The 274,711-nt window shown below is 42.6% G+C and overlaps 4 protein-coding genes across 5 annotated transcripts; 2 read left to right on the forward strand and 2 right to left on the reverse strand.

The window, feature by feature from the left end:
* Positions 1 to 43,885: 43,885 nt before the first annotated feature.
* LOC124148424 (protein unc-93 homolog A-like) lies at positions 43,886 to 77,331 on the reverse strand. Its single transcript, XM_046519509.2, has 7 exons — positions 77,206 to 77,331; positions 66,004 to 66,559; positions 56,020 to 56,186; positions 53,222 to 53,461; positions 49,888 to 50,023; positions 46,682 to 46,813; positions 43,886 to 45,581 (listed from the first exon to the last, which is right to left on the reverse strand). Exons 2-7 carry the CDS (start codon positions 66,557 to 66,559, stop codon positions 45,352 to 45,354), a joined length of 1,461 nt encoding a protein of 486 aa, XP_046375465.1. The 5' UTR covers positions 77,206 to 77,331; the 3' UTR covers positions 43,886 to 45,351.
* A 37,899-nt stretch (positions 77,332 to 115,230) lies between these two features.
* LOC124148422 (vacuolar protein sorting-associated protein 35-like) lies at positions 115,231 to 215,430 on the forward strand. The gene is made up of 17 exons (XM_046519506.2): positions 115,231 to 115,318; positions 120,278 to 120,379; positions 123,216 to 123,312; positions 132,574 to 132,697; positions 137,054 to 137,236; positions 145,574 to 145,793; positions 146,331 to 146,414; positions 147,984 to 148,093; positions 155,670 to 155,766; positions 156,787 to 156,935; positions 158,235 to 158,442; positions 168,815 to 168,970; positions 192,542 to 192,664; positions 193,396 to 193,575; positions 200,205 to 200,441; positions 212,460 to 212,603; positions 214,366 to 215,430. The coding sequence occupies exons 1-17, from the start codon at positions 115,316 to 115,318 to the stop codon at positions 214,540 to 214,542; spliced, it is 2,394 nt and encodes a 797-aa protein (XP_046375462.1). The 5' UTR covers positions 115,231 to 115,315; the 3' UTR covers positions 214,543 to 215,430.
* Positions 215,431 to 216,929: 1,499 nt separating this feature from the next.
* Positions 216,930 to 241,131, reverse strand: LOC124148423. Of its 2 annotated transcripts, none has more exons than XM_046519508.1 (5): positions 241,005 to 241,131; positions 233,200 to 233,335; positions 224,734 to 224,904; positions 220,292 to 220,423; positions 216,930 to 217,261 (listed from the first exon to the last, which is right to left on the reverse strand). In XM_046519508.1, exons 2-5 carry the CDS (start codon positions 233,333 to 233,335, stop codon positions 217,128 to 217,130), a joined length of 573 nt encoding a protein of 190 aa, XP_046375464.1. In that variant the 5' UTR covers positions 241,005 to 241,131; the 3' UTR covers positions 216,930 to 217,127. The 2 variants fall into 2 exon arrangements, with proteins under 2 accessions (XP_046375464.1, XP_046375463.1); XM_046519507.1 differs by lacking the exon at positions 241,005 to 241,131 and adding an exon at positions 240,816 to 240,836.
* Positions 241,132 to 246,592: 5,461 nt separating this feature from the next.
* LOC124148421 (protein SYS1 homolog) lies at positions 246,593 to 253,692 on the forward strand. Its single transcript, XM_046519505.2, has 3 exons — positions 246,593 to 246,972; positions 248,595 to 248,662; positions 253,141 to 253,692. Exons 1-3 carry the CDS (start codon positions 246,778 to 246,780, stop codon positions 253,379 to 253,381), a joined length of 504 nt encoding a protein of 167 aa, XP_046375461.1. The 5' UTR covers positions 246,593 to 246,777; the 3' UTR covers positions 253,382 to 253,692.
* The last annotated feature ends 21,019 nt before the right edge of the window (positions 253,693 to 274,711 follow it).

The following is a 274,711-nucleotide window of genomic DNA, read 5'->3' on the forward strand; positions in this document are numbered from 1 at the left end:
GTGATGAGTGGGGTTACCGTCTGGTGTATATCAAGGTGATGTGTTGGGTTACCGTCTGGTGTACATCAAGGTGATGTGTGGGACTACCGTCTGGTGTACATCAAGGTGATGTGTGGGGTTAACGTCTGGTGTACATCAAGGTGATGTGTGGGGTGACTGCCTGGTGTACATCAAGGTGATGTGTGACGTGACCGTCTGATGTACATCAAGGTGATGTGTAAGGTTACCGTCAGGTGTACATCAAGGTGATGTGTGGGGTTATCGTCTGGTGTACATTAAGGTGATGTGTGAGGTTACCGTCTGGGGTACATCAAGGAGATGTGTGGGGTTACCGTCTGGTGTACATCAAGGTGATGTGTGGGGTTACCGTCTGGTGTACATCAAGGTGATGTGTGGGGTTACCGTCTGGTGTACATCAAGGTGATGTGTGGGGTTACCGTCTCGGGTACATAAAGGTGGTGTGTGGGGTTACTGTCTGGTGTACATTAAGGATATGTGTGCGGTTACCGTCTGGTGTACATCAAGGTAATGTGTGGGGTTACCGTCTGGTGTACATCAAGGTGATGTGTGCGGTTACCGTCTAGTGTACATCAAGGTGATGTTTTGGGTAACCGTCTGGTGTACATCAAGGTGATGTGTGGGACTACCGTCTGGTGTACATCAAGGTGATGTGTGGGGTTACAGTCTGGTGTACATCAACGTGATATTTGGGGTAACCGTCTGGTGCACATCAAGGTGATGTGTGGGGTTACCGTCTGGAGTACATCTAGGTGATGAGTGGGGTTACCGTGTGGTGTACATCAAGGTGATGTGTTGGGTTACCGTCTGGCGTACATCAAGGTGATGTGTGGGACTACCGTCTGCTGTACATCAAGGTAATGTGTGGGGTTACCGTCTGGTGTACATCAAGGTGATGTGTGGGGTGACCGTCTGGGGTACATCAAGGAGATGTTTTGGGTAACCGTCTGGTGTACATCAAGGTGATGTGTGGGACTACAGTCTGGTGTACATCAAGGTGATATGTGGGGTTACCGTCTGGTGTACATCAAGGTGATATTTGGGGTAACCGTCTGGTGAACATCAAGGTGATGTGTGGGGTTACCGTCTGGGGTACATCTAGATGATGTGTGGGACTACCGTCTGGCGTACATCTAGGTGATGAGTGGGGTTACCGTCTGGTGTACATCAAGGTGATGTGTGGGGTTACCGTCTGGTGTACATCAAGGTGATGTGTCGGACTACCGTCTGGTGTACATCAAGGTGATGTGTGGGGTTACCGTCTGGTGTACATCAAGGTGATGTGTGGGGTTACCGTCTGGTGTACATCAAGGTGATGTGTGAAGTGACCGTCTGGGTACATCAAGGTGATGTGTGAGGTAACCGTCACGTGTACATCAAGACGATGTGTCGGACTACCGTCTGGTGTACATCAAGGTGATGTGTGAGGTTACCGTCTGGGGTACATCAAGGAGATGTGTGGGGTTACCGTCTGGTGTACATCAAGATGATGTGTGCGGTTACCGTCTGGTGTACATCAAGGTGATGTTTTGGGTAACCGTCTGGTGTACATCAAGGTGATGTGGGGGACTACCGTCTGGTGTAAATCAAGGTGATGTGTGGGGTTACCGTCTGGTGTACATCAACGTGATATTTGGGGTAACCGTCTGGAGTACATCTACGTGATGAGTGGGGTTACCGTCTTGTGTACATCAAGGTGATGTGTTGGGTTACCGTCTGGTGTACATCAAGGTGATGTGTGGGACTACCGTCTGGTGTACATCAAGGTGATGTGTGGGGTGACCGTCTGGTGTACATCAAGGTGATGTGTCAGGTGACCGTCTGGTGTACATCAAGGTGATGTGTGAGGTTACCGTCAGGTGTACATCAAGGTGATGTGTGGGGTTATCGTCTGGTGTACATCAAGGTGATGTGTGGGGTTATCGTCTGGTGTACATCAAGGTGATGTGTGAGGTTACCGTCTGGGGTACATCAAGGAGATGTGTGGGGTTACCGTCTGGTGTACATCAAGGTGATGTGTGGGGTTACCGTCAGGTGTACATCAAGGTGATGTGTGGGGTTACCGTCCGGTGTACATCAAGGTGATGTGTGGGGTTACCGTCTGGGGTACATCAAGGTGATGTGTGGGGTTACCGTCTGGTGTACATTAAGGTGATGTGTGCGGTTACCGTCTGGTGTACATCGAGGTGATGTGTGGGGTTAACGTCTGGTGTACATCAAGGTGATGTGTGGGTTTACCGTCTGGGGTACATCTAGGTGATGTGTGGAACTACGTCTGGTGTACATCAAGGTGATGTGTGAGGTGACCGTCTGGTGTACATCAAGGTGATGTGTGAGGTTACCGTCAGGTGTACATCAAGGTGATGTGTGGGGTTATCGTCTGGTGTACATCAAGGTGATGTGTGAGGTTACCGTCTGGGCTACATCAACGAGATGTGTGGGGTTACCGTCTGTTGTACATCAAGATGATGTGTGCGGTTACCGTCTGGTGTACATGAAGGTGATGTTTTCGGTAACCCTCTGGTGTACATCAAGGTGATGTGTGGGACTACCGTCTGGTGTACATCAAGGTGATGTGTGGGGTTACCGTCTGGTGTACATCAACGTGATATTTCGGGTAACCGTCTGGTGTACATCAAGGTGATGTGTGGGGTTACCGTCTGGAGTACATCTAGGTGATGAGTGGGGTTACCGTCTGGTGTACATCAAGGTGATGTGTTGGGTTACCGTCTGGTGTACATCAAGGTGATGTGTGGGACTACCGTCTGGTGTACATCAAGGTGATGTGTGGGGTTAACGTCTGGTGTACATCAAGGTGATGTGTGGGTGACTGCCTGGTGTACATCAAGGTGATGTGTGAGGTGACCGTCTGGTGTACATCAAGGTGATGTGTGAGGTTACCGTCAGGTGTACATCAAGGTGATGTGTGGGGTTATCGTCTGGTGTACATCAAGGTGATGTGTGAGGTTACCGTCTGGGGTACATCAAGGAGATGTGTGGGGTTACCGTCTGGTGTACATCAAGGTGATGTGTGGGGTTACCGTCTGGTGTACATCAAGGTGATGTGTGGGGTTATCGTCTGGTGAACATCAAGGTGATGTGTGGGGTTACCGTCTTGGGTACATCAAGGTGATGTGTGGGGTTATCGTCTGGTGTACATTAAGGTGATGTGTGCGATTACCGTCTGGTGTACATCAAGGTAATGTGTGGGGTTACCGTCTGTTGTACATCAAGGTGATGTGTGCGGTTACCGTCTGGTGTACATCAAGGTGATGTTTTGGCTAACCGTCTGGTGTACATCAAGGTGATGTGTGGGACTACCGTCTGGTGTACATGAAGGTCATGTGGGGGGTTACCGTCTAGTGTACATCAAGGTGATGTGTGGGGTTACCGTCTGGGGTACATCAAGGTGATGTGTGGGGTCACCGTCTGGGGTACTTCAAGGTAATGTGTGGGGTCACCGTCTGGTGTTCATCAAGGTGATCTGTGGGGTTTCCGTGTGGTGTTCATCAAGGTGATGTGTGGGGTTACCGTCTGGTGTACATCAAGGTGATGTGTGGGACTACCGTCTGGTGTACATCAAGGTGATGTGTGGGGTTACCGTCTGGTGTACATCAAGGTGATATTTGGGGTAACCGTCTGGTGTAAATCAAGGTGATGTGTGGGGTTACCGTCTGGGGTACATCTAGGTGATGAGTGGGGTTACCGTCTGGGGTACATCAAGGTGATGTGTGGGGTCACCGTCAGGGGTACTTCAAGGTGATGTGTGAGGTTACCGTCTGGGGTACATCAAGGAGATGTGTGGGGTTACCGTCTGGTGTACATCAAGGTGATGTGTGGGGTTACCGTCTGGTGTACATCAAGGTGATGTGTGGGGTTACCGTCTGGGGTACATCAAGGTGATGTGTGGGGTCACCGTCTGGGGTACTTCAAGGTGATGTGTGAGGTTACCGTCTGGGGTACATCAAGGAGATGTGTGGGGTTACCGTCTGGTGTACATCAAGGTGATGTGTGGGGTTACCGTCTGGTGTACATCAAGGTGATGTGTGAGGTTACCGTCAGGTGTACATCAAGGTGATGTGTGAGGTTACCGTCTGGTGTACATCAAGGTGATGTGTGGGGTTATCGTCTGGTGTACATCAAGGTGATGTGTGAGGTTACCGTCTGGTGTACATCAAGGTGATGTGTGGGGTTACCGTCTGGTGTACATCAAGGTGATGTGTGAGGTGACCGTCTGGTGTACATAAAGGTGATGTGTGAGGTTACCGTCAGGTGTATATCAAGGTGATGTGTGGGGTTATCGTCTGGTGTACATCAAGGTGATGTGTGAGGTTACCGTCTGGGGTACATCAAGGAGATGTGTGGGGTTACCGTCTGGTGTACATCAAGGTGATGTGTGGGGTTACCGTCTGGTGTACATCAAGGTGATGTGTGGGGTTACCGTCTGGTGTACATCGAGGTGATGTGTGGGGTTACCGTCTGGTGTACATCAAGGTGATGTGTTGGTTTACTGTCTGGGGTACATCTAGGTGATGAGTGGGGTTACCGTCTGGTGTACATCAAGGTGATGTGTGGGGTTACCGTCCGATGTACATCAAGGTGATGTGTGGGACTACCACCTGGTGTACATCAAGGTGATGTGTGGGACTACCATCTGGTGTACATCAAGGTGATGTGTGGGGTTACCGTCTGGTGTACATCAAGGTGATGTGTGGGGTAACCGTCTGGTGTACATCAAGGTGATGTGTGAGGTTACCGTCTGGGGTACATCAAGGAGATGTGTGGGGTTACCGTCTGGTGTACATCAAGGTGATGTGTGGGACTATCGTCTGGTGTACATCAAGGTGATGTGTGGGGTAACCGTCTGGTGTACATCGAGGTGATGTGTGGGGTTAACGTCTGGTGTACATCAAGGTGATGTGTGGGTTTACCGTCTGGGGTACATCTAGGTGATGTGTGGAACTACGTCTGGTGTACATCAAGGTGATGTGTGAGGTGACCGTCTGGTGTACATCAAGGTGATGTGTGAGGTTACCGTCAGGTGTACATCAAGGTGATGTGTGGGGTTATCGTCTGGTGTACATCAAGGTGATGTGTGAGGTTACCGTCTGGGCTACATCAACGAGATGTGTGGGGTTACCGTCTGTTGTACATCAAGGTGATGTGTGCGGTTACCGTCTGGTGTACATCAAGGTGATGTTTTGGCTAACCGTCTGGTGTACATCAAGGTGATGTGTGGGACTACCGTCTGGTGTACATCAAGGTGATGTGTGGGGTTACCGTCTGGTGTACATCAAGGTGATATTTGGGGTAACCGTCTGGTGTAGATCAAGGTGATGTGTGGGGTAACCATCTGGTGTACATCAAGGTGATATGTGAGGTTGCCGTCTGGTGTACATCAAGGTGATGTGTGGGGTTATCGTCTGGTGTACATCAAGGTGATGTGTTGTGTTACCGTCTGGTGTACATCAAGGTGATGTGTGGGGCTACAGTCTGGTGTACATGAAGGTCATATGGGGGGTTACCGTCTGGTGTACATGAAGGTCATGTGGGGGGTTACAGTCTGGTGTACATCAAGGTGATGTGTGGGCTTACCGTCTGGGGTACATCAAGGTGATGTGTGGGGTCACCGTCTGGGGTACTTCAAGGTAATGTGTGGGGTCACCGTCTGGTGTTCATCAAGGTGATGTGTGGGGTTTCCGTCTGGTGTTCATCAAGGTGATGTGTGGGGTTACCGTCTGGTGTACATCAAGGTGATGTGTGGGACTACCGTCTGGTGTACATCAAGGTGATGTGTGGGGTTACCGTCTGGTGTACATCAAGGTGATATTTGGGGTAACCGTCTGGTGTAAATCAAGGTGATGTGTGGGGTTACCGTCCGGGGTACATCTAGGTGATGAGTGGGGTTACCGTCTGGTGTACATGAAGGTGATGTGTGGGGTTACTGTCCGATGTACATCAAGGTGATGTGTGGGACTACCGTCTGGTGTACATCAAGGTGATGTGTGGGGTTACCGTCTGGTGTACATCAAGATGATGTGTGGGGTAACCGTCTGGTGTACATCAAGGTGATGTGTGGGGTTACCGTCTGGTGTACATCAAGGTGATGTGTGGGACTACCGTCTGGTGTACATCAAGGTGATGTGTGGGACTACCGTCTGGTGTACATCAAGGTGATGTGTGGGGTTACCGTCTCGTGTAAATGAAGGTGATGTGTGGGGTTACCGTCTGGTGTACATCAAGGTGATGTGTGGGGTTACCGTCTCGTGTAAATGAAGGTGATGAGTGGGGTTACCGTCTGGTGTACATCAAGGTGATGTGTGGGGTTACCGTCCGATGTACATCAAGGTGATGTGTGGGACTACCACCTGGTGTACATCAAGGTGATGTGTGGGACTACCATCTGGTGTACATCAAGGTGATGTGTGGGGTTACCGTCTGGTGTACATCAAGGTGATGTGTGGGGTAACCGTCTGGTGTACATCAAGGTGATGTGTGAGGTTACCGTCTGGGGTACATCAAGGAGATGTGTGGGGTTACCGTCTGGTGTACATCAAGGTGATGTGTGGGACTATCGTCTGGTGTACATCAAGGTGATGTGTGGGGTAACCGTCTGGTGTACATCGAGGTGATGTGTGGGGTTAACGTCTGGTGTACATCAAGGTGATGTGTGGGTTTACCGTCTGGGGTACATCTAGGTGATGTGTGGAACTACGTCTGGTGTACATCAAGGTGATGTGTGAGGTGACCGTCTGGTGTACATCAAGGTGATGTGTGAGGTTACCGTCAGGTGTACATCAAGGTGATGTGTGGGGTTATCGTCTGGTGTACATCAAGGTGATGTGTGAGGTTACCGTCTGGGCTACATCAACGAGATGTGTGGGGTTACCGTCTGTTGTACATCAAGGTGATGTGTGCGGTTACCGTCTGGTGTACATCAAGGTGATGTTTTGGCTAACCGTCTGGTGTACATCAAGGTGATGTGTGGGACTACCGTCTGGTGTACATCAAGGTGATGTGTGGGGTTACCGTCTGGTGTACATCAAGGTGATATTTGGGGTAACCGTCTGGTGTAGATCAAGGTGATGTGTGGGGTAACCGTCTGGTGTACATCAAGGTGATATGTGAGGTTGCCGTCTGGTGTACATCAAGGTGATGTGTGGGGTTATCGTCTGGTGTACATCAAGGTGATGTGTTGTGTTACCGTCTGGTGTACATCAAGGTGATGTGTGGGGCTACAGTCTGGTGTACATGAAGGTCATATGGGGGGTTACCGTCTGGTGTACATGAAGGTCATGTGGGGGGTTACAGTCTGGTGTACATCAAGGTGATGTGTGGGCTTACCGTCTGGGGTACATCAAGGTGATGTGTGGGGTCACCGTCTGGGGTACTTCAAGGTAATGTGTGGGGTCACCGTCTGGTGTTCATCAAGGTGATGTGTGGGGTTTCCGTCTGGTGTTCATCAAGGTGATGTGTGGGGTTACCGTCTGGTGTACATCAAGGTGATGTGTGGGACTACCGTCTGGTGTACATCAAGGTGATGTGTGGGGTTACCGTCTGGTGTACATCAAGGTGATATTTGGGGTAACCGTCTGGTGTAAATCAAGGTGATGTGTGGGGTTACCGTCCGGGGTACATCTAGGTGATGAGTGGGGTTACCGTCTGGTGTACATGAAGGTGATGTGTGGGGTTACTGTCCGATGTACATCAAGGTGATGTGTGGGACTACCGTCTGGTGTACATCAAGGTGATGTGTGGGGTTACCGTCTGGTGTACATCAAGGTGATGTGTGGGGTTACCGTCTCGTGTAAATGAAGGTGATGTGTGGGGTTACCGTCTGGTGTACATCAAGGTGATGTGTGGGGTTACCGTCTGGTGTACATCAAGGTGATGTGTGAGGTGACCGTCTGGAGTACATCAAGGTGATGTGTGAGGTTACCGTCAGGTGTGCATCAAGGTGATGTGTGGGGTTATCGTCTGGTGTACATCAAGGTGATGTGTGAGGTTACCGTCTGGTGTACATCAAGGTGATGTGTGGGGTTACCGTCTGGTGTACTTGAAGGTCATTTTTGGGGTTATAGTCTGGTGCACATGAAGGGCATGTGGGGGGTTACCGTCTGGTGTACATCAAGGTGATGTGTGGGGTCACCGTCTGGGGTACTTCAAGGTAATGTGTGGGGTGACCGTCTGGTGTTCATCAAGGTGATGTGTGGGGTTTCCGTCTGGTGTTCATCAAGGTGATGTGTGGGGTTACCGTCTGGTGTACATCAAGGTGATGTGTGGGACTACCGTCTGGTGTACATCAAGGTGATGTGTGGGGTTACCGTCTGGTGTACATCAAGGTGATATTTGGGGTAACCGTCTGGTGTACATCAAGGTGATGTGTGGGGTTACCGTCTTGGGTACATCAAGGTGATGAGTGGGGTTACCGTCTGGTGTACATCAAGGTGATGTGTGGGGTTTCCGTCTGGTGTACATCAAGGTGATGTGTGGGGTTACCCTCGGGTGTACATCAAGGTGATGTGTGAGGTGACCGTCTGGTGTACATCAAGGTGATGTGTGAGGTTACCGTCAGGTGTACATCAAGGTGATGTGTGGGGTTATCGTCTGGTGTACATCAAGGTGATGTGTGAGGTTACCGTCTGGGGTACATCAAGGTGATGTGTGAGGTTACCGTCTGGGGTACATCAAGGAGATGTGTGGGGTTACCGTCTGGTGTACATCAAGGTGATGTGTGGGGTTACCGTCTGGTGTACATCAAGGTGATGTGTGGGGTTACCGTCTGGTGTACATCAAGGTGATGTGTGGGGTTACCGTCTGGTGTACATCAAGGTGATGTGTGGGGTTACCGTCTGGTGTACATCAAGGTGATGTGTGGGACTACCGTCTGGTGTACATCAAGGTGATGTGTGGGGTTACCGTCTGGTGTACATCAAGGTGATGTGTGGGGTTACCGTCTCGTGTAAATCAAGGTGATGTGTGGGGTTACCGTCTGGTGTACATCAAGGTGATGTGTGGGGTTACCGTCTGTTGTACATCTAGGTGATGTGTGGGGTTACCGTCTGTTGTACATCTAGGTGATGTGTGGGGTTACCGTCTGGTGTACATCAAGGTGATGTGTGGGGACTACCGTCTGGTGTACATCAAGGTGATCTGTGGGGTTACCATCTGGGGTACATCAAGGTGATGTGAGGGGTTATCGCCTGGGGTACATCAAGTTGATGTGTGGGGTTACCGTCTGGTGTACATGAAGGTGATGTGTGGGGTTACTGTCTGGGGTACTTCAAGGTAATGTGTTGGGTTACCGTCTGGTGTACATTAAGGTGATGTGTGGGGTTACCGTCTGCTGTACATCAAGGTGATGTGTGGGACTACCGTCTGGTGTACATCAAGGTGATGTGTGGGGTTACCGTCTGAGGTACATCAAGGAGATGTGTGGGGTTACCGTCTGGTGTACATCAAGGTGATGTGTGGGGTTACCATCTGGGGTACATCAAGGTGATGTGTGGGACTACCGTCTGGTGTACATCAAGGTGATGTGTGGGGTTACCGTCTGGTGTACATCAAGGTGATGTGTGGGGTTACCATCTGGGGTACATCAAGGTGATGTGTGGGGTCACCGTCTGGGGTACATCAAGGTGATGTGTGGGGTTACCGTCTGCTGTACATCAAGGTGACGTGTGGGGCTACCGTCTGTGGTACATCATGGTGATGTCTGAGGTGACCGTCTGGGATACATCAAGGTGATGTGTGCGGTTACCGTCTGGTGTACATCAAGGTGATGTGTGAGGTTACCGTCTGGGGTACATCAAGGTGATGTGTGCGGTTACCGTCTGGTGTACATCAAGGTGATGTGTGGGGTTACCGTCTGGTGTACATCAAGGTGATGTGTGGGGTTACCGTCTGGTGTACATCAAGGTGATGTGTGGGGTTAACGTCTGGTGTACATCAAGGTGATGTGTGGGGTTACCGTCTGGTGTACATCAAGGTGATGTGTTGGGTTACCGTCTGGGGTACATCAATGTGGGTCCAGCTAAGATGAAAATGTTATAGTGAGTGAGTGAGTATGGTTTTACGCCGCTTTTTGCAATATTCCAGCAACATCACGGCGGGGGACACCAGAAAGGGGCTTCACACATTGTACCCATGTCGGGAATCGAACCCGGGTCTTCAGCGTGACGAGCGAACGCTTTAACCACTAGGCTACCCGACCGCCCCTCGAAAATGTTATAAAAATTACAACCCTAAAACATTTTACGAAACGTTCCTGAAATGTTTAAAAAAAAAATTTCTTCACGTGATTATGTATTGTTCCAGAAACGTTTTAAAAACATTTTCTGGAAACTTTTTGTTATAACGTTTCAAAAATGTTTTTTTTAAATATTGTAGTAATGCTTTTGAAAACGTTTTATTCATGTGATTTTGTATGGTTCCAGAAACGCTTTAGAAACATTTTCTGTGAACATTTGATTATAACGTTTCTAAAATGTGTATGTAAAATATTCCAGAAATGCTTTTGGAAACGTTTTATTCACGTGAATTTGTATGGTTCCGGAAACGTTTAACGTTTCCAAAATGTTTTGAAAACGAACCCAGGGTGTTGGAGAAGCTCAGTGGTTTGCTGCCAATGTTCAAAACGTACAACACCCACTCACTGTAAACCGGCTGAATGGGATACGGAAAAAAAAATTCTGACGCACATATTCTCCTAAGATCTGAAAAGTAAACGTTGTGCGAGAATTGCGCTCACGTGTCACTGGATCTACCTCCGGCTACAGAATTACGCAAAATGTAGAATATTAAATCTCCTATCTGAAGGTGTCAATTTAACTGTAAATATTGAATCGGTGTGAAAAAAAGACCCTGCTAAATATATTCTGCTTTGAAAAACAGCAAATTTCGCCGCTTTTTATCGTACACCGATTCAAGTACCGTGCGACGATTTTTTTAATTTGGCAGTTGTACAGAAACTGTGAGCGAATAAAATACTGCCTTAAATCTTTGTTTGTTTTTGGTATGTTTGTTTTTTGTTTAACGCCGCACTCAGCAACCATCTATATGAAGGCTGTCTGTAAATAATCGAATCTGAACCAATCAACCCAATGATTGACATCATGAGCATCGATCCACACAATTGAGATACGATGACATGTATCAACAAAGTCAGCGAGCCTGACCACCCGATCCCGTTAGTCGCCTTTTACGACAAGCATGGGTTGCTGAAGATCTACCCAGGTAACATGCCATAATCGGCCCTGCGTCGGCCCAACGTCGGCAAACTTCATCGGCCCTGCTTCGGCCCTGCATCGGCCCTGCACCGGCCCATGCAGCATCGGCAAACATCGTCGGGGCGATGAAGTTTTGCTCATCGGATCGACATCGGCCAGACGTCGTAAATATTTATCGGGCCAGCCATTGTCCCGACATCAGCAATTAAACTGGGCGGCAAAAGAAAGCGTAGGGCGAGTTGCATGGTCGATAAAAAAAATAACAAGAAGAGGTTTTTTTGTGAATTATAATATAATCTAGGGAGGGGTAACAAATGATTGATCCACACAGTTTGAATGAAATTGTGCAATCACAGGTAATGTGAGCTCAAGGTAAATAATGGTGGGGTAAGAAATTTCATTTTCAAAAGTTGTCTGAAATGTCACCAAAAGATTGTCAGACACACTACAAGTTCATTGTCGACACAGTTGCCTTCAATAGCGTGTATGACCTCCTGCTGCCTCAATGCTGTGATACGCCGCCTCATCGATGACGTCAGTCTTCTGATGACGTGGACTGCCCTCTCAGGGCCTGCTGCAATTCTTGTCTGTTGACGGGAGGCTGATGGCGTGCTCTAATCTGGTCAAGATGGTCCCACAGATGTTCAATAGGATTCATATCGGACGAGTGGGCAGGCCAGGGCAAAAGGTCAATGTTCTGCTGGTTTAGAAAGTTCCGAGTCAGTCTTGCAGTATGGGGCCTGTCATTGTCGTGTTGAAACAATGTCCCCAGCTGTTGGTTTTGTAAGAACGGAAGAACTTTCTTTTGCCGCTTAGTTTATTATCGGCTCAGCATCGAATTGACATCGGCCCAACGTCGACAATAATTATTGGCGCAGCATTTGGTTGACATTGGCCTGACAGTAATTATAGGTTTAGAATCAGCCTTGTCCAACCCCTCAAGTCCTATCACCATCCAAGCATTGGTCATTCAGACTTCATGGCCTTTTCATTTCTTTGCTCATTTACAATGACAGCTGGGATGTTCAGTATTTATACCTTTCATAATATTTGATGGCAGTTCTTGATTTTCTTCCAGATAATGCATAAAGTATGAAAACAAATGGCTAACAACTTGCAATAATCGTTTTGAATTGTCGAAATCTTCAAAAATAGTAAAAAACATCCAAACTTTATTTTTTTCCTAACTTAGCTTTTTCATTTTTCATTGTCTTAAATAGGCTGTTGTTATGAAAAGTAGTTCCCTGCAGTAGTCATTACTGACACTTCTCATCCTAATATTTCATGTAAATGATGCTACAATAGAACCTTTCCAAGTGTAGTGTTAGGTTACATAAAACTAAACATTTCCAAAGCTACAGCTAGCTCTGATGTTAAAGTTACAAAGAGAAAAGGAAAAATTAAAAAATACTGAATTTTTAAAAAGATATTTTTTTATCATGGTTAATACTCTGAATAATATGAATACTTCTAGCTGTCCAAAACAATAGAAATGCTTACACTAGTTACAGTACTATTTTGTATGTACCCTAATACATGTGTATAGTTAATATACTCACACGCAAAAGTTTTAGCATGTAGGGAAGCCTGATGGTGTTATCAATATTTTTGGTTGCATTTTGGAAGCCCCGAGTAAAAAAAGTAACATAAAAAACGAATTGCCAAAACGCACCATTTCAATGAGTATGTGGGTATCATGCACCCATTTCTCGCGAAGTGGAAAATGCACGAACTGTTACGAAATGTAGTGGGTATAAAACTGTGGCCGATTCTTGGACCTACCACTCCTTGGTCAACAATGCCACGCTTACTCAAATTCAGAGAAACCAGGCTATCGGACGTTTGGAAGCTGGAGAGTCTGTCCAAGATGTTGCCCGTCATTTCAACGTTAACATAACCACAATTTAACGTCTCCTGCATCGATACAATGCTACACAGACCACAGATGACCTTCCTCGGAGCGGTCGTCCTAGGGTCACCACACCTCAACAAGATCGGCAGATTATCCGTCAACACCAGCGACATCCGTTCCTAACTGCAAGTGAAAGTGATCGACAGACCATAGGAACACATAATCGACACATCAGCCCGGACTCTGTGATCCGACGTCTCCGTTCCAACAACCTCAGATGTCGCCGACCAGCACGTCGTCCTGTTCTCTAACCACGGCATCGACAAGCACGACTTCAGTGGGCACGTTGTCATCGCAATTGGCGTCATCGTGAGTGGAGGCGTGTCATCTTCTCTGATGAAAGTCGCTTTTGTGTCTCCCATGCAGACGGAAGAGTCATAATTTGGCGGCGTCGAGGTGATCGTTTCGCTGACAGACACATTGTGGAAAGGGATCCATGGGGTGGACCTAGAGTCGTGATATTGGCAGGGATTGGACTTAATGCGAGACTTTGGAACCACGTACTTTCTGAAGGTCGAGGCACGGCGTCACTGCTCAGCGGTATATCGACCAAGTGATCAGACCCCACGTTGTTCCATTTTTTGCACAACATCAACAACACATTTTCAAGCAGGACGACGCTCGTCCTCATGTTGCCAGAACTACCATGGTCTTTCTGCAACAACACAACATCCGTGTTCTACCGTGGCCAGCCCTCAGCCCTGATCTCAACCCCATCGAACACTTGTGGGATGAGGTTCAAAGGCGTCTGCACAATGTGCGCCCAGTCCCTACAACTCCCGATGAACTATGCACAGCTGCTCTGGATGTGTGCAGGAGGATCCCTAGGGCCTTCACAAATCGTCTGATCCACTCAATGTACAGGAGGTTTGTGGCAGTGATCAATGCTAATGGTGGTCACATCAGGTATTGACTGACATTTTGGGTATTGACCCGAAACTGTGTAAGCCCTTAACATTTGAAAAAAAACCAATCATGTCATCTGCCTTTTAATCCATTAAACTGTCTTCAGTCTCATTTTTGTCAATCTTGCCCTATTAGTATTTCTTGTCTTTACTGTTGAAAATAAATAACATGTATACTGCATACTCGACTTGCGTTTCTTTTGCGTGTGAGTATACTTATAATTGAACACAAAGAGCAGAATATAATGACAAACTTTATTATTATTATTATTATTATTATTATTATTATTTACAAGAAAACAAGGCGGGTGTGAAACATACATTCTCAAACCAGTTTTTAAGCCCCAAAATTTCATTTATGTGGCTTCAGGTGTTTGCCTGATAAACTTTTTTCCCCATTCCATCAAGTTAAAAAAGCATGAAGCAAAGGCCATAACTCCATACAAAATACATTCTTAAAACCATCTTTTGGAGTTTGTACCTTAGATAAGCACAGAAAGTTTCATTTATATAACTTCAGTAGTGTCAAAGAGAACCTGGCAGTATATATGTACCGAGTTAAAAAACATGAAGCAAGGGTCACAACCCTGTGACAAATAAGTTGTCAACACCAACGTTTTGGATTTCCTTGTTCCTTTGCAATTCAGCTATTTTGTTTGCAGATTCCCTATCTGCAGCTCTGTTTTTCATAACGCTTTTCCTTGCGCAATTTCTAAGCCTTGCTCCTACATACTCACCGGTTTAGACAAATAACTGATACTTTTTTTCATATGAGATGACTAAGAGTCATGTGTGATTGCTTAAACTACCTGACCGTCTGAGTGACTTGCCCTAACTGTTTCACATTTTGTCGCAAAAGGAGATTTCAAAAGTGTGGCCACGACATCTAACGTGAGTCGGCGCCATATTGTAAACAAATTGCGTCAGGTCGGTTCCAAATGTGATAGCTCGGCCCCCGTTTCTGTCGATGATACACGCGATACAAATTTAATACAACTACTGAAAACATCAACATAACTTCTACAATGGTGGCAGCAATACGTCTTGGTATTTGTTTTTCCTTTCATTGGAACTGTGATAATGGCGCTGTGATTAGTTTGCTGAAATAGTGTTTTCCGTGAGTCTAATGTACATGGTACATGCTGTGATTGTACAAGATAATTGATAACCAATTGTGTATGCATATATTTATCATCAAATACACATTACCAATCTCTTCAGAAAATGGAATATATTATCATAACACGACAGCTCGTATTTCCAACATTCTGCCATGGATATTGAGATCTAATATTAATTTATGTACGCTGTACTCTCGATTAACGTATGATTATGTATAGCAAGTCTTTAACTCTTATTTGATATGTTATCTGAAATGACAGCAATGAGTAAACTTTATTTTATTTCGTTACAATCTGCAATTTTATTCGAATAGCCCAATAGACGGTCGATGATTTCTCGCCGCTGTCAATTTGTGGTCTGGACGGGTGCGCTTGATTTGACCTCGCTTGTTGCGACGTGGATGACGTCACATGAAACAGCTGATCTAATGTTGTGGCAGTATATTGGATACACGTGGTTTCATTTTCCAAATAACAATATTTTCTTTGACTGATCTAGAAAGCATGCATATCTAGTACATCACGATTGGATAATGTCCAATTATTTGACTAACAGTGTTAGAATATTTGGCGCAGTTTTCTAATTTTGGTATGTTGACATGTGCTTTTCATATCTGTTTGAACTCTTGATATTCCAAGAAAATAATGTCCATATATAGTTGAGTAAGGGAATGGAATGTTTTACAGTGAGCAAGCTGTCAAAATGGATCCAATATTAAACAACCTAGATTTTTAATATTTTAGCTTCATCTTATAGAATCTCGAATGGTTCAATGTATAACATCAACAGTAAAAGTAATTAGATCCACTGAGGGTGAACATGGCAGACAAATAGAGCACCACTCACAGTGTACCTTACATACGTTGTTTGGTTTGTTTCTGTTATCGGCTGTGCTCCGTGTCTTACGCCTTGCATATAATCACAGAGTCTATGCAGCCTGTAACCATATTAACATCGACGTGTAATTCCATCGCTTCAGTTTAGAAATACTACATAAAAAACATCAACATGTATTCATATACAACTAAATTTTGTAAAGTACGAATGAACTGTTAAACATTCTTTCAAGAGTTGCCAATGAGAAAAAAACATCATTCGCAACAAATCCGGGCCACTTGGGCATGACCTTCACCTCTCCTTTCTCATCCAGGATCAGCGCTCCGTCAGTCCAAGCGTTGGCGTTTTATACATATTGTTAGGCTATGCACAATAATGTTCTTCTTATTGTAGCCTAACTGTTTTTAATGAACCTGAGAAGTTAGAGACACAATGTCTTTCTATCACAGCATTACAAATTCTTTTCAGTTATGATTTGGGGTATTTTTTTAAGTGGATCACCCATAGATAAGGGAGAAAATGTGGGATGTACAGCTGAAAGCTATTTCAGGCTTATTTTAAGAGACAGTTACACACAGTAATATTAATCTCAATATCTAAAACAATGCCTAGCATACAGTAAATAAATACCAATTAAAATTGAAATCATTATCTCCAGTGATTTTCCCGCAAATTTCACATTTGCATTAACCAAGTTTGCAAATGGCAAAACAAGCACACAAACTCCTCCTCAGAATCTGCCACTATGATCCAAACAGGAGATGTGAAATAAATCAGTGCTCATGTAACATGATGTAAAGAGTAGTAACTCTGCACTCTATTTGATCAGGTTTAGCCTAGTATTGCAATATTTCACCATGTTCACTGCTGAGGTTGTGTGTTCGAGACACAGAATATTAAGTGATGTTTTTTTAATGGAAAAAAACCCGAAATGTTCTGCAGACTTTATTATGATGCGGTGGTGACTGAGAACCAAGACTATTTTTTTAGTCAACCATAGCAGTTTGAGTTGTCATTTCAATTTAAGAGACACAACAGCAGTCTAATCTGAAAGTATTTTTTGTTTACAGGTACTTTGGGAAAATAAATTAATGTAATGCAAAGTGGTTCGTAGAGAGGGATGAAAATCATTTACAGGTTAAAAATATAGAAATAATTGTGCAAAATGGTTTACGTTAGAATGCAAATAGACAAAGAAAAAAGGTTACTTTACCTCGAGATGGTCCAATCAAAACAGTTGAAAGAGTACTTGGTCCACCAAGCTCTGGTCGTGTCGTAGGATGTCCGTTAACAGAGACAATGCCACTCTGAAACAAATTTAGAAAATTAATAAGGTACGGCACAGGAAGATAGGTTTGTGGAAATCTAAACACAATTATCTTGCTCTGGCAATTGGATCGTCTCATTTGTGACAGCTTTAGAAGTGACTAGTTGTGTTAAATATCTGCTGTGAATGTTCCGTTGCATATTCCCAACAGGTGCAGCTACATGTAGATCTACATTAGTTGAGTAGATTCTAACCTGGCGTTATGTACCAGAGAGCAAGAACTATGCCAGTCCCTAGCCTTGATAATTATCATTCACACAGTGGACTGTAGATAATGTGGTCTCGACTAGCTGCAGTAACCGGATACTAGCAGCACAGATACGTTTACTGCGGCTAGGTCTGGACAAGACAATACAGTGACTGACAATACTAGACCCATGCCTTGGGGTATTGATGATATCTTATAAACCAAATAACTAACCATGACCACTATGGCTGTCACATTTCACCGATGTATTTCAAATTGCTACAGGACAATATGACCCATATGATACACCAACCTATATTTTCATTTAATGTCAGTAATAATATGATACTGTAGGAATAAATTAACCAATCATACAAACACAAACCATTTGACATTAACGACATTTTGTTGTCTGTTGGGTGGTATGGAATATGAAATAATATTACTTATGAGTCTGAACATAGTTAAATGCATAAACCTTTGCGAGGAAATGCGAATAGGTTATCAGCAAACCATTTAACTGTACTTTATCACTGCATATAGTTAATACTGGTACAATTCTTACCGCCATTACAGCAGATAAACGTTGTAGATGTAACGTGTCCTGACCTGAAACGAGAGAGAAAACGCAGAAAACAGTTGCTGAAAAGAATAATAGTATGCAATATAAGTTACATTACAAAAAGGAACAGCATGCAACAACATTCAACAAAACGAATCCAACTCTTTAGACGCAAAGTATCTTGATTTGATTTGCAGCTGAGCCAGAGAGACGCATGTGCTTGCAGCGATAAGACTGGGCTCCTGTCTACCTAAACGGTTAAAAGCATTCAAAATGTCTTGCTACGCGAACGATAACTGCAACCAGTTATCCCGCTGTGTTCGATGAAGGTGAAGGCTATAACTGTTATTAATAAATGCATTACTTTAGAATCCAAGAAAGGTGTGGATATTTGTTTACAATAACAAGGTGGTAACTTGGAATAAACACCCAAAGTATAGAACAAAAACTTAATCCAACATGTTCTTCATATGTGAGATTACCTCTGATGATAGGTCACTCACATTAACCAATGAAAACCACAGACATATATTTAGCTTATTACATATGCACGTGAACTCCGATGGACGGTCACACATATATGAACCAATGAAAACCATGCTCACTAACACTGTCATGTTCATATTAATATATAGATAATCGATTGCTGAAGGCAAAATGTTTTCAGTGTAAATGTGATTTCGTTTTGATGTTTTATATAGTTTTATATATGTTTTTTTTTCACTCTGCATTAACTAAATTACCAGATACTTCGATCAGTGACATAGTAGTAATTACTTTGTTTTGCATCCTAAGTGTGAAATAGATGTTTTAAAATTAAATATTTGTCTAAGAGCAAAATCAAAGCATTCTTGTGGTTCTTTTTCACCATTTTAATTTGTATATGTTCCCTCCAAGCTGTAGTTTAGCTAGGCAAAAATTAAGAAAAAAGGAAAGACATAATAACTGAAAACCATTTACATTAAAGATTTTGCTGGTTAAATTTTCGGAGTTCAATACCAAGAATATATTTTTCCTTTTATGACAAATAATTCCATTACTTTCATTGACCTACGATCATTAATTATTTCAAACTGTTCCTTTAGTAGAATGGGATGGAATGGTAAACTACTGGAAATATCACGTATGTCCTAAATGTACATGTACATACCTAGGTGTAAATACACTTCTAAAGTCGTATTTAAAAAACAATATAAAAGAAAAAGTTTTATTTCATGGACTGACCATACAAGGTCTTAGTAAGGTAGCCAAGTGCGGAATACTAGCTGAGACGAGGATGTATGTTTTCTAGTGGTCATAGTAAAACAAATTTGTTCATAGTTCTGAGCACATGAACTGTATATACATTGAACACTACTTTAATCGAATTAATTCATATTTTCGTAATTTTCTCTTTTCACTTCGCTGTTAAATATAGCCTACTATTCTCTTCTTGAGCTTTCAAATTCAAGTATTGAAATTGTCCAATCTCGTTTCCAGCTTTATATAAGTTAGATTTAAACCATTCACAACACATCATGACTCTCCCGAAGCATCAATAAGCTGTCTATCTGATTGCACAACGAAACAATGACATATGGCGCTCGAGTTGCGAGTGATCGAAAATAGGTTTGTTCAATACAAACAATTTCGATTGAATCTACATGTACTTACTTTTGGGTGGTATTACGTTGGTATAATCTTCGATATTTAGCCATGTCAATTTTAGTATTGTTAGGACTGTTTAGCGATCTTTCACATTTTGTCCTTTGAAAATGTACGATGTCAATTACCCCGAAAATTCTCAGTGAATGTGAACTTCAACATAAATGTACTTCACATGTGTCTATCACTGTTAGGACATGTACTCGCCAATGATATGAATTATTGGACATTTAGATTTTTAGTATTACTGGGCGCTATTAGAAGGGCGCTTACTTGACTTTGCTTGCCATTTCCGGAGCCATTTATCGATGGCTTGGCGGTGCATAGATCTTTTGGATTTGGTGACTTTAGATACTGATGGAAAGACAATCAACTCGAGTTGCATGTTATACAACTTAGTTACACTGTGTAAAGAAATAAAGACGTTGTAACACTTTTGATACAATGTATACGTTTTTTAAACCGCGACGTCACAACAAGGCTGCACAAAGCGGTATGCAAGCTGACTGACGTCCAGGCACCATGAGGGTTGAAGCCACAAAACCATCAAAATATACTTGATCTAGTAGCTCATGGTATTTAACAACAGTTTCTGCACTTCCGTTTGCATCATTCAAATGCAAATGGTGTATTTGCTATGTTCCTCAATATACCTAACATGTCCGTGTGTATCTCCTGGAATGCTGTTGTCTCCTTTTGCCCCTGGCTGCAGCGAAAACAACAATGTTCCACATTATAACTTGAACTAATATTCAATAAGCATTATATTGCTAATCCAAAGATGAAATATATTATATACGTTCATAACATTATTTTAATTCTGGAAACCCATTTGTCCAGAAACGCTCCATGCTGTGGCCAATCTCGGTCAAAGATGTTTCCTGTTTTCAACATTGTTGTTCATGGGTACATACTGAGGAAGAAGAAAAACATGTATCGAAAGCTCAAAATTGAAACTAAGTCGCCCATGGGCCTGCCCGTACTCACACAGGCTGACATATAGGGCTATGAACACTTAAGTGCCCCCTTGCAAACGTCCTGTGTGAATGTTAGAATGTCTTCATTGACGAAATGAATTTAATTACGAGTTACGGGTCGTCGTATGATCACATTCTCTTCTTTAGTCCCGTCACATCAATCTTTAAAACGGTGTCTTCGCGTTATGCCCACCTTTAGACATTTGGGGTCAAAATTAAGGTCGGCAAAACGTGAATAGTTGCTGTTGGGTTCTTGTCTTGGGATTAAGAGAACAATGGGATTAGCGCTTGTGATTTTAACTTTTAATCCGGATTATCTTTATGGTAGGACAGAATTCGGGTTCAATGTGTAATGTGTGAAAACTGACAGGATTACTTATATCATTTTTATCTATAGGTTGAAGACTACTTCCTTGAGCTAATGGAGCGCATTCCAGACGATCAAAGATGTCAAAGACTTGCAGACAACATGACCAGCCAGTGGATCGAGGGCGATCTCCACATCCACCAGTGGAACCACTTCAACAATGATGGGCCACGTACAAACACCACCTAGAGGGATGGTGGGAAAGGCACATCCCAACATTTTCGAGATGAATACCGCCATTTCCAAAGAACAGAAGTCATCAGAGATTCAGTAGTGCAGTACGAAGCAGGACAGAAAAAAACCTCCCAAGAAGAAGAAATACTCAGAAGTCGACTGCAAGATCACCAATTTGAAGATGAGGTTGGAGAGGCAGGAAATCGACATCATCCACTATGCCGATGTTGCATCACCTATTCTTATCAAGTTAATGTTAATAAAATAATGTTATAATTCATGTAAATCATGCTTTGTTCGTTGTAACAAATTGAAATGCATCAACTGTTGCCTGATCAACTGTTTTTGATACAATATAATGTGTGGAATAAACGACACAAAAATGTATCATAAATCTGTTATATGTTTCTACTGTTAGAATGTGTCCTGAACACCATCCAAAAACATCATTCATTGCGTGCTTGTAACAACCTCGTGTGTTAACATAACACGCACATACCATCAAAGAAAAACCGCTGGTCGGCGTAACGCGAATAATGTTTTTTCTGAAAGTCGGCGTAACGCGAATGAACCTCTTTGACTGTTGTGCGTGTGGGTGCAGTTGGTAAGACATAAAAAATGTTCAGTGCAGTATTCAAATATCAAGTGGTGTGCAAGTCCATGCGCAGCTATATGTATACACAAAGAAAAAAGTTAAGCACACCCTAATATTATTAATTTTTGGTGTGTTTAGTTGCCGTATAGGTGTCATATTAGGTTAGCAGAAACATATTGGACGAGGCGTCTTTAGTTGCCGTATATACGGTGTCTTATTAGGTAAGCAGAAACATATTGGGCTCGGCTAATACGATAACGAATTTATTACCCCGAAAAGTTTACACAATCTGGTATCTTTGTCGCACATAAAACACAAAACTTAACACTTACAACCTAGGACATTATGTACAAGGGTCAAAGGGAGACTACTCTTCAAACCTCAGAGAACAAGCCTTGTTGATAATTTTAACTCTATATAATCTTATTAAAGACACGAACGTGATCCAAAAAACACGAACGTCCTTGCACATCAAAAGTAATGACATTAAAACACAAAACAGTGTCAAATAACGAATTTCTGTAACAGAATTTTCATATGAAATATGTGAGGTGGGTGTTGAAAAATCCAAGATGGCTGTTACTGACGGTATACGGTCTCATAGTAGGTCAGTATCAACCATCTTGGATAATTACTGACGGTGACCAACTCGTGTTATTGCGGGACAAGCCGAAGGTTACGGAAAGGGCAGAGTGGTGACGAATGTCACGTGGGGTCATTAGCTCTGCTCTCTGATTGGTCAATCTCACTTTGAGGCATAATAAAATTCAATATTGTTTGGTCCCAATATTTGTAACAGTCATGAAAGATATAATTACGGGTAGAATTATGTTTTCTCGAGATGTAATCAGTCATGCGTGACGAAAGCTCATGTGCCCCGCACAGTGTGCCCGTGCAGCATGCTACCCTCTAGTGTTTCTAAAAGCAGTATATCCAAACGTTAAAATTGCTTTAAGCTCGGTTTTAAACGGTTATTCAGGAACCAGCTGAAAGCAGCAGGACTGAGGGCTATAGACGAGTCATAAAGTGTCCCTTGTTGAGAGATCACCACAAAGATGCTCGTTTAGCATGGTGTATTGCGCGCCAGAACTGGAATCTGAGAACATGGAGACGGATCCATTGGTCAGACGAAAGTCGCTTTCTGCTCCACGTCACTATATGATGGAAGAACGAGAGTTTGGAGGCACAGGAACACGGCCTACACCCCCAGGAACATTAAACCGACTGTTGCACATGGCTGGGGCTCGGTAATGGTTTGGGGGTGTATCTCTCATGATTGCAGGCTGGATTTGGTCACCATCAGGGGAAACTTAACAGGGGCTCAGTACACCCGGGACGTTTTGAGGCCAATCGTCGTTCCTCATTTTGACAACCACTCTCTTGATACTCGACCTCAGTACATGGATGACAATGCCAGGCCTCATCGTTCGCATGCAGTCGCAGATTACATGAGGGCCAATGCAAAAACGACTCTACCCTGGCCAGCAATGAGCCCAGATTTGACCCCCCTTGAACATGTTTGGGATTTACGCCACTTGGAAGCAGCACTGAAGTGCAGCAGGAGTGGTTGTTGTTGACACATCAACAGACCCAACGTCTGACTAGAGGCATGAGACGTAGGGTGGAATACGTCATCCGGGGACGTGGCGGTTATACCCGCTACTGAGCTGATTCACGTGTCATGTCAAGTAGAGGCTTTAAGGAACATTTTCACATAAAACATCAAACGTAACTCGTTTACTTAATCCTGCAGCTCCATACTTTTTTAGGTATTGTCTAAGGTCAAAAACAGTACCTGTGTTACCATAATGTTTTTGTCAGTACATTTCAATCACAACTCACCAATATCTTCTTTATTTGTTGTCAAATGCTTGTTCTATCCGATGACATTGGTATCGCCCAGCTCCTGTGGTCAGTCATCCCATACCATAATTTTTGCCATTTGTCATGGTTCAGAAATAGGGTGTGTGCTTAATTTTTTTCTTTGTGCATATTTATATTGTGCAACAACTGAAATGTTAATGTGATATGCGAAGAGAAATTTATTAACCCTAATGAATTCAAACTTTTTACAAAAATTGCTTGCCGCAACGCTTTTTAAAATGTTTAAGAGACGACAGTCGTCGCCGTGATTATTAAATTACATCTCTATCTATCCTTTCTTTTTTTCGTGGTTGAATCGAGGAGTTTGTTAATGTTTCCTGTGAGTCTTCTGATTTCGTAGCTAAATTTCCCACCTCTCACAATATATATTAATAAGTGTCTCATAAGCTAATGTCTGACTGGACGCACTCCATACACCTTTTGTATTATGTGCATCAATTTTATATTGTACATGCTGTGCGTGTGACACTTTAATAAACTACTACTACTGTATTTTCATAGTTGTTTACACCAGGGCCTTTATGCATTGTGAACTTCATTTCAATGCCACGTTTAATAATGCGACTGTTACTAACAATGGATTTCAACGACAAATCATGTTTGAAAAAGTACATAAGGGAATATATTTTCCACATATGCACCATTAAAGTTTTCACTTCGATTATTACGTATTGTGTTGGTTGGTCTCTAGTGCAGTTGTTAGGCTTTCAGGAATGTTATTGTCTACCCCCCTCAGCCACCGAGGCTTCCACAAAAATGAAAATCCGACAACTGGTAGTCTAGGGGCGCGTTGCAAGCCACAAATCGCTTAGAGAAAGCAAATTAATCGCTGTAACAGTTCGAAGCGCATGCGCACTCTTCCAAAATGGCGGTGCAACTACCGCTTCGTTGCCTTGACGTAGAAGAACGTAAACAAAGATGTTGTGAACATGTTCTAGCATTATTAAAACGGAGTGTGCTAGCTGGTGAACTTGTGTTCAACTATAGGCTGTTGGGGCCGTGATCAGTACTCACTTTAATACATGGCGATAACATTTCATGACAATATGTTCCAGCATAACATTTCTGCAATGTGTTGAAAACATTGCAGTAATATGTCATGAACAGTATCGCCTGCGTTACAGCATGTTGTTCTTGAATAACATTTTAAAAACATTTTAATAACATTTCATGAAATAGTTTCTAGCATAACATTTCTGCAAAGTGTTGAAAACATTGTAAGAACATGTTATGAAATATTTTCACCTATGTTATGGCATGATGTTCTTGAAAAGCATTTTAAAAATATTACAATAACATTTTGAATAATTATAAAACATTTACACCTTATTCGGGTGATTTTACATATGTGTACACAATGTATTTAAAACATGATGATAACATTTCATTAAATATCTTTTGGCAAAACATTTCTGCAACGTGTTGAAAACGGTCTGGGGTACATCCATCTGATGTGTGGGGTTACCGTCTGGGGTACATCAAGGTTGTTTGGGGTTACGGCCTAAGGGTACATCAAGGTGATGTGTGGGGTTACCGTCTTGGGTACGTCAAGGTTCTTTGTGGGGTTACCGTCTGGAGTACATCAATGTGATGTCTGAGGTTACGGTCTGGTGTACTTCAAGGTTATGTATGGGGTTACCGTCTGGTGTACATCAAGGTGATGTTTGGGGTTACCGTCTGGTGTATTTCAGGTAATGTCTGGGACTACCGTCTGGTGTACATCAAGGTGTTGTGTGGGGTTACCGTCTGGTGTACATCAAGGTGATGTGTGGGGTTACCGTCTGCTGTACATCAAGATGATGTGTGGTGTTACCGTCTGGTGTACATCAAGGTCATGTGTTGGGTTACCGTCTTGAGTACATCAATGTGATGTCTGATGTTAAGTTCTTGTGTAAATCAAGCTGATGTGTGGGGTTACCGTCTGGTGTACATCAAGGTCACTTGTGGGGTTTCCGTCTGGTGTACATCAAGGTGATGTGTGGGGTTAACGTGTGGTGTACATCAAGGTGATGTGTGGGGTTACCGTCTGGTGTACATCAAGGTTATGTGTGGGGTTACGGTCTGGTGTACATGAGGTGATGGGTTGGGTAACCGTCTGGGGTACATCACGGTGATATGTGGGGTTATCGCCTGGGGTACATCCAGGAGATGTGTTGGATTACAGTCTAGGGTACATCTAGGTGATGTATGATGTTACGGTCTCGTGTACATCAAGGTGATGTGTGGGGTTGCGGTCTGGGGTTCATACAGGTGATGTGTCGAGTAACCGTCTTGGGTACATACAGGTGATGTGTCGGGTAACCGTCTTGGGTACATCAAGGTGATGTGTGGGGTTACAGTCTGGGGTACATCAAGGTATTGTGTGGGGTTACGGTCTGGGGTGCATCAAGGTGATGTGTGGGGTAACCGTCTTGGGTACATCAAGATGATGCGTCGGGTTAACGTCTGGTGTACATCAAGGTGATGTGTGGGTTTACCGTCTGGTGTACATCAAGGTGATGTGTGGGGTTACCGTCTGGTGTACATCAAGGTGATGTGTGGGGCTACCGTCTGGTTTACATCAAGGTGACTTCTGGGGTTTCCGTCTGGTGTACATCAAGGTGATGTGTGGGTTTACCGTCTGGGGTACATCAAGGTGACTTGTGGGGTTTCCGTCTGGAGTACATCAAGGTGATGTGTGGGGTTACCATCTGGTGTACATCAAGGTGATGTATGGGGTTACTATCTGGGGTCCATCAAGGTGATGTGTCGGGTAACCGTCTCGGGTACATCAAGGTGACTTGTGGGGTTACCGTCTGGTGTACATCAAGGTGACTTGTGGGGTTTCCGTCTGGAGTACATCAAGGTGATGTGTTGGGCTACCGTCTGATGTACATCAAGGTGTTGTGTGGGGTTACCGTCTGGTGTACATCAAGTTGACTTGTGGGGTTACCGTCTGGGTGTACATCAAGGTGATGTGTGGGGTTACCGTCTGGTGTACATCAAGGTGATCTGTGGGGTTACAGTCTGGGGTACATCAAGGTATTGTGTGGGGTTACGGTCTGGGGTGCATCAAGGTGATGTGTGGGGTAACCGTCTTGGGTACATCAAGGTGACTTGTGGGGTTACCGTCTGGTGTACATCAAGGTGACTTGTGGGGTTTCCGTCTGGAGTACATCAAGGTGTTGTGTGGGGTTACCGTCTGGTGTACATCAAGTTGACTTGTGGGGTTACCGTCTGGGTGTTCATCAAGGTGATGTGTGGGGTTACCGTCTGGTGTACATCAAGGTGATGTGTGGGATTACCTTCTGGGGTACATCAAGGTGATGTGTGGTGTTACCGTCTCGGGTACATCAAGGTGATGTATGGGGTTACTATCTCGGGTCATCTTGGTGATGTGTGAGTTTACGGTCTCGTGTACATCAAGGTGATGTGTGGGGTTACCGTCTGGGTGTACATCAAGGTGATGTGTGGGGTTACCGTCTGGTGTACATCAAGGTGATGTGTGGGATTACCGTCTTTGGTACATCAAGGTGATGTGTGGGGTAACCGTCTGGTGTACATCAAGGTGATGTGTGGGGTTACGGTCTGGTGTGCATGAGGTGACGTGTTGGGTAACCGTCTGGTGTACATCAAGGTGTTGTGTGGGTTACCGTCTGGTGTACATCAAGGTGACTTGTGGGATTTCCGTCTGGAGTACATCAAGGTGATGTGTGGGGTTACCGTCTTAGGTACATCAAGGTGATGTGTCGGGTTACCGTCTGGTGTACATCTAGCTGATGTGTGGGGTTGCGGTCTGGGGTACATACAGGTGATGTGTCGGGTAACCATCTCTGGTACATCAAGGTGATGTGTGGTGTTACCGTCTGGGGTACATCAAGGTGATGTGTTGGGTTCCCGTCTGGGGTACATCAAGATGATGTGTAGGGTTAACGTCTGGGGTACATCAAGGTGATGTGTGGGACTGCTGTCTTCTGTACATCAAGGTTATGTGTGGGGTAACCGTCTGGTGTACATCAAGGTGATGTGTGGGGTTACGGTCTGGTGTGCATGAGGAGATACGTTGGGTAACCGTCTGGGGTACATCAAGGTGATGTGTTGGGTTACCGTCTGGTGTGTATCAAGTTGATGTTTGTGATAACCGTCTGGGGTACATCAAGGTGATGTGTGGGGTTACCGTCTGGGGTACATCTAGGTGCTGTGTGAGGTTACGATCTGGGGTACATCAAGGTTATGTACGGGGTTACTTTCTCGGGTACATCAAGGTGATGTATGGGGTTACCGTCTCAGGTACAACCAGGTGATGTGTGAGGTTACGGTGTGGGGTACATCTAGGTCATATGTGAGGTTACGGTCTGGTGTATCTGAGGTGATGTGTTGGGTAACCGTCTGGTGTACATCAAGGTGATGTGTGGGGTTACCGTCTCGGGTACATCAAGGTGATGTGTGGGGCTACCGTCTGGGGTACATCAAGGTGATGTGTGGGGTTACTATCTGGGGTCATCTTGTTGATGTGTGAGTTTACGGTCTCCTGTACATCACGGTGATGTGTGGGGTTACGGTCTGGGGTACATCAAGGTTATGTACGGGGTTACCGTCTTAGGTACATCAAGGTGATGTGTGGGGTTACCGTCTCAGATACATCAAGGTGATGTGTGGGGCTCCCGTCTGGGGTACATCAAGATGTTGTGGGGGGTTACCGTCTGGTGTACATCAAGGTGATGTGTGGGGTTACAGTCTGGTGTACATCAAGGTAACTTGTGGGATTTCCGTCTGGAGAACATCAAGGTGATGTGTGGGGTAACCGTCTGGGGTACATCAAGGTGATGTGTGGGGTTACCGTCTAGTGTACATCAAGATGATGTGTGGGGTTACCGTCTGGGTGTACATCAAGGTGATGTGTGGTGTTACCGTCTTGTGTACATCAAGCTGATGTGTGGGGTTACCGTCTGGTGTACATCAAGGTGATGTGTGAGGCTACCGTCTGGTGTACATCAAGATGTTGTGTGGGGTTACGGTCTAAGGGTACATCCAGGTGATGTGTGAGGTTACGGTCTGGAGTACATCAAGGTCATGTGTTGGGTTACCGTCTTGAGTACATCAATGTGATGTCTGAGGTTACGGTCTGGTGTACTTCAAGGTTACCTATTGGGTTACCGTCTGCTGTACATCAAGGTGATGTGTGGGGTAACCGTCTGGGATATATCAAGGTGATGTGTGGGGTTACCGTCTGGTGTACATCAAGGTGTTGTGTGGGGTTATCGTGTGGTGTACATGAAGGTGATGTGTGGGGTTACCGTCTTCGGTACATGAAGGTGACGTGTTGGGTTACCGTCTCGTGTACATGAAGGTGATGTGTGGGGTTACCTTCTGGTGTACATGAGGTGATGTGTGAGGTTACGGTCTGGTGTACTTCAAGGTGATGTGTAGGGTTACCGTCTGGTGTACATGAAAGTGATGTGTGAAGTTATCGCCTGGGGTACATCCAGGAGATATGTGGGACTACCGTCTAGGGTACATCTAGGTGATGTGTGATGTTACGGTCTCTTGTACATCAAGGTGATGTGTGGGGTTACGGTCTGGGGTACATCAAGGTGATGTGTCGGGTGACCGTCTCGGGTACATACAGGTGATTTGTGGGGTTACCGTCTGGGGTACATCAAGGTTATGTTTGGGGTTACAGTCTGGGGTACATCAAGGTGACTTGTTGGGTTTCCCTCTGGTGTACATCAAGGTGACTTGTGGGGTTTCCGTCTGGAGTACATCAAGGTGATGTGTGGGGTTACGGTCTTGGGTTCATAAAGGTGATGTGTGGTGTAACCGTCTTGGGTACATCTAGCTGTTGTTTGGGTTTGCGGTCTGGGGTACATACAGGTAATGTGTCGGGTAACCATCTCTGGTACATCAAGGTGATGTGTGGGAGTGCCGCCTGGGGTACATCAGGGTGATGCGTCGGGTTACCGTCTGGTGTACATCAAGGTGATGTGTGGGGTTACCGTCTTAGGTACAACAAGGTGATGTGTGGGGTTACCGTCTGGTGTACATCTAGCTGTTGTTTGGGTTTGCGGTCTGGGGTACATACAGGTAATGTGTCGGGTAACCATCTCTGGTACATCAAGGTGATGTGTGGGAGTGCCGCCTGGGGTACATCAGGGTGATGTGTTGGGTTACCGTATGGGGTACATCAAGGTGATGTGTGGGGTTACCGTCTGGTGTTCATCAAGGTAATGTACGGGGTTACCGTCTTGGGTACATCAAGGTGATGTACGGGGTTACCGTCTGGGGTACATCAAGGTGATGTGTGGTGTTACCGTCTCGGGTACATCAAGGTGATGTATGGGGTTACTATCTCGGGTCATCTTGGTGATGTGTGAGTTTACGGTCTCGTGTACATCAAGGTGATGTGTGGGGTTACCGTCTGGGGTACATCAAGATGATGTGTGGGGTTACCATCTGGGGTACATCAAGGTCATGTTTGGTGTTGCGGTCTAAGGGTACATCAAGGTGATGTGTGGGGTTACCGTCTGGTGTACATCAAGGTGATGTGTGGGTTTACCAACCAAGGTACATCAAGGTGATGTGTGGGGTTACCGTCTGGAGAACATGAAGGTGATGTGTGGGGCTACCGTCTGGTGTACATCAAGGTGATGTGTTAGGTTACGGTCTGGGGTACATCAAGGTAATGAACGGGGTTACCGTCTGGTGTACATCAAGGTGATGTGTACGGTTACCGTCTGGTGTACATCAAGGTGATGTGTTAGGTTACGGTCTGGGCTACATAAAGGTCATTTACAGGGTTACCGTCTGGGGTACATCAAGGTGATGTGTAGGGTTACCGTCTGGTGTACATCAAGGTGATGTGTAGGACTACCGTCTAGCGTACATCAAGGTAATGTGTGGGGTTACCGTCTGCTGTACATCAAGGTGATGTGTGGGGTTACGGTCTGGGGTACATCAAGGTGATGTGTTAGGTTACCGTCTGGGGTTCATCAAGGTGAGGTGTGGGGTTACCGCCTGGTGTACATCAAGGTGATATGTGAGGTTACCGTCTGGGGTACAGCAATGTGATGTGTGAGGTTACGGTCTGGGGTACATCAAGGTGATGTGTGGGGTTACCGTCTGGTGTACATTAAGGTGATGTGTTGGGTTACCGTCTGGGGTACATCAAGGTGATGTGTGGTGTTACCGTCTCGGGTACATCAAGGTGATGTATGGGGTTACTATCTCGGGTCATCTTGGTGATGTGTGAGTTTACGGTCTCGTGTACATCAAGGTGATGTGTGGGGTTACCGTCTGGGGTACATCAAGATGATGTGTGGGGTTACCATCTGGGGTACATCAAGGTCATGTTTGGTGTTGCGGTCTAAGGGTACATCAAGGTGATGTGTGGGGTTACCGTCTGGTGTACATCAAGGTGATGTGTGGGTTTACCAACCAAGGTACATCAAGGTGATGTGTGGGGTTACCGTCTGGAGAACATGAAGGTGATGTGTGGGGCTACCGTCTGGTGTACATCAAGGTGATGTGTTAGGTTACGGTCTGGGGTACATCAAGGTAATGAACGGGGTTACCGTCTGGTGTACATCAAGGTGATGTGTACGGTTACCGTCTGGTGTACATCAAGGAGATGTGTTAGGTTACGGTCTGGGCTACATAAAGGTCATTTACAGGGTTACCGTCTGGGGTACATCAAGGTGATGTGTAGGGTTACCGTCTGGTGTACATCAAGGTGATGTGTAGGACTACCGTCTAGCGTACATCAAGGTAATGTGTGGGGTTACCGTCTGCTGTACATCAAGGTGATGTGTGGGGTTACGGTCTGGGGTACATCAAGGTGATGTGTTAGGTTACCGTCTGGGGTTCATCAAGGTGAGGTGTGGGGTTACCGCCTGGTGTACATCAAGGTGATATGTGAGGTTACCGTCTGGGGTACAGCAATGTGATGTGTGAGGTTACGGTCTGGGGTACATCAAGGTGATGTGTGGGGTTACCGTCTGGTGTACATTAAGGTGATGTGTTGGGTTACCGTCTGTGGTACATCAAGGTCATGTTTGGTGTTAGGGTCTAAGGGTACATCAAGGTCATGTGTGGGGTTACCGTCTTGGGTACGTCAAGGTGTTGTGTGCGGTTACCGTCTGGTGTACATCAAGGTGACTTGTGTGTTCACCGTCTGGGGAACATCAAGATGACTTATGGGGTTACCGTCTGGAGTACACGAAGGTGATGTGTGGGGCTACCGTCTGGGGAACATTAAGGTGATGTGTGGGGTTACGGTCTGGGGTACATCGAGGTGATCTGTGGGGTTACCGTCTGGTGTACATCAAGGTGGTGTGTGAAGTTACCATCTGGGGTACATCAAGGTCATGTTTGGTGTTAGGGTCTAAGGGTACATCAAGGTGATGTATGGGGTTACCGTCTTGGGTACGTCAAGGTGATGTGTGGGTTTACCGTCTGGGGTACATCAAGGTGACTTGTGGGGTTACCGTCTGGAGTACATGAAGGTGATGTGTGGGGCTACCGTCTGGGGTAAATTAAGGTGATGTGTGGGGTTACCGTCTGGTGTACATCAAGGTGATCTGTGGGGTTACCGTCTAGTGTACATCAAGGTGATGTGTGAGGTTACGGTCTGGTGTACATCAAGGTGATGTACGGGGTTACCGTCTGGGGTACATGAAGGTGATGTGTGGGGTTACCGTGTGGGGTACGTCAAGGTGATAAATGGGGTTACCGTCTCTGGTACATCAAGGTGATGTGTGAGGTTACGATCTGGGGTACATCAAGGTGATGTACGGGGTTACCGTCTGGGGTACATCTAGGTGCTGTCCGAGGTTACGGTCTGGGGTACATCAAGGTGATGTACGGGGTTACCGTTTCGGGTACATCAAGGTGATGTGTGAGGTTACGGTCTGGGGTACATCAAGGTGATGTGTGAGGTTACGGTCTGGGGTACATCAAGGTGATGTGTGGTGCTACGGTTTAAGGGTACATCAAGGTGATGTGTGGGGTTACCGTCTCGGGTACATCTAGATGCTGTGTGAGGTTACAGTCTTGGGTACATGAAGGTGATGTACGGGGTTGCCGTCTCGTGTACATCCAGGTGATGTGTGAGGTTACGGTCTGGGGTACATCAAAGTGATCTGTGAGGTTACGGTCTGGGGAACATCAAGGTGATGTATGGGTTTACTGTCTAACGTAGATCCAGGTGATGTGTGGGGCTACCATCTGGGGTACATTAAGGTGATGTGTGGGGTTACCGTCTGGAGTACATTAAGGTGATGTGTGGGGTTACCGTCTGGAGTACATCAAGGTGGTGTGTGGGGTTACCGTCTGGAGTACATTAGGGTGATCTGTGGGGTTAACGTCTGGGGAACATCAAGGTGATGTGTGGGTTTACCGTCTTTGGTACATCAAGGTGACTTGTGGGGTTACCGTCTGGAGTACATTAAGGTGATCTGTGGGGTTACCGTCTGGAGTACATGAAGGTGCTGTGTGGGTTTACTGTCTTTGGTACATCAAGGTGATGTATGGGGTTACCGTCTGGAGTACATCAAGGTGATCTGTGGGGTTACCGTCTGGAGTACATCAAGGTGATGTGTGGGGTTACCGTCTGGTGTACATCAAGGTGATGTGTGGGACTACCGCCTGGTGTACATCAAGGTGATGTGTGGGGTAACCGTCTGGAGTACATCAAATGATGTATGGGGTTATGGTCTAAGGGTACAACCAGGTGATGTGTGAGGCTACCGTCTGGGGTACATCAAGGTGATATGTGGGTTTACAGTCTGGAGTACATCAAGATGATGTGTCGGGTTGCCGTCTGGTGTACATCAAGGTGATGTGTGGGGTTACCATCTGGAGTACATCAAGGTGATGTGTGAGGTTACGGTCTGGTGTACTTCAAGGTGATGTGTGGGGTTACCATCTTGAGTACATCAAGGTGATGTGTGAGGTTACGGTCTGGTGTACTTCAAGGTGATGTATGGGGTGACCGTCTGGAGTACATCATGGTCATGTGTGGGGTTAGGGTCTAAGGGTACATCCAGGTGATGTGTGGGATGACCGTCTGGATCAAATCAAGGTGATGTATGGGGTTACCGTCTGGAGTACATAAAGGTGATGTGTGGGGTTACCGTCTGGAGTACATCAAGGTCATGTGTGAGGTTAACGTCTCGGGTACATCTAGGTGATGTGTGGGGTTACCGTCTGGTGTACATCAAGGTGATGTGTGGGGTTACCGTCTGGAGTACATCAAGGTGATGTGTGGGGTTACCGTCTGGAGTACATCAAGGTCATGTGTGAGGTTAACGTCTCGGGTACATCACGGTGATGTGTGGGGTTACCGTCTGGTGTACATCAAGGTGATGTGTGGGGTTACCGTCTGGTGTACATCAAGGTGATGTGTGGGGTTACCGTCTTGTGTACATCAAGGTGATTTGTGGGGTTACCGTCTGGTGTACATCAAGGTGATGTGTGGGGTTACCGTCTGGTGTACATGAGGTGATGTGTGGGGTTACCATCTGGGGTATATGAAGGTGATTTGTGGGGAAACGGTCTGGGGTACATCCAGGTGATGTGTGAGGTTACATTTTCGTGTACATCAAGGAGATGTGTTGGGTTACGTTCTAAGGGTACATCAAGGTGATGTGTGAGGTTGCCGTCTGGGGTACAGCAAGGTGATGTGTGGGGTTACCGTCTTGTGTACATCAAGGTGATTTGTGGGGTTACCGTCTGGTATACATCAAGGTGATGTGTGGGGTTACCGTCTGGTGTACATGAGGTGATGTTCGGGGTTACCATCTGGGGTATACTAAGGTGATTTGTGGGGAAACGGTCTGGGGTACATCCAGGTGATGTGTGAGGTTACATTTTCGTGTACATCAAGGAGATGTGTTGGGTTACGGTCTAAGGGTACATCAAGGTGATGTGTGAGGTTACCGTCTGGGGTACAGCAAGGTGATGAGTGGGGTTAACGTCTTGTGTACATCAAGGTGATGTGTTGGGTTACCGTCTGGTGTACATCAAGGTGATGTGTGGGGTTACTGTCTGGTGTACTTCAAGGTGATGTGTGGGGTCACCGTCTGGTGTACATCAAGGTGATCTGTGGGGTTACCGTCTGGGGTACATTAAGGTGATGTGTAGGGTCACCGTTTGGTGTACATCAAGGTGATGTGTGGGGTTACCGTCTTGGGTACATCTAGGTGATGTGTGGGGTTACGGTCTGGTGTACATCAAGGTGATGTGTGAGGTTACCGTCTGGTGTACATCAAGGCGATGTATGGGGTTACCGTCTTGGGTACATCTAGGTGATGTGTGAGGTTACGGTCACGTGTACATCAAGGTGATTTGTGAGGTTACCGTCTGAAGTACATTAAGGTGATGTGTGGGGTTAAACACTGCCTCAATGTATGCTTGACAGAAACCTCACACATGACCTTAATGTGTGCTTGCCATAACTAACACATTACCTTAATGTATGCTTGACAGAAACCTCACACATTACCTTAATTTGTGCTTGCCATAACTAACACATTACCTTAATGTTTGCTTGACAGTAACCTCACACACTACCTTAATGTATGACAGACAGTTACCTCACACACTAGCCTAATATCAAAGACAGTAACCGCATGCATTACCTTAATGTATGACAGACAGTTACTTCACACACTACCTTAATGTATGAGAGATAGTAACCTCAAACTTTACCTTTATGTATGACAGACAGTAACCTCACACATTACCTTAATCTATGACAGACAGTAACCTCACACTTTACCTTTATGTATGACAGACAGTAACCTCACACATTACTTTAATGTATGACAGGCAGTAACGTCACACATTACCTTAATGTATGACAGACAGTAACCTCACACTTTACCTTGATGTATGACAGACAGTAACCTCACACATTACTTTAATGTATGGCAGACAGTAACCTCACACACTATGTATGTATATGCATGTATATCTATAGAGTAATGTAACGTTTGTTAGAGGAGAAACGTAAAGATGCACGTATATCTATGGAGTAGTGTGTGGTTTGTTAGAGATTATACTTTAAAATACATATATATCTAAAATGTACTGTAATATGTTAGAGGTTATACTTAAAGATGCACGTATATCTATGGCGTAGTGTGTGGTATGTTAGAGGTTACACTTAAAGATGCACATATATCTAAAGAGTAGAGTCTGTAGAGTTTGGTTTCTTAGAAGTTATACTTAAAGATGCAGATATATCTATAGTCTAGTGTATGGTTTGTTAGAGGTTATACTTAAAGATGCACATATATTTATAGAGTAGTTTATGGTTTGTTAGAGGTCACACTTCAAGATACACGTATATCCATATAGTAGTGTGTGGTTTGTTAGAAGTTTTACTTAAAGATGCGCATATATCCATAGAGTAATGTCCTGTTTGTAAGCGGTTACATTTAAAGATGCAAGTGTATCTCTAGTGTAGTGTTATGTTTGTAAGAGGTTACACTTAAATATGCACGTATATCAATATATTAGTGTGTGATGTGTTAGAGGTCATACTTAAAGACGCACATATATCTATAGTGAAGTGTAATGTTTGTTAGAGGTTACACTTAAAGATGCACATATGCCTTTTGAGTAGTGTGCGGTTTGTTAGAGGTTAAAATTTAAAATGCACGTATATCTATAGAGTATTGTGTGGTTTTTTAGTGGTTACACTTAAAGATGCGCATATATCTATAGAGTAGTGTGTGGTTTGTAAGAGGTCATGCTTAAAGACGCACATATATCTATAGTGTAGTGTAATGTTCGTTAGCGGTTACGCTTAAAGAAGCACGTATATCTATATAGTATTGTGTGGTTTCTTAGAGGTTATACTTTAAGATGCACATATATCTATAGAGTAGTGTGTGGTTTGCTAGAGGTTACACTTAAAGATGCACGTATATCCATAGAGTAGTGTGTGGTTTGTTAGATGTCATACTTAAAGATGCACATATATCTATAGAGTAGTGTGTGATGTGTTAGAGGTCATACTTAAAGACGCACATATATCTATAGTGAAGTGTAATGTTTGTTAGAGGTTACACTTAAAGATGCGCATATGCCTATTGAGTAGTGTGTGGTTTGTTAGAGGTTACAATTTAAAATGCACGTATATCTATAGAGTAGTGTATGGTTTGTTAGAGGTTTCACTTAAAGAAGCACGTATATCTATAGAGTATTATGTGGTTTGTTTGAGGTCTCGTTTAAAGATGCGCATATATCTATAGTGTAGTGTAATGTTCGTTAGAGGTTACGCTTAAAGAAGCACGTATATCTATATAGTATTGTGTGGTTTCTTAGAGGTTAAACTTTAAGATGTACATATATCTATAGAGTAGGGAGTTGTTTGTTAGAGGTCTCACTTAAAGAAGCACGTATATCTATAGAGTAGTGGGTTTTTTTAGTGGTTACACTTGAAGATACGCATATATCTATAGAGTAGTTTGTGGTTTGTAAGAGGCCATACTTAAGACGCACATATATCTATAGCGTAGTGTAATGTTCGTTAGAGGTTACGCTTAAAGAAGCACGTATATCTTTAGAGTAATGTGTGTTTTTTTGGTGGTTACATTTAAAGATGCACGTTTATCTATAGAGTTGTGTGTGGTTTGTTAGATGTTTTACTTGAAGATGAACATATATCTATAGAGTAGAGTGTGGTTTGTTAGAGGTTATACTTAAAGATGCACATATATTTATAGAGTAGTTTATGGTTTGTTAGAGGTCACACTTCAAGATACACGTATATCCATATAGTAGTGTGTGGTTTGTTAGAAGTTTTACTTAAAGATGCGCATATATCCATAGAGTAATGTCCTGTTTGTAAGCGGTTACACTTAAAGATGCAAGTGTATCTCTAGTGTAGTGTTATGTTTGTAAGAGGTTACACTTAAATATGCACGTATATCAATATATTAGTGTGTGATGTGTTAGAGGTCATACTTAAAGGCGCACATATATCTATAGTGAAGTGTAATGTTTGTTAGAGGTTACACTTAAAGATGCACATATGCCTTTTGAGTAGTGTGCGGTTTGTTAGAGGTTAAAATTTAAAATGCACGTATATCTATAGAGTATTGTGTGGTTTTTTAGTGGTTACACTTAAAGATGCGCATATATCTATAGAGTAGTGTGTGGTTTGTAAGAGGTCATACTTAAAAACGCACATATATCTATAGTGTAGTGTAATGTTCGTTAGCGGTTACGCTTAAAGAAGCACGTATATCTATATAGTATTGTGTGGTTTCTTAGAGGTTATACTTTAAGATGCACATATATCTATAGAGTAGTGTGTGGTTTGCTAGAGGTTACACTTAAAGATGCACGTATATCCATAGAGTAGTGTGTGGTTTGTTAGATGTCATACTTAAAGATGCACATATATCTATAGAGTAGTGTGTGATGTGTTAGAGGTCATACTTAAAGACGCACATATATCTATAGTGAAGTGTAATGTTTGTTAGAGGTTACACTTAAAGATGCGCATATGCCTATTGAGTAGTGTGTGGTTTGTTAGAGGTTACAATTTAAAATGCACGTATATCTATAGAGTAGTGTATGGTTTGTTAGAGGTTTCACTTAAAGAAGCACGTATATCTATAGAGTATTATGTGGTTTGTTTGAGGTCTCGTTTAAAGATGCGCATATATCTATAGTGTAGTGTAATGTTCGTTAGAGGTTACGCTTAAAGAAGCACGTATATCTATATAGTATTGTGTGGTTTCTTAGAGGTTAAACTTTAAGATGTACATATATCTATAGAGTAGGGAGTTGTTTGTTAGAGGTCTCACTTAAAGAAGCACGTATATCTATAGAGTAGTGGGTTTTTTTAGTGGTTACACTTGAAGATACGCATATATCTAAAGAGTAGTTTGTGGTTTGTAAGAGGCCATACTTAAGACGCACATATATCTATAGCATAGTGTAATGTTCGTTAGAGGTTACGCTCAAAGAAGCACGTATATCTTTAGAGTAATGTGTGTTTTTTTGGTGGTTACATTTAAAGATGCACGTTTATCTATAGAGTTGTGTGTGGTTTGTTAGATGTTTTACTTGAAGATGAACATATATCTATAGAGTAGAGTGTGGTTTGTTAGAGGTTATACTTAAAGATGCACATATATTTATAGAGTAGTTTATGGTTTGTTAGAGGTCACACTTCAAGATAAACGTATATCCATATAGTAGTGTGTGGTTTGTTAGAAGTTTTACTTAAAGATGCGCATATATCCATAGAGTAATGTCCTGTTTGTAAGCGGTTACACTTAAAGATGCAAGTGTATCTCTAGTGTAGTGTTATGTTTGTAAGAGGTTACACTTAAATATGCACGTATATCAATATATTAGTGTGTGATGTGTTAGAGGTCATACTTAAAGACGCACATATATCTATAGTGAAGTGTAATGTTTGTTAGAGGTTACACTTAAAGATGCACATATGCCTTTTGAGTAGTGTGCGGTTTGTTAGAGGTTAAAATTTAAAATGCACGTATATCTATAAAGTATTGTGTGGTTTTCTAGTGGTTACACTTAAAGATGCGCATATATCTATAGAGAAGTGTGTGGTTTGTAAGAGGTCATACTTAAAAACGCACATATATCTATAGTGTAGTGTAATGTTCGTTAGCGGTTACGCTTAAAGAAGCACGTATATCTATATAGTATTGTGTGGTTTCTTAGAGGTTATACTTTAAGATGCACATATATCTATAGAGTAGTGTGTGGTTTGCTAGAGGTTACACTTAAAGATGCACGTATATCCATAGAGTAGTGTGTGGTTTGTTAGATGTCATACTTAAAGATGCACATATATCTATAGAGTAGTGTGTGATGTGTTAGAGGTCATACTTAAAGACGCACATATATCTATAGTGAAGTGTAATGTTTGTTAGAGGTTACACTTAAAGATGCGCATATGCCTATTGAGTAGTGTGTGGTTTGTTAGAGGTTACAATTTAAAATGCACGTATATCTATAGAGTAGTGTATGGTTTGTTAGAGGTTTCACTTAAAGAAGCACGTATATCTATAGAGTATTATGTGGTTTGTTTGAGGTCTCGTTTAAAGATGCGCATATATCTATAGTGTAGTGTAATGTTCGTTAGAGGTTACGCTTAAAGAAGCACGTATATCTATATAGTATTGTGTGGTTTCTTAGAGGTTAAACTTTAAGATGTACATATATCTATAGAGTAGGGAGTTGTTTGTTAGAGGTCTCACTTAAAGAAGCACGTATATCTATAGAGTAGTGGGTTTTTTTAGTGGTTACACTTGAAGATACGCATATATCTATAGAGTAGTTTGTGGTTTGTAAGAGGCCATACTTAAGACGCACATATATCTATAGCGTAGTGTAATGTTCGTTAGAGGTTACGCTTAAAGAAGAACGTATATCTTTAGAGTAATGTGTGTTTTTTTGGTGGTTACATTTAAAGATGCACGTTTATCTATAGAGTTGTGTGTGGTTTGTTAGATGTTTTACTTGAAGATGAACATATATCTATAGAGTAGAGTGTGGTTTGTTAGAGGTTATACTTAAAGATGCACATATATTTATAGAGTAGTTTATGGTTTGTTAGAGGTCACACTTCAAGATACACGTATATCCATATAGTAGTGTGTGCTTTGTTAGAAGTTTTACTTAAAGATGCGCATATATCCATAGAGTAATGTCCTGTTTGTAAGCGGTTACACTTAAAGATGCAAGTGTATCTCTAGTGTAGTGTTATGTTTGTAAGAGGTTACACTTAAATATGCACGTATATCAATATATTAGTGTGTGATGTGTTAGAGGTCATACTTAAAGACGCACATATATCTATAGTGAAGTGTAATGTTTGTTAGAGGTTACACTTAAAGATGCACATATGCCTTTTGAGTAGTGTGCGGTTTGTTAGAGGTTACAATTTAAAATGCACGTATATCTATAGAGTATTGTGTGTTTTTTTGGTGGTTACACTTAAAGATGCGCCTATATCTATAGAGTAGTGTGTGGTTTGTAAGAGGTCATACTTAAAAACGCACATATATCTATAGTGTAGTGTAATGTTCGTTAGCGGTTACGCTTAAAGAAGCACGTATATCTATATAGTATTGTGTGGTTTCTTAGAGGTTATACTTTAAGATGCACATATATCTATAGAGTAGTGTGTGGTTTGCTAGAGGTTACACTTAAAGATGCACGTATATCCATAGAGTAGTGTGTGGTTTGTTAGATGTCATACTTAAAGATGCACATATATCTATAGAGTAGTGTGTGATGTGTTAGAGGTCATACTTAAAGACGCACATATATCTATAGTGAAGTGTAATGTTTGTTAGAGGTTACACTTAAAGATGCGCATATGCCTATTGAGTAGTGTGTGGTTTGTTAGAGGTTACAATTTAAAATGCACGTATATCTATAGAGTAGTGTATGGTTTGTTAGAGATTTCACTTAAAGAAGCACGTATATCTATAGAGTATTATGTGGTTTGTTTGAGGTCTCGTTTAAAGATGCGCATATATCTATAGTGTAGTGTAATGTTCGTTAGAGGTTACGCTTAAAGAAGCACGTATATCTATATAGTATTGTGTGGTTTCTTAGAGGTTAAACTTTAAGATGTACATATATCTATAGAGTAGGGAGTTGTTTGTTAGAGGTCTCACTTAAAGAAGCACGTATATCTATAGAGTAGTGGGTTTTTTTAGTGGTTACACTTGAAGATACGCATATATCTATAGAGTAGTTTGTGGTTTGTAAGAGGCCATACTTAAGACGCACATATATCTATAGCGTAGTGTAATGTTCGTTAGAGGTTACGCTTAAAGAAGAACGTATATCTTTAGAGTAATGTGTGTTTTTTTGGTGGTTACATTTAAAGATGCACGTTTATCTATAGAGTTGTGTGTGGTTTGTTAGATGTTTTACTTGAAGATGAACATATATCTATAGAGTAGAGTGTGGTTTGTTAGAGGTTATACTTAAAGATGCACATATATTTATAGAGTAGTTTATGGTTTGTTAGAGGTCACACTTCAAGATACACGTATATCCATATAGTAGTGTGTGGTTTGTTAGAAGTTTTACTTAAAGATGCACATATATCCATAGAGTAATGTCCTGTTTGTAAGCGGTTACACTTAAAGATGCAAGTGTATCTCTAGTGTAGTGTTATGTTTGTAAGAGGTTACACTTAAATATGCACGTATATCAATATATTAGTGTGTGATGTGTTAGAGGTCATACTTAAAGACGCACATATATCTATAGTGAAGTGTAATGTTTGTTAGAGGTTACACTTAAAGATGCACATATGCCTTTTGAGTAGTGGGCGGTTTGTTAGAGGTTAAAATTTAAAATGCACGTATATCTATAAAGTATTGTGTGGTTTTTTAGTGGTTACACTTAAAGATGCGCATATATCTATAGAGTAGTGTGTGGTTTGTAAGAGGTCATACTTAAAAACGCACATATATCTATAGTGTAGTGTAATGTTCGTTAGCGGTTACGCTTAAAGAAGCACGTATATCTATATAGTATTGTGTGGTTTCTTAGAGGTTATACTTTAAGATGCACATATATCTATAGAGTAGTGTGTGGTTTGCTAGAGGTTACACTTAAAGATGCACGTATATCCATAGAGTAGTGTGTGGTTTGTTAGATGTCATACTTAAAGATGCACATATATCTATAGAGTAGTGTGTGATGTGTTAGAGGTCATACTTAAAGACGCACATATATCTATAGTGAAGTGTAATGTTTGTTAGAGGTTACACTTAAAGATGCGCATATGCCTATTGAGTAGTGTGTGGTTTGTTAGAGGTTACAATTTAAAATGCACGTATATCTATAGAGTAGTGTATGGTTTGTTAGAGGTTTCACTTAAAGAAGCACGTATATCTATAGAGTATTATGTGGTTTGTTTGAGGTCTCGTTTAAAGATGCGCATATATCTATAGTGTAGTGTAATGTTCGTTAGAGGTTACGCTTAAAGAAGCACGTATATCTATATAGTATTGTGTGGTTTCTTAGAGGTTAAACTTTAAGATGTACATATATCTATAGAGTAGGGAGTTGTTTGTTAGAGGTCTCACTTAAAGAAGCACATATATCTATAGAGTAGTGTATGGTTTGTTAGAGGTTTCACTTAAAGAAGCACGTATATCTATAGAGTAGTGGGTTTTTTTAGTGGTTACACTTGAAGATACGCATATATCTATAGAGTAGTTTGTGGTTTGTAAGAGGCCATACTTAAGACGCACATATATCTATAGTGTAGTGTAATGTTCGTTAGAGGTTACGCTTAAAGAAGCACGTATATCTTTAGAGTAATGTGTGTTTTTTTGGAGGTTACATTTAAAGATGCACGTTTATCTATAGAGTTGTGTGTGGTTTGTTAGATGTTTTACTTGAAGATGAACATATATCTATAGAGTAGAGTGTGGTTTGTTAGAGATTATACTTAAAGATGCACATATATCTATCGTAGAAACGATATTAGAGCTGTCTAAAATATCAACCATAATTTGGTCTTACAGGTCAAGTCTTTCATACCATATTTCCCCCTTCTTTGTCTGTATTTTGTTCATGATATAACGTCTTCATTCTTCGTTTTATCCTAAACTCACGTATGGACTAATTCACTATACCGCACGAGAGAAATAACAGATTTGACTTTCCCATCGGCTACAAATTCGTAAATGGGACTCTCAGCGTTTTGCGCCACATTCGTGCATTTGTTTCTCCACTCCCTTACCCGCGCCTCATCGTGAACATGCAAAGCTTCGTTTCCTTTGCCCAGTCCGATATGATGAAACACATGCCGACATGAAACATTCCCTAACATGGGACTGCCTCATAAAAAGTGTGTAGTAGACACTGTGTGCAACCATGTTTAAATAAATGCTGTTGATGCTCTTTTGTTCTCTACAACAAAACACGTGTGCAAACGCTACCGCGTAAGAGTGAACACAAGAACCATTACAACAATCCAATAAGTAGAATGTATTGGAGAAGACTATGGGTGTCGTCATTGGTAGGAAGATGCTTGTACGGGTGAGCTGGAAATGACCAGCACCGCACAAATGGAAACGCATTAATGTATACCACTGTTAGAGATTATCATGATTGAAAAGACAAACAACAAGAGTAGTGCATATAGGTTAAAAGAAGGTTCATTAAGTATGCAAATACACAAAACATACGTACGATAAAGAACAACACTTTGACGTATGACTATACATTAATTCAAACACACATCAGCATGAACCACACATTGTATTTTCTACATCCTTTTCATAAGAGGCCATAAAACTGCATTTTGCGGGGTGTCAAAATTGGGGCTTATGGCTTACATATATATTGCATACTTGATAAAAATCAGTTAAAGGTTTAAGGTTAGCGTTCAGGCTTTGGTAAAATATTCCAGTATCATAATTGTTAGTTCCTAAGGCATGAAACTTTATATTTGCATGTACATTGTATCTTATCCTGCCACATGAAATGTTGGTGACATGTTTATCAAAGGTAGATTCAAGGTCTTCTTGCATTATAGATCTACATTTGTACCCACTAGTTATTGTTTATGGATACTTGACCAACGGTCCCTGTGGATGCATGTGTTCACTGATCAAACAGTACTTTGTTTACCTGTCATAATTTCATAAAGGATCGCCAGTCAAATCTGGATAACTACAAGCGTTTAACAGACAGGCTATTCCGCGGCCATCACCATAAGGTTACATTTACACATCTAAAAAAAAAGATTCGTAATAGTATTTATTTGATATTTCCATTTGTCACATTCGTAAATCTGTGAAAAAAGTTCATTTCATCCGGAACAGTGACGTTCCCCAGTTTAAAAGAATCGTCCAGATAGTTCTGTCGGCACCATCCTCCCATATCGTATTGTATCAGTATTGGACGTCAAACATTAAATCGCAAACATATTTCACTCCTTGGTTACATATTTTTTATCGTATGAAAGTTTATATAAAACGACAACGCCTGAGAATAACCAGTCTAGGTTATCAGCCGAAACAAACTCCATTTGGCGTAATAGGCACAAAAAGCATGAAGATTTTAGGAAACGATCACTGAAAATCCGTGATGGAAAGGAATGAATACTAGCCCTACGATATGAACAAAGTAAATATACTAGTCATTATCTAGATTATTAAGGTCCATAGGAATAATAATAACATATAAGCAACATTGTTATAACATATCAGACTAACCCATAACCTTGATTGCTGTTGATGATGCAGGGTGTTGGCGTAGTGGAAGAGGATGATGATGATGATGACGATGATGATGATGATGATGATGATGATGATGATGATGATGATCTAACTGCGACACACATGCGCACATTGAAGACAATGTCAATAACAAAAACCAAAACCTGGGAAGGGTTGTGAGACAAACACTCTCAATTAACAATGCCTACAGTTTCCTCCATATACAGGGTCTCATGTTTGTACGAGCTGTATACAAAATTCTATCAAAGAAATATGTAACTTATACATAGCACATATTTAACATAGTCGTGCAGATAAGACAGTCCAGTACATATTGAATGGGAAACCCCGTTTTCCTGATTTAACAGGGATGCACAAAGTAAGCTCAATTGTTTTGGAGATCCCTCGATTCGGAACGTTTACGTCTGACGAGCATCTCCGTGGTGGCATAGCCGGCCATACCCACACACATCACCCCAATACACACGTACAGCTTGATGTAGGTGAACAAGAAGTCGTTGTAGGCGTATGTTATGATGAAGCCAACCGATTCCCACAAGCGATAATTTGCGAATGCCGCCTCGGTGTTTTCCGTGAAGAGGTACCCGTAAAATGCTGTGGAAGAAAGCATTATTGAATAATATAAAATCAGGGCTTTTCTGTCGATTTCAAATCTGCCTACGTTGCAGACAGACAGCCGCAACATACACACCAACACAGTGCACTGTTACTTGTTTAAATATAATTCATAAACGTTTTACCAACAATCAAGTGTTTGGAGCTGGCACGGGTGGCCCACTCGCCTCATAGGGCGCCACATTTCGCTATGCTGAGTTGCGTCCCTTGGTCACGCTAGAAACCCGTGATTCTGGGTTCGAATACCCGGTTCGCCACGAATATGTTTCCAGGTTTGTAAGCACATACCCATGCGCGTGGGTTTCACCAAAGTGGTAAACGTCTAAAACCTGCATCACTTAGGGCTTTCCTCCAACATCAAGCTGGCATGCCTTTATCTAACTGGAATACTGTTCAAAGCGGCGTTAAACTCACTCACTTACACACTCACTAGCTCAAGAGGTTTGACCGGATTTCTTTTCGCAACTTTTCATTCAAATTGTTACCTTGGACAGTTATCTAAACATGTTTTCTCTTGATGGTCATAAGTGGACACGTCTATTCCAAAAGACTAGATAGAATTAGGATCATATTTGGCCTGCTTGAAAGGTCAAATTATGAATTACGGAAAACAATGCAATATTAGTATGAAACGTATCGGACATGTTCAAATGGTTGACAACTAAACTTTTTCATTCCTACATAGTTTAGGACTTCTGGCATGGCTCAATGAGTGAACAGTGGCATTTCTGCAAATTCAAGAGACAATCTAACCATGAGCAAATCGACGACTCCAGATGACCTTTTCACAATGTGTTCGTACTGTTGGTATCTATGTCTCCTAAGCAAATTACCTTGTGTCAAAGACTCGCTTATGTTCAACGATTGAAAAATGCTTTTAAAACCCCTCTAAATTCAACCTTTTCGACGCATGTTATGCCTTATCCAAAACATTCTATAGCTTAAATGAAGAAAGTTTAGCTCTCATTCATTTGAACACATTTGATAACCTTCTAAAAGTTTTCAAATTTCCTAACTTATGCTGGTCCCGTGGGCCAAATGGAGCCTTTATCCTACCCTGTCCTTTGTAATGTACTGACCGTTAATTTGTGTCTGGATTACTGCATCCCCCATCCCCCAGCATGCAGCGATGATGTAGTACACCACCACAGTGTCGGGGTTCGGCATCCACAGAAGAAGAGCTATCTGACAACCTCCATGGACCAGGAACGCTGTCATATAAAAGGAGAAAGGCCAAAGATATGAATAGAGCTGTTATGTCAAACGTATTGTGTAGGCATACTCGGGAATTGGGTCTTTGGGTGAATACTTGGACAGGAACGGAGCTAGAGCTGGGAACAGAGACACGGAGACAGTTGGAGGTAGACACAGAGGCACTGAAACAGAGGGAGGCAGACACAGAAACACTGATACAGATGTCTGCCTCCCTCTGTGCTTTCCTCAGTGTCCCTGTGTCTCCCTCCCTCTGTGTCTGTGTCTCTGTGCCTGCCTTCCTCTGTGTCTGTGTCAGTATTTTTGTGTCTGTCTCCCTCTGTGCCTGTGACTCTGTGTCTGTGTCTCTTGTTCTGTCTCCCTCTGTGTCTGCCTCCCTCTGTGTCAGTGTCAATGTCTCTGTGCCTGCCTCCCGCTGTGTCAGTGTCAGTGTCTCTGTGCCTGCCTCCCTCTGTGTCAGTGTCAGTGCCTCTGTGTCTGCCTCCCCCTGTGTGAGTTTATCTGTGTCTTACTCCCTCTGTGTCTGTATCAGTGTCACTGTGTCCCTGGTTCTGCCTCACTCTGTGTCTGCCTCCCGCTGTGTCAGTGTCAGTGTCTCTGTGCCTGCCTCCCTCTGTGTCAGTGTCAGTGTCTCTGTGTCTACCTACCTCTGTGTCTGTGTTTGTGTCTCTGTGTCAGTGTCTCTGTGTCAGTGTCTCTGTGTCAGTGTCTCTGTGTCAGTGTCACTGTCTTTGTGTCTCCCTCCATCTGTGTCCCTGTCTCTGTGTCTGCCTCCCTCTGTGTCAGTTTCTCTGTGTCTGCATCCCTGTGTCTGCCTACTCTGTGTCCCTGTCTCTGTGTCTGCCTCACTGCCTCAGAGGGAGGCAGAACCAGGGACACAGTGACACTGACACAGAGGGAGGCAGGCACAGAGACACAAACACAGACACAGCGGGAAGCAGACACAGAGTGAGGCAGAACCAGGGACACAGTGACACTGACACTGACACCGAGGGAGTAAGACACAGAGAAACTCACACAGGAGGAGGCAGACACAGAGAAACTCACACAGCGAGAGGCAGACACAGAGACACAAACACTGACATAGAGGGAGGCAGGCACAGAGACACTGACACTGCCATAGCGGGAGGCTAGCACAGAGACACAAACACAGACACAGAGGGAGGCAGGCACAGAGACACTGACACAGAGACACTGACACTGACATAGAGGGGGGCAGGCACAGAGACACTGACACTGACATAGCGGGAGGCAGGCACATAGAGAGACAGAACCAGAGACACTGATACTGACACAGCGGGAGGCAGACACAGAGACACAAACACATACACAGAGGGAGGCAGGCACAGAGACACTGACACTGACACAGCGGGAGGCAGGCACAGAGACACTGACACAGACACAGAGGGAGGCAGGCACAGAGACACTGACACTGACACAGCGGGAGGCAGACACAGAGACACTGACACAGACACAGAGGGAGGCAGGCACAGAGACACTGACACTGACACAGCGGGAGGTAGACACAGAGACACAAACACTGACACAGAGGGAGGTAGACACAGAGACACTGACACTGACACAGAGGGAGGCAGACACAGAGACACTGACACTGACACTGACACAGAGGGAGGTAGACACAGAGACACTGACACAGACACAGAGGGAGGCAGGCACAGAGACACAAACACAGCTGGAGGCAGGCACAGAGACACACTGACACAGAGAAAGGCAGGCACAGAGACACAGACACAGAGGGAGGCAGACACAGACACAGGCACAGACACAGAGGGAGGCAGGCACAGAGACACTGACACTGACACAGCGGGAGGTAGACACAGAGACACTGACACAGACACAGAGGGAGGCAGGCACAGAGACACTGACACTGACACAGCGGGGGGTAAACACAGAGACACAAACACTGACACAGAGGGAGGTAGACACAGAGACACTGACACAGACATAGAGGGAGGCAGGCACAGAGACACTGACACTGACACAGCGGGAGGCAGGCACAGAGACACTGACACTGACACAGCGGGAGGTAGACACAGAAACACTGACACTGACATAGCGGGAGACAGGCACAGAGACACTGACACAGACACAGAGGGAGGTAGACACAGAGACACTGACATAGAGGGAGGCAGGCACAGAGACACTGACACAGACACAGAGGGAGGCAGGCACAGAGACACTGACACTGACACAGCGGGAGGCAGGCACAGAGACACTGACACTGACACAGCGGGAGGTAGACACAGAGACACAAACACTGACACAGAGGGAGGTAGACACAGAGACACTGACACTGACACAGAGGGAGGCAGACACAGAGACACTGACACTGACACTGACACAGAGGGAGGTAGACACAGAGACACTGACACAGACACAGAGGGAGGCAGGCACAGAGATACTGACACTGACACAGCGGGAGGTAGACACAGAGACACAAACACAGCGGGAGGCAGGCACAGAGACACTGACACAGAGGAAGGCAGGCACAGAGACACAGACACAGAGACAGAGATACTGACACAGATGAAGGAAGGCACAGAGACACAGACACAGAGGGAGGCTGACACAGACACAGAGATACTGACACAGATGAAGGAAGGCACAGAGACACAGACACAGAGGGAGGCAGACACAGACACAGACACAGAGATACTGACACAGAGGAAGGCAGGCACAGAGACACAGACACAGAGGGAGGCAGACACAGACACAGACACAGAGATACTGACACAGAGGGAGGCAGACACAGACACAGACACAGAGATACAGACACATAGGGAGGCAGACACAGATACACTGACACAGACACAGAGATACAGACACAGAGGGAGGCAGACACAGACACAGACACAGAGATACTGACACAGAGGGAGGCAGACACAGACACAGACACAGAGATACTGACACAGAGGGAGGCAGACACAGACACAGACACAGAGATACTGACACAGAGGGAGGCAGACACAGACACAGACACAGAGATACTGACACAGAGGGAGGCAGACACAGACACAGATACACAGAGACAGACGGAGGAATATGTACCTACCTAGAATGAAGAACGGTATGTGTCCGACGTACTGAACTAGGCGGCCAAAGGTGAAAGAACACAAAGCATCTACCACTCCATAGCAGATCATGATGTAGCCCACGTTGGAAATGCCCATGGAGCATGTGATGTAGGACTGAAACAAAAGTTAACTCTACAAACACATGGTTTACAACGCATATACAATAGTTGCGTGTGTTGCTATACATGCGTTTTGTACGTTTTATATAGTGCGCTGCGTTCTATTCTGCAGGTTCATGTTGTGTAGTGGTACATGTGTTGTGTAGAATCATGTTGTCTAATGGTACATGTGTTATGTAGATTCATGTTGTGTAGTGGTACATGTGTTGTGTAGATTCATGTTGTGTAATGGTACACGTGTTTTGTAGATTCATGTTGTGTAGTGGTACATGTGTTATGTAGATTCATGTTGTGTAGTGGTACATGTATTGTGTAGATTCATGTTGTGTAGTGGTACATGTGTTATGTAGATTCATGTTGTGTAGTGGTACATGTGTTATGTAGATTCATGTTGTATAGTGGTACATGTATTGTGTAGATTCATGTTGTGTAGTGGTACACGTGTTATGTAGATTCATGTTGTGTAGTGGTACATGTGTTGTGTAGAATCATGTTGTCTAATGGTACACGTGTTATGTAGATTCATGTTGTGTAGTGGTACAGGTGTTGTGAGGATTCATGTTGTGTAGTGGTACATGTGTTATGTAGATTCATGTTGTGTAGTGGTACGCGTGTTATGTAGATTCATGCTGTGTAGTGGTACATGTGTTATGTAGATTCATGTTGTGTAGTGGTACATGTGTTACGTAGATTCATGTTGTGTAGTGGTACATGTGTTATGTAGATTCATGTTGTGTAGTGGTACATGTGTTATGTAGATTCATGTTGTGTAGTGGTACATGTGTTATGTAGATTCATGATGTGTAGTGGTACATGTGTTATGTAGTTTCATATTGTGTAGTGGTACACGTGCTATGTAAATTGATGTTGTGTAGTGGTACCTGTGTTATGTAGATTCATGTTGTGTAGTGGTACATGTGTTGTGTAGATTCATGTTGTGTAGTGGTACAGTTGTTATGTAGATTCATGTTGTGTTGTGGTACATGTGTTGTGTAGATTCATGTTGTGTAGTGGTACAGGTGTTATGTAGATTCATGTTGTGTAGTGGTACAGGTGTTATGTAGATTCATGTTGTGTTGTGGTACAGGTGTTATGTAGATTCATGTTGTGTAGTGGTACATGTGTTATGTAGATTCATGTTGTGTAGTGGTACATGTGTTATGTAGATTCATGTTGTGTAGTGGTACATGTGTTGTGTAGATTTATGTTGTGTAGTGGTACACGTGTTATGTAGATTTATGTTGTGTAGCGGTACACGTGTTATGTAGATTCATGTTGTGTAGTGGTACATGTGTTATGTAGATTCTTGTTGTGTAGTGGTACATGTGTTATGTAGATTCATGTTGTGTAGTGGTACATGTGTTATGTAGATTCATGTTGTGTAGTGGTACATGTGTTGTGTAGATTCATGTTGTGAAGTGGTACAGGTGTTATGTAGATTCATGTTGTGTTGTGGTACATGTGTTGTGTAGATTCATGTTGTGTAGATTCATGTTGTGTAGTGGTACAGTTGTTATGTAGATTCATGTTGTGTAGTGGTACAGGTGTTGTGTAGATTCATGTTGTGTAGTGGTACATGTGTTATGTAGATTCATGTTGTGTAGTGGTACATGTGTTACGTAGATTCATGTTGTGTAGTGGTACATGTGTTATGTAGATTCATGTTGTGTAGTGGTACATGTGTTGTGTAGATTCATGTTGTGTAGTGGTACAGGTGTTATGTAGATTCATGTTGTGTAGTGGTACATGTGTTATGTAGATTCATGTTGTGTAGTGGTACGCGTGTTATGTAGATTCATGCTGTGTAGTGGTACATGTGTTATGTAGATTCATGTTGTGTAGTGGTACATGTGTTACGTAGATTCATGTTGTGTAGTGGTACATGTGTTATGTAGATTCATGTTGTGTAGTGGTACATGTGTTATGTAGATTCATGTTGTGTAGTGGTACATGTGTTATGTAGATTCATGATGTGTAGTGGTACATGTGTTATGTAGTTTCATATTGTGTAGTGGTACACGTGCTATGTAAATTGATGTTGTGTAGTGGTACCTGTGTTATGTAGATTCATGTTGTGTAGTGGTACATGTGTTGTGTAGATTCATGTTGTGTAGTGGTACAGTTGTTATGTAGATTCATGTTGTGTTGTGGTACATGTGTTGTGTAGATTCATGTTGTGTAGTGGTACAGGTGTTATGTAGATTCATGTTGTGTAGTGGTACAGGTGTTATGTAGATTCATGTTGTGTTGTGGTACAGGTGTTATGTAGATTCATGTTGTGTAGTGGTACATGTGTTATGTAGATTCATGTTGTGTAGTGGTACATGTGTTATGTAGATTCATGTTGTGTAGTGGTACATGTGTTGTGTAGATTTATGTTGTGTAGTGGTACACGTGTTATGTAGATTTATGTTGTGTAGCGGTACACGTGTTATGTAGATTCATGTTGTGTAGTGGTACATGTGTTATGTAGATTCTTGTTGTGTAGTGGTACATGTGTTATGTAGATTCATGTTGTGTAGTGGTACATGTGTTATGTAGATTCATGTTGTGTAGTGGTACATGTGTTGTGTAGATTCATGTTGTGAAGTGGTACAGGTGTTATGTAGATTCATGTTGTGTTGTGGTACATGTGTTGTGTAGATTCATGTTGTGTAGATTCATGTTGTGTAGTGGTACAGTTGTTATGTAGATTCATGTTGTGTAGTGGTACAGGTGTTGTGTAGATTCATGTTGTGTAGTGGTACATGTGTTATGTAGATTCATGTTGTGTAGTGGTACATGTGTTACGTAGATTCATGTTGTGTAGTGGTACATGTGTTATGTAGATTCATGTTGTGTAGTGGTACATGTGTTGTGTAGATTCATGTTGTGTAGTGGTACAGGTGTTATGTAGATTCATGTTGTGTAGTGGTACATGTGTTATGTAGATTCATGTTGTGTAGTGGTACATGTGTTATGTAGATTCATGTTGTGTAGTGGTACATGTGTTGTGTAGATTCATGTTGTGTAGTGGTACATGTGTTATGTAGATTTATGTTGTGTAGTGGTACAGGTGTTATGTAGATTCATGTTGTGTTGTGGTACATGTGGTAGGAAGTTGTAAGTGTGTAATGTAGATTCTTAACCGTGCCCTCAAGTGTGGCGAAATGTAAACTAAATGAACACAATTGTACTACGAGATGCTACACACCCGCGTGAAGTCTCCTGTGATGAAGGCCTGTTCCACCCCGCTGTAGATTGTCAGTGGGATAAGCAGCTGCTGGTAGGGAGATTTGATCAGGTGTTTAAATGTCGATATAAGCAGGCGGGGCGACACTTTCTTGCTCGTCTTATTGTCATCCTTGTCTAGTTTGATTCGGTCGAGGAAGAAGATGATAGTCACAGCTGCAAGAACCGCAAACCCTGTATAGATGCCACATACTATGTACACCTGCAACATAACACCAATACATACAACATCTGCAACATGGCGCCAACCTATACAGAATTCATACGACACCTGCAACATGGCACCAACTCATACAGCACCTGCAACATAACACCAAATCATGCAACACCTGCAACATAACACCAACTCCTACAACACCTGCAACATAACACCAACTCCTACAACACCTGCAACATAACACTAATTTATTCAGTACCTGCAACATCAAACCAATTTATTCAGTACCTGCAACATCAAACCAATTCATGCATCACCCCTGCAACATAATACCAACTCCTACAACGCCTGCAACATAACACCAACTCCTACAACACCTGCAACAAAACACCAACTCATGCAACACCTGCAACATAACACCAACTCCTACAACACCTGCAACATAACACCAACTCCTACAACACCTGCAACATAACACTAATTTATTCAGTACCTGCAACATCAAACCAATTTATTCAGTACCTGCAACATCAAACCAATTCATGCATCACCCCTGCAACATAATACCAACTCCTACAACGCCTGCAACATAACACCAACTCCTACAACACCTGCAACATAACACCAACTCATGCAACACCTGCAACATAACACCAATTGATTCAGTACCTGCAACATAACACCAACTCATGCAGAACCCCTGCAACATAACACCAACTCGTACAACACCTGCAACATAACACCAACTCGTACAACATCTGCAACATAACACCAACTCGTACAACACCTGCAACGTAACACCAACTCATGCAACACCCGCAACATAACACCAATTTATTCAGTACCTGCAACATAACACCAACTCATGCAGAACCCCTGCAACATAACACCAACTCGTACAACACCTGCAACAAAACACCAACTCGTACAACACCTGCAACATAACACCAACTCCTACAACACCTGCAACATAACACCAACTCATGCAACACCTGCAACAGAACACCAACTCGTACAACACCTGCAACATAACACCAACTCGTACAACACCTGCAACATAACACCAACTCGTACAACACCTGCAACATAACACCAACTCCTACAACACCTGCAACAAAACACCAACTCATGCAACACCTGCAACATAACACCAACTCTTACAACACCTGAAACATAACACCAACTCCTACAACACCTGAAACATACCACCAACTCCTACAACACCTGCAACATAACATCAACTTCCGTCACATCGGCTGTTTCAATCAGAGGGGGTTTATTGTGATTTGATATCCCTGACTGACCAATCAAAATTAGGTATTTTCGAAATTCATGATAGACTGTCTGTTCAAGAGTGTCAAATGATACAATTTGATCAATGAGATTAGTTTGCGTTTGTTAATTAAATCCGTCTACACAGACGAGCGTAAAACACTTTCCACACTAAACTGTCGGGGGGAAAAAGTCTACACTCTAAACTTTGATTTGACCAAAATAATACAATATTATATTGCCACGTTGTCAAAACGTTGCTAGGCTGAAAACTGTCGCCGAAACACTGCAAACTGAAGGCCCAAGACACAACTAGGATACTCGTATCAAATACATCACCTTCGAATAACCATTACTTGTTTGTTTCACTTTAGCCATCATCAAAGGTGGGTGTATACTTCTCTTTTGCCCTGTAGATTACATAACAGGCTTAATAAAAAAAATCATGACGTGAGCAAATAGACAGGACTGATACAAAGTTATTATGCACTGGTAGCGAAATAGAGGCCCCACGAGGACTATCAGGACCTGAGAATATTCTTACAGTTTGGAGACTCTGTAAACACATGGTTGAGATTGAAGTCACTCTGCATGGATGGAACTGAAATTTTCCCAATCAATATCACATGCATGCCGTCATTGGTCTTGCAGAGTCCGTTAGATCTCGAAATACGTCACTCGGTCTCCGGCTCCAATCTCCCGTGAGTGCCTGTACTAAGTCAGGTCTGTTTGCAGGTGGATACGTCGTGGTCTGAGCTGACGATCAAGGTGGCCCCTTTCTGTCTGATCTGTCCATGGAGGATCCAGAGGGAGGTCGAGGGGACTCCGGGGTGGCGAGTTAACTGTTGTAAGTCTCTGTGAAGCGCTCATATAATATCTCTCTGTCCAGCTAATGAAGGTGGTTGAGCATCACTTCATTATATCAAATTGTTTTCATCAATGTCTTCTTCCCTTTTTCACATTTGCCTCTAAGAAAACCACAAAGCAAGTATGACATATGCGTGGACATTCTGCTAACCCTTTTGGGTCAGTTTGTAAGGATTCTGTATATAAAGACAAACTACATTATCGGAAGGCTAGTGGTAAACGGATGGGGTAATGATTATTTATCGTACTTGGATAGATTTTTAATAATTGCATGCGTAGAAGCAAACCATGCTCGGTATAAAGGTCAAGGTCAGGGTGTATTTTACCATAATCCATTTTTTTACAAAACACACATCCCATCAACAGTTGTGATAAACCAAACCATGCAGATATCCTGCCACATTGTCAACAGAGACAGCACGGGCACATGGTTCAGACGGCTCAAAGCAATAACTGCTCCCTACCTTTTGCGTCACTGGTCTCTCCAGGTTGGTATTGTCGGTTACGTTGGTGTCTGCTGGGAAGAAGTTTGCCCCGCACTTTGACAGCTCATCGAATGTTTTGTTTGTGGCGTTGTGATTGTCATCTTCCTTGAAGATCGTGGATGATATAAGGTTGCCCCACACCTGACCTGCAAACATAGTGCACTGTTATACTATGTTGACCCTATTCTACTCACGTGGCAGATTCATTGATACAGCATATATTGCAAGCTAATCACCCTCCATCCCATTCCTGTTCTATGGTGTCACTGAACTAATAATACATGTCATAAACGTTGTTTAACTGTTTGTAAAATGAACGCACCATGATTCTCGAGAGGGGTATAAACTTACTTGTTTTCTGTGTCGTGTATGTTTTAGTACTTTATATTATATGTGCTGGTGCGGTCCTATACTACATCCTTGTCTCGACAATATACATAATATCTTATCAGTACTACTTATCCCCTGCTTCCCATTGTCCAGTGCCTTTTACCAACCAGTGATAAGTTAGGTCCTGGCTTCTAATTGTCCTTCCCTATCAGCTAATTACTGTGAAGTGATGGCTTCCCTGGTTTAGTTTCCACCTTTGTCATCTTATTACTTTTGTTGTTCTTACAGGTACATATATAGGCGCTCTGCCTCATAGTATTCATTCACTGGATGAAGGAGTAAGCACATACTCCAAAATGTTGTGTTCCTCATAATAAAGAAGTTGACATTCATAAATTCTCTTCCTTTAGGAATATTACTCTTAACAGCTGACGTTTAACGTCACTGTATTACCCCTGATTATATATCTTTGCCTAATTCACAACAGAACATCCCTTCCTATCATATATACTGCTTAATTCAAATTTTCATCTCCGGGTTTTTGTTTTGTGACATTATTCTTGCACTAGTGTATAAAGGTTCAAAACTCCTTTGAAACTTCAACTTTGTTGGACATCTAGGTTACAAATGTTGGCGGAAATGTAAAGGATTTGGAGGTCGTGAAATAGTTTTAGCCATGACATCAATAGTTAAACTCTGACACTAACACTCCAATTACAAAGGCATTCCCGTCAAACATGACAATGTTCAGTTGGAACTATGTGTTCCCGGGAGCACCCCGCTTAAGGGGCAAATATTTGTGGTTCTCTTAAATAGCTTGACAAACAGACTCCAAAGGAGGTTGACACGAAGACAGAACTGTATGAGCACTATTTGATTGTATGAGATATAGACACAGAACTGTGCGTGAGTATTGTATGACTGTTTCATATATTGACATGTCCATGACAAAACTAAGCCTTCGTACTACTCACTCGTGTTCTGCAACCGAAACAATTTAAAACGAGGTTAGAGGATTGCACGTCTTTATCAAAGTAAACACACCTGGTTTCCTGACTCAAATATGATGAGTTAGCCCAATTAAAAAAAACACTTTATATCATATGAGATGAATGATTGACACGGCACTGATGTGGAGGCACTGATGTGGAGAACCTATAATATCAAAAATAGTTCAGCATTCACTAGGAAGTAAAGCTTTAAGTTGGTTAATGTGTTTTTGTACAATTAAATCTAAAATTGTTAGATCTGTAAATAGTAAATTTCAGGAAATTATTTCTCTGATTAACCTTCTTCTAGCACCAAATGCATATATTACCCATGTTGAATAACAATTAAAAACTTCTTTCGGTACTCTTATCACAAACAGTATGCAGTTACCGATGGTCAACCTCTTTTATCTGTAACTGCAGATAGTTACCGATAATTAACAACTTCTATTTATCACTAACTACAGACAGTCCCCAACGATAATCTGCAAACATTCTCCGAGGCTCAATCACTTTTATCACAAACTGCAGACAAACTCCGATGGTCAACCACAGTTACCAACGATAACCTCTTTTAGTCTCCCATGATCAGTTACTTTATCACTAACTGCAGAGAGTGTCCCATGATCAGTTACTTTATCACCAGCTGCAGACAGTCTCCCATGATCAGTTATTTTATCACTAGCTGCAGACAGTCTCCCACGATCAGTTACTTTATCACTAGCTGCAGACAGTCTCCCATGATCAGTTACTCTATCACTAGCTGCAGACAGTCTCCCATAATTGATCAGTTACTTTATCACTAGCTGCAGACAGTCTCCCATGATCAGTTCCATTATCACTAGCTGCAGACAGTCTCCCATAATCAGTTACTTTATCACTAACTGCAGATAGTCTCCCATGATCAGTTACTTTATCACTAGCTGCAGACAGTCTCCAGTGATCAGTTACTTTATCACTAGCTGCAGACAGTCTCCCATGATCAGTTACTTTATCACTAGCTGCAGACAGTGTCCCATGATCAGTTACTTTATCACTAGCTGCAGTCAGTATCCTGTGATCAGCTCCTTTATCACCAACTGCAGACAGTCTCCCATGATCAGCTACTTTATCACCACCTGCAGACAGTCTCCCATGATCAGTTACTTTATCACTAGCTGCAGACAGTCTCCCATGATCAGTTACTTCATCACTAGTTGCAGTCAGTCTCCCATGATCAGTTACTTTATCGCTAGCTGCAGACAGTCTCCCATGATCAGTTACTTTATCACTAGCTGCAGTCAGTATCCTGTGATCAGCTCCTTTATCACCAACTGCAGACAGTCTCCCATGATCAGTTACTTTATCACTAGCTGCAGACAGTCTCCCATGATCAGTTCCATTATCACTAGCTGCAGACAGTCTCCCATGATCAGTTACATTATCACCAGCTGCAGACAATCTTCCGTGATCAGTTACTTTATCACTAGCTGCAGACAGTCTCCCATAATCAGTTACTTTATCACTAGCTGCAGACAGTCTCCCATGATCAGTTACTTTATCACTAGCTGCAGATAGTCTCCCATGATCAGTTACTTTATCACAACCTGCAGACAGTCTCCCAGGATCAGTTCCATTATCACTAGCTGCAGACAGTCTCCCATAATCAGTTACTTTATCACTAGCTGCAGACAGTCTCCCATGATCAGTTACTTCATCACTAGCTGCAGACAGTCTCCCATGATCAGTTACTTTATCACCACCTGCAGACAGTCTCCCAGGATCAGTTAATTTATCACTAGCTGCAGACAGTCTCCCATGATCAGTTACTTTATCACTAGCTGCAGACAGTGTCCCATGATCAGTTACTTTATCACTAGTTGCAGTCAGTATCCTGTGGTCAGCTCCTTTATCACCAACTGTAGATAGTCTCCCATGATCAGTTACTTTATCACTAGCTGCAGACAGTCTCCCATGATCAGTTACTTTATCACTAGCTGCAGACAGTCTCCCATGATCAGTTACTTTATCACCACCTGCAGACAGTCTCCCATGATCAGTTCCTTTATCACCACCTGCAGATAGTCTCCCATGATCAGTTACTTTATCACCACCTGCAGACAGTCTCCCATAATCAGTTCCATTATCACTAGCTGCAGACAGTCTCCCATAATCAGTTACTTTATCACTAGCTGCAGACAGTCTCCCATAATCAGTTACTTTATCACTAGCTGCAGATAGTCTCCCATGATCAGTTACTTTATCACCACCTGCAGACAGTCTCCCAGGATCAGTTCCATTATCACTAGCTGCAGACAGTCTCCCATAATCAGTTTCTTTATCACTAGCTGCAGACAGTATCCCATGATCAGTTACTTCATCACTAGCTGCAGATAGTCTCCCATGATCAGTTACTTTATCACTAGCTGCAGACAGTCTCCCATGATCAGTTAATTTATCACTAGCTGCAGACAGTCTCCCATGATCAGTTACTTTATCACTAGCTGCAGACAGTGTCCCATGATCAGTTACTTTATCACTAGTTGCAGTCAGTATCCTGTGGTCAGCTCCTTTATCACCAACTGCAGACAGTCTCCCATGATCAGTTACTTTATCACTAGCTGCAGACAGTCTCCCATGATCAGTTACTTTATCACTAGCTGTAGACAGTCTCCCATGATCAGTTACTTTATCACCACCTGCAGACAGTCTCCCATGATCAGTTACTTTATCACTAGCTGCAGATAGTCTCCCATGATAAGTTATCGACCAACTGTTTCCGACCTGCTTTCCTCACCCTTCAGGAAACGACCAGCCAACACAGATGTTCAACCTCTTACCCTTTCGTAAACGACCGGTCAACAGGGGTGTGCACCTTTTACCCTTTCCTTAATGACCGGTCAACAGGGGTGTGCACCTCTACCTTTGACATATCCATTGTTCAAGATTACAGTGATTAATCAATCAACGTATTCTCTGTTGATCCTTTTGATGGCTAGACATTATCCGTTGAAGAAAAAACGTACAAAAGGTTACAAAAACGTAAATCAACTGATCATTCATCTCTTGCTGTCTGCCACGTGCATATTACATAACACACATTTCACCTCACTTCAAACCTGGATTTAGATTAGATTGAATAATTAACCCAGACACAGGAAATGCCAAATGGGAACCTTTATCAGGTAGTGGTGCTACCACTAATTATACCTGTAATAAATTCATTAACTGAGCATCAAGTGAATTACGACAAATACACAAGTGTAGGGTTCTACCAGAACATGCAATCCGAAATCCGAAAATGTTTTCACTGCAGGGATACTTTGTTTTATTATAAAACTATAACCATCAGGGGAATTTCCAACTAACGACATCCGTTGAGCTGCCACCGTTCTTTTTCCTGTTTGTTTACGCTGAAGAAATTAATGTGTGCCCCACGACAAGTCGACAGGGGTGTGCACCTCTTACCCTTTCCTTTCCTTAACGACCGGTCTACCGGGAAAGTGCATCTCTTACCCTTTCCTTCCTTAATGACCAGTCAACAGGGGTGTGCACCTCCTACCCTTTCCTTCCTTGACAACAGGTCAACAGGGGTGCGCACCGCCTACCCTTTCCTTCCTTGACGAGAGTTCAATAGGGTCGTGCATCTCCTACTGTTTCCTTACTTGACGACAGGTCAACAAGGGTTTGCAGCTCTTACCCTTTCCTTGACGACCGGTCAACAGGGGTGTGCACCTCATACCCTTTCCGTAACTACCGGTCAACAGAGGTGTGCACCTCTGAACCTTTACTTAACGACTAGTCAACAGGGGTGTGCAGCTCCTATTCTTTCCTTAACGACTGGTCAACAGGGGTGTGCAGCTCCTACCCTTTCCTTCCTTAACGACTGGTCAACGGGGGTTTGCGCCTCTGACCCTTTCCTTGACGACCGGTCAACAGGGGTGTGCACCTCATACCCTTTCCGTAACTACCGGTCAACAGAGGTGTGCACCTCTGAACCTTTACTTAACGACTAGTCAACAGGGGTGTGCAGCTCCTATTCTTTCCTTAACGACTGGTCAACAGGGGTGTGCAGCTCCTACCCTTTCCTTAACAACCGGTCAACAAGGGTGTGCAGATCCTTCCCTTTACTAAACAACCAGTCAACAGGGGTGTGCACCTCATACCCTTTCCGTAACGACTGGTCAACAGGGGTGTGCAGCTCCTACCCTTTACGTAACGACCGGTCTACAGGGATGTGCATCTCCTACCCGTTCCATCCTTAACGACTTTTCAACAGGGGTGTGCACCTCCTACCCTTTCCTTCCTTAACGACCAGTCAACAGGGGTTTGCACCTCCTACCCTTTCCTTCCTTAACGACCAGTCAACAGGGGTTTGCACCTCCTACCCTTTCCTTCCTTAACGACCAGTCAACAGGGGTGTTCATCTCCGAATCTTTACTTAACGACTGGTCAACAGGGGTGTGCACCTCCTACCCTTTCCTTAACGACTGGTCAACAGAGATGTGCAGCTCCTATCCTTTACGTAACGACTGGTCAACAGGGGTTTGCACCTCCTACCCTTTCCTTCCTTAACGACTGGTCAACAGGGGTGTGCACCTCCTACCCTTCCCTTCCTTAACGACCGGTCAACAGGGGTTTGCACCTCCTACCCTTTCCTTCCTTAACGACCAGTCAACAAGGGTGTGCACCTCCGAACCTTTACTTAACGACTGGTCAACAGGGATGTGCAGCTCCTATCCTTTCCTTAACGACTGGTCAACAGGGGTGTTCATCTCCGAATCTTTACTTAACGACTGGTCAACAGGGGTGTGCACCTCCTACCCTTTCCTTAACGACTGGTCAACAGGGATGTGCAGCTCCTATCCTTTCCTTAACGACTGGTCAACAGGGGTTTGCACCTCCTACCCTTTCCTTCCTTAACGACTGGTCAACAGGGGTGTGCACCTCCTACCCTTCCCTTCCTTAACGACCGGTCAACAGGGGTTTGCACCTCCTACCCTTTCCTTCCTTAACGACCAGTCAACAAGGGTGTGCACCTCCGAACCTTTACTTAACGACTGGTCAACAGGGGTGTGCAGCTCCTATTCTTTCCTAAACGACTAGTCAACAGGGGTGTGTGGCTCCTATCCTTTCCTTAACGACTGGTCAACAGGGGACAGCGGCTCCTATCCTTTCCTTAACGACTGGTCAACAGGGGTGTGCGGCTCCTATCCTTTCCTTAACGACCGGTCAACAAGGGTGTGCAGCTCCTTCCCTTTCCTTAGTGACTGGTCAACAGGGATGTGCAGCTCCTATCCTTTCCTTAACGACTGGTCAACAAGGGTGTGCAGCTCCTACCCTTTACTTAACAACCGGCCAACAGGGTCGTGCACCTCCTACCCTTTCCTTAACGACTGCTCAACAGGGGTGTGCAGATTCTATCCTTTCCTTAACGACTGGTCAACAGGGGTGTGCGGCTCCTATTCTTTCCTTAACGACCGGTCAACAAGGGTGTGAAGCTCCTATTCTTTCCTCAACGACTAGTCAACAGGGGTGTTCACCTCCGATTCTTTCCTTAACGACCGGTCAACAGGGATGTGCAGCTCCTATCCTTTCCTTAACGACGGGTCAACAGGGGTGTGCAGCTCCTACCATTTCCTTAACGACTGGTCAACAAGGGTGTGCACCTCCTACCCTTTCCTTAACGACTGGTCAACAGGGGTGTGCAGCTCCTACCCTTTCCTTAACGCCTGCTCAACAGCGTCGTGCACCTCCTACCCTTTCCTTAACGACTGCTCAACAGGGGTGTGCAGATTCTATCCTTTCCTTAACGACTGGTCAACAGGGGTGTGCGGCTCCTATTCTTTCCTTAACGACCGGTCAACAAGGGTGTGAAGCTCCTATTCTTTCCTCAACGACTAGTCAACAGGGGTGTTCACCTCCGAATCTTTCCTTAACGACCGGTCAACAGGGATGTGCAGCTCCTATCCTTTCCTTAACGACTGGTCAACAGGGGTGTGCAGCTCCTACCCTTGCCTTAACGACTGGTCAACAGGGGTGTGCACCTCCTACCCTTTCCTTAACGACTGCTCAACAGGGGTGTGCAGATCCTATCCTTTCCTTAACGACTGGTCAACAGGGGTGTGCGGCTCCTACCCTTTCCTTAACGACTGCTCAACAGGGGACTGCGGCTCCTATCCTTTCCTTAACGACTGGTCAACAGGGGTGTGCGGCTCCTATCCTTTCCTTAACGACTGGTCAACAAGGGTGTGCAGCTCCTATTCTTTCCTCAACGACTAGTCAACAGGGGTGTTCACCTCCGAATCTTTCCTTAACGACCGTCCAACAGGGATGTGCAGCTCCTATCCTTTCCTTAACGACGGGTCAACAGGGGTGTGCAGCTCCTACCCTTTCCTTAACGACTGGTCAACAAGGGTGTGCACCTCCTACCCTTTCCTTAACGACTGGTCAACAGGGGTGTGCACCTCCTACCCTTTCCTTAACGACTGCTCAACAGGGGTGTGCAGATCCTATCCTTTCCTTAACGACTGGTCAACAGGGGTGTGCGGCTCCTATCCTTTCCTTAACGACCGGTCAACAAGGGTGTGCAGCTCCTTCCCTTTCCTTAGCGACTGGTCAACAGGGATGTGCAGCTCCTATCCTTTCCTTAACGACTGGTCAACAAGGGTGTGCAGCTCCTACCCTTTACTTAACAACCGGCCAACAGGGGTGTGCACCTCCTACCCATTCCTCCCTTGACGACCGGTCAACAGGGGTGTGCGAAACACTTATCTGGGCAGCTCTAACGCTAAAATAACCAATAAAACAACAAAGGGCGGACAGCTCTGGGACTAAAGTAAACGATCGATAAGCGGTTTCTTACAGGTCCCTCCCTTCACACAACGACAGGCCAACAGAAAACCTACCTTTGTGAAAACGATCGTCCACAAGGGCGTGCAACTTAATGTTTTAGTACGGCCATGTTACGCTTACCCTTTCGTAAATGACCGATCTAAAGGGACATGCAGCTCTCACCGGTCAACAGGTGTGTGGAAAAACTCTTTCCCTTAATTAAAAGGGCCCGAAAACCATTAGAAAACGACAAGCATCTCAACTGACCGGTTATCAAAGGTGTGTAGTTTAACCCCTTAGTTGAAGACAGGCTAAATGGGTTGTGCTATTCTTACCTTATACTAAACGACCGACTAACAGTTGCATGCAGCACCTCCCCTTTTGCAAATGACCGGCTGTCATGTGAGTTGCTCAAACACTTTTGACAATGACCGAACGTCACGGGTGTGTAGCTGTAACACTTTGCAAATGACCGACCATCGTGGGTGTGTATGTATTAAATGTTAGTGAACAAGTGAAGTATAGCAAACGCGCTGTGTAAAAAAACATAATCATTTCTACATGATGTCTGTAGTGTTTGACACGGTGTATGACGATATGTGAAGGTAATTCAGTGGTTGCAATACATGAGATTAACGATGTTTCAGCGTGTGCGTATGTAAATACTACATCTCTGTAAGAAGCTGGCAAGTGTGACGAGTGAGGCTTTCCAGATATTGTCTTTACTCTAAATCCCCTTTGTGTTGACTTCAAGTGCACATTTCTGTGTACATTACGTGCTAACCGCGGAAGAATGTCCTTGTCAAAGATTTGTCCAGTCAGGGACGGGAAGGGATCCATACGACCCGGGAAACAAGCGCGACCCAGCATCACAATAGTGGCCTGACTTGTAGGGAATGTAGATCTGCACTTGTACTCCGTCACCAGAGACGAAACAATTCCACACATTGATCAGATAGCCCTACTCCCACCCTACACCAGGTCATCAGGGAATCAATCGATCGTGTGTATCCCTCTCTGATCTATGATGTTCAAATAGTTTCTTAAGATATATTTTTTTTAAACTAAGATTTTACTTCCATTAGAATTCTCCATTACAGTGGGAGTCCTGACACGTCTATGTGTCACAAAGACACGTACCAGCTTTCTTGTCTGATGTATCTAAACATGGGCCATCTTTTAGTTGAATAAAAGTTTAATGAAGCGATTTTGAACAGGCCACTTCACAGAGAAACAATGTCCGCACCCAAGTTAATAACATTACATTGAGCAGTGGTAGAGCTGGGGACCCACGTGGATCGTGTTGCACTACTTAAGGAGGGTTATATAAATTACTTATACGAGAATCCTACATTAACGTAGGAGTAAATATGAACACGTTATCTAAACTGTTTTAAAACACCTTAATGTCATTTATTGCGTGCGTGCGTGCGTGTGATATGTTGGGTGATCAGATATAACTTTCCTTACTGTGAAATACTAATGAACACTCCTTGGTGTGGACTATTCACACATCCACTTGCTTTACAAAATAAACTGTATCTACCTCATTTGATTTATTTTTTTAATTTAGAAATACTCACTGATCTTATGCATCAACAATTTTGTATTTTCCTTTAAAGATGCAATAATCCACCGTTCTCGCCTTATCAAGGAACCATGACGTGTGACGTCACAGAAATTCCGCACTTTATATTTAAAGACTTTACTCTCAGTGTCAGAAGTTTCAGAATTTAGTTTACTGTTCGATTAGGTATGAGCGTGATATATGAAAAGACATAACAGTGCAGACCCTTAGAATTGAACACGGGTCGAGATTAGATTTACTCACTTGTTTGAAAAATCATGAAGAAAACACCAAAGAAAGCATTGATGACAGCATCTTCTGTTTGTCCCGTCATTTTAGCATACCAAACACCTGTTTGTGTTAGATACGTGCATTTAGCCGACCACAGTGGAGCAGCCCCCAGACCCAGGATGACAGCAGCAGGCGCCATCAAGCCCCACACGGGGTAGAAGTTGGCGCCCATGTACAGGATGTAACCCAACATCGAAAGTGGTATGGTCCACTTGCATCCAAGATGTGCGATCATGAAGGGCGGAACAAATAAACACGATAGTACTAAGGCACCGTATAAGATGGACAAACTGCCTGATCCCACCCCGCTCTTCATGTTGAGGCTGGTCTGGAGGTTGGACATGGACTGGAAGGCGGTGAACAGGAACAGGAAGCCCACGCTCACAACCAGCAGGTTCTTGATTACTTTCATTTTGGTAAATTTTGCTGTGAGCTGTGCGGCCGGGTCTTTGTTTTCAACATTTTTCTCCGGGAGTTCCATAGCTTCTGTATAGCTTGGGGGAGTATCCTTTTTCTTTTCAGTTGACATCTACAACACACACACACATACGCATTTATTAGTCAGTTGAACTTTCAAAGATATTTTATAATAAATACAGCATCCTGTGGTATTTGTAAACCCATATTTTTCTGACTATCAATCGTATTACAGAAACAACATGGTGATTAAGAGGTGATAGCTAGCAATTCACTATCCGGGGGAGGCTGAATTTCAACACTGGTCAACGCAACTTACACAACCTGAATATGTAACAAATAAGCTAGATACAGCAGTACATACATACAATCTGGTGCATTTATCAAACCTGGTGCCTCCGGTCGAAATGGAATGTGACCTCATGGGTAGGATAGAACAAAATAAGTAGCTGTGCAGTATGTGTGTAAGGATCGTTCACAACAGCTGTGAGGCCAATACTCTGCCAGACGTCATCCAGCACAGCTGCGTGAAGCTATTACTCTGCCAGACGTCATCCAGCACAGCTGCGTGAAGCCATTACACTGACAGACGTCAATCAGCACAGCTTCGTGAAGCCATTACACTGACAGACGTCAATCAGCACAGCTTCGTGAAGCCATTACACTGACAGACGTCATCCAGCACAGCTGTGTGAAGCCATTACACTGACAGACGTCATCCAGCACAGCTGTGTGAAGCCATTACTCTGACAGATGTCATCCAGCACAGCTGCGTGAGGCCATTACAAAACCAGCAGGTTTCCTCCCTCACAGCTGCGTGAAGCCATTACTCTGACAGATGTCATCCAGCACAACTGCGTGAAGCCATTACACTTCCAGATGTCATTCAGCACAGCTGCGTGAAGCCATTACTCTGTCAGATGTCATCCAGCACAGCTGCGTGAAGCCATTACTCTGACAGATGTCATCCAGCACAACTGCGTGAAGCCATTACACTTCCAGATGTCATTCAGCACAGCTGCCTGAAGCCATTACTCTGTCAGATGTCATCCAGCACAGCTGCGTGAAGCCATTATTCTGTCAGATGTCAACCAGCACAGCTGCGTGAAGCCATTACTCTGTCAGATGTCATCCAGCACAGCTACGTGCAGCCATTACACTGACAAACGTCATCAAGCACAGCTGCGTGAAGCCGTAACACTGACAGACGTCATCCAGCACAGCTGCGTGAAGCCATTATTCTGACAGATGTCATCCAGCACAGCTGCGTGAAGCCATTATTCTGACAGCTGTCATCCAGCACAGCTGCGTGTAGCCATTATTCTGTCAGATGTCAACCAACACAGCTGCGTGAAGCCATTACACTGACAGATTTCAACCAACACAGCTGATTGAAGCCATTACTCTGTCAAATGCCATCCAGCACAGCTGCGTGAAGCGATTACTCTGTCAGATGTCATCAAGCACAGCTCCGTGAAGCCATTATTCTGTCAGATGTCATCCAGCACAGCTGCGTGAAGCCATTATTCTGTCAGATGTCATCCACCACAACTGCGTGAAGCCATTATTCTGTCAGATGTCATCCAGCACAGCTGCGTGAAGCCATTATTCTGTCAGATGTCAACCAGCACAGCTGCGTGAAGCTATTACTCTGTCAGATGTCATCCAGCACAGCTGCGTGAAGCTATTACTCTGTCAGATGTCATCCAGCACAGCTGCGTGAAGCCATTACACTGACAGACGTCAATCAGCACAGCTGTGTGAAGCCATTACACTGACAGACGTCATCCAGCACAGCTGTGTGAAGCCATTACACTGACAGACGTCATCCAGCACAGCTGTGTGAAGCCATTACTCTGACAGATGTCATCCAGCACAGCTGCGTGAGGCCATTACAAAACCAGCAGGTTTCCTCCCTCACAGCTGCATGAAGCCATTACTCTGACAGATGTCATCCAGCACAACTGCGTGAAGCCATTACACTTCCAGATGTCATTCAGCACAGCTGCGTGAAGCCATTACTCTGTCAGATGTCATCCAGCACAGCTGCGTGAAGCCATTACTCTGACAGATGTCATCCAGCACAACTGCGTGAAGCCATTACACTTCCAGATGTCATTCAGCACAGCTGCGTGAAGCCATTACTCTGTCAGATGTCATCCAGCACAGCTGTGTGAAGCCATTATTCTGTCAGATGTCAACCAGCACAGCTGTGTGAAGCCATTACTCTGACAGATGTCATCCAGCACAGCTGCGTGAGGCCATTACAAAACCAGCAGGTTTCCTCCCTCACAGCTGCGTGAAGCCATTACTCTGACAGATGTCATCCAGCACAACTGCGTGAAGCCATTACACTTCCAGATGTCATTCAGCACAGCTGCGTGAAGCCATTACTCTGTCAGATGTCATCCAGCACAGCTGCGTGAAGCCATTACTCTGACAGATGTCATCCAGCACAACTGCGTGAAGCCATTACACTTCCAGATGTCATTCAGCACAGCTGCGTGAAGCCATTACTCTGTCAGATGTCATCCAGCACAGCTGCGTGAAGCCATTATTCTGTCAGATGTCAACCAGCACAGCTGCGTGAAGCCATTATTCTGTCAGATGTCATCCAGCACAGCTGCGTGAAGCCATTACTCTGTCAGATGTCATCCAGCACAGCTACGTGCAGCCATTACACTGACAAACGTCATCAAGCACAGCTGCGTGAAGCCGTAACACTGACAGACGTCATCCAGCACAGCTGCGTGAAGCCATTATTCTGACAGATGTCATCCAGCACAGCTGCGTGAAGCCATTATTCTGACAGCTGTCATCCAGCACAGCTGCGTGAAGCCATTATTCTGTCAGATGTCAACCAACACAGCTGCGTGAAGCCATTACACTGACAGATTTCAACCAACACAGCTGATTGAAGCCATTACTCTGTCAAATGCCATCCAGCACAGCTGCGTGAAGCCATTACTCTGTCAGATGTCATCCAGCACAGCTGCGTGAAGCCATTATTCTGTCAGATGTCATCCAGCACAGCTGCGTGAAGCCATTATTCTGTCAGATGTCATCCAGCACAGCTGCGTGAAGCCATTATTCTGTCAGATGTCAACCAGCACAGCTGCGTGAAGCCATTACTCTGTCAGATGTCATCCAGCACAGCTGCGTGAAGCCATTACTCTGTCAGATGTCATCCAGCACAGCTCTTTGTGATACCCACGGCTCTCTGTTATGTCACAGAGTGAGAATAAGAATCAACTTCAACTGTTGTCTTCCTCCAACATCGAAACAGAAGCACCAAGTCATGTTCTTATGACTGGAATGATTTTGATATTAACTACTTGCACCATTCCTAACTTATATACTCATCGGAAAAATAAAAGGAACACAGTAGGATCATGTATTTGCAGTGTCACACAATCTCTTCCTGTCTGGGTACACGCTAAAAATCCCATATTTTTTGTCCCATTAGTGCATATTCAGCCCAAGCGTTTTTCTTGCAAAACAAACCAGGACATGTTCTCGCTTATACCTGCGTGTGGACATTAAACATTACGCTTGGTTGTACATGCTTCAGTATTTAATGTGTATATGCAATATAACAAGAATGTTTACTTTCACTGATAAGCTGAGTTACCGCGCAGTATTTATTGCCTTTTTGTGAGCTGTGGTCGATAAGATTCGGCATACATGAGACTTGTGTTTTATAAATTGGATACGCGTGACAACGTGGAGAGATCGGCAGAGTAAACATACCTTCTATATGTCACGTTACTAACATCAATATCTGCTCATAATATTCAACTTGTTACATTCAACTGTCTGTTATTGTCTCGTTTACTGTGATTTATGTTGTGTTCTCAGCAACATTTAAGTACTCAGAATTTAAGCGTTTTTTATTTTCCTCTTTTTATTATCCTCTGAACCTCACAGAACATGCCGCTGTAAACTGAAGGTCACACTGTACGTCCTCTCAACAACAGATTGTGTTACAAAGACGGATGGCCATATTAGCAAGACTGTCACGAGGAGCATGTTGAAAATAGTATCGGTATAACTAACTTTACATTACACATGTCACTAGGTGAGCAAAATGAATAAACATTATGGCGCAAGTATGAAGTCCTTGTTGTAATCTAGACAAATATCCATGTATTAAAATGAAGGTCTTTTGATTCAAACATGTGTAGAGTAACCGAAAAAAACTCACACTGTTTTTACTTATCAGGCAGTTTGTGGGTTTTTTCAGGACATGCTTGGTGCAATGCTTTCCCTTTATGTCGTGCAATATTCCAGAAGTTTCAACCTTTGGTGTCTACATTTCACAGCAACCGAACATGCTCTTTCCAAGAAGATTTCAAAGAGCGTCATACGACTCTGGTTCAAAGTTGTTTGATCAGGGTTAAACATTTAAGGCTTTAGTAAAAAACGTAGCTTACAAAAAGTTTTATGGTAGACATATGGAGGGCTTTTCTAAATTTCACGCATCAGCGACGAAAACGATGTTCGTTGCAATTCCCTATTTCGATTTGTACCATACCGTTCCCGTGGTCTTCTTTTCAGGTAACCAATTGACTTGCCCTTGCATGTGTTTGTGACGGGTGCTAACGTTTGGACAGGATATGCTCACCTTTTCGCGAACACTTGGTATACCTATGGTATAAATTCACTATTAAGTAGTGATTCATATTTGATAGTGATTCATTTGCTTTTAGCAAAGATTCCTTTATGATTATGGAAATAGTTTTGTGGCTTCTATTTACGGTCACAGTATTCCGCTATATTTGCATGACATTTTTACTTATAATCCTGTAATTGCGATCGACGCCTGTCCAGATATGACCTTGCACACATATGGTTTCACGAGTTTGATTGTACAGGTGTCTCAAATACATGTTCGACAACACAATCATACTACTGAACAAACTGTCCACCTGTCTCATACTACTGAACAAACTGTCCACCTGTTTCATACCACTGAACAACCTGTCCACCTATCTGATATTACTGAACAAACCGTCCACCTGTCTCATACTACTGAACAAACTGTCCACCTGTCTCATACTACTGAACAAACTGTCCACCTGTTTCATACCACTGAACAACCTGTCCACCTATCTGATATTACTGAACAAACCGTCCACCTGTCTCGTACTACTGAACAAACTGTCCACCTGTCTCATACTACTGAACAAACTGTCCACCTGTTTCATACCACTGAACAACCTGTCCACCTATCTGATATTACTGAACAAACCGTCCACCTGTCTCATACTACTGAACAAACTGTCCACCTGTCTCATACTACTGAACAAACTGTCCACCTGTTTCATACCACTGAACAACCTGTCCACCTATCTGATATTACTGAACAAACTGTCCACCTGTCTCATACTACTGAACAAACTGTCCACCTGTCTCATACTACTGAACAAACTGTCCACCTGTCTCATACTACTGAACAAACTGTCCACCTGTTTCATACCACTGAACAACCTGTCCACCTATCTGATATTACTGAACAAACCGTCCACCTGTCTCATACTACTGAACAAACTGTCCACCTGTCTCATACTACTGAACAAACTGTCCACCTGTCTCATAATACTGAAAAAACTGTCCACCTGTCTCATACTACTGAACAAACTGTCCACCTGTCTCATACTACTGAACAAACTGTCCACCTGTCTCATACTACTGAACAAACTGTCCACCTGTCTCATACTACTGAACAAACTGCCCGCTTGTCTGATACTTCTGCTGATGGTCACGTGGTCATAGTCACAGCGCACAGGTCACAGATCACGATCAGTTCAGCAACGGCTGTCGTGGAGAGTTCTTGGATGGGTGACAGCGTTCGGCAGCTTGGCTCCTAAGAGTTTCTTGGGCTCGATCCTGCCGCGCACTGTGCAAGTGACGTAGCAGTGAATGGGTACCCGGTATGATGGGATGGCAACGTGTTAACCTTCCAGTACATAACAGGCAGTTCCCTAGGGAGGTGAGAATAATTGTGCTGACACTACTAAACAAATTTCCGAATGTCTTGGTACTTCTGAACAAGCTGCTTGTCTGATACTAACTGCCCGCTTGTCTGTTGCTCCTAACTGTCTTGATACCACTTAACACACAGCCCGACTGTCTTGATACAAGTGCCTGTGTGATACAACTGAACAACCTGACTGCTTCTCTGTGTGATACAACTGAACAACCTGACTGCTTCTCTGTGTGATAAAACTGAACAGGCTGCCTGTCTGTGTGATACTACTGAACAAACTCTCCATCTGTCTAAGTAATACTACTGAACAGAATGCTTCTCTGTGTGATACTACTGAACAACCTGACTGCTTGTCTGTGGGATACTACTGAACAGACTGCCTGTCTGTCTGATACTACTGAACTGACTGCTTCTCCGTGTGATACGTCTGAACAGACTGCCTGCCTGTGTGATACTACTAAACAGATTGCCTGTCTGTTTGATACAACTGAACAGACTGCCTGTCTGTGTGATATTACTGAACAAACTGCCTGTCTGTGTGATACTACTGAACAAACTATCCACCTGTCTGTGTGATACTACTGAAAAAACTGCCTGTCTGTGATATACTACTGAACAACCTGACTGCTTCTCTGTGTGATACAACTGAACAGGCTGCCTGTCTGTGTGATACCACTGAACAAACGGTCTGCCTTTGTGAAACTACTGAACAACCTGACTGCTTACCTGTGTGATACCACTGAACCGATTGCCTGTCGGTGTGATACTACTGAACAAACTGCCTGTCTGTGTGATACTATTGAACAAACTGTCTTTCTTTCTCATGGTATTAAACAAACTGTCCTCCTTTCTGTGTGATACTACTGAACAGACTGCCTGTTTGTGTGATACTACTGCACAAACTGCCTGTCTGTGTGATATCGCTGAACAAACTGCCTGTCTATGTGATACGTCTTAACAAACTGCCTGTCTGTCTCATGGTATTAAACAAACTGTCCCCCTTTCTCTGTGATACTAATTTACAAACTGTCCACCTGTCTGATGATGAAGAGATTGCCCGGCTTTCAGGATGAGGATGGGGATGGGATACCTTGTCACAACATAAGTAAGTTGACCTTCACGTTGTCAACTCGTCCGTTAACCTGAGGGACCGTACCATGTCGCGATATGAAACTTTTGTGATTGTCATGCGAAGACGAACATGGAAGTTGTATTTCAACACATCTACTCCATAAACATTTCTGTGTCGGTGTGTGGATACCTCCATTTGTCTGCTACATTTACTCGAAACCGGTTATACTGGATTGAACTTTTTCAGCTTCACGAAGAGGATGTATTCACAGTAGAGATGTGTCATTGTAAATAACGAATGTCATTGTAAATAACGAATGAATTATATATGCGTATAACAAAGACATTTCAATCTTGTGAACTTGGATTGACTAGCCTCCTTACTGCAGCTGGGGTACCGGTGTTGATACAGGGTTGCCTTACTTGTCCTGCGGGATTACCTATGTACATTGTGCGAGATCCCTTACAGTAAGCACAAGGAGTAGATTCTTATCCTTCATGAATAAATTAGCCTCGACCTATTTCCCTTTGATGTTTCCCTCTGATGTTAAATGTATCCATCTCATCGCTGCCCCACCCTGTAAAACGTTTTGTTTTACTTATTGCGAAAATACAATTGAAAATACATTATTTGTCTCGAATAGAAGACTTTCCTTAATTATAAGCCCCATACCATTCGACAAAACGACCATTCACTACCGTTTGACATTTGACACATCATTTCACGAACTAAACTAAACTAGTTTAGAAGTACATGTCTCTAAGTTGTTTCGAGTGCATTTTCTCCGTGGCCGCTGATGCAAAAGACATCAGTATTGACTCAACCACGACTGTGTGCGGCTGACACAGCTGTATGTCAATGTGTAACAACGACTGTGAGTGGCTGACAGAGCTGTATGTCAATGTGTAACCACGAATGTGTGTGGCTGACAGAGCTGTATGTCAATGTGTAACCACGACTGTGTGCGGCTGACAGAGCTGTATGTCAATGTGTAACCACGACTGTGTGCGGCTGACAGAGCTGTATGTCAATGTGTAACCACGACTGTGTGCGGCTGACACTCCTGTATGTCAATGTGTAACCACGACTGTATGCGGCTGACAGAGCTGTATGTCAATGTGTAACCACGAATGTGTGCGGCTGACACAGCTGTATGTCAATGTGTTACCACGACTACGTGTGGCTGACAGAGCTGTATGTCAATGTGTAACCACCACTGCGTGTGTCTGACAGAGTTGTATGTCAATGTGTAACCACGAATGTGTGTGGCTGACAGAGGTGTATGTCAATGTTTAACCACGAAATTGTGTGGCTGACAGAGCTGTATGTCAATGTGTAACCACGAATGTGTTTGGCTGACAGAGCTGTATGTCAATGTTTAACCACGACTGTGAGTGGCTGACACAGCTGTATGTCAATGTGTAACCACGACTGCGTGTGTCTGACAGAGCTGTATGTCAATGTGTAACCACGAATGTGTGTGGCTGACAGAGCTGTATGTCAATGTGTAACCACGACTGTGTGCGGCTGACAGAGCTGTATGTCAATGTGTAACAACGACTGTGTGCGGCTGACAGAGCTGTATGTCAATGTGTAACCACGACTGTGTGCGGCTGACAGAGCTGTATGTCAATGTGTAACAACGACTGTGAGTGGCTGACAGAGCTGTATGTCAATGTTTAACCACGACTGTGAGTGGCTGACAGAGCTGTATGTCAATGTGTAACAACGACTGAGTCAGAACATGTAAAGGATGGACATTAACAACTCATCTAATTTGTTTCGTTAAGAATGCTGTTGGTGCACGTATGGGCTTCTGGACTGAGGCGAGGTCGGAGTGGTCTTGATGGCTTATGTAACACAACCCAAACAGCTCATTGTTTCTTGTTCCACAATGATCCGTCTTTTGAAGAGTATTGACTTGGTGTATTAGGTCACACACAGAGAACATTTTAATACTTTCACTGATACAGATAACATAATACATGAAACCTACAGGACTCTTTCTCCTGTGATAGACTCAAATTTTAAAGGTGTGTAAATAAATATAAATACAGTTTTTGAATTTAATATGTACAAATATCAACAGCTAACCTACCTCATCAGGTTAGAGAGAAGTTATAAGTACACAGGATATGTTGACAGAAAGCGTTACACTATTTGGACTAATTACAATTTTGATTTCCAGACGCTTATCTTATGGTTAGACTATCATTTCGGGCAGATCAAGTCACCAAAAATGAAAAACGTTGATCTGTAAGTAATGTCATGACTGCCAACAGTTTCCAATGCACTTCTCAATAAACGTCCCTGAAGATATCGGGGCTGATTAGACCCCAAACAGGTTAGTGCAAAGATGACACTACTGAGGATCGGATAGCTATCTTGTGTTATGGTTGACAGTGTGTCATCGTACATCGATGGAGTTGATTCTTGCTCTTGCACACCAGTATTTACAAGTCCTTGTGATATAGCTGAGAAATAGCTCACCATGGCGAAAAACAACATTCACTTATCCTAATCAAAGCTTATTCGCCCGATGATGTGGCACACATTCCAGAGGTGACTCGGGGATGTCGGGGACGACTCAGGGCGATGTGATCTTGCAACATCCTTGATCCAACGTAATCTATCTCACTTTCGCACCTGGCGCGCAATATCATAAAAATTGTAATGACACAACATAGTAAAGTCAGATATCACCTTTTTAATCACTCATCATGTTTATATTGTGTTTTGTTTGATTTCGTATTCTGCTCCTCGGCGATCAACTCATTCCTGAAAACACTGCCAATCCCCATTACTCATAGCTGAGATTGTAAATGTGATGTCATATTTGTTAATGTCTACATGGGGTAACTTCCTGGTTGACGATAACACGACCTATGTGTGACGTGGGTTTCAGATAAGCTAGTAAGGGTACTACTGCATCGTTACTGGGCCAGATAGTGGGATTGTTGGGTGCGACCACAGAAATTTAGTAGCCTGAATGCATCCATTACACAAGTGTACCAAAACCGTGTACCCAGGACCATATAACGAAGGTTAGGTTTAGATGAACTCGGGTTGTATGTTGGCGCTCTGCAGATGTCTGTGGCGAGACAGACGGTGACGGAGATATGCGCTTCTCCTCCTGCTCACCGGGCGCCCTTAAAGTAAACATGACCTGCTCGTATATGGAGGTAGAGGTAACAAACACTATGCCAAATGTTTTAATAACCTGCCCCTCCAACACACACGCGCACGCGCACACGCACACAAATACACTCGTTTGCCCATATATTCTTGAAAACGTGCCAGTCGTCATCGAGATGCCGTAAGTACGCATAAAGTACCTGACTCTATTGGTTTTCAAGGTCACGTGCATTTGAAGCCTCATGTGTTTCCAAATACATCTCACGCTCTCAAATATATGTCTGACTTGATTGATGAAGAAGCCTAATAACAAGTAATAAGGCCGACGTTTGCTCCACCACTCCTTTGTCAACTCTTAGACACGTTTTAACAATAAACATGTCAAAGCGTACCCCAAGGACTGTGTCTCGCGTCGTAGACACTTACAATAGAAAGCATGATAATGTCACGCTCCCGAGATACCACAATTGTAAGTCAATAAGTCCGCGTGTTAGTATTTCTGTATTTATATCAACATACAAAAATAAAAGTGCTACTACATAAAGCTGTATATATGTCCTACCTTGGCCAGTTAGTGAATGCCTTCACCACTTAACTATCTTCTCAACCAGCCCCGTCAGTCGCCGGGTCAGCAATGTATCGTTCGCTTGTCGGTGTGTTTACGTCCGTCGTAGACCCACGTGACACATGTTTGTATACTCTCATTGTGACGTCACCTAGACTGCAAACATGTTGTGTTGAGATCAGTTTGTTGCATGACATGTTGGTCCTCCTGAACAGGTGGTGATGCGGACACGTCAACAGTTGCTTGGGTGAACTTTACCAGTTACTAAAGATTGAACTTATGGCCTGGATTCATTTGTGGAAAAAAAACTACAGGTCTAGCTAACTCGGCCCACACATCCATTTATCCTTCTATAAAAATGAGTTAAAGTAGTCGGTAAAATCATGTTGGTAATGACACGAACAGTCATGTACATCTAATTAGGTACAGCTGAGATGTGGGAAACGAACTGATGGAATTACCATCTCCATGATGTTTGGGTCAAATCCAGAAAAAGGTATCCCAAACTGTAAATGATATACTAGGAACAATATTTAAGGGAAGATCAAATTTATACAGAACTGATATGTTAAGAAATTACGTTGTGAAGTTCAATATTCATAGTGTCCAAGAGCGTAGATTTTGCCCTCGGGGGGAAGCTTAGGGTAGAGACGGAAGACAAAACTCGAAGACTAAGACGACAGCAGTCACGTTTATTACAGAAGGTTGAAATAGGTCGAAAAGGTACATGATAGTAATCACGTGACGGAACGCACACCGGACCGAGTGGTCAACGTTCCCGGTGCGGACACCCGCTCTCTCAGGAAGTCGGACGGAGATTTTTCTTCGTCGGCGTAGTCGTTTGTGGGCGACGGCTTTGACCAATGCCACGACTAGTTGTACAATTCGTCCGGTTCTGTCGATGATATGCATCCGTCCCTTGATTGACCGTGTCAGTCAGGTTTGGTAGATGGGAAACTACGTAACGTGGTGCAAGGTGAGTGACCTACGTATGTGTACATGCGTACCATCCGGCAACGGTTTAGATAGCGCTGGGTATTAAGGATCCTGCCATTCTTCTTGTATACGTAGGTTCTGCCTAAGCTGTTGCAAATTCTGGGAACGCTGAGGTTGGTTGTGAACCCTTCCGCCCTGAATGTCCCAAAGGTGTTCAATCGGTGACATGTCTTGAAATATGGCTGGCCAGGGCAAGGTTGTAACACCTTGCTGCCTCAGACAGTCGACTGCAACACGAGTGCTGTGTGGACGTGGGATGACCATTGGGCGTAACATTTGGTCCACATAAAGTTGACCGGTTATATACCGTTGCACGATCATCAGATCCGTCCTGTTGTCGCATGTGATGCCAGCCCAGGCCATTATGCTGCCGCCCTCATACCTGTCATGCTCTAGGCCTGCTGCCGCAATCGTACCTGTCATGCTCTAGGCCTGCTGCCGCCACCACCGTACCTGTCATGCTCTAGGCCTACTGCCGCCACCACCGTACCTGTCGTGCTCCAGGCCTACTTCCGCCACCACCGTACCTGTCGTGCTCTAGTCCTGCTGCTGCCACCGTACCTGTCGTGCTCTAGTCCTGCTGCTGCCACCGTACCTGTCATGCTCCAGGCCTACTGTCGCCACCACCGTACCTGTCGTGCTCTAGTCCTGCTGCTGCCACCGTACCTGTCGTGCTCTAGTCCTGCTGCTGCCACCGTACCTTTCGTGCTCTAGGCCTACTGCCGCCACCACCGTACCTGTCGTGCTCTAGTCCTGCTGCTGCCACCGTACCTGTCGTGCTCTAGTCCTGCTGCTGCCACCGTACCTGTCGTGCTCTAGTCCTGCTGCTGCCACCGTACCTTTCGTGCACAGTCCTGCTGCTGCCACTGTACCTGTCGTGCTCTAAGCCTGCTTCCGCCACCACCGTACCTGTCGTGCTCTAGGACTGTCGCCACCGTACCTGTCGTGCTCTAGGACCGTCGCCACCGTACCTGTCGTGCTCTAGGCCTACTGCTGCCACCGTACCTTTCGTGCTCTAGGGCTGTCGCCACCGTACCTGTCGTGCTCTAGGCCTGCTTCCGCCATCACCGTACCTGTCGTGCTCTAGGCCTGCTGCCGCCACTATACCTGTCGTGCTCTAGGACTGTCGCCACCGTACCTGTCGTGCTCTAGGCCTGCTGCTGCCACCGTACCTGTCGTACTCTAGGCCCGCTGCCGCCACCGTACCCGCATGCTCTAGGCCTGCTGCCGCGAACCGTACCTGTCGTGCTCTAGACCTGCTGCTGCCACCGTACCTGTCGTGCTCTAGGCCTGCTGCCGCCACCATACCTGTCGTGCTCTAGGCCTGCTGCCGCCACCGTACCTGTCGTGCTCTAGGCCTGCTGCTGCCACCGTACCTGTCGTGCTCTAGGCCTGCTGCCGCCACCCTACCTGTCGTGCTCTAGGCCTGCTGCTGCCACCGTACCTGTCGTGCTCTAGGCCTGCTGCCGCCACGGTACCTGTCGTGCTCTAGGCCTGCTGCCGCGAACGGTACCTGTCGTGCTCTAGGCCTGCTGCTGCCACCGTACCTGTCGTGCTCTAGGCCTGCTGCTGCCACCGTACCTGTCGTGCTCTAGGCCTGCTGCCGCCACGGTACCTGTCGTGCTCTAGGCCTGCTGCTCCCACCGTACCTTTCGTGCTCTAGGCCTGCTGCTGCCACCGTACCTGTCGTGCTTTAGGCCTGCTGCCGCCACCGTACCTGCCGTGCTCTAGGCCTGCTGCTGCCAACGTACCTGTCGTGCTCTAGGCCTGCTGCCGCCACCGTACCTGTCGCGCTCTAGGACTGTCGCCACCGTACCTGTCGTGCTCTAGGCCTGCTGCTGCCACCGTACCTGTCGTACTCTAGGCCTGCTGCCGCCACCATACCTGTCGTGCTCTAGGCCTGCTGCCGCGAACCGTACCTGTCGTGCTCTAGGCCTGCTGCCGCCACCGTACCTGTCGTGCTCTAGGCCTGCTGCTGCCACCGTACCTGTCGTGCTCTAGGCCTGCTGCTGCCACCGTACCTGTCGTACTCTAGGCCTGCTGCCGCCACCGTACCTGTCGTGCTCTAGGCCTGCTGCTGCCACTGTACCTGTCGTGCTCTAGGCCTGCTGCCGCCACCGTACCTGTCGTGCTCTAGGCCTGCTGCCGCCACCGTACCTGTCGTGCTCTAGGCCTGCTGCTGCCACCGTACCTGTCGTGCTCTAGGCCTGCTGCTGCCACCGTACCTGTCGTACTCTAGGCCTGCTGCCGCCACCGTACCTGTCGTGCTCTAGGCCTGCTGCTGCCACCGTACCTGTCGTGCTCTAGGCCTGCTGCTGCCACCGTACCTGTCGTACTCTAGGCCCGCTGCCGCCACCGTACCTGTCATGCTCTAGGCCTGCTGCCGCGAACCGTACCTGTCGTGCTCTAGGCCTGCTGCCGCGAACCGTACCTGTCGTGCTCTAGGCCTGCTGCTGCCACCGTACCTGTCGTACTCTAGGCCTGCTTCCGCCACCCTACCTGTCGTGCTCTAGGCCTGCTGCCGCCACCATACCTGTCGTGCTCTAGGCCTGCTGCTGCCACCGTACTTGTCGTGCTTTTGGCCTGCTGCCGCCACCATACCTGTCGTGCTTTAGGCCTGCTGCTGCCTCCGTACCTGTCGTGCTCTTGGCCTGCTGCTGCCACCGTACCTGTCGTGCTCTAGGCCTGCTGCTGCCACCGTACCTGTCGTGCTCTAGGCCTGCTGCCGCCACCGTACGTGTCGTGCTCTAGGCCTGCTGCTGCCAACGTACCTGTCGTGCTCTAGGCCTGCTGCCGCCACCATACCTGTCGTGCTCTAGGCCTGCTGCTGCCACCGTACCTGTCGTGCTCTAGGCCTGCTTCCGCCACCATACCTGTCGTACTCTAGGCCCGCTGCCGCCACCGTACCTGTCGTGCTCTAGGACCGCTGTCGGACAGCGCCTCTCTCTCCACCCGTGTTTGTAACACGTTGTCTACATATGAAAAGCCTAAAATGAACCTCGATTAATCATAAACATAACCACAATCAGACACATTCCTCTGAAAGGACGTTTGGATTTCAGACCCGAAGTTTTAACCTATTTCATATCGTTGATTCCTATGGCAGCCCTGATGTTGTCCCTCAGTTCTGTTGCAGAATCCGTTCCTCATACATAGCGACCTGCTTGGCAGTAATTTGTCTAGACCCCCCTCTACCCACCCTAATTGTAATCGTACCTGTTTGCCAATATCGTTCCATCAGTCGACAACTGCATTCTGTGATTGCCAGCTTCAATCATGCCCGTGGCGCGATGATTTTCAATATCTGTTATGTTCACTTTTGGAGGCATTTTCATTCGTTGTAACCGATCACTGGACCCACGTGGTCGTGACTTCTATTGGCACAGGCACGTAACCGGGATGTATCACCGTGAACGGCATGTTTTACATGTGCAGTTTGCAAAGTTTGAGCGAGGTGGCTACAATTTAGTGACTGTGTCTCGTCCAACAAATCTGGTCATTTCATTCTTATAGCTGAAATTACAGGGCTTTCCTCAAATATGGTTCATCGTACATTTGCTTATTGTGTGGACGACACCATGGCCTTTTTCCGTAATCATTGCCCGCTACCAAAGGGGATCGTAAAAGATACTGTTTCCTCGATATCTCAGGTTCTACATGTACCAAACATTATAACTTATCGCATTAACTAAATAGTTTTTTTACTGACTTTGATATAATTACAGTAACATTATTCTTTTGTCATATTTGTTTTCTGTGTATCAACGTTTTTACAATAAATGTATCATGTAATGTGTGAAAATTGTAATTCCCTCCCGATCGCTAACTTGGGATGTTAATTTTAAGAATATTCAAGCGATGTCTTGCAATCTAAACTGACGTCAAAAAGAAACTTTACCAGAGTTTGAAATCACTCTTGCTAAAAAATAACAAAACATACATGCATGAAGCAAAGTGTATTGCGAAGATCAATATATCAACATAATCAACACTGAACATGACAATCATACCGCGACCGAGAATGACGTCAGAGCCCCCCAAAGTTGGGTGTGGTACAAAATTCGAGCTTTCAGAATCATGGACAATATGCAGAGTACATAAACAATCGCTCACGTTCAATAACAAGTCATAAGTAGCGTGTGTGACCACCAAATGTTTCAATACGCAAATCTCTTCGACGCACAGAAAAAGTCAGTCGTCTGGTGAGGTCACGTGGGATTTGACGCCATTCTTCTTGGAGGGCCAAGATCAGTTCTTGTCGGTTGGCTGGAGAGTGTGGTCGTTGTCGAACACGACGATCCATCAAGTCCCAGAGGTGTTCTATGGAGGACATGTCGGGTGAGAGTGCAGGCCACGGCAGGACATTGACGTTGTTGGCTTCGAGGAAGTTAGTGACAATTCTGGCTGTATGGGCTCTAGCGTTGTCATGCTGATAAATGACACCACGTGGCTGCTGTTGGAGAAAGTATAGGACAACTGGACGAAGAATGTTATCAATGTAACGCTGAGCTGTCAAGCTTCCGTCAACGATGACCAGCGGTGTCCTCTCCTGCCCACAGATCCCCCCCCCCCCCCCCCCCCCCCACACACACACACCGTGACACTCCCTCCACCATATGGTACGACCTCCTGCACGCAACACGCCGCCGTTCGTTCACCCCTTCGGCGGTAAACACGTTGTCTTCCATCAGCCCTAAACATACAGAATCGACTTTCGTCAGTGAAGACAACCCTCTGCTAGTCACGTCGTTGCCAACGTCGTACAGTCCGGGCCCATCTCAATCGCAGACGACGAAATTACGCTGTCAATAGCTGTCCTCTGTATGGTCTAAAAGCCCTGATTCCATGAGCCCTGAGTCTCCTGGCCACTGTCTGTCGACTAACCCTGTGATCTAAGGCATTTGTCGCCGATGACGTCACTGTCAGGAAGCTATTTCGGAGGTGCAAGGTACACAAGCACCGGTCATCATGGGGCGTGGTCACCCTGGGTCTGCCTGTTCTTGGCCTGTCAGCGGTCCGCCCTGTCTGTCTGTAACGTTGCATCAAGTTGGTAACGGCAACACGGGAGCAACCGAAGGTTTGTGTAATATGGACGTGGGTGGCTCCCATCTGTACCATACCCAAGGCTCGTTCACGTTGTTCGACTGTGAGTTGTGGCATTTCTTTTGTGTTTTTTTATCACTGTGGATGTCTGACTTTTATCGTTTTATACCCTTACCCGCACGTGCATTTGCAGTTGCCCGTGGTGCACGTGTTTTTCACTTTTTCGCGTGTTATCTCGCAAACATGTAACAGACGATTAACATTTTCTGCATACACTATTGTTGTTTTTAGGCTATGTGTTTTAGATAGACTTCATCGAAAAAAAATTATACTTTGTCTGAAATTTATATTTTCAGTTGGTAAAGTTTCTTTTGGACGTCAGTTTATTTTAATCTTATAAAAATAAACGTTCAGTACAATATTGTTAGCACCTGGTAGAATCTGGCGAAAATATGAATCATTTAATTCAGAAGATATTGTTTTGTATTCTTGTACTTCACTTTTAAAGCACAACCAACACTAATAATGCATTACCGCTCCATTGCATCGCACGATCTCATCCCTTCATTGCCCCATCCCATCAAACCATATATGTTTGTTTGGCTGCATGTACTAATCCGGAATCCCACCGAGATACCACGCCGAAGCTTAACATGGATACCCCACTCAGACATAGTATACTGACTCCGTCTTTGTTCTATCCCCTTAATAAGTAGAGTCAGGCAGGGAAACAACAAGTACCACCTTTTTACGTATTTTGGTATGGCGCGACCGGGATCGGACAACCGAATTCCACTCTCCGGGCAGACACACTTTGCACCAGACCACGTGACTAGTGTCCAAAAAATACAGTTTGATGAGTTTATTTTAAAATATATTGAGCACCTGTTGTTGTTGTTGTGGTGGTGGTGGTGGTGGTGGTGGTTGTCGTTGACGTTGTTGAAAAAAAATAATTGAGCTTCTAATCATTAAGAAAATCCTTTTAACAAAATGCCAGCCAGACACCCCCACTACATGAGTACTAAATTGTCGATTTGTTTTATTCCAATTTATTTAATTCCTATCAAGGCGCAAGGTTATGTAAAACCAGATATGCTGCACGAAATATCTGTCGACAGATAACAAGTTTATCTTATTTGTCGTGTTGACTTGACATGCCAAAGTTACTATCGACGGTCATCCAAAGGTTAGTGAATGTAAAACGCGGCCAGTTATCTCTGCAGTAACACACACGCATGTCCAAAGGTTGCATTAACCAGATAGGTCTGAGCCTTGGAACAACAGACCGATGCGATAAAACATTGGAGCGACGCGATGAGTACAACCAAACTAACAGTCAGGAACATAAAACAATGTCTTACAACGGGATGGGAGCGGATACAACGGTCATTACAGTGTAATACAATGTCGCACAATGGGATGGGGATACAACGGTCATTACAGTGTAACACAATGTCGTACAATGGGGTGGGGATTCAACGGTCATTACAGTGTAATACAATGTCGTACAAAGGTATGGGATGGGGATACAACGGTCATTACAGTGTAATAAAATGTCGTACAGTGGGATGGGGAGGGATACAACGGTCATTACAGTGTAATACAATGTCGTACAATGGGATGTGAGGGAATACAACTACCATACAGTGTAACACAATGTCGTACAATGGGATGGGGAGGGATACAACGGTCATTACAGTGTAATAAAATGTCGTACAATGGGATGGGGAGGGATACAACGGTCATTACAGTGTAATAAAATGTCGTACAATGGGATGGGGAGGGATACAACGGTCATTACAGTGTAATACAATGTCGTACAATGGGATGTGAGGGGATACAACGGTCATACAGTGTAACACAATGTCGTACAATTGGATGGGGGATACAACGGTCATTACAGTGTAATACAATGTCGTACAATGGGCTGGGGATACAACGGTCATTACAGTGCAATACAATGTCGTACAATGGGATGGGGAGGGGATACAACGGTCATACAGTGTAACACAATGTCGTACAATGGGATGGGGAGGGATACAACGGTCATCACAGTGTAATACAATGTCGTACAATGGGCTGGGGATACAACGGTCATACAGTGTAATACAATGTCGTACAATGGGCTGGGGATACAACGGTCATTACAGTGTAATACAATGTCGTACAATGGGATGGGGAGGGGATACAACGGTCATTACAGTGTAATACAATGTCGTACAATGGGATGGGGAGGGGATACAACGGTCATTACAGTGTAATACAATGTTGGACAATGGGATGGGGAGGGGATACAACGGTCATCACAGTGTAATACAATGTCGTAATATGGGATGGGGAGGGATACAACGGTCATAACAGTGTAATACAATGTCGTAATATGGGATGGGGAGGGATACAACGGTCATAACAGTGTTATACAATGTCGTACAATGGGATCGGGATACAACGGTCATTACAGTGTAATACAATGTCGTACAATGGGATGGGGAGGGGATACAACGGTCATTACAGTGTAATACAATGTTGGACAATGGGATGGGGAGGGGATACAACGGTCATCACAGTGTAATACAATGTCGTAATATGGGATGGGGAGGGATACAACGGTCATAACAGTGTTATACAATGTCGTACAATGGGATCGGGATACAACGGTCATTACAGTGTAAGACAATGTCGTACAATGGGATTGGGAATACAAAAGGATGAGGATTCCAGTACTCTTTACAAGATGTGTATATCGTCGCATTACATTGTACTGAAGTTTTGTTGTTATATACTGTAGAGTGTATCATCCAAACCTTGCCTTTGTATTCAGAGATAACAGTTATCGAACCATATTTGTAGAACTTCACTGCTCCCACACCATTTGAACCAAAGAAACACAAAATACCCCAGACTGCAGAAAACTGTAACTATTTAGAAATATGTATTTCATATTAGGAAAATAATTACCCTGAAGTATCTGCTTCAGACATGATGTATTAACTATAAATATACTTTATCATTTTTGTCACACAAATGCAGCTACTGAAAGCAGCAAAAAATAGCAGCACTGGCTTGTTGCCTTGCATTATCTTCATGTCATCTAATTAGTTATGGTCAACATACATAAAATCTTCACTGTCCTTTTCAAAGGGATACCTTGGTGACAACAAGTTGAAAGGTTAGTGCAGATTTTCCAGATTTAACTTTACATTTTTCGAAATTGTAATAGGTATGATACCTCACATAGTTCTGATTGTTTTATCTCGCTCTATATGTCTCTCGGCATTGTTTACCAAATTAGCTATCCACCTTGCTATGACATTTGTTTTGCTTCTGCTTTAAAAAAGGTATACTGAGATGTATTCCGTTGGGGTTGTCAAATCAGAAAATAAATTAAAATTAATTAAATTTAGTTCTGGGCTGTGAGGATGAAGGCAAAGCTTACAAGAAAACTCTCGTCAGGTTGGGTAGAGAATGTGAAACAGTGTAGTACTGAACGTTGTCTGAAGGGTGTGATGCTTGCCTCACACAGAGGGACACATTTGTCAGTTCATTTGATCAAAGGCATCATCATTAAAATGCCATTGTAATACTAGTATTCTAACTGAATGCATTTCGTCCATACATTTTAGTAGCTGTAGGCATATATCATGAGCATAGATTCATATTCATTCATATAAGGGTTAGTTTGTTTTTGACTGACGGAGAGCGCCATTTTTGTTTCTCTAAAACATTTGGAGTTTTTAAAATGAAATGAGAGTGACTTAATCTGGACATGTTTTAACCAATCCAATCGTCTGTCCCATTCTGTGATTTAGTCACGTTTCGTAATGTAGATAATCCATGCAATTTGTTCATTGTGTTTTTAAAAGGGCAAAAAAATTAGGGGAAATATATCTCCTTTCGCTTAAGTTAATCGGTCTATATTTTGTAAGAATAAACTTCCGCATTGAGCGATTAACTCCTTTAGCTATAGGCGTAGTATGGAGCTTTATCACGGTTCCAGGGAGGAATTCACAGGTCAAGCATGTAACGCGCACTCAATCTTTCTCCCTTCACACTGCTATTGCAACTTATTGTTCAACACGATCAAATAACAGACTTCTATAAAGTATGACTTTTTCAAATAAACAACACATGTAAAACAACGTGTTTGATATGAAAAAAATAAATTCATAATCACATGTGCTTGCTGTGCATAGTTGAACACAGTATTGTTTTAAGTAGTTCACTGTATGTAATGTAATACCGTTTCACGCGGTGGTTTACGGTTCTGCGTGGTTTATTGTTTTGACACGTTTTTTAACTTCCGGCAGTGATTATACACCCGTATATGTTTGCTTCTGGATACATCGTCAATCAACAGCTTGGTCTGTAGTTTGCAATTATTTCCTAAAAAATAATACGGTTGCATGATATATTCACGATGTTTGGGTTGAACATACTAAACCGGAAGTAATAACACAAACCCAGTTAACCAAACGGAACCGTACACAAGAGTAATGAGTGAGTGAGTGAGTTGGGTTTAAGGCCTCTTTGGATAATATTCCCATTATATCAGGGCGTGTCAGCTTGATGTGGGAGGAAAGCCCGAAGTGATGCAGGTCTTAGACGTTCACCACTTTGGTGAAACCCACGAGCACGAGAATAGTGCTGACAATATAATCGGGGCGAACCGGGATTTGAACACACTGTCATAGGTTTCTGGCGTGCCCAAGGGACACAACTCTGCATAGCGAATTGCAGCCTTAGGCGTTTGGGCCAACCGTGCCCCCGTACACAACTGTAACAAACTATAAAACAACAAAGATGTTTTAGATGAAAATTGTATTGCGTAACATTCCATGAAGAAACAGTGGCAATATTTCACAATCACTAACTACAAAATATATGCGCAATAGGTGCAAAACACACAAGTACATTCAAAAAAAAAAGGAGGCACATTATAAATATTTTATTCTAAAACAAGTGTTTTATAACGATATAGAAACGATAGGGAAACGATATGAGAATTGAGCAAAAGTATGGCAATGTTGAACATGCAAGGAATTTGTTTATAATTGTATACATGATGACAGATTTTGTTTCTGGATAACTGTTGTTAATAATTATTAAGAATTGTTCCTTTGAGAATGTACCAAATTCTTTATTATGATTGAGGAGTATATGTGATTCTCTTTCTTGGTTGTATGTATACAAGACAGTGCATAATGTTGCTCATCTTCTAAGACATCACAAGTTTCACAGGGACGTTGTTCCATTGGGGTTGGTGTATCTCTACCAGTTTCAAATTTTTGTTTGTGATCACTTTAACAAAGTTTTGAGAAATATGACCTATTAGCTTTGTTTTTACAATATGTAAGATAATTCTCAATATTTATAGATGACTTGTCCAACCTGCATGTTCTTAACTTGCTGTTGGATAAATGGGAACCCCTTAATAAATGCGTGAACATATTTTTACATTTGGACTGAAGTATATTTACAGTGGATCCATTAAATCTATTTGTGTTTACTATTTCAAAAGTTTGTTTTATTCGACCCAGCCAATATTTTTTACCAGAAAGATTGATATTGGCTGCCAAAGCATGTTTGAAAATGACATTTATTGTGTTATCTATATAGGACTTGTAATCATTGTTATATATCATTGGTACTAATAGTGGGTGTACACCAAGTTCTGCCTGACAGGCCCAGTTCTGTGTCTTCTTGCCTTGGTTTCCCCTTTCCTGACCATTTCCAGACACTGTTTCTTTTATTGTGCTTTCCAAAGATAACTTCATTGACAACAACCAATTTGTACTTTACGCGAATCCTCTCCTCCCATTTCTTACACTTCCTCTGCATATGACGTGATATGGCGGGGAACAATTTATGCTCTGCAGCAATCTCTACTTGTAATGTTTATCATACACTGACATATATAATTTGTATGTCACGCAAAATTAGTCAAGAGCAACTTCGTTTTGCGCCATTCCGTTTTGCAGCATATCAACGGTGTGTCGAGCTGGATTTTCAGCAAGCTGTGGCGTTGCGCAAGCGTTATGTACTGTTAATTGTGTTTTTATGAGATTATAAGAACGTGATAGCTAAACAATAACTGTGTGCTTTTCACATTAAAAAAAACACGTGGATGAGTATCACGCTTCAACCGCCAACATCCCAGTTGTGTACCGTGTATGAACATGCACGTGCAAATTGTGAATCACGACCAAAGTCGAAGAGGTTATTTCATGAATATGTATTGAAAGATGCATTGGTTAATCTCAGAATACATTGATATTTATTGAACTTTATATGAAACACAATTATTTTTTTCGTATATACATAACAATACATTCCATCCTGTGGAAGCAGCAATAAATAACCGACCCTATTACATAAGTCAGTGCATACACGAATTGTCACGGTTGAATATCTGGAGTGAGGCACGTGCTCGTTTCTCGAATCCAAGAAACAAAGATGGAAGCAGGCAATAAATCGTTGTTTCCCGATAGGTGTTCCGACCAGGGATATGACGCAGGTCGTAGAAGGCCTCGAATCGCCGACGTCTCGCCTTGTAGAAACGGTATCCTCCCATTAGTTAAACCTCCTATTTGTCACACTTCTTAAAACAACACAGGTCATGGCTGAAAGCACTGGCTGGTCTAGCCTATGTAACCTAAGAATTAAAATAGAATGATCCAAGAAAGGTAGAAACAGCTACCGCACGGAGTAATCAAGTCCCGCAAGTGGATCTTACACTGTAAACATGGCACGGTTGTAGATTATTGCATTCCAAATATTTCAAGATGTAGTGCCACATAAAAAATCAAATATGGCCGCCAGTGAGGAATGAAATTCTAGTAGTATGAACATGACCAACAACCTATATATATATTATGAAAAATTAACATTTTGGAATGTATTTACGTAACAATTCATCTGTAAAATATATAATGAAATAATAAAAGACTATTTATTCTTATTTAGGTAATTTAAAGTTAGAAGAAATATGCATTTCTCTCTTTTTTTTGCATATCGTTAGGACTTTCTTCATTAAAGCCAATTAACAATACCGATATTTTATACGCATATGGTCAATAAAATGACACTAGCAGAATATGTAAAGAACCAATTTATTATTTATTGAAATATGCGTTTATGGCTGTTGTTTGGATTGGCTACTAACAATTAGATTCTCATTTGCAAAGAGGTGTACAAATCAACTGTGTCACAACACAGTCACACCTTGCTCTGCACCACCTCTCAGACTTACAACTACATCTCAGAAGCTCTCGACAGGACTTGGTAGTGTAGTCCACAAAGCCTCATATCCATGTACTACTGATTTTACCCATCCCAACACATTTGGTGTGGGAAAGTCTGTTTTGGCTCAAGACCTTATCCACAACAGTGGCCAGCATGAAATGTATCTCTTTTGACATGTTGGTGCAGAGCAGCTGATGTAGAAGGGATGGAATCAATAACTCTACTTTCTTACTGAATAATTCTTTGCGTCACTCATCCTACCTGTACCGCTACTGACCCGTTCATAAATTAAGGCCACAAAGCGCTCAATGACTGGCATCATGTTCTTCACCAATGCGATTGAAACCCATGTTGTTCATAACACACTGAACTGTGTCATTACATATTGTTCTACCCTTTGAACTGTGTCTTCTGTCGTGTTTTTGAAATGATGTACCAAACACCAATAGTCCATTGCTTTCCCCCAGAAAAGGGTTACCCATATCCTCAAATACACCACAAAGGGATCAAGCCTATCTTTTGATATTTTGTTGAACATTTCTCCTCTTACTTACACCTGGTCCTGATTTCCTTGCTAAGTAATTCTTGTGGAGCCCCGAATTCGCCAACAACACGTGTTATTTCTAGCCCTGACACCACCCATCTCAGAAGCTGGGAGGAATTCTTATCAATACAAAGTGGTCTTCACCATACCTAGCGGGCAGGTAGGTTCCATTGTACTTGTGTTGCTATTGCAAAGAAAGGTTCATCAAATGCAACACTAGGGCTCGTTTCTTGGTTGGCAATATGTACAGCTTGCTTGATTACATATGAGATACGCCTCATTGTGGCCACCGATTTTGAATCTTCCGGGAAAAGGGAGAGCAAAGTACAAATATCAACCAAAGAATTACCTCTGGAAATTATCTCCTTTGCTTCTGTGGGAATCATTTTAAAACATTTCTGGTATATTAAACATAATACATATTACCTGAACTATTTTCTGCATTAATGCATTTAATGTATTTATTGATGAAATAGATTGCTAATTTTGTAACCTTTGGTTAATTGACCTTCAAAGTTACTCAAAGGTATTGAGTATTGTTAGTATGTTTTGCAATAATCCAAAATCTCAAATTTGACCTCTTATGACCTTGGCCTTATATGGAAGTCACCCAAAAATTGAAACGCCTGATACGCTGCCTTGAAGATCCTATGCACTGAGTTTCGACAAATTCCAATCACAAATAGTCAAACTATCTATAATCTTGTACACAAGCTATTTCAACACCTGACTCACACTAAGTGACACTAACCTTCAATGTCATTCGAGTCTTGCGAGACAAATTTCTCAGGGAATTAATACTAAATAGCAAAGAGGAAAGTCATCATCCTGAACCACCTCAACACAGATCCCCAGCACCCCTTACTCGCCTCGTTTACGGATCACCTTGAACGTATTGCCAAAGGAGAATCCACTGGGTTTCACCGAAGTGGTAAACGTCTGAGACCTGCATCACTTCGGCCTTCCTCCCACATTAAGCTGACACGCCATGATATAACTGGGATACTGTTAAAAGCGGCGTTAAACACAACTCACTCACTAGAAGGACTGGTGTAATTGTATACTGCTGTGTAGCATCTATATGTTTACTTGGAATGTGACAAAAGCAAGAATTCATGCCAACTACCTCATCAAGTATTTGGTGACAACATTTTATCTGATTCAATAATATGCCGTCGGACCATATTATGTTAGCAACTAGGTATCACAATTGTGTAATGAACATTAAATATAAAATCCCATCGATGAAGCATCATGTTAAAGGTAGAGAAGTCTATCGCTAATAAACTAGACATTTGGCAAATATTGTCAATGCTAATAATTAACCTACTTATCTACTTTACCTTTACATAAAAAGCGGCGTAAAGCCATAGACCTGTCACCCTTCAGACCTCTACATGAGCACGTCACCCTTCATGCTTCTAGATGAGCACGTCACCCTTCAGACTTCTAGATGAGTACGTCACCCTTCAGACTTCTAGATGAGCACGTCACCCTTCAGGCTTCTAGATGAGCACGTCACCCTTTAGTCTTCTAGATGAGCAGGTCACCCTTCAGGCTTCTAGATGAGCACGTCACCCTTCAGGCTTCTAGATGAGCACGTCACCCTTCAGACTTCTAGATGAGCACGTCACCCTTCAGACTTCTAGATGAGCACGTCACCTTTCAGGCTTCTAGATGAGCACGTCACCCTTCAGGCTTCTAGATGAGCACGTCACCCTTTAGTCTTCTAGATGAGCACGTCACCCTTCAGGCTTCTAGATGAGTACGTCACCCTTCATTCTTCTAGATGAGCACGTCACCCTTCAGACTTCTAGATGAGCACGTCACCCTTCAGGCTTCTAGATGAGCACGTCACCCTTCAGGCTTCTAGATGAGCACGTCACCCTTCAGGCTTCTAGATGAGCACGTCACCCTTCAGACTTCTAGATGAGCACGTCACCCTTCAGGCTTCTAGATGAGCACGTCACCCTTCAGGCTTCTAGATGAGCACGTCACCCTTCAGGCTTCTAGATGAGTACGTCACCCTTCAGGCTTCTAGATGAGCACGTCACCCTTCATGCTTCTAGATGAGCACGTCACCCTTCAGACTTCTAGATGAGCACGTCACCCTTCAGGCTTCTAGATGAGTACGTCACCCTTCAGACTTCTAGATGAGCACGTCACCCTTCAGGCTTCTTGGTGAGCACGTCACCCTTCAGGCTTCTAGATGAGCACGTCACCCTTCATGCTTCTAGATGAGCACGTCACCCTTCAGACTTCTAGATGAGTACGTCACCCTTCAGACTTCTAGATGAGCACGTCACCCTTCAGGCTTCTAGATGAGCACGTCACCCTTTAGTCTTCTAGATGAGCACGTCACCCTTCAGGCTTCTAGATGAGTACGTCACCCTTCATTCTTCTAGATGAGCACGTCACCCTTCAGACTTCTAGATGAGCACGTCACCCTTCAGGCTTCTAGATGAGCACGTCACCCTTCAGGCTTCTAGATGAGCACGTCACCCTTCAGGCTTCTAGATGAGCACGTCACCCTTCAGACTTCTAGATGAGCACGTCACCCTTCAGGCTTCTAGATGAGCACGTCACCCTTCAGGCTTCTAGATGAGCACGTCACCCTTCAGGCTTCTAGATGAGTACGTCACCCTTCAGGCTTCTAGATGAGCACGTCACCCTTCATGCTTCTAGATGAGCACGTCACCCTTCAGACTTCTAGATGAGCACGTCACCCTTCAGGCTTCTAGATGAGTCTTCTAGATGAGCACGTCACCCTTCAGGCTTCTAGATGAGCACGTCACCCTTCAGGCTTCTAGATGAGCACGTCACCCTTCAGGCTTCTAGATGAGCACGTCACCCTTCAGACTTCTAGATGAGCACGTCACCCTTCAGACTTCTAGATGAGTACGTCACCCTTCAGACTTCTAGATGAGCACGTCACCCTTCAGACTTCTAGATGAGCATTTCATTCTGCACACTTCTGTTGGAGCATTTCACTCTGCACACACTTCTGTAGGAGTATTTCATTCTACACACTTCTGTAGGAGCATTTCATTCTGCACACTTCTGTTGGAGCATTTCACTCTGCACACACTTCTGTAGGAGCATTTCACTCTGCACACTTCTGTAGGAGCATTTCACTCTGCACACTTCTGTTGGAGCATTTCATTCTGCACACTTCTGTTGGAGCATTTCACTCTGCACACTTCTGTTGGAGCATTTCACTCTGCACACACTTCTGTAGGAGCATTTCATTCTGCACACTTCTGTTGGAGCATTTTACCCTGCACACTTCTGTAGGAGCATTTCATTCTGCACACTTCTGTAGGAGCATTTCACTCTGCACACTTCTGTTGGAGCATTTCATTCTGCACACTTCTGTAGGAGTATTTCATTCTGCACACTTCTGTTGGAGCATTTCACTCTGCACACTTCTGTAGGAGCATTTCACTCTGCACACACTTCTGTTGGAGCATTTCACTCTGCAAACTTCTGTAGGAGCATTTCACTCTGCACACTTCTGAAGGAGCATTTCACTCTGCACACTTCTGTTTGAGCATTTTACCCTGCACACTTCTGTAGGAGCATTTCACTCTGCACACTTCTGTAGGAGCATTTTACCCTGCACACTTCTGTAGGAGCATTTCACTCTGCACACTTCTGTAGGAGCATTTCACTCTTCACACTCCTGTAGGAGCATTTCACTCTGCACACACTTCTGTAGGAGTATTTCATTCTACACACTTCTGTAGGAGCATTTCACTCTGCACACTTCTGTTGGAGCATTTCATTCTACACACTTCTGTAGGAGCATTTCACTCTGCACACTTCTGTAGGAGCATTTCACTCTGCACACTTCTGTAGGAGCATTTCACTCTGCACACTTCTGTAGGAGCATTTCACTCTACACACACTTCTGTAGGAGCATTTCATTCTGCACACTTCTGTAGGAGCATTTCACTCTGCACACTTCTGTTGGAGCATTTCACTCTGCACACACTTCTGTAGGAGCATTTCACTCTGCACACTTCTGTTGGAGCATTTCACTCTGCACACTTCTGTAGGAGCATTTCACTCTGCACACACTTCTGTTGGAGCATTTCACTCTGCAAACTTCTGTAGGAGCATTTCACTCTGCACACTTCTGAAGGAGCATTTCACTCTGCACACTTCTGTTTGAGCATTTTACCCTGCACACTTCTGTAGGAGCATTTCACTCTGCACACTTCTGTAGGAGCATTTTACCCTGCACACTTCTGTAGGAGCATTTCACTCTGCACACTTCTGTAGGAGCATTTCACTCTTCACACTCCTGTAGGAGCATTTCACTCTGCACACACTTCTGTAGGAGTATTTCATTCTACACACTTCTGTAGGAGCATTTCACTCTGCACACTTCTGTTGGAGCATTTCATTCTACACACTTCTGTAGGAGCATTTCACTCTGCACACTTCTGTAGGAGCATTTCACTCTGCACACTTCTGTAGGAGCATTTCATTCTGCACACTTCTGTTGGAGCATTTCACTCTGCACACTTCTGTAGGAGCATTTCACTCTGCACACACTTCTGTTGGAGCATTTCACTCTGCAAACTTCTGTAGGAGCATTTCACTCTGCACACTTCTGAAGGAGCATTTCACTCTGCACACTTCTGTTTGAGCATTTTACCCTGCACACTTCTGTAGGAGCATTTCACTCTGCACACTTCTGTAGGAGCATTTTACCCTGCACACTTCTGTAGGAGCATTTCACTCTGCACACTTCTGTAGGAGCATTTCACTCTTCACACTCCTGTAGGAGCATTTCACTCTGCACACACTTCTGTAGGAGTATTTCATTCTACACACTTCTGTAGGAGCATTTCACTCTGCACACTTCTGTTGGAGCATTTCATTCTACACACTTCTGTAGGAGCATTTCACTCTGCACACTTCTGTAGGAGCATTTCACTCTGCACACTTCTGTAGGAGCATTTCACTCTGCACACTTCTGTAGGAGCATTTCACTCTTCACACTCCTGTAGGGGCATTTCACTCTGCACACACTTCTGTAGGAGTATTTCATTCTACACACTTCTGTAGGAGCATTTCACTCTGTACACTTCTGTAGGAGCATTTCATTCTACACACTTCTGTAGGAGCATTTCACTCTGTACACTTCTGTAGGAGCATTTCACTTTGCACACTTCTGTTGGAGCATTTCACTCTGCACACTTCTGTAGGAGCATTTCACTCTACACACTTCTGTAGGAGCATTTCACTCTGCACACTTCTGTTGGAGCATTTCATTCTACACACTTCTGTAGGAGCATTTCACTCTGCACACTTCTGTAGGAGTATTTCATTCTACACACTTCTGTAGGAGCATTTCACTCTGTACACTTCTGTAGGAGCATTTCACTTTGCACACTTCTGTAGGAGCATTTCACTCTGCACACTTCTGTAGGAGCATTTCACTCTGCACACTTCTGTAGGAGCATTTCACTCTGCACACTTCTGTAGGAGCATTTCACTCTTCACACTCCTGTAGGGGCATTTCACTCTGCACACACTTCTGTAGGAGTATTTCATTCTACACACTTCTGTAGGAGCATTTCACTCTGTACACTTCTGTAGGAGCATTTCACTTTGCACACTTCTGTAGGAGCATTTCACTCTGCACACTTCTGTAGGAGCATTTCACTCTGCACACTTCTGTTGGAGCATTTCACTCTGCACACACTTCTGTAGGAGTATTTCATTCTACACACTTCTGTAGGAGCATTTCACTCTGCACACTTCTGTTGGAGCATTTCACTCTGCACACTTCTGTAGGAGCATTTCACTCTGTACACTTCTGTAGGAGCATTTCACTCTGCACACTTCTGTAGGAGCATTTCACTCTGCACACTTCTGTTGGAGCATTTCACTCTGCACACTCCTGTAGGAGCATTTCACTCTGCACACTTCTGTAGGAGCATTTCACTCTGCACACTTCTGTTGGAGCATTTCACTCTGCACACACTTCTGTAGGAGTATTTCATTCTACACACTTCTGTAGGAGCATTTCACTCTGCACACTTCTGTAGGAGCATTTCACTCTGCACACTTCTGTAGGAGCATTTTACCCTGCACACTTCTGTAGGAGCATTTCACTCTGCACACTTCTGTTGGAGCATTTCACTCTGCACACTTCTGTTGGAGCATTTCACTCTGCACACTTCTGTTGGAGCATTTCACTCTGCACACTTCTGTAGGAGCATTTCACTCTGCACACTTCTGTAGGAGCATTTTACCCTGCACACTTCTGTAGGAGCATTTCACTCTGCACACTTCTGTTGGAGCATTTCACTCTGCACACTTCTGTAGGAGCATTTCACTCTGCACACTTCTGTTGGAGCATTTCACTCTGCACACTTCTGTTGGAGCATTTCACTCTGCACACTTGTTACTTAAATGTATATTATACCTCAGTTTCCCTCCTTTTCAAAGTGTTTTATTTCTATTATGATGATTCAATGCAAGTTTATATAGAGCATGAACAGTGTTATATGCATTGAATGTTATGCTTTGGAATCAGCCGTTCTCTTCAGTGAACTTATAAAAGACCCTTTAACACTAGAAGATCTGTGTTTTCCAACAGATTTACAAAACAGCATCATAAACGTATATCTGAATTTTCGTCCAAAGAAGCAGTACAAAAGAAAGTTGATAGCTGAACAGACGATAATAAACATGTCTCCCAATGAAGATGTCTTAGAGCAGGTTGCCGAACATTCCCCCAGTCTTTGGGCATTCTCTACCTGCTCCATCACCAGGGCCACAGCTGGAACAAGATGGCACAAAAAGAAGACGCTTGTCACGGCTAAAACAATTGCAAAAAGTCTGCTTCCTGTTCCAACTGCATCGCTATTCTTGGACTGGTTTGTCCGCACAAAGATGTGCGCTTCTGTTTTCATTCGCTTCGGGAAAAATTGTGGTGTTTTCCTAATGGTATTGAGCATGGTGATGTTAAAAGATACTATGAGTGTAAATGGGATGACGAAGTTGAAGATGAAATTAAAATAGACTAAATACACTGTACTGTAGAATGTAGTATGGTAGTATACAGACTTTGAGACGATAATTGTTTGAGAATCTGTTAATAGGCTATGTTCCATGCAGCGCGGTATGTTGAAGAACACGCTGAATACAAAGACTGCCACAAGAATTTGGTGGGTCCGATTCTGAGTGAAGACAACAGCTGCCTTGAGAGGTTTGGTGACTGCCACACATCGCTCTATGGTGACCATCACTGTCGTGTACACTGAGCCGGTACGGGACATGTGCAGTAACGGGTAGAAGACAGAGAACATGACTGCACCAACTGAACCAAGTTGTATCCCCATGTGATGAAGAACGTGAGGTAGGTTCCCTGCCACACCATGCGAGAAGAGAAAGATGGTATCATAGACAGCCAGACCCACAAGGAGACGACACACAGACACAGAGCCACGTCTCATCTTCTTGCTGCACAAGACACACACAGACAAAATGTTACCCACAATACCAAGAACAACGAACAGTGATCCGACAACTCCAGAACTGTAGAAGTGGAAGTATTCCGCCCCTCGATTTCTGAGAATACTGTAAGAACTGTTTGTTGTGGGTACCCAGCTGGTGGTATCCAGGCTCAAGGTAAGCAGCACGCTTTCGTGCGGATTAGGCGAGGTGTTCATACCGTCAGACTCAACTGCCTGTCTGCATCACTTTCTTTCTGTGGATAAAAACAATTTAATGTTTGAAGAAGTACAGAGCTAAATTATCAACTCATGTTTAACTGTCTGTTATAGAATATTGGTGGGGAGGGAGTCCAGCCGCGATAACGAGTTTGTCTAGTCTTGCATAAGACCAAGGCAGGGCGTTTCACATAAAAGTTAACTTGTTAACGAAAGTAGAACTATGTAACTATGTACGTAAAAGTTATAAAACGATATGTATCTGGTTAGTCTCAGTAGGGTGATGCCAGAAGTATAATTCCATCCCATATGGAAGCACTTGCACTAACTGAACCCAACAATTACAGTGCTGAAGGTGTGGTTACCTGAATTTCCTAAGGTCGCTGCAAGCTGTGGTATTCCGCGTTGGGTAGTGATCCTGTCAAAAGACCGAATTCCATCAACAAATTGGTTGCTAACATCGCGGTGAAAAGCCCGTGTTGATGGCAAGAGACAATATGGACCTAGAATCAAACACACAGTTGCTGCTTGAAGCCAACATACCATTATGTGTCCGCCCAAGCGTGTAGGCAACTCGGGTGCACTGCTCATAATCATATACATACTGCCAGAAGCATTACCTGCCCTCACAAGATAGACACAAGCCACATAGTGTTACTACTACTTATATTATACAAAAAACAAACATAATGCATGATACCTAAATTTAAGGATGAATGTAGCTTTATGTTATAACGCAGCTTCTAGTGTGTAGTGACACTGCTGTCTTCATCAATTATTACTACCGAAATAGACGTTTTACGATTTCTAAAGATGACTTTCGTTATGGATGGCTACGTGTGTAATGAACAAACTTCTTCCTTTAGTTGTTTTCTATGGAGTTCTTAAAGGGCAAGCAAAGTCAATATAGCAGTTTTGCAGCTTTTAATACTTTAAAGGGAAACAACATTCCAACTCTCAGTCGTCTTACATGCGCCGTTTTAATTGGCCTGCGTAATCACTAGATGCCAATTAGCGTCAGCGACCCAACAATCTGGACTTCGGACGGTTAGGTCTACTATCGCCCACAGTGCACTTTGCCTACAGTATTATCAAAACAATGTTGTGCATCAGTGGCTGTCACTAATGAGCTCGCATTACCTTCCGTATGAATGTACTCTCCCACTATGAGAGACTGAGAAAACAAGAAAAACATTACAAATCATGACATCAAGACATCACATGATATGACCATGTCTCACTCATTGAAATAGCACATCACTGCGTCAGAAAATATTAAATATTGATTAAACGTCCACTCTTTTCCCTACTTCATATCTCACTCATTACAATAGCACATTAATAACTTGTCACTCTCCATTGATCATGTCTTTCACTCAGTCAAGCTTAATGATGTGACCAGCAACATCGAGGAATTCAATGGGGCTTTTCTGTCCATTTGATAGCTGATCTTTCAGTCTCTGCAGTCTCTGGTCAAATTCAACATTCCCCGTGAAGATTCCGGGGTAGAATAGGTCTTCAGCAACCCATGCTTGCCGTAAGAGGTGACTATGCTTGTCGTAAAAGGCGACTAACGGATCGGGTGGTCAGGCTCGCTGACTTGGTTGATGCATGTCATCGATCCCAGTTGCGTGGATCGGTGCTCATGACATTAATCACTGGATTGTCTGGTCCAGACTCGATTATTTACAGACCTCCGTCATATAGCTGGAATATTGCTGAGTGCGGCGTTAAACACCAAACCAACCAACCAACCAAATTCAACATAGATTCGTTTGCGAGGAGGAGGACGCGCACCATGCTGGAACTGTGCCAGTTTGTTTCTCTCGGTCTTCTCCAGTTGCTGCAACACTCGGATCAAGGCGAAGATGTTTGGATGGGCACGCTGGACCGTCTTGTTGAGGTGACTGTGCCATCCTTATAGATGATTGTTTGTCTTTGGACCTGTGTTGTCATTGTGGTTCCAAATTGATGGCTTGAACCGGGCGTCATCCACCCATATGGTCACCATGTAATTGTTGAAGATTCTGTCATCTTGTCCATCATCAACGCAGAGGAAGCGCTGAGCATCTGTTGTTGTCTTCCATGTGTCGGGCAGGTCAACCTGAGTCAAGGACCTTGGTAGGGCAGGTGTTGTCTTTCTTCAACGTGTTGTAGGACTGAATGGTAGCAGCTTCTTCTCTGTTCAGGGTTTGCAGCTCCTCATTGTTGACTCGACCTCGGAGATTGCTGGAATCATCTTCGGCAGGATGGTTGTGGGGCGTACTGTTTCGGACAAAATCACCAACAGTTGTACATTTGCCAAGGCACCCGGTATCGAGACTTCTCCAGTGTACACAGGTCTGACGGCGATTGTTCAGCCTGTATCTGTACCCATGAAGGAGCACCTGCTTGCCACCTCTCTGGGACAAGACATACTCAACACGCTGTGGATTTGCCATGGCATCTGATGAAACCTAGATTTGTCCTGCTTATTTCATAGCTAAACTCCAGTTTGAGTCCTTAATTCCTATTACTCACTGTAGCTAAACTCCAGTTTGAGTCCTTAATCCCTATTACTCACTGTAGCTAAACTCCAGTTTGAGTCCTTAATCCCCATTTCTCATTTTAGCTAAACGCCAGTTTTAGTCCTTAATCCCTATTACTCACTGTAGCTAAACTCCAGTTTGAGTCCTTAATCCCTATTACTCCCTGTAGCTAAACTCCAGTTTGAGTCCTTAATCCCTATTACTCACTGTAGCTAATCTCCAGTTTGAGTCCTTAATCCCTATTACTCACTGTAGCTAAACTCCAGTTTGAGTCCTTAATCCATATTACTCACTGTAGCTAAACTCCAGTTTGAGTCCTTAATCCATATTACTCACTGTAGCTAAACTCCAGTTTGAGTCCTTAATCCCTATTACTCACTGTAGCTTAACTCCAGTTTGAGTCCTTAATCCATATTACTCACTGTAGCTTAACTCCAGTTTGAGTCCTTAATCCCCATTTCTCATTTTAGCTAAACTCCAGTTTGAGTCCTTAATCCCTATTACTCACTGTAGCTAAACTCCAGTTTGAGTCCTTAATCCATATTACTCACTGTAGCTTAACTCCAGTTTGAGTCCTTAATCCATATTACTCACTGTAGCTAAACTCCAGTTTGAGTCCTTAATCCCTATTACTCACTGTAGCTAATCTCCAGTTTGAGTCCTTAATCCCTATTACTCACTGTAGCTAAACTCCAGTTTGAGTCCTTAATCCATATTACTCACTGTAGCTAAACTCCAGTTTGAGTCCTTAATCCCCATTTCTCATTTTAGCTAAACTCCAGTTTGAGTCCTTAATCCCTATTACTCACTGTAGCTAAACTCCAGTTTGAGTCCTTAATCCCTATTACTCACTGTAGCTTAACTCCAGTTTGAGTCCTTAATCCCCATTTCTCATTTTAGCTAAACGCCAGTTTGAGTCCTTAATCCCTATTACTCACTGTAGCTAAACTCCAGTTTGAGTCCTTAATCCATATTACTCACTGTAGCTAAACTCCAGTTTGAGTCCTTAATCCCTATTACTCACTGTAGCTAATCTCCAGTTTGAGTCCTTAATCCCTATTACTCACTGTAGCTAAACTCCAGTTTGAGTCCTTAATCCATATTACTCACTGTAGCTAAACTCCAGTTTGAGTCCTTCATCCCTATTACTCATCGTAGCTTAACTCCAGTTTGAGTCCTTAATCCCTATTACTCACTGTAGCTAAACTCCAGTTTGAGTCCTTAATCCATATTACTCACTGTAGCTTAACTCCAGTTTGAGTCCTTAATCCCTATTACTCACTGTAGCTAAACTCCAGTTTGAGTCCTTAATCCCTATTACTCACTGTAGCTAAACTCCAGTTTGAGTCCTTAATCCCCATTTCTCATTTTAGCTAAACGCCAGTTTGAGTCCTTAATCCCTATTACTCACTGTAGCTAAACTCCAGTTTGAGTCCTTAATCCATATTACTCACTGTAGCCTAACTCCAGTTTGAGTCCTTAATCCCTATTACTCACTGTAGCTTAACTCCAGTTTGAGTCCTTAATCCCTATTACTCACCATAGCTTAACTCCAGTTTGAGTCCTTAATCCCTATTACTCACTACAGCTTCACTCCAGTTTGAGTCCTTCATCCCTATTACTCACTGTAGCTAAACTCCAGTTTGAGTCCTTAATCCATATTACTCACTGTAGCTTAACTCCAGTTTGAGTCCTCAATCCCTATTACTCACCATAGCTTAACTCCAGTTTGAGTCCTTAATCCCTATAACTCCCTGTAGCTAAACTCCAGTTTGAGTCCTTAATCCCTATTACTCACTGTAGCTAATCTCCAGTTTGAGTCCTTAATCCCTATTACTCACTGTAGCTAAACTCCAGTTTGAGTCCTTAATCCATATTACTCACTGTAGCTAAACTCCAGTTTGAGTCCTTAATCCATATTACTCACTGTAGCTAAACTCCAGTTTGAGTCCTTAATCCCTATTACTCACTGTAGCTTAACTCCAGTTTGAGTCCTTAATCCATATTACTCACTGTAGCTTAACTCCAGTTTGAGTCCTTAATCCCCATTTCTCATTTTAGCTAAACTCCAGTTTGAGTCCTTAATCCCTATTACTCACTGTAGCTAAACTCCAGTTTGAGTCCTTAATCCATATTACTCACTGTAGCTTAACTCCAGTTTGAGTCCTTAATCCATATTACTCACTGTAGCTAAACTCCAGTTTGAGTCCTTAATCCCTATTACTCACTGTAGCTAATCTCCAGTTTGAGTCCTTAATCCCTATTACTCACTGTAGCTAAACTCCAGTTTGAGTCCTTAATCCATATTACTCACTGTAGCTAAACTCCAGTTTGAGTCCTTAATCCCCATTTCTCATTTTAGCTAAACTCCAGTTTGAGTCCTTAATCCCTATTACTCACTGTAGCTAAACTCCAGTTTGAGTCCTTAATCCCTATTACTCACTGTAGCTTAACTCCAGTTTGAGTCCTTAATCCCCATTTCTCATTTTAGCTAAACGCCAGTTTGAGTCCTTAATCCCTATTACTCACTGTAGCTAAACTCCAGTTTGAGTCCTTAATCCATATTACTCACTGTAGCTAAACTCCAGTTTGAGTCCTTAATCCCTATTACTCACTGTAGCTAATCTCCAGTTTGAGTCCTTAATCCCTATTACTCACTGTAGCTAAACTCCAGTTTGAGTCCTTAATCCATATTACTCACTGTAGCTAAACTCCAGTTTGAGTCCTTAATCCCTATTACTCATCGTAGCTTAACTCCAGTTTGAGTCCTTAATCCCTATTACTCACTATAGCTAAACTCCAGTTTGAGTCCTTAATCCATATTACTCACTGTAGCTTAACTCCAGTTTGAGTCCTTAATCCCTATTACTCACTGTAGCTAAACTCCAGTTTGAGTCCTTAATCCCTATTACTCACTGTAGCTAAACTCCAGTTTGAGTCCTTAATCCCCATTTCTCATTTTAGCTAAACGCCAGTTTGAGTCCTTAATCCCTATTACTCACTGTAGCTAAACTCCAGTTTGAGTCCTTAATCCCTATTACTCACCATAGCTTAACTCCAGTTTGAGTCCTTAATCCCTATTACTCACTACAGCTTCACTCCAGTTTGAGTCCTTCATCCCTATTACTCACTGTAGCTAAACTCCAGTTTGAGTCCTTAATCCATATTACTCACTGTAGCTTAACTCCAGTTTGAGTCCTTAATCCCTATTACTCACTGTAGCTAAACTCCAGTTTGAGTCCTTCATCCCTATTACTCACTGTAGCTAAACTCCAGTTTGAGTCCTAAATCCCTATTACTCACTGTAGCTTAACTCCAGTTTGAGTCCTTAATCCCTATTACTCACTGTAGCTAAACTCCAGTTTGAGTCCTTAATCCCTATTACTCACCATAGCTTAACTCCAGTTTGAGTCCTTAATCCCTATTACTCACTATAGCTTAACTCCAGTTTGAGTCCTTCATCCCTATTACTCACTGTAGCTAAACTCCAGTTTGAGTCCTTAATCCCTATTACTCACTGTAGCTAAACTCCAGTTTGAGTCCTTAATCCCCATTACTCACTGTAGCTAAACTCCAGTTTGAGTCCTTTATCCCCATTACTCACTGTAGCTAAACTCCTGCTGCAGTCCTTAATCCCTATTACTCACTGTAGCTAAACTCCAGTTTGAGTCCTTAATCCCTATTACTCACCATAGCTTAACTCCAGTTTGAGTCCTTAATCCCTATTACTCACTACAGCTTCACTCCAGTTTGAGTCCTTCATCCCTATTACTCACTGTAGCTAAACTCCAGTTTGAGTCCTTAATCCATATTACTCACTGTAGCTTAACTCCAGTTTGAGTCCTTAATCCCTATTACTCACTGTAGCTAAACTCCAGTTTGAGTCCTTCATCCCTATTACTCACTGTAGCTAAACTCCAGTTTGAGTCCTAAATCCCTATTACTCACTGTAGCTTAACTCCAGTTTGAGTCCTTAATCCCTATTACTCACTGTAGCTAAACTCCAGTTTGAGTCCTTAATCCCTATTACTCACCATAGCTTAACTCCAGTTTGAGTCCTTAATCCCTATTACTCACTATAGCTTAACTCCAGTTTGAGTCCTTCATCCCTATTACTCACTGTAGCTAAACTCCAGTTTGAGTCCTTAATCCCCATTACTCACTGTAGCTAAACTCCAGTTTGAGTCCTTAATCCCCATTACTCACTGTAGCTAAACTCCAGTTTGAGTCCTTTATCCCCATTACTCACTGTAGCTAAACTCCTGCTGCAGTCCTTAATCCCTATTACTCACTGTAGCTAAACTCCAGTTTGAGTCCTTCATCCCCATTACTCACTGTAGCTAAACTCCTGCTGCAGTCCTTAATCCCTATTACTCACTGTAGCTAAACTCCAGTTTATGTCCTTAATCCCCATTACTCACTGTAGCTAAACTCCATATTGAGTCCTTCATCCCCATTACTCACTGTAGCTAAACTCCAGTTTGAGTCCTTAATCCCCATTACTCACTGTAGCTAAACTCCAGTTTGAGTCCTTAATCCCTATTACTCACTGTAGCTAAACTCCAGTTTGAGTCCTTCATCCCCATTACTCACCGTAGCTAAACTCCTGCTGCAGTCCTTAATCCCTATTACTCACTGTAGCTAAACTCCAGTTTGAGTCCTTAATCCCCATTACTCACTGTAGCTAAACTCCAGTTTGAGTCCTTCATCCCTATTACTCACTGTAGCTAAACTCCTGCTGCAGTCCTTAATCCCTATTACTCACTGTAGCTAAACTCCAGTTTGAGTCCTTAATCCCCATTACTCACTGTAGCTAAACTCCTGCTGCAGTCCTTAATCCCTATTACTCACTGTAGCTAAACTCCAGTTTCAGTCCTTAATCCCCATTACTCACTGTAGCTAAACTCCAGTTTGAGTCCTTAATCCATATTACTCACTGTAGCTTAACTCCAGTTTGAGTCCTTAATCCCTATTACTCACTGTAGCTAAACTCCAGTTTGAGTCCTTCATCCCTATTACTCACTGTAGCTAAACTCCAGTTTGAGTCCTAAATCCCTATTACTCACTGTAGCTTAACTCCAGTTTGAGTCCTTAATCCCTATTACTCACTGTAGCTTAACTCCAGTTTGAGTCCTTAATCCCTATTACTCACCATAGCTTAACTCCAGTTTTAGTCCTTAATCCCTATTACTCACTGTAGCTAAACTCCAGTTTGAGTCCTTCATCCCTATTACTCACTGTAGCTAAACTCCAGTTTGAGTCCTTAATCCCTATTACTCACTGTAGCTTAACTCCAGTTTGAGTCCTTCATCCCCATTACTCACTGTAGCTAAACTCCAGTTCGAGTCCTTAATCCCCATTACTCACTGTAGCTAAACTCCTGCTGCAGTCCTTCATCCCTATTACTCACTGTAGCTAAACTCAAAATGAGTCCTTAGTCCCTATTACTCACTGTAGCTAAACTCCAGTTTGAGTCCTTAATCCCTATTACTCACTGTAGCTTAACTCCAGTTTGAGTCCTTTATCCCCATTACTCACTGTAGCTAAACTCCAGTTTGAGTCCTTAATCCATATTACCCACTGTAGCTAAACTCCAGTTTGAGTCCTTAATCCCCATTACTCACTGTAGCTAAACTCCAGTTTGAGTCCTTAATCCATATTACTCACTGTAGCTAAACTCCAGTTTGAGTCCTTAATCCATATTACTCACTGTAGCTTAACTCCAGTTTGAGTCCTTTATCCCCATTACTCACTGTAGTTAAACGCCAGTTTGAGTCCTTCATCCCCATTACTCACTATAGCTAAACTCCTGCTGCAGTCCTTAATCCCTATTACTCACTGTAGCTAAACTCCAGTTTGAGTCCTTAATCCCCATTACTCACTGTAGCTAAACTCCTGCTGCAGTCCTTAATCCCTATTACTCACTGTAGCTAAACTCCAGTTTGAGTCCTTAATCCCCATTACTCACTGTAGCTAAACTCCAGTTTGAGTCCTTCATCCCCATTACTCACTGTAGCTAAACTCCAGTTTGAGTCCTTAATCCCTATTACTCACTGTAGCTAAACTCCAGTTTGAGTCCTTCATCCCTATTACTCACTGCAGCTGCATGTTTGGACTAACCAGTATCATCTTGTATGGCTGAGCCTTTATACTTTATTAAATGTTGTTACTGATATTATACTTTGTTGTTAATTATATGCTGGCTTCTCTCTTCTCATGAGAGATACTCGGGTAAATACATTGTAACAACATAACAAGATCAGAGTAACAAGTTTTATCTTGATATGTTGTTTACAGTATCTTTGTTTGAAATTTTTAACCTGTAACGAGATAGTGAGTGGACTAATCCATTTGTCAGTTAGGGATGTATTATTATTAGTGTAGGCAAACTACCACACCATGCTACAATTTCTGTAGGCAAAGTGCACTGTAGGCGATAGCCGACTCCACCCTTCGGACCACCTCGCTGACAGCGAAAGGAAATCCCCTTGAATCTTCGAATTTGATTGGATGGTGCTTACTATAACATTGCAAAATCCGTCAGCATGTGTAAATAAGTATGTACAATTATGTAGTGTAGTATACAGCAAATACGAGTACGTATGCAACAATGAAGCAAATTTCATATATAGTCAAAACAGCAACGACCCTTCTTTTCCGGCAAATTGCATATAATACAATAATTAATACTCGCTTCTCGCATCCATGTTTCGTGGTATAACCCTACACCTGTGTATTTGTCATTCAACTTGATGCTCAGTTAATGACTTTATGACAGTTATAATTAGTGGTAGAACTACTATGACTGCAAAATACACCGTATCTCAATAAAGTTCACCGCTGCCTATGAGGGTGTCAAGGTAATAAAGCACTCAGTGGTTCGCATTGTGTCTTGGGTAATTATTTGAGTGAGTGAGTATGGTTTTACGCCGCTTTTAGCAATATTCCAGCAATATCACGGCGGGGGACACCAGAAATGGGCTTCACACATTTTACCCATGTCGGGAATCGAACCCGGGTCTTCGGCGTGACGAGCGAACGCTTTAACCACTAGGCTACCCGACCGACCGGGTAATTATTTGACCGATTTGGTCGATGCATAACATCATATTCCAATTGCGTAGTTCGATGCTCTTGGTGTCAATCACTGGATGATCTGGTCCAGACTGGATTATTTACAGACCTCCGTCATATGGCTGGAATAATGCTGAGTGCGGCGTTAAACAAGAAACTATTTTTAAATAGACCTACCCTATGCAAATGTATCAACTGTATTGCCCAATACTCAAAATAAATAATATTTTTTTCCACAACAGCGTTGTGTTATTTGTGGTTAATATAATTATGCTCCATCATGCCTTTCAGTAACATCATAATTATGCGTTTGTGAGGCATCACATATGGCGGGGAACTTTGATGCTCTGCATCAATGTTTTCTTGTTATCTAACTCAAAGGGGTTTTTTTAAGAACCGTGGACATCATGAACATAGTTGTCACCTGTGCTAACTCAGCTGACCAATGAGACTTGATGTCTATGTGAAACCCCTGAAACATACTTACGTAATCAGTTGGGAGACGAAGACAGGTTATAATATGCCCAAACGCTGTATGTTTTTTAAAATGCTACATTGTCAGAAAGACACGCGATATCGAACACGTTTCTTTGTACAGCTTCAGCTGTGAAATTGGTCCCTTGTGTGGATATCTGCGGATACATTCCTCGAACAAGGTTACTGGCTAATATTTTCATATAACTTTTATCGGCTGTACTTACGACATTTGCATTTTGTTTTCAAGAACGCGAGATACCTCAAAGCTGACATATCCGGCAATTGATACACTTATTGTTATTGAGCTTTGTAACCCAACAAGCTCATATTTTTCTTCATTGCCAAAGTTTCTGTAATAATGGAATGTACTCTTACCTACTAGTTGCCTAATAGACGGTCATCACCAAATCGTGGATTCTCTTGAAACGACCTTCCAGGACGATGGTCGTCTCCAACACCATCTCTGCCATGCTTAGTCCGCTGTGCGCCTCTTTACGGTGACATAGGAAGGAACATCTTCCCCAGTGCTGTACTAGTGTTTAGCCCCTTTTCTACAAGTACTTGTTCATCACTGCCGTTCCTTAAGTTTGTCCATTTTCCAAAGGTCCCGTGAAGATCCAGGTTAGAATAGGTCTTCAGCAAACCATGCTTGTCGTAAGAGGCGACTATGCTTGTCGTAAGAGGCGACTAACGGGATCGGGTGGTCAGGCTCGCTGACTTGGTTAATGCATGTCATCGTATCCCAACTGCGTGGATCGATGCTCATGACATTAATCACTGGATTGTCTGGTCCAGGCTCGATTATTTACATACCGCCGTCAAATAGCTGGAATACGACTGAGTGCGGCGTTAAACAACAAAGGTTACCGCCCCTGCGTATTAAACTGACTTGTCACAGCGACACCATTAATTACCTCTATGACGTCATGTTATGTCCACAAGACATTTTACGTTTACGCAATTCTTTCTATGTCAAGCTTCTGACTTCTGACTTCCTGCAGTTCCTTTTCACATTATACCATTATTATGGTTCCATCGGCATACACCGGAACAAATAGTTTTAGTACATAGTTCTCGTTCTGTAATATCAGGTATAGTTTCAGTACTAAGTCTTTTAATGATGTGCCCTGTAAGAAAACCTCCTGGTCGCAAAGATATATAGCAAAAAAAGTGTTCGTGTGGAACATCAGTGGTACACGGGAAGAAATCCGAAGTTGTATTATCATCCCTGCAGGATACTGATGCAAACGCTTGGTGAATTATGGAGGTGAATCGGCCTGCCGACTCTGCTTACGATTGTTACTTTGTCAATTATTTTCGGTGTCTGGGTCACCTTTGTTTTTAAACATTGGTGGGGCAGAATACGATCATCTTTTCGCGAATACCTGGTATCATCATTATTTGTTAGTGATCCATATTTGGTATTGATCCATATTTGATGGTGATTAATAAACACATGCTAATGGTACAGTGGGAATCGTACAATGCAGTCTAGCTACGTTTTGCAGGTATTTCGTATGAGTATGGAAAGGTGTTGTCGTTATTATTTAATGTAACCAAATCGCGTATGACAATTCAGTGTGACGAATAGACACTTTTAATTTGTTGTTGTAAATATTATCTAATCCACGTGTTTTGCTGTTTTAAGGTGTTTGACAGCCTTCACGATTCCGCTTTCACTGACTACAATCAAGAAACTGAATGTGTTATTACACCATCTAGGATGTTTCCACTGCTCTGTTGATATCTTTGAAATAGTTAATATCATGATAATCTCAATCGCGTTTGTCTTACTGTAAGGATATTCCTGAATCATTTAGGGTTTATGTATTTACAATTTCGCAGGTTTTTAAAACACTGGCCTTGAAACTCTCTTCTGGCTTACTGTAATCATTTACTGCATTCTGTGCGACTTTGTGTGACTTTGCGATTTTTCTTTCTGAGAAAGTTTTTACACGAAGCTTTGAATTCTGCCTTAAAGCAGGACAGGTTTTGATACGTTTGGACACACTGTAGTCGCATTTTAACATGAAGAAAGATACCTAATTAGTAGGGCTGCAACGATACACCTAGGTCACGATACGATACGTATCTCGATACTTACATCACGATTCGATACGTATCTCGATACGCTACGATACACGTAGTGACAAGAGAAGACAAGAGATAAATGAATATAACTTAGTTTCTTAACATGAAAAATTAAATGAAAGTTAATGAATGTTCATGAGTCATAAAATATATACTGTTATGAGTATTTTAACTTAATGAATCATCTGCCATTTCCATGTAATGGCTAGCAAACACAAAACTAACAGTTCTACATATTTGTGAGTTGTGACTAGATGGTAGATTCTAGGAGTAAATACTAAATACTAAATGTCCCAGTGTCCAGTAACTAATGATTTGCCATTTTCATGTATAAAGGAAAAAAAACAATTAAAAATAATTATAGCAACAGCCTTGTTATACACCGTTTGAAAGGTCTAATCCTAGTGTTTATAAGTTATGTTTATCACATTATTTAAATAATGCATTGACAACTGAATTAAGTTCGTTGTAAATAAAAAATGTAAGCTGGCACATTCATAACGTCCAGATTAAGGACCAAGGAAGCGAAAATTTGACGATTTGGGGCAAATGTAAGATTTCAAAAGATCTACTTATTTATTTTTTATTTTCATTGATTACGTAGATCTAATTGGAAAATTATTTTAAAAAGAATTATGAATAGCATCTCTTTTCACTCATTTCAAGATAACAGCGGCTGTCCGCTCAGTAACATGAAGAAATACCTCCGTTTTCGAATGCTTCGTATGAATAACACGTTTGTCGGTGTCTGACATATGACACATCGCTAGAAAGCTTGTTTTTTCATCTACACGCTCGTAACATTGCCTTGAGTCTTTTCGTAGCTTAACATAAGATTTCATTTGATTGGTTTCTAATGACGCTTTCTTGCCGAAATCTGCTATAAGGTTCATGATTGGTCAAATTTGAGCACGTGACCTGAGGCAGGCAATCAAATTACAAATCCTCGTGTACGATGAATTTCAGATTTTTACGAAATATTTTGGTTAAATCGTGTTATTCTGAACGTTTTAAGCAGGAAATCGCGATCTATATTAAAAATATGGAGCTTCGTGGATGTATCATGCTAGGTTGCAAGCTATGACAAAGACTTTTCCTGCATATATTTTGGCATTGAACATCGTGTCCGAGCCGAGAATTCGAGGCGCCGAAAGCCGAGATGTCATTTGACTAACATTACACGCGAACGCACGAAAAGTTGGAAATAATAACTTAGCTGTAAGTTTGACCACTTTTAGATATATTTATGTTGATTTTATTTATCACTTTGTATGATATATTTAAAGGTTTGATTGAAACGTCTTTGTTTTGCTCTTTGACACTTTCGATGTGCACGTTGTCGAAGTGTATGTCCGAGAATTATATTTTCAATAACATTGCGGGATAAAGTGAATAACTTTTTAATCTATGAATAAAAAATGATAAATTGAAATAGAATACGTATTTCAGTCATTGTGAGATGTGATAGATTTAATAAATGAATGGTATGACAGGTAGGCCCATAAAAATATATACTATTTTGACGTGACTAAGGCTTGGCTGGTTAACCGGCCTACGGTGCCTGGGGACTCGATGCTTCTTTAAACACATTTAAAACGTATCTGTGATAAAAGTTTATTTACAAAAAAAGACGTACGTATAGATCTATACGTCTTTGAAAAAACGTATCGTGAAAAATCGAGATACAGCACCTCACAAATCGCACACCGTATCGTATGGAGTGTATCGCGATGCATCGGTGTCCCGGGCTATCGTTTCAGCCCTACTAATAATTAGCATAAGGTTGTCAACATATACATGTGATTAACCAATTCACCCATATCCATATTATTCCTGTTTTTATGAGATTTCATTATCGGTTACGCAAGAGACTTACTCTAATATTACTTGAATATGGTAGTACAAACTGGAAAGCCAAGATAAGTACACTCTTATATCCTATTATCGAAGGATATATTTCCTGGATTACAAAATCTGAGAGTTAAAATTATATATGACATACATTATTCAGTTAAGAATAATTCAATAATCTTGATATTCACCTTTTAATGTATCATCCATTCAATGCCGTGTGGTTTCAGATCTATACAATAATTAAGTTTGTGTTGCTGGGTGTATTACCCCTATTGCGAGATACCGTGACTCTCTTACAAGACACCGCGCCTGCCTAAAATGACCATCATTCCTGATATTGGATTTTATTGAATAGGAATAGAAACTGATAGGGATACTCTATGAAGTTTTTCTCGCTCGATAAACACTGTAACCGTAAAGAATGTTCTTGTTCCTAAATGGTTATTCTTTTTGCCTTGGGAGTGAGTGCCCCTGAAGACACAACAGTTCGGGCTGCTGCTCCCATATAAAAACATCTTCTTCTGCCTGGCTTTGGCAAATCAACGGATCACCGATACATGAAATATGCATGAGTGTGTAGAAACAAAGAAACGTCTAAGAGCCGTGCACTGGTTGGACTCACGATGTCAAAGACGACTGATTGGGCGGGAGACTAATGGAAGGGAGACAAAGGAAAGTAGAAAGTATGGCAGTTGATTTCAAGACAATGATTATTCCCACTCTGTTTTAGATCTCTGATAATTCATGTGTACATGTTCACCTTCAAAGTCAAGAACCTTTAAGAATTCATGACCAGGTGATTATATTTGGACTGAGAGAAGATTAAAAAGTCAATATGGCCACAAACCAAAAGTAATGGGGCCGTTCTGACAATGGTCTGTGGCCTTTTTTTAGTTTTGTGTGGTCTTTTTGAATAAGGTCTCAGTGGCCATTTTGACTTCTTCCTGTCACACGGACTTCCAAAAGCTCTCACCATTTCATTATTGGGGTCAACTTTCTGAGACATGTCATGCATTTCAGGGTTTAAATAGAAATAAAAATTAACAACTAACTACATATCGGGAATTTTAAGAAACTAGAAGACCAAATATGACATGTCATAAACAACTGTTTAAAAAATAGAAATGTAGACCTAAGTACTTTCTGTTCAAGCAATTACACACAAGTCCGACAGGGTTATAATCAAACCGGCCACACTTCAATATGGCCACATGTAAAGTCAAAACAGCTACCCTAAAAGTCAAAATGACCACGAAAATTAGTGGGGCCGTACTGACCAAGGTTTTGATTGTGGCCATTTTGACGTGTTACCGTTTTGACCTCTTCCCGTCCCATATACTTCTCCAAAACCTCTAGACTCTCCCTCTCGTTATTGTGATAAACTTTCAAACAAATGTCATGCATTTCAGGGTTAAAAAATAAAACTGAGAAATTAACAATATATCAGGAACTTTAAGAGTAGTAGATAACCAATAAGTCCACTGTTCCATTACCCATGTCCCATCGTCCGTTGTGATTGACAGGGTCCTGTCTACCTCAACGAGAAAACAAGCGCTGGTCGATTTCTCGTAGGTTGCGACGACAATAACACTGCATTCATTGGCTGTCGTTCTCAGTGTCGAATGCAAGTCACACAGAGGACTATTTTTGAAGTTTGTATTTGAAGTAAAATCGCTTTATAAATATCAAACATTAGCGGAGCGGTTTGCTGTAACTTTTATCGAGGAGCAGACGTGTATCGTGATTATTTACGCGTGTCCTATAGAGGACGCCACGTACAACGTCATGTGGCAGTGTAGCACTCGCGTCTGGAGTTTCCTAGTAAATAAAGAATAACATGAAAACGACATGAACGATATATACCTGCTGCCAGCCTGACCACAGTCGACGCTTCTATCCGAAGTTCAAAATTCGCTGATGAGGGAGCCATATGGGTAAAACACAGGTGGATGGATGTCTGATGCTTGTTGTGTCGGAATAAGAAGCTGCCATGGTTGAAATAAGAGGATTGTTTATATGGAGACTATGTGACCTTGTGACAGACCACTTGACACACAATTATGCAGAGTAGTTTGACAATAAATTAACTGAACTTGTTAACAATAAATAAACTAAATCACTTCGGATTTGCGTTAGTTTTGTTTCTCCCTAATTTGTGGCCATTATGACAAAATTAAGGTTAGGGTCATCTTCTCCAAATTGGCTAGGGACATTCTTCAATTAAGCCATTTTCTCCTGCATTCCGTTAGTTGGCGCGTCTACTAAACATATTCTTTCGCTAAATATGGAATCAGATGCCACGGAATCACTTGGTATTTATTTAACTCTAAATAATCTCAAATAAACACAAAATGAAAGTCAATATTCTTAATTATAGTTATTTTATTTATCAAACAAATTAAACCCACAGTGGAAGGAAATTGACACGCCAATACATGACCGTTTTGACTAAAAAGCTGTGTACAGTTTCGGCATTGGGCACATTTGTGTTTTCGACCTAGAACGTTGTACTCGGACAGAGTCAGTTCGTATAAATACACTCATTATATTGGTCACATGATTACAAGATGGTGGGTACTTGCTTGTTTTTATTTCTGTCGTGTAGATTCTAGACGGCGAATCGAATATGATATAGATCAAAGCATAACCAAAAAAGATCATAGGGTCTAAAAATGTTAGCGAACTATCACCACCAGCGACAGCCAGTTGGAGGCGTCCAAATGACATTATTAGTTACATCAAGCACCCGCCCTCTCTAATGTCAGGGTTTTTTTTCTTTAGAGGTGTGTTGGATTGTAAATAATTACACACTGAGGGTTATTGTACTACAGGGATGGACTGCAACCATCGTCCAGGACTGTTGGTCATATTACAGTCATTCCTGATGAATTTGTACCACCTTGATCCATTGTATGATTCTACTTGGTGTGATGTGCACTGTGCCAAATAGTTAACTGTTGCTCTAGCCTATGGCTTGCAAAATCTAGGTCGGGCTAAAGATACTGAACTGTCCCTAGCCCACCTGCCAACTGAAATTTTAACGTCTGTTTCTTATGCACAGTTCCACGTTTTCAGTCGATCAATATGACTATCAAAAATCAAAAATCAAATTTTTAGTCGTAATGAAACAATGTTGCAAGGTAATGAGCTCAGAGTTAGTCCCTTCATAATATATGTCTCATGATTTATGATTTGCAATGAAATAAGGAATAACCTTAGAACCCCATAATCAAGGAATGGGTAAGTCATATAATTTTTTGGTGTTCCCTTCAGCAATCATCTGGAATGGTTTCAGGCTAAAATGGTTTTGTAGTTGAAACTAGCATTTTCAATAAGTTCAGACTTATGAAATATTCAATTAATGTTTTATATGAACACTTGAAATAAAGTTTAGAAAACATAATATGATTTACTTTCATCAGTGACAGACATTTTCACTTGTTTTTTTCTAGACTGTGAGCAAGGATTTGTATTAATTATTGACTTGTTCTTTTATTTTTATAAAACAAATCTGACAATAAATCTCCAATACCATAAATGTTTATTTGGGAGACAGTTATGTAAACATATGTAACTTGTAAGGTTATAAAATTACATCAGTGATATTGAAACATGTCCACAATATTTCAAAAAGTTTTGAAACCAGTAGTAATAAACACAACATGTCAACATCATAGAAAGCTATAAAATGTTTTGGTTTTTATTGAATTATTAACATGGTATATTTAAGAGATATTATGCATATATCATCAAAATAAGTTGCTGTGCGCGTGTGTAACGAGTGACCTTCATGGTTCTATTCTTCAGATGGGCCCTCTACATACTGACTGTCCTCGGCATTGAGGAGTAGTGCTATTCATAGGCATTGTCCCCGCTCGTGAATGAGAATGGCTGTAAAACTTAACACAAACATGAAATTCGAAATTACTTAAAACTCAACTTTCTCCACCAAAATTACATGAATTAGTTACATATTGCAATGATCAGCTAACCAGAAGTGAAAATAAGAACAAGACACAATCGCAGATATTTATGATTATCTACAGTAACTATGAACAAATATGACTTTAATCCTGCTAAAATACATTTCTTAAAAATATTACTGTTGTTAGATTTTATCTGTTTAATAACTATACAGCAAACTTACCTGAGTTACTTCAACTTTACAGCATTTGTTTACAAAAACAGCCCAGTCAGGGTCTGGATGAGAGTGCTGTCACCTTTAGCCCGTTTCCATATAAGGATCGTACACCATCCGCTTCCGAACAGTTTCATAAACCAGCATGTATATTTTCTCGCAGAACACGACAGCAATTCAACAAGAGTCAATATGCGCAACACAAAAAATGGAATAAGCGCAATATATACAACGAACCCTTTCAACTATCGTCAGGAACCTTACAGCACATTATCCATGCATTGTTGTCTTCTCAGTCATCATTTCAGCGATTTCGGAAAACCAAATAATTTTAGTGTAATAGTGTGCTCAACATTGTATTTTGAACAAGACCAAACAAAACAGCAGGCTGTGCATCTAAGAACCTAGAAGTACACACCTGTACTTACACCAGGTGAAACGGGTCTAATAAAGTCTTATGACGTCATTCCTCTATCAATTGGCACCAGTGACATCATATTGCAAGAAGCATTAGTCATGGTGTGTTTATTATGGAAATAGAACTCTCAGTAAATGTGAAAAATATGAATCGATTCAGTGAATTAAATAAATTAGTTACTTGTGATATTTGTATTGTTTGGCTATGAAACTACTTGGTAAATACTTTTCATGTTGAAAAAGTACAAGAAAAATAGGTTGATTTTCGTGTGTACTTGCCCTTTGAATAAAGATTACCATGTGTATTTTCTCGCAAAATAAGCCGGAAATAGCAATCAGCTGTATGCACATTTTCTACCTATCTACCGGTGATTTAGTTAGTAGGAAGTAAATATTACTTCAAAGAATTTTGATGTAATGATTGGACAAATAGTATCTGAAACTATTCTTATATCAGGTATAAAATATTCCAACATCAAGTTGTTTTGAGTTGCTGCTTTTACTATGTATGTTTAAAATAATAATAACCATAAGTGTAGCACTGTGGAACAACTGATTGATATTGCTGGATATGTTTCACATAGAGAACAATTTGATCCGTCACGTTGATGGCACCCGGGTTATGCTACAGCAAATGAAGGGAAATCATATGCAAATATCATAATTACAACTGACAAAGGTTATATGTATAATATCAGGCAGTGAGGAATGTAACTGCAGATATCCACCTAAAGGAACACTATCCCATACATCAGAAGCTGTACAAAGAAACTTGTCCGATGTCACATGATTTTGTAACAAGCTAATATTTTAAAATATATACATGTATAGTGTTTCTGGGTATTGTGACCCATGTTCGTCTCTCAACTGATCACGTAAGTATGTTTCACATAGACATCAAGTCTCATTGGTCAGCTGAGATAGCACAGGTGACAACTATGTTCATGATGTCAAGGATTCTTTTAAAAATCCATTGAGTGAGACAACAATGAGCAAGCAATCAATGTATTATTGGCTAATCCTTTGAACAAAGCATGTAGTTTTTACATTGGCACTTCACGCTCAGATATGGGTGTATTCAATCTGCTTTAGTATATAAACTCTTACTTTTGACAAATCCAATGTGCAAGATAACTGATTAATCAATCAACATATTATCGTTTAATCCTTTGATCCATGTTTTTTGCATCTCTACTGATCATTCCTCTCTTGCTGTGCTGCCACGTGCATATCACATAACATGTAGTACATTCACCACATCAGATCTGAATATATAACCTAATCGTAGATCAAATAATTACCCAAAACACAATGCGAACCACTGAGTGCTTTATTACCTTGACCTTTAATTGTTGCATTATATGCAAACTCCAAGCAGTAAACTTCAGTGTATGAATGACCTGATCGTTTTACACATGTAAATAAATACATTTTGCCAGGGCTACGGTCAAATTTTTCCAAATCAGACAGGTTGTACCTATCTCAAAATATCAACAACGGGTACCCGGGTAGGGTCGGGTAATAAGGTGGAGGGTAGCCGGGTAGTAAATTTGGTCTCGTCCCAGCCCTAGTAAGTATCATGATTTACCAGTAGGCCAGAAGCCCAGTTTTTTCGGTCGTTGGCGCTAATTGGCTTCTGGTGAGTACGCAGGCTAATTAAAATGGCGCCGGCTAGGCGACTGAAAGTTGGAATGTTGTTTCCCTTAACTACAGAAGGCAGCTTTTATTGTAAGTAAAATTTAGAATTGTACTGCATTGAGCTTATGCTTCCCCAACCAGAACCACTATGTCCCAAGACTGTAAGTGATGTATTCTGAGTGGAAATGCTTTTGCTAGTCAGAGGCAAGGGATTTGTATCTGGTATGAGGTTGAAGTAGGTAGCGTTCATACCACTTTAATGATTAGTTATCTGTTGACACGTGTGAAATAACATAGCCATGATGAAATGAGTCAAACGTCTCGCTCACTTATACTGAACCAAGTTTGAAGATGGATTTTCCATTGAATGCAGATGTTTCTAACTTTGCGATGTTTGTGTATATAAATGCAATTATGAACATGATTTTAGAATTGTCTTCTTATTGTTTTTTAGTATATAGATCTTTGAGAAAGCTGCACACGCATTGCCAGGTTGCACCCTAAGGAAACGGCTGATTGTTGAATTATTAACTTCCAATGTTGTATTCTTAGCCACCCTTATACAAACAACGTTGAATGTCAATATTAATATGCCAAGTTTAAGCGAGTAATAAATAAATTCCTACCCGTGTATTTCCCTCACCAGATACGTTCTGAAATACACTCGTTATATAAACAATATCCAACGACGACTAGTTTAGTAATCTACATTTGATGGGTGGGTTTAAAGTTCTGAACCTAACCATGATGGACTGTATTGGAGGAGTTGGCTGCTAATTCTTTTGCAACAAAATCCCCACTGATGTCCACACACGTCTGCCAGCATCAAACTCATGCATTACAGTGATGGTGACACGATGTGCTCACAATGTCCTTGTGTATATGTAGTGCTCACAACGTCCTTGTGTATATGTAGTGCTCACAATGTCCTTGTGTATTTGTAGTGCTCACAATGTCCTTGTGTATTTGTAGTGCTCACAATGTCCTTGTGTATTTGTAGTGCTCACAATGTCCTTGTGTATTTGTAGTGCTCACAATGTCCTTGTGTATTTGTAGTGCTCACAGTGTCTTTGTGAATTTGTAGTGCTCACAGTGTCCTTGTGTATTTTTTAGTGCTCACAATGTCCTTGTGTATTTGTAGTGCTCACAATGTCATTGTGCATTTGTAGTGCTCAAATGTCCTTGTGTATTTGTAGTGCTCACAATGTCCTTGTGCATTTGTAGTGCTCACAATGTCCTTGTGTATTTGTAGTGCTCACAATGTCCTTGTGTATTTGTAGTGCTCACAATGTCCTTGTGTATTTGTAGTGCTCACAATGTCCTTGTGTATTTGTAGCCGTCAACACCACAATTGTCTCCGCAGGAGGAGCAGGAGAAGCTCCTGGAGGAAGCCACAAATGTTGTCAAGAATCAGGCCTTCCAGATGATCCGCTGTCTTGTGAGTACATATATATATATATGGCAATAGGTATTTGAATATTTTTCAGTTATGATTTGTACTGGATGAGGCATGTTAAAGCGCTGGTTAAACTGTGTGAACCTCCGAGCTTGCAAGGAGGTTCACAAGAAAGTTTAACCAGCACTTTTAAATCGTTCACACTTCATTGAACCCATCCAAACTGACGTTGAATTCCTATAATTTCAAGCGCGGATTTATGTATGACGTCACATAAGTTTGTAAAGAGGTGCATTTCGAGTTGAACGGGAGCATGAGGATGAAATTTATACTTACTGCTGTTGAAAATGACGTTTATGGAGCAGTTATGGAAAACACCCCGACGCGTGAACCCTCTGATGGCACTAGAAAATTGGGAATATCACCGATTTATGAATGTGTTGCTTGTGTTTGGATAATCACAAACCAATTCGGACGATGCGGAATGGACTGGTGGGGATTGAACCGAGTGCTCTGAAACTTTTGTGTTTTGTGTTAATTTACAACGTCGGGGTGTGTTATATTTGGAATTTGGGATTTGTCGCGTGTGCTGTAATACTTTGCTTAGCTGGTGTTTCTTGTCACCTGAAATGGACCTACTGTATGACCTAATGCCAGCTACATTACTGTGCCCCGTCACTCCTCATGTGCCGCGTATTTAAAGTTTTGACCCTACTATGGCCTCACACTTTATATACACCTTCTTGCAAGATATTTTTAGTTCCCCTGAATGAAAATCAAGTGAGCTTTTGATGTGGCCTGTTTTTTCAGGTTGTCTGTCCATTCATCATTAACTTTTACATTTTGAACGTCCATTTGGCAGGCATATTCAAGATGTCATTATTAGCTCACCTGACTGAAGGTCAAGTGAGTTTATGTCTGGAGCATTGTCCGTCATCCGTCCGTCCATCGTTAACTTTTGCATTTTTGATATCTCCTCTGAAACTACAAAGCCTATGTAGAAGCTTTGTATGAGCGATCCCACCTATGGTGTATATATAAAAAGCTCACAGAATTCTGATTTGATGTTTAACATACACAGTGTCCATATTTAGAATACCTTTGGAGGCCATCTTTTTTCAAAATGTATTGAAATTTGGCATAGGTGTAATTATTATTGGTGCTTAACAAATGTGTTCTATGGTTTTCTTTCAATATGTTATTTGACCTTGATTCAAACTTTACAGCATAATAGCTGTTGTCATGGGCTAACAAAATCAAAGTGCAGCCATACCATACATAATTCTTGCAAATACTCTACCTCCATTGCATATATGCCTAATTCTCTTAATTTGGCTTGTGATCAAAAGTTCTTTTCACCCTCAACTATCCATAATTAGTGATATTATCTTGCCTTCCATGCAAAATGGGATAATTTTTAAAAAATATTAATGTTAACATAGCACATTAAGTTTCTGGTTGCCAGGCTAATTATTTTCAGTGGTTTTAAAGACTAGAAAGTTGTGTGGATCAACATGTCGCTGATGCCCCCCAAGTCTCTTCAAGAAATGCAGATTCTTTGTGATAAGTGTACATCTCCACAGGCTAGGCTAGAAATAGAGGTCAAAGAGGTGCACTATAGAGAAACAACTTTGATCATCAGCTTTGTGTAGGTGCCTTGAGCATTATCTCTGTACATTATGGATGATAAACAAGGTATCGAATCAACCAAACCATACACTTCATTGATGGATGTCTCTGATTGGGAACCTGACATCCTTACAAAACATGAAGTTTAGGGCAAGATTGTGGCTTCGCGCCATACAAGCTTGGTTGAACCCTCTCAGTTTCTCTAAAGACTTTCAAAATGACACCATCCCTACAAGTCTGATGTAGGATCTCAAGTGGTGGCTGTTCATACAGAATTATATCTCCAGCACCTCATTGGTCAGTCAAAGTCATATCAGTGATCTTACGAGTTACATTGAATTTGAGAATGACCATGAACATTTATTTCCAATTCAGACCACCTGTGGTGTCTCGGTTCTATTGTTTATCTTGATATAGCCCCAGACATCAGGAATTGATGTGTTTTAAGGTCCATCAGGTTTCCCAATAGTTGAAACAACCCAACTGAGAAAATGCCATCAAGAAGATTAAATATAATCAGAGGGTGTGAAAGGTTTTTATTTTCTAATAACTGCTAGATGTCAACCTACCTGTCCCTCTGGTATATTCAGGCATTGATGTAATAGAGGTAAAGTATTCACAGGAATTATAAAAAAATAGTTATGATTGTAAATAATTCAAAGAATTCTGCATCTATCAGAAGTAATTCCAGCCACCTCCCCAATAATCTGAATCAAGAACTTTGATTGTTTTAACGAAATAAGGTTTTCCTGCCTTGTACATGTGCAGAAAGCAAGGGAGCTAGATACCATGCTGAAAAATCTGCTTATGGCCATTTCTCAGACATTTTGATTATTTTGAAAATATGGTGTATATTTAGTGAGTTGTGGGAACGTTTTTTTGCATTATTATGAATTTTACCTTCTCCATACCATACTCTTAACCATTCTCTCAAAATGTATTTTTGGCTCTGTATACGGTACCTCTCATCCTCCTTGGATTTTAGTGAGTGATTTCAAGTCCTCTGTATGTATATAAAAAATATTGGAATATCAATGGTGAGAGCATCTATTTTTAAGTGGCTGTCTTTTTGACATTTTTAATTGTTGATTTCATATCCAGGTGAGGTACAGTGTCTTGCACAATTTTGTTTGCATATTCCTGATTTAATTTTTATTATAATCTTTTATGACCTACCGTAGCATATAAAATTTAGAGGTGGCTCTTTTTTCGTTTGCACAATATAACCAGCTTTGTGATTTTTCTACAGGACAAGGGCAAACTGATGGATGGCCTAAAGCATGCTTCATCAATGCTAGGAGAACTCAGGACATCCATGTTGTCACCAAAGAGCTATTACGAATGTTGTATCCTTCGAATCAGAACTTTGGACAAAGTCCCATCTACATACATAGTTTTATGACTATTTCACTATTTTGGCTCCACTTAACTGCATTCCACATGTGAGGGAGATGATGGTATGGGGCTATTCAATTTATATTTTTTACCCAAACTCAAATGTCAGGTTCCTGACTCATTCCCACATACCCAGGATTTCTGGTATTAATGAACAAGAGGCACATTTGGCTATTGTAAAACGTCATGATTAAGCAGATACACTACACTTTCTTCAAAATCTCTAGGTAGGGTTCTAGATTGGGTGAGTACTCCTTCACATCTAGAGTTTGGGCAGTGGTCCACAAATCCCTGAGGTGTTGCATGATATGGTGCTAGGCACAGAAATGATTATTTTGAGGTTGTGTGTGTATATGGTTAGGTGATAAGTTCCAATAAACCTACATAAGTGATTACCATATCATGAGTGAGTGAGTTGGGTTGAACGCCGCTTTTAACACTATTCCAGTTATATCGCGGCGTGTCGGCTTAATGTGGGAGGAAAGCCCAAAGTGATGCAGGTCTCAGACGTTTGTCACTTCAGTGAAACCAACGAGCACGGGTATGGCACTGACAAACCTAGAAACATAATCAGGGTGAACCGGGATTCGAACCCACAATCATAGGTTTCTGGCGTGCCCAAGGGATGCAACTCTGCACAGCCAATTGCGGCGCCTTAAACGACTGGGCCACCCATGCCCACTCCATATCATGATTATGATAGTGCACTCTGAAGGGCATTAGAATGGATAACCAGCAACTGTTTGCTTCTGTGGTCCAATTGGTGTATTCAGTTTTACATCTTTTGCAGTTTGTTTGGGTAGGATACAATTTCATTTCCCAGTGTTTAGAAGCCTGCAATCTGATTGGTCCATTAGCCATCTTCACATGATCTTTGGACCGTATTTTTAAACTTATCCTTTCTCACACTATGCTCTTTTTCATATTCTTCGATCCTGGTGTGGAAACATCCTTTAACAAAGTTTCCAGCTTCAAAAAACAAACCGGCCCAACACATCCCTCACATAACTAAGTGATCATGGGTCACGCCTCTCTGCAATTCCGTGCGACACGACTCCTGAGATCTGATCACCCGACATATCGAGCACCCTCACTCTCAATTCTATTTATCGCCTGATGTTATAGACGTTACCTGAACAGAGAATATATTTTGGTTTTTGGTTTTTGACAGAGCTCACTAACTTTACAATACGATATCATCATCACGCCCCCTCTGCACAGACTGCAGTCGCCTGCTTTCTCCACTTGACCCCCATCCTATATGTTGTGATTGTCGTGGAGTGTGTGATATTGATACACGATGTCAGCAGTGTGTTACCCTGTCAGAATCTGCTTTCAAAACTTACCTTCGCAAAATGTCAAAAATGGCGGCTGATTGTCGCTCAAAGGTGTCATGTTAAGATTCTGAGCATGGTCCACCCACCACAAAGAAAACCAAATAAATTGTGTTATCCCATGTGACTCTGCCTTCGTCTTCATGCAAAGAAAAACAAGAAAAGACTACTTGGGCGACGATTACATCACTTTCCATTGATGAGGACTTGCTCTCCAACTAGTTTTAGACTGCCAACTTCCCCGCCTCTGGGCAGACCACACACCATGCACATGACAGATCACTGTCTCCTACAGTTGTCCCGCTTTCTACTGACCACCGGACTGTACTTTTGTCAGCAGTTCCCCTCTTATTGCAAGTAAGACGAGGAGTGTTTCCCTGTCACTCAACCTTGCACAAGTCTCAGCCATCAGCAGAGGGTTACCTCACCACCTTACCTGCTCGTGAATTTGTACATCACCACTCCCTGCAGCTCTCTGAGGATGTAAGTATACCTCTCCTGCTATCTAATGGCGACAGCCCTATTGATCAGAAGGACGATTGTCATCGAGCAAGGGGTCGACGACTGGCGATGGATCTTCGCTCACAGGATTGTCATTCGATAGATCGTAAATGACCAAATGATTGTCAGATCGCCTGCTCGCCAGAATGACATGCTTCACCAGATCTACGTTACTCAATGGATTTTCCGTTATCGACAAGTCAATTTACACCTGCGCCCATTTCAGTGCTTCCTCCGTCCCTTTCTCCAAGAGGACATTTGCGATATCTAGATTCGGCTCCCGTTGAACCAACATGGTCACCTTCGGTGGTGGCTTCAAGAGTTGAATGTTTGCGCCAGAGTCTCCTTGCTGGCATTTGCACCGGAGCACCACCTCTTCGTTGACGCCTCCACAGTCGGTAGGGGCGCTAACCTTCACAATGAACAGACTGGTGGGCATTGGTCAAGTGCCAACAGGAAATTTCACAGCAACAATCTAGAGGTCATCACTCATTGGGTGGATCTTCTTCAGTCGTCTCCAGCCAGGATCCAGTCAGACAATGTGGCCATCGTCTGGTACATCAACAAGACGGGGTCGACCAAGTGTGCGTCACTCATCTGAACGACATTTCAGTTCTTCACCCTTGTCGACTCACTTCACTTCATGTGCCAGGCACATTCCAGGGATCCAGAATGAATAGCAGATGCCTTTTTCCGCCATGATCAACCATCCCAGATCGAATGGCAACTCCATTCTCAAGTCTTTCGCTGGATCTACCGCCTTTACTGAACCCCAGATCTTGACCTCTCCGCAACAGACTTCAACGAACAGTTGCAGAAATATATATCCTCCATACTGGATCAGCTGGCATTGGATCGCGATGCCTTAGCAGAATCATGGGAAGATCTCCTGGCTTATGCATATCCTCCGCCTGGCCTCCTTCCTTGGATCCTGCAGAAGGTTATGACCACCAAGAGTCTTCTACTCCTTTTGGTGGTGCCCATTTGCCTGGTGAGAAGTTCACCGTCCTCTTCAATGTCGCCGATCAACATCACCATCCTCTTACTCTGCGGTCAGACCTTCTCATGCAGCCACAATCAGCTACATTTGTCTACAGAGACCCTCCATCTTTGCGTTTGGGTCATCTCCAGAGATCTCTCATAGCCTGGGGTTATTCTAAGAAGTTGGCAAGGACTATTACGTCAGTGCATTGCACCTCTACAAAAACTTTGTATGACCACAAGTTGAAGGCGTTTGAAAGTTATTGTTCAGCTAGGGATATTTCATCTCCCACCACTGCAGTCAAACAATACCTCCGTCTCTGCTCTACTAGGAAGTTGAAGGGATCAACTTTGCCTACCTATTTGGCTTCTATTAATTGTATCTACTGGCTCCAAGATATCCACTGTTGCTGAGCTTCAGGCGTTGATTCACTCATACCACATTGTGAACTAATTGTCTCGATTGGCACCTTCAGCATGGGATCTCAACGATCCATCACCTATCTTCAGCCAAGTATGAACCACTTGTCTTCATCCTCGCCCTGGCCACAGCAGCCCAAATCAGTGAGATTCATGCTTTAGACGTCCATAGAGTCCGGTCATCAACATCAACAGTTTTCCTGGGTTTGTGCTGGGACTTTATTGCTAAGAACCAGCTCCCAGGACAACCATATCGCCTATTTACCCTTCCGCCGCCATCTCAGGCCTCTTGTTGTTTACGCAAACGTCTTTTTATCCCATTATCAATGGCTGCAACCTCAGAGGTATCTCGAACCACCACTTCCTTTTGGCTGTGTTCTATCATCCTCGGAGCCTCACGAGATGAGGGCTGTGGCTTTCACCTTAGCATTGCACAGTAATTGCACACTCAAAGCCATCATGGAAGGATGTTTCTGGCGATCTGACACGGTCTTTGCTTCCCACTACCTTCGTGATGTCTCTGTTTCCGATGTCCCTGGTCTTCATCACTTTGGTCCTCTCATCTTTCAAGGGGCGGTCGGGTAGCCTAGTGGTTAAAGCGTTCACTCGTCACCCCGAAGACCCGGGTTCGATTACCGACATGGGTACAATGTGTGAAGCCCATTTCTGGTGTCCCCCGCTGTGATATTGTTGGAATATTGCTAAAAGCGGCGTAAAACCACACTCACTCACTCACTCTCACCTTTCAAAGACCTCTCATCTTGGCCCGACAGCTCACAGCAGCCAGTCAGCGCAGATGAGGATACTAAGTGTTCTACAGTCTCACATCTAGTATCCTGTATATAGTGCAATAAATTCTTGATTCTCTTTCAGATTAAATCCTCCTTTGGGCACTTATTGCATTTTCCTTGCTCAAGAAAATCTACATGACATAGTTGTAACCATTTTCCTTAATAAAAATTGTTACCACACAAAAAACTTCGTTTTTGTATGATATACGACCACCCTTACGGGGCCTCACCCTCCACGGCGCGTCACGCCAGGGGAAGCAACTCTCACCCAAATCCTTAATAAAAATTGTTACCACACAAAAAACTTTGTTTTTGTATGATATACGACCACCCTTACGGGGCCTCACCCTCCACGGCGCGTCACGCCAGGGGAAGCAACTCTCACCCAAATCACTTTCCTTTATGTCATACACCTGACAGGACGTGTGAATATTTCAAGAAAAGTTTCAAACTACGTGATCGTAACACTGAGACAACATGACTGACCAAACTGTATGTATGGTACATTTATTTCCTTGCAAAGGCGTAATACCTCGCATTGTAAAGTTACAAGGTTGTAATTCTCATAGAAGAAACGCCACATGTACGGTGCATTAGAATTCAAATGACCGTAATGGCGTCCATTGTGTGGTTCCACTGTCTGACACATGTAACGCCAAGGCCAGCAAAATGGCTTGGGGTTTCGATATATCATACAGATTTGAACTGCACGTTTTCCTTTACAAAACCCAAGGTGTTGTACTAGATTATAACTACACTTACCTTTTTAGGTTTTTTTTACACCTTAGCGCGTAACCCGCCCACATGGTGTTTTTTTTAAAATATCTTACGGACATTGGCTATTAGTATCGCGTTACAAATCGCATTATACATTATGCCTTTGCTTCTGTTTTCACAATTTAAAAAGCACGTGTCTTTCCGATCTTTAATATCGCACTGATACACTTTTCCCGCCCAACCCAACTCAGTATTTACGGTCTTTTTTACAGACCTTCAAACTTTGTACGGGATGTGGGCTAAACATTCCGCCCCAGGATCAGCATGATTGCTGCCTAAAGTGTGCAGGGCCTTTGCCCCTAAAACAATGAAGCAGCGGCATGCCGACCACTTGCATTATAAGAGCCTACTCGAGGCAGGGATGGATATACACTCCAAAAAGGCCATCCCCCCCCCCCTTCTAAAAAGTAAAAGTAAGGCCAAGTCAAAAACGCCTTCTGCAACTGTCTCCTCCGCCCCCTCTCCGAGGGCCGGGGGAGAAGGCTCTAGGGTCCCCGAGGTGCCCACACCTGCACCCTCTTTAGCAGACATCTCTGCTCTGTTTAAGTCGATGATGGTGGAGGTCAAGTCCCAACTCCGAGAGGAGATGCGGGCTGGGCCTTCCCCATTGTCGGCGCTGGGCGCGGTTTTGAGGTCTTGTGGAATGCCTGGCGTCGGCCAAGGCAGGCCACTTGACCTCGGGGACGATCTGAGACCGGGCTCCGGCTCCGGCTCGAGGTCGCTCCCCAGCGAAGGGGGGCGGGCGCTGGCCCGTTCACTTCCTCCGCACCTTTACCCTAGCGGAGTCAGATGCCTTCTCCGAGGCCGAGGCTCCCGCTAGTGGATCCATGGCCCAGAGCCAGGTGGGTTCCCTTGAACCCCCGGCACCTCGGGACCGGGACTCGGCTTCGGGCAGGGGGCAGCCCGGGGATGTGAAGGCCCAGGCCTTCTGGCGTCCTTTTCCTACCTCGTCCACTTACTCTCTCAAGGATGAGTCGATTACGGTCGGCTCGGAATCGAGAGATGAGGAGTGGATGGAGGAGGGAGGGGATGACTCGGAGGCTTCGGGAACGTTCTCCTTCGCATCCTCGTTGAGGCACGTATGGGATAAGATTGTTCAGGTACTGCCTCAGGTGGCTGTGCCTATGCCTGAGTCGGATCCGACTGAGTTCCGCCTTCCGGGGCACACCTTCGCTCCTAGCAAGGTCATCGACCCTCTGCTTTCGGGTGCCCGCAGGAAGTTTGACCTGCCGGAATTTATTAAGCGGTACCCTTGGCAGAGGACGGTGATTTCGAGGTGCCAGTGGTCGACGAGTGCGTCTGAATTTTTGTCACCCTGGGGGGGTCTTCGACCCCCACCTTAGCTAAGGCCAAGCAGAGCCGGCAGTTGCCCCCCTTTCCCATGTGCGGTGTGGAGTTGAAGGCTGCTTACGTTTGCTTCGAGGAGCAATACCGTAATGCATGCCAACAGCTACCCGTACACTCCACATATCTGTCTGCTGTACAGAGGGAGCTAGTGGGAGAGGCGCCGGCTGACTCTTCGGAGTTGGCTGCTCAACTTACAGAGGTTCATAGTCATCTCACGCGGGACGCTACCCATAGCTGTGCCTCGCAGATGATGTGCACTGTTATGGGCATGCGCAGGTTGTGGATGACAGTATCTAAGTACTCGACTTCCACACGCCAAGACCTCCTAGCTTTGCCATATAAGATGGGTGCTACCCTCCCTGGGGCTCAGCAGGTGGTCAGAGAGGCCGCTCAAATGTATGCCTCCATCAAGGACTCTAAGGCCTTGTTGGAGATACCTAGCGTTAAACCGCGTAAGCGGGCCTCTCCGTTTGACTCCTCCCATGCTGACGCTCAGGCTCAGAAGTCCACACCTGCCTCGAAGCAGCCGCTTCGGGTTCACATTAGCGCCCGAAGAGCCCCGGGTGGACCCACAGTCGCAAGTTATCGAACTGCCGACAGCAGGGGTCCACTGCCTCAAGCCGGATGTCCCCGTAGGCGGCCGACTGTCTCTATTCCTGAAGGAATGGGAGACAGTTACATCCAATCCCTGGACCCTGTACACTCTAAGGGATGGCCACTTGCCTCGGTGGAAACATCATCCGTCCCCCTTCTCCGGGATAAAGCACACTCCTGTGCCTGCTACCCGAGAGAAGGCGGAATTCCTCCGTGCCGAGGTCGACGCACTTCTTATGAAGGCGGCGATCGAAACTGGTTCCCATGGGACAGGAAAGCGAGGGCTTCTACTTGACATATTTCCTAGTCACCAAAAAAGACAGAGGGTTCAGACCTATTCTCAATCTGAGAAGGCTGAGCAAACTTATAGAGGTACCGTCCTTCAGGATGGAGACACTGCGCTCAGTGATCTCAGCTGTCGAGACAGGAGAATGGCTAACGTCAATAGACCTAAAAGACGCCTATCTCCACGTACCCATACACCCCGAGTTCAAGAAATACCTCAGGTTTTCTTTCGACAGGAGGTGTTATCATTTCAGGGTTCTACCATTCGGGATCGCCACGGCCCCGAGGGTGTTCACCAAGCTGATGTTGATTCCTGCCCAAGTGGCCAGGTCGAAAGGTTGGTTCTGCCACCCGTTTCTCGACGACTGGTTACTCAGAGCTCTATCGCAATCCCTCAGTCAGATAGCTACACAAGAAGTGATAGACATTCTGATCACTCTAGGGTGGATAGTCAATCTCAATAGTCAAGGTCAGAAGTGTTACTTCCCAGTTTCTTCTGTCCACGAGACACACTGCTCGTACATGGCCCCAGTTACTGGGCAACATGGCGGCGACAGTGGATGTGGTTTGGCGGGCGCGCTTGAGAATGAGACCCATTCAACAAGCGCTCCATCGACTTTGGGTGCACTCCGAAGATCTCGAGACTGTTCTCGAGACTCCGCAGTGGCTCATTACACACCTTCAGTGGTGGACCGAGGTCCGAAATCTGTCCCGGGGGCTCCCCCTCGACACTCCCGTTCCGTCTCTCACAGTTAAAACAGACGCGTCACTCTCCGGCTGGGGAGGCGTTCTGAACAATCACACTGCCTCGGGACTATGGTCCCAGCAGGAGATCAAACTGCATATCAATATGCTAGAACTGAGAGCGGTCAGGTTGGTGTTCTAACGCTTCCTGGATCTGCCTGGACAACCAAACGACGATGACTTACATCCGGAAACAAGGGGAAACGGTGTCACCGTCGCTTCTCCATGAGGCGTGGCAGTTCCTCCTATGGTGCGACTCACACGATATCAGGGTGAAACCTGTTTATCTCCCGGGGGTGGACAACGTCCGTGCGGACGCTCTGTCTCGCCGGATCCTCACTCCTCACGAGTGGAGGCTCGACCCAGGGATATTCGGGATTATCTCCCAGTTATATGGGTCGTTCCAGGTGGATCTGTTTGCGTCTGGAGTAAATCACCAGACACCAACGTTCTGCTCCCGAGTCCCCGACCCGAGGTCGGTGGCACCGAACGCCTTCCAGCTAGATTTGACGGACAGAATCCTGTGGGCATTCCCCCCAGTACCTCTGATCTCCAAGGTCCTATCTCAGCTAGCCACTCAGCCTGCGCGACTACTTGTGCTCCTGGCACCTCTTTGGTCGGCGCAGAGCTGGTTTCCAGTAGTACTCCGGTTTCTGGCTCAGCCTCCTGTTCTATTACCTTTATGACCGGACCTCCTATCCCAGAACGGGGCCCTCCACCCGAATCCCAGGATTCAGTGGGTGGCTTGGCCACTGTCAGGAATCGCCTCCAGAAGAGCGGTATTCCTGCATGAGTTGCAGACACAATACTGGCTTCGCGGAGGGATTCGACAAACGTTCAGTACGAGGATTGAGGATTGATTGGCCTGCTATGCGCACTGGTGTGTCGATAGAGGGATTGCAGATCCCTTTTCTGCAGATCTCGTAGCCGTGCTTGAGTTCCTCCAGTTGCGACTAGATGACGGCCTAGCCGCATCAACAGTCCGGGGGTACTCTACAGCTATCGCAGCTTTTCACGTCCCTGTGGACGGGGCACTTCTGGGTGCGCACCCATTAGTGCAGCGCTTTTTAGCAGGTGTGGGGCGGATCAGCCCCCCTTGGGACTTGTCAATCGTTCTTGATTGGCTGTCTGGTCCTTCCTTTCGGGATCTGTCGTCTCTCTCTCTTCAGCTGTTGAGCTGGAGGACGGCGTTCCTTGTGGCAGGAACGTCCGGCAGACGGGTAGGTTCAAATGAAACTAGATTTGTTTCTAGAATATAACTATAAGTCCATTCAATGTCTTGACCAAATATTTGCAGAGGTACCAGTCTAGCTACAAACTTTTGTATCATAAGAGTTTAGGAACTTTTGACGTTACACTCAAAAGAACATACACTAGCGGCAGATATGAGTTTTCATGATTGTGTCAGTTGTGTCTTTATGACTTTAACACTTGCCAGACATGGCCATTTCTGATGAACTCCGTCATCTGGAGGGGTATCTGGTGGAGGAGTTTCAGCGAGGACGCAAGGTTGCCGACTTGTATGAGCTGGTTCAGTATGCAGGGAACATTGTTCCCCGATTGTGAGTAACACAGCCTTTCACATTGCTTTGAGTGCTTATAGTTAGCAGACATTGCCACATAATTTCCTCAAACATGTTAGGGGCTTCCTACTTCGTGTGCTTCCTATATATAATTAGGCATAGGACAGACTCACAGATTATCACAACAGCTTCCAAAAGGCTTATCACAATTTCACTTGTTCGGACTCAAATTTGCCCCAAGCTCAATATGTCCCAAGCTCAATATGCCCCAAGCTCACTATGCCTGATCTCAAAAGTTGGTTCTAATTTTGATAACAAAGTAACCAGAAACATCACACAAATATCAGGAAAATTGGTTTTGATTTATGAGAAATTAAAGCAGTTTTTCATCAGCAATGCTAAACTATAAATAACTCCCCACTTTATGATTTGTTAACATGTAATAGTATTTTGCAGAATGTTTTGGACATGATATGATTCAACAGGAATTACTTATAACTTATTTAGAGACCTGGGACTGTGGTTGAAGTCCTCTTCATTGGATGTCATTTGTTATCCCCCGCCCCAATGATATAGAAATGGGTTCCGTGCGTGCGTGCGTGCGTGCGTGCTTGCGGAACTGGTGCCTTTGCTATTTAGGAATTTTATATATTTTTATTTTTTACGTTTCCTTTGCAACAAGTTGGACTTAGGTTCTATAAGGGTGCTGTTTGTTTCCGGAGCGTAACTCAAAAACCGTTAAATGATTTCTTACAAAACTTTGCATGTTTACCAGACACATACTGAACTGGTGCCTTTTGCTATATAGCACTTTTAGAATTTTTTATTGTTTATGTTTCCATGACATTAAGTTGGATTTAAGTTTTAATATAGGATTGGTTTACTTAAGTAGTATATAAAATAAACTGTTAAATATTTCCTTGCCAAACATTGCATGTCTATATATAAAGTGCATACTGAACAAGTGCCATTTGATATTAAGGAGTTTTAGAAATGTTTATTTTAGAATTTCTATTGCAGCTATTTTGACATGGGCTAAGAGAAATGTTGGGTCAGTTACCTGGTTTGGGACCATAACGTGTTAAAATGGGCGGGGGGATATAGATGACTTTGTCAACTATACGCTTGTTGAAATACCCCTAATCATTATGGTTGGATAGAAATGTAACCCCTCAGGGACATGGTGATTGGATTGTTTTTTGTGGATAATAAGATGACTGAGATGTATCTGGATTCCTTTCTGTATTTCATAGCTTGATATTTCCATTTATCTGTCATGTCAATAAACCTGTTTGACAGCTTCAAGGATGTAAACAGGAAACAATATTTTTCCACTGGTTATTGGATTCTTTTTCCAGATGTAAAGTTTTCTCCTCTTGACTGTACAGCAAATGGGTCTTATCTTTGCCGCATTATGTTCAGTTTCATATGCTCAAAACAGAAATGAGGCAACTAAAATGAATAATTCCTGCCAAATACCCTACCTCTATTACCTCATTGCCATAAATCCTGTATTTTGGCTCACTGGCTGTCACACTATAATATCTTTAGATTTTCAACAGACAGAAGTCCCTCTTCACTGTCCATAATCAGTTGTGCAAGAAATTATATATTGCTGCCCAAGGCTCTTACACAAGAGTTTTATGTAGTACATTATTAGTAGTTAACACACTGTAGTTAATCTTCAGTTGGCTTACTCCTGCTATGCATGAGGATCATGTCAAGGAAACATGAAGCGATGTCCCCAAAGCGATATTTCAAATAAGAATTTAACACTAACCTGTATAGCTTTACCCTTCAAAACTAGACGTAAAACTTACAAGACCTACATGGACAAACAAGGAATAATTAACATAAAAGTAATGCAGTATACAACTAAAGGTTTAAGAGTTTAGCGTTTAAAGGGGATTTATTTGAATGAAGTGGTGAATGGGATGTGAAAATGCGATGTGAAGACCCCTACAAGGTTGTTCGGATCGGCCCTGTAAGATACGTAATGTAATAATAAACATGATCCGTATGGAAATTATGATGGCACCAGATAATAACAATACTAATAAAACATTTACATTACAGTTCTTTCCTTTTGGCAGACATACTTCAACAAGTCCCTCTAGATATACACATTATCATGCCTCATCTCAGGGACGCAGGTTCAAACCTCTCTATACATAAGTACAAAGAATAGCCCTGCACAATAAAATATGCCATAAATAAATACACTATAACTACAATATACTATATTAAATACATGATACATATACAACTTGTATTCATTTATAACAATATTACAGAATATATACATGACATATCTAAGCCAAGTATATAAGTAAGTTGAATTAAGAATACATTACCATATCATAATTCCATGCCAGCTAAGGTACTATATACAACAAATACATAGTAAAATGCATAGTACTCTAACCTAAGTTTCTAGATCAATAAAGTACTAATGACACAGTGAAGAAAAGATGCTCTCAGAACATGTGCAGAGCCATATGCTGACTGGCCAGCTTAAGTTGTGACCAGGATATTTTCATGGTTGAAGAGATCCTGCAGAGAACAATAACAACCTACCGGTACCCACAGGCAAAGCCTCTGGTCGACAATAGCCGTGACACCAACAAGGAGTGGCTGAACTACCCAAACTATTTACAGAAGCTAGCTTACGTGTGTATTAGAAGATTGTGCAAGTGCTGAAGTTAACACAAGCTTTTAAGGAAATAAATATAAATATTTCAGTGAAGATTATTCATTTATTCATCTTAGTTCAATATACTGATACTTTAAAATCTAACAACATACTATTTACATGCATACAGTAACACACGATGTATGCTTAAGCTGCTATGAGAGGGTCTGCTATGAAGGATCTAAACCAAAGTTCTATGTTCAATTTAGGCCAGACTACTTGTTTATGATTGATTTTTGTAAATGTAAGAATTGTATTTTGTTCTTTGAAAGGTAATCTGAATATAATGTCATGTTTGTTAAGCCAGTCCATCTTCTTTGTTGCAGATAATCATTTTGTACACAAATTGTTTCACAATGAGCTCCACTTTGTTTTATTGAATGGTGGAGGATCTGTAACCCAGTTGTTAAGAATGTGCTCCACGTCCATCTGTCCATCATGTGTTTCATCATGTGTGTCAGAACTCGGAAACCATTCAATATTTTATTACAAAATGTTGCAAACCTATTTAGGGATTTCAGGAAATTTTATTTTGCCCCTTTGCATAACAACATGTTGGACGTGAAATTACTGGTAGGTTAAAATTTGGCTTAGGTTTATTATTAACTCGAAAAGCATTTAATATTTATTTATCCCTGTTTGCTCAGATATCAGTCTAGCAATGAACTAGTGCCTTTTTCTTTTTAAGAATTTTGGAGAAAAGAAAATCCTGTTTCCATGACAATAGATTAGTTTTCAGTTCAGATCAGTGAAAGGTTCATTTCCTGTTCATAACTAGTGATTTGTATTTCCACCCATCAGTCAAGTGGTCAACTGTAAACTTTTACAACTCTATGTAAATATATCATCTTTAGTGATCTTATCACAGTTAACACACCCTACAAAGAGCTTACTTCCAATACCAATAAGTTATTGCAACTCACCCAACAACAGCTTAACCTTCTCCTCACAGAGGCTGTGCACCACCACCAGTCCAGGTTTCTACCTCTTCTCATTCTTGGCTCCAGTCACACACACACCCCACTGTACGCTGCTTCACATTTAAGATGACCAAAGATTGAGAAGAGGTAGAACCAAGTGACAGCATCATAGCATTATTGAGAAGGCTTTGTCAATGGGCATGGCTGTTGTTACATGAGTTGAGAATTTGTCAGTTTGATCAGTTTTGGATCCTATGTTAAGCAGTAACTCTTTAGTTTAGAACAAGTCCCAGGTGGCGGTTGTGATCAGGGGCTTGAAGTTTCATTCAACGCATATCATATTTGATGCTTGTTTTTCTTAAAGTGTCATCTTGTAAACATGTACAGGTCATAACAGACCTGTGAACGTGAGATGTAGATATCTCATATATATGTATAGTCTGATACTCTTTGAAATTTCTCAATTTATAAGTGATCAAAGGCCTGAGATTGTGCTGGAAGGTATAACTTTAACAAAAATTCAGGGATTTGGGCGTAACCCAATTTGTGTCTAAGTTTAGCATCAACACTGAAGAAGTTCTATCATCAACCAATTAGTCAGTATGAAGGTGGTTTAGAGGTCACATGATTTAAGTAATTAGGCTTCAGACGATATGATCATTGATCAATTGCTGACTATGGCAATATCATAATATGGCTATCTCATAATACAGAAAACACATTATTTCATTTTTATGCTACAGATGTTAGAATACAGTTGAACAATTTTCTTTCAATTTTCAGGTATCTGCTGATAACTGTTGGAGTGGTGTATATTAAAGCAAATGAATTATCCAGACGAGACATTTTAAAGGATCTAGTAGAAATGTGTCGTGGTGTGCAGCATCCCTTGAGAGGACTTTTTCTGCGCAACTATCTACTGCAGTGTACCAAAAATGTCTTGCCTGACACCGAGGAGGATGCAAGGTATTTTTGACTAGACATTAGTACTGTGCAGGGCCCCATTCCACAATGCGATCGTAGTGCAATGACAATCGTAAGTCTGTGTTTAGTCCTGGGAGTTACAATCACCTTAACAGTACAATTGCTTTGTGGAACGGGGTCCAGGGCACTGACTCCTGTAGTGTCAGTCTGTGACTAGTCAGAAATCCAGTGTGTTAAATGTTTGTTTGGCCTTGTAGGCTTAGCTGTGACAGATAGTCCATATATGAACACAAACAGCGCACTGACTGCAGTGTTGTAACATGGTACTGGTAGTTATAAACAGACCCAGGAAAAAGGGCTGCTGCAATTGGTTTTCTCGACAACACAGTGGCCTCTGTGAAAGGACGGATGGAGTGGAAGGACGATGGCTCGATCCCTTGACCTAGCCTAGCACTTGGGATTAAGGGGGAAAAAAAAACACCTGGCAAAAGTGACGACTAGTACAAACAGCCGCTCACCCATGTGCATACCTGTTTCTATATAAGTACAATAATCTTAAACACTACCTTAAACCCCATTTCACCTCACCTTACATCATCCCTGATAAGTTGCGGTAGGGCAACCTTGTGGTTATAGTGTCTATATGTAGTGTTATGAAGTCCCATTTCTGGTGTGCCTCTCTCTCTCTTATACCACGATCCAGACAACAAATTTATCTCACATGAACATGTTTTAATGTGACATTGTCAAAGAATTAACACAAATTCAAAACTGATAGAAAACAGCCGTTTGATTGAGCTGAGGATAACTTGTGCTATATCATGTCACTTCAATTGACTTGGACAAAGAGTGCAGCTTTTTGCTTTGAAGTGGCGTATAAGGGATTTATTCTGCCTCCCAGAAATCCATGTGCAGCCTGTATTGCTCCTGGCAGGGTATAAGAGATTTATTTGCTAGCTGAGAAATTTATTACCCTCCAAGGCAGGTTACACAGTATTTTATAAAGATAAATCAGATCTCTTCCTGACATAGAGGCATGATAATGTCGATAATCAGGCAATATGTATATTGACCTATTCATTCAGGCAATGTATATATTGCCTGAAACATGAGACTGGATTTTGGACATTGACTGAAATGAATTTGACTTCTTTAACCTAATTTCTGCATTTTAATTTGGATCTATTTTTATCTTACAAAGATCAAAGGAACTTCTTTAAGTAATTAAAAATGATTCCACATTGAATTGATTGGTTCTTCAAACATGAAAGAGTCCTTTTGAGGAGACGAAGCTCTCAGTGCTGGATGAAGAGATGCATAAGATCAAGGAGATAGCTCTGGCAAAGAAGAATTCCCCGGTCATGAGGGGGATGCCATCTGTCAATTCTTCATTCACAGCTGTAGGGCAATCTTCATTCACAGCCATAGGACCTTCTTCAGATGACTAACAAGCTGCGCCGTATGGCCGGCCAGCCAGCCAACCACCCAGCCGACCAGTCGCCCATAAGCCAGCAGACTTTGATTTACCGTGAGACAATACCGTACAAAAGCCTCACGGAATCCCAGGACCAGCTGTCCATGGCAACCCAGCTGTCCACGGCAACCAAGCCATCCATGGCAAATTAGGACACTGTACGATGGTAACACAGACTTCATGGGCCTGCCTTTCATGGTAACACAGCCGACCGACAAGCCGCCAAGCCAGCCAGCCATTAAGACACCGTATGGTCGTCACACTGACTCCATGGGCCAGCCGCCCACAGCTACCTAGCTGACCGACCAATTATCCAGCCAGCCGACCGTTAGGACTCCATGCCGACTGTCCAGCCACTCGGCTTACCGTAGGATCTTCATCAACTGGCAGCTCTCAAGCCAGCTGCATGGACTACACAGTATCCAGTCAACCGTTCTACCGACCGGTCAGCCGACCGAGAGGACAGCCACCATATGGCTACCGCTACTCACAGACCATCGCAAGCCGCACAGGGGCTAATAATACCAAACTCATGGACACCGGAGGACGACGAACCCCACGGGGTAGACGAGGAGTACAACAATTACCCTACCCCAATGGGAGCTACCGAAGGTCACTCGGAGGCAGGAGCCGGGGCGAAGATCAGGCTGATGATTCACCCCAGTGAGACTACACCAAAGGTTACACCTTTTAGAGTTGATAGAAGAACTCTACCATCTTATGCCTGTACTCAAACCTCCAGTGACACAGACTTCGCCAACCCAGATGCCGGAATATCGGGGATGTCATGCTCCTACATCGTCTCAACACATCCATCAGACATTACCTTGGCCCAGTTACACTGGCAAGGTAATTGACCAGATGTCTGACAGTCTACTCAAGCTCAAGCACGATGAACGACTACCTTTACCTCCAATAAAGCAGAAGTTATACAGGAAGCATGAGGCTCCACTTCCGGAATTCCCAAGTATGGAAGAAGATTTCCACAAGTTGGTATGCAACCCCAACACTAGCATCTACTACAACTACTATGCAGATTAAGGATCTGACATCGGTTTCCAGATACTATATGGATGTTGGCGCTTACATTAATTGGTTTGTTGCCAGAATCAGACACATCATTCCACCATTATAGCCATCCTATGAAGGAATAACTGGAGACACGCCAATGACTATTAGTACTGATCAAGTCGGACTCATCCATAGCCTTCTAGATACTATTGTCAGGATGCAAGAAGACTCCTCCCAAGTCTGGATGTCTCCACAACTCCTATGGCTACAGATCCGATCCAGAGCTGTTTCTAACCAGACCAAGAGGTTGATAATGACACAACCTATATCAGCTACCACAACATTCAATGGAAAATTGGGACACATGACAGATGAAGTGAGACAAGACACTGCAGATCAATTCCAAACTTCAACTATCAACTTAGCTGCTAAAGTCCACGGATCATCCCATCCATAGAAGCGTCCCTGGGACTACAAATCTTCATCATCCAAACAGCTTCCTAAGAAGAAGTTTGTCCCCTCCGGGAAGGATTCATTCCGTACCGAGTCGGGGATACGACAAGGGACAATCTTCTTAGGAATCTTTTTCTTCAGCCAGACTACAAGAAACAAGGATATAATCGCCGTTGAAGATCTGGAGGCAGAGGCGAACACAGGTTCTGACTTCAAATACCAACCCCTCCAAATTATAGACCCTTTCGACTTGGTTATGTCTATGGACTGCGATTTACGCCTACCGTCTTTCAACATAGTGCTGACTCTGGGACCAGCGGGAGGGTGCCTTCTGTCATACACTGAAAATTGGAAGCAAGTTACACCCGATCACTGTATTCTAGACGTCGTGGCTCACGGGTACAAGCTACACATCAGGAAACATCCTATCCTGAAGACACACGCCGTCAGATGCAGATTTCATCTAGTCATAGCCAAGCTTGCAGCAGCAGATTTGGCCGTCAGGAAGCTACTCAAGAAGCAAGCCATTCGGAGACTAATGGAGACCAACAACACCAAGGGATATTTTCTCCGGTCTTCTTAGTCCTGAAGAAGAATACAACTGAAATGAGGATGATCATCGACCTAAAGACTCTAAACAAAAGACACTGGTACCTCTGCTAAAGTTCCACGTGAATTCCCTACGGAAGTTACGGTCACCGCTGAAGACAGGAGACTGGCCTATCAGCCTAGATTTACAAGATGCTTATCTTCTCATCCGGTTGGGGCGGTCGGATAGCCTAGTGGTTAAAGCGTTCGCTCGTCACGCCCAAGACCCGGGTTCGATTCCCGACATGGGTACAATGTGTGAAGCCCATTTCTGGTGTCCCCTGCCGTGATATTGTTGGAATATTGCTAAAAGCGGCATAAAACCATACTCACTCACTTACTCACTCACTTTCGTCCGGTTACACCCATCCTCACAGAAATATCTATGCTTAGCGATCAATTGCCAACGCTATGAAGTTCAAGTCCTTTGTTATTCAATAGGATTACAGCGCCAGTCATCAAGTTTGTTCACATCCAGCCAGTTTGAATCCATGGTTACCTGGAGGATTTCCAAGCTGTAGACCAAGAGAAAGCTCAACTGCATCAGAACATGATATTCTTGGTCCAACTTATGACCTACCTAGGCTTCCTAGTCGATCCTTCCAAGTCCGAGACTACTCCGGTTCATAAGACATCATATACATCCAGATTCCAGCTAGACAGGGGGATACCTATGCCCACCAGAGGATCGATTCAACAAGACTATCAAGATGATTCAATCACTCTCAAGTCAACCCAGCAAGTCGATGAGGTGGTGGATGTCTCTTCTAGGAAACTTCAGGATATGACCTTAAGAGGAAGGCTGATGCTACGTCCTCTACAGACATGGATCAACTCTATACAATCTCACAGCCAAGCGTTCCAGACTCAGTTACCACCCAGATTACTACGAGACCTCCATTGGTGGAATCACAGAGAGCATGTGATGAGCGGCATCCCACTGACTTGTCCGAAGCCCAAACACCATCTATTCACAGACGCGTCAGATTCGGGATGGGGAGCCAATATGGACAACCTCACAGTACAGGGATCGTTGAACTTGGAAGAGAAGAACCTTTATATCCACTGCAGGGAAATGAAGGCCATCTATTACACCATCCTGGAATGGAAGATACATCTTTAGCAATCATCCGTTCTCATAGCCACAGACAACACCACAGTAGTGGCCTATATTCAGAAGCAGGGAGGAACCAGATCCAGCTCTCTGATGACGGAGACTACACCATTGTTTGCCTTGGCAGACTCCTTCAATTGCCAGATGGAAGCAAGACATATACCCAGGAAACTGAACATACTGGTCGACAGCCTTTATCGCCTGGCAACGGAATGGACTTTACTTCCACGGATAACCAAGTTATGGGACACACCACACCTGGATCTATTTTGCCACTTGCTACAACAACCAACTTCCTGTTTATGTCAGTCCAGTTCCCGACCCAAGAGCTCACCAGATCGACACACTATTGATGGATTGAACGAATCTGTTTGCTAACGCATTCCCACCATGGTCTCTCCTAGACAAAGTCATCCACAAGGTGGAGGAGACGGATTACATAATAATACTGATAGGTCCAATATGTCCCAACAGGGCATGCTTCCCCAGACTACTAAGCCTACTAATGGAGGAACCTGTCCAGTTACCTCATCGTCGAGATCTGCTATGACAACCCAAGTCCAACATTTTCCACGACAATCTACCCAGCCTACATCTAACTAACCTCTTGGAAGTTATCATGCAGAAGATGCTCTGGGCTTGCCTCAGAAGCTGTAGCAAGATCGTGGAGACCTTCATCCTCCCTTATACAGTCAAGTCTCGTTAATCCGACACTCGTTAATCCGACACTCGGCTTTATCCGACACAAATGATGGGAACCGATTGATTCAGCGCTATTTAGTCCCGTTAATCCGACATTCTCGCACTCCGACTCCGACACACCTAATTTGCAACGAATTACTGAAATCACTCATTAATCAGTCTCGTTAATCCGACACAGTGGTCAGCGTACTCCGTGGTCATCTGCCCGCGAGTACACAACCCCGTGTTTTGACACGCACCGGCTGCAGAGATTAACTTGAACAATTAACACTAGATGCTGGGATCATAAAGAATTTCAAGCTTTATTATAAGAAACAAATGAAATTACACCTCGACAATGTTGATGCTGAAGAACCACCAGCCCTAGACGTCAAGCGAACAGGGGACTTTGAGAAATGTGCCTTCAAAATGTGAGAAACAGAAAACACTGACAGACTATTTTAAGTAGATGAAGCAAGTTGTTAAGACAGTAGCACTTGCATTTACACGAGGAAACACACGGTTATTATCTATCGTGAAGATGTCCGATTTTCGATCACAAATCACTTAATTTTAGTTAATCCGACATACTCGTTAATCCAACACAATCATGTGCAACCAACGATGTCGGATTAACGAGACTTGACAACAGATGGGATAAGTTTGTCCAGTGGTGAAGTCGACAAGGGATCATAACTAATGCTACATCCATCCCTATGGTAGCGGATTTTCTGCTACATCTATGTCAAGACAACACATTCTGACATGGGACGATAGAAGGTTATAGATCAGCCCTTCCCTCTGTTCTTCAACATGACAGATTATCAACCGGAAACCACTACTAGAAGATGTTTGCACACCTTGTATGTTCCCCAAGTGCAAACTATCTGTGGTACTATCAGCATTGTTAACAGAACCTTAACGAGCCCATGGCTAAAGCTACCCTACCCGAAAAAGCCGGAAAAGCGTCTACTAGCCATGGCAACAGCAGCAAGAGTTTCAGATTTACATGCCTTTGACTATTCTAGTCTCACCCATGATCAACATTGGGCCTCAATAATTCTAAGATCGTTCCCAGACTTCGTAGCCAAGAATCATTCTACCACTATGGGACCATTGGGCCATAGACACTATACAATTCCTATATTCACTATACAACAAGGACATCACCAAGGCTACAATAGCAGGATAGATAAAAGCTACAGATGTATCAAGTTATACACAGGCTCAGAAATCTACGCCACGTCTTGGATCCTGCTCAGCTCACGAAATCAGAGACCTAGCCAAGACTCTTGCTTCATGGACATGAGTCTCAGTAGAACAAGAGGTTTCTAGCTGTTAGTGGGCCTCATGAAACACCTTCACCAGCTTTTACTTGCGTGACATGCAGTAGTTTTACCCCTTCTGTCAAGGGGGTGGGGTGGGGTGAGGATCCGACACCAGCAGCATCAGAGGGTGAGTACACCCTTGATTATTCTGTCTATTAGGTGTAGGATGGATTAGAAGCACCCTGAATATCAACTTTTTATTTGATTTTATTGTTTGTTTGTTGTTTAACGCCACACTCAGTAATATTCCAGCTATATGACGGCGGTCTGTAAATAATCAAATCTGGACCAGACAATGGACTGTCTCCATTAGACTGGAAGTAACATCATCACCGGAAGGGAGAACATAACCGGAAGTGACGTCAGCAACAAAAATAGCAGAACAGGGTCCATCTTATCAGGAAATGATGTCTTTGGGTAGTAATAGACCTAGAGAGACATCATTTTCTAGAAAAGGGGAAGTGACATCATACCCGGAAGTGACATCACAACCAGAAGTGATGTCATCACTGGAAGTGTGTTATCACCGGTATGAGAGTCACAAATCCAAATTTAACAAGAAATGACGTCATTAAGCAAAAACAAATGAGAAATGACATCATTATTACAATCAAGATCAGCAAATATAAGGGTAATTCTAGTGAAAATATCACATATTTGACTGATTCTTGACACATTTCTGATTTCAAGTTCTCAGGGGGAATTTCAGAGGAAATTATCTCAAGTAGGATTAGAATCAGTAAATGATGGTTTACTGTCAATTACACAGGGAGTTACTAGAGACAGATCCCACCGGGTCCCTCTGGTATATTCTGGCAGAGATGTAATAGACGTAGAAGTTTCGTAAGAATTATCAGACAATGATTATCATTGTTAAAAATTCTAAGAATACTACCTCTATTACATCCGAAGTACTCCCTCCCACCTCCCCAATTCATCTACCTCTAGTCGTAGATGAGGGAAAAAAGTGATGTTGGCACTGTTATGATGTCATGGCTTGGGTAGTTACGAGACTACTTGGCGACAACTAGTTGTGTGTGTAATTGACAGCGAAGAGGACGTCAGTTGAAAATCTGAAAATTTTAGTTAGTGTGATTGAAGCCAAAATACAGGATTTATGGCAGAAATGTAATAGAGGTAGTATTGTTCGATGTTGTTGAAAATAATATTTGGTCTTTCATTTGATCAATGTTTTGTCATAACAAATTCATTGGCAAAAGCCAACAGAAGACAGAGCTACATGCCCCAATAGTGGGGTGATGTAACAACTCAATTAACAATGTCAATATTGGGTGTGACCACCATTTGCATTGACACAGGCAAGGCTGTGCTGGTGCATTTGAAAACAGCCTGTGAAATGTTCCAATTGTCAACTGAAGATTGACCCAAGCATCACATATACGTTGTTTTGACCCTTGCAATACCTTCAGCGCTGTCCTGATGAAGCCAAACTCATCTGTGAACAGTGTACTGTCCCAGCCTTGTCTTCTGAAACTCAGATACTGTCTACACCAAGTTTGGCATTCCCAATGGATGTTGAAGCAAAATTGGGCTTATTGCTGAACGTGGTGGCAAGATGTTGTGCTCGCACAACCGGTTGCATGGGGCTCTGCCACTAATTGGTTTTAACCCAGGAATTGTCCGAGCTGTAAAAGAAAAGATTAGATAAGTTACAGAGCTTTGTGACACAATGTTTAGAGAACTACTTGATTCTATTTCATATTTTGCAGTTCTGGAGAACATGAAAGTGGAACTGTTGATGATTCTATTGACTTCATCTTGCTCAACTTTGCTGAGATGAACAAACTATGGGTACGAATGCAACACCAGGGCCATTCTCGCGACCGTGAGCGTAGGGAGCAGGAAAGGAGGGAGTTGCGGATCCTGGTGGGAACAAATCTGGTTCGTCTCAGTCAGCTGGAGTGTATTCATGTTGATAAATATAAAAAGGTTGGTACAGATACATATGCAATGTAAGGATACCAACACAAATAATTCATTCTCCTATCACATGTTATATAATATATTTCATTGTTCTCAAGATCAGTGGTCAACTGGTATTTTGACACATCTCCAGACAATAATTTCAACAAATGAAGCTTATCAATGCCATCTTCAAAAGATATTCCACATGTGTTATCCTCAAATCTTGATCTAGATCTATAAATTTGATGTTCATGGCATGAAATAGAAGGGACTGCAATATTTAATGCAGATATATATTAAATATATAATATTCGATATATTCGATATATTAATAAGGTTGGTGTTATATAATCCAGTCAATTAGTATTTAAATCTCTGTATCTGCAAACTGACACTTTGCATGAAAGATCCCAGCTTTGATGTCTCTAAATATTGCTCACAGAATTTGAATCTGACTTTAAACAAGCCTGCCATTATTTCTGCATAACTCAGGTGAGCTACAGAACCTTATGTATGTTTAGTCTGGACACTTTATGTATTAGTGCATTGTTGTCATTTTAGCATGTGTTGCCTGGAGTTCTTGAGCAAATAGTCAACTGCCGTGATCCTATTGCTCAGGAGTACCTAATGGAGTGCATCATTCAGGTAAATCAACAGGATCATATCAAACCTGTTTTTCTTTGGCTGAATAGTAAATTACTTTGTTCTAAGGGACAACTGAAGCATAAATCAGCAATGTGAATGGTGGCTGCTTGGTGTGTTTGCCCCAATCTGACAACCGTCATGTAACAATAAAAAATAACAAAATACTGACAACCTGTACAGTCATTGAATATCATTTGAATAAGTCATATTTAGAATTACATCCTTTTGATTTTCACAGAAATCAGATCACATGTCAACAGGAAAAGTTAACTTTGTAAAGAAAAAGCAAACAGCATTTTCAATCGAGCTTCTGTGACTCCATACTATAATCATCATATTACAGTCTTGGTGATATTGTTTGCTGATTTGTTTTTTTTAGTGTTCCAAGGTAGGGCTACACACAATATTTTCATGACACATTTTAGGCTAGCGGTCATCCACTCTAAGGGGGATATGGATCTGATAAGAGTAACCTCTGTATAAGGTAAAAAGGTTAAAGGTTACCATAGGCCATGTTTTGAAACAACGTTGAAGCTGAAAAACATTTCATTTCAGTCAAACTGTGTTATCAGTGGTTTGGAGAAAAAAGCTACTTCTACTGGCCTAATTGAAGACATGGCAAGATGGCTCCCACATTAAAAACTACAAAAACTTGTTATGGAAAATATGTCATCCCAAAGACGTACATACACCTATATACGTCTTTGGTCATCCTAACTCTGGTTGTGATTTCCCATTTTCAAGACTGCAATGGTGCAGGTTAGAATTGTCTTGTGCAGCCTAAGTTATAAGCAGTATGAAGTGAGTGCAGTTGGTAAAATACTCCCAAAACAGGCTAATAAATATCACCTGCTTCAAATTGATACCATGTTTACAAGATCTAAAATGGACATCCTGTTTATGTCCACTACAGATCACCAATCTTCGGTATATGCACCTTAGTCAATCAAATCTCGCTTTGACATTAATTTGCATCATCATTAAATCCCGTCAGAAAAAACAAAAATGATGACCAATCAAATCACTCAGTTCACTCTTGAGGCTCATAAAAGGAAGCCAAATATATGGTGGATGGGTTTCCAAGGGCCACAGAACAAAATGGCGGTCTGCATGTGATGACAGTTTACACCCTCGTGGTGATTTTGTAATAGTTTTGACAGAGGATGATACAATTGTAGATCTTTATCAGAATGTCGACTGTCTTCCCTTTTCTATTAAAAAAACGAAAAATCAGATATAGTGGGAGGAGCTGTTGGTATTAAACACTGCGTTAAACACAGATATTTACTGTTATGAATAACTATTCTGAGATATTTTGAGTTCTTTTTATTAGCTGTCATTTCTGTCCTCTGGACGTCCTATGATAAAACCACACAGATACTCAATCATGGAGCAACAACCTTATATGTGAAAGTAAGGATGTGACAGATGATGCAGGACTAGGGAAGTGGGCTGCTTGATGAGCTAATCCATGATGCAGGTTAACCAATTGCCTTGATACCAACAACAACACGAGGATGATTTGTCAACTATCGATTTGTCCAACATGCATGTCCGTACTACTTGCAGGTGTTCCCTGATGAGTTCCACCTACAAACTCTGAATCACTTCTTGAGAGCATGTGCTGACCTACATAACAGTGTTAACGTCAAGAATATCATCATAGCTCTGATCGACAGGTAAAAACACATTTTTGTTAATAAAACAGTTTCAATCAGATTGGTTAATAGATATTGAATAAAAGCCTGGAATTCATCTTATGCTCTGTTTATACGGCGAAAAATTGCATATATGCAAATTTGCACACATGTGCAAATTTACGCACGTGAGCAAAAGTGCATTCATACGAAGTATAAGTCCCATAAGTTAATGTGAAGTAAATTGTCAAAACCACCCATTTCTGTCATAACCATGGAAAAGATCAGACTGGAATATTTCTGCAAGCGCAGAAAATTTCCCTATTTCCTGAGTGTAGCTCTAGCTCTGGGTTGTTCAAATGTTAGAGAAATAAGAAGAAAACCCGGGTCGAAGGAGTGGTATGACAAGGTTGTTCTGCAGCACTGTGAAGAGACAGACTGGCTAGAAAACTTCAGAATGAGGAAGGAAACATTGGATTTCATTTGCAGAAGACTTGAAGATGAACTCTCTCCTTCCCAAGACACCGTTGAAGAACCATTGGGTGTCCAAAAGAAGGTAGCAGTTGCAATTTACTGGCTTGCATCATTGTCAGAGTACAGGACAGTCGACAATCTCTTTGGTGTTAGGAAGGCTACTGTGTGTGTTTGTGTCCATCAGGTGTGTTAGGCAATTTTGAAAGTCCTATTGGATGAGTATGTCAAATTCCCTGAGGGGGAAGCCCTGAAGGATGTGATAAATGGGATTTTCCTAACTGTGCAGGGTCCATTGATGGTAGTCACATTCCCATCATCACCCCCAAACAGTCACATGGCGATTACTTGAACAGGATATGTTTTTACTCACTGATCCAACAGGGAGTTTGTGACCATCGATACATGTTTAGAGACATTAACATTGGGTGGCCAGGTCGGGTCCACCATGCCCGCATGTTAGCCAATTCAGATATTTACATTCAAGGTGATAATGGCATTCTTGTCCCCACATGGAGCAAGAAGGTTGGTGATTCCAATATGCCAGTGGTACTACTTGGTGATGCGGCCTACCCATTAAAGACATGGCTTTTAAGGCCTTTCTCCAACAGAGCCAATCTAACTCCTGCTTAAGCCACATTCAACTATCTCCTAGCAGGGCAAGGATGACGATAGAGAATGCCTTCTGTCGTTTGAAGGGACGCTGGAGATGCTTACAAAAGCGATTGGACATCGATGTGGAGTTTGCTTGCTCGGTGATTGGCTGTTGCATTGTCTTGCATAACATATGTGAGAGTGTCAATGAAACCTTCAGGGATGAGTGGAATGAAGACACAGATGATGACGCAGATGAACAAGTGGGCATACAGGATGGAGGTGACGAACCTGTCCGTTGTGCAAAGACCCTGAGGGATGATATTGCACAGGCTTTCTGGTTAACATTGTTTTTTACGACACCATATATGCAAGTGCATATTCGAGAATGACAGAGAGTTACAAGTTTTCAACTTTTTTTGCTTTCATGTGATTTTTACATGATCATCTCACACAGCCTTGTGCAAGTAAAGAAACCGTAATAAACTTAAAGTTTCAAAAGTGTTTGCTTTAGTGAATTATTACTCTTGACTTCAAACATGAAGTGTAAATCACCAAATATGAAACGTTTTCACAAATTAAAATAAAGTTCGTTTCCGCAAAACTTGCAGGTTTTTTTACTGTTCTGTATGTAAATACAAGTTGTGTCCTTAATTCTTCACAAGAATACAGTGCTTCACAGATTGAAAAATGTTCTTGCTTATCCGTGTCTGAAGATGACCATGAAGGGTTAGTGCCAGACGACTGACCATGACTTGAATACGAGAGTGAGGAAGGACCTTGACCTCTGTAAACTTGACCTTCACCAGAATGCATAGGACTCATGCTCACAGGGAATGATGGCATTGAATGTGGTTGCCCTGCCTGTTGTTGGCCGATTGCTCCCATAATCATCTTCATCATGTTGAGTTGATGTTCACGTTCCTCCCTCTTCTGTCTTTCCTCTGATTCTATTTTCACCTTTTCCAAGTCGAGATTTTGTTTCTCCAAGTCCCTGCTTTCTCATTGGCTGCACCAAATCCATCCATGACTGACTTCAGTGCCACTTCCAACCTTGTCTTTCACATCCTTTTCTTTTTGCTCTTCGCTTTGTCAGCAGATTTTTCTTTCTTCCTTTTTTCTACCAATCCTTCATCCTTTTTGCCTTTTGTGTCTGACGACTCCTTCTCCTTTCTGTGATCATCTTCTCTCTCAAGAGGTGTAATGCCACTGAGATCATCGTTGACAGACTGCGGAATGTCCCCATAATCATTATCATCATAATCACTTTCATCAGCTTCTTCGAGTCCAGCTTTCTTCCTTAAAGTATTGATCACTTTCAGCGGCAATGATGCTGGTCTGTTTCCGAGAATGACGTCCAGTTCTTCGAAGAATTTGCAGGTTTTCCTTCCTTTAGGACTCTTTTTCATGCTTGTTTTACATTCTCTGTTCGAACTTTTTAGAGTATGAATGCGTACTTTACATTGATCTCGTGTTTTCTCGAAACCCTTCTCAGCCATTTCGCTTGCAACCGTTTTATAAATAGACCCATTATTTGTTTTGGGGTTTTCAAGTTGTTCTTCAATACAATTCTCTTCCCATATTCCTAAAAGACATCTCGTTTCATCGTCGCTCCATGCAGCCCCACTTTTTTGGCCCTCATTTGTTCTTTTTCTGCTAGCCATTTTTGCTGGTCTGGTCTGTTTGAAGTCTAGACATCAACTGGTATAATTTGACCAATGAGGATTAAGTGTTGCCAATAACACGCACTTAAAATAGATATTATGCAATAAGTTGGGAAATATACTTTCTGTATGTAAATTTGCTATGCGTCCATACGACCAAATTTGCTCATGGTAGCAAAAAATACACATCTAAACTGCATATACTCACAGGTTGTAGCAAATTTGCACCTAGTCCCAACTAGGTGTAAATTTACTCATATGAGTAAATGCGTCCATACGGTCAAATTTGCTCACATAAGCAAATTTGCACATATGCAAAAAATACACATGTGTGCAGTTGTCGCCATATAAACAGGGCTTTAGTAGAACACTCAAGTTGTAGTAGTACACTTAGGTAGTAGTAGTAGTAGTAGTAGTACCACCCGTGAAGATTCGGGTTCGAATAGGTCTTCAGCAACCCGGCATGCTTGAGGCTTGCTGACTCAGTTGATGCAGACTCATTCATTTATAGACTGCCATCATAGTGCGGCATGAAACAACAAGCAAACAAACAAACATGTATACTGTTAACCTCTGAACACACATCCCTACAGAAACATGTATACTGTAACCTCAACACATCCCCCCCGACACGTATACTGTAACCTCTCAACATATCCCCCAGAAACATGTACCCTGTAACCTTTCTACACATCCTCCCAGAAACATGTATACTGTAAGCTCTCAGCACATCCCCCAGAAACATGTATACTGTAACCTCTCAACACAGCCCCCAGAAACATGTATCCTGTAACCTTTCTACACATCCCCCAGAAACATGTATACTGTAACCCCTCAACAAATCCCCCAGAAACATGTATACTGTAACCCCTCAACACATCCCCCAGAAACATGTATACTGTAACCCCTCAACACATCCCCCAGAAACATGTATCCTGTAACCTTTCTACACATCCCCCAGAAACATGTATACTGTAACCCCTCCACACATCCCTACAGAAACATGTATACTGTAACCTCTCCACACATCCCCCAGAAACATGTATACTGTAACCCCTCAACACATCCCCCAGAAACAGGTATACTGTAACCCCTCAACACATCCCCCAGAAACATGTATACTGTAACCCCTCAACACATCCCCCAGAAACATGTATACTGTAACCCCTCCACACATCCTTACAGAAACATGTATACTGTAAGCTCTCAGCACATCCCCCAGAAACATGTATACTGTTAACCTCTGAACACATCCCCCCAGAAATGTACACTGTAACCTTTCAACACAACGGGTGGTTGGGTAGCGTAGTGGTTAAAGCACCTGCTCGTCATGTAGAAGACTCGGGTTTGGATGTGTGAAGCCCATTTCTGGTGTCCCTCGCCATTATATTGCTGGAATATTGCTAAAAGCGGTGTAAAACCATACTCACTCACTCACTCACTCTCAACACATCCTCCCAGAAACATGTATCCTGTAACCTCTCTACACATCCCTACAGAAACATGTATACTGTAACCTCAACACCCCCACCCCCCGAAACATGTATACTGTAACCTCAACACATCCCCCCCCCAAGAAACATGTATACTGTAACCTCTCTATACACACACCCCAGAAACATGTATACTGTAACCTGAACAGACCCCAACCCCCCAGAAACATGTATACTGTAACCTCTCTATACACACACCCAAGAAACATGTATACTGTAAGCTCTCAGCTCATCCCCCAGAAACATGTATACTGTAACCCCTCCACACATCCCTACAGAAACATGTATACAGTAAGCTCTCAGCACATCCCCAAAGAAACATGTATACTGTAACCCCTCAACACATCCCTACAGAAACATGTATACTGTAACCTCTCCACACATCCCCCAGAAACATGAATTCTGTAACCTCTCAACACTACCTCCAGAAACATTTATACTGTAACTCCAACACATCCTCCAGAAACATGTATACTGTAACCACAACACCCCCACCCCCGAAACATGTATACTGTAACCTCAACACATCCCCCCCCAGAAACATGTATACTGTAACCTCAACACCCCCACCCCCCGAAACATGTATACTGTAACCTCAACACATCCCCCCCCCCCCCCCCCAGAAACTTGTATACTGTAACCTCTCTATAAACACACCCCAGAAACATGTATACTGTAACCTGAACAGACCCCGTCCCCCGAAACATGTATACTGTAACCTCAACACATCCCCCCCCCCAGAAACATGTATACTGTAACCTCAACACCCCCACCCCCCGAAACATGTATACTGTAACCTCAACGCATTCCCCCCCCCCCCCCCCCCCCCAGAAACATGTATACTGTAACCTCTATATACACACACCCAAGAAACATGTATACTGTAACCTGAACAGACCCCACCCACCCCCAGAAACATGTATACTGTAACCTCTCTATACACACACCCCAGAAACATGTATACTGTAACCTCAACACACACTCACACACACACACCCGAAACATGTATACTGTAACCTCTCAACATATCCCCCAGAAACATGTATCCTGTAACCTCTCTACACATCCCTACAGAAACATGTATACTGTAACCTCAACACATCCCCCCCGACACGTATACTGTAACCTCTCAACATATCCCCCAGAAACATGTACCCTGTAACCTTTCTACACATCCTCCCAGAAACATGTATACTGTAAGCTCTCAGCACATCCCCCAGAAACATGTATACTGTAACCTCTCAACACAGCCCCCAGAAACATGTATCCTGTAAGCCCTCAACACATCCCCCAGAAACATGTATACTGTAACCCCTCCACACATACCTACAGAAACATGTATACTGTAACCTCTCCACACATCCCCCAGAAACATGTATACTGTAACCCCTCAACACATCCCCCAGAAACATGGATACTGTAAGCTCTCAGCACATCCCCAAGAAACATGTATACTGTAACCCCTCAACACATCCCTACAGAAACATGTATACTGTAACCTCTCCACACATCCCCCAGAAACATGAATTCTGTAACCTCTCAACACATCCTCCAGAAACATGAATACTGTAACTCCAACACATCCTCCAGAAACATGTATACTGTAACCTCTCCACACATCCCCCAGAAACATGAATTCTGTAACCTCTCAACACATCCTCCAGAAACATGTATACTGTAACTCCAACACATCCTCCAGAAACATGTATACTGTAACTCAAACCCATCCCTTCAGAAACATGTATACTGTAACCTCTCCACACATCCCCCAGAAACATGTATACTGTAACCCCTCAACACATCCCCCAGAAACACGTATACTGTAACCACTCAACACATCCCCCAGAAACATGTATACTGTAAGCCCTCAACACATCCCCCAGAAACATGTATACTGTAACCCCTCCACACATACCTACAGAAACATGTATACTGTAACCTCTCCACACATCCCCCAGAAACATGTATACTGTAACCCCTCAACACATCCCCCAGAAACATGTATACTGTAAGCTCTCAGCACATCCCCAAGAAACATGTATACTGTAACCCCTCAACACATCCCTATAGAAACATGTATACTGTAACCTCTCCACACATCCCCCAGAAACATGAATTCTGTAACCTCTCAACACATCCTCCAGAAAAATGAATACTGTAACTCCAACACATCCTCCAGAAACATGTATACTGTAACCTCTCCACACATCCCCCAGAAACATGAATTCTGTAACCTCTCAACACATCCTCCAGAAACATGTATACTGTAACTCCAACACATCCTCCAGAAACATGTATACTGTAACTCAAACCCATCCCTTCAGAAACATGTATACTGTAACCTCTCCACACATCCCCCAGAAACATGTATACTGTAACCCCTCAACACATCCCCCAGAAACATGTATACTGTAACCCCTCCACACATCCCCCAGAAACATGTATCCTGTAAACTCTCTACACATCCCCCAGAAACATGTATACTGTAACCCCTCCACACATCTCCCCCCCCCCCCCCCCCCTGAAACATGTATAGCGAAGCCCTCAACACATCCCTACAGAAACATGTATACTGTAACCTCTCCACACATCCCCCAGAAACATGTATACTGTAACCCCTCCACACATCCCCCCCCCCCCCCCCCTGAAACATGTATAGCGAAGCCCTCAACACATCCCTACAGAAACATGTATACTGTAACCTCTCCACACATCCCCCAGAAACATGTATACTGTAACCCCCCCACACATCCCCCCCCCCCCCCCCTGAAACATGTATAGCGAAGCCCTCAACACATCCCTACAGAAACATGTATACTGTAACCTCTCCACACATCCCCCAGAAACATGTATACTGTAACCCCTACACACATCCCCCCCCTGAAACATGTATCCTGTAACCTCTCTACACATCCTCCCAGAAACATGTATACTGTAACCTCAACACAATCCCCTACAGAAACATGTATACTGTAACCCCTCCACACATCCCCCCCCCCCCCCCCCCCCCTAAAACATGTATCCTGTAACCTCTCTACACATCCTCCCAGAAACATGTATACTGTAACCTCAACACGTACCTCCAGAATAGTTCTTCAGCAAACCCATGCCTGTCGTCGTAAGAGGCGACTTACAGGATCGGGGGGTCAGCCTCACTGGCTTGGTTGATGCATTGCATCGTATCCCAGTTATATAGATCAATGTTCAAGATATCAGTCACTGGGTTGTCTGGTCTAGACTCGATCTTTACAGACCACTGTCATATAGCTGGAATATTGCTGAGTGCGGCATTAAACAACAAACAAACATAAAAGTACCAGTACACTCAAGTAGGTTTAGTAACTGCCACATGAAATCAGTCAGAAAAAGCCAATGTTCTTGAATTGTTTGCTTCAGACTGGCTGCATTTGCACAGAATGAGGAAGGAAGTGGAATACCAGCCGACATCCAGTTGTTTGATATCTTTTCCCAACAGATTGCACAGGTGATTCAGGTATGTACCGACTCCAGTCAACCCCGGGAAGTGTCATGAGAGAGGCTGGGATACCGTTTCGTTTCCGGAGCAGGCTTAGATACCATTTCATTCCAGAGCATAACTCAAAAACTGTTTAATATTAATTATGAAACTTTGCACCTATATATCAAACACATGCTGAACTGGTGCCTTTTGATGTTTTGTTTTTTCTAAAACAATGTTTTTTGTGGCAACAAACTGGACGTAGACTCAAATATGTGTAACATTCGTTTCCTGAGCATACCTCGGAAATGGTGTGATATATTATTATGAAACTTTGCATATGTATCAAACACATGCTGAACTGGTGCCTCTTGCTGCTTCCATTGTGACAATTTGGAGTTAACCCAAATATGGGTTGCTTTCATTACCAGAGCGTAACTAGATGGGTTGTAGTGTTCATTTCTGAATCATGTATCAATTATGTTTTAAATATATTTTCCATGAAATTTTGTACAGTACTGAAATTGTCATGCTGTTTTAGATTTTCTGCAAAATAGGTCTAAGATAATTACCTGATTGAGATATATAGCACTTGATAAACTTGTATGAGGTTTATAGGGAATTATTGTAAAAAAAAACACAAACCACAATTTACAACTGGCACCTGAACCAACCTACTTCCTCACAGTTGGTTTAGGGGGCGGTCGGGTAGCCTAGTGGTCAAAGCGTTCGCTCGTCACGCTGAAGACCCGGGTTCGATTCCCGACATGGGTACAATGTGTGAAGCCCATTTCTGGTGTCCCCCGCCGTGATATTGCTGGAATATTGCTAAAAGCGGCGTAAAACCACACTCACTCACTCACAGTTGGTTTAATCATCTTTTTAGTCCTTGCAAATAGGCCATTTACCAAAAGTTCCAATGAACATAGTTCACAGGGGCAATAACCTTGCACACAACCGGACATGTCATCTTGGCTGGGGATGGGAGTCTTTCATGCTTGTTTCACATGTAGATTGCATTTTAGGTCTGTTTGCACTGGACTAACTTTCTTCCAGAATCGCCCTGAAATGCCGCCTGAGGACATAGTAGCTTTGCAAGTTGCACTGATCAACTTGGCACTGAAATGCTACCCAGACAAGGTAGACTATGTAGACAAGGTACTCGAGACAACAGAAGAGATCTTCCACAGGCTCAACTTGGACCAGTGAGTCATATTCATTCCATATGTTCAGATGGATCTAGTCTTTTATAGGCATTCAGAAGTTGGAAGAACTTTTAAGAGTTACCGTGTACAAGTTTCTGAGGGATGCGTGGAGAGGTTACAATATACATGTTTCTGGGGGGATGTGTTGAGAGGTCACAGGATACATTTTTCTGGAGGGATGTGTTGGAGTTACAGTATGCATGTTTCTGGGTGTGTATGTGTTGAGAGGTTACAGTATGCATGTTTCTGGGGGATGTGTTGAGAGGTTACAGTATACATGTTTCTGGAGGGATGTGTTGAGAGGTTACAGTATACATGTTTCTGGGGGACGTGTGGAGAGGTTACAGTATACATGTTTCTGGGGGATGTGTGGAGAGGTTACAGTATACATCTTTCTGGGTATGTGTGGAGGGGTTACAGTATACATGTTTCTGGGGGGATGTGTTGAGAGGTTACAGTATACATGTTTCTGGAGGGATGTGTTGAGGTTACAGTATACATGTTTCTGGGGGGATGTGTTGAGGGGTTACAGTATACATGTTTCTGGGGGATGTGTTGGAGTTACAGTATACATGTTTCTGGGGGATGTGTGGAGAGGTTACAGTATACATGTTTCTGGGGGATGTGTTGAGGGGTTACAGTATACATGTTTCTGGGGGATGTGTTGGAGTTACAGTATACATGTTTCTGGGGGATGTGTTGAGAGGTTACAGTATACATGTTTCTGGGGGACGTGTGGAAAGGTTACAGTATCCATGTTTCTGGGGGATGTGTTGGAGTTACAGTATACATGTTTCTGGGGGACGTGTGGAGAGGTTACAGTATTCATGTTTCTGGGGGATGTGTGGAGAGGTTACAGTATCCATGTTTCTGGGGGATGTGTTGAGAGGTTACAGTATACATGTTTCTGGGGGATGTGTTGGAGTTACAGTATACATGTTTCTGGGGGACGTGTGGAGAGGTTACAGTATTCATGTTTCTAGGGGATGTGTGGAGAGGTTACAGTATCCATGTTTCTGGGGGATGTGTGGAGAGGTTACAGTATACATGTTTCTGGGGGACGTGTGGAGAGGTTACAGTATTCATGTTTCTGGGGGATGTGTGGAGAGGTTACAGTATCCATGTTTCTGGGGGATGTGTTGGAGTTACAGTATTCATGTTTCTGGGGGATGTGTTGAGAGGTTACAGTATACATATTTCTGGAGGGATGTGTTGAGAGGTTTTGACTATTTAGGAACAGGTGATGAGGTTTTCAGTTTGCGACATGTGCAGATGACCTCAAGATTGTGCATGTTGTAGTCTGGAGCATGGAACCCCAGTGTCAAAAGAGCTGATGAGACTAATGAAGATTCCAGTGGACCAATACAACAACCTGCTCACAGTGCTAGAGCTTCAACACTATGGACCCATGTTTGAGTACTTTGACTACAAAGGTCGAAAGATAATGAGCTGCTACATTATCAACAATGCCCTGGAAAATGATATTAAAATACCACTGCAGGAAAATGTGAGTGCAAAATGTTTTCTCTCTAAATATCAAGAAAAATGCATAAATTGTGCATCAGAAAGAACTTGTTCTACTTGTGTGGGGTGCTTTTCATATCAACATTTTAACAAGTTGGAGAGAACTGATGGTTTTTGAGTATTTTTGTGACAGACAAGTTGCCTTTACTGCTCACTTGATTAAGTGTGATTATGTCATGACCTGCTGTCTGTGTCACCTATGTCAGTAAACATCTTCTCCACGGTAACTAGAGAACCAACCAACTTGTAAACATGTAAATATCAGAAAAATATCTAGTTGAATTAGTTGAATAAATAATTCCTTTGAATACATAACCTCCATTACATCAGAGCCATAAATCCAGCAGTTTGGTTGTCCTCACTATAAAATCTTAGATTTTCAACAGATTCCCCTCTTCACTGGCAGCTATGTAATAGTCCTAAGGGAGATAGTATTCATAGACCAACAGCATCTGCTAATGGGCGAAGGCAGGAAGACTTCACTTCTTTCCTGTGTGTGCTAAATTAAACAAGGAAAACAATTCCCAGTGTATTTACCTCACAAATGGTTTGATCTGTCAAGTTGTAAGTTTTTCAACAGTTAATTCATTTTAATTACTAGTTATCAATCTGCTTACGAGAGAATTTTCACATTGATTATCCCCCGCCGCGCGAAAGCGCGAAGCGGGGGATATAGTATTCACGACCGTCCGTACGTCCGTCCGTCCGTCCGTCCGTACGTCCCACCTGTTTGTTGCCGCGATATCTCAAGAACTAAACACTGGATTGTCTTCATATTTGGAACTATGGTGTATATACAGACTCCGCAGACACCAGTCGGTTTTGGTGACCTTGATCCCATTTTCAAGGTCACAGCAGACAAATCTGCTTTTAGAGTTGGAAAACGGTGTTGCCGCGATATCTCAAGAACTAAACACTGGATTGTCTTCATATTTGGAACTATGGTGTATATACAGACTCCGCAGACACCAGTCGGTTTTGGTGACCTTGATCCCATTTTCAAGGTCACAGCAGACAAATCTGCTTTTAGAGTTGGAAAACGGTGTTGCCGCGATATCTCAAGAACTAAACACTGGATTGTCTTCATATTTGGAACTATGGTGTATATACAGACTCCGCAGACACCAGTCGGTTTTGGTGACCTTGACCCCATTGTCAAGGTCACAGCAGGCAAATCTGCTTTTGGAGTTAGAAAACGGTGTTGCCGCGATATCTCAAGAACTAATCGCTGGATTGTCTTCATATTTGGAACTATAGTGTATATACAGACACCGCATACACCTGTCAGATTTGGTGACCTTGACCCCATTTTCAAGGTCACAGCAGGCAAATCTGTTTTTGGAGTTGGAAAACGGTGTTGCCACAATATCTCAAGAACTAATCGCTGGATTGTCTTCATATTTGGTACTATGGTGTACAGGCGGGGGATATTTCGTCACTCTGTGACAAATACTTGTTGATACATTGTTTGATGAAGGTGATGAGAAGTGGATTCTCCATTACTCTCTCCGGATTGCAGCACCAGAGTGGCTGAACAGCAAGCGCCAGGCTTCCTGTCCCCTTCAATATGGAGCAGTTCATTCATACAAAGATGAAGTCGACTCAATCTGCAATCACCAATAATAACCATGAATAACATTTTATACCTTAAGTTTATAATGATCATGAGTGAAAGAAAAGGGACAGATCTCAAATTCTCCCAACTGCTGTTTTTGTCATCAGAATTTACATCTTTCAGAATATCAGCTAAAATACATACTTCTTCATCTGGCAGGAGCCAAGCTAGCTGCCTCACACTTGACCAAACAGAACCCTTCAGACAAGGAAACCATCAGCACTTTAAAAGAGTCAGACACCACAAGGGATTCTACTCACCAGTCTTCCTGTTTCCAAAGAAAACTACATCAGACATGTACTCAACAAGGATTATCTAGTACAGCCTCCCAAGTTCCATATGCTGATCAAGAAGCTTAGGAGCTCCCTCACCTGAGGAGATTGGATGATAAATCTAGACTTAAATGACGCTTATCTTCAAGTCACCATTCATTCAAGTTGTCAACCTTATCAGAGGTTTCAGTACAACTTTCTACCATTCAGCATATCGATTGCTCCGTAGCTATTGACCCAGATCACGGCTACATTGACAGATCAGGACAAGTCGCAAAGCAAAGCAAAGCAAGCAAATTGAGTCTTCCTCATTCCTCACTCAACTACACCCATATATGGGATTCCTGGTTCATCCCGACAAGTCAGTGCCTTCTCAAGACATAAGATTTCAACTTGTCAAGGTAAACCCAAGCACACATGACTAGCCCATCAGGTTGTGCCGTTGACGGATGTCATGTCTAGGTACACTTACATCTCTCCAAGATGTTACCTACAGTGGGAAGCTGCAGTTATCTTACAAGCCTGGATGAACACAACCAGAGAGCTGGACCTAGACCTTACTCAACCTCCACCACCTCCACCACCTCAACGCCCAACAACATCACTTATACACAGACGCTTCAGGTGAGGGATGGGGAGCTCACTTGGATGACGTTGTAGTTCAAGGGAAATGGCCAGGAAGATGCATAACTGTCTGGAGGTGAGAGTTATATTCCAAGCTGTCAAAGCATGGCAGGTTCAGCTAAACCACTTGTCGGTATTGATCGCGACAGCTCAATACAGTGGTAGCAGAAATACAGCATCAGTGGGGCACGATGTCCTCCTCTTCAACCTTCACTTTAACCTTCACTTTGAAGTCGAATAAAATTCAAAATACATTGGGCAGACAGATACACTTCACAGTTTTGAATAATGTGGGAAATTCCCAGTTCTGTGATATCAACCACTTGCAATTTAGGCAAAGCAAAAATACTGAAAATGATCTTAAAAAAATAGGTAAATCGTAAATGTCGCCATTTTTTACACATTACTAAATCACAACTCACAACGTTATTTACAGCATGTTTTGATATCTTTAATTTCTTATATTTACTCAGAGAAATATTTTCAAAAAATAGCATATTAGTGATCTGTCTTTTGTCAAATCGCCAATGATCATTCCAAAACATCGCCAAAAACCCTAGAATGTCGCCAAATGATGTATAATGGATTCAGGAAATGTAAGACCAGGGTTTTAATTCACACAGAGCACATGGCATACATGCAGGCAGACATATTGGAACTCAATTTAATTTTTCTTACTCCCTAACTGAAGAGTACATTTTATAACATAAGATGTCCAGAGTTATCTGCCGTAGACCACTACATTGAGTGTACATAATGCCATAACATATTTTCCCCTTTGGAATGAAAGGCTTACTTACACATTGAACTAAAACAGCACAAACTTTTAAACAGTCTACAATCTTATGGAGACATGCAAGTATAACTATCAATGAAAATATTCTGAACTACATAACTGTACTAGCAGTGCATTTCTAGGAAGTTGCTTAAACTGGTGTTTAGAGTCCATGATAGATTCTACTCTAGTAATACTGTAATACTGTAATGTAGTGATACTCTAAAATATCTGAATGACACCTTCAGCTGAACTGTAACACATGTTGAAAGATATCTCAAAACTGCAACTTACTTGAAACTGATCACTCAAAGTTCAATTCAGCATAAACAAGTTAACACACAATAACGTTCATGGGAACAGTTCCTATCAGTTCATGACAAAGTCTATGGTCCATCCCGGAGAATTTCTTTCTCTTGTCGAACATCTTGGTTCCTGATTTGGTGTTTTATCACTGTTAATGTCTGGAGCTTCACCCTGATGATTCTCTGTACCAGATGGTATCTCTGGTGCCTGAGCTCATGACTTTACACTTGACAGACGTGATGCATTCCACACCTGACTTCCATGTTCACTCTGAGTAATGAATGTTGCAGGTCCTTTCTGCCCAGTAATTACTGTAGGACCTGAATATCTGCTTTCCCCTTTTGGAACATGACCAGGTTTCTTTATCCTTACTTCATCACCAACTGAGAAATCTGGATTTTTTGCGCCTCTCAAGTTATCTGCTCGCTTCTTGTACTTCAGCTGCTTTTCTGTGACTCACGTTCTGAAGTAACTTTTGTTAGGAGCATTAGGGACACCTGCAATGTCAAGACCTGTTCTCATCTTCCAACCATGTGGCAGGAATGATGGGGATTCTTCAGTAGTTGCATGAGGAGTTGTGCGGTAAATGCAGAGAAATTCTTTCACTACAAGGTTGAGTGGTTTACTCTGGATTTTATCAAGTTGTATGCAGCTTTTCAGATTCCTGTTGAAACGCTCAACAAGCCCATTTGCTTGTGGATAGTACAGAGCAGATTTAATGTGCTTTGTATTTCTGTCCTTCAGAAATTGTTCAAACGGAATGGAGACAAATTGTGAGCTATTGTCTGACACAATTTCAAGAGGGTATCCTTCCCGACTGAAGACTGTTAGTTAGAATTTGATGACAGTTTCTATTGTAACACTTGCCGAGAATCCTACTTCTGGCCACTTACTGAAATAGTCAACGAACGTAATAGCAAAACGACAGTCAGCAGGGGTTTTCAATTGGTCCCACTATGTCGATAGCCAGCTTTTCCTACGGGCCTTCAGGCCATGCTGTTGGAGTCATTGGAGCATATCTAGTTGAAGCAGATTTGTCACTGGTATTACATATCTCACAGTTTGCTAGCTTCTCTTCCACTTGACGATCTCTTCCTTGCCACCAGTAGAGCTTGCATAGTCTTGCTTTGGTGCGTACAATGCCTTGGTGTGCTTCATGACCCAAGGAACTGACTGTGCTAGTGAGTGTGTCTGGAATTACTACTTGTTCTCCTCTGAAGACTAAGCCGTTGCACCATGAAAGTTCATCTCGGACTTGAAAGAATGGTTTCATTTGTTCATCAAGTTCGTCTTTTCTGGGCCACTCAGACTGCAGACATTAGGATATCAGAATCAGGATTGGATCTTGAATTGTTGCTTGCTTTAATTCACTTGCTGTGATTGAAGGAACTCCATCGGACATAATCATATTGATTATATCCTCCTCAACCGGATCTTCAGTAATTTCTTCATGCACTGGAAGACGTGACAGGGCGTCTACAACATAGTTTTCTTTGCCTGGCCGAAAGACAATTGTGTAGTCATAGTTCAGAAGTCATGCATTCCATCTTGCAATTCACATATGCTGATGTCTAGTCCCTGTAGTCAGGAGTGTAGTTAGTGCTTGATGATCTGTGATCAACTGGAACTTTCGTCTACGCAGGTAAGTGTGCCACTTTTCACATGCCCATAAACAGGCTTAAGCTTCTTTCTCTCCCACTGAGTATTTCCTCTCAGCTTCTGATAGGGTACGAGATGCAAATGCAACTGTTCTTTCACCAGTACTATCTTTCTGAGAAAGAACTGCCCCCAGACCATATCCTAAAGCATCTGTTGCAACAAATGTATCCAGGTCTGGATCAAAGAGAGCTAAGCAGTACTGGACTGGATAAATGCCTTCACTTTCTCAAAACTAGCTTGAGCTTCTGGAGACCACACAAACGTAGCATCCTCTCTGATCAATCTCCTCATCGGTTCAACTTGAGTGGAAAAGGGTGGAACGAACTTGGAGTAATACGATGCCAAGGAATGATCTTAGGGTTGCAGCATCGGTAGGTGGTGGAACATCTGTGATAGCCTTCACATGCGACTGGTCTGGTTCTACACCTGATCAGGCGGTCGGGTAGCCTAGTGGTTAAAGCGTTCGCTCGTCACGCCGAAGACCCGACATGGGTACAATGTGTGAAGCCCATTTCTGGTGTCCCCCGCTGTGATATTGCTGGAATATTGCTAAAAGCGGCGTAAAACCATACTCACTCACTCTACACCTGATCCCAACTTGGATTCTGGACTTTGGAATTCACACTTGTCCTGGAGACATTCAAGAACTTTGACAAGATGTTCATCATGCTCTTTCTCAGACTTGCCATGAATAATCTTATCATCCATCTGACATTCAACACCTTTCAGTTCCTTGAGAATAATCGACATCATTTTCTGGAATGCTGATGGTGCAGATGCAAGGCCAAAGCATACTCATTTGAAGCGATAAAGTCCATCATGGGTGATGCATGTTGTCAAATCTCAAGTTTCTTCTGCCAGTTCCACTTGATGGTAAGCAGATTTGATATCCAACTTTGAGAATACTGTTGAACCATGCATCTTTTGAAACACCTCTTCTGTGTGAGCGAGTGGGAATTTGTCCACAACAATAGCCTCATTTGGCTTTTTCAAGTCAACACATACTCTTGGCTCTCCCGATTTCTTCCATGCAACAACAACTTGAGAAACCCATTCCGAAGCATCAACTTTTTCAATAATTCCTTCTTCTTCCATACAAGATAATTCTCTGGATAATTTATCTCTCACTGCAAGCGGCAAGAGGCGTAACTTCTGTTGTACTTGTTTACAATCGGCCTTCATTTTCACTTTGTGTACGAATCCCTTGGCCAGAACTCTACCTTCAAATAGTGACTTGTACTCTTGAATAAGGTCAGTACCCTGCTTATTGCCCAGGACAACAGAATCCACTTCATTGCATTTCAGCTATCTGCCAACAATAGAAAGGTCAAGAAAATGTATCAGGTCAAGCCCTGGAATGCACCTTCCTTTTGGCACAATGTAAAAAGTCCCTTTGATATGACTGTCTTTGTACTCAACCGTAACTCTGAAGCAGCCTTTCACATCAATGGGTTTGTGGGAATAGTCAGTCAGCTTGATCTTTGATGTCTGTAGAGCCTCTTTAAGGAATTGCTTAGAATATATCTCTTCTGACAGAATAGATACCGCTGAGCCGTATCTATGAGTAGCTTGACTGGCACACCACTGATTGCGACATTTGCAAAGATTCCTTTTGTGACACTGTTCACTGTTAGAACCTGAACTTCTTCTAGTTCATAACATTCTTCACCTTCTACAACATTGACTGAAGAATATGGAAAGTTTCCAGCTTTCTTGCAAACTTTAGAAAAGCGTCCGATTTTACCACAACTCTTGCACTTTTCTTTCCTTGCAGGACATTTGGAATCATGAGCCAAATGTTTAGTTGAACCACATTATAAACAGCCCTGCTGGCATGATGTCTCTTTATTGTTACCATGGTGACCTTGAGCCTTTTGTACCACACCTTTTGGTGACTTGCCCTGTTTATCTACAGGCCCGAATCCATGTTTCTTGACGTATCTGACAGAAACATCCCTTGGTTGACTCAACTTACTGGTTCCCTGAAGAGCGCCCTCAACAACACGAGAAATCTCTACAGTGTGAGATCATTAACAACCTTTCTCTGATTTTTGTAAATTTGTTTTCTCGATCAGCTGATCCCTGTTAAAGTGTCTAGATGAAATCAAGCAAAATACATTAGGTGTGAAAACAAACTCTGTGCTCGAAAAACTGTACTTGTTTGAAATGTAAACAAAGCAAAATTCAGATTTTAGACTGTAGCATTTTCTCCTATTTTGAACTATCCTTTCGTCTGTTCGTTGAAAACATTGGCTCAACAATTTCAAAATGTGCATGGAGAAAGAATCGTAGAAGAATTAGCGAATTAAGAGTAGATACATTGCAATGATTTGATATTTTCAACAGAAGTTGTCCTCTGTGACGCCACGACTGAAGCAAAATCATGCACGACAACAACGGTATTTATCAGAATTTCTGACTATTTCCGTTGGTTTCAATGAAATATATAACAACAAATAACAGTACACAGATTGTCAGAATGTTTTTTTGATTACTTACATGTCACATTTATGTCTATACTATCCCTGGATCAACAAAATTCCCCTTGTAAAATCCTGCGTACTGTTGACAGCGCCATTTTGTAAAAGTCAGTCACCGGTAGTGATGTCATATGTCAACAATGTTGTACATATTTGGTGATTTCTTTGAGGTGAAGGTCTTCGAATGAAAGCTCACATGATCATTGTATCCTGCTATTTACAGTTTCAATTATGATGTAGATTTTGCATATCTTTTATACATATTTTATCAAACAATTAATTTCACTTTGGATTATTTGTCAATGTTCCATGTGAAGTTCATAGTTTGGTATATGATATTTCTATCCTTTAGACAAGTGTTAGAAGATGAAATGTAAATGTAACTGCAACATGTACGTATTTCTGGGGAGTGTAATAATCAATATTGTAAGTTGATATAAACAATGTCCATGAAGAGCCGTTTCATTTTATTTTATAACTAACAGTGAATATATTTTTTAACAAAATGGATAATATTTTTTGTTAAAAAATATGCACACATTTTAAGAAGAATTGTCTTGGTCTTGGAATTATTTTTTATGTCATTTGATATACAGAACAGTGATATCAAACAATTTGCTAGGAGCGCGTTAGTCACAAATGATTTACAAATTATTCCTCTCGTTTTGCATTATATAATCAAAGGGTTCATCCTATTTTAAATATTGTTTACTTTATTTCTCCAAGAATTGTAAAAAGTATAAAAATATAACCCGTGCCATGTACCCCGTTGGTGGAACCTTATACGATCATCCTAATAATTCTATACCAATTGAGCTTTCTTCACCTCTTTTATTGTATAATTCTGAGACAGGATGAAGAGAAATAATCACATAATAATAAACAAATACATGTCCAATACTGAATATAATTTTGTTTGCTTAAATATTCTTTTGAATATATGATTACGCAAAATTGATACCAAACAGGTGCTTGTCTTGTCTAATTAAGATGCATGGTATACTAACTTATTGTTTATATATTCAAGACATTATTGACATGGTAAAAGCAGTCATTTTATGTTGTGTTGAAAAAGCGTCATATTCCGGTTTACACATCAACATTTTCCATACCATGAACAAAAATTAGGGGAGATTTATATTAATCAAAATGCCAGTGTCGTCTTTCTTCAATGTTGTCAAAGGCACACAAAAAACAGCCATGACGTCAAATAGAATGGTGTCATTCTTTTAGAAATTCATTACATTTGATGATAAGGCTAGTGCTCCATTAATAATGGTGCAACATTCGTCAAATTACATTTACACAATCAGGAGAATGTTGGAATCTAAGGAGTAATTAATAGGTTAGATAGGGCCATCCATTTCGCTATTACTTCTTTTTTTATGAAGTATGATTTCACCATTTCTTGTGGGTTTTTTTATACCTTAATGTATACAGTTTCAATATCAATATTTGTGTTGGAATAGTTTAATTCCTCATGATTAAAACACAACCCAAATATATTGTCCTTACTCACAGCTAATTCTCACCAAGTGACCTGAGTTGCAATAAACTAGTGCTAAGCATAGCGGAGTTATGCCCCCTTTTCTTTGTATGTGTAACCTCTTAGTCACCTTTTGAAAATCAGTTTTCGTCATTTACTGCAGGCTATCTTTTGCATTGAATTTGAAGAATATTTATGTCGTTCTGATATTAGGCAGTATTTTGTTCACTCACAGTCACCGTAAAGCTGAAAAATAAAACAAATTGCTGCACAGTATTTTATTGGTGTACGATGAAAAGCAAAAAGATTTCCTATTTTTAAACACAGAATAATTTCTTGGACAACATTTACCAGTGTCTTTTTTCTACATCTCAGCGTAATCAGTGCCACGTGAGTGCAATTCTCGCACAAGCTTCACTTTCCGATCTCAGGAAAATGTGAGTCAGAATGAAAACTCGGCATCCAGCTGGTTAAGTAAATCTGAGGCTTATCCTAAGAGGCTGCTATGGGGTTGGGATGGGGGCGTGGGGTGTACCAAAAATTCAAGGTGATTTGTCCCTTGAATACTTGTCTGGTGGGCAGATCATTGACGAATGTCTGCAATCCTAAATCTAGATGATGAAAGGTTGTCAGTCCCGGATGATACACTGTACAAGCAGCCCTAGATATTGCATCATTTGAGACATTAGTGCCATATACATATATACAAATATATGTAAATATCACCAACAAGATAGCAGAAGTGATGTCATCAATGGAAAGTGACAACCTCTTTGTAAGCGGGCCCCCCATCTGGATTAGCCAATGTACTACCTTTATTACATCAGGAATCTGCATCTAGTTGATAAAGGTTATTGGATGAAAGAAGTGACGTTTTCGCACCTAGCACATTCGCAGTTGCATTAGTGAAGATGATAGGGTTTTCCGAAGAACTAATAGATGTGTTTGGCAGTGAAGAGGTCGTTTGTTAAAAAATATTTTTGATTTTATAGTACAATGGTAATTATTGTTTGATTTCTAGCGTGATATGGCTTGAATATTGCAAAAACCATACTCACTGTCACACACTGTTTTTGTATGTGGAAAATTGATATTGAAGTTGAAATAAATGCACTAACTGCTGTACCTTCTCTCTCAGGTTGATGCTATTTTGAATATAGTCAACTGTCTGGTCCAAGATCAGCCTGATCAACCAGAAGAGCCAGATGACCCTGAAGACTTTGCTGAAGAACAAGGCCTTATGGGCAGGTTTATTCATTTGCTGGACTCAGAAGATCCAAATCAGCAATTTTTGGTACGTTTTAGAAACCTCTATGTAGGAGTGACTCTGTGATGAAAACCACAACAAAATTGACTGGCGATAAGTTATTATTAAGTAAATGTTACCAAGAAATGGCCAGATGTTGTTGGTGAAGGTGGCCATAAATGTTACTCTTTAGAGAAATCAGGCAGTATTTTACCATTAAATACATTTTCACCAAGCAGCCCCACTTGTTCAGATTTGAACACTGCCACTGATGCAATTGGTTTACTCATGTAGAGACTTCATACTTGATGTATATCGAATCTACCCATACTTGATGTACAGTGTTCCCTCGTTATTGCGCCCTTCAATATAGCGCTAACTCGGTTATAGCGCGAGGTAAAGCATGGCAGTTATTAATACTCGATCAATTCTTTTTTTACACTATGAATCATAAATAACTCCTGAAACGTGCAATGTAGATCGTGTTAGGTAGGCAGAGCATGTATACTGTTTTGTTGGTCATCTACCTCTAAAAGGCTGATCATCTGTAACGCTCATCAATTATTTGGACCCTGAAGGTAGCTTTTTAGCGAGGGATCACTGTATATCGAATATACCCATACTTGATGTATATCGAATATACCCATACTTGATGTATATCTAATATACCCATACTTGATGTATATCTAATATACCCATACTTGATGTATATCGAATATACCCATTCTTGATGTATATCGAATATTCCCATACTTGATGTATATCTAATATACCCATACTTGATGTATATCGAATATACCCATACTTGATGTATATCTGATATACCCATACTTGATGTATATCTGATATACCCATACTTGATGTATATCTAATATACCCATACTTGATGTATATCGAATATACCCATACTTGATGTATATCGAATATACCCATACTTGATGTATATTGAATATACCCATACTTGATGTATATCGAATATACCCATACTTGATGTATATCTGATATACCCATACTTAAGGTATATCTGATCTACCCATACTTGATGAATATCTGATATACCTATTTTTAATGTACATCTAATATATCCATACTTGATGTATATCTGATATACCCATACTTGACGAATATCTAATATAACCATACTTGATGTATATCTAATATACCCATTCTTGATGTATATCTGATATACCCATACTTGATGTATATCGAATATACCCATACTTGATGTATATCGAATATACCCATACTTGATGTATATCTGATATACCTGTACTTGATGTATATCTAATATACCCATTCTTGATGTATATCTAATATACCCATACTTGATGTATATCAAATATACCCATTCTTGATGTATATCGAATATTCCCATACTTGATGTATATCTAATATACCCATACTTGATGTATATCGAATATACCCATACTTGATGTATATCTGATATACCCATACTTGATGTATATCTGATATACCCATACTTGATGTATATCTAATATACCCATACTTGATGTATATCGAATATACCCATACTTGATGTATATCGAATATACCCATACTTGATGTATATTGAATATACCCATACTTGATGTATATCGAATATACCCATACTTGATGTATATCTGATATACCCATACTTAAGGTATATCTGATCTACCCATACTTGATGAATATCTGATATACCTATTTTTAATGTACATCTAATATATCCATACTTGATGTATATCTGATATACCCATACTTGACGTATATCTAATATAACCATACTTGATGTATATCTAATATACCCATTCTTGATGTATATCTGATATACCCATACTTGATGTATATCGAATATACCCATACTTGATGTATATTGAATATACCCATACTTGATGTATATCTGATATACCCGTACTTGATGTATATCTAATATACCCATTCTTGATGTATATCTAATATACCCATACTTGATGTATATCGAATATACCCATTCTTGATGTATATCGAATATACCCATACTTGATGTATATCGAATATACCCATACTTGATGTATATTGAATATACCCATACTTGATGTATATCTAATATACCCATACTTGATGTATATCTGATATACCCATACTTGAGGTATATCTGATCTACCCGTACTTGATGTATATCTGATATACCTATTTTTGATGTACATCTAATATATCCATACTTGATGTATATCTGATATACCCATACTTGACGTATATCTAATATACCCATACTTGATGTATATCTAATATACCCATTCTTGATGTATATCTAATATACCCATACTTGATGTATATCTGATATACCCATACTTGATGTACCGTATTCGACGTAATAAGCGCCCAGGGCGCTCTCAAAATTAGAAAAGGGGGGCGCTTATTAGAATGAAATTTTGGTTAAAAAAAAGAATTGAAAGATCACAAAATTCATGGTTTGGCGAACGCAGAAAACGACCTGTGTCCGTATTTTATAAATACATGTCTCGTACAAATAATACCATGTGCATTCTTGTACGTATTAACTTAAAAATGAGCATATTTGTGATAACGCAGCGCCACATTTTACGATTCTTAAAATAAATCATCGGCGCCATTGTTCGGAAGTACAGGAAGTACAGGAAGTACCGGTAATCAGCAGGTAAATTTGAAAAATATAATATAAACATGCGCTTTGTGTTTGTGATTTTCAAAAACAGATGTTATTGTGTGTTTGATTATGAATATCCTTTCACATGTTATTTGAAAATTAAAAGCTGTCTGACACCGCGAATGCACAATTTGACCGACTGTGTCAGCGACACCTCACCTGTGCCTTCTCCGCTTGAATCACCTGGTCACATTTGGAAACAAGACACAAATGTGTATTTCTTTCTTTTGTACATTAGTCGTTCACTTTCATTATCAATCAGGGGAAGATAGACATTTCATCTTTATCAGAACGGAACAGACATTTAAGTTGGTACTCGATAATCTCTGCAGAGACCTCTTCACTGATTGGCTTAAAGTGAAAATTCCCACGCCTGTCTATCCAATCAGCAAACACCTCAAAACTGAGGGCATTGAATACATTAACAGCTGATTGACAAGCCGAGATGTTTGATAAACAAAAAACAACAACACTGAACTCAGAAAACTGTATAACTTTATGAAACAACAATGATGCTGCTTTCAACTGCACACACAGAAGAAATACTGCCTTATCTTTGTTGTTTTACGCCGCACTCAGCAATGTTCCAGCAATATGACGGCGGTCTGTAAATAATCGAGTCTGGACCAGACAATCCAATGACATTCACGAGCATCGATCTACGCTACTGGGATATGATGACATGCATCTACCAAGTCAGCCATCCTGACAACACGATCCGGTTAGTCGCCTCCTACGACAAGCATATATATTTGGCTTTTACGACAAGCATTAAACATGATAAATGAGAAAACTTCTGAAACTGGAAATAACGAACACAGTCATTCTGGGATTATGAATTAATGTCCCATCAATCTGTCACTTGAATTCTTTTTTTAACTGCTCAAGGATAGAGGTTTCAGTGACATGGGGAATCTGGAGACTCGTACTCGTCTCCGCTTTCGACATCTTCGTGCGCATCCTCAGGGTCACTCCATTCATTTACGGCGTCCAACTCCATGCGTAGATTATCCTGCTTTTGTTGATTGGCTTCAAGCTCCCCAGATGTCGGCTCATCAAATCCATCAAATGGGTCATCGGAGTCTGAGTCGTCTGCGAAGAGAATGGCATCTTCGGCCCCATCCAAGGAGTTGCTGATTCCACATTTAAGAAATGATTTCCGGACTGTGTCTGGAGACACAGAACTCCACGCCTGCTTGATCCATTTAAGGACCAAGGTTTTTTCTGGGGGCTTCCTGTTGTTTCCCTTCGTCAAAACAGGCTTGGCATTGAAGAGCCAGTCGTCGTACTGGTCTCTGTAGGCATCTTTGAATGGCTTGTTCCACGACACATCGCACGGTTGGATGCGGCTTGTGCACCCACCGGGGATTATAGCAAAATCGCTGTTGTAATCACGTGACAAGGATTTCTTTATGGCGGGGGTACGATGTGCTGAAAAAGAATCCCAGACAAGAAGCCTACGAGTTTGAGCATTTTGTCGCCAAATACGGTGCAACCAAAATTGCATTACAGCCTCGTTGGCCCAAGCTTTGGGTGTCATCATGACGACTACGCCAACAGGGACGTCTTTGATGGGACGAACACCTTTTAACAGGACAAGTGGGGGCATTTTAGTACCATCCGCATATGCAGCCAAACAAACAGTTAGTCTAGTTTTTTCATGTCCTGTGCTTGTCATGGTAATGGTTTTAGATCCTATTTCCTCCAAAGTTGAACTGCCAGGCATATCGACCCACACCGGGGTTTCATCCATGTTTGCGATTGCAGAGAGCGGGTAAGACTGACGCCTCCTCATGTATATGATGTAGCGAAGAAATGACATCATCTTGTCACTCAGTATAGCTTCACTTTTTTTACCAACATGTGTCGCTCTACGGAAACTGATTTTATTTCTCTTCATGAAAGATCTCAACCATCCGCAACTTGCTTTAAACGATTGGTTTCCACCATCCCTGTGCAAACGTAAGGCCTCTTGCTTTAATGCTTTCCCTGTAACACGTGTGCCTTTACTGTGACGATCTCTCATCCGTGTTAGGACCTTATTTTCAATGTCAGGGAAATCTATTTTTCGCCCAGCCCCAGATCGACGTTTACGTTTGGCTTTGTCACCCACAGTTTGCAATTCTTGCTTCTGTTTTAGCCATTCTCGCACACGCTTTCTATCGACCCCAAAATGTTTTGCTGTCAATGTAATGTTAGACTTTTCAGCAAACTGTATCACTTTTAATTTGAATGAAATGTCATAAGAGCAAAGTCTCTTCCCTTTGTGTGATGACAGATCGTCATTCATGCTTGCAAAGTGACCGTTACACTTACCACGATTTTGCACCTAGTGACCCCGTAGTAAATGTGTAATGAAGCATGATTGGTCAATATAGTAATCATGTGACTAATATTTATTACCTGTCCTGCGCAGTCGTTACTATCAATAAAACAAGCATGGCCGATATTTACAAGTTTGACAGCTCGGTTAGAGGATTTCATGTTTATCGTGATATGTGGCAGCCCAATGAAGGAGAAGTATTATCAACCAAAAGAGAACCTGAAAACCCATCCAATAAATTTGCGGTGTGTGTTGTTTATGGTGCGTGTGTTGTGGGACATTTGCACCGGGAACTGAGCAAGACACTTTCGTGTTTCACAAAGCATGGCGGTGTGATCACTTGTGTCATCACCGATCCAGAATATCAACATTCAGAAATCGCAGGAGGCCTCGAGATACTGTGTCAGCTACGCTGCTTAGGTTCACCAAGATTAGTTGCCCGACTGAAACAAGTTCTACAGTCAGAATAAGTAAGTTTTTTTGTACATTGGTCAATCGGAAGGGGGCGCTTTTTGGGATGTTCACTTGCCAATATATTAGCAAACACCGCCATGGGCGCTTATTAGAGCAGGGCGCTTATTACGTCGAATACGGTATATCGAATATACCCATACTTGATGTATATCGAATATACCCATACTTGATGTATATCTGATATACCCGTACTTGATGTATATCTAATATACCCATTCTTGATGTATATCTAATATACCCATACTTGATGTATATCGAATATACCCATTCTTGATGTATATCGAATATACCCATACTTGATGTATATCGAATATACCCATACTTGATGTATATCTGATATACCTGTACTTGATGTATATCTAATATACCCATTCTTGATGTATATCTAATATACCCATACTTGATGTATATCGAATATACCCATTCTTGATGTATATCGAATATACCCATACTTGATGTATAACGAATATACCCATACTTGATGTATATCGAATATACCCATACTTGATGTATATCTGATATACCCATACTTAAGGTATATCTGATCTACCCATACTTGATGAATATCTGATATACCTATTTTTAATGTACATCTAATATATCCATACTTGATGTATATCTGATATACCCATACTTGACGTATATCTAATATAACCATACTTGATGTATATCTAATATACCCATTCTTGATGTATATCTGATATACCCATACTTGATGTATATCGAATATACCCATACTTGATGTATATTGAATATACCCATACTTGATGTATATCTGATATACCCGTACTTGATGTATATCTAATATACCCATTCTTGATGTATATCTAATATACCCATACTTGATGTATATCGAATATACCCATTCTTGATGTATATCGAATATACCCATACTTGATGTATATCGAATATACCCATACTTGATGTATATTGAATATACCCATACTTGATGTATATCTAATATACCCATACTTGATGTATATCTGATATACCCATACTTGAGGTATATCTGATCTACCCGTACTTGATGTATATCTGATATACCTATTTTTGATGTACATCTAATATATCCATACTTGATGTATATCTGATATACCCATACTTGACGTATATCTAATATACCCATACTTGATGTATATCTAATATACCCATTCTTGATGTATATCTAATATACCCATACTTGATGTATATCTGATATACCCATACTTGATGTACCGTATTCGACGTAATAAGCGCCCAGGGCGCTCTCAAAATTAGAAAAGGGGGGCGCTTATTAGAATGAAATTTTGGTTAAAAAAAAGAATTGAAAGATCACAAAATTCATGGTTTGGCGAACGCAGAAAACGACCTGTGTCCGTATTTTATAAATACATGTCTCGTACAAATAATACCATGTGCATTCTTGTACGTATTAACTTAAAAATGAGCATATTTGTGATAACGCAGCGCCACATTTTACGATTCTTAAAATAAATCATCGGCGCCATTGTTCGGAAGTACAGGAAGTACAGGAAGTACCGGTAATCAGCAGGTAAATTTGAAAAATATAATATAAACATGCGCTTTGTGTTTGTGATTTTCAAAAACAGATGTTATTGTGTGTTTGATTATGAATATCCTTTCACATGTTATTTGAAAATTAAAAGCTGTCTGACACCGCGAATGCACAATTTGACCGACTGTGTCAGCGACACCTCACCTGTGCCTTCTCCGCTTGAATCACCTGGTCACATTTGGAAACAAGACACAAATGTGTATTTCTTTCTTTTGTACATTAGTCGTTCACTTTCATTATCAATCAGGGGAAGATAGACATTTCATCTTTATCAGAACGGAACAGACATTTAAGTTGGTACTTGATAATCTCTGCAGAGACCTCTTCACTGATTGGCTTAAAGTGAAAATTCCCACGCCTGTCTATCCAATCAGCAAACACCTCAAAACTGAGGGCATTGAATACATTAACAGCTGATTGACAAGCCGAGATGTTTGATAAACAAAAAACAACAACACTGAACTCAGAAAACTGTATAACTTTATGAAACAACAATGATGCTGCTTTCAACTGCACACACAGAAGAAATACTGCCTTATCTTTGTTGTTTTACGCCGCACTCAGCAATGTTCCAGCAATATGACGGCGGTCTGTAAATAATCGAGTCTGGACCAGACAATCCAATGACATTCACGAGCATCGATCTACGCTACTGGGATATGATGACATGCATCTACCAAGTCAGCCATCCTGACAACACGATCCGGTTAGTCGCCTCCTACGACAAGCATATATATTTGGCTTTTACGACAAGCATTAAACATGATAAATGAGAAAACTTCTGAAACTGGAAATAACGAACACAGTCATTCTGGGATTATGAATTAATGTCCCATCAATCTGTCACTTGAATTCTTTTTTTAACTGCTCAAGGATAGAGGTTTCAGTGACATGGGGAATCTGGAGACTCGTACTCGTCTCCGCTTTCGACATCTTCGTGCGCATCCTCAGGGTCACTCCATTCATTTACGGCGTCCAACTCCATGCGTAGATTATCCTGCTTTTGTTGATTGGCTTCAAGCTCCCCAGATGTCGGCTCATCAAATCCATCAAATGGGTCATCGGAGTCTGAGTCGTCTGCGAAGAGAATGGCATCTTCGGCCCCATCCAAGGAGTTGCTGATTCCACATTTAAGAAATGATTTCCGGACTGTGTCTGGAGACACAGAACTCCACGCCTGCTTGATCCATTTAAGGACCAAGGTTTTTTCTGGGGGCTTCCTGTTGTTTCCCTTCGTCAAAACAGGCTTGGCATTGAAGAGCCAGTCGTCGTACTGGTCTCTGTAGGCATCTTTGAATGGCTTGTTCCACGACACATCGCACGGTTGGATGCGGCTTGTGCACCCACCGGGGATTATAGCAAAATCGCTGTTGTAATCACGTGACAAGGATTTCTTTATGGCGGGGGTACGATGTGCTGAAAAAGAATCCCAGACAAGAAGCCTACGAGTTTGAGCATTTTGTCGCCAAATACGGTGCAACCAAAATTGCATTACAGCCTCGTTGGCCCAAGCTTTGGGTGTCATCATGACGACTACGCCAACAGGGACGTCTTTGATGGGACGAACACCTTTTAACAGGACAAGTGGGGGCATTTTAGTACCATCCGCATATGCAGCCAAACAAACAGTTAGTCTAGTTTTTTCATGTCCTGTGCTTGTCATGGTAATGGTTTTAGATCCTATTTCCTCCAAAGTTGAACTGCCAGGCATATCGACCCACACCGGGGTTTCATCCATGTTTGCGATTGCAGAGAGCGGGTAAGACTGACGCCTCCTCATGTATATGATGTAGCGAAGAAATGACATCATCTTGTCACTCAGTATAGCTTCACTTTTTTTACCAACATGTGTCGCTCTACGGAAACTGATTTTATTTCTCTTCATGAAAGATCTCAACCATCCGCAACTTGCTTTAAACGATTGGTTTCCACCATCCCTGTGCAAACGTAAGGCCTCTTGCTTTAATGCTTTCCCTGTAACACGTGTGCCTTTACTGTGACGATCTCTCATCCGTGTTAGGACCTTATTTTCAATGTCAGGGAAATCTATTTTTCGCCCAGCCCCAGATCGACGTTTACGTTTGGCTTTGTCACCCACAGTTTGCAATTCTTGCTTCTGTTTTAGCCATTCTCGCACACGCTTTCTATCGACCCCAAAATGTTTTGCTGTCAATGTAATGTTAGACTTTTCAGCAAACTGTATCACTTTTAATTTGAATGAAATGTCATAAGAGCAAAGTCTCTTCCCTTTGTGTGATGACAGATCGTCATTCATGCTTGCAAAGTGACCGTTACACTTACCACGATTTTGCACCTAGTGACCCCGTAGTAAATGTGTAATGAAGCATGATTGGTCAATATAGTAATCATGTGACTAATATTTATTACCTGTCCTGCGCAGTCGTTACTATCAATAAAACAAGCATGGCCGATATTTACAAGTTTGACAGCTCGGTTAGAGGATTTCATGTTTATCGTGATATGTGGCAGCCCAATGAAGGAGAAGTATTATCAACCAAAAGAGAACCTGAAAACCCATCCAATAAATTTGCGGTGTGTGTTGTTTATGGTGCGTGTGTTGTGGGACATTTGCACCGGGAACTGAGCAAGACACTTTCGTGTTTCACAAAGCATGGCGGTGTGATCACTTGTGTCATCACCGATCCAGAATATCAACATTCAGAAATCGCAGGAGGCCTCGAGATACTGTGTCAGCTACGCTGCTTAGGTTCACCAAGATTAGTTGCCCGACTGAAACAAGTTCTACAGTCAGAATAAGTAAGTTTTTTTGTACATTGGTCAATCGGAAGGGGGCGCTTTTTGGGATGTTCACTTGCCAATATATTAGCAAACACCGCCATGGGCGCTTATTAGAGCAGGGCGCTTATTACGTCGAATACGGTATATCGAATATACCCATACTTGATGTATATCGAATATACCCATACTTGATGTATATCTGATATACCCGTACTTGATGTATATCTAATATACCCATTCTTGATGTATATCTAATATACCCATACTTGATGTATATCGAATATACCCATTCTTGATGTATATCGAATATACCCATACTTGATGTATATCGAATATACCCATACTTGATGTATATCTGATATACCTGTACTTGATGTATATCTAATATACCCATTCTTGATGTATATCTAATATACCCATACTTGATGTATATCGAATATACCCATTCTTGATGTATATCGAATATACCCATACTTGATGTATAACGAATATACCCATACTTGATGTATATCGAATATACCCATACTTGATGTATATCGAATATACCCATACTTGATGTATATCGAATATACCCATACTTGATGTATATCTGATATACCCATACTTGAGGTATATCTGATCTACCCGTACTTGATGTATATCTGATATACCTATTTTTGATGTACATCTAATATATCCATACTTGATGTATATCTGATATACCCATACTTGACGTATATCTAATATAACCATACTTGATGTATATCTAATATACCCATTCTTGATGTATATCTAATATACCCATACTTGATGTATATCTGATATACCCATACTTGTTGTATATCTAATATACCTATGTGAAATTTTTCTGATAAATGCTTGGATTGGGTGAGACTGGCTCAAGGTTACACAGTTGGAACTAGACAGTAAAGCGTGTGTACACTGTGATGTGGGTATAACTATTAATCATTAACCAGCCCCCTGTAACATTTCATAGCTGATATGCCTCTGATATACCTTGGGCTTTTTTTCTGTTTTATTTTTGTGGGAGGGGTGTATATGTCAATATTACACAATATGAACAAGGTAAGAATTTTCTTTGAGAACTTGAATATGTATGATTTGAATTTGACTAATTAGCCAACACTTTAACACAGGACTACGGATTCTGTCACGAATAATTCTGTTTACCAAGTGATCAGCACTTCATTGTTGACCTTGATGTGTATGAACAGTAGCCATTTTACTCCGAGAAACTCGAAACATGATAAAAATTGTATAAAGTTTCCTCAGGTTACATGGGATTAATTCATTCAGGGGTGAGACAGCTAACCCATACCCTAACTCTCAACTAACCCTAAGGATTTTACAGGGGTGTTTAATCAGAAAGGAGTATGTAACCCTAATCATCATAAAGGAGGACTTGATCAGAAAGGAGATACAAGGGTTAAACATCCTTGTGCTTTAACCATAATAGTTCAGGGCAAAACTGTACATTTGTAAACCTATCCTATCTCACACTTTGCATTTCTTCCTTCTTCTTCGATCATATGTGGGAATGTGCCTGAATCATGTTTCCAGCTTCTGAAAATAAAAAGAGCCACCCACCCTGTTTGAAACATCACAGAATTGTTGTCCTTCGCCAAGTTGTTCGAGTATCCTAAATAATATGTGAAAGAAGGACTATCAACGTCCTGCTTGTAAAGAATGCAGACGTACCTATTCTACGTCGGATCCCCACTCATTATGTTGCAACTGTCTGGGACAGTGCACCCTGGGTTCCCAATGTGCGGAATGTCATTCCCTAACTAACTTGGCTTTTAAAGTTTACCTGCAACGTTGTCGTCTTCGTATTGCCGATTGCCGTTCCAAAGTAGGGGATTCCAAAGCTAGTACCAGCTCATCACGCCTTAAAGACAATCCTGTCGAACCTGTAATTTCTGTCACAGACGACACCCTCTCAGACAGGTTCCTTACAGACGATTTGTCCACTCGCGACCTGTCTACCACTCCACAAGAAGACATGCAGGTCGATGTGTGCTCGGTCTGTCTGTCCCCGGGGGCTAGAGATACGGCTGTCGATACGACTTCATCTCGGATTGTTTTAGATCGTCACACTTCGGTACAACATTCACCCTCCAAGACGACAGTTCGGCACTCCCGCTCCCACGATCAGCGCTCTCGTTCCAAAGATGGGCGTTCCCGCTCCAAGGATCCGTTTTCCCTCTCCCAGGATCAATGCTCTCGCTTGGAGGATCGGAGATCTCGCTCACAGGATTGACGTTCTCGCTCACAGAATCGAAGATCTCGCTCACAGGATCGGCATTCTCGATCAAGTTACCATGAGTGTCATCATTCCCAATCCAAATGGTCTTCAATTAACCACCTGTCGGACAGTTCTCTCTATGGCAGAGACCGGTCATCCGTCGTTGACTACCACCATAGCGGCTATCCTCACGGGACCTTGTCGGTGGTTGATACCTACACGACCCGTCACAGAGGAAACCGTCATATGCGCCGGACATGTCCGATTGGGAATCTCAAATGTCCGTTTTAAAATATTGCTTACCAGACATTTTAAAAAGTATTGTCCGGACATTCTTAAATTTTGACCGGACATGATCAACAGTTGGGACTGAGCAGTTTCTGTCTGCAGTTGCAACACAATGAAGATTAACTACACTGACAAGCTTTGTTTGTTTTGATTGCTGTAATCGGTCAATCACTGTAATAGGCAATAAACTGAGTTGACACTCATTAATCGAGGATTAATTACTGAGAACATCTTGTTAATTCGAGTGAAAGGTGTTTACAACTGTACATTAATACCTTGCATCATCGATGTACCTCATTATCCTCACAATGCTACGATATGTAACCTCAGACAAGAAGCGAAAGCGTGACGACAGCCAGTCGACCGATGCAGATCAGTCGAGCGGATCTGCCAAACCCTCAAAGTCTGGACGATCATTTTGTAAGTGGTGGCTAACGACTTTCACTTGGTTGACATACAATGAAGATTTGCAGATTTTATTGTTTTCAGTAGCTAGTCGTATATTGAATCTTGATTGACCGCCATTTTGCTTTCTCGGACGAACGATATCCATTTTTTTTATGGTCAATAAATAAGTACAGATGAAAAAAGTATTCAAATAACTATTGCTATCAACGATATTTTAGTATTTGTGATTAAATTATCTGTCTTGTTTTTAAAAAAATCTTTAGTTTAAAAAAACCCATTTCCCGTGAGGTCACGTGATAACCAAATATGGGATAATAGTCTCGATCCAAATGTTACAACGCGTACACTTGAGCAGACTCATGAATATAACTCATGAATATTAATTAGACCGTTCACTACGTTAACAGATCGTTATTATAACAGAAACAAACGTATGTTTTCCATGTAAATCTAAAATGATATTATTTGTTATTAATTGTCCGGTGAATTAAACAATTTAAATTGAAACAATTCATAATTCATCATATTATGAATACGTAAACTTGTAATGTGTGTGAAAAGTCGTACTAAAATACGCTATTTGAAGGGGGCGTGGCCTAAATGCAAATGTCCGATTGGGATTTTAAATTTTCTGGACCCCTGATGGGATGCCTCCCCGATCTACCATGACTCTTATTACCAGCGTCCGGATACCCTTACTCACGGTTTCTTGACTACCACTCTTCTGCCAGCTATGCCTACCCGCCTCACAGTTCACAGGATCGACGTTCGTCATCGTATGAAGAACGTGATTGTCGAAGTCATTCTCGGAGCCATTCTCGTTCAGCGCACAGATCGCCCGATCGTAATTCTTCTAGGTCCGCCCCTGCAGACCCTTGTCCACCTATCCTACCCACGAATTGGGATCAGAGGGATCAACAACAGACTTCGGAACCATCGTTTGACTCTCTTGTGAAAGCAATATCCACTGGACTCAACCTACTGATCCTGTTCCGGTTTCGGTTGCCTCCCGCTTGACCCCTCCCGGATCGGGTGGTTCGACCTCTACTTCGGGCAATCCTGGTATCGAGGCTCAACCAACTGACAGTTCACATCCGTCAGGCGTTCTTGACGATCCCTCGTCAACGCCTTCCTCGGTTGGGAGTTTTGAACCAGCGGACCTAAATCGGTCATGCATTAAATAGCTGATAAATTGCAGTTAAAGTGGAGGACTTCGGCTGCGGATAGGTTCTCTGGATTTGCAGTTCCATCGGCTAGTTCATCCAAGATCAGCTCCCTCCCAGACCAGTCTTCCTGGACATTAACTCTAACCTAGATACGGCCTTCGTGTCCTTTCGTCGATTACAGGATAGTCTCCATATCCCCCGTTTCATCCTTGAAGACACAGGCACTCATGGCATGTCCACTACGGTCGCCACCCAGTTTCTACTCTGTCTCAGAAGCGCTCAACCTCGTCTTACGTGGTTGAAGATCAGGACCTAACGCACTTGGATACCACAGTCAGCCGTACCCTCCCACTCGTGTCTACTAGTTTGTCAGCCATGGACGACCTCTCCGTCTCTCTCCACTCATTCCCAAGAAGAGGCCTCTACTCGGGGATTAATCAACCTTACACAAGACAAGCTTACGCAGATTTTGAACCTACGTCTCCAGAAAAGACAATTGGAGGATCAACAGAAAAAGGATCACCAATATCCCCAATTTGTTCTTGCCCAGCGCAATTTACGTGAGCTTATTTTTTCCCAGCCTAATCCCTTTCGAGGGTGCGGCAGAGGTCGAAGAGGTCAACGGGGCTTGAAGCCCTCCTTGGGTCGATTGGTCTCCTTTACCGGACCCAAGGGCGCTGGCGAACCTTCCCAAGAGGGAAGTTCAGCAGGAACTCCTTTTCAAATCGGCATGACTGGGAACTTCCGCCCTCAGCCGTTCCCGTTAAGGCCACACCCGTAGATGAAAGACTAAAGATCTTTGCAAGCAATTGGACCAAGCTCGCAGACCCCTTTGTGACGCAGCTTACGACGCTCCATCCCCATCAGAGAACATATCCGGCCAGGCAGCTACCAACATTGATCGACACTGTAAATACGTTACTAGCAAAAAACGCCATCAAATGTCACTTCCCGCAACCCCCGGGTTTTATTCCCTTATTTCTCTTGTCCCCAAAAAGGACAGTTTAAAACTACGGCTCATTATCAACATGAAGACTTTCAATGCTACATACCTTGAAAACCCTACCACATTTTCGCATGACGTTGATCGCGCTCCTTCGTACACTCATTCATCCCGGCGATTATATGGTCAGTCACGATCTCCAAGACGCTTATCTGCACATTCCCATCCATTTGGTACACCGTCAAGACCACCATTACCAATGGAAGGTGCTCCCATTTGGAATTTCTTCCGCCCTGTGGCTTTTTACCCTCCTGACCCGACCCATCTCGAAGTTCCTACATCTTCGCTGGATCGTGTTCAATTCTTATCTAGACGACTGCATTCAAGTTCACGCAGATGCCGATTTCAACTCGCCTTCACAATGCGTCTTTTCAGACAACTCAGCTGGCTAATCAACGAACAAAAGTCGGAACTCATTCCCACCCAACGTCTCCAATTCATAGGAGCCCTGTTCGGCAAGGTTTGATGTTCGTTCCCCACGACTGCTGGGTTAAGATTCAACGTCTCGTACCGTTAGCACTCAAACAGCCGCTTCAACTGCGCCAATGGCAACAACTCCTGGGCCTCCTAACATCGGTGCAGGCGCTCACTGTATGGGGTCGACTTCATTTGCACCTCAAGGTTTTCTCACACCCTTTATCAGGATCAATGATTGTCACACGCCGATCTCTCTACTGCTCAATCTCCACCCTCATTTTCAATGGTGGCTGGTCGCGTTGAACGTTTGCAACGGGGTCTCCTTGGCGCCATTCGTCCCGTTCCATGATCTGTTCGTCGACACTTCAACCATCGGTTGGGGAGCACATTTTCAAGATCGGCATGTAGCTGGGCGGTGGTCCGACGTATAACGTTGCCTTCACATCAACAATCCTGAGTTCAAGGCAGCAATTCTCCTGCCTCATGACGCAGCGGTAATTAGTTGACCAAGCTGCTCGTTGTATAACATATTCTTGTGTTCTTAAATACTACTAGCTTTGGCGTAACAGTGATAAATTATTGTATATAAATTATTGTATACACTTTCAACTCATTAAAAATATGTTTACTGATAGATTAATATCAAATCGACAGCCTTCTTCCAGTCCCGCTTCATCAACAATTCTATAATTGCGTACCTATTTTTGCGCGATTGTACTAATTGTCGTGGAAAAAAATCTTACCAAGATTATCATCCCCCGGTTGGTTGGCTTGCACACATATGTGTTTGCCAAAATCTAAAGCAAATAGCTTTGATTTTACTGTGAGTTGCGTATTTAAAAATATTGTGTACACTTTCAACTCGTATTTTTGCTGTTAGCTTATGGTTCAATTCTACAACATTCTTCCAGTACCGTCTCATCAACAATGGTTTAATTGCGTAACTGTGACTGCAAAAGTGCACCCTCCAATCAACAATACCGGAGGATTTTGTGAATATCGTAACTGCTCCTAATTTTCAGCTGCCGGACACGTCCAGATCTTTAAATCTGTGACGTCGATGACAGCACCAGCATCTCAAGAAGCTATGATGGGGATAGCACAGACGCAAGCCATGGTCCAGTCAATACCTTTGAGCTTTGTGTCTCAGTTACCTGCGCCGAGCACAGCACCTGACTACTACCCTAGCGCCTCTATTACGCACGATCAGCTTAGCGCTGTTCTAACATATCCAGCGCAGGCGTCAACACCATTCCCGTACGCTAATTGGACAATGGTCCAAGCGCTTCTACAATGATCCAGTCATCACTGATGAGCCTTGTCTCAGAGACCTGCACTGAGTGCAGTACTGCATACCAGTTAAGATCTCTACAATGACGTCAGCCCAAGGGCTTACAGTGTACTCGGCTACGCAACCGGCACATGATCAGCTTAGCAATGTTCCAACATCCTTGGCACAATTGTAAGCGCCTACAACTGCGCCTAACGTATACCAAATACCTAATGTGTTTTCTTGTACAGCGTACATCGCTGGGCATCGAGTACGGGAACATCGCCACATGGCTCCTTATCCAGGCGGGTCATCAAAGCCTGCGGATGGAGAAGGCACTACGCACCGGAGCAGATAACCGGCTTAGCACAAGTACCCGATTGAGTAGCAGACCATCTCGTGTCAGTAACGCCCTCCCCTGGTAAATAAGAGGGACACCACAAGGTCATTGGAGGAAGACTTCTCCAAACTCATATTTGCTCCGTCATTTAAGCCACCAACACCGTCAATGTTTGCCGTGGATCAGGATCTATCAGAGGATAACCCTATCCTATGGTGATTTTCTTACAGTGTCAGATTGACCACAGGAAAATCTTGAGCCCGCCCAGGCTGAGATTACCGTTACACCCAGACTTTTCAGGTTTCAAGGCCAGGCTGCTTCGTCAACCTTGGTCGTCTACTCTTCAATGAACAGATCACAGACACGCACGCCAAGTACCCAAAACGCTTGGAATGACACTGTGCTCAAGACTCTAGATCACGTCTCTTTTAGTCTATCCCAGCGGGCTGGCAAGTCAGGCAATTATAAGCCTAGAGGCGCATCTCTCAAGGAAGACCAGTATTTCTGGGAAAGGGCGTGGCAGAGACAAGTCTCAAGGACTATTACGTACTCATTGTACTATATCATGCTTTCCGTTTACATGTAGAGGTAACCCCACCGTTGACCACAGTTTGATTTGGAATATCCAACATAGACATACTGTTGGTAAGAAGAGCTGTAGAGTTGGTTCACAACCCAGTCTTTACATATCCCCATATCTGCCTGGTACCCATGAAGGACCCAGACAAGATGAAAATGATCCACAATCTCTCCGTTTTCAACGAACATTATCTGAAGTGTCCACATTATTGCCGCCTCACCACGTTGAGATCTCTAATAATCAACATCAATACGTTTGATTCTTGATCAGTCTCAACTATCCATCCCAATCGTAGACTCCTCAGGTCCAGTTCAATGGTGTTCACTTCCAATGGGTAGTGTTCCCATTTGGCATTTCAGTGACCCTATGGCTATTTGCAGGAGTAATGAAGCCAATAACTGCGTATCTACACTTGACGAACACTTGGTTCGAGTTGTAGATAGAGGACGATCTACTGTGTCATCAACACATGTAAACTTTAGTACGCCACCGGGAATTCACCAGGCAGACGGCTACTATATCTTTCTAACTGGGATGGATAATCAACAAGGCGAAGTCAGGAGTAATCTCCTTCCTATCGGCTTCAGTTCATAGGAGGCCTGTTCCAGATAGACCAGGATCTCCTATCTGTACCGAGGGACAGATGACACAAGTTTCTACGTCTGTTGTCATCTGCTCTACACCAACCACACATGCTTCGCCAATGGCAAGTGTTGCTAGGGTTACTCAACTCGGCTCAGGACTTAACTAGCATGGGCCGCTTACAACTGCGACCAATTCATCTTTTCCTGAACCCTTACATCAGGAGTCAGGATCCACTCAAGTCCATCACTCTACCGGCTAAACTAGGGCCTTACCTCAATTGGTGGCGTTGAATGTCTTCGGAGTCTCTTTATTCGGGTTTTCCCCGAATATACCCCTGTTCGTGGACGCCCCCCCTTCAGGGATGGGGTGTTCACTTACAAGACCAAATAACCTCAGGGCTATGGTCCGGCGCTCAGTGAAAGTGGCACATAAACAAATTGGCGTTAGAAGCTTTAATTCTGGCCATATTGCATTGGCAGAATTAACTAAAGTCAGCTCAACTTGCAATATCCACAAACAACAGCACTGTGGTGTGGTGCATGCACAATCAGAGAACAACACACTCCCACTCTCTACTTCAACAGACTTTTCCGAACTGAGCGAACTACATGTGATCGACACCACCCGGGTCCCCTTTGGACATGGGATGCACAGAGCGGTACATCTCAGGTTATGCTGGGATTTTATTGTACAAAATCAACTACCAGGCCAACCCTACTGTTCCTTCACCATCCCACCAATATCGACTATTGTGGGAGCCGTACATGAATGTGAATTACTTCTGGGCTCAGTGCGAGCAGTTTGAGTTTTCATTCCGCTCCAAGACGAGGCATGGTTCGAGGAAGCGGTTATTTATACACGTGTTTCCTACGTCCACAACCAAAGTTAGTCGCAAACACCATATCTCTATGGTTACGCGCAGTCATCCTACAGGCCTATGAGATCGCAAAAACGGAATCCGCCAAGAGCGAATTACCCTCACGATCTCAGCCTGACCATGGCTCTACACGGCAATTGTTTTATTAGAACAATCATGGAAGGATATTTCTGGAGGTTCAACACAGTTTTTGTTTGTCATTATCTTCGCGTTGTGGCTCTCGAGGACGTCAAAGGCGTGCGAAGTTTGGCCCTCTGGTTGTAACCCAGCAGGTTACCAACCCCCTACGCAAAAAATGAGCTCGCCCTATACAGAGCCCTATACATATACTTCCATGCGCAGTCACTCAGTTGCCGCCAGTGAAAGAATATAAGACAATCTTGTTTGTCAACGACGGCTCTATGACGTGGTTAGTAAAGAACTAGCTGATCAGCTATTATTTTCTTTGTTACTAAGTGTGTATAAGGAATTTCAATGTTTTGATTTTTGAACAACCCTACCGTTTTTCTGAACTTTTCCGCTTCACAGTTTATCGACCAACTGGTGTCGTTTTGCAGTTTCTGTATTCTGAAGGTTTACCCACCTCCAAACAGTCCGATACAGATGCATTAAGGAGTAATGCAGGATAAGTAAAAAATTTAGTAAAATCTAAATTAGTTTTACATTTGTATACTTATCCTGCATTACTAAGTTAAAGGCCAACCCGTCGCAAGACTTGCCTCCCGACAACAACTTTATTTCTTCACCCAGTTGCACCGAATTCTAGTTGTCACATGCAGAGAATGCATTAAAGAGTAATGCAGGAAAAGTATACAAATGTAAAAAATATTTAGATTTTACTAATTTCTTAAATAATGTATACAATATCTCATAAGTTACTTAATACGGATGTTTATGTTAACACTACTGATGACATTCAGTGTCTGTCATCAATTGAGGAGGAATTAAACAGATCGTAAAGAAGGCAAAAAGTGGTCTCTGAACGAACAGGTCAGACAATTGCTAATTATCCAGTGCCAAGTGTTCTTGACCAGTGATTGATTCCCGACATGGGTACAATGTGTGAAACCCGTTTCTGGTATTGCAGGAATATTGCTAAAAGCAGTGTAAAACCATATTCACTCACTCTTGACCAGTGGTAAGGGACCTCTTCAAGGCACATATGCCTGTTCCGAGAGATGGACAGACAGACACCGAGAAAAAGATGCACACATGCCTGTCAGTGCACGCACAAATGTTCAGAATTGTCACTGTCAGATGTCTTGAATACAGAATTTTGTACTTAATTTAAAACCAACTTCTCGATATTCTCGTAATTAATAACAGAAAAAACCTCGACAATTTAAGAATCCCATATCAAAGAGTGAAAATGATGAGGTCACCTCCGGCCATCTCAGCAACACTGTTTTCAAAAATGACATTGCTTGTAATAAATGTGCAGGTAATGTGACAGTTGATAATTCGGATATAGTTTTTGCAATCAGGATTGAACTGGTTATTGGTTTTAGAATTTTTTGTAATGATAAGTTGTGACAATATTGATATGCCTCGGATTGGCTGCTGATTGTAACTGACACTCCTTGAGGTTCACTAATCTGTAAGTGTACTGGATTTCATGTTTGATTCACTGGTGTTGGTGACCCAATGATTTTTTCACTAGTTCATCACGCATGTAAGAATATATTGAGTTTTTATATTTTTTAACTTACCCTATCTCACACCTTCAGTATCTTCTTCTTAGATCCTATGTGGAAACCTGCTTTAACCATGTTCTGTGGGCTTCTAAAACAAAAACAAACATCTCAGAATCTCCATGGTTACGTCCAGTAGCTAGGTCAATTATGTTCTGCTTTGCCCGGCAAGCTTACACGAGCTGACCACGTGTATACCTTTGCCGACTCATTCTCTTTCTCATTGCTACTGTGTGTTGATGTGGTTGACACCTTGGAGAAGTTATTCGTTTCCTTTTTCCTAAGTCTCTATGAATTAGGAAAACCTACACCATGGGCAAAAAGGACAGACAACATCCGGCATGTTCACACTCTACATCAGACCCCCACTCCTTGTGCTGTGATTGTTTCGGGCAGTGCTCGTTTGACTTATGTTCTTCAGAGTATCATTCTATGTCAGATTCTGCTTTCTGCATCTACCTACAGCAGCGTCATAGGAGATTGTCTGACCGTCACTCTATGAAATCATCTAAGAAACCTAAAGCCGGGTCCTCAGTTGCACCAGAAGAACCCATACTGTCACTCATAGATGATACTATTTCTGACAGTTTCCCCATAGTTGATATCACAAACCCTGAACATTTCACAATCTTCGATTTGAGCAGATGGTCCCTCTGTTCTTCTGTTCGATTCCACTCCCTCTCACGCTCCTGTTCAAGAGACTGATCACACTCCCGCCTTTAAGATACCACGCTTGGAATCTACACGTTTTGCTCTACTGTTCATGCCTCAGCTACCACCTGGGACTCTCCCAATCATCACTCTCAGGATCTTAGGCACGAGACGACACAGGATCGTCAATTGGCTGCCATGGACAAGGATCGGTGCTCCAGCTCCGAGGATTGGCATTCAAGATCAGTCACTGCTCTCACTCTCCCACTGTCCTATCCGCTGATAATGATCACTTACACGGTTCCTATGGTCGGTGATCCCTTGAACGACGAACATTCTGTAACTATCGTCATGATTCACCTCTGGTCTCACGCCCTCGGGAACTTCTACCTATGGCAGGGATAGGTCCTCCACTGTTATCAATGTGGCACCAATATTATGCTCCCTCCCAGGTATTATTGGACATAAACTCTACCCTGGATACAGCCTTTGCATTATTCCGTCATCTACATGATTGACTCCCCAGACCCAAAAGACCATTACCGACAGAGTGGTCTCTTCATTCAGCATCGTTCCAATGGATTTTCTAACTTTAATGGGCCCCGGAAGTAGACCTCTTTGCCGACCGGTTCAAAGCTGTACTATCCCGCTTCGGGTCACCCATCCCTGATGCTCTGGCTTGGGATCGCGATGCATTGGCAATTTCTTGGGAAGGTCTCAATGCCAATGCCTTTCCACTGGGATCCTTCCCCGGGCCCTGCAGAAGCTAGTGGCCACCAGTCACCTCTCTCTGACTTTGATGGCGCCCTATTTGCCAACATGTAGTTGGTTCCCCACCTTGCTAAGTCTGGCCGACGAACGAATCCATCGTCCATGCTCTGAGATAACCTACTTCTTCAGCCTCACTCTCAGTGGCTTCATCCGTCCCTTGCAACTCTCCATCTCTGCATTTGCCAAATCTTATCATCAAAGGCTACTCCAAGCGGGTTCAACCCGGAAGCTGAAGCCACCTCCCTTGCGGCTATTAACTCTGTCATTGCCACCACTTCAGGGGCAAAGGTTTCCACAGTTGCGGAACTACAATCATTCATCTGCTCAAACTAGCCTCTTGTTTTCGACTCCCTTTGTGGGACCTGAATGTTATTTTACAACAACTGGTTTCCTGTGATCATGAATGAGCCACTGGCGGAAGAAGGACTTTGCGACCATCACACTGAAAACCATTTTCCTGTTGGCTCTGGGCTACTGCAGCATGCGTTAGTGAAATTCATGCGTTGGATGTCACCAGAGTCCAGTTTGAGAGATCCGGAAGTTGTCGGGCGTTCCTCAGCCTTCATTGGGATTGTGTGGCAAAGAATCAACTTACCGGCCAACCTGATCGGTTATTTACGATTATCTTGCTTTGATTGATCGTGGGATCGGATAACCATGAAGACCTCTCCCTGTGCTCAGTTCGAGCATTTTGACTGTATCTGGATGCGTCTCGCCTCCACAGACGCTCTCGAATGAGACTTTCCATCCTGCTGTCGACTGCATTTACTTTGGAAATTTCCCGTACTACGTTCTCTCTTTGGCTGTGCTCCATCATCCTTCAAGCGTATACCTTTGCTGGGCTTCCTCCACCTACTTCGTCTAATCCTCTAGAGACTCGAGCAGCTGCTTCTATCATGGCTCTACACAGTAACTGCACCCTCTCCCGATCATGGGAGGGTGCTTCTGGAAGTCTGATACAGTTTTCGCCTCTAACTACCTTTGCAACATCTCAGTCAGGGATACCCTAAGTTAAGTCCATCGGTGTTGGCGCAACGACTGTCTCGCAGATAAACTGGTATACACACATGATCCTTATGTCTTTTACATTTGTATAAAGTACAATGACATATGGGAAAAAACGTTGAGCATGTATTTTTCATGATCTCATGATGTTTCGTTTGAGTAAGGTATCAGGTTAGACAGGTTAAAAAATTCAAATTACACTGTCTAGATCAAGTTTCCACATGTACAAACTCAAGAATGTAGTCTATACAGGCTAGACCTTGCTGCTGGATTTAACTATGGAGATGCTGGGGTGTGTGTCAGTGAATGTTTTCGTTTCAGAAGCTTGAAACATGGTCCAAGCACATTTCCATACAGGATTGAAGAAGAAGATATGAAAAGCATAAGATAGGACAAGTATATACATTTTTATACTAAAATTTCCAATTTCTTGGGGATGAAAAATCAGTTTTATATAGTAAAGCAGTGGGGCCATTGTTATTACCATTAGTATGTTCTATATCTGTGTTCATTATGATCATGTTATACTATAATTCAAATGTCTTATGTCTGATTTGTTACAGATCCTCAACACTGCCCGGAAGCACTTTGGCAGTGGAGGTGACAAGAGAATCAAGTTTACATTACCACCAATTGTCTTTGCTGCATATCGATTAGCCTTCAAATATTGCACACTCAAGGATGAGGTTAGTACTGGGGTTCAAGGATATGGTTAGTACTGGGATTCTAGGATGAGGTTAGTAGTGGGTTTCCAGGATGAGGTTTGTAGTGGGGTTCAAGGATGAGGTTAGGAGTCGGGTTCAAGGATGAGGTTAGTAGTGGGTTTCCAGGATGAGGTTAGAAGTGGGGTTCAAGGATGAGGTTAGTACTGGGATTCAAAGATGAGGTTAATACTGGGTTTCCAAGATGAGGTTAATACTAGGTTTCCAGGATGAGGTTAGTAGGGTGGTGCCAAGGATGAGGTTAGTAGTGTGGTTCAAGGATGAGGTTAGTACTGGGATTCAAGGATGAGGTTAGTAGTGGGTTTCCAGGATGAGGTCAGTACTGGGGTTCCAGGATAAGGTTAGTAGTGGGGCTCAAGGATGAGGTTAGTTGTGGGTTTCCAGGATGAGGTTAGTTGTGGGTTTCCAAGGTGAGGTTAGTAGTTGGTTTCCAGGGTGGGGTTAGTATTAGGGTTCAAGGTTGAGGTTAGTAGTTGGAAGATGATAATAGGTTTGCACAGATTGAGTGATTTAACAAAAATATAAATTAGACCAAAGTTAGTTGTATTATTTGTAAGTTGATCTGTATCAATGTCAAAGGTTTCAGGATATCAGCTGGACATGAATAATAATGTTAGGGGATTCAGTTGAACAAAAGGATTTCTTTCAGAGTGTCATTCACTGTTATTTCATGCAATGTGATGCTCTCTTTACAGGATGAGAACTGGGAAAAGAAATGTCAAAAGATCTTCCAGTTTTGTCATCAAACAATCGGGGCCTTGCTTAAAGCTGAACAGGCTGAGATCCCCCTCAGGCTTTTTCTACAGGGTGCCTTAGCTGCCGGTCAGATTGAGTTTGACAACTATGAAACTGTGGCCTATGAGTTTATGTCTCAGGTAAGGCTTGAAGAAATAAAGATAAAGTCTTTACCCCATTGGTTTTCCTTACATAGGTTGAGAGTAAGCTAACTTATCAAGTGCTTGTGCCTGTGTCTGGTGCCTCCTCTTGCACCTGTGTCTTGTTTGTCCACTTGCACCTGTGTCTAGTGCCTCCATTTGTGCCTGAGTCTGGTGCATCTATTTGTATCTACGTCTGGTGCCTTCATTTGTGCCAGCGTCTGGTGCCTCCACTTGCACATGCATTTGGTGCCTCCTCTTGCTCCTGCGTCTGGTGCCTCCACTTGCACCTGTATCTGATGCCTCCTCTTGCATCTGTTACCTCCTCTTGCTCCTGCGTCTGGTGCCCCCACTTGCACCTGCTTCTGGTGCCTCCTCTTGCACCTGTATCTGGTGCCTCCTCTTGCATCTGTTACCTCCTCTTCCTCCTGCGTCTGGTGCCTCCTCTTGCACCTGTATCTGGTGCCTCCACTTGCATCTGTTACCTCCTCTTGCTCCTTCGTCTGGTGCCTCCTCTTGCATCTGTTACCTCCTCTTGCTCCTGCGTCTGGTGCCTCCTCTTGCATCTGTTACCTCCTCTTGCTCCTGCGTCTGGTGCCTCCACTTGCACCTGCTTCTGGTGCCTCCTCTTGCATCTGGTACCTCCTCTTGCTCCTGCGTCTGGTGCCTCCACTTGCATCTGTTACCTCCTCTTGCTCCTGCGTCTGGTGCCTCCTCTTGCATCTGTTACCTCCTCTTGCTCCTGCGTCTGGTGCCTCCTCTTGCATCTGTTACCTCCTCTTGCTCCTGCGTCTGGTGCCTCCTCTTGCACCTGTATTTGGTGCCTCCACTTGCATCTGTTACCTCCTCTTGCTCCTGCGTCTGGTGCCTCCACTTGCACCTGCTTCTGGTGCCTCCTCTTGCATCTGGTACCTCCTCTTGCTCCTGCGTCTGGTGCCTCCACTTGCATCTGTTACCTCCTCTTGCTCCTGCGTCTGGTGCCTCCTCTTGCATCTGTTACCTCCTCTTGCTCCTGCGTCTGGTGCCTCCTCTTGCATCTGTTACCTCCTCTTGCTCCTGCGTCTGGTGCCTCCTCTTGCACCTGTATTTGGTGCCTCCACTTGCATCTGTTACCTCCTCTTGCTCCTGCGTCTGGTGCCTCCACTTGCACCTGCTTCTGGTGCCTCCACTTGCACCTGTATCTGTTACCTCCTCTTGCACCTGCTTCTGGTGCCTCCTCTTGCACCTGCTTGTGGTGCCTCCACTTGCACCTGTATCTGGTGCCTCCTTTTGTTTTTTTTATCTGGTGCCTCCTCTTGCATCTGTTACCTCCTCTTGTTCCTGCGTCTGGTGCCTCCACTTGCACCTGCTTCTGGTGCCTCCTCTTGCACCTGTATCTGGTGCCTCCTCTTGCATCTGTTACCTCCTCTTGCTCCTGCGTCTGGTGCCTCCTCTTGCATCTGTTACCTCCTCTTGCTCCTGCGTCTGGTGCCTCCTCTTGCATCTGTTACCTCCTCTTGCTCCTGCGTCTTGTGCCTCCACTTGCACCTGCTTCTGGTGCATCCTCTTGCACCTGTATCTAGTGCCTCCTCTTGCACCTGTATCTGTTACCTCCTCTTGCACCTGCTTCTGGTGCCTCATCTTGCACCTGTATCTGGTGCCTCATCTTGCACCTGTATCTGGTGCCTCCTCTTGCACCTGTATCTGGTGCTTCCTCTTGCATCTGTTTCCTCCTCTTGCATCTGTTTCCTCCTCTTGCTCCTGCGTCAGGTGCCTCCTCTTGCTCTTGCATCTGTTACCTCCTCTTGTATCTGGTGCCTCCTCTTGCATCTGTTACCTCCTCTTGCTCCTGCTTCTTGTGCCTCCTCTTGCACCTGCATCCGGTGCCTCATCTTACATCTGTTACCTCCTCTTGCACCTGCGTCTGGTGCCTCCTCTTGCATCTGTTACCTCCTCTTGCTCCTGCGTCTGGTGCCTCCTCTTGCTCTTGCATCTGTTACCTCCTCTTGCATCTGTTACCTCCTCTTGCACCTGTTACCTCCTCTTGCACCTGCTTCTGGTGCCTCCTCTTGCACCTTCGTCTGGTGCCTCCTCTTGCATCTGTATCTGGTGCCTCCACTTGCACCTGTATCTGGTGCCTCCACTTGCATCTATATCTGGTGCCTCCACCTGCACCTGTATCTGGTGCCTCCACTTGCACCTGTATCTGGTGCCTCCACTTGCATCTGTATCTGGTGCCTCCTCTTGCATCTGTTACCTCCTCTTGCATTTGTTACCTCCTCTTGCTCCTGCGTCTGGTGCCTCCACTTGCTGCTGCTTCTGGTGGCTCCACTTGCACCTGTATCTGGTGCCTCCTCTTGCACCTGTATCTGGTGCCTCCTCTTGCATCTGTTACCTCCTCTTGCTCCTGCGTCTGGTGCCTCCTCTTGCATCTGTTACCTCCTCTTGCTCCTGCGTCTGGTGCCTCCTCTTGCATCTGTTACCTCCTCTTGCTCCTGCGTCTTGTGCCTCCACTTGCACCTGCTTCTGGTGCATCCTCTTGCACCTGTATCTAGTGCCTCCTCTTGCACCTGTATCTGTTACCTCCTCTTGCACCTGCTTCTGGTGCCTCATCTTGCACCTGTATCTGGTGCCTCATCTTGCACCTGTATCTGGTGCCTCCTCTTGCACCTGTATCTGGTGCTTCCTCTTGCATCTGTTTCCTCCTCTTGCATCTGTTTCCTCCTCTTGCTCCTGCGTCAGGTGCCTCCTCTTGCTCTTGCATCTGTTACCTCCTCTTGTATCTGGTGCCTCCTCTTGCATCTGTTACCTCCTCTTGCTCCTGCTTCTTGTGCCTCCTCTTGCACCTGCATCCGGTGCCTCATCTTACATCTGTTACCTCCTCTTGCACCTGCGTCTGGTGCCTCCTCTTGCATCTGTTACCTCCTCTTGCTCCTGCGTCTGGTGCCTCCTCTTGCTCTTGCATCTGTTACCTCCTCTTGCATCTGTTACCTCCTCTTGCACCTGTTACCTCCTCTTGCACCTGCTTCTGGTGCCTCCTCTTGCACCTTCGTCTGGTGCCTCCTCTTGCATCTGTATCTGGTGCCTCCACTTGCACCTGTATCTGGTGCCTCCACTTGCATCTATATCTGGTGCCTCCACCTGCACCTGTATCTGGTGCCTCCACTTGCACCTGTATCTGGTGCCTCCACTTGCATCTGTATCTGGTGCCTCCTCTTGCATCTGTTACCTCCTCTTGCATTTGTTACCTCCTCTTGCTCCTGCGTCTGGTGCCTCCACTTGCTGCTGCTTCTGGTGGCTCCACTTGCACCTGTATCTGGTGCCTCCTCTTGCACCTGTATCTGGTGCCTCCTCTTGCATCTGTTACCTCCTCTTGCTCCTGCGTCTGGTGCCTCCTCTTGCATCTGTTACCTCCTCTTGCTCCTGCGTCTGGTGCCTCCTCTTGCATCTGTTACCTCCTCTTGCTCCTGCGTCTGGTGCCTCCACTTGCACCTGCTTCTGGTGCATCCTCTTGCACCTGTATCTAGTGCCTCCTCTTGCACCTGTATCTGTTACCTCCTCTTGCACCTGCTTCTGGTGCCTCATCTTGCACCTGTATCTGGTGCCTCATCTTGCACCTGTATCTGGTGCCTCCTCTTGCACCTGTATCTGGTGCTTCCTCTTGCATCTGTTTCCTCCTCTTGCATCTGTTTCCTCCTCTTGCTCCTGCGTCAGGTGCCTCCTCTTGCTCTTGCATCTGTTACCTCCTCTTGTATCTGGTGCCTCCTCTTGCATCTGTTACCTCCTCTTGCTCCTGCTTCTTGTGCCTCCTCTTGCACCTGCATCCGGTGCCTCATCTTACATCTGTTACCTCCTCTTGCACCTGCGTCTGGTGCCTCCTCTTGCATCTGTTACCTCCTCTTGCTCCTGCGTCTGGTGCCTCCTCTTGCTCTTGCATCTGTTACCTCCTCTTGCATCTGTTACCTCCTCTTGCACCTGTTACCTCCTCTTGCACCTGCTTCTGGTGCCTCCTCTTGCACCTTCGTCTGGTGCCTCCTCTTGCATCTGTATCTGGTGCCTCCACTTGCACCTGTATCTGGTGCCTCCACTTGCATCTATATCTGGTGCCTCCACCTGCACCTGTATCTGGTGCCTCCACTTGCACCTGTATCTGGTGCCTCCACTTGCTGCTGCTTCTGGTGGCTCCACTTGCACCTGTATCTGGTGCCTCCTCTTGTATCTGTTACCTCCTCTTGCACCTGCTTCTGGTGCCTCCTCTTGCACCTGTGTCTGGTGCCTCCTCTTGCTTCTGTTACCTCCTCTTGCTCCTGCGTCTGGTGCCTCCTCTTGCATCTGTATCTGGTGCCTCCTCTTGCACCTGTATCTGTTACCTCCTCTTGCACCTGCTTCTGGTGCCTCCTCTTGCACCTGCGTCTGGTGCCTCCTCCTGCACCTGCGTCTGGTGCCTCCTCTTGCATCTGTTACCTCCTCTTGCTCCTGCTTCTGTTACCTCCTCTTGCACCTGTATCTGGTGCCTCCACTTGCATCTGTATCTGGTGCCTCCTCTTGCATCTGTTACCTCCTCTTGCATCTGTTTCCTCCTCTTGCTCCTGCGTCTGGTGCCTCCTCTTGCTCCTGCGTCTGGTGCCTCCACTTGCACCTGTATCTGGTGCCTCCTCTTGTATCGGTTACCTCCTCTTGCACCTGCTTCTGGTGCCTCCTCTTGCACCTGTGTCTGGTGCCTCCTGTTGCTTCTGTTACCTACTCTTGCTCCTGTGTCTGGTGCCTCTTCTTGCATCTGTTACCTCCTCTTGCTCCTGTGTCTGGTGCCTCCACTTGCACCTGCTTCTGATGCCTCCTCTTGCACCTGTGTCTGGTGCCGCATCTTGCACCCGCGTCTGGTGCCTCCATTTGCACCTGGGTCTGGTGCCTCCTCCTGCTCCTGCTATTGTGCCTCATCTTGCACCTGCGTATGGTGCCTCATCTTGCACCTGCGTATGGTGCCTCATCTTGCACCTGTGTATGGTGCCTCATCTTGCACCTGCGTAGGCTTTTCATTCTTTGGAGCAAGACACACTTTACCTTGTGGTCATAGACCTGTTTTCGTGGTCTTTGTTGATACTAGTTGGACCAATATTTGTGGTCTTTAGAGATGTAAAGTGTGTACTTACCAGTTATTCATTCCTACATTCGTGATCATGTACCTACCTTGGTTTCTTTATTTTCATTTATTCATTAAGAGAATCACGTTTGTTTCCCGTAGATGTCATAATAAGAGAATCACGTTTAGTTTCCCATAGATGTCATAGTAGGATAATCATGTTTAGTGAGTGAGTGAGTATGGTTTTACGCCGCTTTTAGCAATATTCCAGCAATATCACGGCGGGGGACACCAGAAATGGGCTTCACACATTGTACCCATGTCGGGAATCGAACCCGGGTCTTTGGCGTGAAGAGCCAACGCTTTAACCACTAGGCTACCCGACCGCCCTCATGTTTAGTACCCCATAGATGTCATAATAACAGAATCACGTTTAGTTTCCCATAGATGTCATAGTAGGATAATCATGTTTAGTACCCCATAGATGTCATAATAAGGGAATCACGTTTAGTTTCCCATAGATGTCATAGTAGGATAATCATGTTTAGTACCCCATAGATGTAATAATAGGAGAATCACGTTTAGTTCCGCATTAATTGTATAATTTCAAGTCGAGTCAGAAGGACAGAAGGTGGACATGTGATCGTCGCCCTCCACTGCGCAACCATGTTAATAACTGTATAAGCCGTCAAGCAAAAGTATGAAGAGTCAACCTGAAAAATGTTTGTGAACGTAGTGATCCGGGATGTGAGCAGGTTTTCCCGAAAAAAGAGGAAAACTCTAGGGGGGTCTGGGGCATCCCCCCCCTGAACATTTGATTGCATTTTAAGTTATTTTGTGCAGTTTGGACAACATTCACACCAAGTAATGTGAAAAGTCAATAAGTCAAATAAACAAAGATGGCGGATCTAGTACTTTTAAAAAATCAGGCATAGCTTCCGCACACCCAGCTACCCACCAGGTCTGGGAGCAATACTGCCAGAAACTTCACACCCCGTCACCCAGATACAAGGACAACTGTCACAAGCGTGCAATGTTTGACCCTTTCCCCATGTTGAAGCATATTGAAAAAAACTTACCTTGTTCTTACTTACCTTTTGTTGAAAAAAACAAAAATCCATTGCAAACATAAGACATTAATACATTATTGGTTTTTGGACGTTGAAGAAACATTCAAAGTTTTATAGCTAATCACAGAAACAAGTGTAAAACATCTCATTCACTTATAGGCTAAAAGACAACTTTACCTTAAAACATGCCATCATCTGAGTATTTACAATTTCTGTGTGACGCCACACCCCACGTTATAGTGCAAGTATTTGTATTAGAAACATTTGATGTCCTAAAACTTATGATGGTGAAAGCTCTGATCAAAAACAGGACAACCTGAGACGGTTGTCTGGTTTTCGATAACATTTTTCAGAGTGTTTTTTAAAATCTTTGATTATATTTTTACGCGGAAGATGATTTTTTTCGAGGACTACTGTTTTAAAAAACAGTGTTTTCCTCGGTTCCGCGGAGATTTCACATTCCTGAGTGATGCCAGTATGTGTTCTGTTTATGATTTTAGGCATTTTCCCTGTATGAGGATGAAATCAGTGACAGCAAGGCACAGTTGGCTGCCATCTCCCTCATCATTGGTACATTGGAACAGATGTCTTGTTTTGGCGAGGAGAATCACGAACCACTCCGAACACAGTGTGCTCTGGCAGCATCTAAACTCTTGAAGAAACCAGACCAGTGTCGGGGTGTTTCAACTTGTTCCCATCTCTTCTGGTCAGGAAAATCTGCAGCAAATCAAGGGGAGGTAAGGGCTTTAGAGGATGAGATGAGCTTAAGCATGTGACCGCAAATGACAGATGTTAGAGACTTACTTCATGCCTCTTGTATACCCCTGGTGACATGATGGGATTACATTGAAGGCCAAGGCCAAATGATAGTGCACAGGATATCTCAGTGTTGCATCCAGAATTGTTCAGAAATGGAGGTGGTTCCCCCACCATCATTTAAATTAGGCTGAGTTGTCTAAAGAAGGTAATTTGATAAAATGAAATACTCACTTAGGCTAAAAAGAAAAATAGTCTTGTTTCTCAGGCTCTGGCACATCATCACAAAATCCACTGCACGTATCGTTTTTGTTTCCATTTTGAAAAAAAATCCTTAAATATTCCACGTCTCAAACACATGACCCTGGCAGTGAAAAGCTACAATACTTAAAAACAATGCGATCCAATATATGGCATGCAGTTGCTTACCCTTACATGCGCACTGCTTTACTGCACATCTCTTGTTATGGTTATGGTTATGGCGGCAATAGGAGTTTGTGTGCATGTTTTGCCGTTTGCAAATTTGGTTAATGAGACCATGAAATTTTCGAGAAAACATCACTTGGCATGATGATTTACAAATTCAATGTTGTTTGTGTACTGTATGCCTGACAATGTTTCATATGCAGAGATTAAGATCATGTGTATTTGTCTCGTAAAATAAGGTGGAAATAGCAATCAGCTGTTCACACATTTTCACCCCAATCTATGAGGGATGTACAAATGTAGTTTGAAAAACAATTAATGTCATGGCCAATATCATAACTGAAAAGAAATTTCAGTACAGTGATAGGATGACTGAAGACTTTGTATTTGTTTCTAACGACTAATGTTCGTTTCAGGCAAGTTCATGTTGAGTTGATGTGATTTGCCAAACAGTTCATACACGATTTTGCCGAAATTAATGTAAACAATAATGAATGAAATCTTGGATAAAAGTAACATAATGGATTACAAACGTAAGTATCCTGGGCTGTTAAGTTTGGGATATCTGTCCTTCTTCAAACACAGGAGTCCATCAGTGGGTCAGCAACACTTTATTTGTGATACAATAATTACAGCATCTGTATAATCACGATTGTGGTAATGGGACAGACATGGCCAGGCAGCATATCAGAGGCGTCAGAGAGCGAACCTGCCTAGCCGTTGTCCGAAGGTCAAGTCCCGACTAACAGAAAGTATTCTAATTTAAACCAGTCAAATTACTGACCCGCTGCCACGTATCGAATACGATACCTCCTTGTTCAGCCTGCAGTATCCTGCACCTCATCCACAATGTCAAGCTTCAGTGGCCAACCCGCCATTCTCTAGCGCTAATTTGGAGCCACCGACCTGCACATGACTCTGTGCTGTTAGCCATTGTCATAATAGCCCAGCTGCTGTTATAATTTGTATTGGCAGCACTCTCAATACTTAAATAGATATAATCAACTTACTTAACTGAGGGAATATATTAAACGTATATAGACTCCCTGTTAAAATATACAGACTCCCTGTTAAAACCTATACCCTGCTAAACTGCCTATGATATAAGTCCACATACACAATGAACACTTTTATAGCCAGATAGTGTAATAACAGGACTAATTTGTGTACTTCAGTGCGGATTTGTTGACATGCTTCTTCCGGTGTTGTGTGCTCACGATATCACTTCGCATTGTGATGAATGCGTGTATTATGCACACAGAGGTAGACCAATACTGTATTACAGTATTTTACTCATCAAGGAATACATTTATGTAGGGAGGCCCTTTGCCAGGTTTATTGTACACATCTGTTTATTTGGTTACGAACTAGTTTGAACAACAACAACAAAAGGCTGCTCTCTCGCACTATGTTTTCAAAAGCCATTGCCTGAGAACCAATTTTATTTTTCGAAACCTTATAAATCACTAGAGCATAGCCTCTGTTGCTTCTTGCCCTTACAAACCCTTACAGCACTTGTGCATGACTTGACCATCTAACTGTAACAAGCTCACCTTGTTTACCAGCTGAGGATACTTTACTTTATTACAATATGGTTTCCAAATAGAAATAGCAGGGGTTAATCCAGAAATCAGTTCGCACAAAACTAAATTGTGAAATCAGTAGATGACCACACATATTATGTTTAAAAACTCAGTTTTATGTTGACAATCAAAAATGTAATGCAAGGGTTCAAATATGTGGCAGGAACTATAAGTAACAGGCCTGTGAATGTAAGTGCAACACGAAGGTGACAGGAATGTGGTGTTTCCACCAATATGTATTGGACTTGCCAAGTAGATCAGAAACCAGTCAGGTCCAAGTAGCCCTCGAATTGCCCTCTTGTCGCTCTTACATAGGTAACACCTGCATTTTTGAAAGTGTCCCATCTAGAAACTTCTCCAATGATCATGCATGCCATGTTCATGAACACAAACAGAGCCAGTACAAAACCATCTGGGAAGCTCTATTCAGCTGCTGGTCACGACTGCACTTGATATCTTATAATCAGCAGTTCCATCATTTGCTGCCAGTGATAATTACCACAAATATATTTACAACAGTTTCTACCACCACTAAAATTACTTACACATAGCAACATACCTGTTCATTTTTTTTGGAATAAGCTTTAAGCAATTTATGCAACCCAGGAATAAATTTCATTGGATGAAAATGACATTTGTTATAAGTTTGTTAAATTCAATGAACCCTACCAGATTTTTGAAAGCTAGAAATGTGTGACTTGACATGATTGACCTGAATTTCGGGTGCCATTGGTTAAGAAAAGGCAAGCACATGTCTACAACGGGAATACAAATTTATCAACATTGAAATGTGTTTCTTTGTGTTATTGTTTCCATGTGATATTTTACAAAGTCTTTCATTGCAAACAAGGAGAATGAATTCCACATGGTCTTTACTTCTGCCAGCTGGCCAATTGTAATTATACATGGCATAACATGGTCCAATATTGACAATAAACTTTGTTCTCAAATGATTATGAATAAACCAAAGGATTGCGAATACCCCACCTCTATTACATCATAGCCATACATTTTTATTTTTTTTGACTGTCATCACACCATCAAATCTTCAGATTTTCAACAGTAGTGCTGTTCACTGTCAACTATACATAATGACTTGGGCAAGTAATAATATCTCGGTATCCACACTGTCTACGAGTTGTCATGCCACATTAGTTTTGGTAGTTGTCACACTGTAAGTGTATCTTCTGTATAACATATTCTAATAAAACTAGATAGTTGTTATCCAGCGTTAAAGCTGAAGAGGATTAGCATTGTTGTCTTGATGGAGCTTGGAAAGTGGGGCATGGAGCTGTTTCCCGCCACAGACACCACTATCATCAGAGACACCTCATGGAGGAATGGAGGGCTAAGAAGCATCACCATCACCCATTGGGACTCCATGATTACGTCCAATCCTAAGCTTGACCTATCACTCAGACAAGGACTGAGAGTACTACCAGAACATCAAGATCTTCTCCACCAACCCAGATCAGACATCATGTACGGCAGTCTACACAGTTCCATCTCCATGTCTGGAAGGTGCAAGCTTCTAGTTACTCCAAATCTGTCTCCAATGTCCCTATCTAACAGCAACAGAACCTCACAGAGGACACAGGAAGCAGCTTGTTATATCTTGCAATTCACCATCAGATAAGATATAGAAAAAGCCACAGTCACAGGATGGTTGAAATCCACCAGCACAGACTGCTACTGCTAAGCACAGCTAGCTTCTCATGCTTGGATCCCTTAGGGGCCACGAGATAACTGCTATTTCTATTATCCCCAAGTAGATAAAAAATGTTAAAAGATATACATGGTAATAAGACATGGAAGGTGAAAAGGCTGTAAAGAAAATGAGCTGTCCCAATGATTGTAGATAGGTGTAAGATGATATGGTCAACAGTTACTCATAGCGACTTGGGACTTCTTAATGCTCTCTTGAGCCACATGAATGTAACGCAAGTAGGCTGGCGACCAACGTCCGAGAGTCTGTATCATATGGTCCTCAACTTGAGCTTTGCTTGCCATAGTAGCGGCCCCAATGCGAAACGAGTGAGTGTTGTAGTTGGCACTAGGGACTCCACATAGATTAATTACATGTTTCAATTTTCCTTGAAAGGAATCTCTGGTAAGAGGCAAATGTTGCTCATCCAAGAAGAAAGCCTGAGAAGAAGCTTGGAAACACTTACTCCTCATGTCGAGGTATTTCACTAGAGCTCTCACTTGACACACACATTTATTTGCATATAATTGCAACACCACACCTTCCTTGAATGGGTGGGTTTTGGAGGCTTTAATCTTGACGTCCGCTCTTGTACACTGAGCATTCAAATGCACATCACTAAGGCACAAATTGATGGCTGGATCAAAAGATCCTCTCACTGTAAACTCACTACACCGAAGGAAAGCAAAAAAGGCCAAGGTGCATGCTGCTTCCATCATGCAGTCAACGAATGGTGTAAAGCAGCCTTTGCGTAAAACACAGCACATTTGTTTCAGCAGGCCGGTGGTGATAGGTTAGCGAGTGAGTTTAGGCTTCCCTTGGGATTTCTTGATACCTCGTAGCAGCAGTTGTACTCTGTCTGGTTGAATTGCTTGAGACACTTCTTGATACCGCCCTGCACGCACATAAAAGAACTTGACTCCTGCCATCTACAGTTTGATGGTACTGTATTGCAGCTGTAACTTGGAATGGCAGTGTGTGATAAACAGTAGAATCCTGTTTTCAGTAAGTGGGGGCAGGTTGGTGGTGGTCGTTTCAAAGCCGTTCAAGAGTAGGAAGAGCTTAAAACGTGATAGGCCAGTAGAGTAAGCTTCGAATGTAGATGGGGCCACCCCTGCGTCCATCAACCATTGGGCGTCTTGACTCAGGTCACAATGAGCTGCTGATAGGAGGGGCATGGAATGGGGTATTGCTCTGCCAAGGGGACCAGCTCTTGGACTTTGAAAAGTGTGTTGGGATGTCTGGTCGTCTCTTGTGCTGAGAAAGTGGATGTCTGGTCACTTGATCTACCTGGGTTTTCCGCAATTTGTCGAGACAGAGATTCGACTGTTCGTTGTAAAGCCTGGATTTGATTTTGTAGTGTAGCAGCATTCTCCGGTAAAGTACAAGGCACTTGAGACAGGGGAGATGAACTTGACTATCGTTCGCCGGGAAATGATCGTGGGTGCTGCCATATTGGAAAAGGGTCCAATTGGTCTCTCTGGCGTAGGAAAAGTAGTCCCATCTGAATTTTGACATTCGTCACTCGTAACTGTCGAAGATGGTATCCTACGATTTCCATTGGCCTCCAACAAGCGTACTAGATCTTTTCTGGTCATGTTTGGTGTCTGGATACCGAGATTTCGTAATTTTGACTTAAGTTGCGCCGTAGTTAAATTAGAGGGAATGTCAGTATACACTGTTTGGCGCCGTCTCGATGTAGATCGGACTGGAGAAGATTGTTCTGCAGCTGCAATAGACGGTGGAGGTTGGTGCAAGTTGTCATCTAGTAGATCAGTTTGCGAACTGGACCCCCGTCTTGTTGAACGTGACCTCGAGGGTGTTCCTCATTGATTCATGTTTCCAGTCAAAGTTCAAAGTTCGTCCAATCCCCAGTTGTCAGTTCGTCATAGCTCAGCAAAACCACAGGCAGGTAGTTTGAGATGATGACATCGTATTGGCCACTTTAAGGTTCCGATTAAGAAAAAAATAATATATAACGTGTGCTGACAAAGTATGAAGCAAAAGTGCAAGCTAGGCAGAGACAAAGGATTACTGTCACACATGTGCAGTGTGGGTAACCGGACGTGATGTATATAAATGCTATAAATAGATGGGCATGTGCGTACTGTCTCTGCATAAACAACATTTTAACATAAATGATAAACTTACAATTAAGTGTGTAGTAATGGTCTAGTGAAGTTTGTCTACACATCTTGAGCACTCATAATTGGAATATTTTAACTTATCCTGCATTAATCCTTTATGTATTTACTGTCAGAAAGACAAAGCTGTGAGAGGTCCAGCTGCAGAAGTTGTTCCAACCAGTGGTGTAGCAGTACCCTCACACAGCTGCCACTTGACCCAGAAGTCAACACAGACAGACGTGTTGTTGAGAAATACTGCAGTTTTCCAGCATCCCTTGCTTCTTATTTATACATCGTTTTCTTGCTATTGTGTTGTTGTTTATGGTTTGAGTCTTTTTAGCCTAATGCATACGTAATTTGTATTACATTCCTGCTCATTTGTGGCTTTTAGTCACGGTAATTACGGGTGTATTGTTGTTCCAATCCGCGCTTTTTGAATTCGCCAAGTGGCTTGAGGTGGTTAAGGTGTCGTGCGTTGTGAATTCTTTTATTTTGTATTGGTAATTCATTCTATTTTATGACCTATCTCTAGATTGTACAGACCTCTGTTCGTTTGCAGCCCACTATCGCTGAAGGTCATAGCCCTCGACCTTAAGGCTGTCAAGAAACACCTATCACGGTGTCATCGCAGTCACCCTACGATGTCGGACATTACTTCATCCCCACCTACCACAACTTGCACTGCTTTGCCAGTTGCTTCAGTCGAGTGAGTCCATCGCAACATCAATATCCACCTCAACGACCCCTCTGACAACGTCTACACAGCTGACAGACACAATGGAGATACTTATGCCGCATGTGGCTGTCCTACCGTCGATGTCTACGCTAATCAACACCTCCACTTTGCCTCAGGTATCTGCTCCTCGTGTTGACTTTGTGGTTCAGCTTCTCCTAGTTAATCCTGGCACAGCTCTCAGTCCCCCTGTTACTGTGCCGATTCATGGAGCCGTTCTCCCGTCCGTTGGAAGGAGAGTGACTATGTTTCGGACGCTTCTGTGGGTGGACATTGTGGTCCCACGCAACGTCTATTCATCCAGATCCCATGTTAACAGTTCTTATCTCGGCTCTCGATGTGGACTTTAGAAGATCTCACTTACTCCGTCCTTCACAGCACCCTCATTATCAGAAAGATGACTTCTCAATCCAATCCTCTGATGTGGCTGATGGAGCTCATTTCCTTGTCAACGACCTTCATGGCATGACAGATTCCTTGTAACCTACCATGATCCACATGGCCATTATTTGCTTGGCTTTCGCTTTCGTGGTGATGGAGCAGAGAAAATTTCCGGTGAAAGATCAACGTTGGGCAAACGACTACTTTCGTTGAACATCTGTACCAGAACTTGTAGATCATCAATGTTCAAGATTGTTTAGCCATTTGATAGATTCATCATAGGCTACCGGGTACCCACCTCTCAGAATCATCATTGACAGGTCGAGACAAGGCGTCTCAAATATCGTTGTGATAATTTTGCTCCTATCCCACACATTCTTCACAGAACTTGGGAACACCACCTGTCTGTCTACCACACAGTTCACAGGGGATTGTCCATGTGTGGAGCTTCAACCTCATTTTCAAGATACATGTCATGTGTCAAGATACACTCTGACTGTAAACATCGCTGACCAGAATTAGGTCAAATGACCTATTGGGAGCTGTGCAGTGTCTTTGCACCACTTGGTTTGCATGCTTACTTGAATGTACTGCTGCAACCACTTGACCAGACGTCTGTCGCTGTGCATCCATGTGACCAAGTCACTAACTTCAATAGACTTCATTGTCTCCTCGATATAAGAATGGGAGCGCTTATACAACACTCAGGGGATGGAAACGATCACCCAACTTCATAAGGTGCGATCTTTCAAACTAAAATTTTACAGATATTTACATTCTATCACATTTACATTCTCAGGACTGTGGTCTGGCGCTCAGTGCACTTGGCACATCGACAACTTGGAGTTGAAGGCACTCAGGTGATATCACACTGGCAGGAGCACCTCCGTTACACTCAACTCGCCATCTCCACCTCACAGTGGTCTGATACCTGCGCCATCAGGGGATGACACACTCTTAGCTCTCTCTGAATGGAAGCTTGCTCCCCTGGTTTTTCATCTTGTGTGCCAGCGCCTAGGTCATCCCGACATTGCTATCATCGCCACTTGCCAGCAGGTCGCCACCACAAAGCGCCTCTGAGTCTTCCTCATGTCAGGAGCCAACCTTTCAAACTCGCCGGTGCGTGTCACCCTAGACTTGAAGATTACATGCTGCACACATTGGTTTGGTATGTCAGTTCTAGTTTTTAATTTCGCTTAAGTTCTGTCACTGGAATGATACCTGGACCTCCCCCATACTTCACTCTTTCACTGCCTGCTGACAGAAATGGTGACTCGATACCGGACATCGGTCTTTTCCATGTGGCTGGTGCCTATGGAGAATTCATTGTATACTGAACAACAAAAGTTCCTGTGACATTGAATAAGATTTAATGCAAAGTTATGTATTTTACCAAATCTGAAACAATTTCGATAAAAAACTCCTGTAAGTGTTCAAATGGTTTCATTTGCCATACTGACTTAAGAAAATGTGTGATTTCATTAAAAACATGAACATGCCAAAATGTCAATTTACAAATCAATAGCGTGTGTGTCCACTCGGGTTGCGATGCAAGCAACACGTCTTCGTCTCATGGAATGGACAAGGCGTCACAAAAAGTCCTGTGGGATATCTGTCCATATCTGCTGGAGCATGTTTCGAAGTTCATGGAGTGTCTGTGGAACACGTGGTTGACGTTGAAGGCACCGATCCATCTCATCCCACATGTGCTCGATTGGTGAGAGATCAGGGGATGACATTCACATTGTTTTGTTGAAGAGAATCCTGAACAAGTCGAGTAATATGAGGCCGGGCGTTGTCATGTTGAAAGGTAATGCCTGGGCCATGACGACACAAAAACGGTAGAACAACAGGGCTGATGATCTCGTCGCGGTAGTGCTGTCCATTGAGATTTCCCTCTATCACTATCAAACGGGTCCTCTGTCTTGCTGTAATACCACCCCATACCATTACGCTGACGCCCCCAAACCAATCTTCTTCCATGACACAATGATTGACGTAACGTTTACCTCGACGTCAGTACAATCGAATCCGTCTATCGCTGTGGCTGAGGTGAAAACGAGACTCGTCAGTGAATAGAACTGGTCCCCACTGCATGGCCGTCCATCGTAGACGCTGTCTGCACCACTGTAGACGTGCTTGACGGTGGTTTCCTGTCAAAATGGGACGTCTGGCGGGTCTTCTGGCGACAAGTCCTGCACATCTGAGGCGACGACGTACGGTTTGTGAAGATATCGTTGAAGGCCAGGGGTGCTTCTTGCAGTCATTGTTGCTGGCTGGAATCGATTTTGTAGGTGTGTTGTTCGAATCCAGTTGTCTTGTCGATTATTTGGTTACGCGTGGCCTGCCACTCTGAGGATGGCCTCTGACTGCATTTGTCTGTTGCCAACGTTGCCATAAACACCAAATGGTGTTTCTGTGGACGTTAAATTGTCTTGCAACATCCTGTTGACTCGATCCTGCTTCAAGCATACCAATGGCTCACAGACGCTCATTTTCAGACAGGCGTGGCATTTCGTAATGTTGAATAATTGCGTAATTTTGTTTTTCTGAGTGGTTGTTGTCAGCATGATGCTTAACAATACATATGGAATCCCGTTAACGCACATGTTTTTATACCCATTCTTGGGTAGTGAAATGCATGGGGCTTGCATAAAAGTCAACTTTTGCATGGAATGCATGTTTTCTGTAGCAGTTGCGTTTTTGTGACTTGATTCCATACATGTACTACAATATTGAAAACCAAACTTTACTTGTTTGAAAAATACACTAAAATATTTGTGTCACAGGAACTTTTGTTGTTGAGTATAGATCACATCTGAAGGTATACCCACCTGCTGTACCGTCGGATAAATATCCATTAACGAGTAATGCAGGATAAGTTAAAAGATTTAGTAAAATCTGAATATTTTTTACATTTTTTTACTGATCTTGCATTACGTCGTCTAAGTGCCCTCCCGTTACCTCCCCACGAAGTCTTCAAATGTTACGTTCTAAGCAGTAATGTGCTCTTATGTGACTTCACCACTTCCAGGTCACATGGCAGCTGTGTGAGGGTACTTCTTCACAAATGGTGGGAGCAACTTCTTCTGCATCTAGATCTCTCACAGCTTTAACTTTCTGTAAAAAAACCAGCAGTCAATGCATTTAGGAATAATGCAGGATAAGTATACAAATGTAAAAATATTTAAAATTTACTTAATTTGACAAAATGTTATATACATGACCGCAAAGGTGGGGTCTTCTTTTGAAAAGATTTTTAATGGCTTCCAAACAAGGTCAAGGTCACCAGAAACCGTGTCATAGCATGGTAAATTTGATTTTAACTTATAATACGCATAATAATTTTTCATTAATTAGTAATGCATAAGCAATTTCTTCTGTGCTTGCCTTGTGTCAGGGTCATGCCAAAAGAAGGTTTTTATTGAAAGACTTGTCAAAAATATAATTCCGACTGAATTTACAGTAAGTTTGGGCTGTAACACCACAAATGCTTTAAACAAATTTTTATGGCAGGTCATGGCTAAGTTTGATGGTCAAAGTCATAAGACAGTGTGTTCATATTGTTATTATGATAGCTGGCAATCTCATTAAAATCAGACCACCTCTGTGATCTAGTGGTAGAGCATCCTCCTGGAGAGTGGAAGGTACAGGCCATGTCATACCAAAAGGCTTTAAAAGATTGTACTTGTTGTTACCCTGTCTGGTGCTCAACATTAAGGGGGTAAAATAAGGACTGGCTGGCTCGGAGTCCATATTCTGTGTTTAAGTGGGGTATTCCATGTTAAACTGCAGCTTGGTATCTCAGTGGGCTAGCACTATATAATCAGCATTAGTCCGGACTAGTACAGGCAGACACACATGTGCATGCTCGTTGCTATATAAGTACAATAATCTTGAACGCATCGTTAAACCCAATTTTACCTCACCTCTCTCAGAGACTTCCCCAGTAGAAAGAACTGCCATACAATCTCAGTCATCCACAAGAAGATCCAGGGTAGAATAGGTCTTCAGCAACCCTTTCTTGCTGTGAAAGGCGACTATGCCTGTCGTAAGAGGCGACTAACAGGATCAGGTGGTCAGGCTCGCTGACTTGGTTGATGCATGTCATCGTATCCCAAGATGCTCATGATATCTATCACTGGATTGTCTGGTCCGATTGACTTGTTTATTTACAGAGTATTGCTGAGTGCGACGTTAAACAGCAAACAAACAAACAAAAGACATTCCAGAATTTTCTTTTGTTCAGTTTTTCAGTTTTTCAGTTTTTAATTGATTACTTTGTCAAAATATTTTTCAAAGCATGGTCTGGAAATGAAGTTGCCATTTTGAAACTAGTGCTGTAAAACTCAAGAATGCTGCATGGCAAATATCAACTTCCTGTTAGTCATTTCATTGGTTGGTCATGACCTGTAATGGGTAGACCTCAGTTCTTTGTTTAGCGGTAGTGAGCACAAAGATCTGATATTTGTGACATTGGGTACCTAGAGGCATATAACCTGTTTCATAGTTGTACTGCATTGGACATGTGTTATCCAAAAGTAACAGTGATGTCTCTAAACCCAAAGTGCTTACTTGAGTAGCTACAGGCATTGGACTGAGTTGTCCTACAATAGATAACATTTGGGATCAAAGATGAATATTGATGTCAGCTGTGACCTGTCAAAATGATTCATGGTACATGATTCTGGGAGGAATGTTATGATTTATTCAGGACATTATGGATATTGGTCTGCTTCTGTTTGTGCATGTTATGCCAACATATTTCTTGTTTGACTAGTGACTACCTTTTCAATTTCTTCCTGTGCTTCTTCACATCATGTGACTTGGTCCCCACCATCATCTGGAGGAACATACTCATCAGGTGTCTGTGGTAGCATTTATCCATATGAGGTGTATGTCAAGATTTGTTCCAAGTGTATGTATCAGCTCTACTGGAAGCACTCCAAATCACAAACTAAATATTGTGATAACAATGTAAGGCGGAGTGTATTGCAGTACTCTTTGATAGACAAATTGGTACAATTTCCATGGTATATTTGCAGATGCAGGATGGGAAAAGAGTGTCTGACTGCCTGAAGAAGGGGGTAAAGATTGCAAATCAGTGCATGGACAGCTCTGTACAAGTTCAGTTGTTTGTTGAGCTACTCAATCACTACATCTACTTCTTTGAGAAAGGCTGTGATCAAGTAAGTATTTCATCTTCATAGGCATCACCATCCCTTCAAACACCCTCTTGTCATATACCTTCCCCCCTCCCCTTCTGCAAACCCGTCTAATCTAGTATCACACTGTTGTCATACTCTTAGCTCCCTAATCATAACTAGTATCACACTGTTGTCATACTCCTAGCTCCCCCACCTAACTAGTATCACACTGTTGTCACACTCCTGGCTCCCTAATAACTAGTATCACACTGTTGTCATACTCTTAGCTCCATAATCATAACTAGTATCACACTGTTGTCATACTCCTAGCTCCCCCACCTAACTAGTATCACACTGTTGTCACACTCCTGGCTCCCTAATAACTAGTATCACACTGTTGTTATACTCTTAGCTCCCTAATCATAACTAGTATCACCCTGTTGTCACACTCCTAGCTCCCTAATCATAACTAGTATCACACTGTCGTCATACTCCTAACTCCCCCACCTAACTAGTATCACCCTGTTGTCACACTCCTAGCTCCCTAATCATAACTAGTATCACCCTGTTGTCACACTCCTAGCTCCCTAATCATAACTAGTATCACACTGTTGTCACACTCCTAGCTCCCTAATCATAACTAGTATCACCCTGTTGTCACAGATCTTCAGCAACTCATGCTTGTCGTCAAAGGTGACTATGCTTGTCGTAAAAGGCGACTGACGGGATCGGGTGGTCAGGCTCGCTGACTTGGTTGATGCATGTCATCGATCCCAATTGCGTGGATCGATGCTCATGATATGAATCACTGGATTGTCTGGTCCAGACTCGATTATTTACAGACCGCCATCATATAGCTGGAATATTACTGAGTGGGGCGTTAAACAACAAACCAACCAAAACCAAACTCCCTTATCATAACTAGTAACACACTGTTGTCATTATCCTCGCTCCCCCACCTTACTAGTAAAGTAAGAGGTTGTCAACCTACTTTGCATATAAGTTTTACTGTTTCATAATTATATGCTCCATTTAAAATGATTATAACAAATTTTGTGATTATATGCATCATTTAACCTTAAATCTTCTTTAGAAATTAATTCACAAGTGATTTTCTGTACATTGCCATATCCCCTTTATCAATGTCTACAAAATGGCAGCAACTCACCATGACAACTTTGACATTGCAATGTTTTTGCACAAATGTTACGATATTAAAAATGATATTGAAATGCAAACCACCTTCAATACCGCAATTCAGTTAAGTTCAAGAAAATTTACAAATTTTGTGTTCGCTTTGGTCTTAACCTTTGTATGATTGAAAACATCCGGATATTTTTATATAGTACTGTGTAGTTTTCTATCAGGAATAAATGTGCAAAATATTTCTTCAATTGGCCCTTGTTTAATGAGGCACCGACTGTTTGAAATCACCCACCCTCTTCAGAGCTAAAATTAATCCAGCAGGCAGGGGTAAGAAGTGTGAAAATAGTTCAACAGGCTAAAGGTTAAGCATGTAGAAAATAGGATCTGCATGTACAATCACTGTCAAATGATTTAGCGCCCAATATATCGCAATAGGGATATCAATATGATTTTTGTGCCAATACATAGCCATGCAATGACAATCTGAGGTTCATATGAGATTAACAATGGTATAGCTTGAAGATAGTAAAAGCAGATAAGTGTTATCTGAGCAAATAACCACAGACAATGTGATTTTGCCATATTCCCCAGAGTAGTACACCTTGCTCCCCACTTATTTTATTTTTGAAACACTTACCACAGCCTTCTTTTTTTCCAGATATCTGTTCAAGTCTTGAATCAGATCATTTCTAAAATAAGGGAATATCTTCCAAACCTTGAAGCAAATGAAGAGACAGAACAAATCAATAAGCATTTTAACAACACTCTGGAGCATCTGCAGCTCCGAGCAGAGAGAAAAGACACAGAACAGCCGTATGAGGGTTTAGTTCTGTAAAGGACTTCTGAATAACGTTCGTGTAGAATTAAATTAACTTTTCTACACATGGAAGAATGAACACACACTTATCACTTGAGCCTCTTGCTGATATATTCTGACTCATCTCCAAGACCAAGTGAATGGATGAACCTGAAGCTTCAGGAAGATGTCCATTGTCTTGACAGAACTCATATTTGTTCCTGCCATTAAAAAACAATTACAGGGGTTCTTAAAAAATAGATTATTTTTTTTAAATGTTCAGAATCTTCTTTCAGAAAACGCCCATAGAGCGGATACTAGAATGGGATATGAAATACCATAGATTTAGCTGTTCCAATATGATTTTAACATGGCCGCCATTATTTATATTTACTGGAGAGCTACAGAGCCTTTTTTTTTTTCTATCTTTGTGTTTATGATGGCAATAGTTGGAAATATCTTGATGCATCATGTTCTCCAAACCTCGTCCACTGAGAAAAGAAAATATCTTACATCACAGAAACTGTTGTAGTAATGTGCTTTGCCAGATGCTTTACATTGACATAAGAACATGGAGTGGAAATAATGAAATCATGTTGTTGCCTTTTGTTATGTTAGCTGTCAATAGAGAAATAACTCATGAAGAGCACTTTTATTATAGGAGTTTCTCATTGTGTTTGTATTAGTTGCTTGTGAAGATGGAAAGATGCCTACACCAGTATCTCAGTTGGGTCAACCTTTGAAACATCCTTCAGGCTGATCATCTTCTATGCACTCGCCTGTGTAACACAAATGGTGGTCACACCCAATATTGAATTTAAGCGAGTTGTTACACCACCTCATGTTTAGGGGGTGTCGCCATGTCTTCTGTTGCCAGGTGTGTGTTGTCTATGAATTTGTTATAATAAAACATTGATCAGATGATTGCGCAAATATTATGTTGTTATTGTCAAGTACATTACTTTATATGAAGCACAGTATCTTTTTTTCCCCCCGTTAGCATACATCAAGTTTGGCTTCATATACAAAGAGGACTTCTTTTCAGCAGATCAAGACATGAGTCAGTTCAAAGTTTCTCATCCAACAGCCTTCACACCTGGAGTTAGCCATAAAGATCCGGGTAAGAATTTATCTTCAGCAACCCATGGTTGTCGTAAGGGCATCTAACAGGATCAGGTTGTCAGACTGTTACTTGGTTGATGTATGTCATTGTATCCAATTATGTATATAGATGTTCATGATGTCAATCACTGGATTATCTGGTCGAGACTTGGTTATTTACAGACAGCCTTCGTATGGAATATTGCTGAGTGCGGTATTAAACGGCAAACACATCTGGAGTTCCTGGTTCATCCAATATTCTAGGTGCACATCTTATGCCCTCCAGAACATCGATATCTGAGAACCAGAAGCATGATCACGGAAGCTAAGAATTTTACCAACAAGTCTCATCGTTGGTGGATGTCATTGAAGGAAGACTGGATCATCTTATTTGACTCATGTCCAGTTCTGGCAGCAAAAGAACCTCAGATAATGCCTTGTCATATCTTGAAATTCACAGTCAAGAACATAAAGACCACGATTACAAAAAGTTACCGTCAAGCAGAACTTTCTACTCCCGTATTGGGTGCCTTTACAGATCATGAATTCAGCCTTCTCAGCCAGCCTATCGTCATGAAACATAGGTTAGCCATAATCAAGTAGATCATACCTGGAATCACATTATAGATTTTAAGATCCTTCGATAAAAGATCAAAGGCACCGACCCTTCTTTATCCTTCGATAAAGTACTTTTTGAGTCGCGTGATAATGGGCTGATGTCATGACGCTGTTCAAAGTACCTCCCCTGTGATCAAATGTATCCTTCCTTGGTAACATCATTACAAGATGGCACATCTAAATCGGTAATTGAGAAATAGTTTCTTAGAACTAGGTAGAATATTTGAATGTTATTACCTTGGAAGAAAGATGAGTGTCAACCATCTCTAACGCAGGCTTATTCCAAACATATTCAAACCACTGTGTCCCTGACACAGTAGCCACGAAATTGTCTGAGGCTGGCGTTGGTTGCCTATGTATTTTTGTATGTCTCTCAAGACAAAGGAAGGAATGAGCAATCCTTGAGAAGTTTCGTAACAACACACGTGTTCATGTTCATCCTATGTCAACGATAAACGTCCGTTACAGTATCATGTAGGGCAAGCAACTCAGTAATCACACTTTTATGGCTTGCAGTTTGCTAAAATATGTTTAAAATTACAGCTTGATCAGTCGAGCAGTTTCAGAGGTGTCGACATTTGCCACTCATTCCAATTCACTTCAAACTATATGTGTGCTTAAGTTCTACTGGTCATGAACACTGAGGCTGATAGGCAAGGTCATGAGAAGAGCTCACATAAAGTGAGCTCCAAATTGAAAAATGAAAGTTCCCAAAGCCACTCCTTTTATTGCTACATGTGTTATGTAATACATTCCACAAGTCTTCTTTAGAATGTTTTGCTTACTGTGTACAATAATTCTTGACATGAAATCACTGAAGTAATTAAAGCAAAATTACTGAATGGCACATTACAAACAATATAGAACATTTTATATCAAGTCATTTCTGGAATATCAAACCTAAGTTATTTAAACTCTCCCTTCTCATAATCATAGCTTGACGAGATGCCTTCAATACGTCCTTGGCCCTGGGCAAGCATTCTTTCAACCTGTGCTTCTTGCCACTCTCTGGTTATCGTTGATGGCATTGGAGGGTACACTGAAATGACAATTTGTTGACAGTTTCACATCAAAATCTTTTTCTCTAATGATTCTCAACAAACATGATAAAATGCAATCTTTCTATACTATAAGAGTGTCAGTTCCCAACGCTGAATTCTTTACAGAACTATCAACATAGTAAGCGGGAGTTGACGCTTTGAATCGTGTCTGTTATACAAATGTCTTAATATGAGAGAAAGCAAGAAATGGCACAGGTCTTACAAGGTTTACTCCTTACGTGAAGCCAACAAGCAACCATATGATACAAACAAATAACCATCATCAGGGTAAACCCCCATTCAGACCCAAGGACATAGAAATATTTCAAAGGAATAAAGTGACTTGCAGCGCCTTCAACAACTGGACCCCCGTTCCCCTTACTGCCAAACAATGAAAATTGGTTTGAAAATCACATTTTTTAACCAACAAGTATTTGTCACAGAGTGACGAAATATCCCCCGCCATATACACCATAGTACCAAATATGAAGACAATCCAGCGATTAGTTCTTGAGATATTGTGGCAACACCATTTTCCAACTCCAAAAACAGATTTGCCTGCTGTGACCTTGAAAATGGGGTCAAGGTCACCAAATCTGACAGGTGTATGCGGTGTCTGTATATACACTATAGTTCCAAATATGAAGACAATCCAGCGATTAGTTCTTGAGATATCGCGGCAACACCGTTTTCTAACTCCAAAAGCAGATTTGCCTGCTGTGACCTTGAAAATGGGGTCAAGGTCACCAAAACCGACTGGTGTCTGCGGTGTCTGTATATACACCATAGTTCCAAATATGAAGACAATCGAGAGGTTTAGTTCTTGAGATATCACGGCAACACCGTTTTCCAACTCTAAAAGCAGATTTGCCTGCTGTGACCTTGAAAATGGGGTCAAGGTCACCAAAACCGACTGGTGTCTGCGGAGTCTGTATATACACTATAGTTCCAAATATGAAGACAATCCAGTGTTTAGTTCTTGAGATATTGCGGCAACACCGTTTTCCAACTCCAAAAGCAGATTTGCCTGCTGTGACCTTGAAAATGGGGTCAAGGTCACCAAAACCGACTGGTGTCTGCGGTGTCTATATATACACCATAGTTCCAAATATGAAGACAATCCAGTGTTTAGTTCTTGAGATATCGCGGCAACACCGTTTTCCAACTCTAAAAGCAGATTTGTCTGCTGTGACCTTGAAAATGGGATCAAGGTCACCAAAACCGACTGGTGTCTGCGGAGTCTGTATATACACCATAGTTCCAAATATGAAGACAATCCAGTGTTTAGTTCTTGAGATATCGCGGCAACACCGTTTTCCAACTCTAAAAGCAGATTTGTCTGCTGTGACCTTGAAAATGGGATCAAGGTCACCAAAACCGACTGGTGTCTGCGGAGTCTGTATATACACCATAGTTCCAAATATGAAGACAATCCAGTGTTTAGTTCTTGAGATATCGCGGCAACACCGTTTTCCAACTCTAAAAGCAGATTTGTCTGCTGTGACCTTGAAAATGGGATCAAGGTCACCAAAACCGACTGGTGTCTGCGGAGTCTGTATATACACCATAGTTCCAAATATGAAGACAATCCAGTGTTTAGTTCTTGAGATATCGCGGCAACAAACAGGTGGGACGTACGGACGGACGGACGGACGGACGGTCGTGAATACTATATCCCCCGCTTCGCGCTTTCGCGCGGCGGGGGATAATAATAATCATTGATAGGAACATGCCTGCAAAGTTTCAGCTACACTAATCTAGTGATTTCTGAGGAGATGTTTACAGATACCGAGGAGGGAAGACAACTTAAAAAAGGTACAATGGTAAATGTCTCCTATACTTTATGAATCACCTTGAGTGACTTCTGACAAACAGATGACTGAAACTTTCTGATACTGGCACCATCCTAAGGACATTAGCAAGTTTCAGTGACCTACAGTAAATGTTTTCAGTTATCAGGTATACAAACATATTTTCAGGGGATGACCATGACCTTGTCTCAAAAGCATACCAGTAGGGCTGGGATTGGTAATTTGGGTGTCGTGAGGAGTATCAGGAGGTACTCACAGGACTACACGGACCCATGGTTAGTGACGTTATATGTTGTTTATAGACAATAGAGTTGTTTATGTTGACATTTCTTTTTGACTATTGTTTCTGACTTTTATGCATTTGAGTAAAAATATAACTTCAGTTGACTTAAGTGTATGCATCTCATTGTTTAAATGTTTATAAAAAAATAGCATTAGCCAGGGCTCCGGTAAAACAATTCCCAATCAGACATTATGCACCGAACTCTTGAGACCTACAGTTGGGACCAATGTAAGGTCGGGAAATTTGGGGTTGTGGTACCCAGTGCCGTAAATTTGCACTCATCCCAGCCCTACATTCCTGGGTTATAAGAGATTGAGTGAGTTGGGTTTAACGCCGCTTTTAACAGTATTCCAGTTATATCCCGGCGTGTCGGCTTAATGTGGGAGGAAAGCCCGAAGTGATGCAGGTCTCAGACGTTTACCACTTTGGTGAAATCCACGAGCACGGGTATGGTGCTGACAAACCTAGAAACATTATCGGGGCGAATCAGGATTCGAAACCCACAATCATAGGTTTCTGGCGTGTCCAAGGGACGCAACTCTGCACAGCGAATCGCGGCGCCTTAGACGACTGGGCCACCCGTGCCCCCTATAATAGATTGAATGAGTGAATGTTGTTTAGCGCATCAGTTTGCAATTATATACCAGCTTTACCCTAGCAATCTGTAAATAATTGAGTCTATGATGAACAAGCAAGTGCTTGATAAATTGATCCAATTTAGTCAACTCTTATGGCAGGCAGTAGAGTGCAGGGAACCTATTCTCAACTGGGTCTAAAACAGGGGTCTTTAAAGTAGACATACTTCAAATAATATGCAGGAGATGTCTGGGCACTGAATGGTTCCAAAACTCAAAACATGTTTGCGGTGCTGATGCAATTCTGACGAAACATTAATATATGTCCCAAATAACATGGGTCTGGTTAATAATGCTAACCATATTTTTTCATCCACATGACTATCCATGCAGTTGCAGACAGTGCCAGCAGAATTGCTGACAGCACAGACTTCCACTCTCCAGTTGGGGCTTTCATTTCAGCATAGGTTTGGCAGAAACTTGACCTGTACACTGCAATAGCAAAATTATGATACAAGAACATAGAGCCAATGACATCCCCTAATATATATATAAGTTTATACCAAAACTAACATTAGTCTAAAATGCAAGTTACTTAATGCAACAAGTTACTAAAATGCCACCCTCACAGAAACTGTCCATTCTAATAGCATTTCAATAAAATAAACGTTAGCCTGAAACAACGTCTTGACATTAGCATCTGAAAAATCTTAACACACAAGTACCTCAATCAACCTTATATATTCCATCTGACTTAACCCAAAGTACGAATTTCAGGAAGTGTAAATCTTGAAATTAACGCGAGCGTAAATTAAATGAAAAAAATGCAAGAGGTATTTGTTCGCATTAATGAAACTTTGCATTTGTCTCCAAAATGACTATCAACAATAAGACACCCTCACTGCACACTTTGGATAACAAAAACTTACTTACTTATATTGGAGATTTTACGTGTGCTTCCCGACTGCAGCGTATTTCGCACACGGGCCCGGCCAGGTTTAGGATTGCTTCTAGAGTAAGAGCCTTATTTAGATTTAGGGTGGTTTGTAGTGTAGTTCGGTGCTTTAGGTAGTGGATGCAGTGTATGAGTGCGTGTTCTGGGGTTTCTTGTTGTTTGCAATGTGGGCAGGTTCCTGTTGCATGTTTTTTTAATTATTTTGAGGTGGTTATTTAGGTTGGTATGTCCTGTTTGGAGTTTAGTGATTACTCTGTCGATTCTTTTGGACGGATGTAGAATTTTTGGTTTGGTTAGGGTTTTTTTGAGAACCTTTCTGATTTGGCTATTTGAGTGTTTTTTTTGGTTGATTTTTTGTTTGTTGACACTTTTAATTTCTGTTTTGGAGATGGGTAGGTTTAAGCTTATTTCTGTGATTTTAAGAGATAGTTTAGCTGCTTTATCGGCTTGTAGTCCACTGAGCGAGTCTGTAAGTATTAGGATTTTTTGGTGTTTTTTAGATTGTTGATTATGAAGGGCTGAGGCCATGCCCATTAGTTCGGCCGTGAATATTGATTGATTGTTTGGGAGTCGGTAGGATTGTGTGGCTTTAGTTGGTTGTGTGATGTGGACTCCGAGACCTGTGTGTTTGGAGATCGGATCTGAGGATCTGTCTGTGTAAATGTGACACCAATTTGGCCAATTTTCATGTATGTATGCTAGTGTGGTGGTTTTTACTATGTTTGGGTCGGTTTGTTTATTTATTGTGCTAGCTAGTGTTATGTCTATTTTGGGTGTTTTAAGTTTTGGGGTGAAGATATTTTATTTTTACAGTTTTGTTTAAGATTGTTTATTTGGTGTTCATTTAAGTAATTGTTTATTCTTTGGGATATTGGAGTAAGTAGAGGGTGTTTTCGAGCTAGGGCTTGGTTTTTGGGGCTGATATTTTTGTTTATTAGGTTTTGGATTAGGGGGTTGGATTGAGACAATGCCCAGAAATTTAGGGTTAATTGTTCCCTGCGTAGGTTTAGTGGCATTTCTCCTGTTAAGGCCTGGAGTGAAGTGTAGGAGGTGCCATGTTGAGTGCGTGTTATTAGTTGTAGAGCCTGATATTGGATTGAGTCTAGTTTTTTGCTTAGGGATTGGTTTAGGGTGTCGTATATGGCACATCCGTAGTCTATTTTAGATCTAACAGGGTTAGAAATTGGCACAAGTCCTGTAGTCCTGGCCAAACTGCCCGATAGTAAAGGTATCAGTTTTTGGGAGGCGGGTTTCATGTTTTTTTGTTTAAATACTTTTCCTGTATTTTTTTCTAAGTTAAGGGAGAAGCCCCATTTGTCAGCCTATAGCTGTATTTTGTTTAGAGAATTTTGAAGTAGGTTTTGGGCCATTATATTGAAGAGTGTGGGGCTGAGGATACTGCCCTGGGGAGTGCCATTTTCTAGAGGACATTGGTCCGATAGCATTTGGTCTATACCCACGGTTATTTTACGGTTGTTTAGGAAGTCCTGGATGTAGTTTATTATTTGACCTTTGAGTCCTATTTTTTGTAGTTTTTATATTAGCCCGTCGTGCCATACCATGTTGAAAGCTTTGGAGAAGTCTAAGAAGATGCCTGTAGTATATTGTTTGCTGAGTTGTCCTGTTTTAATGTCCTGCTCTAAACGGGCGAGGTTATCTAAGGTTGACATGGTTGAGCGGCCAGGAGTGAAACCACTTTGATCTAGGTTTATGATGTTATTTTGAGTTAGGTAATGTTGTAGTCTGTTTTTAGCCATAGATTCCATGACAAACTAGGCGTCATTGACCACTCCAATCAGTGAACTGTTGTTACTTAAATTATCTTATTGCCTTTGAACTTCCTTAATGGCAGTCAGCAGAATAAACATATAAAGTGTGTTGTTTTTAGAAAAACACTGTTTAGTGTTATTACAGAAATGCTTTACTCAGTGCTAATAAGTGGTGCTATTTGTGTTTGTTTGGATTAAGGTAAGGATATGTATCATTCAACTGGGATATCGCATTGATTTTGAGTCGCATTTATGGCTAGGTGTCAGCAGTCGTATTAATTTAGAGATGCATTAATTTCAAGATTTACAAGGTTTAAGACTGGCTATTACCTGCAATTAACCCATTCATGCAAGTTATTTGTTTCATGACACCCACCATACATGGAACATTTTTTCATGACACCCTCCATCTTCCCTATAATAAATGATCTGTCCCTATAAAGTTCGGATTTATAAAAATATCTAAAGAAAAGCTGATTAATAGCCATTAAATTTTTTTTCTCCAAATGTAGCCACTATAGCTGCCATGCTTAAAATAGGATCGGAATTCTGTGAGCACTTTTCACAGACACCATACCTGGGATCATTGATCCGATAGCATTTGGTCTATACCCACGGTTATTTTACGGTTGTTTAGGAAGTCCTGGATGTAGTTTATTATTTGACCTTTGAGTCCTATTTTTTGTAGTTTTTGTATTAGCCCATCGTGCCATACCATGTTGAAAGCTTTGGAGAAGTCTAAGAAGATGCCTGTAGTATATTGTTTGCTGAGTTGTCCTGTTTTAATGTCCTGCTCTAAACGGGCAAGGTTATCTAAGGTTGACATGGTTGAGTGGCCATGAGTGAAACCACTTTGATGTAGGTTTATGATGTTATTTTGAGTTAGGTAATGTTGTAGTCTGTTTAAGTTTCAGCTCAATGGGCTTTGTAGTTTCATAGATAGTGTCAAACATGACATTGACATAGTTTGTCATCTCCTGTTCATTCACAAGAAGCAATATGATTTAGTTTTTGACAACACAAGCAAATGTAGTTTTGGACCACACATTACAAGATAAATTTTAGCCATTATTGTGTATCTGCTTTATACCCAAGTGCACATTAGACACAAGAAAATACAGCAATCAGTGGAATACTGGCATGAATAATATAGATAATCAGTGTTCCCGCTGGCTTTTGAAACTCTAAAAATTACCAGTCCCCTCCTATTATTGTCAGTCCCAACATTCAACAATTAAACAAATATATGAAAATTACCTGGTTTTAATTCTTTCAACATCATGTTTACTGCAATGATGTCATCTCTGGAGTAACCTAGTTAGATCTACACATCATTCACACAAAGTTCATATATATATTTAACCTTGAAGCAACTGAAATGTTATGTCATTGCACTAAAAATAGACAAGGGGTAATCCTGATCATGCCTGATAGTAAACCTAACAGACAAGCTGGCTTCATTCGAAAAATATACTTATATGAATATTGCTGATGTCTTGTTCAACAACAAAGATTTATAAGGTACTTTGCAGGTTCAAAGGGACTGGTAGTCACATGAATGACCAGTCCAAGCCTAATTTTACCCGTAAAAAAATGGTAATTACCGCTAAACGTGAACACTGCATAATATATAAAAGGTCAGAAATATGGACAGCTGTGAGAGATGAATAGAGATGCCTGTTCTGGGGTAGTCACTAAAGAGTGGAGGTCACGGGAAATACACCATGTGCAGTGTTATTATCAGAGTGCACCAAGATGATTACAAATTGATAACAAATTGTGCTTAGAGATTAGGGACTTATCACAGAGTATTGAAAATGTTGGGTAATTCTGATGCCTACTTTTGACATTACTGACCATCTGATTTCAAATTGGTCAAGTGAGTTATGCATGTTATTCCTGACTACATCTTGTAAAACATTTTTGGCAGTCATCAAAAGTAAATATATCTTACCAAAATATAAATAGCGTTCCACATTATTTGTTATTCTTTTAAATCAAAGGCCAATACATTTTATGCAAAACTGCAACCAGAAGACAACCTTTTCAATATGCTCCAAGTTACACTTGTTACTTACAGGCTTTTTTTTCCTCCAAGGTAAGTTTACTCCAGTCTCCTTTTTCTTTTTCACGAAGAGCTACAACATCAGCTGAGTTCTCTTTGAATCGAATCGCTGGGCAGGGAAACTCTGGCCTGTCAACATAACTTGCACATCCATTGAAGCCCCAGCCAACTATGTCACGGTTTCCTGCAACCAAGAGCAAGCATGAGTATAGTACTTAAAACACATTTTCAATAAATGGTATTTCTAAACCATACATGCAGTGATTTCATTCTGTTGTAAAGAATAACGTGTAACAAAATTGTACAATAATTAATGCAAAAGAAATATCTGAACAGAGTTCATACAGATCTTTGGGTTCTAAATTCAAGCAATTTTCAGGGAAAAACATTTGTTTTCAAGGACTCAGCTTGCGCTCATCTCCAAAACAGAGATGTCTGCCAGGTCTGTCACAGGAACTGAAACCCGTCTAGAGTTTAAGTGCCACTCATGATAACATTAATTAAACCATATTCAGTAATACAATGGGCAAAGGAATTAACATGCATAACCTATAATATACAGAAGACAGTCTTTCTTTTTATGTTGTAGGTGACAGGAAGAAAACTATGAATAAAAACTTGATTGAAAATAATATTCAGTAGCGATTTTGTTATAGCTAGACTTTTATTTACATTCCAGCACTTTTCAAGAACTGTCAAAAAAATTCAGGTACTTTTCCAATATTACGATGGAAAAGGGCAGAAGCGCCTGGGTAGAGGCGATTGCCAAGATCTCGTGTTGGTTTCTAGCTCTGGGAGGGTCCAGTCCAGCGGTGTCATAAGCCTGAAGAATGGTGGCACGAAGCCATAGGGTGATCATGTGGTAGGCTGACTTCCATCTGCGATATCAAAGATACCGGGATGAAAAAGTGGCGGCAATGGTGAACAGAAGGATCACAAATCATTCAAAAACATTTGCGCGAATGCATCATCACTTGTTTAGGTGTGGTGTTCTGGACAGCAGCATGTGGCACACGGGCGGCATGCGCAAATGTGTGCGGCGGGGAACTCTGTCCCTAGGCTTGTCACTTTTTAGTCATGCTTGGTAGAGAGCAGCCATGTTGCCAGTGGCTGCCTCTGACAGTGTCAAATCAGGGCACAATTGTAGTATTTGTAAAGTCGAATGAGGACTTTAATAAAACCAAATAAGGGTTTTTCATAGTCAAATAAGGACTAAAACATTGTCAAATAAGTACAAATCGTGGTAAGTAGTGAATTTAGAAATTGTTTCTGAAATCATGGGTTAATTCAAATATGGTGTAAATTATGGAGTTTCAGTTATTAGACAGACATTAACTTTTAAGTTTTGATGAGTTATTTTTAAGACTTCCACTGCGTATCAGATGTTTCTGACGAACCTCAGAGCATCGAATGAAGCATCACAGAGCATGCACCAAAATAAGAGGAGTACCTGTACATCTTCAATCCCAATTAATGGAGAGAGGGGCGGGGAAGGTAAAGGATCTGTCCGGCTGTCCTGGGAGCTGATTCTTCCAGAGCACAGCCAGCGATAAACAGCTCCAAAAGTGAGTGAGTGAGTTAGTTTGGATTTAACGCCGCTTTTAACAGTATTTCAGTTATATTGCAGCATGTCAGCTTAATGTGGGAGGAAAGCCCGAAGTGATGCAGGTCTGAGACAATTACCACTTCGGTGAAACCCACGAGCATGGGTATGGTGCTGACAAACCTAGAAACATAGACAGTGCGAACCAGAATTCGAACCCACAATCATAGGTTTCTGGCATGCCCAAGGGACGCATCTCTGGACTAGGCTAGCTGTGCCCCCCGAACAGCTCCAAGAGCACAGTGTTCGAACAGAACACTGGAAACATCAAGGACATTAAGCTCGCTGATCCGTGCTTCGGTGGCCAAAGCCAGAAGGGACATTGTCTTCATGATAAGGTCGTATAAGGAAGACGAATGGAGAGGTTTGAAGGGAGCCGCCCAAAAAGCCCGTAAAACCATGTTTAGGTCCCAAGCCGGCAGTCTGAACTTGGCTTACTGGTCTTCAAGATGAAACAAGGGCAGCAAGGCCTGGAGTTCTGAGTTTTTTATCATTTCAGAACATCTGGAATGGCAAGAACCGGATTAATGGCAACCAGGTAGGTAGAGATGGTAGAACCTTTCAATCGACATTTGCCAAGAACTGGGGTGATGTTGTCATTGAATCCGGGTCTTTGTCTGAGAAAAAGGACTGGAAGGAGTACCACATGTCGTCATAGACGGACAATGGGCTAATGCAATACAGCGAGATTCGGGTGTGGTAACCTGCTGTGCGGGTGTAACAGGAGGTTTGGCCATACAGGAATTTCTTGGGGGTTTCACTGGCAAGGTCTCGGGAGGCCAACAAACCAACTTCTCATCGGCCAACAGGTTTTTGGTGGCCTGGATCTTTTGAAGAACCCTGGGAAGGAGAACCGCAGTCTGAAAAGTGTACGTGCTAAGTCCTTCCCAGGGAATGCTGAAGGCTTCGACAGCTATTGCAAACGGATCCGGAACCGATGAGATTAAGTTGTCAGTTGGCAGTTCTAGAATGTGACAAACAGAACGATGTAGGGGAGTTGATCTTTTGTCACATCATGGTGAACATGTCTGGGTGGAGCTGCCACTAGGTGCTGTATGTTGAATTGCAATTAGAGACTGTCCACCGGGTCGAAAAAGCAGGTGATCTGTTTGAGCAGGGATGGAGAGTAGAGTAGAGCAAGTATCTGCCAAGCGGATCGTTGTAGTCTTTGAAGAACCAGTCATGCGATGCAGGTCTTCAACTAACAAATAACATGTGTGCCCCATCAGTCACATCAAAGGAGTGAACAGGAAGTCATCTCTCCTAAAACAGGGCGCTTTAAACGATGGGGCCATACAGTCTGCAAGCTGATTCAGACCAAAATGTCTTTTAGTTTGAAAGGATCCCTCTGTGGAATCCAAACGATAGTTACTAATGGAACGGTGACCAGATCGAAATGACGTGGAGCTGCGTCAGGCTATAGAAGTGAGGGCATCAATCTCGATGGTGGAATGTGCCTCCGTTGCGTCAGACATCCTGGGGTGTCCAAGAGCATGTTGCATCTGACACTTCCTAACTACGTTTAGGTAGAGGGAGTGGGACGATGATGTACAGGAACTCGTACATTCTAGGCAGTGAGGGTGAGGATCCCGGCCCAATTTGCTTCCGAGGCAAAGCATACGAGGCATATATTCTGTAATTTTAGCAATGTCATATTGATGTGGAAAGCATACAACGGGAAACGGGAGGCATATTGTAACTCAAAAACTGACAAGTTTATAAGAGAAAACAATTATGCAACAGTAGTGTAAAGCAATGCTTAAACCACTGTAAACCACACACAAAACATTACTTAAAACAGAATTATCCAAGCCAAATAAAAGAATTCAGAACGCAAGACACAAAATTGTGGCCAAAATGACGAATGGGACAACAATACGCCCATAATATTACCATGACCAGCTCTACAAATGAGTGGGAAAACGTTAAAATATACGTATGGAAGTACCATGAAAGGCATAATCACAAAACAATATAAATGCAAAAGTTGAAATAAAAAAGGGAAAGGATGCCGGAAATCTGTGGAGCCTTAATAACAGAATACATGTCTATCCGTGAAGGCAGTAATGTGCAGTAATGTGCTCTTATGTGAGGTCATTGTATCCGGGTCACGTGCCAACTGTGTGAGGGTACTGCATGTCAACTACCTAATATCGATGCAAATAAGGCAAGTTTTTCGTACCTAGATACAGGGGGCTTTCAAGGGGGGTCGTCTTATACATAGGGTTGAAGAGTTTTGATGGTTTTTTTCCCAAACACAAAGACATTACTGTGTTTCCACTCTGATCCTTATATACTTATAGACATGCTAAGGAGAATATAGCATCTTCCAAAGCCATACATTTTTTTCAATTGTTCCATTAAAAAAACATAGTAAACATGGTAAAATGCGAATGTTTTGATGTAAATATCATGTCATCAAAGGGAAAGACATACATGGCAAGTTCAGCTTCTTTTGTATGCAAACGCCTCCTCTGAAATTGTCAGAGCCAAAATTCCACTTTGAGTGAATTTAAGAGCATGACTGTACATTTTGAGCAAATATGGCTGATCAGTGGCCATAAACATGTTTTTCAAAATATCTTCATAAGGGCCTTGGACAAATATAGGTCAAAATTCAAAATATCACAAAAAACTGAATATATACATGATATATGTTGAGCCCCACTACGCCATATGTAGTAAATACACAAATTTCATTACATTTTGAAAGATGGCTGAGCAATGGCCATAAGAGGTTTAAGCTTTCAACATGCCATAATGGTCAAAGTACCAAGGACAAATAAAGTCTTAAATAAAAAATTTCCGCAAAACTGAACAAAATTGTTGAGCCCCACTAGCAACTAAACATCGTATATTTCAATGCATTTTAACAAAAATGTCAATAAACATGATAAAGAGTTGTTGTTTTTCAATATGGCAACTATGACATCCATGAACAGATTGGGGCTGTCATATTTGGTGGGAATAAGTATGTGATGTTTCAGCTTCATTGGTCCAGTGTTCCTGAGAATATGTCCCAGAGTACAATAGGGAGGCCTTGGCACAGTTTTCAACAGCATAGAACACATGATCAGCTACGTTCTGGTGTCACCACACCCTCACAGGACAGGTTCATCTGTCTACGATATTTATGGAAAAGGTTTGCTACAGCAACCTCTGCCACACCTGAGAATATCGTATCTACCCGGGTAACCGCCTTGAACCGTCTGCGTGATGCTGGTATACGTCCAAGGAGACTAGCGGGGGACCAATCCTTAAACGACAGCATCGCCAACTACGCGGACAGTGCTGTTTAACCATCTCAACTGGCCATTACAGAGACGGAGAACCATTGTTTTCAGTGATGAGTCACGGTTTCTGCTCAGACGTCCTGACAAAAGATTTGTTGTTGTTTTTGTTTTTGTTTTTGTTTTTGTTTATTGTTTAACACCACACTCAGCAATATTCCAGCTATATGACGGCGGTCTGTAAGTACCTGACAGAAGATCACAAGTTTACTGATGCAGTCAATCATCAGGATTAAAAATTGCAAACATCTTTCAATAGTTTTATCTGCATTGACACTCTCATTTTCACCTACAAAAATAAAAAATGTTCTATTGCTTGCATGAAATTATCTATGGTCCATAAAAGTGTCAATAAAAAACTTACACGGTAGTTTATTCAATCGTCAAAAGCTGTCAATCAAAACAGTGATTTGCATACTCGCAACACTGCATGCTACCTCTTACTGTGCAAAACCAATTCCAATATCCCTGCATGGAGCTTTGCATCAGCTGACAATGATGGAGCGCGTAACATTTTTTATCCCCGATTGGCAAAACAAGTGTTAGTTTTTACAATAAATACACTTTGGTAGTGGACTAAAATCCTATTCCGTGATCTGCAACACCTAGTCATTAAAGGTATTTTCAAAAACTTAAATCCTAGCACAAATCAAAGACGTACATGTATGTGCGTCCATGCAGAAATCAAGAGAAAAAAAGGCACTCACGGGTAAAGTTTTAAAACAAATTACGAGCAAATTAATATACCTACAACTCTTTCTCCATAATAATATACAAATTTCACATACAATTTCTAACGATTGTTTTTTAGGTGAGATTCGCCTTGTCTTTAGATAAGATGGCACTGTGTTTTCATGAGCATACCCTCATGCAAGAATGGTCACCAAGCATGAATTACAAGTTTTGAACTATTTCTCATGGCAAAACAGCAAGTTGGATTTAGATTTTTTAGAATATACTACAATACGTCCATAAAACTTGAAAACTAAGACTTAATCTTTCAAATGTAATTCATGAACATGGTGAATGTCAACAGTCTTCCAGTGACATTTCTGGCAACCTCATTAAAATCAGATCTTAGTTCTCGCTGCTGCAAAACAAGGATATCCCATTACGGGTCATTTCAGACCGAACTTTTGCGAACTTTGACCGACCAATGGAATAACCAATAAGAAGTCAGCAATAGCCAATCAGAAGGCGGGCTGATCGAGCCTTACGGCACAAGTTTCAAACTGGCAATCTCTCTTTCGAAACATATTTTGTTATATACTCGATTAAAAAATTAAAAACTGAACAAAAGAACATTCTGGAATGGCTAATAGATGGTCTACATTGTGTGAATACAGACATAAAGCCATAACTTGTCACTCTTGCACAAGGATGATAAAAAAATCACATTCCAACTGTCACTTTCATGATCTGCTAAGCGTTGCTCTGATTGGTCAGATGAAAGGTCGTTCTGACATGATCCGTAATGAGATGTCCTCAGATCTTTGTTTAGAGGTCGCGAAAACTAAGATCTGATTTTAATGAGATTGCATTTCTGGCTGCTGCACATGGCAAACACACCACCTTCTGCAGCAAATAAATGACCTAATTGTTGCTAATTAAACAAAAGGGCGAACCTGGAGCAATAATATACTGAACTGTCAAATTATTTGAAAAGACCATATTGATAAGATTAAATTTGATATGGTCAGAGATCCAGTCTCTGATACCATACATACCAGATAGAAATAAGACAGCGAAATTGACGAAAGCACTGGAATGTAAGCAATGTATTTTTGGCCAACAAACTGTCGCTATTTCTTTTATCAGTTTGAATATATTAGTGAGTGAGTGAGTGAGTATGATTTTACGCTGCTTTTAGCAATATTCCAGCAATATCACGGCGGGGAACACCAGAAATGGGCTTCACACATTGTACCCATGTCGGGAATCGAACCCGGGTCTTCGGCGTGACGAACGAACGCTTCATCCACTAGGCTACCCGACCGCCCCTTGAATATATTAAGTTACGATCTAAACACACATCGTCAAAATTTGATAACTGCAGATTGTTGTCTCCTGCATGCCAACGAAATGAACAGCTGATGGCGGTAAACATGCCTCCAAAACAATCTATTATTGTCCTCACAAATAATTCCCCATAAAGTCAACATGAACAGAAATACATAAATATTACTGTAATTTCTTCTCAAGTAGAAAACAGAAATATAAGTACTAATTTAACGTTTTGTTAATACTAATGGTAATATTTTTAAATATGCGCAGTGGAATAATTAATGTTCTAAAATGGGATATCCGAAGATATATCCATATATAGAGGTTATCGCCTAGGCTCACTAAATACAATGTTTATTCCTATTGCAGGATATTTACCATCCGCAGACACACAAGCGTGATAACCTCTTTATCATATAATGTCATTCTTTAATTCTGTGCTTCAAAGTCACTTTCCCTCTCTCACAAACATTACCGAAACATTGCAAGTTTTCCTGGAATGCGTGCATTAATATTTATTGTGTCACAGGGTAAGTGATGTGTCAGTCGGACAGTGACAGTAGCCAATATAGTTCCAACTGAAATCTGTTTCTTATACAGAGGCGAAGCAACATATACGCAAAACAACAATTGTTTTTATTTGCCTATTGCGGCAATCCACCGGTCTGTTCGCTAGAGTAACTGCCCTTTGACAAAGGGAAGCTACTCTAACCCTTGTCTATGAGACGTCACGGCCACGGTCAGACGTTGTTGACAGTCGGTCTGTCCTGTCATAACGTTAAGAAGTGTAGTCAGATGTACACACAGCGACAAAATGAAACAAGGTAACAATTCAAACATATTTCGGCCAAATCCAACTATTTTAATTTGTGGAGAAGGTTTCAAGCCGCGAAGGTCTACAAGCACAGATATAGCTACTGATCCTGCTTGGCTAGGCCTCGTGCCCTCGCAAAATTGTTTCGAAATTTATATCTCCAAAGTTGCCAAAACTTATAAAATGCCTTAGCTACGTCAGTTAGACACTGATTTTCAGGGTATTAGACTGCTCTTTTGATAATGATAGCAATTATCCCTGTAGTTTATCCAGATTCCCGATGGTGAATTCTGACTCGATTTTATGAAATAACAACAGTAGATGGCACTGCATTTCAACATTTTGTTGGGAGTTATCCAGTCTGAATGCTAATGCCATAAGGATGTAGCTCATAAAAATGCAAAACCGAAAAAAGATATACGTCAAGAAACCGGTTTGGGCATTTGTTGAAAGAAGGGAGAGGATAATGAAACTGGTTTGATTTAGCAAACGGATGTGTTAATCAACATGCTTCGCTGTCTTATAGGCAATAAATGCCTTACGGCTTTGATTTACAATAACAGTGGCCATTTGATATGAAATTCCGAAATTAATAATGATCCAGTCACTGGGTCCACAAGACCCACACGTTATGCAGGGGCGTCTGAACTCATATTAGTGCGTCCAAGACGCAAAAAAGCGCTCTTCAGCCAACACTGATACATATTTGATGGACAATGAAAATGTGGAGATAACCGATACCACACTTGACCCAAAAGTTTCACTCACCAACTTTAGGATGAATTTTATCTTTAAGAGCTTGATCTAATGCAACATCCTGCCTTCGAACAGATGTTGACGTGATCGATCTCTGGTGAGGGATCCTGGCACTTCGTGCCACTGTTCTCAAAAGCTGAGCACTCATCTGTAACAAAGAATAATATTGTGAAAGGGGATTTTTGTGCATTGTAATTATTTATCTCATTTGCCTTTTTCAGATTAAGCTGAAGGGATGAGGGAATATTTATATTCTGTTAGGCTGAACACTTCATCATTGTTCACTTGATAAAAAGTTCCTATCACAGCTTGTTTTTGTTTGTTTTCTTAACTGAATGACACTGGAACATATTTTTTTCCCTCTTAAATTTCTGAAATTACATTGATATGAACTTTCCCTGATGTACATCAACACATTGGAGAACAAAAAAGGTGCTTGCATAATGCCATTACAAGCAAAAATAAAAGCATCCCCTTCTTCACCTTTTCCTGTACACTACAACAGAACAAGTAAAATCCTAGATATTTTTTATATTTGTATACTTATCCTGCATTATTCCTCAATGCATATTACTGCTTGTTCTTGACAGAGAAAAGAGCTGTGTGAAGGTCTTCGCTTGAAGAAGTTGCTCCAACTAGCCGAGAGGCCAACCCATCACGCAGCTCTCACGTGACCAAAGAAGTGACGTCATGGATCATCACATTACTCTGTAGTCCAAAACATGGGAAGGTAGATCTGCGATGGGCGGGTCCCTTTAGACGCAGTAATGCAGGATAAGTATACAAATATAAAAAATATCTAGGATTTTACTAGATTTTTTACTTATCCTGCATTACTCCTTAATGCATCTTTATCCGATGGAAACGGGGATGGGCATACCTTCAGATGTGGACCTTTCATCTGTTATATCCAGACTCTGTTCCCTAGCCAATCCTAGACTGTGTGGTCGGCATCAGGTGACCACTCCATGTATAGGAAACTCCGTTTCCTTCAGCCCGTCTTCGGCTGTGGTCGGCCTGGATGACCATGACATGGATGGGAAAAATCAGGTATGCGTTATGTCCTAGTACTGCACAGCCTGACAATAGCACTCGGCCATTTGACCTGCTGGGCCACTACTAGCGGACCAAAGCTGTGCGTGCCTTGCACGTCCTCCAAAGCGACATCTCGCAGGTAGTGACTGGCGAAGACCGTGTTGGAACGCCAGAAACATCCCTCCATGATGGCGCGTAGAGAGCAGTTGCTGTGAAGCACCATGGTTGAGGCGACCGCCTGGATCTCATGCGGATTGTTGGAGCGTGGAGGGGTCCATTCCCGCGGCCTCGTAGGCCTGGAGGATGATGGCTTGTAACCAGAGGGTGATCGTGTTGCTGCTGACCTCCACTCGCGAGGTCGCAGATACCGGTACAAAGATGTCGTCTACGATGTTCCTCGGATTGTCGGATGTAGCAACAAAGCGCTCTAACCGGACAAAGACGGAGCTCTGGTTCGTCTTCCTCGCCCACAATCAATGACATGGGGGATGAGGAACAATCTGTCAGGCTGGCCTGGGAGCTGATTCTTTGCAATGAAGTCCCAGCACAGGCCCAGATGCACTAATCCGTGTGCTCCCTGCTCAAAGCAGACCCTTGTGTTGTCTAGGGCGTGTACTCGCTGACCCGGGCTGCTGTAGCGAGCGCCAGTAGGAAGACTGTCATTTTCGTCAGGTTGTAGAATGACGACGCGAGGCTCGAAAGGTGCGTCTCTCAGCAAGGTGAGAATGACGTGCAAGTCCCAGGCCGTGGGACGGAACTTCGCCTTTTGGTCTTCCAGCCTGAAGGAGCGGAGCAGTGCCTGGAGTTCCGGGATTTTCGTCATGCCTCTATCTTTCGGGACTGCCAGGACGGAGTTGAGCACCACGAGGCAGGTCATGATGGTACTGCTCTTGAGCTTACGCTTGTGTCGCAGATGGAGGCAATGCAGATGTGGGGTCTTGGTGCTTACTCCTGCAAAAGCTCTCAAAGGATTGCCATTTGTCGTCATAAAGGCTCCTGGTGGTTGGGCAATGTGCCATGTGCTTCCAGTTCGAGATTGATGATGTGCCAGAGGCACTGATCGGTGGACCACAGCCCTGAGGCGACCTGTCCCTCCAGGTGTGCCCCCCATCCCTGTATGGACGGGTCTAAGAAAAGGCGTAGAGAGGTCATAAGCCCTGTCAAGGAGACGCCACCTAAGACATTCAATTCCACCGTCCACCACCAGAGATGCTGCTTGAGATGATCCGGGAGAACGATGGATAGAGCGGGGTCCTGGCGTCTGATGTAGGGCGCCAGGAACATCTGAACAGGGCGCAGTTGGAGCCTTCCTCTGTAGGTCAAGTCCTGTGCCGAGGTTAGGAGGCCCAGGAGGACTTGCCATTGGCGCAGAGTGCGTGGTAGGTGGAGAGCGCGAATCAGGTGCGCCTGCATGCACTCCCACTGGTCTCTTGGTACAGAGATGAGGTCGAGGTCCGTCTGGAAGAGGCCCCCGATGAACTGAAGGCGCTTGGAGGGTGTCAACTCTGACTTCCTGAAGTTGATCTTCCACCCTAACTGGTATAGGAGTCGAATGGTGAAGTCCCTGTGGCGGAGTAGAGTGACCGTGTCCAGATGGTCCAGTAGGCAGTAATCTATGTATGCCTCGAACTGGATGTCCGGGCGATGGAGGTACGAGGCTATCGGCTTGGTAAGCCGTGTGAATAGCCACGGGGCTGAAGAAATTCCAAACGGGAGGACCACCCATTGGTAATGGACTCCCATGAAGATGAAGTGGAGGAATTTCTGGTCGTGGGGATGTATAGGGACGTGTAGGTAGGCATCCTCGATGTCCAGGCTGATGAGCATCTCCTGCACCTGGATCCGGGATCGCAGTAGCCTGAGCGTGGTCATCCAGAATTACGGTGGACGCGCCAGGTAGCGTTTGTTGAAGGCCATGAGGTTGTGTATCATCCTGTGCTTGTCCCTAGTCCTTCTTGGGACCAGGAAGACGGGTGAATAGAAGCCCAGTGTTATGGCTGGGGCGTGTACAACCTCTATGGCTTTCTTGTATAGCAGCGCCGTGATGTTTCGGCTCAGAAGCTGCTGTTGAGTTGGGGGGTATGTGTCCACTATGGGTGACGACGTCAGTGGCAGGTCGTCTACAAGTGTCAGCTTGTACCCGTGTTGGATGGTGACATATGGGTCCCCAAGGATCTCCTAATTCTGCCAGAAGTGAGCCAGTCTCGCACCTATTGGGGTGTCGACAACTTGGACGGCTGGGGATGGGAGGTCCCTGTGGCTGGCATAACCCCTCTTGGGGTAGCCGCGACGGGGCTGGTATGAGCCTGAGGACTTTCCTTTCCCCTTGCCTCTGCCTCAAGGGGTTGAGGTGGCGCCCCGCCCCCGGGACCGGAGGGAGTTGTGATGCGGTTGGTAGGAGCCAGCCTGGGACACCCTAGCAGATTCTGGCTGAGACATCTTGGCCAGGGCCTTGAGAGACGTCTCATCACTGGCGAAAGCTGAGACCCGGGCGTGTCTCGGATATTTGTCCATTAAAGAGGTCAGAGCCGGGGTTGGCGCAAAAGGTCTCTTGAAGTCTGGGGCCCAGTTGGACAAGGCAAGATACCCAAGGTGTCTGGTGGTAGTGAGCTCGATCAGAGCGGCGCACATGTGGGAGCGCATCTGTTCCACCTGTTGTTGGAGATGGTGGTTAGATGGTCAATCCTATGGGGGTTGTCCTCTGCTAAGTCCTGCAGTATGGCCTTGGAGGTTGACGCCATCAGAGAGAGGGGTTTGAGCGTGTGGCGAATTTCGGTCTCTACGTAGGCGAGTTTGTTTTCAGAGACTCGGACTGAGGTGGAGTGGTTCGATCCCGTCAAGCGGTGCATGTCCTCATCCAAGGAGTGAGTGTGGTCCGCAACTTGAAGAGAGTGAACTGGGAAGTCATCTCTATCCCGTGGGGCCCTGAAGGACGGAGTCAGTGACAGTTTTCTGAAGTCCTCGTCCAAGGCTGAGATCATGTCTCTGATCAGTGGGTCAAGAGGGATCAAAGTGGGGTCCGCACTGATAGCCGTCTTGCCAGGCGAGGGAGCGATAGCCTCCAATCTGTCAGCCAACCAGTCAGCGACCTGGTCAAAACCCAGGTGGGATCCACCGTCCATAGGGGTGTCATCATAACAAGAGTTGATGGCGCCCTCCGAGGAGTCGGATCGATAGCCACTGGAGCGCCTTACGGGGAGCGGCTCCTAGATCTCTGACCCTGTCTAGGTGCTGTAAAGGTGCTGGCGTCGCCGGTTGTCTCGCCTGTAAGTACTGCAGGTACTGGAGGAGGGAGGCATCTATCATAGGCGGAGGCGTCTGTGGTAGACCGAGCGTCTGTGCCGAAGGCGGGGGCGCCTGTAGGAGACCGAGCGTCTGTGCCGAAGGCAGGGGCACCTGTACCGTAGGCAGGGGTGCCTGTGGTAGACCGAGCATCTGACCTGTGGGAGACCAGGCGTCTGTCCGAAGGAAGGTATAGGCGCCGTCTGGTACGCCAGCGCCACCCTACAACGTGACTTCAACCCTGGGGACCGACATCAAGGAAGCAGAAGAGGTCGGAGGTCATCCGAGATGGCCGATCTGGATGGCGAAACCTCGGAAAGGTCTGACATCCTGCGCCGGTGTTTCCTGGCCTGCTGTGTTCTGCTTTTAGTGCACACACACTGAAAGCTGTGGGTGAAAGCAGTAAACAATCTTTACATCGGTGATCTTGGTGGCATTGAGATGTACAATTAAGGCACAGGGGGTGGGGATCCCACACCGACATATTGCGCCGGCACTTTAAGCAGGAGGGCATGATATCTGCAACCTAGCAGTGTAAAATCACAATGCGTCCCCGCCCGATTATGTATGCTTTAATTTGTTTATCCCACTATGTGGGTTTATGAAACAAATATTACAACAAACGTAAGACAACATACAATCAAACAAAACAATACATGCAATGATACACCAATCGTGGGGTACCAAGCAAAAGAATATAGAACGCAAAACAGTCCACAAACAGCTGGCTACGCAAAATATTCAAGATGGCTACTTGGAGCAACAAAACACCTGGCCTTATGTTTTCTTTTAAGAAAACGCCAGTAAGTGTCTAATAAAGTTATGCACATGTTTATCAAACATAGAATGTACAAAATACAAACCGTATGCACAACACAAAGACAAAAAACATTAACTCAAATAGCAAACACGTGAGGGTTTGAACCAGTTTTATGTTACAAGAAAAACAGGTCTTCTCTCATCAGGTGACAAGAGTAATGTGATGATCCGTGACGTCACTTCCTCTGGTCACGTGAGAGCTGCGTGATGGGTTGGCCTCTCAGCTAGTTGGATCAGCTAGTTGGAGCAACTTCTTCAAGCAAAGACCTTCACACAGCTCTTTTCTCTGTCAAGAACAAGCAGTAATATGCATTAAGGAGTAATGCAGTAGAAGTAAAAAATAGTCCTATTCTTGTAGATGTCTTAACATATTTATGAGCACTTTCGATTTAAGGACATCACTTTCAGTTTTGAAAGACATGTCAGAGGCAAGACAAAATCTCATGCCTCTATAAACTACATCTATAAGGCTGTTTCTATATCTTTAAAGGCTATTTCCTTTTGGTACAATATCACTTATGTTCATGCAATTGCAGCAGAGAACAAAATACCCCAGCTATTAATGAAAACCCTGTAATTGTATTAACTGGAAATAAATAAACATCACGACATGAAACATTTTAGGTTATCATGTATATCAGGTATTGGCAGTACTGACAATGGTCTTGCAAGCATGACTTGGTAAACGAGATCTTCAAGTACTATCTATTTGTATCTGAAACAGATATTGTTGCCAGTTGTGTTTACTTTTTAGCAGTAAAGTGGCGAGCAGTAGACAAATTTAGGTCCATAATCATAGAATAAGTCACATTGGCCACCAAAATGGTTGCTGCTTAGACGGTTGGGACGACTGATCGTGTGGTCAGGCTTACTGACTTGGTTGATACATGTCACCGAATACCAATTGCATGGATCAATGCTCATGATATCAATCAAAGTATTGTCTTGTCCAGATTATTTACAGACCGCTGTCATAATCATATAGCTGGAATATTGCTGAGTGCAGTGTTAAACAACAAACAAACAAAAGCATGATTGATAACCCCAGGAACTCTGTTCCTGACTGATGTCACAGGGCATTGTTCTATGTATCTGACAAAAAAAACTTTACAAATTACATCATAGGGTAAAGTGACATGTTGGCAAAGTGTATTGAATTCTAAAGTAGGTCCAAGAGAATCAGATGGTCAGAACAGGCATACAATTTTTTACAAAGCATCACCTGTTTAATCATGTTATCTATACTATGCCAAAAAAGCAGGGGATATTTTGTTTTGAGGGGAACCCATAGGAAAATACACCAATGTCTGGCAATGAAAGTAAGTGATTTATGTGGCAAGAACATTTCCTTAGAAAGCAGGCTTCCAAACAATTTTGTGACAGTCATGAAGCATGTGATCTCAGACAGCATGTGAAAGGGGTGGAATGCTCAAGGGCAACAACTTACAACTGGTGGAAAGAGTACATGCCCAGACCTTCTATTACTGTAGGAATCGAGTTTGTATACGTCTTAATGAGTGTTTTATGGACATAACATCATACAGCATGATCGTTTTGGGGGTGGGTGCATACGGGGCGGTGTGGTATCATAATGACTGACTGGCCAAACTGCGCTCCACTTTGTCCATGGACATATGTCAATACTATTGGGACAACATCATTACACCAATCATGGTGCCATTTGTACAATGTGTTGGGCAACATTTCATCTTTGAAGATGATAATGCACAAGCTCATCGTGCCAGGACTGTGACCCAATTCCTACAACAGGAAAACGTCTTATCATGCCATGGCCAGCTCTCAGTCCTGACCTACCCCCCTTTGAACACGTCAGGGACATTATTGGCAAATGTGTGCCTCACGTCAAAATCCACAACCACTCAGTCTCTCAATGAACTCAGTGCATGCTGCTCTCACAGATGAGTGGAACAACATGAGAGAAGCTGTCATAAGTTGAATCGGCCTTGCAGAATTCGTGCATGTCTGGCCAACATATTTTACCCGATTTGCATTGGATGCAAAAATGAAAATTTCGAATTTGACTCCCGACCTCTTCAACGACCTGGTGCCCCAACCATCTCATCACACCAACCATTAGATCTGATCACCTATACCCAAGCTGATATCATATTATTTTCATTTGCCAGTTACCGATTTGCCTAGATCAGAAGATATGTCTTGATGATTTCCAATGTCCCCTACTTTTTTGGCATAGCAAATGTTTTGGGAAGTCAAAGGAAGCAGACGATGAATTGTAGGCCTACATGGCAGAGATCTTTACAATAAGGAAACATTTCCTGAGAGGTGAGGCGTGATTTATTGGCAAAAGAACGTGCAAATTCGCGTATCCACGAACTTAGGCAACAGTAATGTTGTGTAGGCCTTATATTATCTAGTTATCATGATACAATTGAAAATATAACCCGTGTCCTGTGGAACCCTGTACGTGTGTTGTAGCCTAACATGAAGGTGAAATATCATCAAGTACGCACATGCATGAAATGAATGACCTTGTACCGCTCGGGCGGACATTGAACACTATAATGGGTCGAGTCAACATTCTCAAAATAATACAAAATATTGAAACTATTAATAACTTTAAAATGTATTAGTTCAATTAAATGCTCTGAAACATAAGTCGAGCTGTAATATTCTACATTTATATTAGGCCTACATCTAACCTTTCTCACTGCTTCTGCTGGTGGCGGTGGACGTCTCGCGAGAATCAACGAGATTTTTTCACGTCCACATAACCTGGTGGGGTGCAGGCTAAAACGGCACTTCAGCAAAACGTCACCGATTTCTCTGGCGAAAATGGCACCGCATTTGGCGAAACGGCTACTATGTGTCGGTAGTAATATATATGGTTTATTTACATATCACAGTTATCACATGATACAGCATGTTGTTGTTTTCTGACATTCTTCTCGCATGCAACACGTCGAAAGGCCATTGTGAATAATTGTAATCTGACAGCACCATGTAAGGCCTGTTAAATACAGTTTCAGCTTAAATTGAGTAAAGGTACTTAAAACTTCAAAGCGTATAGTGTTTTCACAATAAGTTAACTGCGCCTCCCAATCAGAGTCGGTGAGTAAATTGGAGTAGGGGGCTAATTTCTTACTTGTTTTATTTCACAATTATTTGTGTTTGTAAGAGACGATGTGAGTTTAATTTCTATTATTTTTCTTCAAAGCATGTCATGTTTTCAGAATAAGTTGTGTTGCGTATAAGCTAAGTTGGATTATAGTTGGAGTAGAGGCTAATTTCTAATGTAAACTTGTTTTAACATCTCACAATTATTGGTGTTTGCAAGTTACCATATAAGTTTAATATCACTTATTTGACCAAAAATAATGTGGGCCACCAGGGGGCTCTGGTGACGGAATTTCTTATCTCAAAGTGTTAACTATACTTCAGTGAGTTAGTGTGCCAAGTTATATGCATATAAGTCCTAGCACACTGTTTTAGAGATAAACGATTTAACAGTGTAAACACACATTTAGGAAACTTGGCGGCCATCTTGAAATTGGCGGCCATCTTGAATTTTTGCAGATTTGTCAATTGTCGAAAACGTTCAGTTGTTGTGAATATCTTTTTAGAAACATAACATGGTTATTTCGCAATGCAACACATGTTTTTTTTCATCAAAGCATTGACCCTCATCTGACATATGGAAGATATATTGATAATTGGTGGCCATATTGGATTATGCAAATTAGACATATTTCCCAAACTGGGATTGCTTGGGACTTTTAGTATGTTGTTTTCGGGACCTTGTAGAAATGCATTGTGGTAAAATAAATTCTGTTGCAATTTGTTCCAAGTGAAACCTTATTTTGCCTGGACTATAATCAGGCTAACTCCTATAGACCAATTTCCTTAACTTCAAACTTATGTTAAGTCATGGAATCTATGGCTAAAAACAGACTAAAACATTACCTAACTCAAAATAACATCATAAACCCAGATCAAAGTGGTTTCACGCCTGGTGTGTGTCCAAAGACACCCTCCTCTCACTCTATATATCACTAATTAGATCTAAAATAGACTACGGATGTGCCATATACGACACCCTAAACCAATCTCTAAGCAAAAAACTAGACTCAATCCAATATCAGGCTCTAAAACTAATAACACGCACTCAACATGGCACCTCCTACACTTCACTCCAGGCCTTAACAGGAGAAATGCCACTAAATCTACGTATGGAACAATTAACCCCAAATTTCTGGGCCGTGTCTCAATCCAACCCCCTAATCCAAAACCTAATAAACAAAAATATCAGCCCCAAAAACCAAGCCCTAGCTCGAAAACACCCTCTACTTACTCCAATATCCCAAAGAATAACCAATTGCTTAAATGAACAACAAATAAACAATCTTGAAAAAACTGTAAAAATAAAATATCTTCACCCCAAAACTTAAAACACCCAAAATAGACATAAAACTAGCTAGCACAATAAATAAACAAACCGACCCAAACATAGCAAAAACCACCACACTAGCATACATACATGAAAATTGGCCAAATTGGTGTCACATTTACACAGACGGATCCTCAGATCCGATCTCTAAACACACAGGTTTCGGAGTCCACATCACACAACCAACTAAAGCCACACAATCCTACCGACTCCCAAACAATCAATCAATATTCACGGCCGAACTAATGGGCATGGCCTCAGCCCTTCATAATCAACAATCTAAAAAACACCAAAAAATCCTAATACTTACAGACTCGCTCAGTGGTCTACAAGCCCTCCAAAATAAAAACACCAAAAACCGCCCTGAACTAATAAATCAAATACTTAAAAGCTCAAACGATTTAACTAAGGCAAAGTTAACCACCTCAAAATAATTTAAAAAAACACGCAACAGGAACCTGCCCACATTGCAAAACAACAAGAAACCCCAGAACACGCACTCTGCACACTGCACCCGCTACCTAACACACCGAACTACACTACAAACCACCCTAAATCTAAATAAGGCTCTTACTCTGGAAGCAATCCTAAACCCACAAAATAAAATAGAATAATTCAAAGCCTTAGGCGTATACTTAATCAAAACAGGACTAATAAATCGCAATTAAAACCCCAAAAAACTACCAAAACCAAACCACATAATCAAACTAACAAACTTCCATACTCAGCTCCCTTAGTTCGCCCCCCAAACCCTCTTGGCATTTTTTCCAAATCTCAAAATTTCCAAAATTCTATATAAGCAACCACTAAAACACCCCTACTGGATTGCCAAACAACTTTTCCCCCTTTTCGGAAACACATTAAATGGCCTGGACGGGCCCGTGTGCGAAATACGCTGCAGTCGGAAAGCGCACGTAAAATCTCCAATATAAGTAAGTAGGAATATTTGACTAAGGTAAAAAACAATAAGGTGCCGTTTTCGCCAGGCAATATAGTAGCCGTTTTCGCTTGAGCCGAGGTGACGTTTTGCTGAGGTGCCGTTTTCGCTATAGCCCGTTTCCAGCACTCACTGCGCGTCGTCAACTTGCGCAAGATAGGTACAGGATACCAGTAAAACAGATTAACTTATTTGGTCAAATCGCGCCATTTTTCAAGTAATTAAATGAGAATAGCTAAAACAACGCTTTGACGAGATACAGACAAACTACGCACACAGCCAATTAAGTAGGCTGCGACCAATTAATACCTGAGTTAATAAACTCAACATCTATGAGTGAATAACCTCGGCTGAGTTAAATAGCGGGCAATACACACAGGGACTATCCCTAAAAAAAGTCCCTTGGGCAATGAAAAAGACGGGACCGTCTGAATATCAAACTAGTCTAATAGAAAGGACTTAGTCACTTGGAGCGAGCAAGGAAATTATATAATTCCCCAAAGTTTATATATATACTAGCGCGCCAACCTCGGAGAGAGACAATCTCTCCTGGTCAGTCGCGGATTTGGGATAGTCTGGGGCGCAAAGTGTGTTGCTTCATATAGGAAAACAGGAATAGCAAACTAACTACCATACCCAAACGGAAGATGTCAGTGTCAAAACAAAGCGCTTAACACAAGCTATTCAACAGTATCATTAAAGCTTAACAGCAAGCTAAGTCCAATTATTGTGGAGGCAAAAATGATCATAAGTACCATTAAAATATCTATAACTACATAGACATTGCGAATACAGCGTAAAATTAAAGTCCCAAAAGCATTTTCAACACACGAATAAGGCAAAAAGGAGATAAGGGGCGGGCCATTTGATATTTAGTGGGGGTAGGTTTTTTTGGTTGAGTCATGGGGGTTTTTTTTCATTCATTTTAGGGGCTGAGATGTTGTTGTTTTCTTCTGATAAGAGAGCTAAGATATCATTTTTAGGGCAGTTGGCTTTAGCGTTGCAGGCCGAGTGGGCTACCATTCCCCCAGGATGTATTTTCCTACCTCACACACATCTGGCTTTGCGTTTCTTTCTTTTTTTCTTTTTTTGAGGAGTACAATATTTTCTAAAATGTTTTCGGAACATTTGAGTCACCACAAGGCAGTATTCCAAAAGATCAAAGAAGCAGGACTCACTCTAAAACCAAGCAATTGGAAATGTTGCGACAACACAAGTCATCTCATAGCATCCATATCGATATACTTCAAAAGTTGATTCAGTCACACAATCCCGCCCTCTAAAAATGTCCATGACGTGTGTCATTTCTTAGAGTTGGTCTCCTAGCTCTTATCACAAATTTGTTGCAAACCTTTCAGTGGCATCGTCTCCCCTCTATACAACCTTCTGAAAAAGACGCGTCTTTCGAATGGTCTAACAATTGCCAACAGGCAATCGAAAAGCTAAAGCCAGCCCTCACAACAGCCCCCATCCTTGCATATCCGGGCCAAAGCAAACCATTCATCCTCACAACTGATGCATCTCAAACTGCAATAAGGTACATTTAAGGCCAACTTGATTGTCATGGCGTAACTTGGAATGATGATGTAAATTCATGTCTATAGACCATACAAGTATCTTCCTGTTCTGTTTTTAGGAACAAACAATGTTGATTGGTAACGTTTCTTTTACTCGTCAGTTTCCAAGAAAGGGTATGATGCTTAATGGTCATTTCCCATCACAGTTAACAATTCTTATGGCCTCTTGAAATGGAAGATTTGAAATGATTATTAATAAATAAGGGTTACGGGCATACAGTCTTCCTGTCAAAGATTATGGCTTTGAGTACGAAATATTCTGTATTGATGGGGATGACCATATTGATGTCGAGACTCTCTACTGATCGAAGCAGAGTTGTTTCTCTTCAAGAAGATGGAGGCTGAGTTTTATATTTACACAAAATTATGAGCTGTGGGTTTGGTTTTGGAAGTGTTATAGTATAGGGTGGCATTACACATCATGGGAGAACACAATTCATCATTGTAAATGGCAATATGAATGGCGTACCCTACCGGAACGAGATCGTTCGAGATTGAGTTCTTCCCTTGTGCAAATGCTGGATTAACGTCACTTTGCAGCAGGATAATGCCCGCTTACATACTGCCCCTGTAGTGACAGACATTTTGAGGCAGCATAATATTACTGTACTGCCATGGCCGGCTGTTTCTTCAGAGGTCTCCCCAAGAGAACATGTCTGGGATGAGACAGAACAAGGTCTACGACAGAATCAGAAACAGAAATGCTTTGGTTGACATTTGGAACAACACCCCCACGGCTGCTTTTAATCATCTGGTGTCAATGCGCCGCCGCTGCCTCGACTGTATCAAAACAAATGGTGGTCACAACCAACGACATTGTTATTTGAGTTGTTACACCACCCTTCTTTTTGTGCGTGTCGCTCTGATGAGACGAATGACCAACTATTAAGGGACTCAACTCTGCAACAGCGAATTGCGGCGCCTAGGTAGACGACTGGGCCACCCATGAGGCACCCATCCTCACTTCCCCCCTGCAATAAGACATTCAACATGTTCAAAAGCGACAGCTTTACAAACATCCCCTGATGAGGAGGCATTTTGGCAGAGGATTCCTTCACCATCTTTACATAACGGACAACATTTTTTAATCAGGTATATATATATTTCAGGAACCGCCAAGCCCTAAATGAAATATAAAGGAAGGGCATGTTGTTAAAATTCATTTTAAAATACTTTATTTATGACTCCATGTGATCTGTTTAAAAAATGTTCCTTCTTTCGCCGTTATGGTCCGTTTTGACTAAAAATAAACGGGGCATTTGGACTAAACTAGCTGATCCGTTTTGACTAAAACCGCGGCCGTTTTGGTACAGGGACGTTTTAGCTCGATCTCCCCCAGTAAGAAGGTCTGTTTGTATTTCCGGGAAGTGAACATCCATCCATGACGCGACCAACATACGGTCTCACTAGGCCTAAATGTTGCACTGTAACATATCTGTGTTTTTTCAGTTAAGATCGATAAGTGCCACAAACATCACAAGTAAGCTGAAAGACAAGACTAGGTCTAATGAGTGATGTTCGAGCTTTTGAAGCGTCGCTTGAACGGCATGCCAGGTCAATTTCGAAGCAATGTTTGGGACCCAACGTTGATTATTGCTCAGATCGTGTGCATGCAGAGTTTTTATTATGTAAATCTTGGTTTTTGGATTTTTATATTGGACACGATTGGACGTTTTGATGCATCAGTGGATCAGATATTTACTCAGAGTGTAAGTGTAGACAACTTTATATTTATATATATGTGATCTGTTGTAACTTGGATTGGGTATTTATTAATATATGTACAAATTGGTACACAAACTGTGACAAAGACAGAATCTGGCTGACCATGGGCCTTTTTTGTGGAAATTGTACGCATATGTATATTTCTTCGCTACCATAACAGGCTAACATTCTTTAGATCTGTAGTATTTTCACTTCCACAAAGAATGTTATGATTAGCTGTTCTGATGGTTGCGTATATATAGTGATTGTATGATCATACAAAGCAATCCCCTAAGAATAGTATTAGCAATAGCGAGCTTAGAGCTATGGGTTTATTTTTACTGTAAGAAGCTTTGTTGCAAACCTTTTTTCTGCCTTGTGTCTGCGCTCTGCCTTGTGTCTGCGCCTCAGCTGCCGAAGCTATTCTGATCAGAAGTGATAATATTTTTTAAATTCTGTTTAGACTCTGTTAAGACTTCTGCCCATATCTCTCTCCCCCCTTTAATAAATTAATAAACAAAGGCATGTATTTTATCATGTTCTACATCGTTCTACATCGTACATGTTTATTACAAGGTAATCACAGAGAATGTCTAAAGACCAAATTGGATACTATCCACGAACTAGGATGAAGACAAATGAATGTCAGGGTTGGTGGGGTGGATACGGGGGAAAGTCTTCTCATCTGGGGTCCCCCTGATGGGGTTCCTGGTTAGAACAGGTCACCAGCAATCTTATTTCTTGTCATGAGAGGCATATGAATGGATTGGGTGGTCAGACTTTTTTTTCTGTATATACCAGTGTACCCTGACTGCAATATTAACAACAAACATTGCTGGTGAACAAGCCACATACTATAACATATCAGTGTTGGTATACCCCCCACCCTCCAGTCGGTGGTACTATGAAAACTCATGCATGCACAAGCAACATTTCCTGGAAGTGAATATAATGGTTAGAAAGACTTGTCATTAGTTCTCTCCAACCAGCCTTGTTCATGTTGTTTGCTTCCATTCCACGTTTGTCTACATCACAATCAAGTTACGTTTTGGAAGCTTCCATGCTTTTAAATTCTCTCAAAATACACTTTTTTGTGCAATAAAAACATCATCTCCTCAGAAACCGCGGAGATTGAACTTTCACGGGCTTGTTCCCACAATGAGTAGGAGTCCATTATTCATTATGGCCATGATTCGGCCATCTCTGTTCAAACTGTACCTGTAACAGACAATTCTATATGTTTAGGTAGTTGTGAGACACAATACATCTTCCATTTTTTATATTGTTTCTAATTTTACCTTCTTTTTGACAAGGCTCATAAGTTCTCTCAAATTGCATATTTGGCTCCGTAAAACATTTTCTCCTCTGAAATTGCCAGACTGAGCCATGTATGTTTCTTTTTATGATTACATAATATTATGTTTGAATCATTAGGTTTTTGTGTGTGTGTTTTAAATGCTCATACAATACTTTTGCAGAACATTTATGAAAATCATTACTAACATCAAATTTTGAAAAGTGTCCGTCTTTGTTCACTTTTAAACTGTAAGCTACATATCCAGGTGAGTTACAGTGCTGTGGCACTATTTTATTGTTTTATGATGGAAGTATTTTGTTTCATTCTCAGGATCTTGGATTGTATGAAGATTCAGGAAGGACAAATCTTATTGCGTATGCACTGAATAGCCTCACATGGTAAGTTCATTATGCAAAATGTTGATAGTGCTATCAACAACTGGCCTAGCCAGACTTGGTAAGTTACACTTACAGGTCACCTCTATATAGCTGACCACAGCTTAAAACAGCATACACACAACAATAACAATACAACACACAAACAACAATAACATACAATCAACAATAACAACACAACATACAAACAACAATAACATACAATCACCAATGGCAACACAACATACAAACAATAACAATCAACAATAAAATAACAATAACATACAATCAACAATCACCACGTACAAACAACAATTACATACAATCACCATTAACAACATGACATACAAACAGCAACAATAACAACATACAAACAACAATAACATACAATCCACAATACACAACATACAAACAAAAGCAAACAACAATAACATACAAACAACAATAACATACCATCAACAATAATATACAATCAACAACCACAACATACAAACAACAATAACTTACAATCAATCATAACAACATACAAACAATAACAATATCTCCATTATCAATATGGAGAAAATTATTTTTTGTCAAAGGGTTATCTCAAACGTTGAGCTATTCCCCAATAACAAGACTGCTAAGTATTTCTTCTCTAGTATGATTGCGACTTCTTTTTTTTCACTAATGAGTGTTAGAGATTTCATACTTTATATTCCAGGTGGGGATTCTAGGATAGAATAGGGTTTACAGCAACCTATGCTGGTCATATTAGGCAACCATATAATTGTGTGGCCTGACTCTGTGACTTGGTTGATTGTGTATAATCGTACCCCGACAGTGTGGATGATTGTTCACAGTATCAATCACTATCATCTGGTCCAGTCTCGGTTATTTACAGGCTGCCATCTTATAGCTGTAATAATGCTGAGTGCAGTGTTGAATAACCATCAGATATGTCATAACTGTCAGTACTTACCATTGGAAAATTCTAGGTGTGACCTGCCATAAGCCGCCATTTTGTATTCCAAGCTTGTGACATCATCAATTGTTGAAGTTTCCTTGCAAATGTTCCAAACTGCCCTATTGATTGAAGGTGTTCTCGTGGGAACTGGGCAATGTCCTCACATGTTGATGTTAAACGGATGAGTCAAAATTAAGTATAGTTTAATATTTGATTTTATTAGACATGTTAGGCATTATGATATATATTGTATTAACCTACAAATTCTGATCTCAAATGTTTATTTAATCAGAGATCTAATATAGGATATGGAGATATGTATTTCAGGAGTGTTGTCATTTAAGGTAAAGTGATTGCGTAACATACTTGGTCTAGAGCTGTTGTCATTGTTTGTTGTGTTGGGTTTTTGAGTTGTTTGGTCATCTTTGCTCACCGGGTCCTTCGGACCAAGGTGAACTTATGCCATACCGTGGCGTCCGTCGTCTGTCCGTTGTCCATACATCAACAATTTCTTCAAATGACTTCTTCAAATGACCCCTCAAGGGGCTAAGGGGTGGGGCCAAATAGGAGTAATTTGTCTATATTGCTTTAAACAACTTCTTCTCTGGAACTAAGAGATAGATATCAACCATATTTGGTTGGAAGCATTCTCCGGTGGTGAGGATTCAAAATTGTACAAATAGAGGGGGCTGATGGGTGGGGCTAAAAAGGGTAATTTGGCAATATCACTTCAAATGACTTTTTTCTCTGGAACTAAGAGATGGACATCAACCATATTTGGTTGGTAGTATTCCCAGGGGCTGAGGGGTGGGGCCAAAAAGAGTTTATAACTTGGACATAGTTAAGATCCCCAGTGTATAACCATATGTACAATTGAGAGTATAATGAGAGGAATGCACATATGCTACCAGGATGGCCCCTCTGTTCATTTGTCCGGCACTCCCAAAAGTGTTAGAACCTTGACCATAACATGCAAACCGATATTATTCCCACCCTATGATAAACAGATACATTGTATACATTTGTTTGTTATGAAGAGAATAATACATTTAAGCCAATAGGATTCGCCCTGGGGTCCAGCCTTGCCTCTGGAAACTTAGATCCTGGATCATAACAATGAAACGGTTCAGATCTTTATACAGCCTTTGTATCTAGAGAAATACATGTTCATGCTGTCAGATTTGCCATCAACCCATTCTAAATGCTGAGTCAAAATTACAAAATATTTGCACTTTTCTATACATGTACATTGCAAGTGTATATTTTGTCATGTGTAAATATCCAGGTGTGTGATACAGGCATTTGCATCTCTTGGAAGTGGAACAGATGATGCTGGTGATGTATCAGTAGAAAAGGGTTCATTGTTTGCAAAAACTTCCTAAACTTAAAAATTCCACTTGCCTAGTGTGATTTTCAACTTGCCCTGCTTAAATCAGAGGCAAGAAGAAAACACTGGAAGTCACCTAACTAAGGTCGACTATGCTTGTCATAAGAGGCGACTAACAGGATCAGGTGGTCAGGCTCCTTGAGTTGGTTAATGCATGTCATCTTATCCCAATTGTGTGGATTGATGATCAGGATGTCAATCACTGGATTGTCTGCTCCAGACTTGATTATTTACAGAGCGCCGTCATAGAGCTGGAATATTGCTGATTGCGGCGTTAAACAACAAACAACAACACCACCAAACTAGAATATTGAAATATATAAGAAACTCTCGTTTCCGTTTTTTTCCATGTTTGTCCTTCTCCACTTGTGTTTTTTTTTTTTATCCTTTATGTTTTCAGTGTCTTTCTTTTTATATTGAAAAAAACTTGTTCAGAGGACCAGCCACATCAGTTAAACTGGAAATACGATGTCTAGAGATACGCAATGTTGATTAGTAATAGTTTAACAGTTCAGCCAATCTAACAAAATTCTAACAAAACATACTCTTGGAACTTGGAAATAACTTAATAACGTTCAACTAACTATCGGAATTAACCAATGGAATACCAACTGGGATTTTTATCCAGTGAGTAGACTGATCCCCTGCTTCTGTTGCACACGCTGGCTGATGCTACACAACAGCACCTAGCTGAAATGAAGCATTAGGGCAGGGAACCAGTCTCATCCAGCGAGGAGTTTGTGTAAAGGGAGGTAATTACAATGGGTTTTTTAAGCAAATAATGTCAATGTATCTACTATAAATTTCAAAGGTAACTTTCATACTTGTTCAAGGGCACCATAACAATATTTTCCCACTTGCCTGGCACTTTATTTTTTACATGTCGGGCATACTATTTAAACACTCCTGAAACTCAAATACATTTTTTAGCTCACTTGACTAGAACTGAGCTTATGTCATGGTGTCTTTGATGGGCCAATTTGTTCAATTGCTTCAAATCTGATTATTAGTGTGGTCATCCTGGCATCCATTTTGAAAAAGCCATTACTGAGTCAAAATATTTTATGTCCACATGCTTTGACTATAATAGTTCAGGGCTAAACTATACCTAAATCTTACCCAGGTTGTAACCATGTGATCAAAACTCAATGATGATGATTATGGCAAGGAAAATCGATATTTCTTAAAAAATGCACTTTGCAATTCTTGTGATTACTGAAAGCAATATTCCTTATCTTCGGAATGGCTTATATTCACTTTATATATAAGTATTTGAACACATACAGCTGTCTCCATTAATTAATCATCGCAATCTTTTGTTATTCTGTTTCAAGTGGCAAGGACTATAGTTCTTTTACAGTATCCTTGGACCGCCCCCGTGGTCTAGTGGTAGAGAGTCCGTCCGGGGTTGGATCCCCGGCCGCATCATACCAAAAGACGTTAAAAAATGGTACTTGTTGTTACCCTGTCTGGCGCTCGGCATTAAAGGGCTAAAAACAAGGACTGGTCGGCTCGGAGTCAGTATACTGTGTCTGAGTGGTGTATTCATGTTAAACTGCGGCATGGTATCTCAGTGTGCTAGCACTATAAATCGGCATCAGTCCGGACTAGTACCAGCAGCCACACGTGCATGCATGTCGCTATATAAGTGCAATAATCTTGGACGCGACGTTAAACCCAATTTTACCTCACCTCAGTATCCTTGCTACAGATAATAATTGAAGCGAATACTGTTTTATATAATATATATTTTCCTCATGTACTAATACGCCTTTTTGGGTATGAGTCATCCAGTTGATTAGGTACAGGTGGATAGGGGTTATCCATGATTTATGTACAAGTCCACCAAAATACAAGGTACAACATATCTCAGTGGGTACGGATTGTCCAGTTCCTCATAAAACATACTGATATTATTGTCAGTGTCTGAAGCATGGTTACCTCTACAGACATGAGACTCTTTCTTGACATGATATTAATAAACTCCACCACATATCATATCAAATGTCAATTGCATTTATGTCAAAGGTCAAGATGACCTTTGAGATAATAAGGCAGCTGCATGTATTCCCCAGTGATGGAGGAAATGTAGCGTACAGGAAGCCTGTGAACTATAACCATGGGGAAAATAACACTTGTATGCTCATTCTTTGTTATTCTATTTTGCAGTGCCCTAGGCCTCTGGTTTGTTGTGAGGAGAACGAAGCAGTGTCTGGACTTTACTGCAACAGTGCATCTTTTCCATTTTATTGGATGTTGGATTGTCAGTGGTCATGTCCCCCAAACATTTTGGTGGTGGTTGACTAGCTTGGTATGCCTAACCCTTATGACAGTGTTGGGAGAATTCCTTTGCATGAGGACTGAATTAAAGGCAATACCAGTCACTATGGGGCCAAAAGTGGATTTGTAAATATCTAATGATAAAATATAATGTGTACAGTTTTATTCAGTTTAGCAGATACTAAAGGAATATTCCATTGTACATGATTTAGTGGAAGTCACAAGGACAAGTTCAAATTTACTACCCGGATTACCCCCCCCCCCATCCTATTACCTGACCCTACCCGGGACCCACTGTAGGTCTTCAAGAGATACGTACAAAATGTCCGATTAGGAATTTTGTTTTACCATAGCCCTGGCAAAACGTATTTAGATACATGTATTAAACAATCTGGTCATGCATACACTGAAGTTGACTTTAGTTATATCTTTATTCAACCTTATGAAAAGTAAAAAAGAATGGGTGCATAGTCAAAAAGAAATGCAAACATTAGTGACTTATAGTGTAACCATAGAGTTCTATATAATTTTTGGCATTAAACAATATATCACATGACTAACCACGGGTCCGGGTAGTCCTGTGGGTACCCAGGTCCTAAGACACTCATGATAAAAATCCAGATCTTACCTGAGACTGTTAAGAGTATGGCTGTGTATTAGTGTTTCTTCCAACCTTTCAATGGTGACCTGAAGGATTGTATCATGAGACCCAGATTGTAGATTGTTTCTCATTTCTTGTTTGTTTATGCTACACTTATTAAAGGTTATTCTCCCCATAAGACTTTTATTATTCACATGGCTTTAACATCCTTAAACATTTTACATTTTTTACTTCTCCAAAATGGCTTGATGGATTCAGCTGGAATTTTGTGTAGATATTTGTCACTATAAGAGGGTTAAAAAATCTTCTCAAGAGGGCCAGACTTGAAACTAGGTTTGTTTTGTTTGTCTTTTGTTTAACGCTGCACTCAGCAATACTGGTAGTCACCTCTTACGACAAGCACTGTCACATTTTAGGCAAGCATGGCTTGCTGCAGATCTATTCTAACCCAGATCTTCAGGGGTACATAAATCTTGCTTGTTTGTTTGTTTAATACCACACTCACTAATATTCCAGCTGTATGACAGCAGTCCGTAAATAAAATCAAGTCTGGGCCAGACTATCCAGTGATTGACATCACGAGTAATGATCTACTCAATTAGGATACAATGACATGCATCAACCAAGTCAGTGGGCCTGACCACCCAATCCTGTTAGTTGCCTAGTCGCCTTTTACGGCAATCTAAAACCTCTAGGAAATCAAATATTGTTGCCATGTTGGAAAATACAAAACATCTTCAGTCATCCATTATTAACATCTCTTCAGAAACTGCTGGGTAAATGAAGCTGCAGTGTTATATGCTTGTTCATACCAATGATGATCTCTGAATTTGTTCCAGAGTTTACAAAACTATCTTCAATGAGGCCGCCATGGCTGCCACATATTCCGAAAGCTTTTTATGGCCATTGTTCAGACTCTTTTCTTCAAAATGTTATGAAATTTGGTACATGTGAAGTTAGTAGTGGGACACACACACACACACACACACACAATATGTTCTGTTTCTTTAATATTTTAATTTTAACCTTACTTTGGCATTACTCAGCCATATTCCTTTTCCACTTCCACTTTAGTCCATGCTGTTAAATTCTCTCTAAATGCCATTCCCTCAGACACTACTTAAATAATGAAGCTGAAACTTCACAGGCTTGTTCCAACCAATGGTGACATGCTATTTTGTTAATCTGTCATTTTTGTTAAAAATGTAATGATATTTGGGATGTCTGTAGAAATAGCATCTACAGTCACACACTGTTGTGTCCAACTTTGATGTGAGCACACAAAACCTAGACACAAAAGTGTTTGACTGTATTTATGGCCACTGCTCAAAATGTACAGTCATGTTTCAGTCTCTCAAAATGTAGAGTGTGTGCCCAGCGCTCTGGACGTCAGACGAGGAGCAAGGGAGTCATGTGGTTGTTGTGTTCCTCAGTACAACACATCACTTTGACCCTAACTTTGCCTAGACGGGTGGTAGAATGAGCCTTGTTCCATTTTTTGTCTGGTCATGCCAAGCTGAGTGCATAATATTGTGTATGCACACGTGAATTATATACATATTTTGTTTGGTCTTGGCTATGTATAACATGTTTGGATTCACAAATTATTGATGTCTTAAATTGTCTTGAGTCTTATGCCAGAAGGCGGTGGCTGATGTGATGGACCTTGAGAATCTGTCTGAAAAGAGATCAAAAGATTAACAACCCACAACAACCAGGAACTGTTCTAACCACTTGCCGCTTTTCATTTTCTTAATGACCCAAACGTCAATCAAGGCCTATTACTGTTGTATCAATGTTGAATCAACACTCAAAATCCTTTGAGATGTTTTAGATGCCCAAACTACGACCATGGTATAAATACTTGCACGAAGTCTGTTACATGTGTTAACTGTAGTGAAACTACGGACAGTCATTTTAAAAAGTGCCACAAAGTGCTCCGGGAGTCATTCATCTTTCCCATTTCCCAAGACTGTCCCATTTGGAAACAACAAATGGAGAATAATATGTTTACAAGAAACATTAGTTTTGTTAATGCCAAAAGACTTGTTGAAATCACAATAACAAATGAAAGCTACGCATTCTTTGTCAGAACATCCTCTGAAACCACCCCGAAAGTAACCACTTGGTCAAAAAAACTCAAAACAGCCTTATTATGGGTAAAAACGATACTCCTCAAATTTTCGCACCTGAACAGTCTGCTCACTGCCTAAGACACAGGTGCTATCTCAACCTGGGTCAACTTGTCAAGTCACGATTCATCTTTATCTCCGGATCAATAATCTGAGTCCACGCCTTAAACCTCAATCTGAAACAAATTTGTAAAAACCAAAATCAAACCAAGAACAGCCTCAAAGGGGTCAGATAATCAAATCCAACTGTTTGATAAGTTTGGATCCCTTGGGGACATGGATGTGTCCGAAAACATCTATCATGGGACACACCGCGTGTCTCAAAGTTAAGTAAGTGCAGGGTAGATCCCCAATCACTCCACCGAAAAGATAGTTTCGTTCAGAAATATTGTACATTGAACTAAAGACTAATTTCAATGAATTACAGCTATTCGTCCAGGATTTAAACCATCCGCATTGTGTCTGCAATAGCCGTGCTTAAAGCAGTCAGATAATATTAACTTGCTTAAGTTCACTGCATACCATTATTTTTCTCCTCCGGGTGACAGGGCCACTGGAACCCCAAGCCGTTGCAGTGCGCCATATTCTTTAAGGTGCCTTGACTGTGTGCAATCTATATACTCGATGCACGAGTGCCATGTTAAAGTCGCAGCAATTCGAGTTGCGTCCCTTGGGCACACAAAAAACTTCCGATTGTAGGTTCGCCCCGATTATATTTCTAGGTTTGTCAGCGCCATACTCCATACACCAAAGTGGTAAACGTCTAAGACCTGCCTCGCTTCAGGATTTCCTCCCACATTAAGCTGAAACGCCATGATACAACTGGAATACCTACAGTTGAAAGCGGCGTTAATCTCACTCACTATATATGCACATGCACAAAAGTTAAGCGCCACCCACCATATTTGTGAGCTGTTACTTTTGGCACTTAATGATGACTATTATAACGAGATGTACGATTGTTATAAGCCGTATATGTAAACCTCATGTGATGCAAAAGTTGTCCCAAAGCAAGTTTATCTTGTGTTCCAAAAGAATATGAGCAGAAAGGAATTTTACCGAAGACCAGAAATTGAAGGATTAGCAAACATTGAACAACTTTTTTTGTCATGTAACTGTCTTGATATCAGCAGACCATATCAGGTGTCACATAGACACCCTAGGGAGTGCAGAGTCTATTGCAAGACAAACGTCAGTAACGTGTGTATGAACCATGCACGGACATTGACCACAGCTTCAACCCTACGCCTCATACTCATTACAAGTCGTTGAATGCTTCTCTGAGGCAAACGGATCCATTCTTCATGAAGTGCGGCTTCAAGTCCCGCGAGATATTGAACTGGGGGGTCACGATGTCTGATTTTCCGGCCAAGAATGTACCAGAGATGCTCAATCGGATTAAGATCTGGACTACAGGCCGGGCAAGGAAGTGTGGCAGTAGCTTCTTGACGCAAATAAGCTAAAAACTGCACGAGATCTGTGTGGTCTAGAATTGTCGTCCATGTAAACAGGTCTTGTCTGAAGAGGATGGTTGCCAAAATGAGGGACTACCACTGGACGAAGAACGGCATCTTGGTATTGTTGGACATTCAGGTATCCACGAATTGATACCAGCGGAAGTTTGCAGCCGAAGGAAACACAACCCCATATCATGACAGACCCCCGCCACATGCTAAGGTCTTCTGGATGTTCCTTGGTGCAAAACGAGTGTTACGTTGCCTCCAAACACGTATTCGACCATCAACAGTTCGTAGCAGCATTTGACACTTGTCAGACCATAGTCTGACTATCATGAAAAGACGCCTATCCTCTCTGTTAGAGGTCTTTCTTGGCCTACCAGACCTATGCCTGTCATTGACATCATTGGTTTGACCATGTTTGGCAATCAAACGAGTGATAACACTGTGATGACGACCCATTTGTCTTGCAATGGCCCTGCATGACATGCCAGCATTTTGCATGCCTATCACTTGCCATCTTTCAGCGTTCATTAACTTTCTCCTCACCATGGCTGATTTTCAACCTCTATTGGAAGGGGAATCTCACACAGGAGCAAAATGCAACCACGTGTCAGAAAATTGAATTTCACTATTTATAGGGTAGGGGAACTGCAGCAACACGTAAAGGACGCTTTCCTTGTGGTATCTGGACAAATTTGGGTTCATGAAACTATGGAAGCCTAATTCAGTCATACATCATCATATTTCGTATTTCTGATTCCCACACGTGAAATCAAGAGACTATGAATATGGTGGCGCTTAACTTTTGTGCATGTGTATATTCTGACTTCAGCTCTTACGCAGACGATGTTCAAGCTCTCCGCGATCAACTTCCTAAGCCCTGTGTAATGGGGAGACCCGTGAAGATCCTGGTCAGACGTGATCTTCAGCAACCCATGCTTGTTGTAAGAGGCAACTAACTGGATCAGGTAGTCAGGCTCAGTGACTCGGTTGATGGACACAACCCACTGGGGTGGTAAAAGCACTGATGCTATAGACAAAATACTTCAAGAATTCATCTCCGACAATGACCTATGCACTTTTAGTGATGACTCTTAACACAAAGACTTATCTTCATCCTGCAAATGGCACATACTCTTCTTTTGATTTCTGGGGCGGTTGGGTAGCCTAGTGGTTAACGCGTTCGCTCGTCACGCCGAAGACCCGGGTTCGATTCCCGACATGGGGACAATGTGTGAAGCCCATTTCTGGTGTCCCCCGCCGTCATATTGCTGGAATATTGCTAAAAGCGGCGTAAAACCATACTCACTCACTCACTCTTTTGATTTCTCTCAAACTAATTCTAACCTACAAACCTAAAATTCAAATGGTCAATCCACAATGACCTTTGTGGAAGTGAACATTTCCTAACCATCCTTTTTAACGGTAAATCCGTCTGATATTCCTCCTCCAACAAGATGGAATTTTACGAAGGCAAACTGGTCTGTGTTTCAAACTCTATGCACAAATAAACTAAAACCCAAGTGTTTCAGTATTGATGCTGATCCTGTTCAGGCTTTTTCGGAGCAAATATAGATAATGATAGAAACGTCAGCTAAACATTCTTCATAATTCAAGTTCAATTTAATTCTGATAACCTTGAGGATTATAATGATTTTTCTTTTCTATTAATGAGCTACAAGTCTCTAAGGCAAAAGTATTAGTTTGAATCATTGTTTCTATACTCACACGCAAAAGAAACGCAAGTCGAGTATGCAGTATACATGTTATTTATTTTCAACAGTAAAGACAAGAAATACTAATAGGGCAAGATTGACAAAAATGTGACTGAAGACAGTTTAATGGATTAAAGGGGAGATGACATAATTGTTGTTTTTTAAATGTTAAGGGCTTACACAGTTTCGGGTCAATACCCAAAATGTCAGTCAATACCTGGTGTGACCACCATTAGCGTTGATCACTGCCACACCTCTCCTGCACATTGAGTGGATCAGACGATTTGTGAAGGCCCTAGGGATCCTCCTGCACACATCCAGAGCAGCTGTGCGTAGTTCATCGGCAGTTGTAGGGACTGGGCGCACATTGTGCAGACGCCTTTGAACCTCATCCCACAAGTGTTCGATGGGGTTCAGATCAGGGCTGAGGGCTGGCCACGGTAGAACACGGATGTTGTGTCGTTGCAGAAAGGCCATGGTAGCTCTGGCAACATGGGGACGAGCGTTGTCCTGCTGGAAAATGTGTTGTTGATGTTGTGCAAAAAATGGAACAACGTGGGGTCTGATCACTTGGTCGATATACCGCTGAGCAGTGACGCCGTGTCCCCGACCTTGACCAACATTCAGAAAGCACATGGGTCCAAGTCTTGCATTAAGTCCAATCCCTGCCAATATCATGTCGCTAGGTCCACCCCATGGATCCTTTTCCACAACGTTTCTGTCAGCGAAACGATCACCTCGACGCCGCCAAATTCTGACTCTTCCGTCTGCATGGGAGACACAAAAGCGACTTTCATCAGAGAAGATGACACGCCTCCACTCACGATGACGCCAATTGTGATGACCCTGTGCCCACTGAAGTCGTGCTTGTCGATGCCGTGGTTGGAGAACAGGACGACGTGCTGGTCGGCGACATCTGAGGTTGTTGGAACGGAGACGTCGGATCACAGTGTCCCGGCTAATGTGTCGATTATGTGTTCCTATGGTCTGTCGAACACTTTCACCTTTTGTAGGAACGGATGTCGCTGGTGTTGACGGGTAATCTGCCGATCTTGTCGAGGTGTGACCCTAGGACGACCGCTCCGAGGAAGGTCATCTGTGGTCTGTGTAGCATTTTATCGATACAGGAGACAGTAAATTGTGGTTATGTTAACGTTGAAATGACGGGCAACAAACGTCCGATAGCCTGGTTTCTCTGAATTTGAGTTAGGCGTGGCATTGTTGACCAAGGAACGGTACGTCCAAGAATCGGCCACAGTTTTATACCCACTACAGTTCGTGACAGTTTGTGCATTTTCGATTTCGCGAGAAATGGGTGCATGATACCCACATATTGATTGAAATGGTGCGTTTTGGCGATTCGTTTTTTATATTGCGTTCTTACTCGGGGCTTCCAAAATGCAACCAAAAATATTGATAACACCATCAGGCTTCACTACATGCTAAAACTCGTATCAATTTATGGTTCCGTGTTTGTTACCTATTTGCTTAAAACCACTTGCGTTTCTTTTGCGTGTGAGTATACATGCATGCAGTTCATCCTGAAAAGACGTCTATCCTCTCTGTTAGAGGTCTTTCTTGGCCTACCAGACCTATGCCTGTCATTGACATCATTGGTTTGACCATGTTTGGCAATCAAACGAGTGATAACACTGTGATGACGACCCATTTGTCTTGCAATATGGTGGCGCTTAACTTTTGTGCATGTGTATATTCTGACTTCAGCTCTTACGCAGACGATGTTCAAGCTCTCCGCGATCAACTTCCTAAGCCCTGTGTAATGGGGAGACCCGTTAAGATCCTGGTCAGACGTGATCTTCAGCAACCCATGCTTGTTGTAAGAGGCAACTAACTGGATCAGGTAGTCAGGCTCAGTGACTCGGTTGATGGACACAACCCACTGGGGTGGTAAAAGCACTGATGCTATAGACAAAATACTTCAAGAATTCATCTCCGACAATGACCTATGCACTTTTAGTGATGACTCTTATCACAAAGACTTATCTTCATCCTGCAAATGGCACATACTCTTCTTTTGATTTCTGGGGCGGTCGGGTAGCCTAGTGGTTAACGCGTTCGCTCGTCACGCCGAAGACCCGGGTTCGATTCCCGACATGGGTACAATGTGTGAAGCCCATTTCTGTTGTCCCCCGCCGTCATATTGCTGGAATATTGCTAAAAGCGGCGTAAAACCATACTCACTCACTCTTTTGATTTCTCTCAAACTAATTCTAACCTACAAACCTAAAATTCAAATGGTCAATCCACAATGACCTTTGTGGAAGTGAACATTTCCTAACCATCCTTTTTAACGGTAAATCCGTCTGATATTCCTCCTCCAACAAGATGGAATTTTACGAAGGCAAACTGGTCTGTGTTTCAAACTCTATGCACAAATAAACTAAAACCCAAGTGTTTCAGTATTGATGCTGATCCTGTTCAGGCTTTTTCGGAGCAAATATAGATAATGATAGAAACGTCAGCTAAACATTCTTCATAATTCAAGTTCAATTTAATTCTGATAACCTTGAGGATTATAATGATTTTTCTTTTCTATTAATGAGCTACAAGTCTCTAAGGCAAAAGTATTAGTTTGAATCATTGTTTCTATACTCACACGCAAAAGAAACGCAAGTCGAGTATGCAGTATACATGTTATTTATTTTCAACAGTAAAGACAAGAAATACTAATAGGGCAAGATTGACAAAAATGTGACTGAAGACAGTTTAATGGATTAAAGGGGAGATGACATAATTGTTGTTTTTTAAATGTTAAGGGCTTACACAGTTTCGGGTCAATACCCAAAATGTCAGTCAATACCTGGTGTGACCACCATTAGCGTTGATCACTGCCACACCTCTCCTGCACATTGAGTGGATCAGACGATTTGTGAAGGCCCTAGGGATCCTCCTGCACACATCCAGAGCAGCTGTGCGTAGTTCATCGGCAGTTGTAGGGACTGGGCGCACATTGTGCAGACGCCTTTGAACCTCATCCCACAAGTGTTCGATGGGGTTCAGATCAGGGCTGAGGGCTGGCCACGGTAGAACACGGATGTTGTGTCGTTGCAGAAAGGCCATGGTAGCTCTGGCAACATGGGGACGAGCGTTGTCCTGCTGGAAAATGTGTTGTTGATGTTGTGCAAAAAATGGAACAACGTGGGGTCTGATCACTTGGTCGATATACCGCTGAGCAGTGACGCCGTGTCCCCGACCTTGACCAACATTCAGAAAGCACATGGGTCCAAGTCTTGCATTAAGTCCAATCCCTGCCAATATCATGTCGCTAGGTCCACCCCATGGATCCTTTTCCACAACGTTTCTGTCAGCGAAACGATCACCTCGACGCCGCCAAATTCTGACTCTTCCGTCTGCATCGGAGACACAAAAGCGACTTTCATCAGAGAAGATGACACGCCTCCACTCACGATGACGCCAATTGTGATGACCCTGTGCCCACTGAAGTCGTGCTTGTCGATGCCGTGGTTGGAGAACAGGACGACGTGCTGGTCGGCGACATCTGAGGTTGTTGGAACGGAGACGTCGGATCACAGTGTCCCGGCTAATGTGTCGATTATGTGTTCCTATGGTCTGTCGAACACTTTCACCTTTTGTAGGAACGGATGTCGCTGGTGTTGACGGGTAATCTGCCGATCTTGTCGAGGTGTGACCCTAGGACGACCGCTCCGAGGAAGGTCATCTGTGGTCTGTGTAGCATTTTATCGATACAGGAGACAGTAAATTGTGGTTATGTTAACGTTGAAATGACGGGCAACAAACGTCCGATAGCCTGGTTTCTCTGAATTTGAGTTAGGCGTGGCATTGTTGACCAAGGAACGGTACGTCCAAGAATCGGCCACAGTTTTATACCCACTACAGTTCGTGACAGTTTGTGCATTTTCGATTTCGCGAGAAATGGGTGCATGATACTCACATATTGATTGAAATGGTGCGTTTTGGCGATTCGTTTTTTATATTGCGTTCTTACTCGGGGCTTCCAAAATGCAACCAAAAATATTGATAACACCATCAGGCTTCACTACATGCTAAAACTCGTATCAATTTATGGTTCCGTGTTTGTTACCTATTTGCTTAAAACCACTTGCGTTTCTTTTGCGTGTGAGTGTACATGCATGCAGTTCATCCTGAAAAGACGTCTATCCTCTCTGTTAGAGGTCTTTCTTGGCCTACCAGACCTATGCCTGTCATTGACATCATTGGTTTGACCATGTTTGGCAATCAAACGAGTGATAACACTGTGATGACGACCCATTTGTCTTGCAATATGGTGGCGCTTAACTTTTGTGCATGTGTATATTCTGACTTCAGCTCTTACGCAGACGATGTTCAAGCTCTCCGCGATCAACTTCCTAAGCCCTGTGTAATGGGGAGACCCGTGAACATCCTGGTCAGACGTGATCTTCAGCAACCCATGCTTGTTGTAAGAGGCAACTAACTGGATCAGGTAGTCAGGCTCAGTGACTCGGTTGATGGACACAACCCACTGGGGTGGTAAAAGCACTGATGCTATAGACAAAATACTTCAAGAATTCATCTCCGACAATGACCTATGCACTTTTAGTGATGACTCTTATCACAAAGACTTATCTTCATCCTGCAAATGGCACATACTCTTCTTTTGATTTCTGGGGCGGTCGGGTAGCCTAGTGGTTAACGCGTTCGCTCGTCACGCCGAAGACCCGGGTTCGATTCCCGACATGGGTACAATGTGCGAAGCCCATTTCTGTTGTCCCCCGCCGTCATATTGCTGGAATATTGCTAAAAGCGGCGTAAAACCATACTCACTCACTCTTTTGATTTCTCTCAAACTAATTCTAACCTACAAACCTAAAATTCAAATGGTCAATCCACAATGACCTTTGTGGAAGTGAACATTTCCTAACCATCCTTTTTAACAGTAAATCCGTCTGATATTCCTCCTCCAACAAGATGGAATTTTACGAAGGCAAACTGGTCTGTGTTTCAAACTCTATGCACAAATAAACTAAAACCCAAGTGTTTCAGTATTGATGCTGATCCTGTTCAGGCTTTTTCGGAGCAAATATAGATAATGATAGAAACGTCAGCTAAACATTCTTCATAATTCAAGTTCAATTTAATTCTGATAACCTTGAGGATTATAATGATTTTTCTTTTCTATTAATGAGCTACAAGTCTCTAAGGCAAAAGTATTAGTTTGAATCATTGTTTCTATACTCACACGCAAAAGAAACGCAAGTCGAGTATGCAGTATACATGTTATTTATTTTCAACAGTAAAGACAAGAAATACTAATAGGGCAAGATTGACAAAAATGTGACTGAAGACAGTTTAATGGATTAAAGGGGAGATGACATAATTGTTGTTTTTTAAATGTTAAGGGCTTACACAGTTTCGGGTCAATACCCAAAATGTCAGTCAATACCTGGTGTGACCACCATTAGCGTTGATCACTGCCACACCTCTCCTGCACATTGAGTGGATCAGACGATTTGTGAAGGCCCTAGGGATCCTCCTGCACACATCCAGAGCAGCTGTGCGTAGTTCATCGGCAGTTGTAGGGACTGGGCGCACATTGTGCAGACGCCTTTGAACCTCATCCCACAAGTGTTCGATGGGGTTCAGATCAGGGCTGAGGGCTGGCCACGGTAGAACACGGATGTTGTGTCGTTGCAGAAAGGCCATGGTAGCTCTGGCAACATGGGGACGAGCGTTGTCCTGCTGGAAAATGTGTTGTTGATGTTGTGCAAAAAATGGAACAACGTGGGGTCTGATCACTTGGTCGATATACCGCTGAGCAGTGACGCCGTGTCCCCGACCTTGACCAACATTCAGAAAGCACATGGGTCCAAGTCTTGCATTAAGTCCAATCCCTGCCAATATCATGTCGCTAGGTCCACCCCATGGATCCTTTTCCACAACGTTTCTGTCAGCGAAACGATCACCTCGACGCCGCCAAATTCTGACTCTTCCGTCTGCATGGGAGACACAAAAGCGACTTTCATCAGAGAAGATGACACGCCTCCACTCACGATGACGCCAATTGTGATGACCCTGTGCCCACTGAAGTCGTGCTTGTCGATGCCGTGGTTGGAGAACAGGACGACGTGCTGGTCGGCGACATCTGAGGTTGTTGGAACGGAGACGTCGGATCACAGTGTCCCGGCTAATGTGTCGATTATGTGTTCCTATGGTCTGTCGAACACTTTCACCTTTTGTAGGAACGGATGTATCTGGTGTTGACGGGTAATCTGCCGATCTTGTCGAGGTGTGGTGACCCTAGGACGACCGCTCCGAGGAAGGTCATCTGTGGTCTGTGTAGCATTTTATCGATACAGGAGACAGTAAATTGTGGTTATGTTAACGTTGAAATGACGGGCAACAAACGTCCGATAGCCTGGTTTCTCTGAATTTGAGTTAGGCGTGGCATTGTTGACCAAGGAACGGTACGTCCAAGAATCGGCCACAGTTTTATACCCACTACAGTTCGTGACAGTTTGTGCATTTTCGATTTCGCGAGAAATGGGTGCATGATACCCACATATTGATTGAAATGGTGCGTTTTGGCGATTCGTTTTTTATATTGCGTTCTTACTCGGGGCTTCCAAAATGCAACCAAAAATATTGATAACACCATCAGGCTTCACTACATGCTAAAACTCGTATCAATTTATGGTTCCGTGTTTGTTACCTATTTGCTTAAAACCACTTGCGTTTCTTTTGCGTGTGAGTATACATGCATGCAGTTCATCCTGAAAAGACGTCTATCCTCTCTGTTAGAGGTCTTTCTTGGCCTACCAGACCTATGCCTGTCATTGACATCATTGGTTTGACCATGTTTGGCAATCAAACGAGTGATAACACTGTGATGACGACCCATTTGTCTTGCAATATGGTGGCGCTTAACTTTTGTGCATGTGTATATTCTGACTTCAGCTCTTACGCAGACGATGTTCAAGCTCTCCGCGATCAACTTCCTAAGCCCTGTGTAATGGGGAGACCCGTTAAGATCCTGGTCAGACGTGATCTTCAGCAACCCATGCTTGTTGTAAGAGGCAACTAACTGGATCAGGTAGTCAGGCTCAGTGACTCGGTTGATGGACACAACCCACTGGGGTGGTAAAAGCACTGATGCTATAGACAAAATACTTCAAGAATTCATCTCCGACAATGACCTATGCACTTTTAGTGATGACTCTTATCACAAAGACTTATCTTCATCCTGCAAATGGCACATACTCTTCTTTTGATTTCTGGGGCGGTCGGGTAGCCTAGTGGTTAACGCGTTCGCTCGTCACGCCGAAGACCCGGGTTCGATTCCCGACATGGGTACAATGTGTGAAGCCCATTTCTGTTGTCCCCCGCCGTCATATTGCTGGAATATTGCTAAAAGCGGCGTAAAACCATACTCACTCACTCTTTTGATTTCTCTCAAACTAATTCTAACCTACAAACCTAAAATTCAAATGGTCAATCCACAATGACCTTTGTGGAAGTGAACATTTCCTAACCATCCTTTTTAACGGTAAATCCGTCTGATATTCCTCCTCCAACAAGATGGAATTTTACGAAGGCAAACTGGTCTGTGTTTCAAACTCTATGCACAAATAAACTAAAACCCAAGTGTTTCAGTATTGATGCTGATCCTGTTCAGGCTTTTTCGGAGCAAATATAGATAATGATAGAAACGTCAGCTAAACATTCTTCATAATTCAAGTTCAATTTAATTCTGATAACCTTGAGGATTATAATGATTTTTCTTTTCTATTAATGAGCTACAAGTCTCTAAGGCAAAAGTATTAGTTTGAATCATTGTTTCTATACTCACACGCAAAAGAAACGCAAGTCGAGTATGCAGTATACATGTTATTTATTTTCAACAGTAAAGACAAGAAATACTAATAGGGCAAGATTGACAAAAATGTGACTGAAGACAGTTTAATGGATTAAAGGGGAGATGACATAATTGTTGTTTTTTAAATGTTAAGGGCTTACACAGTTTCGGGTCAATACCCAAAATGTCAGTCAATACCTGGTGTGACCACCATTAGCGTTGATCACTGCCACACCTCTCCTGCACATTGAGTGGATCAGACGATTTGTGAAGGCCCTAGGGATCCTCCTGCACACATCCAGAGCAGCTGTGCGTAGTTCATCGGCAGTTGTAGGGACTGGGCGCACATTGTGCAGACGCCTTTGAACCTCATCCCACAAGTGTTCGATGGGGTTCAGATCAGGGCTGAGGGCTGGCCACGGTAGAACACGGATGTTGTGTCGTTGCAGAAAGGCCATGGTAGCTCTGGCAACATGGGGACGAGCGTTGTCCTGCTGGAAAATGTGTTGTTGATGTTGTGCAAAAAATGGAACAACGTGGGGTCTGATCACTTGGTCGATATACCGCTGAGCAGTGACGCCGTGTCCCCGACCTTGACCAACATTCAGAAAGCACATGGGTCCAAGTCTTGCATTAAGTCCAATCCCTGCCAATATCATGTCGCTAGGTCCACCCCATGGATCCTTTTCCACAACGTTTCTGTCAGCGAAACGATCACCTCGACGCCGCCAAATTCTGACTCTTCCGTCTGCATGGGAGACACAAAAGCGACTTTCATCAGAGAAGATGACACGCCTCCACTCACGATGACGCCAATTGTGATGACCCTGTGCCCACTGAAGTCGTGCTTGTCGATGCCGTGGTTGGAGAACAGGACGACGTGCTGGTCGGCGACATCTGAGGTTGTTGGAACGGAGACGTCGGATCACAGTGTCCCGGCTAATGTGTCGATTATGTGTTCCTATGGTCTGTCGAACACTTTCACCTTTTGTAGGAACGGATGTATCTGGTGTTGACGGGTAATCTGCCGATCTTGTCGAGGTGTGGTGACCCTAGGACGACCGCTCCGAGGAAGGTCATCTGTGGTCTGTGTAGCATTTTATCGATACAGGAGACAGTAAATTGTGGTTATGTTAACGTTGAAATGACGGGCAACAAACGTCCGATAGCCTGGTTTCTCTGAATTTGAGTTAGGCGTGGCATTGTTGACCAAGGAACGGTACGTCCAAGAATCGGCCACAGTTTTATACCCACTACAGTTCGTGACAGTTTGTGCATTTTCGATTTCGCGAGAAATGGGTGCATGATACCCACATATTGATTGAAATGGTGCGTTTTGGCGATTCGTTTTTTATATTGCGTTCTTACTCGGGGCTTCCAAAATGCAACCAAAAATATTGATAACACCATCAGGCTTCACTACATGCTAAAACTCGTATCAATTTATGGTTCCGTGTTTGTTACCTATTTGCTTAAAACCACTTGCGTTTCTTTTGCGTGTGAGTATACATGCATGCAGTTCATCCTGAAAGACGTCTATCCTCTCTGTTAGAGGTCTTTCTTGGCCTACCAGACCTATGCCTGTCATTGACATCATTGGTTTGACCATGTTTGGCAATCAAACGAGTGATAACACTGTGATGACGACCCATTTGTCTTGCAATATGGTGGCGCTTAACTTTTGTGCATGTGTATATTCTGACTTCAGCTCTTACGCAGACGATGTTCAAGCTCTCCGCGATCAACTTCCTAAGCCCTGTGTAATGGGGAGACCCGTTAAGATCCTGGTCAGACGTGATCTTCAGCAACCCATGCTTGTTGTAAGAGGCAACTAACTGGATCAGGTAGTCAGGCTCAGTGACTCGGTTGATGGACACAACCCACTGGGGTGGTAAAAGCACTGATGCTATAGACAAAATACTTCAAGAATTCATCTCCGACAATGACCTATGCACTTTTAGTGATGACTCTTATCACAAAGACTTATCTTCATCCTGCAAATGGCACATACTCTTCTTTTGATTTCTGGGGCGGTCGGGTAGCCTAGTGGTTAACGCGTTCGCTCGTCACGCCGAAGACCCGGGTTCGATTCCCGACATGGGTACAATGTGTGAAGCCCATTTCTGTTGTCCCCCGCCGTCATATTGCTGGAATATTGCTAAAAGCGGCGTAAAACCATACTCACTCACTCTTTTGATTTCTCTCAAACTAATTCTAACCTACAAACCTAAAATTCAAATGGTCAATCCACAATGACCTTTGTGGAAGTGAACATTTCCTAACCATCCTTTTTAACGGTAAATCCGTCTGATATTCCTCCTCCAACAAGATGGAATTTTACGAAGGCAAACTGGTCTGTGTTTCAAACTCTATGCACAAATAAACTAAAACCCAAGTGTTTCAGTATTGATGCTGATCCTGTTCAGGCTTTTTCGGAGCAAATATAGATAATGATAGAAACGTCAGCTAAACATTCTTCATAATTCAAGTTCAATTTAATTCTGATAACCTTGAGGATTATAATGATTTTTCTTTTCTATTAATGAGCTACAAGTCTCTAAGGCAAAAGTATTAGTTTGAATCATTGTTTCTATACTCACACGCAAAAGAAACGCAAGTCGAGTATGCAGTATACATGTTATTTATTTTCAACAGTAAAGACAAGAAATACTAATAGGGCAAGATTGACAAAAATGTGACTGAAGACAGTTTAATGGATTAAAGGGGAGATGACATAATTGTTGTTTTTTAAATGTTAAGGGCTTACACAGTTTCGGGTCAATACCCAAAATGTCAGTCAATACCTGGTGTGACCACCATTAGCGTTGATCACTGCCACACCTCTCCTGCACATTGAGTGGATCAGACGATTTGTGAAGGCCCTAGGGATCCTCCTGCACACATCCAGAGCAGCTGTGCGTAGTTCATCGGCAGTTGTAGGGACTGGGCGCACATTGTGCAGACGCCTTTGAACCTCATCCCACAAGTGTTCGATGGGGTTCAGATCAGGGCTGAGGGCTGGCCACGGTAGAACACGGATGTTGTGTCGTTGCAGAAAGGCCATGGTAGCTCTGGCAACATGGGGACGAGCGTTGTCCTGCTGGAAAATGTGTTGTTGATGTTGTGCAAAAAATGGAACAACGTGGGGTCTGATCACTTGGTCGATATACCGCTGAGCAGTGACGCCGTGTCCCCGACCTTGACCAACATTCAGAATGCACATGGGTCCAAGTCTTGCATTAAGTCCAATCCCTGCCAATATCATGTCGCTAGGTCCACCCCATGGATCCTTTTCCACAACGTTTCTGTCAGCGAAACGATCACCTCGACGCCGCCAAATTCTGACTCTTCCGTCTGCATGGGAGACACAAAAGCGACTTTCATCAGAGAAGATGACACGCCTCCACTCACGATGACGCCAATTGTGATGACCCTGTGCCCACTGAAGTCGTGCTTGTCGATGCCGTGGTTGGAGAACAGGACGACGTGCTGGTCGGCGACATCTGAGGTTGTTGGAACGGAGACGTCGGATCACAGTGTCCCGGCTAATGTGTCGATTATGTGTTCCTATGGTCTGTCGAACACTTTCACCTTTTGTAGGAACGGATGTATCTGGTGTTGACGGGTAATCTGCCGATCTTGTCGAGGTGTGGTGACCCTAGGACGACCGCTCCGAGGAAGGTCATCTGTGGTCTGTGTAGCATTTTATCGATACAGGAGACAGTAAATTGTGGTTATGTTAACGTTGAAATGACGGGCAACAAACGTCCGATAGCCTGGTTTCTCTGAATTTGAGTTAGGCGTGGCATTGTTGACCAAGGAACGGTACGTCCAAGAATCGGCCACAGTTTTATACCCACTACAGTTCGTGACAGTTTGTGCATTTTCGATTTCGCGAGAAATGGGTGCATGATACCCACATATTGATTGAAATGGTGCGTTTTGGCGATTCGTTTTTTATATTGCGTTCTTACTCGGGGCTTCCAAAATGCAACCAAAACTATTGATAACACCATCAGGCTTCACTACATGCTAAAACTCGTATCAATTTATGGTTCCGTGTTTGTTACCTATTTGCTTAAAACCACTTGCGTTTCTTTTGCGTGTGAGTATACATGCATGCAGTTCATCCTGAAAAGACGTCTATCCTCTCTGTTAGAGGTCTTTCTTGGCCTACCAGACCTATGCCTGTCATTGACATCATTGGTTTGACCATGTTTGGCAATCAAACGAGTGATAACACTGTGATGACGACCCATTTGTCTTGCAATATGGTGGCGCTTAACTTTTGTGCATGTGTATATTCTGACTTCAGCTCTTACGCAGACGATGTTCAAGCTCTCCGCGATCAACTTCCTAAGCCCTGTGTAATGGGGAGACCCGTTAAGATCCTGGTCAGACGTGATCTTCAGCAACCCATGCTTGTTGTAAGAGGCAACTAACTGGATCAGGTAGTCAGGCTCAGTGACTCGGTTGATGGACACAACCCACTGGGGTGGTAAAAGCACTGATGCTATAGACAAAATACTTCAAGAATTCATCTCCGACAATGACCTATGCACTTTTAGTGATGACTCTTATCACAAAGACTTATCTTCATCCTGCAAATGGCACATACTCTTCTTTTGATTTCTGGGGCGGTCGGGTAGCCTAGTGGTTAACGCGTTCGCTCGTCACGCCGAAGACCCGGGTTCGATTCCCGACATGGGTACAATGTGTGAAGCCCATTTCTGTTGTCCCCCGCCGTCATATTGCTGGAATATTGCTAAAAGCGGCGTAAAACCATACTCACTCACTCTTTTGATTTCTCTCAAACTAATTCTAACCTACAAACCTAAAATTCAAATGGTCAATCCACAATAACCTTTGTGGAAGTGAACATTTCCTAACCATCCTTTTTAACAGTAAATCCGTCTGATATTCCTCCTCTAACAAGATGGAATTTTACGAAGGCAAACTGGTCTGTGTTTCAAACTCTATGCACAAATAAACTAAAACCCAAGTGTTTCAGTATTGATGCTGATCCTGTTCAGGCTTTTTCGGAGCAAATATAGATAATGATAGAAACGTCAGCTAGACATTCTTCATAATTCAAGTTCAATTTAATTCTGATAACCTTGAGGATTATAATGATTTTTCTTTTCTATTAATGAGCTACAAGTCTCTAAGGCAAAAGTATTAGTTTGAATCATTGTTTCTATACTCACACGCAAAAGAAACGCAAGTCGAGTATGCAGTATACATGTTATTTATTTTCAACAGTAAAGACAAGAAATACTAATTGGGCAAGATTGACAAAAATGTGACTGAAGACAGTTTAATGGATTAAAGGGGAGATGACATAATTGTTGTTTTTTAAATGTTAAGGGCTTACACAGTTTCGGGTCAATACCCTAAAATGTCAGTCAATACCTGGTGTGACCACCATTAGCGTTGATCACTGCCACACCTCTCCTGCACATTGAGTGGATCAGACGATTTGTGAAGGCCCTAGGGATCCTCCTGCACACATCCAGAGCAGCTGTGCGTAGTTCATCGGCAGTTGTAGGGACTGGGCGCACATTGTGCAGACGCCTTTGAACCTCATCCAACAAGTGTTCGATGGGGTTCAGATCAGGGCTGAGGGCTGGCCACGGTAGAACACGGATGTTGTGTCGTTGCAGAAAGGCCATGGTAGCTCTGGCAACATGAGGACGAGCGTTGTCCTGCTGGAAAATGTGTTGTTGATGTTGTGCAAAAAATGGAACAACGTGGGGTCTGATCACTTGGTCGATATACCGCTGAGCAGTGACGCCGTGTCCCCGACCTTGACCAACATTCAGAAAGCACATGGGTCCAAGTCTTGCATTAAGTCCAATCCCTGCCAATATCATGTCGCTAGGTCCACCCCATGGATCCTTTTCCACAACGTTTCTGTCAGCGAAACGATCACCTCGACGCCGCCAAATTCTGACTCTTCCGTCTGCATGGGAGACACAAAAGCGACTTTCATCAGAGAAGATGACACGCCTCCACTCACGATGACGCCAATTGTGATGACCCTGTGCCCACTGAAGTCGTGCTTGTCGATGCCGTGGTTGGAGAACAGGACGACGTGCTGGTCGGCGACATCTGAGGTTGTTGGAACGGAGACGTCGGATCACAGTGTCCCGGCTAATGTGTCGATTATGTGTTCCTATGGTCTGTCGAACACTTTCACCTTTTGTAGGAACGGATGTATCTGGTGTTGACGGGTAATCTGCCGATCTTGTCGAGGTGTGGTGACCCTAGGACGACCGCTCCGAGGAAGGTCATCTGTGGTCTGTGTAGCATTTTATCGATACAGGAGACAGTAAATTGTGGTTATGTTAACGTTGAAATGACGGGCAACAAACGTCCGATAGCCTGGTTTCTCTGAATTTGAGTTAGGCGTGGCATTGTTGACCAAGGAACGGTACGTCCAAGAATCGGCCACAGTTTTATACCCACTACAGTTCGTGACAGTTTGTGCATTTTCGATTTCGCGAGAAATGGGTGCATGATACCCACATATTGATTGAAATGGTGCGTTTTGGCGATTCGTTTTTTATATTGCGTTCTTACTCGGGGCTTCCAAAATGCAACCAAAAATATTGATAACACCATCAGGCTTCACTACATGCTAAAACTCGTATCAATTTATGGTTCCGTGTTTGTTACCTATTTGCTTAAAACCACTTGCGTTTCTTTTGCGTGTGAGTATACATGCATGCAGTTCATCCTGAAAAGACGTCTATCCTCTCTGTTAGAGGTCTTTCTTGGCCTACCAGACCTATGCCTGTCATTGACATCATTGGTTTGACCATGTTTGGCAATCAAACGAGTGATAACACTGTGATGACGACCCATTTGTCTTGCAATATGGTGGCGCTTAACTTTTGTGCATGTGTATATTCTGACTTCAGCTCTTACGCAGACGATGTTCAAGCTCTCCGCGATCAACTTCCTAAGCCCTGTGTAATGGGGAGACCCGTGAACATCCTGGTCAGACGTGATCTTCAGCAACCCATGCTTGTTGTAAGAGGCAACTAACTGGATCAGGTAGTCAGGCTCAGTGACTCGGTTGATGGACACAACCCACTGGGGTGGTAAAAGCACTGATGCTATAGACAAAATACTTCAAGAATTCATCTCCGACAATGACCTATGCACTTTTAGTGATGACTCTTATCACAAAGACTTATCTTCATCCTGCAAATGGCACATACTCTTCTTTTGATTTCTGGGGCGGTCGGGTAGCCTAGTGGTTAACGCGTTCGCTCGTCACGCCGAAGACCCGGGTTCGATTCCCGACATGGGTACAATGTGCGAAGCCCATTTCTGTTGTCCCCCGCCGTCATATTGCTGGAATATTGCTAAAAGCGGCGTAAAACCATACTCACTCACTCTTTTGATTTCTCTCAAACTAATTCTAACCTACAAACCTAAAATTCAAATGGTCAATCCACAATGACCTTTGTGGCAGTGAACATTTCCTAACCATCCTTTTTAACAGTAAATCCGTCTGATATTCCTCCTCCAACAAGATGGAATTTTACGAAGGCAAACTGGTCTGTGTTTCAAACTCTATGCACAAATAAACTAAAACCCAAGTGTTTCAGTATTGATGCTGATCCTGTTCAGGCTTTTTCGGAGCAAATATAGATAATGATAGAAACGTCAGCTAAACATTCTTCATAATTCAAGTTCAATTTAATTCT

This window comes from Haliotis rufescens, unplaced genomic scaffold, assembly GCF_023055435.1.
Source record: "Haliotis rufescens isolate VD_foot unplaced genomic scaffold, xgHalRufe1.0.p SCAF_19, whole genome shotgun sequence".
Taxonomy (NCBI): domain Eukaryota; kingdom Metazoa; phylum Mollusca; class Gastropoda; order Lepetellida; family Haliotidae; genus Haliotis; species Haliotis rufescens.

What these genes read in the sequence shown, in the direction of transcription:
- LOC124148421 (XM_046519505.2), top strand. Translation starts at nt 246,778, where the DNA reads ATGTTCGAGCTTTTGAAGCGTCGCTTGAACGGCATGCCAGGTCAATTT. An exon ending in ATCAGATATTTACTCAGAGT is followed by an intron (nt 246,973 to 248,594) that starts GTAAGTGTAGAC and finishes TTTCATTCTCAG; the next exon opens with GATCTTGGATTGTATGAAGA. An exon ending in GCACTGAATAGCCTCACATG is followed by an intron (nt 248,663 to 253,140) that starts GTAAGTTCATTA and finishes TCTATTTTGCAG; the next exon opens with TGCCCTAGGCCTCTGGTTTG.
- LOC124148423 (XM_046519507.1), bottom strand. An exon ending in CTTGGAGGAAAAAAAAGCCT is followed by an intron (nt 220,424 to 224,733) that starts GTAAGTAACAAG and finishes TTGCTATTGCAG; the next exon opens with TGTACAGGTCAAGTTTCTGC. An exon ending in CATGTGGATGAAAAAATATG is followed by an intron (nt 217,262 to 220,291) that starts GTTAGCATTATT and finishes TTGTCATTTCAG; the next exon opens with TGTACCCTCCAATGCCATCA.
- LOC124148424 (XM_046519509.2), bottom strand. Translation starts at nt 66,559, where the DNA reads ATGTCAACTGAAAAGAAAAAGGATACTCCCCCAAGCTATACAGAAGCT. An exon ending in TCACAGGAGACTTCACGCGG is followed by an intron (nt 50,024 to 53,221) that starts GTGTGTAGCATC and finishes CTTTTGTTTCAG; the next exon opens with TCCTACATCACATGCTCCAT. An exon ending in CATACCGTTCTTCATTCTAG is followed by an intron (nt 46,814 to 49,887) that starts GTAGGTACATAT and finishes TTTATATGACAG; the next exon opens with CGTTCCTGGTCCATGGAGGT.
- LOC124148422 (XM_046519506.2), top strand. An exon ending in GGGAACATTGTTCCCCGATT is followed by an intron (nt 132,698 to 137,053) that starts GTGAGTAACACA and finishes TTCAATTTTCAG; the next exon opens with GTATCTGCTGATAACTGTTG. An exon ending in ATGTTGATAAATATAAAAAG is followed by an intron (nt 145,794 to 146,330) that starts GTTGGTACAGAT and finishes TTGTCATTTTAG; the next exon opens with CATGTGTTGCCTGGAGTTCT.